Source organism: Onychostruthus taczanowskii, unplaced genomic scaffold (assembly GCF_017590055.1).
Source record: "Onychostruthus taczanowskii isolate IOZ18803 unplaced genomic scaffold, ASM1759005v1 scaffold20, whole genome shotgun sequence".
In the NCBI taxonomy this organism is placed as follows: Eukaryota; Metazoa; Chordata; class Aves; order Passeriformes; family Passeridae; genus Onychostruthus; species Onychostruthus taczanowskii.
The window spans coordinates 6,647,017-6,874,219 of NW_024499240.1; the positions used below are offsets into that span (position 1 = coordinate 6,647,017).

The 227,203-nt window shown below is 39.9% G+C and overlaps 4 protein-coding genes across 5 annotated transcripts; 2 read left to right on the forward strand and 2 right to left on the reverse strand.

Moving 5' to 3' along the window:
- The first annotated feature begins 37 nt into the window (after positions 1 to 37).
- On the forward strand, positions 38 to 50,003 carry AGPS (alkylglycerone phosphate synthase). Its single transcript, XM_041403739.1, has 20 exons — positions 38 to 274; positions 11,162 to 11,251; positions 14,911 to 15,001; positions 19,198 to 19,318; positions 19,401 to 19,475; positions 21,137 to 21,208; positions 22,756 to 22,835; positions 24,427 to 24,507; positions 25,585 to 25,710; positions 27,730 to 27,838; positions 28,176 to 28,303; positions 30,904 to 30,955; positions 32,193 to 32,269; positions 33,064 to 33,176; positions 34,710 to 34,779; positions 35,512 to 35,573; positions 37,328 to 37,417; positions 37,809 to 37,908; positions 39,585 to 39,642; positions 46,688 to 50,003. The coding sequence occupies exons 1-20, from the start codon at positions 81 to 83 to the stop codon at positions 46,807 to 46,809; spliced, it is 1,911 nt and encodes a 636-aa protein (XP_041259673.1). The 5' UTR covers positions 38 to 80; the 3' UTR covers positions 46,810 to 50,003.
- A 36,270-nt stretch (positions 50,004 to 86,273) lies between these two features.
- On the reverse strand, positions 86,274 to 88,666 carry LOC121335349 (tetratricopeptide repeat protein 30B-like). Its single transcript, XM_041403374.1, has one exon. The coding sequence runs from the start codon at positions 88,643 to 88,645 to the stop codon at positions 86,645 to 86,647; it is 2,001 nt and encodes a 666-aa protein (XP_041259308.1). The 5' UTR covers positions 88,646 to 88,666; the 3' UTR covers positions 86,274 to 86,644.
- A 6,235-nt stretch (positions 88,667 to 94,901) lies between these two features.
- Positions 94,902 to 199,994, reverse strand: PDE11A (phosphodiesterase 11A). The gene is made up of 20 exons (XM_041403476.1): positions 199,197 to 199,994; positions 187,212 to 187,370; positions 158,345 to 158,434; positions 157,275 to 157,415; positions 155,417 to 155,481; positions 151,236 to 151,368; positions 148,790 to 148,865; positions 147,321 to 147,388; positions 146,868 to 146,960; positions 144,300 to 144,350; positions 127,370 to 127,516; positions 127,159 to 127,266; positions 122,249 to 122,358; positions 119,611 to 119,701; positions 117,619 to 117,719; positions 113,834 to 113,911; positions 112,399 to 112,466; positions 109,752 to 109,822; positions 108,607 to 108,690; positions 94,902 to 95,063 (listed from the first exon to the last, which is right to left on the reverse strand). Exons 1-20 carry the CDS (start codon positions 199,992 to 199,994, stop codon positions 94,902 to 94,904), a joined length of 2,694 nt encoding a protein of 897 aa, XP_041259410.1.
- A 5,455-nt stretch (positions 199,995 to 205,449) lies between these two features.
- On the forward strand, positions 205,450 to 218,856 carry RBM45 (RNA binding motif protein 45). Of its 2 annotated transcripts, XM_041403597.1 has the most exons (10): positions 205,450 to 205,815; positions 206,992 to 207,114; positions 207,240 to 207,366; positions 209,026 to 209,136; positions 209,477 to 209,656; positions 210,532 to 210,661; positions 211,889 to 211,985; positions 212,306 to 212,472; positions 214,032 to 214,228; positions 217,920 to 218,856. In XM_041403597.1, the coding sequence occupies exons 1-9, from the start codon at positions 205,537 to 205,539 to the stop codon at positions 214,222 to 214,224; spliced, it is 1,407 nt and encodes a 468-aa protein (XP_041259531.1). In that variant the 5' UTR covers positions 205,450 to 205,536; the 3' UTR covers positions 214,225 to 214,228; positions 217,920 to 218,856. The 2 variants fall into 2 exon arrangements, with proteins under 2 accessions (XP_041259531.1, XP_041259532.1); XM_041403598.1 differs by lacking the exon at positions 217,920 to 218,856 and having other exon boundaries at positions 214,032 to 214,494.
- The last annotated feature ends 8,347 nt before the right edge of the window (positions 218,857 to 227,203 follow it).

Genomic DNA, 227,203 nt, shown 5'->3' on the forward strand with positions numbered 1-227,203 from the left:
TCCGCGCGGGGAGCGCCGGGCGGCGCCTTCCGCCCGCGCGCCCTCTCACCCGGCGGCGGTCGCGGCACAACACGGAAGCGATGGCGGCCGCGGCCGGGGAGGCAGCGGGAGGCGGCGGCGGCTCCCCGTCCTCCGCCCGGCGGCGGCTGCGCATCATCTCCGGGCACCTGCGTGGCACGCCGCGGGCCCCGGGCCGGGGAGCGCTCTCTCCGAGCCCCTGCAAGGCGCAGGGCGGCTCCGCCGGGCCGGCCTCCGGCTCCATCCCGAAGAAGCGGTGGGTGCGGGCGGGGGTCCCCGCGGGCCGCGCCGGCGGGGCCGGGCCGGGCGGTCTCCCGCAGCGCGGGGCCGTGGTGCGGGCTGGGGCCGGGCTCTGGCAGCCCTCTCCTCCCGGCCGGGCACGGGCGCGGGCCGGCGGGGCCCGGGGAGGCCCCGCGTGGGCTCTGCGGGACGAGCGGGGTCCGGCGGGGCGGGAAGGAGCGGCCGGAGGAGGGTGAGGCGGGTGCCAGTCGCGGGCGATGTAAATGGCTGAAGCCGTTCTCCGTGCGGGGACTGAAGGAAACCGAAAGAACGTGGTCTTCAGCCTCTTAGCTGTTTCTGTAGTAAGTGGGATGGTGTTAAAATGGGAAGTCGTTCGTGCTCATCTGATTCACATCTGCAGATGCGATGGAGGAGTTTTGTTCTTGTAAAATACTTCGAGGCTGCTCTAAAGAGGGATGCAGCAAGTGTGAAGAGCAAGGTCTGTGTCTGCTCTCTCGGTCCTTCCCTGTTCACAGAAACCTTCAGCTGGTGTGAATAGTGGGAGAGTGTGCTCATGCATTAGGTTCTAACCAAAGTTTCTTAGAAATGAATAATTTTAGAGCTATGAAATACTTTTTCTGGTTCTTGCTGTGTGTAGCAGTGAGGAGTCAAGTTGCATGACACCAAGGGAAGACAGTCAAATACTCTAGTTCAAAGTTATTTCACTGCCTCTTGGGTTTGTTTTTCTGCTAGATTAAAAAAAAAAAAAAAAAGCTATGATTATAATACCATTATGTGGTTCCATGTAACTTATTATTATGAGGCCCCCTTTCTGCTGGGGTGGAGTTGTATTAGTTTTGTGACTTTCTTTTACTGCTCCCCTTCCTCAGACGTGGACTTTTTATATGTATGTTGGCTTGCTATCTTATAAGAGCATTTTAAGGCTTAGGTTGTAGAAAACCTCCTGTTCTCTCTTGAGCTGTGGGCAGGAACTAGTGTGTTAGTGCATGGGGGTAGTCCAGAAGCAGACTGGGCAAGCAGTGAATAGAAGAGCTGTTCCTCATTTGAGGAAAATCCATTCAGCCCATGCTTTGCTCTCAACCTTTTCAAAAAGAGCAAGGAACAACCTGGATTCTCCTAACAGGCAATTTGTGACCTGTGGTCACAAGCTGAGCTTGCCTGCTTTGGGAGGACTGGGCTGTCATGCATATGCAGTCAGATGTGAACAGCATATTTGAAAGCATTTAGTTCTCATTGAGGGAGTTTGATGCTTGTGCTGCTCACTGGGACAAATGGGTTGTTCTGAAGTTGTTGCCTTCCATATTGAGTTTCTGTTTGGTTTGAATCCAGGAAGAAATCACTGTTTCTGGAAAAATAGCTTAGCTATTTTTCAGGGATTTATTTTAAATGGATTGCTGTATAATTTCTGCAGCCAGTTATTGCATCTGTGAAGAGCAGGAGAAACAAACTTTTGTGAAGATGCCTGTGACCTGGAAGATAGCTTCTTTCTCTGTGGAAATACAAGCTTGGAGAACTTAACATTTGTACTTCGACAAGTTAATGACATTGCTCTCCCGTATTAGGACCTGCTATGGGATCATAATGGATTTTTACTCTAGATAACTTGATCTGGACTCAGAATAAAAATTTGCTGTGGGGGTATAAGGGAAAGTTTAGCTTGTTCTGGAAATTTGCTGGAAAGCTTAGCTTGTTCTTCAGCAGAGGTATAACTTTCTTGCTGTACTCAGAGCCCAGCCTATTTGTATGTGTAGAAACAAGAAAAACCTAAAGGGAGCTTTGTCTCTGTCTTAAGTTCTGTCTGAACATGTGAGATATGGTTGAAACACACCTAAGATGCTGCATGTGAAAATTCTGAGACTACAGTATAGCTAGGATATGAGGATCATGGTTGAGCTCATGTTTGAGGGTAATACCCAGGTTTTGGAGTGATGGAGGAGAAGGTTCTGTTGCCTACACTGATTTGGAGGGGACAGCTGATGAATGTCTGAGTCTTGTTCTAGTGAATCCCAGCTAATCTGGAGCTGATTTTTATTTGTGAGGCCAAGAAGGTTGGAAAAATCTAGTAAAAATAACTGACCTAGAGACATTGCATGCCTCTTTTTGGTAATATTAGGGCAATACAAAGCTGGATGGTGTTTTCTTGTAGTTGTTGAATGCTGATTCAGCTCTATTGCCTCTTTTGAACTGTTACTTTAATTTTTCCTGGCAAAGCTGTAGCCAAAAGTACCTTAAACAAAATTTTTGTTCTTTGCACCTGTTGCATGTTTCCTGTAGCGTTTGAAATAGTAGCAAAGCTGTAGACGCTACTTTAGCAGATTCAAGTGTACTCTCCTCAGGTTGCATTTCTTCTGTAAGTAAATGGCTTTCTTTGATGAAAAAACTTTAGGTCTGTGATCACAGAATTTTTTTTCTGGCTGTTTTTCTAACAGTCAGTAGACAGTGGCCTCTGGAAACATGGCTTTCTTGTTGATAGTTCAACCACCAAGCTGTTAAAAGATCTCATCCAGACATTATTTCTCAGCAGCAAGGGGAGGATGGAGAGTACATGGTATTGGCTGAAAGTTTGTAGGTCTCATCTAATTCTTCCTGTTTCCAAATAAAAATACCTTGGAAGACTGAGCAATGTTTTTGCATATTGATGTGTTTAAGGATTGTAATACACTTTCTACTTTTTCAAGTTTTAGTTATTGAGATGGGAAAATTCCTCAAAAGACAAGTGACTGTGTATTTGTCCGAGTATCCTCTTGAGGGAAATCTTAGGCACTGTAAGAGTAGAGAGATGATATTTCTCAGTGGCATTCCTGGCTTAAATGTAATATTTTAATTGAGTGTTGCAGTGAAAGCTGGAATCATAGTTACACAATGTGTGTTGAAGCCAGAAGAGGATTATAGGCATGCTGAAAACATTGGTAAAACAATTGAGCTGGAAAATAACTCTTCCTTGAAATTAGTTTTCCAGTCCTTTTTTGTTATGCTATTGATTTTTGTTGACTGGTAAACTCACTTTGCTGGTGAGACTTGAATTAAAAACTTACTTAATCTTCAGAATAACTATGTATACATGAAGTGTTCAACTTGTACTTGTTTTGGAAGCAGCCAGGTGCTACAACTCCCTAGAACAGAGCTGTACCAGGGTAACTGCTGGGTATGCTCAAAAGTAATAGTCTCTTAGAGATGGAGTATGCACTGATGCTGATCTCATCAAAACTTGCATAGTGTAACTTACTCAAATCAAACTTTCAACGATTTGGTCTTTGTTAAAAGGGATAATTGATTAAGTTTAACCAAACGTTGACTCAGTAGCTTGTGTGGTTAACCTTTATTCTATCCTGGAGCAGCATAAAGCTGGACAGGATCTCCTGATTATCCTATCTCTGTGGAGAAGCTGCTTTCCAAGGGGATGAAGAGAGGCTTGTGAATACCTTTTAATTATTATGGGCATACGGTTACACGGGGTAAACTAAGGGATGAGTGCGTAGTGAGCTGACTGCTGTGTGTCGAGTTCACAGGCAGGTTGCTCAGGGCAGTGTGTTAATGTTGCTGTACCTTCTTCATATAGACACTTGCAATTCTTGCTGCTAATGATTATGATGATGTCATGCAGCAGCATGAATTAACTCCTAAAGAATTGGTGCTATGAGAGGCTTTGTATCTTACCCCCGATACTCAGAGGGATCTTTATTATAAAGACTTCATCCTTTAGAGAATGGTGTTTAAGTAACATGTGGTGCTGAGCTGTATCCTGGTATAGCTGATTTCTGAGTTTAAGGTGATGAAGAAGGAAAGGGCTGGTGCCACTTCCACAGCCCTAATGCATTCAGCATTAGGGCTGGTGAAGTCTTAAGAAATCAGAAGAGTAAGAACCTGTTGCATTGAGGAAGGTGTGGCAGTTCACAGGAGGTTCTTTGATTGCACCAAAGCAATTAATTGTTAGTCAAAGTTAATACTTGAGGAACAGATAAAGAAGTTTTCTCTGATGAAAGCATTAACATGAAAAAAAATGTCATAATCTGATGGTAAAAGTGACTTCATATGTTACAGGAATTCCTGTCTAACACATAGCTCCAAGTAGTTGCATGTCAGGAAGATGAAATGTAGGAAATCTGTAAGAATTTAAGTAACACAATATTTATTGTTAGATCATTTGATACCAAGTAAGCCAAACTGGATATATTAATTAACTAAATTTTATTAGAAAAAGAACCTAGATGAAAGTGTGAAGTGTTTAATATGAGAAGTTCAATATAGATTATTATATGAAAGCAAGCAGCAATTTACAGCAAAAACTGAAAGACTTTTGTAGATCAGCTGTTTGATATCTACTGAGATCTGAACTGCTATGTACAAGAAAATGAATATGTATAAAGCTGTTTATTTAAATTTGATGTGTTTATTTAAACTAAATAGAATTAGAATAATCTGATAATGCAATAGATTAAAGTAATTACTTGGACTAGAAGGTACTTTGACCTGAAGCAAAGTAAGGAGATCAGTAGTGTAGAAGACTGCTGTCAAGGCACAGTAACATTTTCCTAAAGTGTTACTGTGCCTCTTTGTAGAAAATAAATAATGTGGAGTATAAGAAATCAGTTGCAGGTTGAATGTGATGGACACGCCTAATGACTCTGTAGTGTTGTTATATCCAAACTGGGCTATTTTGTGCAACACCATTGGGGTTGGTGGTGTAGGCCAGAAAGTTTTCCTGAGCTGTGATGTATTTGCTGCAAAGCATGCCAAAAGGCTCTCTATGGGATGGGTAAAAAGGTGTCCAGGAACTGAATTTACTTGTGCAGAAAAATGGCAGACAGTTGATTCCTTCATTAAGTTATTTCTTTTAAGACGGCAAAGCAGAATTCCTGGTTTTGCAAACTTTCAGATAATACTTCTCAAATGACTGATCTCTTTGTGCTGTTTCATTTACTGCCTGGAAGTAGCCATGTTTGTGCATTTTGTAGTAGAGCAGTCTCTTCAAAGATAAAAGTGGAACTGGTGTCAGCTGAAGTAGTAGGTGGAATAGAGAGAGCTTCTAGTAAAGTATTCTTTTGCATAAGAAACATCATTTGGCCAAGTGTTCACTGAGAAGAATGATTATAATGTCTTGGCTTTGCTTGATCTTTAATTCACCCTAATTGGCTGTATTTATTATGGAAGAACACTAGAGAAACACTAATTTCCTTATTCCTTGGGGCTTTGTTTATTACGCTGTGGTGAAATGAAGAGTAATGAAATAGTCAAGACTAAGAACGTGTGTAAGGAAAGTGAGCACTTGTTTATCAGAATAGTTTAGAGAAAAGCACTTTGCTTTTGGGTACCTAAACCCTTGATGTCTTATGCCTAAAATCTGGTTGTCTGCATTTGCTGCTTACTGTAGGTTTCAACTGTAATTATGAGCACAGGTTTGTGTTGTATGAGGTATTCAGCAAACAGAATAGCAACTGAATCAGTGTATGTGCAGCCGCAGGGGGTTAGTTGGAAGTGAGGACTACAGACCCTGTAGTCCAAAATTAAGAATATTCAGCATCTCAGCACTGAGGATTACAAGAAATACTTTGACTTATATTTATAGATATATTTCATTGAATCAGTTTGAAAGGCAGCAGTAAAATACACAAACTTAGAATGTGTCCAAGGTTATAAAATAGGTGTTACTTGACTTCAGACTTGAGAACAATTATATTGGGTTTGCTGCGGGGAAGGTCTTCCAAGAGGGAAAAAGCATAAGAATGACAAACACAGCAGATACTCTCTGCCTGCAGCATGGCATTTCTCTCCAGATAAATGATGCTTTCACAAAGCAGTTCTTGAAACAATTCCTTGGGCTGCATGTTTTCTTTGTTTCAGGCACCTGATGCTGATTTACTGCTGGCTTCAGAAGCACTCTGTAGTGTTGCATGGTTGAGAAGTGTGTGTACAATCTGAAGAGAGACACTGCTCCAGGGGAGAGGGATCTTCTGGTACCACCCGTGGAAAGGGTTCTGAATTTCCAGCTGGAGGGCTGGATTGGTAACCCAAAGTCCATCTGGGGTATGCTCTGAGGAATTGTTCCTTGGGTAATGTCTTCTTGTAACACCTTACCACCATAATACTGCTTCAGTATTACTGCACCCACACACTGGGTTGTGCAAGAACTCTACAACTTGCAAGATTGTGTTACATTAGGCAAATACTGGGGCTTAAGCCCATGTAGCCCTTAAAATTGCCGCTTTAAACTGATTTCCAGGAATCTGCTGACTCTTCCATTGTGCAGCAGAAGTGCCTGTGAATATTTTATGTGTGTGGGATTTTAATGCTGTGTCCAGTGGTGATTGAATTGACAAAGTCAGTGGTTATTGTGAGAAAACTGATGAGAACATCTAGGCTTTGCTCCAACTGAGTCACGTTTCTCCAGCTGGTTTGAGCTGCACATTCATCTTGCTTCTCCAAAGAAGCCTTGGTTATCTGTGGGAGAATCTGTGCTTATCCTTCCGCTTCCTGTGGGAGAGATGAGAACTTTTTCATCCAGTCACTGTGCCAATCACTAAAACCTAAGAACTGAACAGTGCTGGCAAGTGCAGTTTGTTGAAATAGTGTAGTGCCAAGGCCTCTGCCTGCCCAGCTGAGTGACTGCATTCTTCAGGAGCACGAGTTCAGCTGGTGGACTGGGTGCCACTCTCCTGCCCCCCAGCTGTAAAAATCCTTATCCAGTGAATCAAACTAGTATTTGAGTGTTGGGCATTGTAATGAAAGTGGAACATTTAAATTCACTTAAACTAGTCACACTCTGTTAATCTATTGTCACTGCTTCCATGGTGAGTTGTTTTCTTTCAGGCAATATAATTTCGTGTATATATACAAACATACACCTTAAAAACCTTAAGCAAGGTTTGATTTGTACTACTTCGTATATTTCAGTAGTGAATTTCTATCATTGAAGTTAGAAGGCAAGAAAGTAGTGGTCCATTTCTACTATTTCTGACTAAAGCATTTCACATTTCTGTCAAAAATGAGATAGTTCATGAGCTTGATGTTTTGTTGAAGCTAATGTACTGAATAGGAGAGGTGTTGTCTTTATGTAAGACAGTTTGGGTATGATACTACAATAACATTTAGTTTAAATTGAGAATAATGACAGATTTTGGTGAGAGTCTTGGCTATATATATATATATATATATTCTTGGAAAGGAGTCTGAGAAGAAAACCAGAAGGGTGGGTAAATTATATGTTGCTATGCAGACAACCTGCATGTGTAGCATACTTATTCCAAAAACAATTCTTCCTGTCTCCAAATAGAAACCTCAGACTTGTTCAGTGTAGTTTTGAATATAAAAATTGGATGCTTAAGTTTCTGGTTCTGGTGTTTACCTGCTACAAGGTATAGTACTGCCCATTGAGTGTGGTGGTGTGAAATCCCCTGCCTTTGTGTTACAAGGTAGCCAAGATGTTTGGGTCAACTATTCTTCTACAAACATGCAAACTGTTATTTTAGATTTTAATTTTTATTAACCTTAACACCAGTTGATGGGAGCTATGTTGTCTGACAGAGTAAAGCTTTGTGTACTTAATTTTACTCAGGAATAGTTCAACCATAAAATAAACTCTTAGAAGTTAAAACTCTTAAACACTGTTCTGTATTTTATAGCCTGATCAAAGTGCCAGGTGGTTTAACACCAACCTAGGAAATTAGTCCTTTAGAATAGGCAAGCAGATGGGAATGTGGTTAGTGTAGCAGAAAAACCTCATATCTGAGTCTGTCTTTGTGTCCTTAATTAATAATACCTCCCCATGATTTTGTGGGAAGTATCTGTACTGATATCAGGACTAATGATAGTTTCAAACCTGGCCATTATCAGTTTATCTCATGTCACCAGTTTCTTTAGGGCCTGGCCTTTTGTGTCTTTCTCTGATTGTCTCCTGATTTGCAGGTAGTTTCTCTAGCCTGTTTAATGCATCATTGTTGGCATATTTATTGTCGCCCTGATTTTGTAAGACTTTGCTAAGCCTTCTGATGTCTACATTCTTTCAACAAACTTTCTCACACACAGTTCTGTAAATAACCTATGTTTTGCATTCTTTCATGGAGGTGGAGAGAATTGATAGACCCTTGGTCTGTCCAGTGGCATTGGAGAGGTGGCCCTGTCACCCTCCAATCCACTGTCACCTTTGGAAAACTATAAATGTTGGAGTCAGAAAATAAAGGTTCTTCTTTTTTGTTCCCCTCAAGAGCAGCAGTGTCTATGTCATCATTTCGTGCCTTATTACAACAATTTATTTTGGCATTGCCTTGCAACAGGACTTCCCTGTCTAAATTAGAGGGGAAGTTTGAGCCTTCCTCAGTTTTGCTTAGTAATATCAAGCCTGTTCTGACTTAACAGGATTCAACAAACTACAGAGGTTGGGTATATAGAAATACTGTATTTAGTCAGCGGAGGGAGAGGAGGACTGTACTGATTGGGATTTGAATGGAACATTTCGTTTAAAAAAAATCTCTTGAGCTGGCCAATTCTGTGTCACCTCCTTCTCAGCTGGGAGCAGCTCCACTGTGTATGACTTAGATTCTTTGTGGACCTTCATATAAATATATGCAGCATTTAAAATATACACACATGGAAATAAGGGTAAAAATGGGCAAGTCTGCATAACATGCTTTGAGAACCCTTTTTGATAATCTGTCACAACAGCACAAGGCATTCCCATCCTATGGAACATGAGTAGATCCATGTCCTTTCCTGTGTGAACCCTGCATGTGTAAAGATCAGAAGGAGCAGGCAGTGGAAGAGGCTTCTCTATTCTGAGCTCTGTTCAGTTTAATTTTGGCTGAAATTTTAGAATTGATTCTTCAGTATGGAAGAACAGTATAGACTGGCTATTTCACAAAACTGTATTGAGTAATTTCAGTACTCAGTAACTGCTAAAGTTTGCTTTAAGTGCCAGATTTGTCAAAGGCTGGTTGAAATGTCTGAATCAAACAATTGTAATGAAATACATGACCATGGCTTTTTTTCCATTTGATTAATTAAAATCTTGCATACAGGCAGTTTGAAGAAAATAGATTTTGTTTGAGCCAAGTCTATTGAATTGCACTGATAGTATGGCAGCAGCCTTTGTTAATAACACATTTATAATGAAAACCTTTGGTAATCAATCATCACATGGTTATCTTTCATGTAATGGTGGAGCTGAAAGTGATTGAGGCAGTTTTTTCTCTGAATCACAAAGTCTTTTTGAAATGGTCACTCCTGATCATCTTACTCTTAGGCAGTCACAGTGAGAGCTACATTTACTGTATATAGGGCAGGGAGGTAAATGATCTTTTGACAGAATTCTTTGAGATACATTTCATTTAACTAAAATTTGGTTTCTAGGTTAGTAATTTCATTTGTAATGTAAATAAATGACAAGCTTTTAAAGCAAAGCTTGATTATTGTGTTATTACTAGTAGTATTTCTTAAGTCTTAAATACACTTACACTGATATAGTTCTGATGACTATCATATTAAGAGATTCTCTGATACGGTTGTGCTTAAAATTTTCCAGTTTTCTGCTTGTAGTTTGTCAGTTGCTAGTTTGTTTTTTATATATTTATAGTTTTATGCTATCACATTCTGGTTGTATTTGTTAATCTTTCACTTCTTGAGGTTTTGTTCTTTATGACTTTCAGTCCAAATGTGTCTCAAACTTCCTCATCAACTGAATGTTAAGAATGCAATGGGATTGCAGTAGTGATGACAAGCAACTGAAATAATTATTCTCTGTCAGGAAAATAAATTTAAATATTAAATGTGTTTTTTATTCTGAAAATATTTAGATGTTACCTGTTTGTATGTTGATGTTTATGTGTAGAGTGAAAACCAACCATCTTTCACACCTTACCCTTCCCAACTGGAAAATATCACTGTGTCACCAATGTTCTACTCCTCTCTCTACACAGAAGAAAAACAGACAAATCCCTTCAGTCCAAACAACCCCATGTACTGCTACAGGCTGGGGGCAGAGTGGCTGGAAAGTGGCCCAGCAGAAAAGGACCTTCAGGTGCTGGTCAGCAGCCAGCTGGAGTGAGCCAGTGTGTGCCCAGGTGGCAAAGACGGCCAAAGGCATCCTGGCCTGGATCAGCACTGGTGTGGCCAGCAGAGCTAGGGCTGTGATCATCCCCCTGTTCCCAGCACTGGTGAGGTCACACCTCGAATCCTGCACCCCTCAGAACAAGAAAGACATTGAGGGGCTGGAGTGTGTCCAGAGAAGGGCACTGAGCAGGTGAAGGGTCTGGAGCACAGATCTGATAAGGAGTGGCTGAGGGAGCTGGGGGTGTTTGGCTTGGAGAGGAGGAGGCTCAGGGGTGACCTTGTCACTCTTTACAATGCCCTGTTGGGAGGCTGTAGCCAGGTGGAGTTGGCCTCTTCTCCCAGGTGACAGGAGACACAGGATGGGAGGAAATGGCCTCAAGGTGTGCCTGGAGAGGTTCAGGTTGGACATCAGGGAGAATTTCTTCACTGAAAGGGCTGTCAGACATTGAAACAGGCTGCCCAGGGAGGTGCTGGAGTCACCATCCCTGAAAGTGTTCAGGAAATGACTGGATGAGGCAGTTAGTGCTGTGGTTTAGTTGGCATGGTGGTTGGTGAAAAGTTTGACATAATGATCTTAAAGGTCTTTCCCAACCTTAATGATTCTATGATTCAATACAGTGTGCAATGACTTAAGCTGGTGGTTCTTTTTATAGAGCATCTGGTCTTTCAAGTCATGGGATGCAATCTGAAGGAGTAATGGTTTGGTTTCAGAATTTCTTTTGGCTCTAAGCTATATACTTTCGATATGTACTTGATTTCTTGAATTGCTGTCTGGTAAGACTTTTTTCCAAAACCATATAACAGAAAAGCATTTTGGATCTGCAGGATGCTAATATTGTCACTCATATTTTTTCCTTTCAAGGCAAGAACTTTTGAAGTGGAATGGATGGGGATATAATGACTCCAAATTCATCTTCAATAAGAAGGGTCAAGCAGAATTCACGGGAAAAAGGTAAGCTGAAAATTTATGTAAATGAAGTATCTTATTTAGTGGTTTATTTGAAAGGAGTTTAAAAGCTGCACAGTGCAGTTAATTCAAAGAAGGCAAAGAAGTTGCTTCATTTCATAGAATAGGTTATTCTGCATTTAACAGGTTTATGGAAGTCTATACTCAGGAGTCTGACACAGTAAAACAGACTGTGGGACTTATTGAAATGTTTATTTTAAATGCTATAAAGACAAATTAATGTGAGTCTTCTCTGTAACTTGATATAATCAGTGGGTTAATGAAATCACACTGAGAATCTGCACCATGTTCTAAAGCTTTAGATAACATGCAGCATGACAGTGCAGTTTTGAGAATCTCTTGAGCACCAGCTAGTTGCTTTATTAAATTTCTACTTTGTTTTGGGAACAAAAGTTTTTTTCTTAACCACTGTGCATGGACCTACTTCATACTCTGACCTTAAAAATAAAAACTGCTCTTTGGTTGTATGTTGTGTGGTGGCACCACTTCTGATTTATTACCCTCTAACCCTTCATGCAGCAAGCTTGTTTTTCTGAGAAATATATTTCTTGAGGAACAACATTAAAATTAAGTTTACTTGGGGATCTCTCAATTTTGTTCCAGTGGAATTTAAACCTGTTGCCATCTTTGTGGTTTGGGGTTGTTTTGCTTCCTGAGTGGAAAGTAACCTTGCAGTCTCTTCCTTGGTTTAAAAAATACACTTTCCATAAGAGTTAAAAGAATGCAGAAGAGAGATAAAATTCTGTCATTCCTAAAAATTCCTTCCTAATCTTTGAGTCTGTAAACTTGCATGAATTATTTGCATCAAAGCTGCAAAAACCTAACTGGGATCTTGAGCACTTCAGTTGTTAATTTTTTGATTTTCAGACACAAATTAAAATTCCAAACCTTGTATAAGCCAGTTCATTGTACAATATTAGGGAGATGCTGTACAGAAAATCAAAGCACACTAAACAAAAAAAAAACAAAAACCAAACTACAAAGGTCAGTACTTCTGGTTTTTTTTCAGAAAAAGGATATGTACAAATCAGTCACAGTGCTGATATGTACATATTCAAGAATGGTGGGGGTATTTCCCCATCCACACTGTCTCTGAGACATAACATTAGAAATACCTTGTTGGGCCACACCGGTGTAATTCCTATTGAATGGTTTGCCACAGTGACAAAAGGAGAGTGAAGTGAAAACAGGGGAATGAGCATCTGCACGGGTGGTGTAGATGCCTCATCCTTTCAGTACCCACTAACAGGTCTGTTGTCCATAAGTTTGTCTAATAACCTCAGTCTGCTCATGCTGCCTGCCTATGCAGCATCCAGTGGCAGCAAGTTTGAGGTTCTCGTGTAAAGTACCTGTGTTTTGCAACAAGTATCCCTTACTGTTTTGCACGACTAGATGGATGATAGTTCTTCAGCTTATCTACTGTGTTATTGATTTATAAGACTCAGTTATATCCTCTCTTGCATTTTCTCTCCATGCTTCTGGTGTCTTCAGTCTCTGCTTGTAAGGCCCTTTGGTCTGTACAGTTGTTCTCTGCACTCTCTCCAGCTCCACTAGATCTTTCTGGACACAGGGACAAAAACTGTGTGCAGCACTGAAGGTGTGGATACAGCAGTGTTCTACAGAGCAGCAGAAAGAGATGAACTCTCTTCTTTCTTCTCCCTGCCCAGATGATGCATAGCACTGTGGGCTGCTGTTGTATGTGGTCAGTGAAGATGCCATGATACTGACTACCAGTGGGATTCTGCCAAATATGCAGTAATGCTTTTCTTTCAGCTGTGGCAATTACCTTAACTTCCATGGTTTTTTGTCTGCTTAGTTTTTGGTTTTTTTAAGGTCATGAGTTCCTATCAGTGTGATAAATAAATCCTGCCCTTTGCTTCTTGACTTAAACTTAGCTTATCCTTCAGCCTGTAGAAGACCCTTTTCTTCAGTACTGTAGCAGTGTATTTTCTTAAATAACTTTTGGGATGAACACCTGTGGACATATAAAGGAGTGTGGGATTTCTTGTTCACTGTATCCCTTTTATTAATTTTCTGTTTTTACACCCTGATAAAACTCTAAGGATTAGTGAAACAGGATTCCCCTTTATGAACGTTGTGTTGACTTACCCTATAGACCACATGTCAAATGATCTCTTTTGTTATAGACTCTGCCATCTCCACAGGGGGTACATGGTACTTGCTAGTCTGAGCAACTGAAGCTGTTTTTTGCAGTGTGTCTATGGCAGGTGGTTTTTGGGGGGCTTCTTGCACCATCAGTGTGTGCATACAAAGCTTGCTTCCTGAGCAGTCATGCATTGCAGTAAACTAACTTCTATGCTGTGACTTCTGTCTGTGTTTTGACTTAAAAGTTTTGGGGTTTCTGATAACTTTAGTTGTCCTTTGAGGAAGTGATTAAGGTTACCCCTGCAATCCAGCTATAATGATAGTTTGGCAATACTAAGAAGTAGGTGTGGAGTAGAAAACAGACCAAGCTGACCTGGGTCTCTGCCTTCATTGCAAACTCTTGATGCAAATGCACTAAACTTCAATTGCTTATTGCACTTTCCTCTTCAAAGAATTCACTTAATTTTTGTATGGGTTTGATGAAACAATAACACCTGTCGTAGGAGGAATGATTGAATACTCTCTTCAATGCTGAAGAGTCTGGCTTGAGTTAAGGTTGTAGCCTTTTAGTTCTAGGATTAGAGCAGGGGGCTTGTCAATAGAAGAGCTGGGAGGGGCAGGGTAATTGAGATGAGGAAACAAAAAGAATTGATCTTTTTGTGTAACAGGTGACTCAGTTGTAGAGTTGGTTGCACCAGCTGTGAAGGACAGGGTCATAACTGGATTTACAGGGACTGAATGATCTTAGAGGGAGGACCCAGTTAGGTCTAATGCAATGATCCAGGTGAAGACTACGGTAAGGATTCTCAGCTGCTAAAAGCTCTTAATACCAAAGGAAGATCTTATTTCTTCTCTCTTCTGGGAATACTTCTGAACACATAGAGCTGAAGGTGTGTATATGTATACAATTAGTAGCAGTAGTTTCCAGCTGTTTTCAGTGTCCCCAGCCTTCTATGTTTTCACATGTCATGCACATGGTCTAAACCAGCTCCTCTGTCCCTTGTCTGTAAGTGTGCATTTGTCATGTAGCTAAACTCTTGCCAGTTTGTGCTGGAAATAATTTTACAGTGCTTGATGGATTCTGATGCATTTTGATGATGAAGGGGCAACCTCTAATACTGTTTCTGTTTTCTTGAACATGTAAGGTGTACTGAAATGGATTTGTGTGTCTCAGACTGCTGTTTCCATTGCAGTGCATCCTCTATCTGTAACCAGCATGTAAGCTCGGGTGCTGCTTTCTACACTACTGCAAGGGAGAGACCTTTCTCAAGAGTGTGGGGTGGGATAACTGAAAAGTCTAATGCCCAAAGCAAAGTGATACCATGCTGACAAATGATTTGATTCTGTGTGAAGTAAAGAACAGCTAAATACAATGAAATACACAGTTGCATGAAAAGTGAATGTGCAGAAGCCTTGCAGGCTTGTAGGTAAAGAGTTTGATTTGAAACTTCTGTTTGTGCATACATAGAATTGAAAGAAGTGTATCTGACATACATTCTTTTAATTTAAAATGACCCTATGTAATATTGACTTTTCAGGTACAGATTAGGTGGTATGGTATTACCAACTTTTAAGGAATGGATAGAAAAAACCTTTGGAGCAAGTCTGGAGCACAAAACTACCTCTAGAGTAAGTAAATAGCTGAACCAGTTCCTTTGAACATTAGTCTTGGTGATAATCAAGACCACACTTGATTAAAGATGATTCAGCTGTCACACATAATGGATTTAAATATAGTGTATTAATAGTTTTTGGAAAAAAAAATTGGTGTAGAACTACTATGTGAAACCTTATATGTCTTAGCATGACTTGTGGTTTCAGGATAATTGGTAGTACATTTATTGAAATGAAAGTTTCCAACACAGGGAGTTTTTTGTCCTGCCTGTAGCTTGCATTTCAAGACTGTAGAAAGTGTTAGCCCAGAGGAAATTATTTATACCACATTGATGTTATTCATGTAACAGAGATAGAAAATACAGGGAAGTTAAACTGTGATGTGTTTCTGGTGTATTGAAAGATGGCAAAGTTCTTATTTGACGGTAATTTTTATTTACATGTCTGGGTGTGTGACTACCAGAATACTGAAGAATGAACTGAATGTTTTCAGAAAAGTAACACATTGGGAATGTTCTAGGTTTTGGAAGTCATACATACTTTGCTTTTTAGAAAGAGTAACTTAAGTCAGAGTCAGGAGACCTGGCTCCCTAATTAGAATCCCTCTGAAGCTTCAGGTTCCTGACTAGATAGCTGCTAAAGCAGTATTGGAAGCAGGCTGTGCTTGTGCTGTGACTGTAACAACACAGCTTGGGTAATGGTTGTACCCATCTCTTGAGTGAGTTCAAGTTTGAAGCAGGTAGTCTCATAGAGCCTGAAAACTTAAATGTTTCTTCAGTCTTCTATTCATCAAGACTTTCTTTCATCTGCTGTGGTTTACAGGATCTCCACCTGCCAATATATTTGAAAAATTCATATGGATATGTTTTTGTTGACCAGGGTTGATCTTAATTGGCAGCCGCTTTAACTTGCTGTGAGCAGAGGTCTTGAGAACTGTTGTTCCCTTTTTACATGCAGAGAAAGGATAGAGCAAAGCAGAATTGAAGGACAAGTACATATTTTTTAGTAATACCCTGATTCCATAGTACATCTTATAGACCAGCTCCCCAGGATATCTGCCAGCGATGTTGAGTGCTTTTCTATTATGTTGTGGCCCTCTGGTTTTCATAGTCTTGTAATGTGAAGCAGGCTGACTACCTTGATATGGGATAGGACTCTTTGGAGTCTCCAATATATACCTGGACTTCTCATAGCTAGTATCACATACTGCTGCAGGTCCCTCATTTTCGTGGCTGTCGTAACTCCAAGGTGTATTTCAGGTTGTCATGCTATGCTGGATTTTCAACTTGTGCTATCACCTAAGCATGAAGAAGCACAGATATAGGAACAGCAGTAGGGAAGCGATCTCTTGGTTCATTTGTCTTTCTGTGCCATCTCTTCCTGCCTCTGTCATGTAAGATTGGAGGGTTCCCTGTTGCATGTGACTTTTGTGTTTTAATTAACAACAGTAAATGTATCTGCATCTGTGATCTTCAAGATCTGTTGATGTCTTTATTTTTTCAGACCAAACTTAACGTGGAGAGCAGTTTAGACCTAGTTCGCATAGGTTTCCTGACTAGCTTTTCAGGGGGCAAATTTTAAGATATTTCAGTCCTATGAAAATAAATAAGGGTATATTTTTGTTTGTCACTGTGCATAAGATTTTTATAGATAAATATTAACTTTTTAATCTTGAAGATTAAAGGTAAAATATTAAAAAACTTGGGGAAGAGTTATAAAAATCAAGATGCTTAAAACCATCTGCAGAGAATTGTTATAGCTGTTAAGGAGCTCATGCTCTCGACAACAACGATCTTCAGGCACTCAGTGTTCAACTTTATGTCAAATAATTCTGTCTGTGGAAATCCATGAAGAAACAAAATTTGAAGTCTAAAATGTAAACACAGCTAGCAAGGGTTTTTCTTGAAACAAATTATTTGAAGATCTTTATTTGGTACCTACTTGTTTCTTATGTTCCCTGTGTTGCTATCAGAGGTCTTTGGGCTAGCAAACAGCACTTTGTGAATGTGCATTAATAGCAGAATAGTAAGAGCAGCAGTTCAGGACCAGATTTACATCATGTTTACTGTCACTGGCTCCTAAAATCAAGGTGTCTCAGTAGTGGAGTGCGTCTCACCTAACAACTCTTAATTTCAGCTTCTGTGTTTGTAGATGACAAGGTTAATATATTGGAGGGAAAAGGTGTTTTTTTAGCTGTCTGACACCTTATTTCAGTAATTGCAGCATTATTCTTAAAGCAAGTCAGGCTGGCACATAAGCTCTTCCAGAAGTCAAATCACTGTTAAAACTGCATTTTCATTATGTTATATGTTCCACATGAAAATTCTAACCCAAACTTTTGGCTATCCACTTGAAGCTGTGAATGATGTCAGCTATTGTTAATGAAAATCTCATGCAGCTATTTCTTTCTGAATTATTCATGTCAGTACTCTTAATTTCTCCATAACCTTATATAGTTTTTGTAAGGTGGACATTCCATCACAATGATAGAACTTTCCTGATAAGTTTAAATCCTTCCTTCATCATATCTCACAACTTTTATACTCAACCCATTCAGAATAGATTGCTGCTGTTTTTGCCATATATTGGCAAAAAGTATCAGCTGCTCTGAAGGTTATGTAGAGCAAAGAATAGGCAAAACTCTGTTCTAGGAAAGAAAACTTTGTTGTGAGTATACTTTTTGTAGAAGGCTAACTTCAGAAGATGAAACCACAGTGATTTCCATTTTGTCTTTTTCCAAGTTTGCATATGTCAAGAAGCATAGGTAGGACTTGTCAAAGAGATGTCTTACATTTCTTTGACTAGGTGGGACATTACTGCACAATACTTTTTGAGGTAGGGTTGTAAATAAGTTCTTTCTGGCATCTTTCCTGAGAGCTTTGTAGCAGAAGGGCAAGTGCATTCTTCTCTTTGGGTTGATGTCAGTTCATTTTCCAACAAGGCTTGCATGGAAGAAGTGTGAAAGCATTCCACTCTTTTAACTAATTTTTGTTCAATCCATGACTTTTAAAAGTGTATTTAAAATAAAAGATATTGTGGTAAAAAAACTTCCAGTTCTGCTCTCAGACATGAGGGACTTTATTAACAGGAAATAAGACTCTTGACCAACATTTTCTTTTGCAGTAAGACTTGAAGTCAAGAAATTACATTTTAGTCATCAGACAAGCTTTTTATCTAATTAAAGAACTCTTTAATTAGAGGCCATTTGTAATAGAAGACACATTCCTTTAGAGAGATTACCCGTATTTGCTCCATTTTTAAGGAGGAAAAGAGGCATGGTATTTTTGGAATCTTCAAAGCACATAAGAGTCTTGCACTTCATGTCTGGAAAATATTTTTTTTAATCTGGATCTTGTAAAGAATTCTTGTTCTCTGAGTGTGTTTAAAAAGTTGACATATTAACTACTTTTAAACTATTTTTATGTGCCTATTAATTGGAAGTGGAGTTCAGAAAAGAGAGTTAAGTGGTTGGGTCTACTCTTTGAAAAGCTGTAAGAGTACTAGACAAGACATATGTTGAAGAATGGGCTGTTAGAAAATCTTAAGCAGAGGTTTTCCCTCTGGTTTCTTGATCGTGATTTAAGGTCTGTTGGTAAGTCACAATGTCCTGTGTAGCTTCTTGGAAAGTAGAACACCTTTCCCAGGTGTTCTTTAGGATTTTAGATGGGGACACCTGTATGTATGTGGCTCAAACATGGGTTTTATGGAATCTTTCTTATAGGTGAGGTCTTTCTTATATGTGTGCCAGTTATGTTCCATTAGTCATGATGTAGTTTTGCCGAGCACTGGATTCTGATTAGGCTTTAGGTCCATTTTGGATTTAACTCTAAGGACATGACAGGAGAAGGGGAAGTGTGTTAGTGAAAACAGAACCCTAAGTAGGAGAATTTGCAGCGGCTTTAGTATGTATTCTGGTACCTTGGGAAGGCTTAAAAAGAGAATTTGTTCAGTATGCATTCATAAGCTCATGTATTTCTTCATATTTATCAGGAGAAAGAAAGGTAAGAATGTGCTACTGAAATAAAGCTTCTTGTGTGCAGAGTAGAATAAGCTGGATTGGTGGTTTGAAGATGTGAAGGAGAACTGATGTCTTTCTGATCTGGAATAGATGTGTTTGGGTATCAGTCAGTGTTAGCCTGTTTTTCTTATTTGTGTTGTATAGAAATACTGTAAGGGTGAACCTATCTTTAATGTATTTTTTTGTATTGTAGGCATCCTTAAATGTTAATGATGTACCTCCATCCATTGTAAATGAAGACTTTCTTCAGGATCTTAGAGCCACTAAAATCTCATATTCCCAGGATGCAGAAGATAGGGTATTCAGAGCTCATGGTAAGAGAACTTCATTTGTATAACTTGTGCTGCTTTCGACACTTTCTTGTTTGGCCTTGGTAACTTATTGTTTGTGTTCCAGGTCACTGCCTACACGAGATATTTGTACTCAGGGAAGGAATGTTTAAGCGAATTCCTGATATAGTTGTATGGCCTGGTAAGTGTTTATTGTCTTCTTCTGCCTTCTGGGCTGGGAGGCCATTGTTTACTAAACTCTTGTGCTTTCTGGTTGGGGGAAAACTGTCTCTTGGTTCACTGACTTCACTCATCTTTACAGAAACTGAAGGAATTTTCTCATGAATGGTAGTCATGTTTGTTTAGCCTCTGGACTGCAGGTTGTGTCTGTGAAATCCTATCATTTTGTGGGAAAGTCAATTTATTATTAGATAAGCTGATAGATATATAGATATATATATTATATAGATATATAGATAGATAATAGCTGAAGTTTATGTTGACTGATGAATTCAACACTTAAGTAACCACTGTGTAATGTGAATGTGTGGTTTCAGCAAGGGTAGTTGTCAAAAATGGCAGTCTCAATTTTGGGTTCTGAAGGCATACATGATGCTAGAAGGCTAGTGATATGTTTGTATTGAAGAATTTCTGTTTTTTTATATGCTGTACTTTAGTGAAAAAAAAAAAAGAGTAACATCTGTAACTCCTGTCAGAACACTTTACAAAAGATCAGTGACTGGAAGAAAGAGCAGTGCAATCTGAGTATAGGCTAGGCCTGCTTGTTTCTGTCTAGTAAAAGGATACAAATGCTTTTTTGCTTTTTTTTCACTTGAGTCATGTGCCCTCTGGTCACTAGGAACTACTCCGTGTGCCATTCTTCAGTGTAAATAAAAAGGTCATTTGATCTAAGTAAATGTCAATTTTTGTTCAGTTGTATGATTCCAACTCTTTTGTTACCTTTTATAACTTTGATAGCTGCACTGCATTAAAGCCCAAAAATTTCTTATAAAAACTTAGTCCTACTCAGTTTTGCCTCCTTTATTTAGATGAAAAAAATCACATATGGGAAGCATGAAAAGAGGCACTATAAGATGAAATTCATTACTTGAGACCAGGTGCTTGACAGCACTGGTGACTGTGAACAGTAGTTGCCACAACTTCTATTTTGTGTAGTTCCAAAAGCTGAAACAAAATGATTGACTACCTTCATTTACAACATCTCTGTATGACAAGAGCAAAGTAGCTGAAGTTTGGAAACTATTTGTTTAGTCCTGCTCATTCTTTGCTGTTTGTACAAACTCATGTATGCAATGTATTTGATCTCTTTTTTGATCCTTTTACTTGGCTGTGCACAAGCATTTCCACCTCCTGCTTTGATTAGGTACAGAAAGCATTCTGAAAAACTAGACTTCATCAGCAACTCCTCTTCTGAAACTGAATGTCAGTCAGGAAGAAAGAAGTGTGCTGTTCATCTCTCAGAAGAGACTTATTTCTCACTTAAAGTAAATTGGACAGCCTGTTTTCAATAAAAGCTTTACATGTGATTTGTTCTCCAAGATACCTAGATGAATTGTTAACTGTTTGGTGGCCCATCTTGCCCTGAGAATTTGCAGGAGGTCTCAATCCATGAGTAGAGCAAGAGACTAAAACTGCAGTTAGTTCTTCAAATGTAGAATTTTTTGAGGTCTAAAATGTATAACTGATACTTGCGACCTCTTATTTAGTGCCTAACTTTGAAATGTCTTCCTTGCTGGTGTTGGAAAAGGGGCTGCTGCTTAATGAGACTGCAGTATTTAGTAATAAGCACAAATAACAGTACCAAGCACAAAGTCTATTTTTTAACTGTTTGTTCTTTTTTAGTTTGCCATGAAGATGTAGTTAAAATTGTGGAATTAGCCTGCAAACACAATCTCTGCATAATACCGTTTGGTGGTAAGCGAAATTATGAAGCATCGTTAACTGTTTAAGGTTATTCGTGAAAATGTCTTCTACTTCAGTTTAAATATATGTTCTTCATTACTTGTGGTCTGTTCCCACCATGTGCATAAATTAGGGGTTTTTGTTCCACTGTTGAAATTCAAAGTTTCAGAGACGCTTGTGGTCAAACGCTACTGCAAAATTATTCTAATTTCCTTGTAGATGTTGTTCAGTAGAAACTCCTGTGGCAAGGGGTTTTCAGGAAGTGTTCCAGATACAGAGTACAGCTAAAGGCCTGTACAATCTGTGTCCTCCTCAGCCTAAAGAATGCATAAAGGACTTCCAGTTTTCACTGTGGATGTCTTCTCTAAGCCTGCTGAAGTAGAGCTGTGAGCTACCTTGTTTTAACACAGAGCTTAGGAAACATGGGGTTTTGGCTTTCATGAGCACTTTCTGTGATAAGGTTTTTGTCAAGAACTCTTAATTATGTGGTATAAATCTGTGTGATTTACTTGGTACTTGCTTATGCTGTAGTACAGCCCTTGCAAAAGGGCATTAACTATTTAAGAAAATGAACATTTCACTTGAAGACGATAGCAAACTTGGTGAGCTGGTTCCTCACTAAACACTATTACCCTTGCCAGATGCGTTTGAAGGACTGCAAAACTGCTAAAAGTCACATTTTAACTGATAGTAGTAAACCAGTAGACCTGAAAGCAGCAATATTGACTATTTCTTGTTCACTGTCCAGGATACAGAAAGATCTTCAGGTTGTTTTCCAAGTTTGTTTCTAGTAAATTGCAATCAGCTTGTGAAGTTATTACAGTAGCGCTTGGTATTTAAGGGAAGTGCCACCTTTTCCATCACTGGAAACAAAAGGTGATGGACCTCACTGCTCTTGCAGAGTGTTGTATTAGCTGGCACTTTCTCTGTACTTGCCATTATCTTTTCTTCTCATAGCCTGCTGTGGATCTTGAGTATCCTAACCCCTCTTTCCCTATGGCTGTGGCAGTCTTGGGAAATAGTTTCTTGGGGGCTGTTCTGCGACATCCTCTAAAGATACATGAGAAACCATTTCTATGTCTGATGCTTGATTTTACCCTTTTTTTATACTTAAAGCCCTCAGTTTATTTTTTCTTTCAGATGAGTATTATGTTCCTGTACTAGGGAGACTTCTTATTCCAAGTTTGTAGGTTGTTCCATAGTGATAGCTAAAGAATATACAGAAACTATAGCTCTCTGTTTCTTGAATAGCTTTGTAATTTCTTACCCTTCTTTGTTTTCAAGTTCTGTGCTGGGCTTAACAGAAGCAGCTGAGATGGTCACAGAATGTCATGTTTGTTATGGAGTGCTGCTAAAGCATTGTTCAGCTCCACAGCTGCCTTGATTTTGTGAAACCTGGTCTGGAGAAGGGGGCAGCCTTAAGATACTAATCACTCAGTTAACTTCAGTGATCTTTCTTTATTCAGTTCTGTATCAGAAAGGAGGGAGAGAGGCATTCTATTGGAAGAAAAGCTACCTGAGAATTTTATGATCACAAAATATCATTCCTATATTTGCAGGAGGGACAAGTGTCTCTAGTGCCCTTGAATGTCCTGAAGAAGAAAAAAGAACAATTGTCTCCCTGGATACATCACAAATGGTATGATCTCTTAAAGTTTAATTTTTTTTCAATCATCCTACAGTTACTTGGGTCATCACTACAGAATGGCATTTCTTTCTTTTCCAGAATAAAGTAGGGATGGAAGTATTAATCAGCACTATGATATTAAACTGGTACTCGTTCAGTTTGTTTTTCTGATATTAGTCCTGTACTAATATGACATGTATGTATTCAATTAAAAAAAAAAAATCACTGTTAAGCCTTATAGCAGCTTCAAGTGATCAAACTCAGAGAAAGCTCCTCTTCTTTTATATTGGAATTTGTATTGAGGATAAATGAAAGGCTAGGAGGAAGTTGTTATTGCAAATGTCACTAGTTTTTGCACTAGACTTCAAATTACTTAAAGCAAAGATTATTAATAAGGTGACCTAATATATATAAATCAACTTGAAGGGTAAACTTCCAAGAAATAACTGGGGTTTTTGTGTAGATAGCATCTTGAGAATGTGAAGTTCATAGTTTTATGGCAGTCTAGAAATGAAGTTCTGTAAAATTTATTGCTAGTTTTCATCTTTTCATTATATAGAGCTTTGTACTTTTAAAATGATAGATTTATGGCTACTTGGTAATGAGATGCTTCAGAAAAAGCTCTGTATCTTTGATGTAAGGCTCTACTGCCTTCATCTGCTTGCTGAGCTTATTAAACTCCTTTAGCCTTGAAGGTAAGAGCTGGGGTTTGGCTCAGTTTTCTGCACTCAGTGGTTCTTTAGTTAAACAAAGTGATTTTTTCCTGCAGTGGTGGTACTTGTATGTTGAAGGAAGCTCTTCAGGTGTCTATCAGAATGAAATCCAACAAGTACACTAGTGACTCAGGACTTCATTTGAACTCCTTGATTTATAGCCCACAGCTTTGACTTCTGTCAGGTGTAGGTGTGGCAAGGAAATGTGGTTAATTCTTACTATCTTGCTTTTTTGTCAGCTAGATGTGGAAATAAGGATTGAGTCAGAAAATGAACCAGTTTTCATGTGTCTTGAATGACTGCCAGCCAGTTCTTGTAATCATTAATGAAGAGAGAAAATAAGAAAATTTAGGTGAAAGGAAGCATTGTCAAAGTTAAAACATAGGTGTCTCAGAGCAGTTAAGATGATTGCTGAAGCTTTACTATTTTAATAAACGCTTAATAGTTATCTTTATCTTATATATAGGGTCCATATTGCATAAAAACTGATTTATATAGGTATCTTAGATGAGTTAAGCAGTTTATGTTGAAACTGAAGCAGCTGAAGTAGTTCACTTTGAATAATTAGTTAGCCCGTACTTAGTGAGTGGGAGACTCCTGTAAGAGTTTTGATTTAATTCTTTCTGGCTTTTTTGCTTTTTATTCTGTAAACATCCCTGGTATAAATTGACAGTTATATGTGTTAGTCTCTTGTAATGGTGACTTTATAAATTGAAACCTATTGTGTAGCAGCTTTAGGGAGTGAAGAGCCTCAGCTTCCACTGGTGTAATAACTGGAGTGGTATCAATAGTAAATTGTATGACTAAGCATGTTGATCCTATAGCATTAGGGAAGGAAGTAAACAGAAATCTTAAACACTCATTCTTAGTTTTGATTGGCTTTTCAACAGAATCGGATTCTCTGGATAGATGAAAAAAACTTAACAGCTTGTGTAGAAGCTGGCATTGTTGGACAAGATCTGGAAAAACAGGTATTTTTGTCTGGTTAAGTTTCTAGTATTTTTAAAATATTTTTCTTAGGTTTTGTTTATATCTTGTCCAAATCATTGAATTAATTCTTAATTCTTGTGTGTTTTCATACAGCTGGTAAGAATTACATGCAATGGTTATGAACCCACCCTTCCTAATATATGACCAGTAAACATACAAAGCCACAAGTTCCTGTGGTACAGAGAAAACCATGAGCTAAATTAATCGCTGTAGACAGGATGTAGAAGTGACTTTCAGCCTTTAAGTTAGAACCACTGTGTACAACAGAACATAGTTAATGATCCATGTTACATGGTATACTTAAATACAGCTGTTGAACATGATTGTTATCAGTTGGTCAGTGCAAACTGATTATCTCAAATGCACTAATGCAGTTATCACTTAATGTGAGACTGCTTGGCCTTTAATTCTTGCTGTTTGACAGCTTTGGTGTTGTAATTCTGAGGGCATCCTGTCAACCTCAGGTGCTGTGCAGATGGCAAGGCCAAGTTAATACAGAAGAATGAGAAACAAGTGACTATTTAATGTACAGGAATGCATGATCTGCATCACAAGTAGTTGACAATGTTGCATACAGGAAGCCCAAGCAGGTGGCTGTATATTAAAACACATCTCTCCTTGAGAGAATTAAGTACAGGCAATTTGCTCAATTTTTCTGCAGACCTGCTGCATATCACATTAGGATAGAAGGAACAAGAGATTAAGTGCCTTATTTATTGGCAGCATTTGTGCAAAGTTGGCAGTTACCTAAGTTATAACTTCTTTTTGCAGATGTATGTGAATTTGCACCTTGTTTTGAACAATAGAGTTCTCAGTTTTAAAATGCTGGGGAGGAGTATTATAGGGTGATATGTAGCACAGGTGTGCACAGTAGAAGCAGAATCAATTTGCGTGTCACGTACAAATCCAAGATAAAAGTTTCATAAATGGGTGTGTGATCAGGATACTTATTTAAAAAAAAACAACCCAAACAAACCAAATAGGAATAGAATATTGAATTTAGACTGCTAAGTTAATGCAGGACCTGTAGGATGTATTTTATTTTTTCTTTTCTTTAGCTTGCTGAAAGTGGCTTCTGTACAGGCCATGAACCAGACTCCATGGAATTCAGTTCACTAGGAGGATGGGTAGCAACACGAGCATCAGGCATGAAAAAAAACATCTATGGAAACATTGAAGATCTGGTAAGCAGTTTTAATACTTATTATCATTTCAGATATTTAACTTATTATAAGAACTCTCAGTGGGAGAGTAAGTAGTGTTTCTTTGCGTAATACAGGTTTGGCATCAAATCTTGACTGACATGCTTGTTTCCTTGTTTTTGGTATTAGTACCAGTAATCCTTATCACTGACATAAAATTAATTCTCATTTCAACACTCTCTAACTAGCTTAAGGAATTGTTACTCTGTCTTGACTCTGGTGCTGTCTTCTACCATTTTGGACTCTATACTCATCCTGTGTAATCATCCTGTCAAACTTCCAGGAGTCCCACGTTCTCTCCTACCTGTTGTGTGTACCTGAAGATGTGTAGCTGAACTGTCTGACAGCAAGCAGCTCCCCACCTTCCTACATGCCCATGGCTAGCAGTATTTGTTAAATCAGTAGGCTGATCTAATTGAGCATGTGGGTGCGCAGTGGTGAGATCTAGTGCCACCACATGGTTTGTAGGAATCCAGAGGAAAGAAGCAGTGGACTGGGAATGGCAGTGTTCTACTCCTGAATTTGTTTTAGTCATTAAAATGGTTCAACTTTATATTAACTCAAATAATACTTTTAAGCATACTTTTTGATTTTAAAGTCTATGTTTTCTGTAACAACAAATACATTGAATATATTGAAGATAAATTATTGCTGCTCAGACTTCGCCTGCCTTTTTGCTTCAAACTTCCAGCTTTCTCTCATAATTTGTTTAACCCTTCCATGTGTGAATTTTTTCCTTCTTTCCTGCAGCACACTCTAGGTAATGTATCCATGTTACCTCAGGCTTTTTCATCAGCTCATAGTTTAGACATATTTGTTCTGTGCACAGGTGTGACACTTCACTGTCAGTGACTGAGGCTGGCAGGAACTACTCCGTTTTTATTTATAGACCTGGCTGAAGTAAAACTCGTAGCACTTACAAAGTGTCATCACTCCCCTGCTGCCTGAATGGTACAGTTTTGCTTGTTCTGGGAGTTGTGAGGCTGAAGGCTTCTCTATTATGGAAGCATAACTTCAGGCTAAAACAGCTTCTGAAATTTTCATTAGAAGGAAATAGGATTGAAAATTGATTCAGAGCAGTTCATGAGTTTCAAAATAGCACGGTGAGAATGTTTCAAGGAAGTGTTTGCCTTTTGAGGAACTTTATATCTTGAAACAGTGTGTTATATAAGCTGCCTAAAATCCACTTACTGCAGAATCAACGCTTCATAAATTGCATAGAGTGAAAATTACTTAACTACCTTTGCTTGAAAGTTTTAAAGCCATTAGCTGAAATTCAGTAATTTTGCTTCATTTAAAGGCATCACTAAAGCAAAGCTCAAACTCTGCCCTTCCTTGGTATAAGATATAAAATAGAGGATTGAATTGAATAGAGGATTAAAAAAACCCAAATGTGAGCTCTATTGCATGGACCTGAATGAAGCTGGAAACAATAACATTGAAAAATATTTTTTAAAAAAACAACCTTCTAGTCCTACACGTGTCAGTCTTATGGCAGCTTTTATATTGATAATCTATTTCACAAAGTATTTCACTACTTCTGTTTTTCCTCCTAATTGAAATATTTCTGTAGCAATCAATGACTGAATTATAGTAGCTTCATCAAGCAGCAGTTCTAAAGCAAAACTTAAGCAAAGCTTAAACCCTCACTTTTTCCCTCTGTAGTACAATGTATATTCTGGATTAAAATCCTGGTGTGTATAAAGTTCTATCTGTGAAGTTCTACACTGAGAAGCAAAACAGTTTTAACTGGTATTGCCTGGATGTAGCCACCAGTTTATATGATTTGTCATAGAATGGAAACTATCTGTTGTGTGGGGAAACCATGCTGTGTCAAAATAATGGTTGGTAATAGTTCTCAGGTTCTTGGGGCTGCCTACACAATGTCCAAAACCTATAAAGCCAAACTGTATCAAACTTAATGTGTTATGTGGAAAATAAATGCAATAAAAATCTGTGCTTAATGCTAATATTGATAGTCATTGCACTTTGTTTAAACAGGTGATTCATATAAAAATGGTAACTCCTAGAGGAATAGTAGAAAAAAACTGTCAAGTACCTCGCATGTCAACAGGACCTGATATCCATCACTTCATTATGGGATCTGAAGGTATAAACAGAGTAATTTCACACACTGCATCTTAATTCAGCTTGCATAATGCTTGATTATTTGAGTGTCTTTAATGCTGTGGCTTCCAGTGTGTTGATGGGTGGCATTGGACCTGTGGAGTCAGCCTACTAGTCTAGTAACAAAGAGCACGATTTAGAGAATATATTGTGAGAATTCACCATGTAAGAAATAAGGAATAAATCACCTGCTATTGCCAACTGAATTTTTGGGATTTCTGATTTATGTTAACTTACAACATTCTGGTACATGTTAAGTTGAGTAGCTTGCAAGCAGTTCATCTTGGAACATTTTGCTCAGTTTTTCTCCTCTCCTGAAGGAACCCTTGGAGTGGTTACTGAAGTTACGATAAAGATTCGCCCAGTCCCTGAATACCAGAAGTACGGCTCTGTGGTCTTCCCCAACTTTGAGCGAGGGGTGGCCTGCTTGAGGGAAGTGGCAAAGCAGGTAAAGAAAAGCTGGAGTTGACTTCACTCGAGGACTCATGGATTCTAGCAGTAGGGGTATATTGATGCTTCAGTATTTCTGGCAGTTGTTAACCAGGAATTCAAGGTCGGAATCTCATAAGCATCCATGAAATGCAGGATATGGTCCATGAGGATTTTGGCAATCACTCAGTTGAGGATTGAGTATGTTAGAAGTTTGCTTGGTATTCTGAGCCAAAACATGGACAATGCTTTTAATGGCTTGTTTCAGTGGGAGTTATTTTCATATTGCAGCCTGAAAAATTCAGCTTTGTATCTCCTTCAGCTGAGAACTTTACCCTTAGATTAATTAGGACTATGTAAAAGGGACCAGTGTTTAAAGGAATTGAGTTGCAGCATACAGGTAAAAGGCAGGTGAATTCGTGGCTTTGAAGTGGTAAAGGAGCAAAAGGAATGCAATGGAAGGTTATAGCCTGTATTTAGAAATCACTGCCTGGAGCACAGTGACATGGACAGGTATGATGGATATTTCCAAGTGGAATTGTGCTTACACCGTAGTATTTAAATAGAGAATAGTGCAGGCAGATGCCTTCAGGTAGTGAAGTACTTTGATTTCAAAGTTCTGTTGTACTTTTCCTCAAGGCTGTGCATCCAAACAAATTTTAATCTGGCTAACCTCTTTCTCCACTGACTAACTTTCCTCTGTTCTGTGCAAAACATACCAAATTATATATATGAATGGTAGAGTGTACCTTGAATTGGGGAAATAATTTCAGAAATGTTTTAATTAATGCCAAACTAAACACAGCTTTACATTTTTTCTAGTGATTGGTCTAAATTAATGGCTTAATGTTCCAAGCCAGATGTTCAAACTGGTATGTGAATGACATGTATATGCTAGTCAGCAGCACTTGCCAGTTTTTCTGTCGTGCTTCTACTGCTAGTGCTTGTCCTTCCTTTTAAAGGTACCTAAGCAGACTTTTTGGGAATGCTTAATCATATGGCTGATCAACATTTAAAACCAGTTAAGGAACTCATGTGTTTTCCCTGTCTATGGGTTTAGTTAGAGTGGAAAAAAGGAGGCACTATTTGCCACTTAATGTTGCTCCATTTCTAAGCTTCTGTTGCTGCTGCTGCTGTTTCTCTGCTTACTTGAGCCTGAACTACTTATTCTCTTCTGTTGCCCCTCACATCAGAGTAGTAATTACAATGATTGCTGTCTGAAAAGCTCTTTTATGTATCAGTCCACTTTAATGTAAGAATAATCAGCCTGTAGGTTGTGGGTGGGTTAGTCTCATTTAAAACCACTCCCACAGCCTTCTGTCTACCTGCCTGGTGAGCTCCCTTAGTTCTTCATGTTTTCTTCCTCTTGTGTGACCAGATACATATTAATGATACTGTGAGGAGTGAACATGTCAAATGAAGTGAAAGAGCAGTACTTCCATATCCATGTGATTAGATGATGACGAGCCTAAAATTCAGATTTTTGTCATATTCCTCTGGCCATACATTTCAGTATGACTGGACATGGCCATCAGTTAGTATATGATGTAGGCATATACACGACCAGAAACTTACCAAAGAAGGCAGCTGTTCTTACACTTTTTTCAGATTCCTCTACAGTGCAGAATCTAGATTAGACCCAAGTTCAGATTTTGATTGCGGTCTGACAGCAGAGCATGAGTGTACTGGGTCTAGCCAGGGTGAAGTCAACTCTTTTCATAGCAGCATGTGTGGTGTTAGCTTTTGTACTTGCAACCAAAAGAGTGTTAACACCCTAGTGTTTTAGTTATTGCTAAATAATGTGCACACAGTGTCAACGCTTTTTCTGTTTCTCCCTCTCTTCCTACCGCCAAGTGTGTTGGAGCAGATAAGAGGCTGGGAGGGTACACACTTGGGACAACTGACCCAAACTGACTAAAGGCAGATACCATATAACATCATGATCATAAATAAAATAGAGGGGGGTGTTTCATAGAGGTTGCCATTGCTTGAAAACTGGCTGTATATTGGTCAGCTGATGGTAATTGATTGCTTTTTGCATTGTGCTTTTGTGGGTTTTTTTTCACCATTTTGCTTACTGAGCTGTCTTCATCTCAACCCATGGGTTTTTCAGCTTTTGCCCTTCTAATTTTTCTTCCCTGTCCCACTGGGGAGGGGGCTCAGTGAGCAGCTGTGTAGTGCTCAGCTGCATGCCAAGATGACCTTCAACAACTAAACGTTTCAATGGATTTTTATTATGTGTGTATCTCTGATTACACAGAAACATAAACTTGATGTACTAAACAAATGTGCTATCTTTAGTGCATATGCCATTTTAGAAGAACACTCAAAGTGTGAAAATCAATGTTTTTGGACTATTACTGTGTTGGCTTGAGATTAAACTGAAAATTCTCAATGCATTATATCTAGACATACCTAGTAGGTGTTGTTATTCCAGTGAAAACAAGCTTATAGTCACCGTGTTTCAATGATGGTGATGGCCAGAGGTCTCTGGTATCAAAGTGTGCTTTCTTATAAGCTATTTTGAAATGAAAATTTGATTGTAATGAATTTTAAAACCAACTATGTACACAATTTTTTATTCTTCCTTCCTCTTACTCCCCTAACTTTGCCTCCAAGAGATGTGCTCCTGCATCAATTCGCCTTGTTGACAATGCACAGTTTCAGTTTGGTAAGTATGTAGATCATTGTGGAGCATCATGTTTCCAAGGGCTTTTTAGTAGCTTAAGTCTGTTTTGGGTAGTAATTCTTTTGCTCAAATCTAGAGGGCAGTGAACCCAGAGCTCAATCTCCAGACAGTGCCGAATGTGATTTTCGGAAACAGAAGCCTGTCTTTGAGGAAATACTGTCAGCTACTTGAGTCAGTAAAGAGCCATGCTCTGCCTATAAATGAAGTGGGTTTTCTGTTGTTTCATTTCTTGACATTTAGTCTATTGGTGAGATTGAAATTCTGGAATCACTTCCTCTATTTTGCTGTAAAGGGGTAGAGATTCTAGTTAAGTAATTTTTTAGATTGTGGTTTAATAAATTAATGTCTTTTCACGATTTCTCTGTGCTTACTGAAGTGTGCTTGTAGGTGTCCTCCTTGGGGTTTGTATCTGCAGAGAGACTCCCTCTTTGCTTAAGAGGAAAAAAGAGCAGTCAGTTGTTGAAGCTGATGTGTTATTCAGGAGGAAATGCTTTGTGAAGTATTTTAGAAGGAAGTATCATGTAAATGGTGCATAACTTTTTATGAATTGGGCTCACAGCATGTAGGCCAGATGCCAGGCTGCTAAAGTGAAGCAGTAATGAGAGTTCCGAAGTTTTTTGTGACTGAAAACAATGGAACAAACAGTAAAAGACTTTCATCTCAATTAAACCCAGTCCTGAGGCAGAAATGTTAATTTAACAGGCTCCAAGACACCATTTATATATCCTGGTAATTTTAGTTCCCCGTTTGTCATTAAGGAAGCAATAACTAGCTTTATGTAGAAAACTTCGCACAAGTTAGGGAAAAAATACTTAACTCCTAACTTTCACCATTTTTGGCTGTTTGTTTCAGTGGTTTTGGTGTAACTTTAAAAAAAAAAGTCCCTGAATTTTCTTAGTTTTGTGGTGTAAAAACTAATGAAGCGCTCTCTTAAAAATTTTCCACATGCCATAGGCTTGTGAAATCTAAACTTAGGCAGCCTTAATTAAAGTGTTAAATATTTGTGCACAGTTGTACATATGTCTTAAAAAAATTAATGAAATCTTTTCCTAAATCATGTTCGAAATGAGTAGAGAGAATTCTCTTTAATTTTGATAATCAAAATGCTCTGAGAAATTCTAGTAATTTTGACTACCAAGCTATTTTTTATTTGTCCCTTAAAGTACGAATCTTAAGAGCTGTTTGCCTTAATATGCCTTTTTCTGCTTTTTTGCCAAAGGTCATGCTCTTAAACCACAAGTTGCTTCCATTTTTACATCGTTTTTGGATGGACTGAAAAAGTTCTACATCACAAAGGTAATTTGGGGGTTTTTAATATTGGTTTGAATTTTGCATGCTATTCATAAAATTCAAGATTTTTTGGTAAACTGCTTCTAATGCAGCTGAGTTTGAGTGTAACTAATACTACAGTGCAAGAACTTGAAGTTCTAAATGTGGTTTAATTTAAATGAGATTGTGTTTGAGGAGTTATTCCAAGAGAGCTGTTGCCACTGGCCATACCTGTATAAGAGATTAATGCCTGTTACTGCAAATATGGGTATTCAAATGTAGAAAATTGTCTTCCAGGAGTGAGCGTACTTCTGGAAGACAGGGACCAATGTTGATTCTGTTGCTTTTTCTTGGACTATTGAAGTGGGAAATAACATGTGTCTTGGGATTTCTTTTGTTAAGGAATACATATTCTGGTTGAGATAGCCCAGAAGTATTTCCTTCCCTCCACATTCCTGATGGTCATAGTTTTCATCCTGCTTTTATAGCTGATAGGAGTAGTTGATTCAATATAAATGTCTCTGTTGATTAAAGCATTTAAGACCTTTTTTTTTTCTACAGCATAGGTAGACAGCTGTTGTGCCTATCCTGCCTTTTAACAGGAGGAATGAGGTGACAGATAAATAATGACCTGTCCTGTCAAGGCAAAACTTAAGTATTTTGGGAGTAAATTTTTGAAAGACTTTTATCCTAATTATTCCTCTTAATTGCAGCAATGCTTACTGACTAGGGCATATGCGATGTATTTGAAAAGTAAAAACCTGTTCCTTGTATTCTGCCACATAGACTGTGACTAATGGCAAGTTTGTCTCTCTTTGCAGTTCAAAGGATTTGATCCCAACATACTGTGTGTAGCTACCTTGCTCTTTGAGGGTGACAGAGAGAAGGTTCTTCAGCATGAGAAGCAGGTCTATGATATTGCCACCAAGTTTGGGTATGCTTTTCAAAGAACATTTTCAATGTGAAGCTGGGAATGAACTGTCCACGAAAAAATTGGACTACCATATTTTTGTAGTGGTTCCTGTATGGATATGTTCTCATTTACTAGTTTGAAGTGGCAGCAGTCAATTAGCTACTGAATGCTCCCTATGATACATATGGCTTGCACTAATTCATAGGTAACTTAACTGAAAAACTTCAGCTGTCCCTGTATTGCAGAAAAATATTTACTAAATATAGAATGAATGATATTAAAGTGGAAACCAGCCCTTTTAATTGTTTACAGGCATAGAAGAAGCTTGTTTTGCAATTCTAAATTCTGTATTTTGAATACAGAAATGGAGACAATCATAAGGGTGATATTAAGTTTTTGCAGAATTCATGTCAGTATATTAATACAAGAAACTTTAGTTGAACGAGTGCAGTGATTTTCTGTGCCACAGAGGGAGAGAAAACACTCATTGAAGTGGCAGGCTGAGTAATGATCAAGCATTTTTTTTCCTTCTGGCTTGATTAAGTGTGATTGATTAAAACAATCATTAAAACTGTGATTTGTCATGAAAGTACTGTTATTGCTAATACTAGTCTCAGCTATTCAAATATACATATAAGTGCTGGTTTATCCATTTCTAGGCTATAATTTTTGAATTCTGTGCTTTTATTGTGCTTTAATTCTGTTACTTCAATTGTGAATCCTTTTGTATTTTGGTATTTCAAGATGGTAGTGTATTGGTAAAGGGGGGAAACTTGTCTGTGTTAGAGCCATTACAAGATGGTGCTGTCTGTGCTGCTTTATTAAGGCTATTAGTGAAGTCTTCAATAGGTTAACCTGGCTTAAAATGCTAAACCATTTAATGGCTTTATAGTATAAAATAGTTCAGTTCTGTGCTTTTTCAGGTGTCTGATTTCACACCCATACCCACCTCTCTCTCAGATTTAGGGGAGCTTGTAGGAATACTGATTCCAGATGCATAGCACTCTATTGTTCTTAGAAACCAATAGATAAAAACAAGTGCTTTCATAATAACCCTTGCTAGACTAGTGAAAGCAAGGCTTCCTTTTTCTTTGGTATTATGACCTTTGTGTCCTTTTAAAATTCTTTCAGCTCTCTTATGCTTTGGGGATCTTAAGTCTTGGGGTCTCATGACTTGTGCACATAAAAGTACACAAATCCAACCTGCTTAGAAATGTAATTACCCATGTTCCTGTAAATTAATATCCATAATATATTGTGTCTGCTTGTGTTTTTCCACTCTTTTGTGGGTTTTGAAAACTGTTTTCTAAGATCACGTCAAATATTTTGTAACGTTCGTCTCCAGGTTATGGAATGAAAAGAGAAATGAATAAAGGTCTGGTCTGAAGTAACTTCTGATTTCTAGTGGAGAAACCTTACTATTAACAACTTCTTTAACACAGCTTAGGCAGCTAAACTTGGACATATATTTAATAATCAAAGTTATTTTATAAATATTTTTGTAAACTGGTAACTAATTTGGTGAAAAATTAATGAATTTCTTGTAAATTGCAGTGGCTTGGCAGCAGGAGAAGATAATGGACAGAGAGGATACATGCTGACATTTGTCATCGCTTACCTTAGGGTAGGTCAGCTTTTGTCTGTCTGCTGCAACTTCTGCTAATTAATGTAATAGAACATGGAGATGTTTCTTTGAAGATGCTTTTTCTGAAGTGTGAGTGCAGGCTGCTTTGGATGATATCTCAGAGGTTATATCAACCCAGGATCTGCTTATGACTGGTTTAAGTCAGAATTCCAACATAAAGGACTTTTAGTCTAAACTGCTGCAACTGTTCTTACGCATTTTAGTCTTACTGTTTGAGATTTTTTTATTTTTCAGAACAATATGCACATCCTGAGTGTTTGATTTGTTGGGTACAAATCACTGAATCTCCCTTTATTTCAGCAGGCTGTGTGTAAGATGAGAAGATGTTTGTCTTTTTTCTATCTAGACAGTGACTACGTTGCACAAAAATATTTTTGCTAGATGTTATACTGATGAGCACAGTGAAACTCTTGGCTTGGTACTACAGTGATAAAAATATTTGATTAGTGTAGATGTACTGACAGTCTGATAAGTTATCTCACTGTAGCCATGGCATCAAAATGTTTGTCATCTGTGTCTTTAAGAGCTTCCCTATTCCCTGTTAGTAATAAACTTACGTCACTGGGACATATGGGTGTTTTTGCTACATTAGAATTTCTGTTCTTCTCCTGCAAACTAAAAAGTTGTTCTCCTGATAACTGTGTAGCATACACTGGAATCCCAGATGCTGATGCTGAATGTTACTGATAATCTCCTTACTCTTTTTATTAGGACCTAGGCCTGGATTATTACGTAATAGGAGAATCATTTGAGACATCTGTTCCTTGGGATAGGTAAATTCTTATTGCTCTTCAGAATTTCTTAAAACTTGATTTCTTTCAAATTACTCCTAACTCATGTTTGCTCATGAGGATGCTTCTTTTAAGCCTTACATGTATTGGATGCAGCCTGACATACCTTGAGTCTTGCAGCTGTGTGTTCTTGCTGAAGTTGCTGATAAATTGCATACCAGAGTTTTGTAAATGCAGTGTATCAAGCCTTCAGTAATATTTTATCTTAAGTTACCTTAGGATTTGAAATTGCCCTGTTTAGGAGGCAGGACATTGGTGACACAATTGCACTGGGGCATGAGCAGCCACATGTGTGGGATCATCAGTGTATTTCAAAGGGATTAGTCTGTAGTGAAGATGAAAATAATCAAGTATATTTAAGTAAGTTTTTTTCTTTGTCCAGTAATGTAGGGAAATACTGAAAGGGTAACTTTTTCCCAAGATTGAGATCTTTTACCTAAGGGTATTTTATCTGTTAGCTATGGTTGAGAAACATTTGACCACAACAGAGTTTAATATACAAAATCATTTTGGTTGCTCTGGTCCATTTGGTAAGCTTGAAATCTCTTTAGTAGGATCTAAAGTGATTTGAATCAAAGCGTTACAGCATTAAATGCAAAGTCTGGTGACTTAAGCTAGGAACCCTATACCCTTGCTATTGAATTTAGTGGCAATTGTAAATTCCAGCCTGTTTGAAAATTGCAAAGAATCCTAAGAGTGTAGAAGAAATTTGAGGACAATTTTAAAGTGAAAGTGCTCTTCCTTTTACTTTAGCTTTATAGATTTCGAAGCATGCTAACTTCTTAGTCACCAATGTTTTTGCCATTCCCTCGTTTCAGAAGATATGGATTTTTACTTAAGAAAGTATTTAAAATTGTCCTCACCAAAGCAAATGCTTTGAAAACCTTTTTCTGCTTTGATTTTTGAAGATCCTGTAACTTTCCATAAACTGATTAACTTCTTGACAGGTAGCAGATACTTGAACAAAATATTTAGCTGACTTTCTTATTCACTAAATGGTTAAATTCTCCTGTGTTCTGTGAATCTTTAATGTAGCTCTAAATCTGTGTAAAACACCAAAATCTGAATTGTAACTCTGCAGACCTTTGTGGGAGAATGTGTAACTGAAGAAATGATCATTTGAAAAACAGTGATTTCTTTTGGTTGCTGTAGCACTTTGTTTGCACCTGAGTCTGTCCTAGAAGAACCAAAAAAAGAAAAGCAGAACAAGTATGGCTTCTAACAAGATCTCGTAGCTCATTGCTGTATTAGAATTACAGCGTTTCAAGTTGGAAGAGTAGTGCCCAGCTGAAGGATCTGCAGTTTTGGCCTTGCAGCAACACAAAGATATGGTGTTAGTATAGTTTGACAGACCTTTGCGTTCTCAGGATTTCTTCTGTATTTGTTAACTATTTTGCCAAAACTTTGAGGCTGTTGTGCTAAAAAAGTAAAGACATACAGAAGTAGGCACCTCCTTATTTTTTTTAACACTTTTGACATCTCTTCCTTATGAAGAAGAGTTTTTAGGTTCTCTTTTTCACAGTAAACTTGCTGTTCAGGAGAAGTGCAGAAAAAGCAGTGGAGTCTTGATGAGAACTATCCTTAGAACAAAGACTAAGCTAGTTAACAGTGATTTTAGAAGGTACTCTTACATTGTATTAGATTATGCTTTTTAAAAAGGTTGCGAAGTTCTTTTTTTAGAAGCTATATAAAATCAAATACTGAAATTTTATATATTAATGTGTTTCCTGTTACAGGGTTTTGGACCTTTGTAGAAATGTGAAGGAAAGGATAGTACGAGAATGCAAAGAAAAGGGTGTTCAGTTTGCTCCTCTTTCCACCTGTAGGTAAGCCATGCAATAATGTAAATAATTTTTGTTGAATCTTTGTTCAGTAAGAGATCTAGTGAAGATATTACAAGTACCAGTACCCTTAACCTTCCTCTTGAACCTGCAAGTGGATTACATGGAAGAGTGGGGAGTTCAAGGGATTAGTAGCACTTGCTTAGGCTTTAGATTCTTGCTTATATGGACAAGAGTCAATTGTAATGACTTCAACTTTCAAAGTCATAGCATTGAGTCACTCCTGGATTAGGAGCTAAAAAGATAAAGAAATTTAAAAAAAAAAGATGCTGTCCCTTTGAATAAGATAGGAAATAATCTTACGAATTTTATGATGTCACATACTGGTTGACTTAATATCATAAAGCTTTGTTTGTAATGCAGTTCTCTTCAACAGGGTGACGCAGACTTACGATGCAGGTGCATGCGTCTACTTCTACTTTGCCTTTAACTACAGAGGAATTAGTGATCCTATTCATGTCTATGAACAAATTGAGGTAATGTATAAAGAAACAATAGGTAAGGGGGAAAAGCTGATGACCTGTATTTTGTTCTGAGCCTGTTGACCAAGCTTACTGAATTTTGCAGGAAAGATCTCAAAAGTCTGTGTGTAAAGCTTTGATCATTATTAGCAATAATACATGTTAATAGTTCATCAAGTAGAGAAAAGGCTACCAGGTGACAGTTTTAGATATCAGTACATCAGTACTCTGACTGCAGTATAGAAGAGCTTGACCTGGAGTTTCTTGGATGGCAGAAGCTTGAAACCTTAAACCCCAAATCCATGGGAAACTAGTCTTCCTTAGTTCCCTTATTTACAAGACTACTTCTGCTTAACACTCAGTCTGTAAAATGCATGGTAAAACTGCCAAGATCATGCCTTATTAATAGTGCTGCATGTAGAGAATAAGGAATGGTACTGTCTCATGCTTTTTCTGTTAGGCTGAGATTAAGCATAGGTCTAAGTCCAGTCTGTTAGACCAGTTGTAAGTTGCTTCAGCATTGGCCAAGCATCTCTGCAGTAATTCTGCTGTAACACTTCAGCTGATGAAACACTGTACTTAGGTGAAACGAATCTCCTTGTTACCTTCAAGATTCAATTCTTAGAAGAACTATGGCCAGATTGCTTTTTGTCCTACCTTCTGGTTCCTAGCTCAAAGTTCAGCCCCAGAAAATTGCTAATAGGACTGTAGATAAATAGTATTTATGACTGGGATATCATTCTTCTCATGCTTATTCTTTAGAAATTTCTCTTGAATTTGGCAAGTGGATGCAAAGTTTTATCTACAAGTTTAGAGGCTTCCATGCTGTTGCATATAGGGCACTGAAGAATGTAACACTTGAGTATTTACTTAATAAAACTTACTTATACCTAGATATTTCTTTCATTGGAATTTGTGTGATAATCTGAATGCACATTTTCGATGGTAGTGACAAAATTTAACATAACAAAGTGAGTTTGCTGACCAAGTATATGTATTCTATGGCAGACTGAAAAAAAAAATCTCTTAACTGCACAACTACAGTTACATATGTTATTCCTAAAGTCGTACACTCTTTAGAAAAGAAAACATGTAGTGCTTGGGCTTAGAAAAGTTTTTGTTGTTTACACCTTCTAAGCTCTCTAATTACTCAGAAGTGACTGGTAAAGAAGATTCTACAACTTGAGCATTCTTAACATAAAAAACTAAATTCTGTTTTCTGCCACAAACTGCACCTGTGAAAGTGTTGTCTCATGTAAAGTACCTCCCTGCCTCAACCAGCATCTTGGAGATCTGGGTTGAACTCTGATCTGAATAAGGATCTTGACACTCTCTGACAAGCCTGTTTTCAGACTTCTTTTTTGAGACTTAATCATCTCCCAAATGAGCATCCCAGCCACTGATATTTAAGTTTTGGCAAGGGGAAAGAGATACAGAATATTCTATTCTTGAGTAATACATTTGTTACAAGAGATGCCATTTGAAATGTCATGGCTGTGATGTTTATTTAGAAGACTCTTACTTACCTTTATCTGCAGGCTTGAACTATAATATTTACCTATATAATGTACCCTAATTACTTCAGAAACTTTTCATACACCTGTGTGTATGACTGCAATAGAAAGCATTTCATGAAATCCAACAGTGTTGTACAATTGCTGTTGAATAAATACCATCTCTTTCAAATTTAGAGGGCTGCTAGAGAAGAAATACTTGCCAATGGAGGAAGTCTTTCACATCACCATGGAGGTAATGTTCTCAGTCTAATGTTAGTCTCTTTAATACTGCTTCATGAGTACATAAAATAGTTTGTAGTAGAATTCTGAAAAATACTTCGTGGCATTAACTGAAATTACTGGGGGAGGGTCAATGGGGGAAGGAGATCTCCTGGCATTTTATCTAGGAACTTCTCACTCTTTTTTCCAGTTTGATCAGTTTGTCTTAAACAACTTTTACTGATCCTTGTGTAGATATATATTCAGTTACAAAGACTTCAAATGTGATTTTCACAATTGTACGACAGTTTTGTGTCCCTTGTGGCTTTGTGAATGTTGTTTGCCCAAATTCCAGAGCACTTAGGTCAAGTGTCTGAATAAAAAAAAACAGTGACTTTGAACTGGACTATGTTGCAATCTACCATTTATTGCATAATTCATGTTATGTAAGTGTTGACTTTACTGGCCTGCTGTCTGGTAAGTTCTAGTTACCCAGTTTCCTCTCTTGGAGTTTGGGGATTACTTGTCCACAAGGTATTTTGTGCTTTAATATTAAGAACCAATGTCATGTATAGGCAATACTTTCTATACCTGAAGCTTTACATACGCTTTTCCCACATATATAGATAGTTTAATTTGATTGCATGCATCCTATACGATGTTATAACCTTGGATGTCAGGAAGACTTTTTGTGATGTCAGTGTGATTTGTGCAGCTACCTTCTTGAAAGTGATTATTTTCATATATTTGTTCTCTCTGCTCTCTTGGGGCATTGCTTGGTCACAGATACAAGAGCAAAGAAGACATGTAATGGTTTAAAACTAGAGAAAAAGTTTGTAATTCTAAAATCACTTTGTGGGGGGAAAAATCCTAAAGGGCAGAAGCTGTGCTCTAAAACATGTCAGTTACTTCCTAAACTTGTGGGAAACTTAAACTTTTAGCTAGGGCTGTTTTCAGGCATCTTGATTTGTGATGAAAACTGAAATGGACTCTGCTTTAGCAGGATCAGGATATTGAAGGATGTGTAGGTAATAACATGAGTGAAAAGGTTTCAGTAGTTTTTGGTTGATATGCTCTGATTAAATCTTTAACATGGTGGTGTAGTGGAACTGTCAAGTCTCACACACTGCATGTGGGGTTACCCCCTTGATGTACTCTCATGCTTTCCCTGCTGTTGCACTCTGTTTTACTGTGACTAGCATTTCATCCAACTCACATGCAGCTGGAGCTTGTCACACATTTGGATGTATTTGCCCTCACCATATAAAACTTTGCTTACCACATGTGTTGAACAAGGAAAAAAAAATTATATAGCATTTTCAAACTCTTGCATGCTTGAACCTTGTGACTCCACAGCTATGAAAACTGGGTTTCATGTTGTATGCATGACTGCCTCTGATACTGATATATATTTTCCACTTTGAATGGTTTTGTCTGGTGGTTCATTATGTTTAATATTCAAGATTAATTTTTTTCCAGTGCTTAGTAGATGTGGTGCTGAAAATTAGCCTAATATTGTCAGTTTTATTTACTGACCTTCAAGCCTTGTAACTCTTAGCGCTGACTGGTCTATTGTGTAGGGTAAAAGAAAATACTGGTGCAATTTCCTTTGGTGTTTGTCTTGTAATTGTGATTAATAACAGTTGTTTTCACTATCTGGAAACAGACAGGCTGATTTGTCTGCCTACAATCACACTGTGATAAATGGAGCTATTTTAACTCTGGGTTTGTGTATCAAAGAAAACAGATGTAGTCTGGGACTTGAGGCTATAGGAAATACAAAGCCTGCTTAAGTCAATGTTCATATACTCCGTGAGTGAAGAAATGGTCATATATGACAGTTTGAGTTGTGTAAATGTATAAATTGCTTTGCATCTGGGGAAGTACCAACTGCAGGTCGGTGCACAGTGAGAACTAAAATCATGGTACTTTTAACTTTATGAAGAGTGGCTTCAGAAGGACTTTACTGTGGATAAATCATCCTTCCCCCACCCCCTGTTATAGCTGTCACCCTGGCTTGACTGTGTCCTTCGCTCAGAAAGGGACATGGCACATCTTGAAGCAGAGCTTTGATCCTTCTTTCTGGGCACTGGGTATCTTTAGATTTGAGAGCAATGTAAGGTTGCTAGAGAGCCATAGATAGTGTTTAGAAACTTAGCATTTAAAAAGCAGCATTAGGAATGACAATTTCTTGTAGATACAAGTTTAAGTTCAGATAATTATTCTAATAATTTTTGGCAAGTCCTTAAAACACACATATTATGTGTCACACTTGATTTTTATTTTTTTTTTAATCAAACATGCCTTTTTTTGTATGCATGAAATAATGTGCTGAGGAGGTACCAGTAGGTATGACTGGTGTATAAATACAACTGTAACTTCTTTGGGGTACACCATCAGAGGGAGAAGGTTGGATTTGTGCCTGATCCCTTTCATGTTACCAAGCTCAGGGCCCATGTAAAACTAAGCAGTGTAAAAACTAATGATACATTGCTTCCCTTTGAGGCACTATTTTAACTACAACTGGTTGCTTAAGGAAACAATTATCAGATTGTGGGGTTGAGGAAAATAGCCCCATTTAACCACTTAACATAATAGAACTAATTTTCTTCTACTTCCTAGACAGCTGATTAGAATAAAGGTTAACCAGGTAGCCTGTGCTGCATAGGTTTAGCTATAGTATCTATGGCAGTTTATGTAGGAAAACAAAAAATAAGAAAAAAATCCCACAACACTAAAAACAAAAGCAAAACCCCTAAAACAAAACCAAGGAAAAACCAAACCTTACACCTTGTTTGCATTCAGTTACATATTTGACATTGCAATTCTTTGGCATTAAGGGGCTGTGGCTTAATCTATACACTGCAGTAATTAACTCAACTACAAAATCTGAAATGACAAAGTTCTTTTATGAGAGGGAGTTAAACACATGCTTTTGTCTTCTACACAGGGGAGAAAAAATCTTCTTCCCTTAGGTTAAGCATACTAGAGCTAGTTCTGCTCATTGGAATGAGTTGAAACTGATACATTGGTTAAAAATGGAGTAACCTCATGTGAAGTAATACAATAACACAGTTGTATTTTCCTCCCTGGTCTGTTGAAGGTCTTAATAGAATAGTCATTTTCAGTGCCTTTTCAAAGAAAAGTGAAAAAAGGAAAGGACCTCCTGATTCATCACCACTGAACTTGAAAGTATTATTTGAGCTGCTAAGATACCAAGTGAAAATATGCCAAGTGTTATGGTGGTGGTGTTAATTATGCAGTAGACTTGGTGTACACTGGTCCAATATACTCCAGTGCTGCCATGTTTTACATTAATGCACTGACCTTTCTCAGTATTGCAGAGTTCTCCCTGGAAGACTAATAGCATGTTAAGCACTCTATAAGGGCAGAGGGCTGCTTTCTGGAGGGACAGCTAGCTCCAGGAAGAGCAACAGCTGGATGAGCCTCCTTCTTAGGACCTGTCACTGCTGCTCCTTTTGCAAAGCTGTTGTTGTGCAGTAACTGCCTCTTCAAGTTGAAAGGGCTGGAGCAGAGGAAGTCCAGAGCCATGTGCAGTGCCACCAGAACCTATTTCCACTGGGACCACACAGTGCTATAAATCTGTTCTGCATGGGTGTAGAGTAATTCCTGAAATCAATCAGCTACATGTAAACTTTTCTTACGGAACTATTCATGAGTGCCCTGGTACTTCATATTCCAAAAGTGAGAATACCAATTGCTGCCTGCTGTTTGCTCATTCCATTTTTACAGCCAGACTTTTTGTAGCCATCCAGATGCATTTTCAAAGATGCACAAGTGAAAAAGGGCAGTGGGAAGATGAACTTCTCCATTCCAACCAACATGGAGCAGCATGTATCAGAGCTAGGGAAGTTACTTACCCAGTTCACATATTTCTCTTTCATATGTGGACTAGAATGATAGATAAAAATCTAAAATTAAGTTGGTGTTGGACTGTCTCTGGAGTTGCTACTGAACAAGCTCCTTGGTTTTCTGATCTGTAGTACCTTGTGAGAAGTAGGCTCCATGCCATGCTGTGGGGTTTGTGCTCAGTGTAATAGGCTGGGGTTCAGATTGGAGGTTTCTGCTTCCTAGCAGTGAATGTTTTAAGGCACTATTAGACTGCTCAGCACACCTCAGGAACTGGCCACTTGCCTCCTGTCAAACTGGAAAACTGATTCTCTGGTACCTCATCTTGGATACATAAGATCACTGAATCACAGAATGGGTAAGGTTGCAAGGGGCCACAGTGGGTCATTTCATTCCATTTCCCTGCTCAAACAGGGCCATCATAGAGCTCCACTGCACAGGGTGGCATCCAGAAGGTTCTTGAATACCTTCAGAGAGAGACTGCACACCCTCTCTGGGCAATCCCTTCCAGTGCTTGGGCACCTGCACAGTAAAGAAATTATTCCTCATGTTTAGATGGAATTTCCTGTGCCTGTTGCCTCTTGGACTTTCGCTTGGCACCAACAGGCAGAGCCTGGCTCCATCCTCTTGACGCCCTCCCTTCAGATGCAAAATTAAGTGTCTTCAGAGGAAGAAGATGCAAGAAGGAGGGGCTGTGTTTGTTTTCAGTTGGGGCACAAGGATTATGCACATGATGGTGTGTATAGCTAAGTGGACAAGTAGTAACAAGCTGTGCTAAGCTACTACAAACACATTGTTAATAATGTTATTATGTAGCATATAGGATCATATGACTTTGATCTCATTTTTTAATTGTGAAAAGTATACGGTGCTGAAAGCCTGTAAGTGGTAGATGCTTGTATCCATTCTGGTTTTGTGCACTGTCTCCTGTCAGTTCTAGATAAGTGCCATCATGTAGGGCTAAAACTGAAAAGTCTACTTTCTTTAGGCTAGAAATGGGAAGTTATTTTCTGTAATCTGTGATAAGATCAGGCCTAACTAATCTCTAGCTAAATTCTTTAGCTAGGCTTAGAGTGGAGGTAGGCAACTTTGTCACTTAGAATTATTTTTATGTTCACACTAACATCTTTAACTATTATGGCATTTTCTTCCTCTTTTTCTCTTCTCATCCTTGAAGCCATTTGGGTTGTCCTGTGGAGGAGAAGTACCAGAAAATGTATAGCACAGCACTAACCTGAAGTGAAACAATATATAAATGACCTTTCTAAGTGCTGCTCTCATTTTCACAGAGCCTTTCCTTCACTTGGTCTGTTTTCCATTTTATCTGATGGACCAGCTTAGAATTAGGAGAGATTGCTTCAAAGCTTTTTAACTCTAATGTGAAAACTTGAGTAGTTGAAAATTCCACATATGTTTTATTGACATGAACAGTAGGAGCAGGGAATCAATGTCGCTGTTACCAAGGGGTTAAAATCTTTTTGTTGAGCATGTTTGTGAAGGACTGCTGGTAACTGTAGTACAGCTTTTTTTCTTTCCAGTTCACTAATCAGATGTATGTTAGATTTATTATTGCAAAAGTATAAACCATAGAAAATTTGACAAGATAGATGTGTAAATTATCACTTTGACAGAACTAATGATGCACTCCAAGCACCTTCTGTTTTCCAGCACTTGGTGAGCGACTTCATTAAATATGCAACGACTGTTTGGTGCTGCTCAGACAGTAGTTCAGTTCCTTGTGGAATTGCATTATTACTGGAGGTGTAAAGGAGGCAGGCATGCTAGCTGTTGGGCATCCTGCTGTGATTCTAATGTGCTCCATCTTGTTGGAGCAGTTGTTTGCAGTCTTTTCAGGACAATTACATCCATAACCACAGAACACATTCACTGAAACTATATTACAGATAACGCTTGAGAATAGTAATGACTGTTCTTCAGCTATTTGTGTAAGAGCCAGTGTGAGTGACTTGAGGGGATGGTCAAGCCACATCCACAATTCAGGTATTTTGTAGTAGTGTTAAAGTTTTAACAGATAGAATTTGACGTCAGTGTGCTCAGACAGTCACATTGTAGTGACAGTATATTCACAGATGGAGATACTTTCTTGAGCTGGGGCTGCAAAATACAGCCAGGGTTTCTGCCACATGACAAATTCTTTTTGTCCTTCAGCTGAGATCTTTGATCTTGACACACATGCTGCTAACAGTAATTTTCTAGCAAACTGCAAATTTCATTCTGTCTCACATTATTTGCTTTTTCTGTTGGCATTGTGACTGGCTCGTATTCCTTAAGGTATAAACAAATACACTCTGTTCTCCAGAGGTGTCCCTGTAATTTATTATTCTGATGACAGTTTGATGGTTACCCTGAAACGGGGCACAAAAGATAGCTTGAATTTAGCTTCAGATACTCTTAAAGCTTCTGTCTCTCAAACCTTTACTATGTCTCTTCATACTGACAAATGGATTGTGTTTCAGGCTGGTAAGTTTAATGCTAAATGTGTTTAATGAAAAAAATGACCTCAGTTTTGAATGATCTGTTAATCAGAGTTGATGATTTGGTTAATTAGCATGTGAACACTTGGCCATTTAACAGGACTATTGTGAGAATTTAGTGAAATGAGTTCTCAGACGATTGTTTCAGCTTTGGTTGTATTTGGTATATGTTGTGAATAGCCATTTTTATATGTCATACAAAGCTCATGTGTAATGGCATTGAGCAATTACCAGCCAGCATAGAAGTTTTTAAATGAAATATTAAACCTTCTTCATAGAAACATTTTTTTGCTATTTAAACCAGTACTGGTTTAAGCTTGATTTCGAGTTATGTTTTCACTTTAATCAAGAAACGTGGGGTTCTCCTTTTTAGTAATCTCCTCTACAGTTTATAACTGAAAATTAGTTTGTGGCTTTTTAAAACTTAGTACTGATTCCTTGTCTTAATAGAACATGTGATTTCAGCCTAAGCTTCATCTAAATTTCATAGTTTCTAAAGAAAGTAGACAGGGTGGAACACAGTCTTCCTCTGGGAGTATGCTGAGCTTAATGAGCTTGATAGTCTGGTGGGCTCAATAAATCAAATAAAGCAAAACATTTCTCATTTTTGAATAAAAGCATTTATCACACAGTGTTTATTCATTCATGGTCACAAGATTGATTGGCTCCTAGAATCCTGCCATATATTGAAACACTTTGTTTTTGTTTTTCTAGTAGGCAAATTGCGGAAGCGCTGGATGAAGGAGAGCATCTCTGATGTTGGCTTGGGAATGCTGAGATCTGTTAAAGAATATGTGGACCCCAATAACATCTTTGGAAACAAAAATCTTTTATAAAGCCCTGCACAAATGATGTACTAAAAATTAAAAATTACTGTTGAAATTCCTCCACTTTCATTGTATTGATATCCCAGTAATCAAATATAACATAGACTAAACTTTCAAAACTAGTAACTTACAATGATTTTTGCTACTCCCTTCCCCCTTCCCCCAATAAAGTGTAAACATCACTGTTAATGTTTATGGACTTTTACTTAACAATGTTCCAACCTACTGGGCACAAAGTACTAACCAGGAAATGCAAATTTGGGTTTCCAAGTTGGGCCAGGCAGCACAGCTGACAGTATTTTCATTGCTGGATACTGCCAGATGTTTCTTACTTAAAGCATCCCCCGCAAGGAGGACAAAGACTGACAACAATGTTTTCCACAGAAGCAGCTGCACAGCCCAGCCTCTTGCTGAAGGAAAGCTGCTAAGACACAGATGAGAGAACACCAAGGAGTACCTCCCTGCTCTGCATTAAGTATGTAACAGACTTGTAACCAGCAAATACTTAGAGTATAAATATAGGCTTTCATCAAAAGAGACAGTGTAAGTCAAACTACTAAAAATTCAGTAGTCTCTCACTCTAGTACTACTGGAAAATCTTACACAATTGATCTGTTCTGAGTTGTATTTGCATTGCTGGGATAATCTTAAATTAATTGTAGGTCAGTCACTAAGTTTTGTACAATGGACATTTCTCACTGTATGTTGAAAACAGGTTTGTAACAAAATTTTGTGTTCATCTGTACTTCGGTCCTAGTGTGTATGGGTTTTGTTCCCGTTGTTTGTTTTGCACAGATGCAAAATATCTTTTTCAGTTATTCAGATGAAACTGCCCAGCACTGTCTTTTGAAACAGTCACAAGAGTTTAATAAAACACTTAAATGGACAACCTGCTGTCATCCTGGAAGTGAGATTTCCCATTTAAGTTTTGTACAGTTTCCTATGGCCTTTATGAATCATTTATTTACTTCACAAGTAGCCACAATTTTAATTGTCCATTGAACTTTATGAAAATGAAATATTTTCTTGATCAGTATCATGTGAGAGTAAGCATTTTTACATTGAAACTTGAATCGTAATCAGTAAAATAAACAAAATATTTGTCAATACTCATGATCCATTTTTAAGGTGGGTTCTTTCTTAAAGCAAATTATCCAACTTTTTGATAATTAATGTATATGCATAAGGTAGAAAAAATACAGACTATCCTTTGAGGACACTGTCTCTAGTCAACTGCTTCACAGCTCTGTAGTGTCAGTTTGGACACCTTTTGTATTGGTAGTGCCCTTAATGAGGAGAAAATTATAAATTGCATTTTGTTTTTAAACTATTTTAGAATACTCTCTAATTAGCTTTCAGTTTTGGTAATATACCAAAAAGAATATAAAATGCTTGAAAAGATCCTGCATATCAGACAACTCTGAACTTGTTTTAAGATTAATTTCAATGCTGCAATTCAAATGATGAAAAACATGGACATTCAAACCATGACAGTAAACTGCATGCTGTCAAGCTAATTAAAGAAAACTTTTTTATGATCTGCAGGTCATAAGACAGAATGTTCATGTGATATTTTAATGCAGCTGAATTTATTTTGAATGGTCTTTATTTCATAACATTTCAGTATAAAAATCTATTATTTTTTCTTGCCCCAGAGTTGGTATTTCAGCAGTAGCCAGAACAGTAGGTGTAGTCTGTTGTGGGAAACTGAGCCTTTGCACTGTGGTTAAGTGTTCCTTAAGTGCACAGAGGTGTCTCTGGGAGTGGATCTGCAGGTGGCCATGCAGGGACTGCCTCACCTCGGCTGCTCGCTGGTGACTCCGTGGCCACGGCTGGCCTCTTGCTGATGACTTGTGTTGCTCCCCAGTGGAGACTTTGCTAGGAGCTGGTAAATATGAAGGACGTTTATGTGCCTCAATGACAATTTGTGTAACTATGAAGAATTAATTTTGAAGTAAAGCATGTGAAGCTTTTTTGCAGAATGACAGCACAGAGTAGAACAATTAGTCATAGCTTAGTAATACTGATCTCTTAAGATTTTTGACTACAGTACAACACAGCTCTGCAACATCCTTCCCATTTTTTAATTTTCTGATTATGGTTTCCTCATCCTTTTTTGTATTGTAAGTACACAGGTAAAAACTCCTTACACTCTTTAACCTTTAAATAGCCACTGACTTATGAAGCGATTTGAAATGCAGTAAAGATTTTTATTGTATGTCAGTTGTCCTATGGGGAGGTGAAATAACAGGCTACAAGGGTCCCAAATCACTGTCACTGAATATCTCTGAGGAAAAAGTTAACTCCAAATGTAATGGATATTGCTGTCTTCCTAAATATTATCTACTGAACTGGTCAGAGCTTAGTTGAAACTGCAGTTGAAACATATGTATTACTGTCTTTAATTTCACATTGCTAATGAAAATAGAAAAAATGTAATGCAAGTTCAGAAGACCTAGGTAGATCATTCACCATTTAAATGAAATCTTACTGTCTCTAATACTGTAGTCTTCCACCACTCTTCCTTCTGTATGCTCTACTTTCTTTCTACAGACTTCACTTCTTGTAGCTACAGCCTGTTCAGAGATGGAGTTTGATCCATACAGATTAGAAGTGCTGGTGCATAACATAACTTTTGTATTTGCTTGAGTATTCTGGCCATACATAACTTACAAGCAGTTTTAATTAACCTTGTAATGACTTCCAATTACACAGTTTGTGCTCCCTTTGAAGGAGGAAAGGTACAGAGAGGGACTGTGGCTTGACTGTAAAATATGTTTACATTAGGGAGACCTTTATAAAAGTTTGGAGGGAAAAGAAGCAAATCTGTTAAAAGCTGATCCAGGATCTAAATCTTACAGTCAAAGAACATGTCTTGATTTGACTTACATTATAATTAAGTTAGAGATGTCATCTTTGCCTTACAGCTGTGAACAGAGGCCAGGCCAAATAGTTCTTCCGTAGCAATGTTAATTAACTGAAACCAATTTCAAAGGCAGGGATACATTAGCACTGAAATCCAGAAAACACAAATTGCTTCTCAGTCTTGGAAATGTATGTTTATCAAGGTTGTAATTTAATTTTCTGAAAATAAAGCCAAACAGTGTTCGTCATTTTAGTGTGAGATTAACTGTAAAGCTTCAGTTGTAATGTTAAGAGATTACAGAACCTTATATTATTAATAAAAAGAAAATCAGCCTAAACTAGTATGTGTTTTTTTGTGATGAAACTAAACAAATATGTTTTACTAACTTGTCATATTGCTTCATTTTAATTTGGTGATGAACTCTTCCCTAAGGAAAACTATTAGGAAAGCTTTGGCACGTGCTGGGAGAGAAGAGACTGAAATTATAAATCTATGCTAATAGGAGCTCTGCTTTTGTGTCTCATGTAAAGCAAAACAGGAAGGACAGAATTTCAGGGAAGGAAACAACACCAGGCTGTTTGGTTCAAAATTTCACCTCTTTGGTGAGGGCAGGATGGGGACCATGTTCAGCTGCTATTTGAAAGCTCTTTCAATGTAATACAGAAGCAGACCTTGTCTTATTTAGCTTCCCCATGTTTGAAAGCCCTGTTGTATTAAGCTGTTGCAATAGGTAAATCATTTCCTGCTGCTGTGCTCATCTCTCATGTAACCTCCTTGTTGCAGGTCCTGGAATCTTAAAGTTCTGTGTGCAGCAATGCATCACATGTGAGCAGAAGCAATATTTCTCAGTTACCTGCATCATTGCTATAAAGACTTAGTGCCTTTTTAACAAAAGTGGCTGAAATCACATGTTGCTTTAAAGAAATGTTGCATTGTCTTGTGTTAGCACCGAAACTCAGTCTTAACACATTGCACAAAACCTGCAAAAGTCATAGTGTGCAGGGGACAGAAGAACTAATGACATGGTTCACATGTAGAACTAGGACAATTGCTCAATATGATCCAATTGTTCAATGTGCTCATATTTTTTGTGTGTGTGTGCTTGCTCATGGGAAGGAGACTACCTCATCATCAAGCATTTTATTTGTGTTTTCCTTCTATTAACAGCATTAAACTGCAGTATTTTTACTTGGATCCAGTGAGTCTCAATCTGAAAGAGATTTTAGATGATATACTTGTCTCAGGATGACAGCCAGACCCCATCAGTGTTCTCTTTGTTTGAAATACATAAATTTTATAAAAAGTTGGATCTGAACTCACAGCTGTGTAAATACTACAGGCTCACTGTTTATGGTTTTATAGTCCCAACACTGACTTTGAATTCCACATTACCTTTAACATAAATTGATGTCTTTCCTCAGTCTCTCTATGGAGACCAGAATTGGCAACTGGCTGCTTTTTTCAGTGTCAGCTTTAAGGTTTGCTTTGCTCAAAGGGCAGAGGTGGTCAAAAATACTGTTTGAAGATGTTTGCTGTGCTGTCTCTGAAAAATACTAGTGCTGTTAGTTTGAAATTAAGGGTTCCATTTCAAAAATTTGGCTATGATATTTTAAATTGTACTGTTATTTGCACTATTTAACAATACAAATTGCAATAATATGTACCTTTACTGAAATGCTGTGAAATGTTTCATTTACAATTTTTTTTTTGTACTTTGGAAAAACAAAGTATATTTTTATGGGAAACTTTATTAATATTTCATTTTGATTCAGAATAAATCTAAGTTCCAATTAACTGTTCATAATTTCCAGTATAACATTGATGTCTGGGTAGCACTCTGCCTGTTCCCACCTTCATGGTAGCAGTAATGTAGTAGTATTGCCTCCCCCCAAAATGGGGACCACAGCAGCTTTTACAGTAATGTATTTGTTGTAGTACTGTGAAGTATCATAGCAGCCTTCAAAAGGATAAAACAGAAGAGTTGACCACAGCAGTGGATTTGTGTGTGTGCTGAAAGATGATGGACAAAATTTGATGATGTGACTCTAATCATGTAAAGTTTAACCTGATGCTTCTAAAACTTCATATCAAATTAGGAAATAAAAAATGTTTTTGTTTAAAAATTATACTTTAAAACTCTATCTTTAAATTATGAAGATTGTAAAATTATTGTCCCAGCTCTGCTGTTCAATATCATCTGGCTTGTCTGAGCGTGGCTGACTTCCCACAATGCTTCTGTACAGCAAAATATAAAATGGATGGTCTCCAGACAGGGTCATGATACAACTGCTCCCATTTCAGGCTGCTGGAAGGGCTTGGCTCTGTTCCCATGAGTGACACGGACACTGAGTGTGTGGATGTCATCCGGCACTGCCATTGCATCAGACAGTGCTGGCTCAGCAACACGATACCCAAAGTATTTTAAAGGCAAGGAATATCACTGATGCTACATACTCAAATTAAGTTGAAAGCGCTTTATGCTTTCAGTTCAGCATAAAAGGGCAATTTGATAAGTTCAGTTCTTGACTAGACTCAGTCCTGAGGCTGTGGTAGTAATGAGAATGCAGACCCAGCCGCTGACCTTCCTCCCTCACAGCCCGTGGCAGCAGCACTGTTTCCTGTCTCGCTCTGTTCCTGCCGCCGCAGAGCAGGAAATCCTGACTGCCCAGAGGCGAGGCTTAAAAACCCTTCTGAAACATGAAGTGACACACATGCTCACCTAGCAAATACATAGCAGCTGGGTAAATACATCTAGAGATGAGGCCATAAAAGCTGGTTATTAAGGAAAGTAAATCTGGCTAATGTTAGAAAGCAAGATGTGGGTGAGCTGAATGCAATACTTTGGTAAGTGGGTAAGCCGCAAGACAAATTCACCAGCTTAGTACTGTTGCTTCTAGAAGTACAGGGCAACACTGTTCTTTCAGTCAAGCTTTTTTTTTTTTTTTTTTTTTTATTTAAGATTTTCATTAAAAATGAAGATTTTGTCTTTCTCTGTTCAGGCTTGTAACTGTGTTATGCCTAAATTCTCCACTGTGCTCAGTTTTACAGGTTAGCACATTCTAGTGCAGGAAGATGAAGAATAGAAGCCAGTGGCTTCCTTGAAATTGTGCTCATTGGAGCTCAGTTTATTCATGCAGAAGTGTCTCAAAGTTAGGGATTGTGATTGGTAACCTTCTCCTAAAGAGGTGAGATACATCTAAAGCACAGCACTAAAACCACTCTGCAGAGAACAAAAAGAAGCTGTGAAAAGGGACTGGGGAGAGCACAAGGCCAAAGAGAAAAGATGTTGGAGCATGTAGGTGGAGATTTACAAGCGTGGAGTACGTCCTTGTGATTACCCAGCTTGTGGCTGAGGGTGCCAGGTTTACTGTTTCGGATGGAGGAGATGAGTGACAGCTGCCTGAGGGTCAGTGGAGAAAGGCTCTCAAGAAGGCCCTTGCTCCTGTGCAGTGCAGAGGTTTATCATCACACCCTGGAACACAGAGGCTGTCCCTCTGCAAAGCTTCAGCAAGGCAGCACAGCCCACCAGCACACTTAATAAAAAATCCTTTGTACAACGTCACCTGGCTGTTGCATGACTTACTGCTAATGAAATCATGACCTGGAAGCAAAGAGAATTGCTAATGAGGAAAACAGAGCAAGGGCAGTGCAAGCCAGTGTCTTGTGTGTATGGCTAAATTACAGTGAAATGAACATCTGGCAGCAACCGCCAGGCAGAAGGGACCTGGTTGCTATAGAGAAATGATAAATTGCAGATGGTAACAAATCTGCTGCCTTGGTTACAATTTAGTACTTTTTTAAGGCTGATGAGAGGGAATCACTATCTCTTCGTTTGTAGACCTGTGTGTGCTCGTGCACACACGAATAAAACATAATTTTATTTCCTGTTCTTTTCAGTAGTTCGTGGAAGTCTCCCATGCATGTCAGGGCACGAGTAGGTGTTTACAGCTGAGCCTTTGTGGGCTGCCTGCTCAGCCATGCTTCAGCGCTTTGGGTCCTTCCTCCTCACTTCTGCCACTGCATGATTTACATTACTAAAACCAAAATTATCCTTGTTGCTGTTGCAGAAAACATAGGCTGATTTTCCCTTCCAAAAACAAATGAAGAAAGAAGAGCAATTGGGTCACTTCAGTTTTCTTTGTTTAAAACCACATGCTGGTATGCTACAGCTGTACACCAGTCAGACCAAAGTTAAGAGCAGCTGTGAGTAGTTGGGCAGGGAACCTTGTGAATGCTGCATTAGTGACGAGTTAGCAACTGCAGGGATGCTGCAGCAATGAGCAAGACTGTCAGCAGCCAGAGCACAAGCACCCACCACTGGAGTTAAATGCAGATTCCCTGAGAGGGAGCTGGGCAGGTTTATGAACACAGGGACTAGTGTCCAGAAGCAGTTGTGTTTGCATCTCTTCCCCGCTGCGTGCAGAGAGCACGTTCCTGTTGAATCTTGGCATCTCACATCATAAGCACGATGTTGTGCCTCTGCTGTGAGTCTGAAGAACGGGATTTGCTTGTGGCTTGCACACAAACTCTTCAGAAACGGGATGTTTGTGTGTGCTGACTTCCCAGGAAGGTGGGGAGTCATGTGCTGAGACAGCAGAGGTTTGTTGATCTCTTGCCAGGCTGGGCTGAGCAGGTGTCTGACACACGGAAAATTTAGTTGCCTCACAAGGGCTGTTTTCATTTTTTGCATCTGCAAACTCCTGCCATTTTATTCCAAATACACTTCTCTTGCTCTGGCTGTGCGTACTCTAGTCCTGAGAGAGGCAGCTTTGTCCCTCACATGATTTCCAGCCCTGCCCGAGCCAATCTCACCTGCCTGGGCCAGGTGCCGCACGCACCGCTGCCCTCCTGGCAGCCACCGGGGGACAGCTCCTTCCTCCGGCGAGGGCTGGTTAGGCAGGGGAGGAGCAGGTCACAAATCGCTGCGGTTTGAAAGGCTGTTTGGCCCTTTCCCACCGATGCATCGCCATCCCTAATGACAGCAACAGGCCTCAGCTGTGTCCTGGTGCCTGGCTCGGGGCCGGTTCCTGCCCCGCTCCGGCCGTGTGAGGGGCGGCCGCGGCCCCCCTCAGAGCAGCGCTGCCGACCTCAGCGGGCAGGGCCCGGCCGGCACTCCTCGCCAGGTAAGAGCACACGCTTCGGAGGCTGCTGGTGATTGTTCTGCCTCCATGGCCGCGTATTGTCAGGAACACGTGGGCTTGGAGCCGACGGCTTAGTGCGGGTCGGGGATGCAGGTCGGTGGTGCGGCCGCTATGGCTGGCCAGGGAGCCTTGAGGATGCCCCGTGGTCCAGCAGGCTCGGAGGTGATGGCAGAGCAGCGAGGGCTCCCCTCCCTGGGCCAAGATGAAGCTGCATGAGGCAGCCCCTCGGAGAGGGCCTGCGGGGACTCCTTGTTCAGGGCTGGCAGAACGGGGAGCCCCGAACGCGGCTGTGTGCAGCCCAGTCTCCCCCAAGGTGCAGCCGTGCGTCCCTGGGCATCTCTCGGCATTTGCTTGTGTTTCAGCTGCGTTGAGGCAGCATTTGAATAACAGAGTGACCTGTGAGTCTCCAATGGCTTAAAGAGGAAATTTCACTTCCGTCCAGTTGTATCAGTTACTTCTGATATCGTTCAGCAAGTCATGTTGTGCCCTTGTTTACAAGCAGCCAGCCCATATGTATCCAGCCCGGCTTTGTTAATGTGCGCTGCTCAATGAGCTTGAGGTCAGCAACTGCTCAGCTGTGGAGCAAGGTGGGTAATTGATATTTGCCTTTGTGCTCTGAAATCACTTGGCAATTTTCAGTTAAAAGAAGGATAATTCAAATTTTGCTTGGTATGCTGAGGCTTCTGAAGGAAGGAGGCTTCTCTGGTGCTGCTGTGGGTCACTTGTGTATTATGTGCTCTGGGTCTGGCCTCTTGTCTGCCACTGCTGTTGACTTTGAAATGTGACTGTGAAATGTTAATGCACTTGTTTAAGAGTTTCAGGTGTGAAAATTGCTCCATTTCCATTTGCTACTACTTCAAAACAATACATATGAAAAAATTAAAGACAAAAACATTCCTTTATAGTGGAAGCTACAACTGAATTTTCTTTTAACCATTGTATCACAGTGACTTGAGTATAACCTGTCTGTAAAACTCCCCAGCTGCTCTAGCTCTTTTCCGGACAGAAGGCTGGCCATAGAATAAATTAAGAGTACAGAACTGAAACCAAGATGTGAAATTAAACTTTTATTAAAGTAAATCAGGTCCTGGATTTATTTTAAAGAGTGAGACCATAAAAGTGAACATATAAAAATTGCAATTTAAAATAATGTACATTCTTTTTATGTCATTTCTCTGTTTTCAATTTTATTGGTACAACGGAGTTATATTTACTGAAGTTGCATACCAGTGTTTTTCCAACTGTGATGGCGGCTTGTGAGTTTGATGACTTTCACTTCTGGGATGCCATGGCGAAAGGAGGGGAAATATAGTGGAAAAGGGAAACCACAGAGAGCTCGTTACAGCTCCTTGGTCTGGCACTGATACAATGTAGGGTAGCCCAGCAGTCTCCTTATTTTCCCCCGGGGAAGCCAAGTGGGCTGAGTGTCCCACACCTCCCGGCCTCCCCAGCCCTCAAGAGGAGGAGCTGCCTCAGCTGTGGGATCTCCCCCTCTGTCCTGCAGATCAGTGGTGGCCCGGCCCCCTCCAGGTGTTCTGCACGTGGCACAGGGGCAAGAGGAAAAAAAGGGATAACTGCATGGGCAAGGATGCTGTCTGCTGGCCCTGGGGCTGTTTAACTATTGGTTAATCAAATCTCCTTAGTTAAATAATGATAGTGTCCAGAGCACAGTTTCTCTGTACTTCAGTTGTAGCAGGAGTGATTTGGATTCTATTGGCTTGCTTTACCTGTTGACATCATCAGTGCATATTGCTTAACTTCTCTGAAGGGGAAGTCTTCCCTTTTGCTTCAGGACCTGCTGGGGTAAGGAGGGAGAACCCTCATTTCCTTTCTGGATTCTTCTGAACTTATTATCTTTGCACTGAAGAAAGTGTAATTCCTGTAAAAGAGCATTTCCCAGTGTGTTCTGTGAGGAAAGCTGGAGGACAGGGAGGAGCAGGTGTGTAAGTGGGCAGGATGCATCTCATACCCAAAAAGGATGTTGTGTTTGCCATGGATGCAAAAGGAGGAATCATCTGGGCGGAACAGAAAAATTACTTCAGAAAAAGTGCTTAGTTGTGCTTGCTTCATTTGCTTACTCTCTGTCTCCACCCCATTTATTTGTAAGACTGTGGGCTCAGTCCTGCAATTACCAAGCCCCTACAATTACCATTGGCTAGAAGTCACAGTAATTGTAATGGATCCAGCCCACACATCGCAATCAGTCCAAAAGGCTACTCTGCGTCTGTAGTGGTGCCATCCACAGGTGGCTAGCAAGGTTAGTCACCTCCTTCATAGGTACAAGAGTTGCTTTCAGGCACAAAAATAAATTTTTCATGTCTTTGCCACTGAATATTGCCCTATTTGTATAAAGACTTTGCAAGCAAAGACTGCAGGAGCGGTGCATTTTGAGGTCTCAGAGCAGATTTGCTCAATGTGGATAGAACACTGCACTCTTCTGAGTTTGCTGTGCAGGTTATTTCATTCTTTGAATGATAGGGACATTGGCTGGGTGTACAAAGGTGAGATCATGCAGATGTTTCCATGGAGGACAACATCTTCCTTTGTTATTGGTTCTTTTGACATTTAATAAATTCAAAGAAAGCAATTTATCTGTTTTGACCAGTTTATAAAGCTGGAGAGAAATAGTTTAGGTTATTTCAACTGGACAAAAGATGAGGTATATAATGAATTGTCCTGAGTAAGAAGTGTCTACTCTGGAGCATTCAGGATTCATCAGTTGGAAAACAAACCTATGTAGGCTCTTTTCTCCTTAAATCTGGGATAAACTGTACTTCGTGGTGTTAATTCACATCCAGGTAGTTTACACAGAAATATTAACTCTGTATAAGTAAATTAGAGAATTAATTACAACACAATTGATGCATTACTGAAGATAATCTGTATTAATTCTCTGTGAGGATAAAATGCTAAATTATCTATTCTGGAGCTATTGTGTCTCAAAAAATTGTAAAGTCCAGCACCAGCCTATAAAGTTCATGTTCCCCTCTGACATTTAAGAATGGGCAAAGTTCTTGTTTTGGTGACTGGATCCCATTCTTACTTGTCCCATTGCCACTGTCCTCTGGCCCTTGTGCTTTGGAATGGGACAGATAAAAAGGATTTGTGGGCTGCAGTGCTGGGGCAGAAGAAAGGGGGCTAAAGCTCTTGTGGTTTCCCTGCTGTTACCAGTGTATTGCCATCTGGAAATCACTGAGGGAGCCTGTTAATTCAATTTTATTACTGTATATTTTAAAGACTGTCAAAAAAGCTCAGGGCTTTGGCACAGGTCTTCATTTTAGTTTAGTCTAAATCAAAATAAATAATAAAATCCTCATGAAGATGTACAGGCACCATGAGATAGTTATCCAACCTGACATGATGAAAAAATAAACTAATAATGTTTTATAGGCTCATGAAAAAAATATTTACTTACCTCATATGACTATGCCAATAAAGTTTTAAACAGATTAAAAGCTAAGACAGATGCCTATGATCATACCATATGAAAAAAAAAAAAAAGAAGGAAAGGCAATTATGTCAAATTTAAGCTCACTAAATCTGATTTAAATATATTGATCTCTATGTGTGACATATACTTGATTCTCTTATAAGACCAAGAAATTTGGGTATATTTGGCAAATCCCTTGAGACAGCTGAAGAAAAATGGTACAAATGTACACTGGGTAAGATTTTGAACTGGAATTTGCGGTTTGGGAATCTAACTAAGCTTGAAATGAGGCTGTCTCGGAGAGTGCAGTTCTCCCTACTGGATTTATTTTAAAGGTGCATGTGAGACGGCAGTGGCTGCGAGGTGAGGTCTGCAGGGACACGGGGCACTCGCACGGCCAGCACGTGAGCCCAGCCGCAGGGCCCGAGTGCCGAGGTGAGCACAGCGACACCCAAGTGTTCAACTATTCCAAGTGTGTGCCCTGCAAGTAGAAATGTCTAGGAAAACTGGGGGACATCAGCAAACTCTCTGCCTGGCACAGTATTACAGAATTACAGAATCGATGAGGTTGGACAAAAACCTCTGAGATTGATTGAGTCCAACCTATGACCAAACACCACTCTGTCAGCTACACCGCACCACTGAGTGCCACATCCAGTCTTAAACACCTCCAGTGATGGTGACTCAACCACCTTCCCAGGCAGCCCATTCCACTATCTAACCACCTTTTCTGTGAAGAATTTCCTCCTAATGTCCAGCCTAAACCTCCCACAGCTAAGCCTGTGTCCTGTCGCTGTTTGCCTGGGAAAAGAGCCTGACCCCACCTGGCTACAACCTCCTCCCCGGGAGTTGTAGAGGGTGGTAAGGTCATCCCTGAGCAGCCTCTTCCAGGCTAAGGAACCCCAACTCCCTCAGCTGCTCCTCACAGGACTTGTGCTGCACATCCTTCACCAGCTTTGATGCCTTTCTTTCTCTGGACAACGTCACAAAGTCCATGCTGCCAGAAACAACCAATGGGTTGTGTATGTGTTAGGTGGGAAGTTCTTTTGGCACAGAGCTGCACTTCTGCTGTGATTTGTATCCCCTGCTAAAAAACAGACTGGTAGCTCTGAGACTAGAAAACTTTGGGATCAAAATATACCTCATGGATAGCTCCATAATGGAAACACATTTCTGAGGTGGAAAATTTTCCCCTCCTTTTTTTTCCCATTTTTTAATTCAGTCCAGCAAAGCAGCTTGTAAAACAATGTGTAAAAAATTGCCTGACATATTTCTACACATTGGAGATCTGTAGCTGGATTTTATTATTTTTTAAATCAGATTTGAAAATACCTAATCAGCCATGAGTGTGATCGAGATTAACTGCTATGCAAAATGACTGCTTTCAGAGAAGAGTGCTGACCAAAGTCAGCAAGAATAAAAGGTGTGAGCTCTGTTACATGATACATATCTATTGTGAAACACTGCTGTTTATTTTTAACCTCTTTTATTTCCTTAAAAACAAAGAAACAAATTATATACACCAGAATCACAACATACACCAACATACTTCAAACCAATGCATTGAGCAGTGTCTGGAATAAAGTATTGCTTGGTGGGCTCTGGGCCACTCCTATGGGTCTGTACAGTGGGGACTGAGGGTGGCATGTGGGCTTCTCAGTCTATCCCCTCCTTCACATGCATATATCTATTTTCTAATGCACCACCCTGGACTAATGTGGGTATTTCTGGTCCCTTTCTCAGGCATGCCCTTTCCTGCAAGTGCTACACGATTTTGTAGTTTGGCCTGTTTGCTTCCTGAGCTGCCTTTAGACAATCTCCGACTTTTTTTATCAATTGGAGCTGCAGGAAAAGCTGTCTCAAAGCTCACTGGCAGAGCAAGCAAGCCCCTTCCCTAGCACTGGAAGTCAGCACTCCCTGACTGATAAAGCTGCAGCCATCTCCTACCAGCCACGCTGGAGTAACATGCTGGATGAGCAAGTCTCTCTCCTGTCTTCTCCAGTGCTGGCCAAAAGCAGTCTGAAAATACAGTAAATCTTTATTTAACTCTATGTCAAAGATCATCTTATGATTTCAGAGAAAGTTTACTCCCTCTTAAAGCCCGGTGGTGCAGGTTTGATTGCTGAGAGGAAAGATGTTGAACAGCAACTGCATAATGGAGTATTTACTCAGAGTTGATGGACTTCTCTGATCTTAAAAAGCATTTTCTATTGCCACCATGCAGCAAAGATTAGTCCAAATATTTCAGTTTTCTGAAATGGGTTTAAGGTGCTTCATATTAAGACAAAAGTTTTAAAGACAATTAGCAAGCTGCTTTGTTTGATTTTGTTTGGTTTTTTAAATTAAAAAAAACCTTTCAAAGTCCTCTTTTTTTCCCATTACTTGCCTACTATATAGCAATCATAACGTGTCATGGGAAAAACTGAGCAACCTGACCACTCCTTATGCCAATGTACTCTAGAAAAATGCCAGCTATGGCTGGCAAGCTTCAGTCAGTTCTGTTACAGAGGCTGTTGTGATCAGGGGGAACTCTAGTCAAACAGGAAGATTCCCAGTTCATTTAACCTTTGGGCTTTCTGGAGGTGTAACAACAGTATTTATTGCTGCTTTTTGTTTTTAATGGCCTTACTAAAGGCCAGCAGCTCCTCAGATGTTTGGTGGGCCCCTAGCCCAGTTGTGAGTAATGAACTGACAGACTCTGATGTGAACTGAGCCCACACAGGGCAGTTTGCTATAAACAGAAATTCACTGGCTCCCCTTTTGACAGGTGTCTTTATCTCTCTCACAGACTTAGCCAAAGGATCTGCTCCAAAGATCTCAAACTCCAAGACATTAAAATCCAAGACATTCAAATGTTTGTCTTCATACAAACATTGCAGTTCAGGACCGTCTTTTAATCACTGGCCGAGGGAAGCATTAGAGCTGCAACCACAAGATGCAAGGCTGCCACATTGAAGGGAAGATGATGGAAAAAAACTGGGGAAAGGTTTCATTTGGAAAGAAGAACTAGCCTGTGGTGTCCCTAGTGACAGAGGATGTCACCTCTGCAGAGAAGTCCTTCAGTTTCACTATAATTGCTTCTAGGCTTGTTCTCCTGGTCTCTCCCACACTGTGGTCTCACTGCCAACAAGGCACACAGTCTCCAAGAGGAGATTTCCTGTTGTGGGATATTTCCATTTCCATACAAAAGCACAGGTCCAAGTTGTGTAGCTAAACTAATTATAAGTGGCTCTGAATCAAGGACTATCCGTGAGATTTTCCAGACTGACCACTCCAAAATTTTGGGATACTCTCCTTTCTTCATATTATATTATTATATCCCCTTTTTTGAAAAAATTGAGTTCTATTAGCTACTCTAATTTACTTTTTGGTGCTTTGCTGAGCTTAGATAGGTTTTCATGTTACTTTATAGAAAACCATAATTTTTTCTGTGGGTGCTGCATTACAATTACGTGGCATTAATGAGTCCTGGCAGAGCAATCCTGTGCCCTGGAGCACCTTAGGGTTTGCTTTGGGGCTGTGCTTCATTCTCCCTACAATACAGCTTGAATACACGCAAGGAAGTGCCTGAAATTGTGGTCTGGCTGCAGGTACTGTTTTAAAGCCTCATCCCTCTATTAATCTACATTACAGACAAAAGGCCAGATCAGTGCTATTCTCCTGAGCTTAGATTCAGTGACCCAAATATATTCCAGCTGAGAATCTGGCCTGATGTCTTATTTATAACTGAGATAAAATTTTCAGAGAGAGATAATACCTTTTATTAGATCCCCTTGATTTATTTGGGCAAGGAGTGCAGGGGAGGTGGGAAACGGAATTTTTTGGGCATGCAAGACTCTTTTCAGGGGGATATATCTTTAGTGTACTCATCTTCTGAAGATGCTACAAAAATTATTATGTGTTATTACAAAATTCACAGCAAGGAGGTTCATGAAAAAGTGTGAATAATGATGAAGTACTGAGCTTTCTCTCTCAGGTCCTGCACTCTTCCCTGCACTGAGCCCTCCCCTTTTGTCACAGCTGTCTGACCTGGGGAAAAAATGACTTGTGGTCATCTCTCCCCAGGTCTGATACTGCCCCATGCAGCTGACCCTATTTCTTCCTCGAGCTGGTGTGTTTGTTAAGGTTGGTGTGGTAACTGACTGTGCCTCCCTGGGAGTGCTGCTTCTCCCTTCCCTTGAAAGAAGGGAGCACACAAAACCATCTCGCTGGGTTTACCTACACAGGCTGGGGCCTGTGACTTCACCCTCTCCACCAGCTCCTAGGACAAGTCTTGGTTTGTTGTGCTATCACATGTCCAGCACTAACTGGATGCAGTTAGAAAATATGAATTTGGATGTAATTCTTGGAACTATTAACCCAAGACCTCTACAAAGGAGGATGAAAACAAGATAGACAAGACTGTTTGAATGAGTTGGCAGTGCCCGGCCCCACCCTGAGGTGTGGGTTCAGCAGTGGTGGCACCACAGAGAGCTTTCCCTGAGGACACAGTGAGGTGAGGGCTGCTGTCAGTTTTGTCTGGGCAGCCAGAGCTGCCAGGTCAGTGTGTGTGAACACCAGGTGTCGGTGTGTGATTTTGGCTGCCAGTACAACTGGCATGACAGAGCCCCATGAAGCAGAAATGGCAACAATGCCTTTCAGTGGCTGTGTGCACCAAATGTTCAGAGTCCCATATATAAAGCAGGAATTTCATAAACAAGGAAGGAAACCACTTCCTCAGTTTCCCTAGGAGAGGGTGAAATAATGCCTTTCTGGGAATCCTCATCAGCCACTGCCAGCAGGTGTCCCAGCTGTGCTTCTCTAGTGAAGATTTACCACTTAGTCTGTCAGCATGAACACATCCCACCTTCTTCACGTTTTCTGACACTTGGTGGGGTTTGCTGTAGAGGCCATGCCTACATTTCTTTGCTGAACTAGACGAGAATGTAATAAGTGAAATGATGGAGGGAGCTCAGACTTAAATGCAGGGGGTACAGGGTATAGCAGGAGAATAAATCTTTGTCCCCCACTTCCTGGCCAGATCCACTGTAAGCCTGACAGACTTATGATTTTATATGGAGAGCAACATATGCTACAGCTTTTATTTCTCTGACCATTAATCAAAAGGTATTTTGTATAAACAACGTAATTGCCAGCTCTGGCTAGCGTGGGTGGGCTGACAGAAAGGCTTTGCAGTTACAGATAATCCTGGCCAGACACTGGCCCTGGTAGCCAGCAGCAGCTGTGTGGAGCATACGCCAGCGTGGGTGGGTGTGCGCGGCTGCACACCGGGCTCCAGGCAGAGCTGCCTTTCCAGCTAGCCCAGAGAAACGCTGCTCAAGACTGAGAACAGTGGTGTTTCAGCAGAGACAAACCCTCTTGCATATGTCTGTGCTCTTTGTCTTCATGGACTTTAGCCTGGGTTATATCTGTTCGTTTCCCTATGATACCAAACCTGTGGTTTATGTTTTCTTAGTTGTGCCAAAGAATATCAAACTGCAGACAAGACAGCTCAGCATACATGAGCAGGCAGCTTCTTGCCCACAACCCAAAATAGCATAGGGAACTACAAAGGTTAAAAGGACTTTCCCTTGGTGCAGGGGATGGGGAATACATGAGCCAAGTGCTGGGTGTGGAGGCGAGTGTGATGTTGTGGCAGTGAAGTGCCTACTGGCAGTGAGCTGGAAGGGAAATGCTGGACTGGAAGCCTTTCCATGGATCTTCTGAAAACCAAGCCACAGGTACTTTCTACCTCATGTAAGTCTGTGAGAGAGGAAGAGCCACGTGGGGCCATGCTGCTGCAGTAATGCTTCAACACCTTTCTTTGGAGGGCAGTTGTGTTTTCAGGCTCTGCAAGGGTGCTTGCCATGAGCAGACTGTGCATGGACAGCTTCTGGGGAGTTGGCAGGAGAGGACAGCAAAGCCTCACAGCATCAGAGTTATTTATTGAAAGGAAAACATTTTATTGTCCAGTTTTATGCCACTATTTGGTGCCGTAGTAATTTATCTCAAAGGACTGTTTCCAGCCTATTGATGCCAGGTGATGTGAAGCTACAGCTAGGCCAGAACCCTGGTGCCAAGGTGGTTTTGAACAGCAGCCAGTGGGAGCAAGAAGTGCCGGGATGATAATAAAATACTGCTTCTGAAGTCACTTCCAGGAATTAACAGTCTATTTTAAATTTAAGAAATCTGATGGTTTTGTAAAGGTAATTTCTAGACTTCTGGGGTAGATTTACCAAAGAGCACATGCTCTGGTTCTCTTCTAGAAATACTCATTGATGATTTTAAAATACCAGACTTACAATAGGATTAATAACATCTGTATTACAGCAACAAAATAATGCATCTTTGTTACTGATATCTTCATCTGCTGGAAAGAATCCCATCAGCTACAGATTATCTCTTGACTCCTTAGTAACTCAAAGCTTATCAGTGGCAAACAAGGCTAATGTGAAGTGTGAAGGAATACACCATTAGGTCAGCAATCCTCCCCCTGCCTACTTCCAGCTATTATACGATGTTTGGCTGGTATGGGAGTGACAGTTCTACATTTAATTTCCCTAGGAATCATCAGAAAAACAGGAGACAAAGGGAAATTAAATCAGCCATAGAGATTGTCACAAAAAGTTAATAGTATACTGAGAGAGATTGGCACCAAGTAGCAAATTTCAGAGCCAAATCGTGCTGCCTGAAAACTCATGAAGATTCTTAAACCTGGAGATTTGATTTAGCCAGTTCTAGAAGTACTTTAAAACTTGCATAGAAGGTAGCCTTGCATTCCTCACCATCTCAACATTTAGGGCTGCTTGCTTTGTAGTGAAAGCAGATTTATATTTTGCTGGTCTTGGAGTGACTGATTTGCTGAACATCAGAAGATGGAATTTGCTATAACAAATTGTTGGATCGATGATCTAACACATGAGTGTGCTGTTACTGACAACATGTGATGATTCAAACGCAAACACATCTTGCTGTGCCATGTCTTAGGAAATAATTTCTTCCTGACACTTCTAGTGATCATCTTACACCATGAAGCATGAGATTTGATTACTGATACTTTAGCATGCATAACTACAAAGGTTGTTAGTTTCAATGGAGTGGACAGCGTGTCTCATGAGAGGTATAAACACATCGTGTGTGTTTGAAATACGATTGTAATGATTTGGCTTATTCTAATACAGAAGACTTTGCTCAATTTGATTAGCTGATGAAAACACAGCATTGCTCAACAAATCAGCAGGATTCATAGTTAACATTTTTCAAGAAGTCTTACTGTAAGGTAGGTAGTTTTCCTCTCAGTAGTATGTCTGTATTGAGTAGCAGCAATTTCTGCTGAGAATGTCAGGCTTAGGAACAGCACTGTGGAGGTGGAGGTAGCAGAAATGGCATTTTTCTACATCTTCAAGGGAGAATAGGAATGACAGAGCTCTGTGATTTGGAATGATCCATTGTTAAGTATTGAATTCTCCATCACCCCTTTGGCCCTTTCTTCCATGATGGTATTTTTGGCCAAGTAGTTTGCATATCAGAATGACTGGTCTTCCTCAATAATTTTCATGTGCTATTTATAACTTCTTCCTCAAAAGTCTGTGCCAGTTGAATTCAGTCTTCGTTGCTTAGGTGTTTCAGAAGTAGCAGCATGCTAGGATTTCACATGCTGCCTCAGGAATTGTCTAGTTTGCATTTGGGTATTGTGCAACTGCTCTGTCTCAGTTTAAACAACAGTGACCAGAGATTGACTATCGAGCAGCTTCCTTCAGCTTGCTGCATCCTGGCATCAAGTTTTAAACTGTGGTTGACTTCAGTTACCAGCTGTAAGGGCAGTCAGGCAGGCAGGAATTAAGTGATGTTGTTGACATCTCCTTAATGCAACTCTTTAATGCAAATAGGGTTGCAACAGTTGATCTTCAAGCCAGTTTTGTTATGACAGTGCCCTTTGGCAGATGTCTCCTTCTCTGAGATAAAAACCACCTGGAGGCGACTTATTCTGAGCTTGAAGGCTGCAAAGGTGTAACCTACCTCTGGTTGGTTCTTTCTATTTAATTTTGAATTTTTATATGAAATAAAAGAGCTAGAATAACTCCAGAATGGACTAGAAGTGCAAGCTAAACCTCTTTTCTGGTACTGCTCATGAAATATTTCCTAGTGCAGACTTTGTGGGATTTGCTGTTGAGCTGTACTCTCTACACAGAGTGACAGTAAAGGTGAGGACTCCTGTCACTTTTGGTCCCATACCTGGCTCTGTAGTTTGATTTCCCAGAGTGATCAATGAGGCAATTTACAGCCTGAGTGCTGGATTTACACCCTATCTGGTGTGGCCTACACATAAAGCATCCTACTGCTAAAGATAATATTCTCATTGATCTCCAACATAAAGGAAAATCCTTTAACATTTGGGTTAATTCCAAGTCCAGAGGGATTTATTTCTCTTTTGGCTCCTCTCAGACAAATGATCCAAATGGGAAAATCCTACAGACCCCTCTCCCATCTACTCTGATTTCAGCCACAACTTTAAAGCTGGCTATGGTACTTGCAATTCATGGGACCCTTTTCAAGCCCCCTCTTCTGCCTGGCATATCTTCAAAATCCTGGAGAACTTGAATAGATGAAATACTTTAAAAACAAAACAAACCCTCTGCTCGGTTTTGCTTGCTTTTATTACTGGCTCAGGTAGCAAGGCAGGAAGCTGATGGCCCACAGCTGAAGCTTCCTTTTCAGAGCTGAATGTGTGTGGGTCCAGTTGTGCTCTGCACCACCAAGATTTTTGGACCTTCAATTTCAGTGAAACTGAATAGAAATTGCAAGCTTCCTACACTTAAATATTTACGTCATTTTAAGGGATAGTTTTTTTTCTCTTTCTTCCCACCCCCTCACTTTTTAATGGCTTTCTTGTTTAGTACGTTTTGAATCCAGTCCCCACATTTCTAGATCCCAGGGGAATGTTTTACGCATGTCTGCCTACCCACACCAGCCTTTGATTTTTACAGAGACCCGTAGCAGTGCCTGCATTTACAGTATAGCAAACAGAATTAAAAACCAAATTGAATCACGCCTTGTGGTCACCTCAATCCAAATGCTGCAAGTATGAGGACCTTAAGTTATAATGCAGAAACCTTTATTTTCTTCAGATATGCAGACCAAATGTTCTGTGTCTGTTTCACCTTTTCTTCATTTCAGCTAATTTGAAATCAGAGTGACAATGGATACAGAGCATGCCTGGCTGCCTATGTCTGGCAGGATTTCAGTCATCTGTGAATTCATATTGCTTTTTCAATACTGCTGATAAGTGATTACTTTTATTTCTAGACCATCTAGGAGATACAGAAGATGCATTAAACAGTATGATGAATGCCCTGGCCAAGCTTACATCAACATAAATTTACCAATAAACTACAGTTACCAGGTCTATACAGAGAATTAGGAAAAGCAAAAATGTAAGATGTCTTGTAACCAGGTTTCTTTTCCAGACTGGGTGTTGAGATCACATTATCTAAAGTAGGTGAGGAGTGAGTGGTGTTATGATTCACTACTTACAATGCCATTCTGGAGACATTTTTAATTGATTTTTAGTGTTCAGTTGATTTTTAGTGTTCAGTGGATTGCCCATTGATGGGCCCTGTTCTCTACTCTTGAAAGGAGACTTTTGTGCTTCTGGACCACCAAAGCAATACTGGGTGGCAATTATTCTCTCCTGGATGGAAGTGCTGTTGAGAAAGTATTAATATGAATCATCTTGCCCTAGTATGAATCATCATCACTCAAACCTTTCCAGTTCACACCAGTAAATATGCTCATATTTACTATGGCAGCATGAACAACCACAGGGGAAGGACCCCAGCTTTTTGTGCCAGAGCAGTTTTATAAACCCCTGCCTCCGTGCCTGCACCCATGTGGTTTAATGCTTCAGTTTTTTAACCACTCTTTTGACCTCAGCCTTAGCCATGGGTAAGGCTGCAGCTGCAGTAGGTTTTTCAGAAATTCTCCCCAGTGCAAAGAAATTGTGTAGCAAATCTGCTGCCTCCTTATACAAAATGCTGCTTCTAATCTCTGGTAAACCAGCTGATTTGCTAAAAGAATTTCTAGTTATTTAATTTTATGTCTTTCATTATTGGTTGTTCATAATCACTCTCAGCCTTCCCAACTTTCATGCTCAAACACTTTATTTGTTACAGCTCATGTTCCCTTTCTATTGGCTTCAGTTGAGTCTTTGGGTTTTCTTTTTCTTTTTTTCTTTTTTGAAAGGCATCTGTTTGGCTTGAACAATATCTTACCATTTAACCATTTTATTACTTTCTCCCATTCTTTCCTGCCTTCTCTCCCTAAAGAACAGCTCTTTTTTTGTACTCTCCATGATCACAAACAAGTTACTTAAATAGCTTCCATGCTGAGTCTAAAGATTTTAATTTCCTTGCTTTAAGGTTTTTTAGTATCTACTGCACTTAAGCATAAAGTTTCTCTTCTGTGGCACTTGTTGATGTGACTCCTCCCTGTGATGCTGAGTTACAGCGTGACTCTGGACACAAAGGGCAGGTTGTCTCTGACCTCCTCCTGATCACCTCTTCCTCAGCTCCAGCCTGGCCCAGTGCTTGGATTAATGAATCTGATAGGAAACTTCCTGTGGCAGTGAAGGAGACAAAAAAACCCCCAAAACAAAATAAAAAATAGTTACCCTCATCCCCAGCTCCTGGTGTGAGACCCAAAGTAGTTCAGTGTTTCTTACCAGACTTCTCAGACATAGGTGGATTTGGCTTCAGGTCCTGCCTGCTCTTGGATGCTGCTACAAGATGGATGAAAAGGTGCAGATTCTCCTGATGTATTTGTACTTGGGAGCAGAACAAAACCTGATTAGCCAAAATTTTTATTCCTTTGTAAGAGCTGCACTCAGAGAACTGGAAGGAGAAGAGAACTGGAAGGTCTTGGAACAGGAAATTCTATGAGAAACCCTGAGCTGGCAGGAGCAACTTCAAATCTGTCTGCAGGGATCCTGACACTAATTACCTGCAGCCCACCCAAACCATAGTGAGCTTTTACAGGAGCACAGCAAGTCAGATGTGAGGATGGCTCTGATTAATAAAATCATAAGAGGTTGCCATAATTTTGTAGGCAAACTAATTGGGATCAGAAGATCTGGAAACAACAGAAATGTGATGTGCACGGACATGTTGTTTTTATTTTCCATTGGTGCTTTTTAATTTTTCTTACTGCTAGGCTGCAAGTGATAATGCTCTAGGGAAAAGCTAAGTGTGTATTTTAAATCTCCTTTTGCATTACTCTTACACCTCAATTTCTTTTTTTCTCTGGATTGGGATTTTACTAAAATAAACTAAAATAAACCTCTAAATCAAAAGAACTGGGCACCTGAAAATTTGCACCAGTGACTTTCTGAAATAATTTTACAGAGCTTGATATTACCAGGCAAAGATGCTTCCCAATCATTCTGTGAGTCTGTATACCCATGGACAGCTGTCTCTTCTGGCTCGTGGCTGCCATGAAGGCTGCTGGGATCAAGAGAGACATTTTCTCAGCAGGTACCTTGTGCACTGTCCCTTCTCCCTTTAGGTGCATCCCTTGGTGAGCTCAGTGCAGCAGAGGCTGTTTCCAGTCACATAACTAGCAGCATGAAGACTCAGTGGTATTTGGGACACACAGGGAAACCTCCCATACTGATCTGGAATGGGCATTTCTGTTTTGTCACCAGGCCACAAGTTAGGAATTAATGCAAGTGGTGGCAGCTGAGGAGTGGATAACTAGTGTCAGGAGAAACTATTTTGGAGGGAAAAGCTGTGGGTGGATTTTGTAGCTGTCCAAGATTGTCTCAGTCGTGAAGGTGTGTAAGAATTCAGGGATTGCCCACCTGAGTCGGTGGTGGTGGTGGTGGTGTGCTGCTGGCTTTGGCTGAGCTTCACTGGTGTCAAAGAAGTCAGCAGGGACTAGCAGAGTGAGAAAAGCCACTTTGGAGTATGTGCATGCACATGGAAGAATTTTATTTTGATCCTTTCAAGCCCTCATTTTGCACATTTCTGATGTTTAGGGAATAGTAAGAACTTATTCTTGGAGGAAAAGCATGCAAATATAACATGGCAGAAGGAGGACACTGGCTTCCTCTCCTCAGATTGCCAAGAGACCCTTGGTGGAAAAGAACAAATGTCAGTCCAGAAAATTCAGGAAATTTGTAAACTTGGGAGTGTGGTGGTAATATCTAAACAAGGATTTCAAGGTACATATTTCTCAGGTTTTAAGACAGCTCTTTTCTAGAGTTCAGGTTCTTCCTGTCAAGGACTGAATGAAGAAAACAGATGTCAGATCTTTGCAGTCCTGAATCCAAATTGTGCAGTTCCAGATTGGCTTCATTTTCCTTCTCTCTGCATTGTTACCTTGAAAGTACCTAACTCTATTTTTCAGTTCTTAATTTATTTTGTTGCCATTTTCTAGCACCAGAGCACAAAGTTTTAACCTTAATCAGATTTTTATAGTCAGGTTCCAAACCCCTCAAGTTATTTGATTGAAAGTAGTGCTAGTACTGCCTTTGACAGGATCTGTGCTAGCAGGGGCTCAGTGATGCATGATAGCACTGAGTGCTATGACTGGTGTCTCTTACTACCCAAAGGGAATCCAGAGTGTAGAACCTTAGCAAGTGACAATTTCCCCACAGATAATGGGACCTTGCTTGCTAGAAGGATCTCTTGACAATTCTTGCAAGATAAGTCACAGAAACTAAATTACAGGTTTTTGTAATGCCTGTTTATCATTGCAGCAGCGCTGGCCAGTCTGGACTAGTAATGAATTTAGATGACTCTCTAGTTTTGTTACATTCCTGTGCCTTAAGAGTTTATTTAATTGAACTGCTGTGTTTTTATTACCAAACTTTCCTGGCTTCAACATGATGTGAGGCAGTTCACGGAGTAGGGGAGCATGGAACAGCTTTAATTGTTTCGTATTCCCATCCGCTGTTCCTCCTCCTCCACCCAGTCTCTCCAGAGGTGCCTCTGGGTCGGAGTTGAATTGAAAAGTCATTTCACATAAATGCTTTAGCATGCCTTGGTCCCCCAGGTACAGTGGGCAAGGTACCAAACTTCCAGGCATTTTAAGAACATCCTGAGGATGGAGTGCCATAGCAACGGTGCTGCTGGCTGCAGTCTTGGCTTGCATGCTTTCCTTCAGCAACGCTGGAATTCCTCCTGCACTTTAAACAAGAACAGATGCTGTTCTCTAGGCTTCTTTCCATAAATATAGACAAACTGGGTCAAACTCTTTCCTCAGTTGCACTGAAGTAAATCAGAAGTAACTCCACTGACAGCCATCAACATTGCAGTGAAGTTACACAGGCAGAGCACAGAATTCAGACTACTCTGCTTGCCTTTGTATGTAAAAGCTGTCACAGCCAGCCAAGCTGAAATGCTCATTTACTGCAGCACATGGATACCATTATTGTTACTACAGACTTTGTTTGGGTGGAAGTCAGTGGTTAAACACCTGAAATCTCAGTAGACAAAAGAGAAGACTATAAAGTTTTATGACTGCAGAGTAGGAGATTGCAACATGTAAGTTCGATTAAAAAAAAAATCAGAAACTATGTTATATTACATACTTTAGAGGTTTTGTCACTGAGTTGATTAGTATGACTTAGTTATTAGCTGTTACTAGAAGCTTTCCACTGAGAAATGGAATTAGAAATACCAGTTGCTGTATTTTTATTCACAATCCTGTTGAATTAATCTCACTCTTCCAGATGCACAGAGAATGAGACCTAAGGCTGTTTTGCAGGTTTAAATATTTGCCTATTTCTTTGTGGGGGGTGCAAAATGCAATCTGTAGAGAGAAAACCATGTTCTGTAACAGCTGGGCTTCAGATGCACACACCAGAGCAGAAGGGGACAAGGGCTGTCTGACACATTTGGCATTGGGCAGCTGTAATTTTGGGGATTGAGATACTTATTTTCCTGGACCAGCACCAGTACCTTTTCTAACTCTCTTTGGCACGCCCTGACTTTATGCTCTTCCTTTGGTTTCCCTTTGCTCTGTCACCCTTACAATTCTTCTTCACTCTGCACGCCCTCTTCAAGCCCTGTGATAGCTACCCTGGGCACTAGAGAAAGGCAAGCGATTAGATAAGAAAACATTCATGTTTTCTCACATGCATAAGAATTCACAGGTAGATGCATTCCTGAAACATATTTAACATACCAAATATTTTGTTTTAACCTTGCAGCTAGATCATATACATCTTTTAAAAAGACAGGGTTTTGTCCAATCTCTGACTGGACAAATTCAGGTGTTTTCTGTGCCAGCACATACATAAGAAGATGTGGAAATGGTGGCAGAAGGTGTTGATATGAGGTTTACCTGTGGACATGGCTCTCAAATGCAATTTCTAGGTGTCTTTTAGACAGCTAAAACAGAAAGCCTCCAGCCAGACTGTGAATTCATTAGAAATACAAAATAATGTTTTCAGGCCGTTGTTTGTAGTATCTATCCAGCCCTACTCCTATACAAAGTCCTCTGCTTCTTCCTCTTCTTACAGTTTTCATGTCTTATCGTGTGTATTTTTAGCCAGTACAACCAGTGAGATCCAGCCTCTGCCTGAACTGGGCTCCATTAGGTGAGCTCACTGGGTTATGACATCTAAAGACAGGAAAAGCACAAAAAGTCATTTGAGAGGGTAAGTAAAGAATTAAGATGAGCTTTTGAAGGTGTGGCAGCCCCCAAATCAGCCCACTCCAGTGAGTGTGACTTGTACTGGTTGCAATGAACAAGCGTTGGTGTTCCTCCAGCCTCTCTTAAAGCGAGCAACTGGGATGCCACAGTGGGATCCTGCTGAGCCCTGCTTTTTCACCTGATCTTGGGAGCCCTTGATTACAGCAGAAAACATGGGTAATGTGAGCCTTCAATTGTTTTCACACTTCTGCTTGAGCATAGTATGCCCAAGGGAGATTGTGGATGTTTAGGAGTTCACTGGTAATCTTATTTTACCCACTTCTATTACTGATTGAAAAGTACAGAGTTGAGAGGATTTTTTTCTAGTCATGGTTTTGCTGGTGGAGAAATACAAAGAAAAGAAACCCCTTTTGACATGGGAAATGATGTTATATTTTCTTTAATAAAGAGTAATTTTATTGTGCACCAAGCCAATTTATAAATGTGGTCTCTGTAACTAGCACTTTTAATTACAGGGGGGAAAAATGGAATTAGTTCATTAATGCTGTGAAAAAGAACAGTGACCTACCTGCCAAATGGCAAGGTGGAAATAATTAATCTGGTCAATTAAAAAGAAACTGATAAATTAAAATGCAAAGTCTTCCATGTGGTGCATTAAATTAGAGTTGTAATTTCCAGAATGTTGTGTTTACTGCCAGACTTGATCCCTTCTTTTCTTGCTTGCCTTGATTCTGTGTTTGGCAAGTCCTGTTAGTGAGCTCTTTGGTGTTCTATGCTAAATTCCTATGCCCATGCATATTTTGCAAAAGAGAGCCTGCAAGATCAAGCTCTTTGTGAAATCCAACTGATGAAATGCACATTCCTTGTTTTTATTGTCATGTTACAAACCTCCATATTCCCTTTGCTTTACTTTGCTTGTTTTCCCACTGTTAAATGTCACTTGCCTTTCCCTGGGCTTTAAATGACCAGAGGGTTGGTTCAGGCATGGGGCTGAATCGCTGGGGTCACCTCAATCAATTTATGACCTTAAAAATCCGATCCACATGGAAACTACTGGGCTGATGGAGCTGAACCCTAAAGTATCCAGTATATTTGCTCCACAGAACTGGAAGTAGTAAAACAGTTTCTTTTCTATAAATATCAGTAACTCCTCTTGACATTTACAAGTACATAGTATTTTTTTACACACTGCATGATCTCAAAAGTGCTTAACAGATCAGTGAACTGTGTATCTGCTCAGCATTTGTAACTACAAAGCCATTATGTGCCCTGCACCATCCCTCACAAAAGCCCAGGACATTTGCATTAGCTCCTGTCCATCTCAAGGCCATAAATTGCAATAAGAAATATGGGCTACTTACTGAATGGTTGACCAGTGCTCTGATGCAGCCTACAGGAAAATATGAACGTTATTGTTTACTTTAACTAGGGCATACATCACACAGAGCCAATGACTTCTTGTTTGTTAAGATGAGAGTTGCTCTCCTCAGAAATACTTCGGGGCATGTCCCATTGCTAGAGAAAAACCACACTGAAACCCAAAAGCTACGCAGAGGATGATCTGCAAGTTTTACATCTGAAATGTTAGAACTGGCAAGCATTAAAAATACAGGGGTAGAGCCAAGTCAGATGTTTCTGTGATGTGGTAAAAATAAGCAGTGCGTGTTACAGCCTCTTCAGAAGGTGTGGGTTTGCCTTGTGAGAGAGAACACTACTAGATGGAATAAACAGCTGTGGCCAGAAATCAAATTCCTGGCAGCTCAGCAGCTCTGGTCCTCCCTTTCCAAAACTACAAATCACCAGGGGGATTTCCCTCAGCCCAGCTCCTGCCAGCAGCTCTGCAAAATCACCAGACAGCCCCCACCACATGGTTTTAACTCCTGAACACTCATATGTGTCAATTAGATTTCCTCACTAAACCCTTAAGACATCATGATTCAGAGCTGAATTACACACTCTGCACCCATTTTTCTTATCTAAAATTTCTATTCATATTGCCTGTGTCCAACTGGGAATTTCCTCCTGGAGAGAAGAGACGCAAGAAGCTCCTGTCAGTGACCAAGTACAGGATGAGGCAAGGGATAACAAATTTATTTACTGCAAATGAACACAGAAAATGTAAAATCTACTTTGAGGTAGGAAACTTAGAAAACTCTTTTAAAATCATGAGGTTTCTTAGCACCTCTGTAGGCTTCTGCTGTAATGGCCCTATAAAAACTGAGGTGGGTGTCCATTGCTGCATGATGTATGCTATCCCAGTTTCAAAATCCCAAAACTAACAAAACCTCAAAAGCAATTAAAAGGTTGCTGAGACCAGATATATATGGGAGGCTGTCCTGACATGTTGTACAAGCATTGCTAAAGTCAGGGGAAATCACAGCCACTCAGAGTGCCTGTACCTTCTCTGGACTTTGTCCTGCTGGCTTGCAAGGCTTGTTCTCCTCTCACCCCTGTGTCTTTCTACCAGCCCATGCCCAGGGAGTGTTGTGTCTCACATATAGTTCCATCTCAGATTCAGATGTCCACCAAGCTTTGTGGTGAGACCATCTTATGCTTCCTGAGCATGCAAAGAAGTGCTCTTGTGTGTCATGAGCTCAGCTTGTGTGATAGAAACCATGCTTCTCCTCATCCCTGTGCATTTTGCCTCAATGCTTTGCTGCCACAAAGTCGTGGTCATGGATTTGGTGATATTGGCTCTAGTGTTGCATATAACAGCAGAACAGGTGTGGGAATAAATAAATCCCAATTTGTATTTCATGACAACACCTGTTTTCAAACCCACAGCTGAAGGATTGAAGAAGAGAGGGTTTAAGATGGACAATAAACTGAACTATTTAAAATGTACTGGCAGCAGCCCGGTAAGCTCAGCATTCCATCTGCAAGGCCCAAAGCAGGAGGTGAGGGGCTGCTCAGGGTGCTGCTGCCTGGCCCCAGGAGCCACAGCCTGTCCAGCTCCTTGCCCTGCACAGGGTTGAGCAACCTCGCAATTGCAGCCAAGCAGCCCCAGCGCAGGTGTGTGCTTTGAGGTGCTGTCTCAGCATGCCGTGTCCTAAGGCACAGATTCCCACAGGTACTTGGGAACATCCTGCTGAAAGGCTGAAGCTCAGGTGCCTAAATCCCATGCAGATCTTGGCCTGAGGGCTCTGTGGCTTCACCCACACAGTTGCTTCACCCCTGACTTTGGGCTAGTGAGCGAAATGGCAGAGGAGGTGTGATGATCCTTAAAAGCCACTTCTGTGATCAGAACCCAGTCTTGATGCCTGCATGGTTCAGGTCCCACTTCCCTATCCCAGGGGGAGGGAGAAGAGCTGCTGCTCACTGGACTGGGGGCCATTTTCCTACTCAGGGCACCCCTGAGTGTGCCCTGCCATGGGTGATCCCTTCTGCAGGACAAAGGAGTGGAGGAAAGCACACATACACTCATGGTTTAGCTGCCACAGTGTAGCAGCTGTGTGATCCGAACGTGAGTTGGCCTTCCCTGCTTATGAAAATTTGTATTTTTCCAACAGGCTGTGCCTCTTCATGTTATCTTCCTCCTTTGCTCTTTGTGTCCTGTTGCACCCTTGCTGTACTTGTCCTCATTTCAAAACCCATACATGAACCTCTGAGCAAGCTTCCAGGCTGTGGCATGTTTTATGTGTCTTTTATTAGCTCCAAGGCTGCACTGAGATTACATGATGTCTAGATTTCCTTGCAGTCAAACTTAATATCCTGAGAAATGGGAAAATTTACTGAAATCCTGCAGCACTGGCCAGGGTGTGGGAGGGTCCACCCTGCTGTTTCCATGCCTATGTTGTTGCCATGGATGTGCAGAATTATCTGGCTTGAATTTTCTTCCTTCTTTTTTTTTTTTTTTTTTTTTTTTTTTTTTTTGTGCGGGGAGCAGAGAGGGGTGACGTGTTTTTTTGTGTGTCAGGGTGGGACAAATGCACTTTAGGTAATTTTGCCACTGACCAATTTACATTAATGCGAAGTTGTGATTGGAACTCAAAATGTGTAAATCAAAAACCTGCAGGGGAAAAAATGATGGTGAAAACATGCTTCATGAAAAAGGTATTCAGCCTTCTGAGTACTATGGGAAAACAAACAGGAATAGCTGTAAGCAATAATCGGAAGGATATGAAATGTATGCTGGTACTTAGCTAGTATAAATATTCATTGCTTCAGGGGAGCCAGGCAAGCCAGCATCAGCTGAGGATATTAGCTACATGTCATGGACTGAAATATTTCTGTGAAAAAGAAAGGGGGTGGCTGTTGGCAACTGCATTTGCAGGCAGAGCCAAAACTCAGTCCCTTGGAGGCACAGAAGTGCGCCCTGGCTCCCCTGCAGCCCTTAAAGACTTTATCCCATCGCAGTGCCCTTGCTGCTATCAGTGCTCCTGCTTGGCTGCTCCCAGTCTGGGATTAATTTCAGATGGGAAAAATGGCAGAGTGCTTCTCCCTGGGAGCTTTGCTGCATACACAGGATGCTGGGAGAGGGAAGGTGCTGGAGGGTCTGTGCCAGAAGCACTGAGCTGCTCCCAAGGGCTGCTCACCACTGGGCATTATCCAGCTGCAGGGCGGCTGACACACAGCAACAGCCTTGGAATCACCCTCCTGTGGCATTCTGCCTCTGCTCTCTAATGATGGGTGGGCTCTCGGGGAGAAAATACAGCAGCAAAGAGCCCTTGGGAGGCAAAGCTGCCAGGTTTGCTCCCCAGGTTTAATGTAAAAATCCCCCTGAATGAAATCCAGCACAAATCCTCACTAAATGGAGATATGGTTATTGTTAGTGCTATAGTAGAGCCCAGGAAGGCTCCTCTCCAGGACTGCATCAGATTGCAGGGATTCAGACATGCCAGGTGAAGAAAATGGCAGTCAGGAAAATGGGTAAATGAATCTGTCTTTGTTCAGTGTCAGGAAATTAATGCCAGCTTCTTAAAGCATGGGAAATGACATTGGCTGCCAAATACAAACTGCTCTGGATTTCATGGGAATAATTATGACAGTGAAATATTTTCTTAACTTGACCTTTGGCCACATACTAAACGGAAAGAAATAAATTTGGCACTGCAAATGCAAACTGAGCCAAATTAACTTATACCCATGGAGGATCTGGCCTTACAGACCCCGCTCCACAGGGCCAAATCCTGCTGTCACTTACGCTGGTGTAAATTTGACTCTGTTTTGCTGAACTGCATGGAATTACTGGGGCTTGCGCTAGGTGAGTGTGAGCACAATTTAGCACCCAGTGAGGACCCTGCCTCGTGGAGGTCAGTGGTGTCCCAGCGGAGCAAAGCCCCAGCTCATGCAGGAGCTCTGTAAGGCAGAAAAGTAGGGGCGAGGGGCCCCCTGCGGGCTTGACAGAAATGCAGTCTGAGGTGGGAAGTCCTTACCAGAACTGCATCCCTGTTTGCAGGCAACCTTCTGGAGATTAGTTCAGAGCCAGCAACCCCCTTCTAAGGGGTGAGCACACATTCACTAACAGCTAAAATGAAATCTCAGTTTTTGTTGCTCTGCTTTGTACTTCTGTTTCCAATGTGTTGATTACCAATCTAATCATGCTCATTTGCCTCCTGTCCCTGGAACCTTTAAGTTCAAATAAAGAAACGGTTATTGCCATTATTGCATATTTATTTGTATCAGCCCAGATTAAGACTCGATGGTTCTGGGTTCTAACAACAAACAAAACGACAATGTTAGCAAATGAGATGATGCTCTGTTTTGCATTCTCATTTTGGGCTCATTTCCACCAGTTTAATTCAAGATTTACTTTAGAAGAATAAAAAATATGATAGCACTCTATTGGTACAACAGGACAAACAACCTGGACTCAACCCAGCTTACATTTTTATCAGAAAAAGGAGAACATATCAGGCAGGAAAAATATTTTAGAAAGAGAAATATGTCACAGCCTATTTTTGGTTTACATTTTTGCAGTAATTTCATGGCAGAAATATTAAGCAAGTGCTGTCACATAAGTTGCTTTCCTCATCATCTAGAAACAAGGCTAATTACTTAAGTTAGAATGAAAGCATTGGTTGTTTAGGCTTCTTGTGTAAATATGCATCTAATTGAAAAATGGAAATCAGAGAAAATAATTCTGCAAAACACGGTACAGTCTTAAATTACAGGAGGTTAATACACATCCTCAGTGTTTTCAATTGCAAAAGATGGGAGGTTTCTATTTAATGTGTCTCCCTAGGGAGGCATTATCTGATCTCTAACATGAGAACACACCAAAGCCAAGGCAAAGGCCTCCTATTACTCTATCACAGAAAAACATGTTTCTTTGAAATTTCATCAGCTAGAAAATCAGTGAGTAGGGTTTCAGATTTCATAGAGGAATTTTACTGGGGCTTTTTTGGGCACAAATGATAAAAATGCTATAAATTCTATCTCAGACTCTGCAAGTGAAAGGTTTAAGAGATTATGTGAGTAAATCATTCATCCCTTCTGAATATCCTGCTGATAAAAGGGATCCCCTGATGTGATATATACTGTCAGGTTTGAATCTGAAGCAGAGAATTTCTTTCAAGTTTCCTTCAGGGAATCTGTACATTTTATGCTGAATATTAGGATCACCTCTCCAGGCATGGAGAGGAAGCTAGAATGAGACCCTAAAGCCATAGAGAAATTATCAGAAAGAGATAAACTGGTTTCCTTTTTTTATTAAATTCTCCTATAACCAGCTTTATAACCTAGCAAGTCACAAAAATTTCACAGTACATTACACATGCTCGCTGGCAGGCATTTCACAAGATCAGGGAGGCGTCTGTACGCGTTCTGCCCTGGATTGAGCACAAAGGCAGAGGGCAGGGCTCCCGCATCTCCCTTCCCAGAGACGCCATCCCGCTCTAACAGCTTTATATTTTGTTGACTGTTTCACTGCTACCGAGTCTTGTCACCAGCATTTCATGCCTTCAGAAACCCTGATACATTCTTGCGCAGGCTGAGAGGCAGCAAAGGAGGTGGCGCGGTTATGCCGGGTAAAGCTGCGGCTGCTCCCCATCTCTAAAGGGAGGGTGATTCTTGCCTCGCACACAGTTGCGAGCGCTCAGCAGAGGCGGATGGGGCGGTGCTGCCGCGTGTGAGCAAACGCTCCCCGCGGCGCCTCCGGCACCAGTCTGGGGCTCTGGTGAGGTCAGGTGTGCACGGGAGTGAACAAATACCTGCCCACAGGTCAGACTGCGCTACTCAGGGACAGGTTCCTCTCCACTGTGCAGTCCCTGTAAGGTGCTAGAGGGGAGCTCTGCTCCCATGCAGGTGGTGCATGCCAATGCCTGCATCCCTGGGCTGAAGGCACTGGTACCCAAAATTGCTGTCCTCCTGCTGATGCTGAGGCAGCACAAGAGCCTCTCCGCTGGGCCGTGCATGTCCTTGCTCCTCCTAAACGCGGGGAAAGGGCAGTAGGGATTTCCTGGAAAGCCGAGGGCCGGCCAACGCTGGGCCCGAGGGAGCAGGGATGTTGTCTTTCACCGCTCGTTTGGGACATTCCTTCTCTCCAGCCATGCGACGCAGGGAGCTCTACCTTGGGCTGGGAAGCGCGGGGTTCCGCTCCCCTTTGTGTCGGGAGCGGCTCTGCGCGGGCGGCACGGCCCATTCCCGTTCCCGTTCCGCCTCCCGGCTCACTCCCGTTCCCGTTGCCGGCCCGCGGGTCCCGGCCCAGCCCGGCGCAGCAGCGCCCTCTGCAGCACGGCCCGGCCCCGCCGCAAGGGTCCTTCGGGCCGCGGCTCCCGCTGAACCGGGACCCGGCTCCTGGCGCTTCCCGAGGGAAATGCTGTGTCTCCGCACCTGCGGCAGCGGCGCGGAGCTGTCTGTGTGCTGGCTGCGCCTCTGCTGCCGGGCCGGCCATCAGAGCGTGTGGCGCTGGACGCTGTGAAAACGCCATGTGCCTTGAGCTGCTCAGCAGGGGAAGAGCAAAGGATTTATGTGCGCTCTGAATGCCCGGTCCCTCAGCGCTGATGGTGCCTCGCCATCTCCTCCTGCTCCGCGTGGGAGCCGCAGTGATAAATACTATTGACAGAGCAAGAAAATCCGACACGCCGTGTCGGGCTCTCGCGTTCCTGTTTGCCGGCCGTGTGAGCGGCCGTGAATCAGCGCAGGGGCACACAAAGAGCTCTGTGAGGCACCAGAGACGTGCAGCTCAGAAAAATCCGAGCTGTGCTAATTTTAATTTGGAAAACGGCTGTTAGTAAACAGTTCAACCCAACAGTATCTGAATGTTAGCCAACTCCCTCTGCCCTCTCCCACGGGAAAGAGAGCTATAAAATAAAACCGACTCATAAAAAGCTGTTCGTCAACCTGTTCCCTGCTCGTGACACAGGCTGGAAAGGGTCCTAGGGGCAGAGTTGGGGGAAAGGAGAAGGTAAGCAAGAAAGGCTGAAATTCAGGGAAGTGGATGAGTGTGCACAGCAGAGGACAAAAAAGCCATGAGAGGCTCAGACTGTTCAGAGCCAGAGCATACGTTCACCTCGGGAAATTTAAAAGTTTGTGATGCTGAGTGATGATTCCCACGTTCCAGAGAAAATGTGGCAACTGTGTTTTCGATTTTCCTTCCCGAGCCGTTCCTGGTGGAATGGCTGTGGGCACCCGGGTATCTCCCGGGGCTGGGGCTGCTCTGCGAGGCTAATCTGGTTGGCAGTGCTCAGCCCTGTGCTCAGAGCGCGGCGGCTCCGTGCCTGCTGGTGGAGGCTGTGCCTGGCCAGGTCCAGGTGAAGGATCAGAATCCCCTGCCAACTTCTGCTTCTCGTTGAGCAACAGTGATGTTTTCTTAATGTGCAGCAGCTGCGCCACGGGAAACATGGGGTTAGCTGATTTCTAAGCAGCATTTTAAGTGGATAGGAACAAGGGGTTTTCTCATGGAATAGGACTGGGGTTGTAGCATTCTGCAGTACTTTCCAGAAGCTGCGCTTGGATGGCTTGAAATAGTACTCTGTGAAAATGGGCATTTTCTAAGGTGCCAGTTTAAGACTCATTGAAGTGAATTTGAACTTTTTAATTGGTTTTCCTGGCCTGCAGTTTGGACTATAAACGACAGTGAATTTAGGGGAAGATCTTCAGAAATAGAAATTTTCTGGACTGTTTGATTTGGATTGGCAAGGCTTGCTCTAAGGCTTTATTAGTTTAAATTCAGGCAATATCTAGGAAAATTATACTAATCAAAAGGTTCTTAGGAAAATTAGTCCAAATGTCTCAATTTCTCTACTTAATGGAAAAGCATCAGGCAAAAAAAAAAAAAGCTTTGCTGAAAATAGAGCCTGAAAAGTAGTTTTCAGTAGTTAAAGCCTCTTTTGCTTCATTTAGAAACTGTTTCTTTGTATAGAATAGGTCATTCAAATGAGGTGCAAAACTACTTCCTTCAAAAACATGAAGAAGATGCACATTGTCCTGGCCATACCCACTCCTTAAGAAGACAGCAGGTTTTAGCAGAGTCCCAAAATATAGATGTATTTAATTTACTGTAAGGTTAAAGAGAAATAAAGGAAGAGAAGCCTGAGGGAGAGGAAGGGATGGTTCTTTTAGTGCTTATCTTTCAGCCCACACAGCCACATTATCACATCAGTGTTCCGCATCTGAATTTTTCTGGGTTAGACTCTTCTGCCTTTGCTGGAAGCTAAAGCTAATATGGATTTGTGAAAGTTTTGAACTCAGGCTTCTAAAATAGGATGTTGTCAGTAAGATATTGTGGAATGGGCTGTTAAAACATCTTTTATCCTTGTATTTACTAATTTTACTTGTATTTACTAATATACTTTTATTCTTGTTGTAACTTCACCATTTTTAGAGAAATAACATTCCTTGTTTTCCTGCTAAAAAGGCTTGCTTACCCCGTAGAAGTATGCACAACTTTCCCAAGGAAGACAGTCATCATGTTCCTCCCAGCAATGTATAGGAAGACTCTGCTGTCCCACCTTTTATTTCTGTCTTACCATAAATCAGCCACCCCTTAATTACAGAAATTTTTGGATCAGCTCTGACTGTGGAGCTGATCACAAGGGTCCCTGGCATTCACTACCTGCGTTGTGCTGATGGTGTCAGCAGACATTTGATGGAGATTTGAGCACCAAGGGAATCCAAGGTGGGCCATGAAGTTACTTGTATCTCAGGCCCTCTGTGCCTCTCCTGCTTCTGCAAGTGCACATGGGCTGCTGTGAGAAAGCTGGTCTGAGACCTTTTCTTGTGTAATGTGTGCTGTGATTACTGCAAAGGTAATTGGAAAAAAAAGATGTGTCCACTGCAGTACAACAGTTTGTCACCTGCAACATGGGTGTCAAGCCCTTGCAAGTTTTGAGGACAAGAACATTTCGCAAGATGTCCTGTAAGGACAAGATGCAAAAGATTCTATTAGTGCAAATAGAATCCTGGAGACTGGCCTTGGTATGGGGGTGATGTACATAGGAAGCATCTTGTGCTGCTCACCTTTTAGACACTGATGCTGCAACAGAGGGCTTTCCCCTTGCTCCCAATAAAAACCAACCAACCAACCAAACAAACAAAAAAAAAAAAAAAAAAAAAAAACAAAACAAAAAAAACCAAAAAAAAACCAAAAAAAACCCCAACCAACAGAGGCTCTGAACAAAGAATCTGAGCTTATCTGCAGCTATTTGCCCACTGCAGGCCCTGGGAATATGGTCAGATGTTTCTGGGTAGTGGTTTTGATTTTTTTTTTTTTTGAACAAAAGGACTCTGCTGGCTTAGGGCATTAATTTAGGGGGGTTTTACTATATGTATAGGGAGCATAAACTGTTACTTGCTATTTTCTTTTCTCTCTAAATAAAAATGTATGTGCTTTCCTTTAAAAATGTATTTTGTGTGTAAGTCACATAGTGATAACATTAAATGTGGTATAAAGATGCTAATAAAAGTGGTTGTAACATTTATATATTTTTCATGACCAAAGTGCTCTGCAGTGGGAGATGCTATAAATGTGTGCTTGCCACTGGAGGAAGCAACAGTCCTATGCCGCAAAGATGTCAGCCACATGAGCACAGGCCCCAGTTCTTCTGGGCACAGAGTGTGTGGGTAGGCAGCTCTCCTGGACTAAATGAGGGCGAGGGCATCTGCCCCAGCATGTCACTGCCATGGGAAGGTTGGGTGCTATTGCTGAGGAAGAGGCCATAGTGAACAGGGTGGAAAATGCTGCTGGAATGGAGAGGAGACTCCATGCAGAAGCATCTCTTGATGCAGCAGAGGAGGAAGTGCCTGTCCCAAGCCTCCTCCTCGTGTTGTACCTCAGCTCTGCCACTTCTCCCTCTTCTTTCAGCAGCAGAGGCTCTCTACTTTGAGGTCCTTGTGTTCAGCATCACCCAACCTGCTCAGAAGCCCTGGGTTGTCTGTGAGCACAGCATACTCCCTGAGGAAAAGCACATAAAAACATCAGGAAAAGGGAACAACAGGAAAAATGCTGCTCTTGGCATGTTTGTTGTGATGTAACAGGATGAAGCAAATTCCAGGCATGCCGACTGCCCTCTAGCCGTATCTTCTAAAACAGCCACAGCTTGCAGAACTCCACAGCCTTTTTTGGGGACATGTTTCCACTGGGAGCATGGCTCATCTCCCTCCCCAGCCTGTGGCCAAGGAGCCTTGGCTGCAGGCTGCAGGCAGTGTGTGCCGGAGCCGCCTCTGCCTATTCGCAGTGCAACCGTGTGGGCACGGGAGGCAAGGGAGTGATGGAGCACTCGGGGCTGCAAATCCTGGCAGCAATGCCCTCATGAAAGCCACACTCTGGCTGTATGGAAAACCAAGTATGAGTATCTGAACTGCTCTCCATTAGAGGGCATTCAACATTTGCAGGGGCACAAATCTGCAAAGTCTTTTCTTTTTTTTAAATGTCCAGTGACTTTTACAGAAAACACACAATGAATATTAAATAAAGGGCATTGCCTATTAGTGCACTTCAGACACTGTTATGTGGTGTGACTTTTTAAAAACTTTTTTTTAAAGGTCATGCTGTTTATGCTGCATAATATATAACACAATTGCACTGTAAATTAGAGACATGCTTTACAGCCTGCTGCTGTGCTTCATGGAGGTGAACAAAATTTGAAATCACAGGTCTCCTCCCCATGGGGAAACAGTTGTGGGAAATATTTAATATCACAATAATCAGGGGCTTAATGGCCTAGTGATGAGCTATGGAGGCCTCTCTAGAACACCTTGCTGCAGTTCCTGTCTGCTCTCTAGTCTCTCTAGAACGTTTTTCCATTCTTAACACTGTTAAATTTGATTTTAATTTACTGTTATAGGACATTTAGGGTAAACTGTAGCATTACCTAACCCACAATATTTCCTTTAGTCACAAGTGATATGCTCAGCCCTGACAGGTTTCTCCCCCAGCAGACAAGAGTTGACTTTGTGTTGAAATGGTTGTAGGCCTGTGCAGTTCCTATATACATTAACTCTCTGGAAGGATTAATTATTCTATTCCTTTATAATAGCTTCAAAGCTTAAAAAATGCTGTTCTCTTTCTTTCCAGGTAAACCACAGAATAGAAACTGGATTCTGAGGAACATGCAGACTGATTCAAAAATTCCCTCAGGACAGCTCTTCAGGGAGCCAGTAACAAAGGTAAGCAAATGAGTTAAAGCCAAGGATTTTTGATCCTTATTTTAAAAACTTCAACTCACACATTGCGTCAAATACACAAAAAGGAGAGCAGCCATGGAGCAGAGAACCAGGCTGCATAAAAGCACTGGAAGGCATTTTGGTCGCACTTTGCTGTAGAACACATATGTTTGAAAAGGGATGGGAAGACTGTTGAGAAAATACACTGACTGGGGCCAGGGTGAAGGAAATGCCAAGTAAACGAATTAAGCAAATAAACAGGGTTTTGGAGAAATGTTGAGAGGTGCAGGAAGAGTGTAACACAAGGAGGAAACAGAAGCAGATTTCTTCCACCCAAGGGTATAGGTTGTAAGCCTTGCATGAAATTGAAGTTACAATGTTGTTTTTTTAAAGAATATAATTCCACGTTCACGGGCCTCTTACCAGAGACTGTTTTAAGAACAGTGTTTGGATTGGAGGAGCTGCACATGGAGGACTGAATTACTAAGCCCTTGCTACTGAACAGGTTTTCAGGGCAATACCCAGATGGTGTGGGCACCGGGACTCTGAGGGGCAGCACTGAGCAGTGTCTCTGAAGCCAGCTGTCATACCAAATTTTCTTTCAAAGCTAGATCTAAACGGAGGTATCATCCTAAGCCTCCCTGGCATTTATTCCTGGTCCCTGTATTATAGAATTTGCCAGAACACTCACACATTATTAATGAGTTAGCCAAAGGAAATGTTTGTGTTGGTAGAACTGATTTTTTAATATAAAGCCATTTGTTGTGTTTAAGTATACTATTGACGTGATCTGCAACATATTAAAAATACCTTAGAAAAAGCAGAAGAAAGAAACGTTTCACACATAGGCACAAACTGGAGAATTAAAACAACAGTTTCTTCAAATTCTATCCTAGAAGAGACAGAGACAGAAAACAAATTTTTTTTCAAATGAAAATAAACTTGATCAAATTTTCAGAAGGATAAAGTATTATCTTATGGGTGAAAACTCTATGGTATTTCTATAATGACATTCTTGGTCAACACATCTTAAGTTTTATTTAACATGACTGGTTACTGAGAATGCTCCTAGTTATCTGGTACAGCTAAATTTCAAGAAAATAGTCTATATTCTACTGAACATTGTTAAAATACAGCAAAAAATTAGATATTTTTGTGAGGGTTAGCATTACTTCACAAGCACAAGAAAAGAACAAAGTTCTCACTTCTGCTGTATGATGACAACAATTATTCAGCCCACCCAGTGATTTTATACATCAGTGCCCTCAAAAGCCTGGCTTCATAGGTGACTGTGTTTTTCCCACTGTGCATCCCACTCTCTTCCAGGGGGTGCTCAATGACAGCTGGGATGTTTCTTCCATACTGTTCACACTGCTTCAGAAACTGCAGGCACTCCTGAATCGCACTGTCACGCAGCATGATCATGTGCTTGGACATGTTCTCCAGCAAGGACAGGAAACACCGCTTAGCATAATACCACGTGTCTGTGCTCAGCTTTTTGTTATATGGCTCCAGGCTTTTAATGATCCTTGAAATACCGAAGTCGTAGTTTCCCTTCACACAGTAGAGGGTACCAATGACTAGATTGACAATGCAAAGATGGTAGGTGTTTTTATCAGGGTAATCATAAGACAGCTGCTCTTCTGCCTTCTCAATCTTCCTCATAAGTTCCTCTGCATCCTCATTCTGGCTTGTCAGGATGTAGGAAACGCAGAGGTTTGCTAACACAATGGCACTGACATCAAGAATGTTATCGTAGTGCTTTTTAACTATTGGCTCATAGAAGCTAATGGCCTCTTTATACTTGTTCTCCTGCATGAAGAGCACGTGAGCCACATTGAGCTTCCACACCTCGTGTTCCTTGCAGAACTCCACTGATTTATGGAAGATCTTTTCTACCATTGCGTAGTTCTTCATGTCCCAGTAAATTTTTGCCTGGGCCATTAAGACAGGTATATATTTATCTAGAGTCTCATCATATTCATTAATTGTCTTTTTTAGAGCTTCATCATCCCAACTTTGCCTAGCTTCCTGTACCTGTTTTGTGAGTTTTCTCAGCTGCTCAGTCATTGTCCCTGCTGAATCATCTAGCTTGTGGAAAGCCTCCTCAGGGGCAGTTTGACAAGTAATAATGGCATCCAAGAAGTTGTACAGATAAGGTGTGAGCAGTTTGTAGGTCAGATGGGCGTTCTCTGCCAGCACATCAGCTGCCAAGTCGTAGTATTGATGCTTGCAATAGAGAAGTAGCAAGTTACCAAAAGTTTCTGGTGGGCAGGGGTTCTGCAGGAGAAGAAACTGCAGTTTCCCAAACCCATCAGTAGGATCATTGTCCATGTTCATGAGTGCTTGGTTGTGCAGCGTGACCGGATCCAGCTCCGCCTCGGCCCTCGGTGGCATACCCGTGAGCGCTTCCTGCGCCGCTCGCACGTTGCGCAGCTGGTACTCAATGGCCGCCTTGAGGTTGAAGGCCTCCACCAGGGCCGTGCGGTGCAGGAGCAGCGTGTTGCCCACGCTGCGGACGTCGATGCCCTCGGTGGTCATGCCCACGTTGAGCTCTGGGTGCTGGTGGATGCCGCGCTTGATGATGTCGGATATGTACTTGAGGGCAGCGTGGTACTGCTTGGCCGCGTAGGAGCACAGTGCCATGTTGTAGGACAACTCCGGGCAATACCCCAACACTTGCATGGCGCTGGCAAACTTGCTGCTGGCCTCTTCGTGCCGGCCCTGCCGGTACAGCAGGCAGCCCAGGTTGACCTCGGCATCGGCCCGCTCCGACGGGTCCTCGGCGGCTCCGGAGCCGCCATCAGCAGCGGCGGCGAGCTCCTCCTCCACCAGGCTCTGTGCCGCCGGGAGGTCCCCCTGGGCATAGTGGACTGCGGCCTGGAGGCGCAGGGCCCGGCGGTGGAAGGCGGGGACGTCCAGCAGCGGGCTGGCGACGCGCAGGGCCTCGGCGAACAGCCCGGCCTTGTAGAGGGCCTGCGCGTGGCACAGGCGGTACGGGAGCAGCTGCGGGTGCAGCGCCACCAGCTGCTCGTAGCACTCGGCCGCCGCCGCGAACTCCTGCAGCTGGTAGTGGCAGTAGCCCAGCAGCGAGAGGCAGCCCCGGGAGCGGCAGCTCTTCTGCAGCCCGCGGTTCAGCAGCGACACCGCTTCCGCGAAGCGCCCGCTGCCGATGAGCCCGTACACCACGGCTGTATGCTGCCCCTCGGGCACCGGCGCGGCCTCCATGGCCGGCCCCAGCTCTGCCTCGGCGGCGGCGGAAGCGGCGCCATCGCTGCCATGGCAACGGCGCCGCCGGGGCGGAAGCGCTCCCGTGCGGGCGGGCGCTGCCCCGGAAGCGGCGGCGGGCGCGGTGCCGTGTGGCGGCGGTGGCGGTGCCGCCTTGCCCCGGCCTGACCGGCAGCCCTGTTGGGGGAGTTGGGGCCGGCAGCGAGCCGCGTCCTCCGCGTTTGCCCGCCGTGCTCTGCTCCCCTCCCCGCTCCCGTGTCCCGAGCGCTGACACCGCGTGTTCGGTGCCTGTTCCGAACGGGCGCAAAGAGCTGGAGCCTTTTGAAGTCGCTACCTGGGCCAGAATGTTTCCCTCATTTCGCGATCTCGTGCAGCCGGGAGGAATAAAGAGTAAAAAGCTCCTGTATTTGTAAACGCTGTATAATAGTTCCCTTAAGCAGTAAGTGGTGTAAAAGCACGCTCTAAGCTAAACACGTAGCCCAGGGCTGGAAGCATTTAACCTCTGTCTTGGGCTTTGCCCGCATGAATCATCCCCTTTACAGCCCGTTAAGATCCCAAGTTGGTGAGGCTGCTGGATGGCAGGAAGTATGTCTGTACCTTGGTACAGCTTTCCTGCAACTTTCAAAAGTAGAAAAAAATCCAGCTTTTCTTATTCAACAATGTAATTGTGCTTTGGCAGGACTCCTTTCCCCTCATGGTATTTCTACTGACCAGTGATCCTCTAGATCACAGACTCTATAATCTGTGTAATATCTATGCATGTGAATAGCTCCCTTAGGGTCACAGAATCACACAGAATCACAGAATTTCTAGGTTGGAAGGGACCTTTAAGATCATCGAGTCCAACCCGTGTTCTAACACCTCAACTAGGTCATGGCACCAAGTGCCACATCCAGTCTTTTTTTAAACACATCCAGGGATGATGACTCCACCACTTCCCTGGGCAGATGATTCCAGTATTTGACCAAATGTCACCAGACAGATCTGGTTTGTGGTCGTTCCAGACTAATGCCAAGCATATCCAGTGAAGGAGTTTGGTTTGCCCCCAGGAATGAGTGCTGCAAGGCTGAGTGTCAAAAATCATATCTGGGCTGCTCAGTCTCGCATGTTTTCTTCTATTTGTGTGCTTCAGTAATCAATAGATTCAGCTCTGGTTGATCCCAACAAGTTTCAAAGAAATGTAATAATAATAATAATAATAATAATAATAATAATAATAGAAAATCATAGTAAGCCATTAAAATTATTTATCTTTTTAAAGACCAGTAAACCCAAGTTGTTAATTTCAAAAGCATGCTTTGAAAGCTGAACCAGGATAGTTTGATAGTACTAAGCAAAACAGTAATAGTTTTAAGATGAAAAAAAAAGGAAAAGGAAAAGTATGCAGAAATCTTTTAAGTTACACATTTTGCATCTGGGATTCACTTGCCTTAGAACAGACACATGGTATTTCTGTGCATTTGTCAGCTGTCTCCCATGTATTCCCCAGAAAACTGTAGGATGTAATGGCCTACATGCTTAAAAATTCATCATTAAATACAAAGTAATCCAAGAAAGATACGGTAGCAAGCAATATACAGGATGTATTTCAATAGTGGCACATTCCAGCGACAGGAATCTCTGTGGCATCTGATACATCCCACTTCATTGCTATGTTAGAAACCATTCACATGATTTTACTCTTTGAAAACTCTTCCTTTGAAAAAGCCATTAAAAAAAACCTTTCTTGCTCTATGTTTTCTTGCCCATAACACTCTAGGCATTGAAGTGCCTGTTAGTATGTTTTATGTATCTTTGACATAAACCTGTTTTAAACTCTCACACAATGCACAAATGACTTATCAGGAACTAAAATTGTTTTGATTTTATAAAGGGAGAATAAGTATTTGGCCTGTAGACTGAAACATTCCTGTTTTTCCACTAGAATGAATTAATCTAAATACTACAAATTACATGAGGCACTGCTGGTTGCAGTTTTCAAAAATAATTTGTGAGTACTAGTATTGGCTTTGTTGGAAACTACAGGCACATTATGAGATTGCAGTGCTCTCTAAGAAGGTGCAATTAGCAAGGTCACCAGACCAGAAAAATGCAGCTGCTCTACCAAGGACACCATCTGAAGAAATACCTGAGCTAGAAAGAAACATACTTGTCTACACTGTGGTTACAAAACACAACCTTCTGACACACAACTGACCTTCTTGGCAAGACCCCTGGCCCTGTAATCATAGGGGCTGGCTGAGACAGAGCTGCGTGGGGAGTTCTGTGCCTGCCTTCTACATGAGGCATCCACTTTAAACCTCAGTGAGGTACTGCTGCCTGACCTTGTGCAGCTCTGCTTTGGAGCAGGAACAAAACCACGTCCTGACAAGCAGAGTCTGTGTCTCCATCACATTGTGAGGGTGTTCTTATTTGTCTGTAGGTTCCAGGCTGGGAGAGAAATGTCTGGTTTCACTACTCGACTTAGGGCCAAAGACACCTTTTGGACATCTTGTCCTTGGGAGGTTCTTCTGTCTCAACCACTGGGGAGCCTCTACCCCAGGTGCTCCTTGCCGTGAACAGTGTTCAGTTTTCTGGTGAGGTCACACTGTCGTGTTGCAGGGGAGCAATTTAGTCCAAGGGAGTGCACATACAAGACCTGAGCTCTTCCACCAAAGCCTGTGTGCCCCATGCCCCTCTCAGGAGCGAAGCCAAAACTGGGGCTGTACCCAGTGGGCATCCTTGTCTCCTTGCTGAGCACATGAAAGGGGCTTTGGCAGCAGGGCAGGAGACAAGCCCACTCTTGTTACTCATCACCAGCTGGTGGGGGGCAGATGCACCTGCAGTTCAGAAGCCTGCTCAAAATCAAGCAGGATTTGAATGTCTAGCTGATTCCTGATTAGCCTTTGCAATTGTAGAACATTTATGGTGGATTTTTAAAAATTATTGTTTTATTTGGGTTTCATTTTTTGTAAGGAAAGGGTGATTTTGGTAAGTAGTTTCACAGTTGGGAATCCTAAGTGAAATTACTGTTTGGCCTGAACTACCTTTGAGGATGGGGATGAAGACCTGAGCATTTTCTGTGACAAAATTAAGGCTGCTGCCTGGCTCTTGTGAGACTTCAAGACCTGTAGTTCATGGGCCTAGAAACCTAACTGAATTCAGGAAGCAGCTGGCACAAGTCAGTAGGACACCTAGGAAAAAAAGGCATTGCCACAACCAACCTGAAGCACCTCTGGGTGTCCTATGGACAACCCATGTGCCCATCAAATTTTAACACTGGAATTGTAAGTGCTAAGAGGCCTCATTCAAGGCCAAATTTCTACTTACAGCTGGGACAAAGAAATGGTGGCTTGTCTTTTGCTGATGTGCTGGGCATCTCAAGGGAAAGGCCAAGCAGCACAGTCCTGGGGACCAGTTGTGTTCTCCACATGCTGTCTTGATTTGTCCTTGCCTCTTGTGCACATGTGTTTTATGAGCATTCACAGAATTAGGCTGATTTCAATTTTTTTTTTTTTTAATCTCTTCTTGTTCAGCAGGCAGGGAAGCAAGTAAAAGACAGAGAATGAGATTAAATAACCTACACAATCATGTCTCTTGTGCTTATCTCAGAGAGTTTGGCAGCAATGACTGAAATACTGGGAAATTGTTTCCCTATCAGAAATAATGAAAAGCAGATACAATTTCTGATCATCAAGTTTATAAGCAATAGCTAAAAATTGTTTCCAACAATCTTAAAATATAACAGACTTGAAATATGTTTCTTTAATGTACTACGTGCGTCCACAAAGAATCATCTTTTTCTCGCCTTTTTTTTTTTTTTGCTGTTTCCTAAGCTAAGTCTTTAAAAAAAGAAGATAAGGTCTTTGTTTGTTTAGTTGGTTGGTTTTTTAAGATTGAGCTATATGACTTTCAGAGACTGAATGCTGTTCTGAGGTGCACTGCTGGGCCCCCCAGTTTCAGTAGGGTTGCTTCGTTTTTCCTGAGAACAATTTGATAAGATCAAGCCGTGTGCTCTCATTTTCTTCCTTGTGATGGAGGAACAGAACCATAACATTAGTCAGCAGTTTCTGAATTTTGACCCACAATGGCAAAGATACCAAAAGACAGGAGAAATAGATGGAGGCAATTACAAACAGTCACTTGATTGATGGTTGACATTGTTAGGGCTTCAGCTGTGTGTCAGGCTGCGGTGCTGCCGAGTCCCCATCCCTGCCAGTGGGTGTTGCCATGGGCAACAGTGCACTGAAGCCAATAAAAGGAGAGGAAATGAGGGGAGACTCAACCTTCGGGGAGGCCGTAGGGTATGCATTATAAATTATGTCACACTTAGCAGTATGCAATATCAAAATTCAGGAAAGCCGTGTGTACTTGCCAGCAGTACTGTCGGTTCCTAGTAGTTGTTTTCAATAAAGTACATGTTGTAGGTTTGTATGGCTTGCTGCTTACTAAACTGCTCTGGCTTTATTCAGAGAAGAAAGAAGTGGTAAAAGAACATTTCCATTTGGTGTGTGTACTCACTGCTGTGCAGTTTGCATTTCTGCTCCTTCCCTGCTTCCTTCTGCTAGAGAGTGATGTGGTTCAGTTGTGCACTAACAGATTGGCTCACAATGATACTGAATTTCCAGCTATTGTCCTACACACCATTAGAAGCACAGAGCATTTTTGTTTTGTTGTGCTTCTTTTCAAGAAGGGATCAGCAGATTTGTTGTTTCTGTTTGATGTAGTCAGCTTTTCTAAGGCTCTAACAACTCAGTTTCCTTAGAAAGGGGAAAAGCTCATTTAGCATCTGGTCAGCTGGGCCAGGTTCTGATTTCCATTAAGCTGGTGCCAGTTCAAGGTAATTCCACAGAAGTAAATGGAGTTTGGCACAGGTGTAAAACTAAGCTGAATTCAGCTTTAATTTCTGGTGCCAGACAACCCTGTATTTAGAATCCCATTTTTCATGAAGTACAAAGGCTTTTTTTCCTCCCCCTATGAATGGTCACTCATAAGCACTGCAACATGACTCCTCTTGTGTCTGGTCATGCAGCAGAGAAAGCATCCTCAAATCATAGATCACAGGTTTGCTGCATTAGTGATCTTGACACTAATGGAAGGAAACCAACTTTCAGGTTAATACTAGGGTCATCACAGAGAGACATTTGGTTTTGTGACCTATCATATTTGATTAGATTTTTAGGGACACCTTCACCATGGGTGTCAACATGTGAGCCTTGACTAGTGCTGTGCTACCTGTAGTAACAGCATTTGAAATTGTACTGAAAGAACTGTGAGAGAGTAAGGGGTAGTCCAGTGTGATGATATTCTACCTCTCCACCATTTCAAAATACTAATTTCTACTGGAAATTATACTAGAAAGGCTTATTCATCTTCTGCTTTTCAATGTAACATAAACCTGAAGCACAAAGCAACAGATTTCCTTTTCTATTTGTATTCTATTTTCAAAAAAAAAAACCCATTAATCTTTTCCTTAGGCGACACTATAATTTGAAAAAAATGAATGTGTTATAGGAGCATTTTTTAAAAGAAAAAACCCAGTCTAAAATTACCATGCAATATTTTGCCTTTATGCAAACTTCCTCTTGCTGAGAAATTTGCTGCAGTGTTAATATGAATTTCTCAGGGAAGAAGGGACAGCTTGGTGTTTTTAAAGATAATAAAGTTTGTTTTTAAATGTAGCAAAGGTAGGCAATTCTAAAGGCCCTGATCAATCACTAAGAAGCTTTGTTGTAAAAAAATACTTCTTCAGAATACAAAGCAGGCTTTTCAGAACATTCAGGCACAAAAGAGGAGGGAGAGTAAGAGAGGATCATCACAAAAGCAGGCATAATTGATTCATAACATGTACTGAAGAGATGCAAAACAACAATGTAATTACACACTATTCTGTTTTCTGCAGCTCCTTGCATATGAATTGGCCAGCTTGCATCCCAGTCCTGCTCTGTATTATTAATTTTATTAAGCTGCGAGTTCTTATATTTCAGTCTGTTGTCAGCTTTACAGATCTTTACAGCAGCAGTTGAAATGTAGTGGAGCTGAATGAACGCTTCTTCTGTTCAGTGTTCCGTGTCGCTCCAGATACCAGCGCGATCCCACTGCGGGCTTCCATTCAGTCCCACTAAGCCTTCCAGGAAAAGCAAACTGTGCTGCCACCAAGATAATATCCCATCAATTAGGCATGTCTGGGAAAGCATGTCTTAAAAAATGGTGGGTCTAAGCTTATGAAAACTTTTCAGACAGCTCTTATTGTAAAGTGACACTGATATTTGCAGGCTTAATTTATGTCTTTGAGAGATGTGGTGAAGCTAGAGGAAAAGGAGGACAAGGATGCCGCCTGAGAAGGAAGTCTTTTTTGGTGCAGCTCTTCCCATTTACCTCTGTTTACTGCCACAGAGTCCAGCATAGGCTTCAGTTTCACATTCAGCTTCACTAGACACTGGAAGAAGATTAAAAAGAGGATGAGAGAAAAAATACTGACAGTATATCCACTCCTTTTAAGGACAGCCCATGGCATAACAGGGGAAAAAAATAGTTTAATCTGCATTATGCCCGTACCCTCCTCACTCCCATCTGTAAATACCTGTGGAGGTAAATTTACTGTCCCCATTGAGTTCTCTTTATCTATCTGACTCATTTTCTATAAGTCTTTAGGCCACCAAAATGTAGAAAAAGGCACACAAAATGGCAAAGATGCCACTCAACTTCTTTAGCTTTCTTGCAATCCTTAAAGATAGTCCTTTTGAGGGATCCCCAAGTGCCTGAGGCTACCAGCTATGGCATCTATGAGCAGGAAGGCCTACTGGCTGGATGACAAGCTGGACAAAGCTGAAATAATCTCCCTAGTGCTGGATTTTTTTTTCTTATAGATGACTAAACCACAACAGTACTGTTCTTTCCCAAGCTGGCAGAAAAAACAATTAATGTGTGCTCAAATTAAAGAAATATAAATGAGTTTTCTCTGAGGTTGCACTGAAATCACCTCTTCTCCACATACCCAGTCCAAAGGTCACAGAGGCCAGTAAGAATCTTTAATCTGGTTTCATCTGGTTTTGAATACATCCCCGAATTATGGAATTCCTGCATACCTTTGCTACAGGTTTATTTTAACTTCCCCTTTAATATGACCTGTTTATGTGCCAAGACCACAAGTGCTTCACTTGGTCTTGTATCTATATTAAAGAGAGACAGAAATTAACAGCAGCACTGGATGTCAGGAAAGGGTTAACCATTTGCCTCCCAAGTGGTCATGTAATGTATCCTCTCAGGACAGAGGCATGTTCTATTGCAGCTTTTCTTTATCAAGCAGCGGCTTTTGCTGAGAGCTGGGCAGCATGCTTTCTCCTGTAGCATGGAAATTATGTATTTGTCATTGGAAAGAAAGGATTGGTGCCAGATTAAAAGCCAAAAAAGACAAAGACCGCAAAATTTGCTCTTCTAAAAATGCAAAAATTATAAGAAAATGAAAGGAAAGGGGAAGCAGGTACCTTTGCAGTTGATCAGTTTTTTCTTTAAATAGCAGGGTTAACAGCAACTGCTTTAAATGGTCCCCAGAGGCCAGACAACACTAAAGAACTGGGTTTTTTTATAGCTAGCTTGCAAGCCATGGGAGCTTGGCTTGAAGTAAGTCTTGGTAGATTTTTAATTGAGCAATTATATGATAATTAAGGGTTAATGGCCTGATTTTAAGACGTGCTGAAAACTTGCAATTTCAGTTGACTTCGGTAGGAAATATGAATGCTCAGCACTTAGGAAAAATCACATCATGAGGAAAAAGTTGGAACTTTAATAAAATCCACTTCAAAATTATTTCCTTAGAATATGGCCCAGACTGGGCAGATAATTTTGCAGTCTTGGGCCTGGGGTAAGAGGCAGGGTTCACTGCAGTCTCTGCCCCCTAGAGCATTGCTTGCTGCTGATGGTCATTCATTTTATAGAATGGATAAGGATTTTTAACCTTCCCATCACCATGCCTCACAACTCTGCATTTGTATATCTTTATTTCAGACTGTTGTGTAGTCCTTAAACCTGATTTGGCAGAGTCTAAAACAGAGGGGCAGTAATGCATTATAAACAGCTGAAAGTACCTCAAAAGCTCACTGCCATTACCACCTGCATTACCACTGCTAGCTCAGTATCTAGAGATAGCACATGTGATACTCAGCCCTTGACAGTAACGTATCGGATCCTTTCCCTGCACAGCCAGTACCTTCAAAAAGTTTTTGTGAAGTATTTTTCTAATATACACCTTCAATTTAAAAAAAATCAAATCAATAAATAATAAGAAATATATATAAGCAAACAGCCTGATGGTTAAATCACTGTTTAAAAATCAGTGTGCTTCAAACCTCTCTAAGCCCTAAGATGTTCTGCACTCTCATCCTGTCAGCCCCAGGATCTGTAAGTACAAAATGCAGTACAGGCTGTTCCTATATATATATACACACACACATATATATATATATATATGTACACACACACACACATATATACTATGTATTCTCTTTCTTTCTCTCTCCATATATAGTATATGTACTAGATACACTATATGTACACCCAGGAACCTACAGCAGCTACAGGCAGCATAGAGAAGATGGAGCTCACTGGGACTGTGGACTCTGTCTCAGGGTGGCCGTGCGGCTCTCGACTATGCCTGTGTCCTTTATGTAACCTTGCTTTTATACCAGGAGACAACCAAGACTGACCACAAGACTGTGACGTTTTCCAGCCTAGTGCCAGGGAGCAATTGCAGAGGTCTGGGCATGACCTCCTGCTGTGCCTGTCCCTCCAGGCCTTGGCATCTGCCATGGCTTATGGCAGGAGACGACTCTGTCACGTACTGTGCCAGGATGACTGTGAGTGCTCGAGGTGTTTACAGAAATTAGCTTTGCGTTGACTGCAGCAGGGACCAGGAGCCCAAGTAGGCTGGGAGTACATTTGGGAAGCACCCCCACAGTTCTGTGGTAATCACTGTTATCCTATGAGCTATAAACATATTTTAAATCTGTAAGTAAATACACATATATTTCTTTGAAATATAGATCTAAGATGACATAAGAGTCTAATAACCCAGGTGCAACACAGGCTACCAGGTAAATAACAAGAATGGTTAACTACTAACATTAACTTTGATGAAATTAATTATAAGGAGTATTTAAGAAAGAATAAACCATGTCTTTGATATTAATTTTTACCCTAGCACCAGCAATTAATTCAATGGAATACGTATAAAATATACAGTGTAATTTTAAGAAACTTTATTTTGTTACACATTAATTTAGATTAGTGATACTTGACAGTGCAGATTTTGCACTTGGTCTATAAAATGTCTTTATTCAGACATTGATTTGATGTTTGAACCACTGCTTCTGTATTTAGTATCCTTTCACTTTGGGACTTTTTCATTCTGATCTAGTCTTTTAATTAAACTGACTACTATAATTCCTATGGAAATTAGCTTTTATTTTATTTTTTCAGCTACCAAAGCATTTCAGTAGGGCTTCTCTGATACAAAGTGCACAAATTGGATTTTATTTCTTCTTGAGATGTAATTAAAAACTCATTTGATTACTATATATCTGGCCCTGTTTTAATTATTAAACTCCAGTAATCAATTTGCTTTTATGAAGCTTCTGGGAAATTATCTCAAAAGCAACACATTTCTCTGCCTTCTGGCAGGGTCTGGACCATTTACTGAATTACATTCATTGCACCTGTTCCTGATCCGGATTAAACCACCAATTTATTTCCAAAGCTCTTTAGGTTTATTTGGCTGTAGCCTTGTCAGGGTTTTCCACCTCCTGGCTGCAGTTTTTGCTTTCTATTTTACTGCATGAGAACCCCTTGATGTACTGCTCCTCCATGCTACTATTTTTGATGATGCCTCTTACAAACAGCTTTGTTCGTGATCTGTCTAATTCGGTATCTAGGTTCTTAATGCCTTGTTTATTACTTGCCTTCCTAGGAAAAGGCTTGGTCTCCACCAGCTGTCTGACATGGGATACCACCACATGAACTCAGTAGCTGCAGAAACGCCCTGTTCCTCATCCCTGCTGGGTGCTGCAGGCAGGCTGGGAGCTGACAGGCAGCCGGGCTCAGGGAGAAGGAGCCCTGCCTGGGGGAGTTCCTGTCTCCCGGGGCCTAGGACCTCCGTGCCCACTTGCAGTCCTTGCACTGCAGTGCAGCTGCCTTGCTGCACAGCACTTGGTACAGGATTGGTGACCTTTCCCATTCTAGCCCCTTTACTGTAAAAGCTCTTAGTCACAGAGTGGGAAAGTGTGGGGGAGGCACTGCCTGCTCCAGCATTAGGAAAAGCCAGAGAGGTTTGCAGGTCCCTTCTGCATCCTTGTATTACCTCAGATGTGACTAAGCTGTTTGTCAGAAAGTTACTGTATAGCCGTGTCTTTTTCTTAGCACCTTCAATTATTTAGATGTCTTTTGGGACTGTGTACTACTCTGCCCACAGCATTCTTTCCCAAAGTATAGCTCCGCTTACCTATAAACAGCTCAGCACAAGAAAATGTTAACGGCACTTCAGCACTACATTGTGTGCACCTGGGAGAGGGGAAGGGCTGCCTGAAGGAAGAGCACAAAATGGGGAAGAGCATAAGATTCTCAGAGGAAGCTATTTATGGGAGGAGGTAAGGAGGGCAGAGTGGTTTTGGTTTTTCTTTTCTTTCCTTCCTTGTGTATAGAGATGTATATTTTGGTAGATAAAGCATACAGAATGCAGAAACAGTAGCAAGAGAAACAAACCCCTTCAGGGAGAGAATAATGGGGAGTAGTGGAGACATTTGTTTGTTCCTCTGGGTACCAACTTTCTAGGTGGAAGTGGAGTGGGCGGGGGAAGACTTCATCTGCTACATCACCTTCACCTCTGGGGAGGGACATTAGTGAAACTGCCTAGATTCAGCACAGATGTGGTCAGAGGCTAAACTTATTGCTAAAGCAAATACAAAATTTTGTTGTATTTTAAGACTAGTACCAAATCTCTTTAAAGAGGAGCACAATACGTCCTAACTTACAAATACTGCATGACTTTTCTTTTTGCCCCCTCCCTGCTAGAAAGTCTCATCCAAATATTGACCAATTCTGACCTTGCTTAACTTACGAGCTTTGACAAGATTACAGCTCATGAAAGTATGGTTGCGGGGCTAATATTTGTAAAGTGAGTTTATGGAATAAGACCATATAAATTCATTTTTATGACTGAGCACATATAAAAAAGTTATAGGTCTCAGTGTTCACTCTACTTTGGAACCCAGTGGTTTCTAATGAATCACTTTTATTATGTAGGTAGTTTCTTAGTTGGAAGGGAGGACCAGTGACCGAGAAGCCATGGGGATAAATTCAGACTCAGTGTAAGCATATGAAGCATTGTTGAAGTCAAGAGAGTCATGACCAGTTACAGCAAAGCTGAATTGGACTCCTGAGTTTTGCTGAAGTGGCTTTCACATGAGAATACATAGGCCAAAGGTGAGCCATCTATCTGAAAGTCCTTGAACTTCAGATTAGTTCAGATAAAAGGGAACCTGTGCTGCAATCATCCACAGATTTTATCTTCATAATACAAATACTTTGTAGAAGTTGTTTAGAAAACCCAAAAGTATTTCTGAATATATGTCCATATACTAAAACCAAAAACACTGCCAGAATTCTACCTTCCATAGTAGAATACAGAAGATAATGTGATAAAGAGAAGATGTAGGGATTAACTTCTATGAACCCTTGACTGTGTGTGTATATGAATTAATTATTTGCCCTAATGATTCAGGACTGTATTTAATCATCATGTTCTTCAAAAAAATACAGTATTTGTGGGGGGGTTGAGTTAATGAAAAAAACATTATTGCAGTCTCCTTGTGGTTGAAGGGGACTTTGTTTATTCCTTTTAGGGCTTAATGAGGAAGGGTCCAGGTCATCACATACATAATGCATTATGGGATTACTTTTTCATTTCTGTCAGGGAATTTTTTTCCTGATGCCTAAAAATGTAATTAGAAGAAATGAATATATTACTAATTTCCCTTGTAGAAAACAGGAGTTTCTTTTAGCTTCTCTCTTAAAAATTTTAGTGGATGGAAGCCAGTTGTGACTGGAAGGTGATCTAATTTATGCACAAGTGTTCTGCTCTTCCATTGTGAATTGATGTTAAGCTTCTTTCTGGTGATGGTACACTGGCAAGAATAATACTGTACTCCTTTGGAAGTAAATTGCAGGGATGATTATCAATTAAGATTAACCATTGGTAAAATGTGCTGGGTATTTCAGGGAGAAAAGTATGTACAGAGCTTCTGGTACCAGTATGTGCTCCGACCAATATCACACACGTTATGCTGTCAAAGGAAAAGTAATTCTCAAGGAATGGGACCCACTGAAGTAGCTCTGCTGATGTATTGCTACAGTTGCAAAGGATTCATCTGTTGTTCATTACAGTTTCATGAAATCAAGGGTTTGCTCGGAAGAGTTATTATTTCATAAACAACTTCTTATTTAGCTCTGCAGTTTATGGTTTTGATTCTACGTCTGGAGCATGCCAGAGACAGAATGTTTCTAACTCCTTTCCTTTCAACATTTTAACCAAGTAGCTGATCAATGTCTTCTGCCTTGCTATTAAATGGATTTTGAAAAATTCTTCAAATCATATCAGTCTCATATGCCGATTTAATTCTTTGAATTTACCCTCAGCTGGGAATTCTGCAGGCAACTGTGATTCTGTTGTGTTAAACACTTACTTGAAGTGTTTCATCCATCATCATTTCTAGTCCTTTTCTGATGCAATGTAGTTTGTGCTTTGTCTTTCTTGAAAACTGAATGGCTGTTAAATTATCCATTCATCTTCTTTCAGATTTGCTGTACAATTTGAGTTCCCTCTATTGGCTGTCTCTTCTACCTTATTTGCCAACTTTTCAATCTACTTCCTCAGATCTTTATATACATTTCCATACATGACTGCCATGTCCTTCACAACACATTGGGCAGATCATTCTAAGTAAAACAGCAACAGAGATTATAATATTATGAATGATTCAATTTTTCTCACAGATTAGGGTGAAAGCCTTTAGTGAAGCTTAGCTTCACTAAAGTCAATGGGAAATGTTTGTTTTTCTGTCTTCTTCCAAATACCTTTGTTGTAAAAAAAGATGTCCATGATAGTCACAGACAAAAAAATCTTTGCTCTGAAACCACCAAAACTATGCTTTTCCGTATTATACTGTGAGATAGTAATGGACTTAAATAGAAATGGCAAATAAAATCATTCTTTCTTCTTTTCCTGGTTTTTCTTTCTTGTATAGCTCTACTTAACCTTTTCTATTAGTAAGAAAGTAGCAGACAAAATCTTCTTAGATTAAGGACAATAGGTAAGAACAATTATTTGGTAATGCTTGTTCCATTACCAAAAGTTTTAATATAGGGATAATATCTGAGTTTTCTGCAAGTTCCACAGAATTCATTCTAGATGTCCTCATATAGATTCATCATTAGTAGACAAGAAACAAAGCAAGGAAAGTGCTTAACTACTTAAGTTCCTACTTCAAGGCTACAGAGAGATCCTTCTACTGTGCCAAAAATCTCTTTTTTCTCTGGGCCAAATCCTTATTCCTAACATAATCCTTAGCTACAAACTTCCCCCCAGCACTGACATTTGGCCTGATTAAGTTTCCTCTAAAGCAAATTTCTTACAAACACAGCAGAATATGTTGCACCTGCTCTTCCTTGGATAATATTACCCACTGGATTTCAACAGGGAGGGAGACTAATTTGATCTGCCAACATCTGTTTGATCTGCCTCAGTCCCTGGTATCACAGACTGTATCCCAGGCTGATGTGCCTTACTAATCCTTGTCAGCCAGCTGCTCTCAGGAAGCATAAATCCTTTATCTCCCACTCTCTGTGTTGAAATCAAATGTCAGAAATAAACCCTGCCAAAAGTGTGCATCTTTATGGTGTTCTTTAGGATCTGCTGAAAGTTATCTTCCTCTTCCTTCAACATGCTACACAGGAAAAGCTGGCTTCAATGAGAATCACACAGAGTTGATCAAATAGCTTCCATTGAACAGATCTTTCCAAACAGCTTAGTCCTGTTTTTTTTAACACTTGACAACTTCTGAACATGTTTCATGGACTGTCTGTATAGGTGCATGATGAACAGCTAGTGAATTCGCTGTCCCCTGAGTAGTTGCTAACTTAAAATATAAGAGCAGTGCCCTGACTTTTGTATCAACAATCCCAGGTATCAGTGACTGGTGGAAAACCATTTCCAAAATGTTCATACAGACAAGTCTTCTTGGTTAAAAAATTTAAGAAGTTTTTTAATTGTATAGACAGAACAGAAACAACTGAAGGAAGAAGTCATTGTGTTGGCTGCATCCAGTGACTCTTGCCTGGCTAAGGACTGAGCCATGCCATACAGTCCATTCTGGACAGGCAGGGCTTCTCAGAGGTGTGATGCAAACCCTAAATTTCTTATGCAGTATTTCATCATGTAAAATTGTTATTGAGGGACAGAGGGAAAGGGATATAAGTGATAACTGAGGAAGGGCTGCATGAGGATATAGCAGTGTAAGCATGATTGTTGAAGAACACCTTTTTAATGTTCTCTGCAAAGGAGAATTAATCTTCTGTCTAATAATTTCAAGTAGAGTGTATACCTTCGGAAAAAAATCAGTGTGTGCATGTACTTCCAATTCAAGTGTCAAAGTCAACCCTTGAGCCAGAGAAGTTAAAACACAAAAGCCATGACTGTTAAGATTTCTGTGTATTTTTTCTGTGCTTTGTAGAGGCTCTACCATTTATGCCACCCTGTGCATTTAATCAAAGTTTACAAGCAGAATAGATGCTTTTGCAGCTACATTATCATAGACAACAAAGAGATTTAATTACAAGGCCAGACATTATCTTCTATAGGAAGACAGGCATATCAGAGCTCTTGGAGTTGCAGACAGTGCGATTACATTTGTTTCTGAGTCCTTCAAACAGTGTGATAAAGAAGGAATCTGTCCCTCCACATTCCATTCAAAACATTTAAAGTACTGGCTAGGCTGAATGTTTCTACTCTTCCCAGGTTCCCACTAGAATCCTGGATGGAGTAATGCAAATTCAGTTCTGTAGATTCTATTATATGCTTGAAGTTCTCAATACCCCAGAAAATCTTGAATAGCTCTAAAAATAGCACTAAAATGGAGCAGTTCAAGGGAGCACCAAGGTAGAGGTGAGCAGGGCAATCTCAGGCACGCATAAGTTGTAAAAGCCATGAGCTGCTTTATCTTCCACAAAGACATCTCCCTTAAATTTAAATAGCTGCTGTCATTGTCACTGACTACCTGACTATGTATTTATCTGCCCAGAAGCAGAGTGCATGGCCTTTGGCCCTGCTATTCACAGCGTTACTGTCTCTGCCTAACAATGCCCTGAACAGAGCTGGATTTCTGTTAGCATCTTTTGTTTGATGTGAATCACTGAAGCTTTGATGTTATTTGTGAGAAATATAATGATTTAAAAGAATAAGATCTTCACTCTCCCGCTCTGTGTGCTCCCCACAGAGAAATCTAATCTGAGTTGGGAAAAAAATCTGTGACTGATCCTGTTTTAGGAAGACACAAATGACAGAGTCCAGAAGAGAAATCTGTTAGTGTTGAAACTCTTAGCATCTCCTTACTGGAGGGTCAGAGGGGTGATTTGTCTTAATGATCAAAATTCTGTTTCCTGTTACACAAATATTTATAAATAGGTACAGAATACTTTCTCTGTGTGAACACAGCTGTCAGCAAAGCCATACTGTTTTATTTTCAGTGGGATGCTTCAAATTTTCTGCTTTACTTGTGTGTACTTCCTCTTTATAGAATATTCTAACAAAACAAGGGATTATTTTTTACTGAAGCTGGTACATATTAGTGGGTTTGAAATACTCTACAGTTTCAAAAAAGTGCATTTTTCTTTAGCAATTGTTATTCTCATAAGCTTGTTTCTCATCTCTACTGATAAATGCTTTCCTTACTATAAGTTTTGAATGAAGAGCAAATGTAATGCAGTAAAGTGTAACTAAAGCCCCTAAAATCTGAAATTCAGTGTAAATGGATTGCTGTTCTGCTACTCAAGGCAAAAGTTCCACTGTTACATAAAAATACTCTGATATGGGATCACTACAGTAACAAAAAAAGTAAGTAATAAAATTATAATATTCTAAGTGTAATAAAATGCAATGAACAAAAAATTGGGATGCTTTTATCTTCCCAGACCTTTGATCCACAGTGTGAAGGAAATGGATTTGATTACTAAGATATGAAATTGGAGGTGGCTTGATTCCTACATTGAGCAGCAGACAGGAGAGAGAGCAAAGGAACAGAGCTGTGGCTTACCTTGTGCCAGGAGCAGAGTCAGGTTTACAGAGCAAGCACAAAGGTTTTTGATTTAGATACTTGGATATAGGAAAACTGTACATAATTCCAGATATTAATTAAAAAAATAGCTATATCTACCTTCAGTCTTTACAGTAGCTCATGGTGTAGTACATGATTTTTTCTATCACTGACCTTCTTTCTTCTGGGTGGGAGGGGTAGTCAGGACTGCTAATGGAAGTTGCACAGATCTTGGTGATTTGCTAGTCACTTGTAACCCTTCTCACAAAAAGGGGCCAAACTCAAGAACAGTCCTAGCCAGGTAAGCAGAGGAATGTGATCCATGTTCCCTGATAAAGGAGACTTCACTACCCTTTACTTGGGAGAACTGCACCTCCAAGTGAGTTGTCTTGAGCTATCTTAAGGAAATGCAGAAAGCAGAGCAGATAGAGCCAAATCTCCACAAAGGAGGTTTCAGAACTGAGGAAAATGACAAGGCTAGAAAAACCACAACTAAAATATACTGCAAAGTTGATATATTGTTTTAAGTATGAACCACACCCTATAGGCACTCTGGTGTAGCCTAGTTCATTAGCTTGGGCTGCAGAGAGGATGCAGTTTGTTCCGGTACTGTGAGAGGACTGGGATGGCATCAGAGCACTCCTGAAAGTTTGGGCTGTGAAGTTCCTTCTGTATTGCATACTTCAGACGTCCTCAGCTGCCAGGAATAGCCTGCTCTTGGCAGTTACTTTGAGCAAAGACAATTTCAGGGAGCTTTGCTGATCTCACTTTAATGGGAGTTGCCAGTATTCAGTGGTTGCTGGGATCTCTGCTGCATGTGTGTGTGTGTGTGGCCCTGATTTTGTAAGACTTTGTTAAACCTTCTGATGTTTACATTCTTTCAACAAACTTTCTCACACACAGGTCTGTAAATAACCTATGTTTTGCATTCTTTCATGGAGGTGGAGAGAATTGATGGACCCTTGGTCTGTCCAGTGGCATTGGAGAGGTGGCACTGTCACCCTCCAATCCACTGTCACCTTTGGAAAACTATAAATGTTGGAGTCAGAAAATAAAGTTCTTCTTCTTCTTTTTTGTTCCCCTCGAGAGCAGCAGTGTCTGTGTCATCATTTGGTGCTTTATCACAACATGTGTGTGTGTGTGTGTGTGTGTGTGTGAAATAACACAGAGCACAGCATGAGGTCCTGCTCTAGCAACTGCATTGGTAGGGACTGGTGCATTCCCCATATCATTTTTTTTGGGGATCTGGATGCTATAGAATCCAGTGTGGATTCAGGATTTCTAATCACTGGCATGGAAAAAAATAAATAGAAAAGCCTTGATTTTGTTCTCAATGGTTTAATGTTGTCATTTTGGTCTGAAAATAAGCATCAAATGGTGGTGGGTTTTTTCAAACATGGTTTTTTTAAGTACTGTAGTAATGAGCTATAGTACCACTAATATTTTACTGATTTATCAGCTGCCACTCCATCTCTTTGTATTGCATTTGCAGTGATATAACCTGTTCCCTCCCCACATGCAGTTCCCTCAATGTATTACAATGGCAGGAATTTCAAAGAATGTAAAAATATGCCAACCCAAAATCTAGGATATGGCCAGAGTTGTAATGTTCAGCCAGCCCTAAACAGTGGATTTACAATGCCTGAATATTCTGCTGATGGGATATGTGTATTGAAGTTTGATTAAGCTGGATATGAAAATTAAAACTTGGCTCCACACTGCAGAGAGAATCTCCTGTGGTGTGATACTATGGCATGAAGTTTTCTGTTTATCCCTAAGGCTGGTGCTGCTATGACTTCCAGGTTTGATGGTGTCTCTTTTTGAAGTTGTTGAGCAGCAGGCTAATGGCTGCACAGCATGATGCAAACACAGTGGAAAGCAGGGAAATCAGATGTGAATATATTCCCCAGAGATCTCCTGCTAAGATGGAGCTAACTAACCAGAGCTTTAGTGCTCAGATGTAGTTTTTTCATGCAGAGGATGGGCTGATTATCAGCTCTTCCTGCTTTACTGTACATTTTTGGATTACAGATGCTATTAGAAATAATGAATTCTGATATAATATGCATTCTAGTGCAATATGAGTTATTTTATTGAAAAGAACATTATTTTAAAAGAGTGTCTGTCCAAGATCAGTGTCCATCATTCCTCCCCCCATATTGTCCAAAATGTTCTTGGCCTTTTAAACAATATAGGTGTATATTCTTCTTCCATGCTTGCTTTGCCTTAACTTTGAAAATGGTAGCTGTAGTTTATTTCATCAGGACAAAGACTGACCTTAGAAAGGCACAGGATCTCTTGGCAAAGCAGCAGCCTGGCTTACACGAGTGTCTGCTTTCCATGTTACAACAGGAATTGCCATTGCTGCTGGGTAGTAATTTTATTATTTCCATTGTGGCAGCATCAGATGCCACAAGGTATGGAGGGAAGAGGGCACGTTGTCCTTCTTATGGGCTTTTTGTGTCCTTATTGTATGATATTGGTTTTATATCTGGTCTGTAAAATGAAAGGAACTGCCAATCCATTTTTATTTGTGTGTAGGGAAGCTACAGTCAGGCACAAGTTGATAATTTTAATGTTAACATGGGAGCTGTTACTGCTGTGTATCATCACTGACCCATTCATTGCTTTGAGGCCTTGGGCAGTTTAGGGTACAGTGGGAACAGGGAGAACTTGTTGCAGTTCCCCAAAGATGCTGTATGAGAACATCCTCCTGTTTTCTCAGGTATCACTGGCCAGCCAGTCTTTGCTGGCATAAGGCAGTCTGCGTTGTTCCAGTCAAATCCTGAAGCTGTTTAATCTAAAAAAGGCAGAAGCATTGTTCTGATAGGAAAAAATTCATTGTGAAATGGTGGTCAAGCACAGGAACAGGCTGCCCAGGGAAGTGGTGGAATCACTGTACCTTGAAATGTTCAGAAAACCTGTGGATGTGCTGCTTAGGGACATGGTTTAGTGTGGACCTGGCAGTGCCAGATTAATGATTGGAGTCAATGACTTTAAAGGTCTTTTCCAACCTTAATGGTTCTGTGGTTACCTTTAGCCTTAATAAAGGAGTACTTGGGTGTTTACACACCATGTGCCAAGCACCCAGGCAGTCTGTGCAGAAGCACAATTAAAAGAGTAAACTCTGAGTTAAAAAACATAGGTTAAACAACAAATTGTTTTATCACAGACCCGAAAGGCTTGGCCTAGAGTGCCCTGTAGCAGTTTGGGAAGGTGCACTCTAGGCCAAGCCTGTAGGGTCAGAAGTAAGTGCAAAGGCTCAATCTTAAGTTTCCTTTTGCATCACACAGATTTGGACAAGTTTGACAGCACCTACTGAGACTGTTCCTCTAGTACTCCATACCTCACCATGATGAGAATCAGTTTGTCTCAAACATAATGTAGCAAACAATTGCCCTATCTGCTTCTGTAACTTAGAGAGGAATCTACAGACATTACAGATATTTACAGACAGATTCAGAGAATCTGAAGATTTCTTCATGGCATTCAGACTTATGGTAAAGTCAAAGTAAGACGAGAGTTCAAATAGCCTTCAAGGCTGCTTTGAAAGCAAACTCTTTTTCCCTTGAGAGACAAGAATAATCTCCTCTGGACTCTACAGGAGCAGTAAATAAAAATTACCTCATACAGTGGCATGCAGATGCTATCAATCCATTCGAGCTGCAGTCTGGGTAGTTCATGCTTCCTGTTCCGATCAAAAATGGCCTGAATTGAGAAGGAAACAAAACTGTCAGACTTTATTCACACTGGAGTATTTTACAGACACATCATCCAGCGCTTTGCAGCTATGAACACTTGTGAACACACAACCAGAACACTTTCTGAACCATAATCAATCTTTGCAGGTGTCTTCCTACTGCTTTGACTGGTGTGAAAAATAAACTGTTTGTTTTCAATTCTGTTTTGAAACTTTTAGGTTGAATGTGTTTTGTATTTATAATTCTGTAGTGTAAAATAAATGCTCCACAGTTGGAGCTGAGGTAGTAAGTAACCTCCTGTAGGAATGTAAAGCAGATAACTTTGAGTAGAATTTTCTCTTTTCTCACATAAGGTTTTGCAGCTCAGCAAAACAGTGATGGGATTTGGGCTGGCTCTCTTCCTCCCAGTTAAATTTTTTAGAATACTTTCCTTACCCTTCTCCTGTTGCCTCCAGATAATGGTTGCTCAGTATTTTGAGTTACTCAACCTGGATAAGGCTTTTTCTAATTGTTCAGTGAAAATCTTTATGAAACTTTCCTAGTTCCTGTTTGACACTTTATACCCATCTGGCTTTATTCCACTCAATTCCATTTTATCCCTTCAATCACAGTAGTATATTTACATGTATACTTATAGAAATGAATTTCAAATAACACAGATATACAGCTGCAACACAAAGTAAACCTGGCTGTTTTGATTTCCATAGGTAGCTGTGAGTTTTTAGTTCAGTTCTGTGTATTAAACCCAACACCTGCTGCTTAGAAAATTCACTGATAGAATAATCTTAGGAATAGATACAAGGAATGAGAAAAAGGGCTCAAGGACTGTGAAAGGGCAAAAGTGATTGTGTTGACTGGAGAGCTATTTTATATGGGGTTATAAATGCATATCCTTATTGGACAGAGCTTTTATTTATTCTAAGGTTTTTCTTTATGTACAAAATACAGTTAATTTTTCTGAATGAGCCCAATGATGTTTTTTTTCCTCTATTAAACTTATTCAAACTATTCAAACTATTATAATACAAACCATTATTCAAACAATTTCAGAAACGATAAAAAACTTACTGAAGGGGTGAGTTTGAGTTCAGATCTTTCTCTGTCTCCTTGTTCAAAGAACTCACTGGTTACCAGCTCAGCTGCCTAAAATAAAAATCATGATAAAAGATTAGAGTTCTTGTTACACAATTTTTAGGATAATGAGTTTTTGGTTAGACCATGACTTCAGCCTGTGCTTAACTGTAAAAAAGTGAGAAACCTCACTTACGGGACTGACATCAGGCATGTGTTCACTAGTTTTTTGGACTGAGCATACAGGGGGTATCAACAGCCATAGTCAGGCACAGGGACTTATCCCTTTTTGATAGGGAATTGTCTTGGGGAATTACATTGTACTGGCAAGGTAGCACTCAATGCAGTTATAACAACTTACTCAAAAACTGGAAGCCGATCTACTGAAGAGGCATTCACAAACTAAAGCTCCTGTCATGCCAGTGTATTGCTTTTAAGATAGGAAATTATTTTATAGTGCCAAGGCACAAGAGGGTAAACTAAGCAGAGAACCTGTACTTCATAAAATCTCAAAATTTCTTGCTTTAGCAACTGCATGGTAGATAATGTTCACAAATGCTAAGCTTGTTGCAGTTGAAATAGGGACTACCAAAATAATCTGGAAGTAGGTGATGTTATAAAGTACTCTTAAATCTTAATAAAATTCTGGATCAATATTCCAGATAAGAGGAATAATTTAACAACTTATCAGCAATTAAGGGTTTGCTAAGTGTATTGTATGAAAATAATCATGGCATAGTATCGTCAGTGTCCTTCAGTGCTATTCTGATCCTGTTCTCCTTATGTCCCTTTTTCTTCTCTTTTATCTATCTGTTTCAATCTTCTCTTCCTGATTTTTTCCAACTATTCTGATCCTGTTCTCCTTATCTCTTTTATCTATCTGTTTCAATCTTCTCTTCCTGATTTTTTCCATCTTACATGTGGCCTCTATTCCCTTTTCTCAAATATATTTGTTTTTTTTTTTCTTGTGGCACAGTTAAGGTTCAGCTATTTCCTGTTTTGATTCCCTTTTCTCAAATATATTTGGTTTTTTTCTTGTGGCACAGTTAAGGTTCAGCTATTTCCTGTTTTGCCTCTGTGGACTTACTAGCACTTCTGCTCAATCAGGTAATGTTTCAGGAAATCCCAGGTGGGATTTTTCAATATAAAGTAAACCTGTATAACTAAGCTGCAGGGGACTTTTCACCTGTAGACCTCAAGAGTGATAAGTATAAAAAACCCCAGTTTGCCAGAGACTCCAGCACTAATTCAGCAGCACAGCAGAAACTGGGAAAGCAGACCCTGCCTGACATTTGGCTGTCAATGAAAATGCAGAAGCTAACTGGGTTAAGGAGGAAAAACGAGGAGGGATTGCACACACTGCAGCAGTGGCCAGGAGGCACTGAAAAATCTTGTTACTCAATTTCCCACTGCAGGATAGAAGCAGCTTTCCTGATTTCCATGAGATGTGACTATGTTCTGCCCAAGTAGAGCAACAGCCTTAGAAGAACTGTCACAGTCTGCTGATAAAGCAAAAAGGACTCACTTGACAAAACTGAAAGCTGAGGTGAAGCCCTCCCTCCATAATTTTTTTTTTTTTTAATTCAGTTGATGAGCATGTAACTTCCATAGATCCTTTTCAGCTTCTAATACTTCCTTGTCCAAGGAGCCTGACTGCTCCTGCATCACCAGTTATTTGGCCTAGTTTTCTCTTTCCCACCCCATCTCTGTAACTATTACTTGCTGTTGCACCAAACTTCCTCCAGCTGTATACCCAAACCCAGCTGCACGGGTATGGTTTCTATTTGTTTCTTGATGCTGTCAATTCCTCCAAAACCTGATACAGTCTGTCTTCTACTGGCTTTTTCTGGGCCTCACTGAAGGACAGAGAATGACTGGCATAGATACTGGAAATATTAAGGATGTTTTCTAGGTAGACAAAGATGTCTAGAAGACAGAAAATCATGAGGCAAAGGACATGAGTTTTGGGACTGGTTGCTTTCTCATATTGTACCTGTTTGCCAGTGCTGAATCTATTTTTAATGTATATTTCTAAAGAGCCTACTCAGCGGCAAAACTCTGAATTTTTATTTGTTGGTTTCTAGATACAGGATGTTAAAGGAAGCCCTGTACTGCACTTGGAGTTTTGCAACATTATTAAGAAAATGAACACATTTCTTTTATCATATCTACTGAAGATTTTATGCTAATGAAAATTTGCAGAAAATCTGTTGGTATTTTTGATTTAGGGAAGACCCTGCCACTGCCAAGGAAAACTTTGGGATGAAACAAGTAAATGCAGCTATATATGGCTAAATGGCTTTTTTTTTTTTTTTTTCCATCCATTTTTGGATATGGATTTAAAATGTTAGTAAGAGGTGCTATATATGGCTAAATGCCTTTTTTTTTTTTTTTAATCCATCCATTTTTGGATATGGATTTAAAATGTTAGTAAGAGGAGAGGTTGTAAAGCCAGATGTACACACCAGCATGTGTACAGGGAATGATTACGCAATAAACCATTTTTTGCAGAAACCCCCTGCTATTTTTTTACAGCATTAATACTGCTGTAAATTGATTCCAGTTTTGGTCCCTTGTAAGCCAGGGCCCTGGGAATATTGTCCTGCCAGTCCCGCCTCCTCCCAGCCCTGCTATTAATCATGACTTGCCTGTCTTGAAATCTCCCACGGTTTGGTCACAGCTCCAAGGTCACAGGCTGTCATTAGCATTGATCTGAAAAACAGAAATGAACAATACAAGCTGAATCAACCTTTGTTGAATTTCTAAACAACTCTGCTCTGGATGCATAAATAAATAATACGTATATAAAATGTCAGCCCTGGCACCTTCTTTTCCTCCAGAAAAGAATGACATGTTTGAAATCTTAGCCATCAGAGTGGCTTTTACATTACAATTGTGCCTCAGAATCCTAATGTGTTGCAGGTCATAAGATGATGAATTTTGGTATTCTGCATTGCACACTAGAAAAGAAATGATATTGTAAGGGAGTAACTGCTAATTTTGCAATACTTCTAACACTACTTACATTAATACCCATAATATATTAGAAAGCATGTGCTTCACATGATATAAGTAAGGGTATTATTACATAATAACACCTGCAACTGGATTAATTTATATGCCTATTTGTAAGTGACTGCTGTAGCAAGAGAGCCTATAATCACAGGAGGCATCCCAGACACTGTTTAAGCAGTTTCTACTGCTCATCTACAATAAAAATTGAAGATTTACTGTGAGCTATATGGTTCCACTGTAGTTTAATATCTAGCTACAACCATGTTTTATATGCATTAGGAGAAGGAAACCGTTCAGCTGTAGAAAGCGTTTATGTACAGTACATGATGCAGATAAAAGTCTAAGAAAGTTTAAATGAAGAACAAGGGCACTGAAAATGAAGCATCAAATATATTGCCTGAATCTAAAATTAGGAATGGGTGAAATGGTATGGAAAATAGAAAATGGCCGATATTTTGTCAAAAGACCAAAAGATAACAGAATTTTAATGAAATTTCAGATAAAATGAGACATAACCAGGCATGCATATGCAAATACACACATTTTATTGTCTACAAAGTGTGATCTACTCAAACCACCGACAATGTCCGAGGTTTTCAATAGGATGCATGCTCAGGGCATTCCTGAGGGCTGGAAGAGTACTCTGTATATGAAAATTCCCAGGTACAGACTGGAAGAGCAGAGAAGTGCATGGCTAGTGAAAAAAGACAGATGAGAGGAAGAGGGATCAGGGAAACAAACAGGAAAGATCATTGTGTAGAGAGGCAGAATATTGATACTTTCTGGAAAAAGAGCAGAAGGGCTGAACAGCAACTGGTGAGGCTGGGAGAAAGGGAAGAAAACAGTGTGTAGGAGAAATGGAGAAGGTGAAGTTATGTTGATTAATCCCGGCTGTTTGCTAATGTTGAAAAATCATATAGTGCATTTCATATCATGGATTGTATTTTTAAAACAAGATACATTCTCCTGTTATTCTAAGCCTCCAGTCCACAATACATGAAATTCCTTTAACAAATATGGCTACACTTTGAAATAACCAGAAAGCAATAAAAAACGGTGCTTACCGAAATACTTCTCGGTGGTTTTTTATATTCCAATCATAACCACCTTTACTGACAAGCTCAAAAAACTCAGTCCTTCTCCTGCAAAAAACCAGATTGTCAGAGAAGGAAATAAGACATTTGCAAGGCAGCACTGCAGCAGAAACACGGTTCTCTGTGTGATACGGAATCACTGCACCTCATGTATTATTGTTAGGGCCGTTACACTGACAGTCCATTTAAGCGAAACATACTAATTTCCGAACACGTTCTATAAATGTCTGTTATCAATGTCAGAGTTGCCTAGTAAAAGCAATATTGGATTTATGGTCTCCACAAATAAGGAAATGAATGGCTCTGAAATGTTCAGTCTTCCACGGAAGCATGAAATGTTCACCTACAGCAGTGGACAGGTAGACAATAGAAACACCCCAGAAATACACACATGCTTCTGTTTTCTTGTCCTTGCAAAATGGTTTTTACTTTTACATCCTGAAGGGTTTTTCAGAGCTGTGCAATTCCTGTTATTTCCAGCACACAGAAAGAAACAGATGCACACAGGAGCTGCTGCTGTCTTGGGTTCGTAGTTCTTATAGACTGGAAACTAGGTCTCCCTGCTTAGTCCATGGTTTGTCTTCTCACACCTTCTTCATGTCCTCAAACAGGGACAAAATGTGAGATGCACAGAACATATTAATGCTTGATTGGTGCCTTTAAGCATCAAAATTCTGCTTCATCGTAGTCTGTAATCTTTTATGGCACTGAGCCTCCAAGCAGCTCTTACTGTTTGCAATGTGACTACAGTATATAATAGATCCTGCCCAAGATAGAAGCTGAGGTACAAAAACTTGGAGCAACTTGCCCCCAGTAACACAACATATGAGCATCAAAGCTGGAAAGCAAATAAATACCTACATTCTGAGTGACAGTGCAGTGCCCCATCTCATATGAGACTGTGCTCTTTGTCAAGAGGAAATGTATTTAGGTTCCTCAACAGGAGAGAGTTTGCAGTCTTGTATTTTCTACGTTTACTTCAACTAGACTGAGATTTTGGACAGTGATTATTGACAGTGCAGTCTCATGGCAGCCAGGACATATTTGCATACAAGGAGATGCACACTTCCAGAAACTCTGTGTTCCAGAACATTATGTGGGGCATGTTGCATTATTCTGGTCCCTGACTATCATGGTTATATATATATGACCAGTCACTCCTACTATAGGGCCTTTCTATAGTGGATTTCTTTCAGCAGCTAGAAGAGGGCTATAAATGACTGCATGATGATATCCAATCCCTTATACTTTGGGAAAAAAAATATTTCATTTTGAAGTATTGGATATTCTGAGAAATTCGTATGTTCCTGAACAAAAACCAGGCAAGAATGTTTAAAGCTGAAAGCCCAGGAATGTGACACCCCAAAAATTAAAACTATTCACATTTAAAATGTAGAGATCCATAAACAGTAACCAAAAATGTGAGTCTCAAGGCCTTATGTTAAGCTAAAAGCTTTAAGGATTTTCTTTGAAATCCATTTAAATGGATACAGAAGTAGTAGTCCGGCTCCACAGAGAAGTTTCAGTGTAGGAAGGACGGAAGTGGAGGAAAGCAGCCATGTCCAATGAAACAATTTAGCATTTCCTAATGTTTTCTTTGGTATCCAAAATGATGAGGTTTTCTATTAATAAGCAAATATAATATGGCAGAATTTCAGAAACTAACTGAGTTATAAAAATTTTCCAGGGTCTTTGAGTAACATTGACTCTGGCTGTATTTTGCCTCGAAGGGAAGTTGTTTTCTATGTATAACAAATTAATTTGTGCTACAGCCCAATGGCTCAAGACATCATTTGGATGTATTTTCATAAACTTAACTTCGGTTCCATGCTTTTACTTGTTATTTTATCTACAAGTGTCGTTATCTAGAATTATAAACTAAAATCAAATACATTTCCCATCTGATCTTTCAGTGAGAGTCATCTTTTTGTTTGCTTGTATCAAAGTAATGCCTTGAGAAGCTCATAAAATCTTGCTCTGCAACAATTTTGTTACTGTTTTAGTACCTGGAGCTTGTGATCATTAGATTCAGTCATTTTAAGAATACTGATATGAGAATTCCCCTCTCAACAAAAATGTTGAAGATGTAGCAAACTGAAAAAACAAACTAGGTACTTGCGTAGAAACACCTGTTCACATAGGGTGGGCTTTAAGAAATGTAAAGCACCAATGTTTCTAGAGAGTGATTTTCAGGCACTTCTGAAAATAAACTAGCATAGCTACCTCATTAATGAATCATAGTAACACAAGAAGAAAAAATAATTTATCTGCAGACTTTTGAGTAAAGAGGCCTCATTTGCTAAAAGTCTTCTGATTCATGCAGCACAAAAAATCAGTTATGCAAGTAAGAAAAAATAATCTTGAAATTCAGTTATGTCCATTTTGGACATTATTTCTCTGTGCTAAAACTAGAAAAAGAACTTGATCACATAGTTTTTCAGCTTAAGGCAGGCAGGGAAGAGAGCTCCGTCACATCTGGGTCTGAACAGGGTCTATCCCAAGGCACTGCCATGAGCCCCCTCTGGCTCCTCCAGGATCTCGGCCAGGGTGAGACAGCTGTGTCAGGGCAGCTGTCCTCTCAGTCCCTGTCACTCATCTCCTCCTTGAGAGCACAAAAAATTTCTGCAGCATTTATTTATGATTAGACAAGAGGACCTATGGTCCTTGTATCTCACAGAATGGAACAGCTTCAAGGTCATCAAGTCCAACTGTAAACCCAGCACCACCATAATCACCCCTAAACCATATTCCCTCTAAGCACCATATCAACGCAAGTCTTTAATATTTCTAGAGGTGGTGAATCCACCATCTCCCTGGACAACTTATTCCAATGTCTATTTTTAGTGAATTTTTTTCTCTAATATCTAAGCTAAACTTTCCCTGGTACAACTCTAATCCTTTCACTTGAGATATGGCAGAGAGACAGACAGGATAGAATGCTAGTGGACACCAAACAAAAATTCCTAAGGATAACTTATTGTCATGACTGGAAAGGCAGTGCACTGAAACTGCGCATCTCTCAGCGCTGCTGCCCCTAAGTCAGCCACAGGCTAATGCAGACGTCAGAAGTGCACTGTGATGGTTACATCATTACTCCTCTGACTATGTGCATCCTCCCACACATCCTCAGTGGGATGAGCTTGGTAATAATTAACAATATTTGAAATACAGGACCAACTTGAAATCTACTTTGAGATTTGATTTGCAAACAAGGAAAGGGAAGAAAACTGGGTGAGAGAGATCCTAGTGTACTTCTCCACAGTTAAGGTTCTTAAGACCTGTTCTCATCACATGATGTGAATTGGCATAATTTGTCTTCAAAGCAGCAAAGTGTCTGTAACTGGGTCTGTAACTAAATACGATATTTCTTAGCACAAGTGTTTAGAAATGCTGAAATGGTGGAAAAGAATTCTCAAATGTCACTGATTTTCTATGTGCCTGAAGAAATGATCATAGAAGGGACAGAAAAATTATGGAACTGAGCTGTAACTGGTTCCTGGGATTGCTTTGAAGTACAAATATAGAATTTCACTGGCTTTTGGTTGACACAGACATGTTACACATTAAAGCAAAATGTATTTGGACACTTGAGATATATCTGTTAGTCTAAAAGATACTAAGTATTAGAATAAAACTCTTCAACCATAGCTGAACACTAATTTCTCATATTATATATCCTTATTGGTATTTAATAGGTCATTAGAGTAAGTTCTCTGAATTTTCATTCATCAAATACCAGAAATGCCAATACTTACTCAAAATACAGAGTGAGGTCTGTTGCCAATATCGATTGCTTTAGAAGCTGCATAACGTCACTGTAGTCCTTAGAGGACAAGTTAGCAAAGATGTTGTGACCCTATAATGAAAGAGATAAAAGAGGTAAAGGGCTAACAATCAATAGTTTTTTTAAAAAGTTTTCTAACTTGTTAGTTTACTGTTTCCCTGTAACACAAGCCTTTTCTGATTCATGGCAAAACTATGATGAAATAATAATGCTAATACTGCTGAGATTACATTGAGGCAGAAGAGTGGATGATTGTTATCAAGCACCTGGTATGTTTTTCTAAACTCTGCTGAAATTATAGCCTGTCGAGTAAAGATTTACTCTCTGCTCTGACCCTGCACAGACTCAGTTTATGGGGAAAAACTATGGATACATCTCAGTCTTTCATCTTATTAAATGTTTTGGGGAGCTGCATATTGGAGATTTTGAGTAGTGATCCTAATAGATTTATCTGTGCTGCTGCTTGCATGCACACAAACTGCTGTTAGAGCAGTCAAGGACACTAAATCAGTTTTTCATTCAAAGCAGCCCAGTTGCTCACTCTGCCCATTACTGTCTTGTCCTACAGTGTATACAGCCATTGCCTATGTGGCCTAAAGATCCACAACTTTATATGCAATTTGAACACCCTTTGTGGGCCCGCACAACTGGCTGCTTTTTAAGGGATTGTGGATTAAGAATTTGAAAGATGCTCTATGGCCAAAATGAAAGGAAATTAATTATTTGATGTTGCTATTTGAGAGGGGGAAGGTTCTTTTGTAACTGGATCTCTGAAAACAAGAGGGACAGAGATCCTATAATTCCTCTGTGAAATTCTTGAGAAAATAAGATGAAAGAAACAAAATTAATGAAAAAATCTAAATGTAATCTTAAGGAATTACTTTGTGACAACAGTCACATATATTAGCATACATAAATGTATTACAGGTCTTTTTTCCCTAATCACCTACATAAATATTGAAGGTCTTTCTAACCAGTCTTATTTTGGTGATATTTAGTCCTGCCCACATTCAGTATGCACTGCCATCTACTGCTTAGGAAATTTAAAATGCCCTTAAAACCAAGAATTTTCCAGTAACAAGGTTACTATAATCATGATGGTATGAGGACATATATGAAATAAGGTCTGGGGAGGTGCAGTTCCGTGACAAATTTCCCTGGCAGTGTCCACAGAGGTAAAGCCATCACCCTCTTCCCATTTGTCTGTGATCATGAGACATTCCAGATCTCTTCAGAAGTTACTGCAGATCAGGCTGTGGTCTTCAATTGTGCTGCATGAACAGCAGTTTTGGTTTTATATTTACTAAATGTATTTTGTAGCAATCAATCTCTGTAAATTAAGAAAATGCATCTGTTGTTTTGAAAGGACTCTATGTCCATTCTTCCACTTCTCTCAGTTATTAAATACATGGTGTAGTATATGCTGTATAGTGATATATGCAAGATATTCTAGGCAAGAGCTCTGTCTTCACAGGTATCTGCAAAGCAATTAATATACTTTGGACAGCATGATATTAGTGATTTTAATTTTTAAAAATAGTGTATTAAATTATGAAAAAAAATCATAAAAATACTGATTACAGAAAGGCTGCTGAAGAAATTAAATTGGTGCAGTAAAGGATGGCTCTGATACTCTGAATATGACACTTGTGGGAAAAGGTAAGCACCTGTTTCAGCTACCTCTAAACCACTGAGCAGGATATATGTAAGAAGAGTGAGAAAAGCTGACAATATAATTAGGATGTATTCTTCTTGCTCCTTGCTGATTGAGACAGATATAATCTCTGGGCTCTGTGATCAGCATTTGTAGTTGTTTAATTTTGTGCTAGTTGTGACCTTTGTGGTAACCAATAAATAATTCCTCAAGGAGAGGGCATTAAAAAGGTACTGTACATGGTATTTCCTTTCTCCAGCTGAAACTGCCCAACAGCTTACAGTGAGATTAATAGTAATGCTTTTGTACCTCACTTTGGAGAATCATGACAGCATGATTGAAATGGTGGTGCTCCAAGGTAGCAGAGGTGCCGTAGAGCTGAGCTAAGGCTGATCCACTCCTGAAACAGAACATGGGAAGTCAACAAATCCTGCTCGTCTGCTTACGAAGCAGGTTTCAGAGACAATTTAGTGACAAAAGCACGTAGCCACACTCTCCACCTCCACTTCAGCAACCTCACTTAAGACAGCTGATGAGATCAAAATACTAATTCAAATCCAGATACAAGCATTTATGTTCCATTCTTTGCTAAATATTGCCAGCTGACTAAAGATTATTCTGGAATTACAAGAAATTTTGTAATGCATCTTTCCAAGTGCCTCAACAACAGCACAGACATAGAACTGCGCAGTAAAGACACAAGGTAATGTCCTTGAGCTGGGATCAGCTGTTCCCCTGCTACCTTTTATTTTTAATTCTTAATAGACATAAACAAAGGGCTTACAGTGGCCAACTACAAACCCTTAAATTAAAACCCCAAAACACAACAACAAAAAACCCAACTGCAAATACTAGAGGTAAACAAAAAACCACAAGTGAGAGCAGTGAATATAAAAGTATACCTTAGCATATCTCTAGAATGTATTTTCTCATCACATTTATTGTCTAAACCAAAATCAGATTCAAAATGAACAGAGCAGGTCAGTTTTATATGTCTAAAGGGCAAAAATATATGGAATAACATTATAAAATTGCAAATTGCTGGGAATTGCAGAGAATGGGACTGGATTGTCAGAATGGTCACTGTTCACCAGTACCAAAGTAGTTCAAGCAAAGTACTTCACTTCTGGGACCCAGCCTAGAGTGAGAAGATGGGCTTTCTTCCCAAAGAAATGAGAATAAGAGATTATGCTAGAGACAGAAAGAGTCTCCTAGGAGCATATACCATAAAACTGCACCATACTGATACTTAATTATCAGATGCAGCTATATGAGAGAAAAGAATGTCCAGGAAACATCATCCCTAGAGAATGTGATATTGACATATATAACATTTGAGACAACTGTGATATTGCCTCCATCATATACCTCGTGAGCCTTCATCATACAGAACAGTAGTATTGGACAGTGAAGATAAAATAGGAAAATGTGATGCTTAAATTTATGTCAGGTTAGAGGAATAAATCATAGTTAGCGTTATGAAAACTACAGCTTCTGTTTTCAGGGATGTTTTATACATGTGTGGTAATGTTTGTCTTTCATTAAATGTCTTCAGCAGTTTCTTTATGGAGTCATAAAATGGTAGCCTCCTCTCCGTACTCTGTTGTCAAACAACAAGTATGAGTGATAGCAGTCTAATGCTGAACCCTGTACCTTTAACTCAGCCATCCCTCTGCACAAAGGATACTCTTGTATAATGGTACAGCAGAGAAGTGGTTAATTTAATCAGAGCCTAAAATGGCCAGGATGTAAATCTTAGGTCTCGTTTTTGTAAATTGGGAACATAAACATCAATCAGCTGAGCTTCCTTCCCATTTGTCTCGTCTATTTTGATTCTCTTCAAGACTCAGCTGCAAAAAGGCATCTAGCAGTGCTTGGTAACCTTTGCACCACGAGCTCTGTCTTTTGAGCACTGCAATTGATTTTCCCTGCTGTGGTGATTGAAGATCCAGACAGTGTCATTGTTTCATTGAGATTGTATGGCAACACCAATACCTCAGGAAATGGCAGCTTAGTGAACATCAGAAACATCAGTTTGAGTGATGGTCACTGAGGCAACTTGCCCCCAGAAATGCAGTAGCCCCTGCATACACACCTTGCAGCAGAGTACTTCTGCAAAAGTAGGACAAAATAGGCTAATACAGTATCACTCTGCCTTTCAAATATCTCTGGACAACCGTTTGACCACTCCCCCATCACACTGGAGGATTAGCAGTAAGGCAGAACAGAAAAAGCTACAAATGCACACTGGGATCTGCAGGACAGGAATGCCTTGGGGCCTCATATTCTGACTGTAGAGGAACTGGGGAGTGAAGAAAACAACATGGGATTTGAAGGCATCTCTGTGTGTGGCAGCTTTATTTCACAGCTTGGCCAGGATGTTACTGGGGACATTTTCTATTGTCCCTCCTATTCTCAGGAAAGGCAGATTTTGGAATAAATTTGACCTTATCTAAGGAGTTCCCTTACCTACACAGTAAGAAGTACCACTCTTAAACCTACAAACCTACTTCTACTTCACTGGCAGGAGCCTGGTTTCTGTGAAAGCATTATTTCAGTTTCACTTATTTTCTTCGCAATAGCAGAAAAAGGTTTTGCTTAATGCCATGCACCCCAGTCAGCAAGAACAACCCAGACAGACAATTTAGGTGCTTTCTGGGTTGAAAACCAGAATCAATAACAGCTGAGCCTGAAAAGGACATCAAGTTTTGGCACCACATTTCAATATGTGGTGTCAGTTCAACAGCCAGCTACAAAGGACAAGCCAGCAATTACTTAAAGGAACAGAGAATGATAAAGATGGATAGTCCCTCACTGCACACAGGAATAAGAGTACTTGGCCTTGGCCTAGAAGGCTTGAAATTAATGCTTCATTCTTTATCCTGGTCACCTTTTGCTCTCCTGTGGAAGAAAACCAAATTAAAATAGTAAGAATTAGAAAGCTTACTTGGCTTGGAAGGCATTGTTGGTTCCCCTGTGGTCAAGGTCGTGACACAAGCATCCCACAATCAAAGCTAAAATTTCAATTTCAGTTAGAATCTCCTGAAATCCTGCGGTCTGAGAGCAGGAAAAAAAAAAAAAAAAGCAGCTGTAACTATCAGTAGCAAAAGGGATAAAGGGATAAGTAATGTTAGTCCATCCAGCAACAGTCAACTTTGTTTTGATACCATGAACGTTTCAGTAAGGAGAAGATAAATGCTTTATTGTCATATTCTATTCGCTGCTGTATGTCAGATGGTTAGCAGAATAGATAATGTCCTTGGAGTGATCTGTTATTATCTCTTTGTTGCATTTCCAGCATGCCATTTCTCTGCTAGCCAGGAGACACTAAAGGCAAAAAGAGCTGAAAACAAATACCAGTAACTGCAAAGTGAGACAGGAACTGGATTTTTTTATCAGAGAAATAAAAACCCGAAAACTAAACTGATAAAATTTTAGAATTATTATTTAGAGAAGTACTTAGAAAGATTTCTTCAATCCTGAAGTGACCATCTTAGTCAATTCCTACTGTCAGAGATAGCTGACATGTTAAGTTGGAAGACCTTTAAAAGAGCCCAGATAAAATATACTCTGTGGAACTGTTATGAACTATTAGATTCTTTTTCAATCTGGCACTTTGAAATGAAGTGGCATGATTTAAAAAGGAAGTGTCTCAAATTTCTGCTGCAGATACCCACTTGAATTTGGGAGTAGCATTTGAAAACAGACGCAATGAAATTCCCTACAACCAGCTCAGACATGATTGTGTGAATGTGGGAGTTAATCCTAGAAACATTTTTTTATCACTATGCTTCTCCTCTTGGATACTTGTCATAGCAGTCTTCCTGCCTGAATGAACTCATGGCAGAGAAAAAACATTTACTGCTATTGCTAACCTCAAGCATCCTGAACAGATCCTGTCTGGAGGAGGTGCTAGAGCCTCTGTGGGGCACCACTGGTGCTGTGCCTCTTACCCATGGCAGAAACAACCTGGTTCTTCAGAAGCAGGAGGGCATAATAGAATATAATCAGCAAAAATGACTGGCTGAGCTGGAAAATCAGAATACTTGTCTTTTCACAGTGTCAGTCTCCAGTGACACTCCTAAATGAGCCACATGATCTAGGTAGCATGAAAGGAAATTATATACAAGAAATACATTTGTATTGGAGGACCAAACCAAGGCTGAACACCAACACCATTTAAGAATTTCCAAATATCATTGATTTTCAAAGGGGGCATAATTTCACCCACTGGCAAGAAGGGAGTTTAAGTGATACAGGAGGACTTGTTGCCCTTCCGTGGTAGGAACTTACAGAAACATCAGTAAATTGCTGCAATACTCTGTGAAAGCTCTGCTATTCACCCCGAAGACCACAAATGCTACTTAGAGAAATGCACATTCAAATCTAAGTATTTTCTGTTTAGACAGTTTGAAATGTGGCTGCAGTTAGTACTTAAACAGTTCAGGGAGCCAAGTTCCCCCAGGTGCTCAGGAATGCACTGCAGTGGGAATTGAAGAAATGCAAGACTTGCTACAAAAGCTTTATAATTCCTTAAACTTCACACAGCAGAAAATATGATCAAGCATGAAGAAAAAAAAGATTAATTAATTTTGTGCAGAATCCACCAGTGTACAGAATAACTTGGATATTAGGAAAGAGGTTCACCTGATTTCTAGTGGCATTGTTTTTGTTTTAGTTTCAGTAACATGTACCCAATTAGAAAAGAATCCTCTAAAAATAGCATTTTCTCTTTTTATTTTTTTAAACATAGCTCTTGTATAACAAAAAATAATAAAGATCTATTTATAAAAAGGGATTAAAAATAGTTTGTAACTGACAACACACCATGTGTCAAGTTTCAGTCTAGAGAAAATATTCATGGCTAAGTTAAAATAACTTAAAAGGGAAGTTTTATAATATGAAATTGATGTAGTAATAAATATTCTTTAGTGTAATCCAAACTTTGATTAAATTCAAGGATTCAACCTGTATTGCAAATGCAGTGAAACCAATTAAGGAATTTATTAACAGTAGCAATATCTCAAAAATAAATGCCACATTTTATTTAATGTAAAGTCTTGTCACTGAATATATGAAAGAAATACAGCATATGTCACGTAGTAAAAAACATTTCATTTAAAACAATGCTACAGTAAGGGAATATCTTCTTTGAACATAATGCAAATAAACAGAGGATTGCATTTCCTCATTTCTGAATTTACAAGAGAAAAAAAAAAACAAACAAACATGGCAATAGACGATAGTGCAGTAAAATTTATTTTCACCAGAAAAGGAATGACCCATAACTCATGAGTGGCAGAGTCTCCAGTGAGTTATGGAGGTCATTCTTTCATGTGAGGAAATGAATTGCATTCATTATACCTTGCCCCACATCTATATGTTTTGTTATTAGCACACCAGATGGGATTTTAATTTGGTATTGCTTACTTGTTCATTTTTGCCCTTTGAAATAAGTATCAATGTGAACTGTGTTGGCAAAGGCACTGATAATGAAGCCTGGGCTTGATCCTGCACTTTACTCTCAGGTACTCCCTTAACTTGCAGGAGCAGCCTTGCTGCAGTGCTTGTCTTCAGAATTCTTGGGCATCTGAAATACAGAACTATGGCTTGCAGAACTGGGCTTGTGATTGCTCAGGAGAGAGAAAATACATACTTAGACATACAGGAACATACTTTAGATATGCAAAAGGCTGAGTTTGCCAGGAGTGAAACAATGGTTTAGTCTTTGTTGAATTTCTCTTTTTGACTTTGACAGAATTTTTTTTTGACTTGTTCAACACAGCTGAATTTTCCTTGTGCATTCAGTGGGAGTATGGTGGGGTCCTTAGAGGCTACTGCACTATAGGTTAGACATGACTATACTATGGTAAATCCCACCTGAAAATGCCCTAAAATAGAATTACTCGTTTCTATTTGTGGGGCAGTCTACATTGCTCACTGTCATGGAGAAATCAGAAATAAGGTGCAATAAATGCACAAAGCAATGCCTTCTTGAGTGGCAGAGAAGGGCTCTGATAAGCCCTTCAAGAGGTTTTGTTTAAGAATTTTCCCTCTTTTACCAAAAAAGAAGGCACACGCTAACTTGGATGGTATCCCCAAGACGGGTTTTGTCTAAGAATTTTCCCCCTTTTACCAGTGAAAAAAGAAGGCACACGCTAACTTGGATGGTATCCCCAAGACAAATGCAGTAGGAGCAAGCCTTGGATTATTACTAATGTCAAGTGTCTCTTTTGTGTCTTTTTTTGCACAAATTAATCTTCCTGTATCCTGAAGGGAGAGTAGACCAAACAGATCACACACTGAACTTATTCTGTTCCCAGCCAGAGCCAGAGCCAAGCGGGGTGGGATGTGTGGAGACACCAGTGCTGCGGCCACTCACATCCAGCTCTGCACATGGAATTGCTCATTCTGTTTATTACCAGGAGCATGGGCAAGGAAATGAACTTGGCATAAAAATGCCGGATCACATCTCACAGACAGTTGCACCCCTGTGCTGACCGCTAAAAGGATTCTGAAATTACGCCGTGAGAGCCACGGTCAGAGCATCTGTCGGCGGAGGCAGGGCAGGTGGCTGCTGGAGCCGGCGGGATGGAGGTGCCCGCTGCCACGGGCAGAGCAGCGTGCCGCAAACCTGGCCTCGGAGCTCCACCTAGGGGTGTCACCGCTGGGGCTGGGGGCTCCCCGCCCCGGCAGCCTCCGGCACAAATTACTGTAATTCACACCCAGCGGCGCTGCCCGCCTTTGCCTGTATTCATCAGAGGAAAATGCTTTTTCTTTCTCTAAAACTGGGGGGAAAAAAAGGCATGTCAAGTTTATAAAACCATAAAAACTACCAGCACCCAGGCATTACCACCGAATTTCCTTAGAGACCATCAGCAAGTGCCTGCTGAAACAATGTTCATTCTGCACAGCTGAGCAGCCGCATGCCCATTCTCTCGTTGGATGGCTTCCTTTCCTTTGTCTCGTGGTGCATGGTACAGCTTCACTATGCCTCCATCAACACTGACAGAAACACACCCACCCTGCTGGGATTGACCAAGCACTAGAATGACCTGCTAGGGGAAGTCAGAGTCTCTTTTTCCTGCCCAACATGCAAAGTTCTGGCATCCAGGACCCCTGAGTTTTTTGTTGGTACATTTACAAGAATGAACTAGCTAGATATGGGTTATTTCCCACAGTGAGGTTGCTGTGGGGTAGGGCGAGAGAGCAGTATGCTTGTTCTAGTATGTTAGCAGTGGTACTTTCAGCAGAATTTACTTGTAAATTTAAATTTACTTTAAATTTCAGTAGAATTTACTTGTATGCTGAAAGGAGCTACAGGTACTGCTGGAGATACATGCTAATAAAACCCCTAAGTGTTAACAGTGTCCAGTGGAGACTCAAGATTCACTTAGATAACTATGCTGGAAAATAATTTTCAAATCTTTTGAGGCAGTACCTTCCAAAACTATTTAGATGAAGCTGGATAAAGAGATAATAAATATCAACATAATAAATACTTTGGGATTCTAATCCTTGGTTTTGTACTTCCCAATTAGGAGTTTGAAACAAATGTCAAATCAAAGAGTTCCAAAAGAAAAACATTTCGTAAGATCAAGATCTGTAATAACAAGAGCACTCCAAGACTGCCATCTGTTTTCAGTCACTTTAATGTGCCTATGATATCACTGTCACTAAAACACTATAAGGTTTTGCCAAATATGTGCTGCCTTAAGTTGAATAAATTCTGACTGCTTTGCTATTGGAAATGAGTAGCATAATAACTAGAAAAGAAATTCAATGCTGGCAAATGTTTAGCCAGGTTAGGCGGTGTAGCAGTAGAAGCTCTTGGGGGCTGTGTAGCTGGGTACTCACAGTTAACATGGCAAACATCAGCTGGCAGACGTTGAAAGCGTGCCTCCAGTTGTGATACAGGACCATGCGATAGTTCTTCCGCACCGTCAAAAGCCACCTACACAGCGTCTGAAATTCAAAGTGCAATTTGTAGCAGGGCTACTAAATGTGTACAAATGGACAGAGCAGTGCCAAGACAAAAGCAGCAGATATGTGCAGCGCAGATGGTTACCTCGTAGTCAATTTTAAATTTCTGAACCATTCCAAGTTCCATGAACATCCGCAGGGCTGCAGTAATCATGGCATCCACATCGAGAGAGAAGTCATCAAAATGGATATCATCAATGCCAAGCTCTGACACCAGAGGGATGTTTGCTGCCTGGAAATGCCAAAGGGAAATTTCTGATTCAAAACTTCCGTCCTTTTTCCTTTTTTTCACTCTTACAAGAAACAAACCATACATCACTTCTGACCTGCCGATACATCCCCTGCTTGATTCAAATGCTGAGCAGTAAAAGTCTTCATCTGAGAAACACAAACACGTCAAGCTAACAGAGTGTGGAAACAGTGGGAAGGAGAGGAACCTGGTATGAGCAGGAAATATGTTCACCATCCCAACTGGAGCCCTGATACAGCATTTAGACTGAAAGCTGACCACTTTACAGCCACTGCAGTAACACAATATATTCCAATGCACATTACAGTGCTGTAATGCAAGAAACATCTGGATAGCCAGAAGCTGGGAGTTTTAATTGCTACCATTTAGAAATGCAAAGTAAATATACTGCTCTGCAGAATTTCTTCATCCAAATGCCTTCATAATCATAAGCATACAAGTGCCCTTTGCTTTACACTGTTCACTACTCACACACAGAACCAGAAGAAGAGGAATACAAGAAATGTCTAGAAGTACTCTCCAAAGTAAAATAATTTTCAACATGCTGATTTTATAGTAAGTCAATAAAACAACAGCAAAAGCCTTACATTTTGCACTGTCTGTATAACAGGAACTTCTGTTTGTAAGAGAGGAATGAGCTGCTCTTGCACACACAAACACAGGAATGTGTGCCGGCCTGGCTGATGTATTTAGTTGAGCACAGAGATGTGCTGTGGCTTGCTCAGTGGCAGCACCTGCGTGAGCCAGGCAGAGGTGCTGACAAACCTCCCAGGCTTCTTTCACCTTCCTTCTGCCCCTTCAGACTTGCTGGTCTTCTCTCTGGAGAGGGCAGGTGCAGGGGGTACATTTGCTGAAGGAGCAGCTGTCCCCTGTCTCCCGCAGTGAGAGGGTGATGGGTCAGGTGGAAGCTTCTCCAAGGGGCTGGATCCAGCCCACAGGCTGAGCTGGACAGTGCTGAATTAGTTAAAATCACATGGACACAGCTGCTGTGGAACATCCAGCTATACACTTGCATAAAATGCCAGTTTAGTTCAAGCAACTGTAATGTAAGTTCACCTTGACTGTTACAGGTTCTATGGTTCTACTTTATGGTTTCCTTTTTGAAAACTTGTGTTTTGAAACACTGCACTCTAACTACAAGTTACTGACATGTAAAAATCTTCTTTTGGATGAAGACAAAGTACCACCTCAATAATTACTTTATGCAATGCAGAGATCAAGTTGCTTTAGCTATACCACATAGGAGAAGATGGTGTAAACCTGTCATAAAATAATATTAACATTGTGGTTTTAACTTACTTGCAGGGTAGAAGAAAATTATTTTTGGTTCAGTACTCAGTAAAACACACCAGTACCTCAGAAGTCATGGCACAGTGCTAGGGAGTTAAACTCATACAGGAAATACAGCAAACCCATCAAGTCAAGTGTCATCCCAGGACACAGCTTAAGAACTTCTGGAGCATGCAGGCAGAGATGCAAGCTCTGTTAACTGCACACTCAGTTGTCTGCTAACATACTTACAACATACTAACATACCAGGATATGAATCAATTCAGCATCTTTTTTTGAGTAGTCACTGAAATATGTGGAATACTTCTAGATGATCCCAACAGGAGTTACACCTTAACATCCTTTAAGATCTGAAAAACTGTGTCTATAATTCCAGGATAAAGAAAAAAAATGTGGTTAGGTGGGAAGCAGGAATGCTGGCCCTGAAACTGTGCTGTCCAGACCTTCAGCAATCTTATAAAAATTGTGACTTTTTTATCATTCATTTATTCTTCGAAGACTTGGGGGATAGTGGACATGCACATTAATATTAACTCTATGAATACACTCATGGATAGAAATAAGATTCTCAATATAATCGTTTTTTGGGGAAGAAACACATTTGTACATCATACTCCTTAGTGAAAAGCTTAAATAACAAGCTGAAAGAGAAGCACTTGATTGTGAGTAGACCTTCTTGAAATGGTTTATCAAACAATCTTTACAAACCTACTGCTGCATTTTCATTAACTTTGAAGTGGGATCTAATTAACATTTTCAGAATTTTTGGTCTCTTAAAGAAAAGCAGATATTTTCCTTGCTATTTTTATGGAAACCAACACTTTTATCACCCTGTTGCAATTCAAGGTAGAACACTTGAAGCAGTTGTTCAACTAAAATTGTTTTTCCATTTGTCAAACAGTAGAGAAATAACAATATATTCCAAATCTATTACAAATTGAACAACAGGATATTAACAAAGCAAGTCAAAAACAATTTCTTCCCACGTCAGTCTGAAACTTTTAAATATTTATGAGGTTTTACATTCCTAAATTTAACAGGAGTGCCATAATCCAAAATAACTGCTGAATTAATAGCCAGGAGATAACATTTGTATAAAAGAACCATTTGCTTTACAACAGCAATAAAGGAAACAACAGAATTATGAGTGCAGAGTCTAATTTGAATAATGTTAAAAAAATGATATGTTGTGGGGCTGCAGCAGTATTCTGGCTGCACCTGGCATTGACTATCCTCAGCTTCTTAGGCTAGAAATGCAAAAGTCCAGGGTTTAGAACATTCATTAAAATTTCATATTTTAAACTTACAGAGATATAAAAAAAATTAATAATGCAGAATACTAAAACATATCCCTCCCTGAAATTTTGCAGTGCAGGAAAAATTTCAGTGGATTTCTTAAAATAAACAGCAATAACAACACTCTCAGGAAAACAGAGAGGATGAAAGTACCATGACAGCAAAAGGAAGGGGCAGGCAATTAAAATTCAAGTTACAGTGAAATTATTAAAGCACCCAGTGATTTACAATCCCTTAAAAGGCCATGGGTTTTTGAACATTTTGAAGTTTAATTTCCCCTTTCTTAAAACAATTAAGAACATTTTACTCTGGAATCTTTTTACCCTGTGAATCAAGCTCTTCATATTCTTGAGAAAAATTCACATGACTCTTCTGTGAGCTTATGGTAAGTTAAAGCCAGATGTGCCTCCTCTGGTCACATTTCCATATGTCCAGTACTAACCCAAAAATTTGCCTTGAAGGGAATCTGGAACACAAGTTTGGCTGAATACATGGAAGGCAACTGGTCTTGCCTAATAAAATACAAACTCGGCAGTTGCCAGCCTAGGAAAATATCATCAGTCGTAGGTAGCTCGAAAAAGAGGATGTCATGCCTCCAAACAAGAGCATAAGGATAAGATCTGTAGTTACTCCATAGTCAGGCATGCATGGAATAGGGTGAAATGAATACAGGAAGGAGGAAAAGCACCTTTGTACTCAGTTCCAGTTGGAGACAAGATTCACCTTTCCTCATTGCTCTTTGCTACCAGCTAAATTCTATCCCAGCCTGCTCATTACTCTTGAACAGGTGAGAGACAAGGGACTGGTTGAGCCTTAGTTTCCATCAGCTATCACAAAAGGCCATGTGTCATTAATGGCCCTCTTACTGCAAAACGTGGAACATCAAAGTGGCTTTCATCACACAGTCACAATGCTGGCCACTATAAAAGACAGCCCATGGGAACAGGAAAATAACATTTTTTGGTTCAGTATTAATAAGCCTTTGGGCTCCTGTGGATGCATAAAGCCTAAGAAGGAAAATGCTTACTAAATTATTTTGTACTAACTCATCTAATAGCATATTCTTCACAATCTTCTGTATCAATATTTGATAATGTGATAAAATCAGATGTAAAGAAACTGGCAAGTTCTTCCCAAAGCATTCTTCCTTTGTAAAATGTGCACTACCATGGTAGCAGTCCAGCAAAACACAGAAAATACTGACATCCTACCTTGCCATGTCATCTTAAAATTTCTCTACTTCAGTTTTAGTACCTGTGTGAATAAGACATCAGTGCATATTATGCAAGGAAAGTACTTTGAAACATACTATAAGTATATTAGTATGGCTTTGTTTAAGAAAAAGGTACATTCTGCCATTTGATATATTCAGCTTCCTTCCTATGTGTACCAGAACTATTCTGTAACAGCAGCTTCCACTTACTGAATGCAGTTCACTGTTTGCATAGCCTTATTTACAGTGGCATGTGGAATGATCAGCAAGGCTTCCTCATCAGAAAATACTGCCTGACTGATGGAAAGAAGTAACAAGGAACTTGATTATATTTAACACATATAAAGATTTCTCATGAAATATATATTCCAATGTAGCAAAAAAAGGGCAAAATAATGTGGTGTACATCTTAAATCCCAGGGGCATTGTTAGAGTCCAGAGTTCACACACTATTCGAATAGCAGGTCAGGATCTGACCTCATGTACACTCTGGAGTGAAACTGGAGCTCTAGACAACATGACACACACAGAGAAGAAATAAAATTGCCTTTTGAAGTATCCCTTCATCTCAAATATCTCTCAGAAGATTAGGATCTGAATAACCTTAAAGGATGATCATCAAAAGCTGAAGAGAAAGTATCAAAATGAAGAATATTTAAATGTGATGCCTTCATTATCTCTCACATAATCTTCTATGATTCCATGAAGCCATTTTGAAGACATCATTTTCTGATGGCAAAGATTTTTATTTGTGAAAGGTTCTTTTCATATATAAAGGCCTCTAAAATACTTGCTTATATTTATAGCTGCAGGCAAGCCTCTTTTAAAATGTATCTTTACAGTCAGTTATTAACAGCAGTGGACAGATTTTGTACTTCTTCACAGACATGGAAGACCAAAGCCTGTTATATTCCAGTCTGACACATTTACTCTCTCCAAGAGAGAAAGAATCAAGTGTTGCAGCTCCAGCATGTTTAATGCCCAGAGCAAACTGGCTTTTAAAGGCCTCCATCTGTTACTGGAGACTGTGGATAGCAACTCTTTGCCCTTCACAATGCTGTGTTAGAATCTCTTTTCAAACAACAGCAAGTGGCATTACAAGGGAATTTTACAATATTTACAGTAAAGGGGAGTGGGTAGGAAATGACTGATGTTTATTTTCCTCTTGATTTTGATTTAATAACATTTTAAACATGATTATCACAGGAGCATTACTCTGCCTTCAGTAGTGAAATCACTCAGAAACACAGCCTCGTTTAGTTTGGAGAGAGCTTTTGAGACCAACCAGTCCTATGCCCCTGCCCCGAGGAAACCTCATGCTGCCATACAAACACACTTTGCAGCTGTCAGCTCTACCAGACTCCTTCAATGTTCCAGTCTCTGTGAATGTCTTATATCTGAACAGTTGTTGGATGAAAGGCAGGGTGGAACAGGATTTGTGTATTTTATACCTCCTCAGATTAACAGACACAACACAGATAAACAGAGAGTTGCAGTTGTTAGATCAAAAGCCCAAACTCTGCCCCAAGTCCCACAGTAGGTGTCTGAGCCCTTTGCTGGAAAAGGTCATTCCTTGATTTAGTCAAAGTTTTACATCTGTAAACCAAGAATAATGCAGTACATGCATCCAGCTTGAAAACCTGCAGCTGAAACATGGATATGTATGTAGTGCAACTGCTCCACCTTCAAATGGCAAACTAACAGCTTAACATGTACTTTAGACATGAAATGTAGAACAAAGTTGCATTTACACTTGTTTCAAAAAGTTGTGTTTGACCATTTACCAAATGCAACTACTGCTTAGTATGATGCTGGTATTTCTTTTAATTAAAAGAGAAACTTCACAGCATTAAGAAAGCTATTTAGACTGCTTCTATCAGAACAAGAAAAGTAGACATTAAGCAATATATAACTATCAAATATAGCATTTAGGATTTTTTTTTATTATCATGCAGTGTGGACTTAGGACAAAAGTATGGTATTTACTTTCTGCTTTGGGGATCAAACTGTATGTGCCTGAGGAAAGGATTCTTCTTATAATTTTCATTTTAAAAGGGCAAGGGAAGGTATGTCATTACAATGTTAAACATGCTACTTCCAAAGCTAGCCACAGAATTATAGCTAAAAACCAGAAAGCATTTTGAATATTTCTAATCAGTCAATCAATCCTATCTGAACATACTGCTTTCTGAAAATCAAAAACAAAGAATACTTTTCAGAGATAAAAATGACATATAAAATTTTGTTACGAACTATAATAGGCGCAAAACCCGTTATTTTCTGTTACTAAAAATCAATCCTTGATGCTAGAGTTGTTTCCTAGTACACAGAAACAAAATATATGGCAGCCAATAAAAGGAACAAGAAATTTTGATTTTAAAAGAGCAGAGGCATAAAATAAAAAAAATTAATGGTCTAGGCATCTATTATTCTTAAGGCCAAAGTCCATAACCACAGCAGCCTAGGACTGGAGTTTTACAGGGCATGCACATTGGACACAATGATCTCCCAAGGCGCGCTGGGGAGTGTTCACGTCCTTTTGGCTGATGGTGATTAGGAAAGAACCAGTGTGTCACATACTGCAGGCTAGCAACTGTCGAGTTTTTATGGCCATCAGTGCAGATGAGAAGTTTGTACAAAAGGGTCTATTCAGTCTCTGTTTCAGAATTTCAAACAAACACAAGCAGCAAACCTAGGGCAACTATTTCTCTACACTACAAAAGTGTCAGGCTGCCATTTCCCACAAAGCTTCACTTGGTTTTGGTGGCAAAAAGTCAGCTTTGTTACTCCCATGAAGAGCAGAATGGGTAATGTGGACTTGCCCTCCCCCTTACGCCTGTAAATTTGGGAGGGTGAGAAAAGTGGGACACAACATAGCCTTTTCCTACCCAGAAAGTGGAGGAAAAGTTCTAGCTCCTTCCTTGAAGACTCAGAAGAGGAAAAACATGATTAAGGAGCAGGGACAGGTTTCTTCTCATGGTGGACATAACGTGAAGGCATAGGGAGGAGCTCACACATTTGGTGAAAAGACCCCAAACTGTGCCCTGCAACTCTCAGCTGGGCACACAGTGGAAGAGAGCATGTGAAAAAAGTGAAGGGGTTGCCAAGATCAGACATTGAAAAAACCCCAAAGCCAGAACCTCAGAAATCCCACCAGAGCCACAGTGTGCACTGGTATCACACTATTTTTGTGATCCTAGCACACTGCAGCAGCTCTCAGTGAACCGAAGCCAACATGCAGGGCCACCAGTCCCGTGTCACCCTGGGGCCATGGTGGTGCCAGGGGCACAATGGCACTGGATGGGATTTCCTGGGAGCCACTGACATTTTCTTTCCGAGCAGCTGTGACAAATCAGGCTGGCAGTGCAGTGACGGGTGGGGAAAGTTATGCAAATGTATGAGTGGGTTACTGCTCCACTGGGGAGAAAGTCCTATTTCAGACCTGCTGGAGTGACAGCTATAGCAGAATACTGTCAGGTGGACAATAAATAATACTGACAACACCTTCAACCTTATAACATACATTTACAGGAATTCTGCAGAGAACATTTTCGTGATTCTCCTGAAAGTATGTTCTTGTCTTTTTGTCCTTACTTTTGGTCAAGTTCTGATTGCAGATTTAAAAGAAATCCAGCCATCCTGTTCTGAACCCATAAATCACTCTCTAGGAGCACTGAGGACTGCCCAAAAGAGCTTTCTCCCCAAACCAGAGGTTCATCTCACTACAGCTTCACAAGCCAAGGCTTATCCCATGTGAGGCTTCTGCAGAGCAGGCTGAACTGAGCCCAGCTCCTCTCCCAGAGCAGAATGTACATCCTCCACTGACCCCATGCACAAAGCCCCTCAGCAGAGAAAGCATAAGCACCCTGCACTGCAGCACGGCCTCTGGTTCATACACAACTCACAGCCTCAGCACCGCAAGCTTTTTGACAAAACAAAAATGTGCAGATCCCATTCTTTCAACAAAAAAAACCAAATAATAGGCACTTAAATATTATATTTATTTAGCTCCTTATTTACTACCCACATGCTACTAACTTTATAATTTTTCTCAAAACAAAGGTTGCTTTCATATATCACTTCTTTGAGGTAAAAGGCTGCAATACTGACATAAACACTTGTTTCTTGACAGTCATATTTTGAATACCTGTATATATATTTTGCTGCTTGTATCTTTTCCTTTCCACTCCTCACTGCAACAGGTTTCCTTCAGGAAAGGTAGAGGTAGCACAAGTAGGTACTGGAATCAGCTTAACAGTAGAGTTTATGAAGGCCATACATAGAAATGGATTTTTTTTGTTATTTTTGGGGTGGGGTTTTTGTGTGCCCTGAGCTTGTTGCAGGCACAGAACACACACCGCTGTGTGGCAGCAGAGAAAGCAGGGCTAGGCGAGTTAGGCAGGCTATTGTACTCATAGGCAGATTATGATGGGGGTGTGTGTGCTATAGTCTATTTCTCATACATGTAAAGTGTTTGCAATTTAAATTTGAAAGACTAAAGCCACAGAACTACTGACACCATTTCTCTTAGAAGCTGTTATTTACTCTGCCAGGGGTTTTGCCCAGACTAAACCAATAGCAGACACCACCCGGAGAAGCCAATGAAACAGTGTAATAAATATTCTATACAAGACTGCAATTACAAATATTTTTGTACATAATATAGTTTAGATAATGTTTTGCTTGGATGACCCAGGCCCATTCATCCCAAATTGATCTAGAAAATAAGTGTGCATCCAGAGAATTCTTTTCTTTCAAATAATGCCAGAGCCTAAGTTAATACTGCATAGAAGCATGGTCACTTACATGCTCATGTGTGGGACAGCCCTTTCAGCACAGCCTCATTCTCACCAGCTGATGGAGGAATAAAAAAAAAAAATAGCAGGATATAACATGGCAGAACCTGTAAGGATATTTCTCTCCAGTCTCTCAGTGACATGTGCAAGAAAGGCACGCTGCCTTGTGCTGGGAACATATTCTACCACATGCACACACACAAACATTATGATGCTGTGAAATTGCACTGGCATTACATTTTTGCAGGATTTTACGGCTGAACAGAAATGCTGCTTGGCGACCAGCCTTAAAGTGGAGCAAGGATGGCACCCAGTGGCCAAACAGATTCATCTCAGAAAAACATCTCCCATTCTTTGGAGAATTTTACTCATAAAAAGGTTCTAGTTCTAATATCAACTCCTTGGAAATGTCAAAAGCTTTTAAAGGCCACTGCCTTCTTCCTTTGGGGAACATTTAAGTTTCTCGCTGCAAAATATTTTTAAAAAAAGCCTGTAGAAATTCATTAATAATCAACACAAACAAGCATTCATGACAAACAACTGCTTCCAGCTGGAGCACTGCATAGAGACAGAAATAAACAAAAAAAAATATTTTTTCCATTTGTAGGGTATATGCTAAGGAAAAAATAATTCCTGTTTTTAAATTCTGTAAAAGTAAGTTTTTAATTTTAAAATTAACATTGATAATATTAATTCTTTAATTTAAAAATTAATATTGATAACATAATGCCAACTAGAAAGTTTCTATCTATATAAATTTTGGTGCAAAGTACCTCTAGTTTTTAGCCAGAAAATTCCTCTGTATAGTTCTCAGGCTGCTGGGGCCACAGAAGCAATCAAGCACAGATAAATAAGAAATAATTTAAAATGTGAAGTATTTTGCCATTTTTATAGATTTCTTTGAAAATTTCTTTCTTCCATGAGATAAAATAAACACTGCAATAGTCTTTCTGGAGCAGTTGGGAATGTTGGGAATGCAGGTCTCAGAAGAGTGAGCTGTCACATACAGGGCCAGGGGATGTCTTATCAATTGTGTGGGGAATAATTTGCTCCTTGTTGGTGGCAAGAGAACCATGATAAAGTCACACTGAAGAACTCCTGAATTACTATCTTTCACTCAAGTACCTCAGATTTTTAAATTATGCTGGCCCACTTCCAGTGCATGAGTCTTTGCTAGATAAATTGTTCTTCCTGTTTGAAAATCTTTCCAAACAGAAATTCCTAAGTCTGTCACTGACTGAAGTACACTACTTTATTATTTGACAAGTGTTAATATTTTTTCCTTTTTAAATCATCCATCAGGTACCCCTGTGGATTGCATGGCAGTTTAAATGTATTCCATGCCTTCTAATTTTTGCATGGTTGCTGGCTAAATCGTGTAGCAATGCTGAATTCTGTTTATTCCTTGATGTTTTCCATCTGACAAGGGATTCTTATGGAGCATGATGACCGATCAGATTGAAGGGCAGACAACAGGTCTGTTGGGTAAAAAATCATTTCATCTTCACTTGGGAGCAATGTTTTGTTCCAACAATTGCTTTTTCTAACTTGTTTTTCTAAGCATTATCAAGACCTGGACCAATCAGGGTTTTGTGTATGGAAACAGATGCAAGAAACACAAGATTTCCCATGTGAATAACAAAAATCCAGTGTCTGAAAGCACCATAGTAGAAGCATGCTTTTTTTAGTATGGACAACTTAATAATCCTAAGTGTTTTATTACTTCTCTGCTGAAAATGTCTGTTGGTTAAGTATCACTGTATTACTGTGCATAATTACTAAGAAACTGAAAAACAGCCACTATTAAAGGCAGTAAGTCAGTAATATTTTTCAACTACTTGGAATGTTTTTATTTTAGTACTGTAAATATTAGAGTATAGCAAAAATAATTAGGGTTATCTAGATCAATTGAAATCTATTTCAGCTTTAGAGAAGAAGGCTTTTTAAACAACTAGTACAAAGACTGTTTTGATCATGCACATATTTTAATTTTCTGTTATTTTAATTGATTAAAGTTTATGACTTTTAAAGATATTTAATGAGGAGACTTAAGCTTTGGTCTAACTATGAAGTAACTGATCTTGGAAGTAGTCATTTATTATTTAATATTTCTAGTTACTGTGTGTCTTTACTCTGCAGTTAGAATATAAATGTTGATTTTTCACTTCCTTTTTAAATCATAGCCCTTAAGATCCCTTCTTTTTAACCTATAGTGTAAATATATCCAAAGATTATTCTGCATAGCATAAACATGCTGGAATAAATATATTTTGCTTTTGCATATTAAAAACATTCAACAAAAGTTCCTTATTGACTTCTGCAATGACCTTGCCCTGAAGCAATCCAGACCAGAATCTATTCCTTGCTGAAAGAAGCCTATCCCTTTTAAAAATTCATTTAATGACTTGTGCTAAACTCATAAATTAACAGAAGAAGTTGTCTGGGCAAGGATATATGATTAAATTGTGGGCTTTATCTAGCTTTCAGGCCCCAGGCTTCTTTCTTTACTTGGCCTTAACTCTCCTAAATCATATACAGTTTTCTTCAAGAGAAATATTTATTTTAAAACAGGATTTACTTATCCCCTACACTAGAAAATAAACTAGTTTTGTGCAGGCTTATAATATAAATGCAATACAGTTGCATCACACAAATTTGTTGCAGTCCTAAAGTAGAATTGTTGAAACCATTCACAGATGTTCTAATATTTCTGTGCCCTCTTTGCAAATGGGAAACCAAACCATGAAGCAGTGCCCTGCCCTGCTCAGATGATTTGGCAACACAGGACAAGGAACTTGCCCAGTTAGACTGCAAATGTTCAGAGGGAGGATCTGTCCTCACAACCACTGCAGCCTCCCTTGAACCACTCCAGAGCCAACAGGCAGGGCTGGCTGCACCCAAGAGGGCAGCTCAGTGCTTGAGCCTCACCAGGCTAAAGTACTCATTGTTTATAATTTTCAGTGTATGCAATGTGTTCGTGACTTCTTGTTTCCATGACAACACGGGCACATGTCAAAGCGTACTAAATAATGTAATACAAAGAAGACCTTGGTTTGATGAACTATGAAACTCTTAACACGGTGCTTTAGTTCCTGTCTTACGTGGGCAGTGGATATGGAAAAACAGAGAAATAAACTGTATTTTACATCTTGTGATCATGTACCTTTCTCAAAAGGGGAAAAGGGAACACAATTCAATATTAACATTTAAGCCCTGGTTACCTTCAAGTCTTTTCTTTAGTTTTTTTCCTGTTGTTGGTATTCTCAGTGAAACCTGAGCAGCTGGAATAGCACTAGGGAAAAGCTCAGTGCCAGCAAGCACCCTGCAGTGACAGCCAAAGGGAAGTGAGTGTGAGCAGCTTTGGAGGCCAATCTGGCAAATCCTGCAGTGTGTGAAGAGCTTCATGTTTCCCCACACACGAAGGGAAACACAGGGTACCAAACTGATTGACACTGCCGTGCCATAAAAAAGCAGCAATGCATAACCCCCCGTATTCTATGGCATGGTCATACATGGTCCAAAACAAAGGCCAGATTGCCTTTCTGAAGTGTAATTACTGAGGAAGACTATGAAGTAATTACTATAAAATACGAAAATTTATTTAATTACAAGCTTATAAAAGTAATTAAAATAATTCTAAATTGAAAGATGACATCACAGCAGAGAATAACATAGCCAAGGAATGCTTTCCCTATTGTTTCAAATACTGAAGATAAAACCAGTACAAAAATTTAATTTGTTCTCATTGTGCTGCCCATCGTTATATATTTAAGGGTACATAAGGCATGAATAACAAATGCTACATCATACATAACTCGCTCCAAGTATCAAATTCACATAGATCTGTCATCTTTCGTGGATTCAACTATTCACATTGTCATATACAGTAGCAGTCTTAAAAGTTTCCCTTTTTTTGGTTCAACTCTTTTCATTATTCTGTAGTTAAAGAAGTGTTTTCAAGAAAGTCATAAAAACCTCCCTATGTGAAGGTAGATCTTAAATAGCCACACCTCAGGCAACAAAACAGAGAAATGCAGAAATTGTTATTCATGCTACGTTTTGAATTGAAGATTCTGTAAAGCAGGTGATACATTATTTTCCATTGTGTATCTCTCCTGTGTGCTGTTTGACCTAAAAAAGGGAATCTCTCCCAAGGCTATAAATAATGCATCACAGTCATTAAATATTGATCTGGCTTATGCCATTGACAGCTGCGCAATTAGGCTTGCTTCTTAAAAATAGCTTCTTGTACATTTTCCATAACAGGACAGCGTTTACATATTCTCTTTGGAAACTACACTGGTGAAATTTAAAGGTGGTGTGTGTTTGTGGGGCTGCTTGTTAAGTCACAGGACTTGTTCATTACTGTCTCATAAATCAGTAACTCATGCTATAAATATCCTGCCCTGAACACAATTCTCCGTTCTTTACTCATGTATCTATATTTGTCTAACACAAAACTATATTTAGGCTTGCAGAACCTGAATTTCAGTAAGAAAAAACCTGCCACAGGTTTGCTATAGAATGCCATGGGATAGCTTCAATCTCAGATTAAACAGATCTCAAGTGCCTTGTCTATTCCAATGACACAAATGTTTATAGCACTAGCACTAGTACACAACAGAAATGACAGAATAGTCTTTTAAGTCTAAAATACAAGGGAGAAGTACATTGCCACAGTTTTTAAAATCATAGCTATTTCTCACTTCTTGAAAATAAAATTAATATTGATATGGATATGATTCAATGGTGCATTGCTTTAGCTTATCCTGCCAAAATTCAGTTTGAATTTAGCATAGTAATGTAGATGCAAGAGAGGAGAAGCACTGTGATAAACCAGGCTGAAGACTTCAGACATTCTCAGAAAAATTTGAACTCAAGGTGATGGGTTTTTTTGTTTTACTTAAAAATGCCTGTGAAAAGTAAAGTTTAGTTTTTCTTCCTATATGTGGAAGAATGGCATCAGAAATCACAGTAATGTGGTACATATCAGAAAACCTAAAAAAATATGCAGTTTGTGTGAATTTAACAGTATATTTAATTTACATTTTTTGAAGCCATCATAATCTAAACCTGAAAATTTAAAAAAAAAATTCTAAAAGTATTTAGTATTAAATTGTTTTGCATGGTCCATTTTCATGCACTCATGTTTTATTGTTCCATACTGCAAACTTCCCTCTGGATTTTTCCAGCTCCACCAGCAATAGTGTTTTGCATTTTTTCCCAGATAAACATCTGGAATAAAGTTTGATGTCTTAAGGATTTCTTATTAAGGTGGGGTTTTCTTCATTAATTCTTAGATGGGATTACAAGAAACAGAAACAAATGTTATTTATTTTACAGAAACTGGTCACAGTGATTATGCTTAATTATTAAAAAGATGGGTATATTTGTGAATTTGTGTGTTTGTGAATTCATCCACTAACAGTAAGAAATTGCTAGTGAAATTTCAAGTAAAAAAACCAACTTTAGCTACTCTTGCTGGGCTTTCTGTAATGCAATAAAATAATCCACTGGCAAAAGCCAGAGGGAAAATAAACTTTAGGAACACTTGCAATTTTTCACTTTTTATCAGAATATTCTCAAGATCCTGAGCAAATAAAAATTAATGGAAAAACATTTTATGAAAACTATAAAAAAATTACAAAGAGGGAAAGAAAATATTGTACTACAAGAGTATGTAATTATTTCCAAGATTCTGGGGTCCAGTTACAGTACGTTTGGGATAATATGCTGAGAAATTGTCAACTCCAATGTATTGTCACTCGAAAGTCATTAATTACTGCTGGGTGTTGTGTCAGTCAGGAGCCATTGGTGATCTCCTGGCATCACTCTCATTTCGATGTTTCTGTCGTGTGTGTGTCTCTGCTCTGACTGAACCAGGACATCGGGTAAATCGTAACAGACATTTGCTCTGACACCTGCCAATAAATCACCACAGACAGAGGGGACACATTTAGCCCCAAACACCCCCAGAGGGAGGGATGGTTTATTAGCCAGTCAAGTCTAGAAGATGATCCTAATATAACAAAGGGTTTTTACAGAATATAACGATATAACAAACAGGGAAAAGAGCAGTGATTTCAGGGTAGGATGCCTTGGGAGACCTCAGCAGGGAGGCCAGCTGTAAGCAGGGAGATGGGAGCAATTTCATCCCACAGATGGATGGCCCTCTCTGGGATGAGCTCTGTGTCACAGGCCCTCAAGACATGCTGGTTGTCTCTGGGCTTTTGTTCTTTTGTTTTGTTTACATTCAGTGGTGCAAAAGCATTAACAAAAACTACTTGAGAGTAATTTTGTCAGGAATTGAAAGTGAGATGACTGGATATAGACATAGAAAAGGGACAATTTTTTCTGAAAAAATTAGCCTAACTTACTTTAAGTATAGCTTGGTTATGTTCCTTATTTTCTCATCTATGTTCTTGATAAGACATGTGCCTTTTGGAATAATATCTTTTGGAATTATTAATGAATAAATGCTTTTCATCCTTTTACCTTATTATTAGCCATTAAATGGATAGTTGCATGCCTTCAAGGTAAATGGATAAGGAAAAGACATTTCTTACTTGAAGACTGGTCTATCTATTAATGAAATCACCTGGGAAAACAAGTAGAATAGCTTCTCGTCACATGAATATCTGAGTCCAAAGAGTAACACAGCAAGCTGTTATTTTAACTACAGAGCTATGAAGGAGTATTGTCTTTCAATGGCTGACAGAAATCAAGTATAGCCCTCTTGTACATACAAAGATACTGGTGGAATCCTGAGAGTCATAGAAACTGTATTACAGATGCGTATTCTAAGGTAAAGGGAAATACAAAAGCAAAACAGAAAATTGGTGGTCCTTTACCCCTTTCTTCCCTCTTTCTCAACAGTGTTCAGTTCTTTTTGCCAAACACTAAATACAACTTACTGCACACACAAAAGTACTTCCTGTAGTGTTGGATGATCTTCAAGCATGCTGATTCCAGCAATACTTCAGTAATCTCACCTTCAGCATACACAAGTGTGGGTAATCATACCAGTAACTACAGTGCAGGGAGAATATTACACCCTTACCACCAGGTACAGATACAGATACCAGGCACAGCCATCGTCTGGGCAATAATCTACAAACTCATTTACTAGCAAGAGCTGCCCTTCCTCAGCCCAGATCACTCAGCCCGATCAGCTCTATGCCAGCCATGTGCTCCCCCTTTCACCACAGGCATCCCCGTGGTGCAGAAATCAGGTTACAGCCTGACAGCCAAGTGTTAAAATAACCACCCAACAGCTATTTTTCAGCTAGACAGATGCTAGAGCTCCAGAGCAGGGAGTGCCATCAATGTGGAGTCACAGCAGTCCAGATCTTGTTCCCAGGCCTCACTACAGTCTCTGATGCACTGTGTGTCCAGGAGACCAACAGTGATACCCACCACGGGAACTTCCCATGGGAGCTTTGAGGAGCCCTCTACCAGCATTGCCTCCTCATAGCCAAGGGAAGCATCACCTGACTTCCCAAGTGCCTTCTCAAGCAGGAAAAGACAAACAGTCTATCACAAAAGCAGCACTGGAGTGTTCGCAGTGATGAAAGATCAAGGGCATTGTTCCCCCCACTTGCTAGCCCATGGCAAGGCAGGATTCAGTGAGAACATGCAATTATTGGTCCCTACCCATGCTACACTCAGAACACATCACTTTCACATTCTGCCAAGGGCGCTTACAGGAGTTAGAAGATCCCTCACCTTCCTGTGCCTCCTTCTGAGCCTATGCACAATCTGGATTGTGAATGCTCCCCTTTTTTAGTAAACACAGGACAGCTTCCACACTATAAGCACATAAAGTCTCGAGTTTTCTTTAGTTTCTCTAGTCTCCCTCTCATCTCTTATGTGGTATGACTTCCCTGTGATGGTTTCTGCTGAGGAGGCCACCAAACGCACACTGACATGCAGTTCCAGTAGCTGGTGCTGGGACAATGGGACTTTGCTGCTGTGCACTGCAGCTCTTTATCCTCTGAAAGAAACTTTCCATCTTCCCTTCTTAACAGCCTTACATGTAATATATCCATTGTAAATAATTTTTAATTAAGATTTTCTGCTTATGATGTGAAACTCCTCTCAGATAATCTAGACAAACATTAATTTACAGTTATAGTTTCAAAAATGAGTATATAAAAAACTTAAATCTTACCTTGAATTTATCAACTTCTGCCTTCGAACATGTTGCATGATAAGACAACACCTGCCCCAGAACAGAAGATAAAAACCATTTTTGTACACTTGTCAAGTAGCAATATCAGGGCTCTGTACTGCAGTCTAATCAGTTATGTTTAAAGCAGATTTTATATTAGCGTTTGTGTGATAATTCTGTTCTGATTGACAGCATGTAATAGCTAATTAGAGGTTATCAGGCATACATTTGGCAGTTATACTGCAGGGAATTTTATAGGGTATAATGAACAGTAAGTAATTTAATATTATAAAGATTCCTACATTGTTCTCCTGAAGTTCTACAATCAAAAGAGAAAGAATTTAATGTAAAAATAACAGTAGATTTATGGACTCTTAATAATGCCTTTTGCTATACTGAAAAGCTTTAATGCCTACACCAGTGGCACATCGCTGCATCCAAATATCAGCACCCCTGTGCTGTGTCTGACATTCTCTTCAATACCATTCTGCAGAGAGCAGCATCAAATAAAATGTACAAAGTACTGCACACCTGCTCTTATTACCTCCTAGTATGCATCCATTTATATGTAGTACATTCTATCCTTGTGGGTTGATACTAACTCTGAACAAGCACTGCAGAAGGTGCAAGAGCCATCCTGTATTCTGGACCCACCATGGTCTGGCTGTGTGTGGGACGAGCTGCTGGTCCATGAGGGAGCTCGCTCCCAGAGCCAGAGCACTCCCAGCAAGGACAGTCCTTCCCCACCCTGGAACACCTGACCTGCTGATGTGCTAAAGCTTTGATACAGGTTTCTCACTTGGAGATAATTTTCATCTATGAATGTCTCTGGTATTCATACAAACACCTAAACTGTCTCACAGGGCGTTGATTTGCAACACCTTGTGGCAGTAAGTCACAAGACATTTTTAATCTTATCAGTTTTAGAGATGCCACCTTTTACAGTAACAGGAAATTGGTAAGATTAGTCAAATTATATCTTCTGCTATGACAGATTACACTTAACAGCAAAATTCTCATCAAGCTTCTCCTTGATCTGTATTCATTATATCCATCTAGATTTTTACAGTCTTCCTTAGTATTTATTATTCTAATCTTTAAATAAATTTGAAAATTTTGTGTCCTTAGTATTAAAAAAAGTATTTAGCCTGGCTTTGAATCATTGCAAACTTTCCTGATAATTTATTTTTGTTTTGCTCTTCTATTTATTAGTCAGTCTATCAGAATACTGTATGAAAACCTGTATCAGTATATATGGATAAGAATCTTATTATGATATATAACAAGTTCATTTCTTTTACATCTGATATTTTCAAGTAATTTTCAAGTGCCATTCACTGCCATTATAGCTAAATACATAAATACTAATGAAGTATTCTATTAGTCAAAATCCACAGTCCTCCATCTCATACCATTCTAGTGTTCAGTACTTTTCTCCTGCATCTTACATCACTTTATGCAAATATTATCAAGAGCTGTTTCCCATTTATAGAAAGAATTACTCTTAATTGAAGATTAATGGCAATTTATCAGATCTATACTCTAGGTGTAATCTAGATGGTTATTAGTCTTTTTTTTCGATCAAATAAAGAAGCTGTATTTTAAACCAAAAATAATTAATTTTCTTTTATTTCAGTAGCAAATAAACTTCTATGTGGAGTTTCATCCCTATACATCTGTGTGTGACATCTAGCACTGCTTGCTTTTCTTGCCAGGAGGAACACTCATTCTTAGGTGTCATAATCGCACAAATACCTGGGACATATGAAGACTTATTCATGACTATGACATGTAAAGTACAAGGAATCTTGCAGGAGGCCTGAAAAGGTAAGCTTTTAACTTTTCCTTCTACATGGGTAGATATACACAAATAGTACAGAAAACCACTTATGCTTAAAATTTCTAACACCAACAGTCTTACTGACTTTGGAAAGCCTTAATAGGTCTGTGTGCAGCACAGGATGCAACACCACTATGCAGATTAATATCTCAAATCCTAAAGCAAAGAAAAAGAAAGACTCTTTATAGTATTTTAGTTGGGTTTGATTTTTCTTTTAATAGAAAGAATTTCATATCTCATTCACGCCAATGTTATTTGGTGGTTCTTATTATAATGGTGAGTACTGGAGAAATTCAAAGGAATTACATAGATAAAAGGTGCTCACAATAACTAGATTATTTTATTTTCTTATCACATGTGAAATTTAAAACAATACCAATATCTTAGTGATGTTACCCTTTCCTTAGAGCAATGTTTTAAGATTATTCAGTCTTGCATAATGCTTTTTTCGAAAGATCTGAAATTTCATTTAAACTGCTCTTAATTATTGTTTTAGTAGGAATAATGTAAATTTGTAAAGCTATCCTCAAAACTCCTGCCTTTTTTCTCACCAAGATTATTTTTAATATGATAATGTTTAAAATCTCCTGATATATAACAGACCACAGTGCTTCATTGTTGAATTTGGTTAGAGAAGTTTAAATAATCATAGTTTTTAAAAATATAGTGGGCTTCTTTACATGTGATGGTTAGGAGCAAGAAAAGGTTTCACAAAGATGTACACATACGTCAAGAGCCACAGACTGCTTTGCCCAGGATTTCTTCACTTGGTCATACATAATTGTGTTGTTGATACCCAGGCCACAAAAAATAACAAAAGCCTAAAATTTAAAAAGAGAAAAAGGAGAATCAATTATGAATCAGTTATAATACAAGCACAAAGATGAACACTGGCTTAATCATTAGAAGAAATTACATGGAAATATTAGGAATAATCATGTTTAAACGGGTTATTTTAAGAATGCAGGTGAGTCACTGGCCTCCAGATGAGAGATTAGATGCCAGAAACTTGTTTTAATTAGGATGCCACCATCTAAGTGAGGATTTCTGAGAATTAATGTCAAACCACAAATATAGACAAGATATTCTCCCCCCATCCCTGGAGTGGACTGAAGCAGATTACTGAAAAATACCAAATGCTACTGGAAAAGTATCTTAATGCTGAACTGAATGCCTCTTACTTCAAACAGTCGCTGGTCAGCATCGTCAAAGGATTTCCCATCAAGCCTGTTCAACACTTGAGCTACCCCTTTAGAAAGAGTTAATATGAGTTATATTAATTCATTAATGCACAATGCAGAATGTTTTATTCATTGGTAAAATGTAAACCACATATTTCAAACTGAAAAGCAAAATGCAAATATTTATTCTGAAAATAATTAGACACAGATGTGCAATAATTTGATTGTTTTGATACTAGTACTTTCAGCTGATATTCTTTACTCTCTAAGTATAATACTGTGTAGTATAAATAGTATAAATCTAGAAGTTATTCACAGTGTTTTTCATAAAAGGTTAAAGATCTATTTGAGAAAGATCTTGATTACTTTGCTAACAGCAATCACATAAATTGTCCTAAAAATTTGGAGTTTCCAATACAATTTACTGAATCAGTACCTTCATTCCTAAAATATTAGTTTAGCATCACCTGGGTATATAAGCCCTTTTTTACTCATGTCTGATTCATTAATTTACTGAGCCAATGAAAAAATGCATTTTCCAAACCAGTGGTGATTTCTACTACAACAAACATTTCTATTTCATTTAGCTACAATATGCCCTTGGAAAAATACTGTAAGAGTAATCCACTGTCAAGAGTTCAAATTATTTCTCATTCTTGAAGATAAGGCACAGTTCACAACAAACAACAAGACGTATTTTTGAAAGACTCAACTCCCACATCACCTTTGCTAAAGAAGCTCCAAGACCCTGCATGACACCAAGTGCCTTCAGCAATGCACTTCTGATCTCAGCTCTCCCTGGCAGCCACAATGCACAGGGATCTAACTCTTGCCCTGCCAGTATAAATTGCTATTGCTTTGACGTCAGTTCTTCTGAGAAACGTTAGCAGAGGAATCTGGCACTGTCATTTACAAGCAGTCCTTTTTGTGCCAAAAGCAGGCAATAACACAGGGCCAACTGCTGGTGTAGCCTGGCTGCAAAGAATCCTATCAAAGATCCTCTGAAACTCTGTCACATCCTGATCCAGCAACCACCACTGCAACAGGCAACTCTGACCACTGCCACAGCCCCTGCAACAAATCTTCCCTGACTGCACCCAGAATTTATCATTAGAGGGAAATGACTACTTAGCTTGACTGCACACGGTTGCCCATGTACTAAAGAAGGAGACCCAAGGAAATCACCAATGCATATAAAATAATTTCCACTAATATGGTTAGAATTACTGTTTTCATCTCATTAAAGTTCAGTACAGCATATAACTTAACAACAACACAGCTGGAAAGCTGAAAAAGTCCATACAGTATCCAAGTCAAAACATCCCTTGGATACTTAGCATGCATCCTAGGTACTGTAACTTCTTAACAATATTGAGCTGGGAAAAAGAAGAAAAAGGAACACAGAATTAAAAAGATAGAACTAAATTTACAGTAGCACAAAAATTACGCAGACATGAGGGAAGTCTTACCAATTATTTGGTGAGTGCTGTTCCATATAGGAACACACAGAACAGATCTTATGTGAAAGCCAGAAATTTGGTCAGCCTAAAACATAGAAATGAGAGCTTCCATTAGTGGTGCTGTTTTCATTTTTTTAAATCATAGTAATAGAAACATCAAGGAGTAAGTTACGTTATAAATGTCATTTCATATGAATCAGCTCTCAGAAAAAAAAATCTGCTGAAACTTCATCCACAGTAACCAAAAGTCATAAGGATTATTCTAAAAATTGCCAAAGAATATACAAACATTGGCATCTTTGCCACATTAAGCTTACACGGTTTGACTGTGATTTGGCACTAAAGACTAACTATAATTGAGGCAATGTCTAGACAAATTTTGGATTACTTTTACTGGTGGATTAGTAGAGATAACTTGCACTGAACAAGTTTGCCTTAGAAGTACCCTTCCCAATTGTCAAACTGAAATTGGACTCATCTAGGCAGCTCTAGAAGGAGGCTTACAGGAAATACACATTTTCAGAAGAAAAGTGAGAGTAAGTAGGGAATTGTGCAGAAGTGCAGGTTAGTAAGAAATGTAAGGATGTAGCCAAACCCTAGATTTGAGATAATTGGTCCTTTTGTTCCAATGACAATTTACTGCCTCATTTATTGTTTTCTAGCTAATACAGTATACAACTTCACAATTTATTTTAAATTTCACTGATTCTCTCTTTTCTACAATTAACAACCTTTATTCTTTAGTGTCACTGCTGCAAAATTTAATGAACAGAGAACAGTTTTTCAAAAGAGATCAGAGAGTGGAATGAGTCCACTCACAGAAGATCAGGAGATGTTTTCTTACTAAAACTGCCACTGCTACAGGCAATTTTAATAGAAGAAAACTAAAAGACCAGCAATAATTCATATATGGGAAGCAAGATGGGTTCACTGTGATCTCCTAGCTAGCAAAAGACATAACTCAGGTTTTAATTAGATTACTGCCTATTTATACATACTCAGAACTCATCACTGAAACCAGTGTGGAGTGCCACCTAAAATCCAGGGGAGTGGGGCAATAATTGATTCAAACTTGTCTTAAAACGAACTGCAAAATACTTTTGCATTAAATACTTGATGAATGAGTTGAAAATTAAGCATAAACATTTGCAGATGAGAAGTAGTGTTCTGAGAAAAAAAAAAAGAGATGATTATCAACAGAAGCAGAGAACAGAATTTCTGTTCATAACTACAAATGTATGTTTGATTCTATCTAAGTAATAAGGGATACTATGTTCCTCTTACTACTCTTGACTGTAGAAATAATTGAGTAGAAATCTGAATTTAAGAATTAAATTTTCATAGGAACCCATTAAAAGAAAATTATTTTTGCCCTTTGTATAATTTTCTTCATATATACTGGGTAGTGCCTCCAACTTGGAAAGACCTAACTGTGAAACAAATAAGAGATAGCTGAATTATTCAGGAGATGATATAATACAAGTACAATTGCAAACATCAAGGACTGGCATGCTTTAAGTTAGCATATCTAAACACCCCAGGCATTAATTGTACTTCTTGCAGTTCTGAACAGATTAACATCAATGCAGTTTTCTTTTCTACTTCTACAGCAAGCCCCTTTTATTTTTTCTTGTTTCGAAAAATTCTGCTGGTTTGAGAGATAATCCCTTTAATGACATGTGGAATAAAATTGGAACCAAGCAAACTCTCAACATGAACCACTTCCAAGAACACTTACTGTAGTAATATATTTTAGGAAGCTTTCTGACCAAGGCTGTGATTAATGTGCTGTCCAACTGCTGGCCAAGTCCTCCACAGTAATGCTGGATTAGAATTCAATGAAGATTTTGTCCTTCCATACACCTCTAACATTTATTTAGATTTTAAGTATACTTAAATTTTTATCTGTAGCTACACCTTTCAAATAGGAAATGAATACCTTAAGATACACAAACAATTTTTATTGGGAGTGAGTGCATCTTGAAGAAGTACCCAAAACAGTGTGTATTTGAGCAAATTAAACTGTTGGTTGGCTAAGTTTGATCACAAACAACATTTGTCTGTCTGGTTATCAGCTCTGCTCACACTCTGCACAGCTCCAGTCACCCCAACAGCTAACAGCACTGGTGCTGCTAACACTGAACATCAACAAATTTTCAGCAATAAAAATCAGTTTGCATAAATATCAAGGCAATTGGTAGGGGAATCACTGATAAATAGAAAAAGAAAAAAAAAGATTCTTGGACAAAGTAATTGATTAAAGTCATACACTAATTCAGTGATCTGTGTTTGCAGTATAAAACTGTAGAAGACCAGAAAGACAACTTACTGAAAAGAAAAATAATTCAAAATAAATATTCAATGTCTCACAGCCACTTGGATATAGAACCAAAATTTTTATATTAGTTGTGATGCTCAAAAGTAATATATAATTACATTTGTAAAAATCTCTCACCTCAGCATCAAAGCGAGGATCCTGATAGGCATCACTGATGTTCACTGGGAGACCTGTGGAAGCGACGAGTTCAGCAATGCTGTTGTTTATTAGCCAGTCAGAATAAGACGATTTTTCCATGTTGTCTTTGAAACTATCAAAATGCAGGGCAAGGGAAAAAAAGGATATAGTCCACGTTAATTGCAAGTCCAGCATGTCTTAAATGCACATTAATAGGAACAGCAGAACCATTCACAATTATTAGTTGTTACCAAAAATTAACTATAGAACAATAATTTGGTATCATTAAAATGGTACCTCAAAAATTCTCTCCTTTACATAACTCTTTCTATTGAAAACAGCATTGGTGTCTCAAGTAAATAAAATATTTGATAATTTTTAGCTATGAATCAACAGTGGATTATGTTCTAAGTTTCTGTAGATACAGGACTGCTCATGAAAAGCAACCAGTTCTAAAAAATATTTCTGGTAGAGTTATCTTAAAATATATACTTCTAAGATTTTTAAAATTAATCTAATAATTTGTGATATTTTCAATTTTTATTTTCAATCATTTTCCTGTCAAAATGACTTTTTTTAAAAATTTTGGCATCTGAAATACCATATCTGAATGGCTGAAGAAGGGATCATTAAGTAAGTCTCAAATCAATACTGCAAGTATATTACAGCAGGTGGATCCAAGTAGTCACACAAGACATGAAGGTTTCCTTTTCTCTTTACCTGGTTGAGCTTCTGCCACAATTACTGAGGGGCTAGAGAGCTATCACTAAATGAGCATGAGACACTAAAATTATGACCTCAAGTCACCACACTCCACCTCAGCTTCTCCAGAAAACTCAGTGTCTAGCAGTACTTAAAGTCCTCACCTAATCAGCAGGAAAGTTCTCTTTGTCTTGTTTCAGGCAGGTTCTTGACATTGGCAATGTCTGGCTACTCATGTGTGAATAAAAAAAAAAAAAAAAAAAAAAAAACAAAACCAAAAGCCTGTTGTCTATAATTTGAGAAGAAAACTGGTAAATTTTTAACACCTGAGAAACATTACTCAGAAAAAGTTACTAAGAAGCTATGGAGAAAACTACAATAGTTTGAGGCTTTGAAGCATTCTTCATGAATGAAAGTAGGCTGAATAGTGAAATCCTTGAAAGATTCAATCAAACTGAAAGGATTGATTTTTGTTGGCTGCATTGATTTTTGGAGAGAAAATCAATTATATCATTTATCTAAAAAACCCTTAATATTCTTAAAAGACTATAAATAAAAAAAAATAATTACAGAAATCTAAAGGAATCCACTTTCATTTGGGACAATAATTTTGAGTGACTGTAATAAATGTTATGTGTATGCTTTGACAGAGACCTTTTGAGCCAAGTAAAAAAATCACATTTATAATTTAAAATTTAATTCATAATTTAATTTATTTCAAATACTTCAGAAGTAAAAAAAAAATCTTTAAGGATAAGCATCTAATTTCAAATGCATCATTCCCAGTTCATAACTTATCTGAAAGGTGTTCTTATATAAGACACATACATCAGGACTGCATTATGGGTGTCAAGCATTTTAAGCAGCAAAGGAAACAAGATAACATTCATAAATAAGTTTTAAAAGTAAAAGAAACAAGATAATATTCATAAGTAAGTTTTAAAAGTGGGTTCTATTACATTCTCTCCATTCCTAACAAGCTCTCTACAGCCATACTCCAGAAGACAGGCACATCATCCCAGGGACAGTCAAACTGTTCAGGGATTTCAGCACTTCCTCTGTACCAGTCCAAGTGGGAAGGAGCACAGATATTTTTGCCCGCACAACTCATATTCTGGCCCAGGCAGGAGACCTGTCCACTACCACTGGTACCCAGCTTAGAGAGCTGTCATCTCAGCTATCTGCTAAAATGGAATCTCATCTGCCAAAACTGCTGCTTCTGTGCAGGAAAGGCACACTCCACAGCACATTCCATCATGCTCATCTGTATCTAGATCATACCAGAACTGAGCCCCCATGGATTCTAACATTTATGTACTATTTTTTCAAAGGGAGAGAAAATTTAGGGGACTTGGCAAACTTGTACTTCAAGAAGAAAATTGCTGGGAAAAACAAGAGCATCAGTGTGCCAGTATGGATAATAAACAAACTTGATCATGGTGTGTGATGAAAACTTGGAAACGGAACAGATAAAGGCAAGTGTGGCCTTGCAAGACATTTCTTTGCAAACAACAGCAAAGAAAATAAGTATGAGTATTTATTATGATCTTTAGGTATTTAACAGGTGACCTGCTATCATGCAGATTTATGGAGGGCAAAAGAAAAGCCAGCTTCTAAAACTGTGTGAGAAAGTACATTAGGGCATGAAATACTGTCTTAGGACACTCTTCATCAATGAGATAAAACATAATGAGAACTGTTCTCAGCCTAAAATGTCTTTGGATTTCAACTAAAATTTCAAAGAAATAATGTTTTTCTTAACTGCTGTAATGATGAAGAAACTCGTCTTGCCATTTTTTTCCCCACATGAAAAGTCTCACGAATTTACATCAGTTACAGCTGCAGAATGTAGAATGAAAAGGGCAAAACTCGCTAGAAAAATGCTCAAATGTCAAGGGCTCGCGGCATTGTTCTGTATCCTAAATAACCTTTATTTTTTCACAATAGTGCCAATAACTCAAGCTGTGCCTGTGCTAGATCCAAATGTGACATCATATCTGCCAGTGTAACCTTGGTCTTTTTAAAGCAACTTCACTCTCCCTAGAAAAAAAAATCACAGAAAAAGTGATACATCTTTATGTTAAAATGCACAGAAATATACCTTCATAAATCTCATAAAGACTAGCTACCAGTTATGTGTTTGTTCATGTCTTGGACTAAAGTTAAAATAATCTTGACTTGACTACAAGCAGAGCAGGCTACTACAAACTGCTTTATGGCAACATGCTAATATAACTATGGTAACAAGAAATGAGCCAGCTTGGTTATCTTGATACCACTCTACATTGTTTTGACTAATCTGGCTACAGATCAAGCTGGAGAAAAACAGGAATAACAACCACATTCCTTGATTCATACTCCTGTCCCAGAATAAAAGAAATGTATTTTCACCCCCTAGGAAAGACCAACTGCTACTCTTAAACTCTTTGTCAAAAGCAACTTGTGATTCCCAGATGAATCAACAGATTATTTATTCACATTTAGATCTTCCTATTTTTTATTGCTTGTTTTCCATTTGCTTCACCATTCCCATACCAGAACAAGGAAAGGAGATAATTTCTACCCATATTTCTGCGTGGCCCTGGACTCTGATGTGAGCTTGCACATCTTAGAAATTTTCTAACACTACGCATTTTTCTAATGCTGTGAAATCAATCCATGAAAAGGTTTGTCACCATGACAGCCATTTGATATGGAAAATTCTCCTTCAGAATCAGTATGAATTAATCTGCATAAAACCTGTGTGATAAACACTGAAAGATGGCAGAAATGTTCTCACAATAGCCCTGAATCCTCATCCCCTCATTTGGTACACAGGACATTTTATGTGAACTGCTACCAGGGTGTAACCTTGCAGGGATTGATATAACTTGAACAAAAATCTTTCTTTTACTACTTAAAATTGACCCTTTATAAATGTTTACAGATCCTACTAAGCAAAACATATACTTCCATTTTGACTGGGCTCCCAAACAAGATTTAGTCACAGGAACACAGTTTCCAGGAAATACATATGCTCTGCAGTTTCTAGGCTTTCCAATTTGACAACAGCAGAAGTAAAATTTTACTGGAAGCCTCCCAACACAACTGTACAGAGGAATTTTGTAAGAGATCAACAATCTAAAATAATTTTGTAATTTTTACTTCAATATTAGTCATACAGAACAACAGCTGCATGTTATCAATGAGTTCAACCATAAAAAGTCCATTTTCCCTGGTTTCTTACCCGAGACCCTGATACAACATTAGTGCACATATACACAAACATACATATACAAAAAAATATAGGCACATGTATTTATTCAAGCAAGCCTCCATTTGAAGCAAGTGGGTGTCTTGTGTGAGTAAAAAACAGAGGCTCACACTCTGCAATCAAATCTACACAGAGTTCCATAAGAAAATAAAATCTTGACCAACTAAAGCTTAAAACTATGTGAAAAATGAAGTTATCCATAACCACAGAAGACATGAGCACTAACCTGTTGTCGGTATCAGCACTGCATTTTGGAGATAACAATTCGAAAGATTTTGTGAATTTCACCACCTGTTACAAAACAAGTAACTTAGGATCACTATTAAGATGAATAAACATTGAAGAAAACAGTAATGTAAGGTTCCTCTACTTAAACTGTATTTTTATCCAATAGTCTTAGGATAAGAGTACAAATCTGTATTCTCTCAGTGGAGAATTAATGTTTAAAATACACACTGTGCATAGTTCCCTAAAAATAAATATTAAATCAAATTATATCTTTAGATTCCCTCAGAAAACTCTTTTCCACAAGCATATACACTTCCCTTTAAAGGCTTTTCGGACATGCGTTATGGACCTTTACTCCAACTTCACTTTTTTAATACAGGAAAATAAACAGAAAGACAGCTTTGCATTACTAACTGCAACCAATCACACTTGAACATATGTGTCAGGAGCACATAAGTGAAACATCTGAGGAGTGGCAAAAAGTGACACAGAACAGAGGCCTTGTTTTTTGGATGTGTTCCCATCTTCACTTTGGTTCTGGTTCATAAAAGCTTTCTGCACAATGTGCAAATTACAGTACTTTAGACATGGCTAGACACTGAGTTACTCTAAGGAGAGCTATTTTGATATATGTGTTAACCCTCCAAAACAGGAGAAAGTCAGGAAAATAACTGTTTTGCCACTTGTAAAAATTACCAAGTGGGTGGTAAGATGCTATTCTCCTACTCCAAATTAACCCAAGATTTATGACCATCTAGAAAAAGTTTAAGCTTTTTCTCCATATTTCACAATTTTGTCTAGAGGAATAAGAACTTGTGGTTTGGGAAAAGCCCCTCCAAGCTCAAGGGCAGAAATAGTACCAAGATCAGAAAAATAAACTGCCACCCACAACTTCCTAACACAATGGACATATCTGTGAAAAATAGAAATCATATTATAAACACAGTGACATTTCGTAAGAATGTACTAGGACTATTATTGCAATTATAAAATTGGGGAGGGGGGTGGCTAGGGGAATCTAGAAAGAGAAAATTAACTAGAAACATTAAAATTCTATAGTAGAGAACATAAGTGAAATAAAAACTTTGACCTTGCTTTTAGGAAAGCTGGTATAATTTAGGGCATACTCCATTGAAAGTTCTTAATTTTTATTAACTGAAATGAAATGTGAATCATATCTTTCCTCCAAGGAAAAGAATGGGGATTTTTTTTCTGCCATACAAACAAATTCATGATTCTGTCTCTGACTTGTCACAGCCCAGCAACAAATAATTAACAGCAGAATCAGTGAATACAAAAATAATAATTGGCTAGGAAAAAAATATTACAAACAATGTTTTATCCTTCAACTACTTCTCAAATCAGTAGAAAGGAGGGTAGCTTATATTGAATAGCCTGAAAACATTGGAGGAGGCTACCAATATAAAGGCAGCCACTTAATTTATTACTAACAACAATACTCATAAAAACTTCAAACATTTTTAAGAGGCTCTCATAGCCTATGAATATTAGTTACTGCAAAGTCCCAGTGAAAGCCCCTGTCAAAACTGTCAAATACTTTTGTACAGTTTACATCCATCTGTTCAACAGAGCTCTGCAATGAAATAATTATTCATGGGTCAAGTAGACAGAGTAATTGAAAAAAACCAGAAATACTTCAATAATTCTGAAAGATGGATTTCCATTTCATCTGCTCAATGTAAAAGCTTATTGCTATCACAATATAAGCCTGATGGGATAGAGACACAACAGGAGTGTTGATAAAGTTTCAGTACATACCTAACTTACATTTAGGAACAACACACTGAACAACACCTGCTGTTCTGTACTTCCATATGACATGCAGCTCTACTTACTGGTGATTCAATGTCTTCCAGAAGTAATACTGAGCACCGTTCACACTTCAGTAGAGTCTGGGCCCGATGCATGATTTTCTTGACAATTTTCTCTAAGTCAGTCTGTTCCTCAAAGAGGTCATTCACTACTTCCAGTAACGCCTGTATACAACGACAGAAAACTCTTGTATTGGTTGTAGAATTAATAAATACATGGAGCATTGCAAAGGAGGCATCACATCTGGGATCGATTTTATATGACATTTTTGTATGATCCATATAAAGAAATATGATCCATTATATGATCCATTTATATGATACAGTCAAAGAAAGTTCTTAATGACAATGGCAACAAAATTGAGATGAATTTTTAATATTTTGTGAAGGAAGAGCAGGTTCAACACTACCAGAGATGTTTCTGCTGAAGTTTTGGACCTGTGATCCAAGCTAACAAAAATATAATTCCCTGTCATTGCAAAAAGGACAATAAAAAGAAGCCAACTATTATTAAAATCTCCTCAAAATTACCATTTTGTTTCTTCAAAAAATAAAAGACCTCTCTGACAAGGGAATGATGGGGGAGCTGAGCATTATTTTCCCTTCAGAGCCTCCTGTCCCAGTGCATGCACAGCACCAGCGATCATGAGTATGTGTTCTATGGAGACATGCTGTCAAAACCCTTCACATATAGGGGTTTTTTCCCCTGCTTTAATTTTATAAAGATATATCCACATTATTTGCACATAGACTAAATATTAAAAATTCAGAATGGTAAAGGCTTGAGATTAGTAGAATTTTATGAGAGCTTGAATCTCTGCCTAAGCAACACTTTCTCCTGCACCGTCTGTGCCACAAATGCAATTGTTTCAGCACCACAAGATGTGGAACTGACATCAGGAAACCACAGCCACCACTACAAGTGTATATCCCTCCTACACTCTCTGCTTGCTGCCTCAATCAAGACAGCGATCTTTTGAAAATACAGTTTTTGAAATTAAACTGTCTGCTTAGCAAACACCTGTGCATAGCTGGAACCTGCAGGAAAAAAAGACTAAAGTTTGATGTTGGTCTGCTATACATTTTGCACTTACCCTGCTTCTGTCATATTCCTTCCTTGAAGCTGCAAATAGCTGGGCATTGGATATGGCAATCCCACAGAAGGGGAGATACATCTGCATCACCTAGTATGGAAAGAAACTTGCAGTCATTAAAAACAGCTGCAATTGTTTATAGCAATTTCTTAGTATTAAATAGATCCAAACTTAGGGGATACATCACAGGAAGGTCTCAGCTCACTCTTCAGCAGAGCACTAAACACAAAACAAAATTATCATGGGTAAGGCACAACAGATGCATGGAAAGAGATCAAATGTCTAGGAAAGAACAAATACAATTAAGCTCACAGGTCCCAAAATTCTGAGTCCTCCAAAATTTATCTGGGAATCTGTGCATCCTCAACTCTATAAAAGGTCTTCTGAAGACTATTTTAAATTACTGTAGACGTTACAGCTTCCCTAGAAAATATTCTTTATTTCTCTGGACTGCTTTTTTTGTTCTGAGTTCAAGAAGCAAGCTTGAGTCACATTCCTGTGGAATTCTACATCTGGAGTACATAGATTTTGGAGAATACCAGCACAGTGGAACACAGCACATTGATCCTACACTATTAGTTAGAAAGCTGACATATCTTCTCAAAGAACATTAAAAAAAAAAAAAAAGTTAATAGAACATGCTTGAAAAACTGGACCTTAATGTATCATCCTACTTTAAAAAAGATTGAAAACGAGGGACTGGGAACATAGTTTGAGGTGCCCAAGATGATTTTAGGTCGGCTGTGTGAAGTTAGTAAACTGGACCAGTGAAACAGTTGAATACCTGTGGGATTGGCACTTCACAAGGATGACAATGGATCAAAGTCCAAACCCAGCATTTTTAAGCCACACACTGGTAAGAAATCTGTAATATACTGTAACACTGAGTGGTTCGCAGGCTTAGGTCTGAGACTTTTAGTACATTTTACAGCTGCTGAATAGCCTTTACCTTTGCAAAGCCAGTGGGAGTTGAGGCACTCTGCTCTGTTTACAGAGTCAAAAGAATGCTGCAGCAGCTAACCTTTCTTCTCTTTGATCTGTCTGTCTATTGTAAGAAATCCTGTCTGTGACAAATTTTGGCATTAAGAGAGTGGCATTTGTCTTTGAAATTCTATTTAATTAGAAAAATACTGCTAACCCGGAGACATGGACTATTGAGACTATCTGAGGAAAAAAACCCAGAAGAACAGAAACAGCAGCAACTGCTGTTATACTTTATCTACCTTGAGCACTCCACTGGTTCCATACCTGCTTAGTCTGTGTTTGAGTAGTGATGAGCTTTTGGAAATAATCCTCAGATCCTCTGAATTTTGTACCTTTACACCTGGCACTCTGTCACAGTAACTGCAGACTTTAAGGGTGCACACCTAGACTGCTAATTTGGAAACACCCTACTTTCATCCTCTTCCCATGACAGCCACCTCCAAAGGAAAAAGACACTTCAGACTCTACCAACACTCACCTTTCTGAAGAGACAGTAATTAAAGTAGCCAGCTATCACACCAGATCCACAGGACAGAGTACACAAAATGAAAAATAAAGTACAAATGTAAAAAACTGATAAGAGGGATTAAGTTTTATAATGGTCAGAGTTTCTCTGAGAGAATTTTGCTTATTTCAGTTTAACTTTTATTTCCAAATGAAACAAAAAACCTCCATATCTATATTTTCTTGTAATAGTACTAAAAACCACAGCCAAGTAAGAGATCAGAGCAGAAAAAGTTAACTTAAGAAAAATCTGGCCTTTAGTGAAATTTTGAATACCTTAAGGAGACTGGATACATTTTACTTAATAGGTAAATAGTAGTATTTATTGTCTCCACACTGGAATCTTTATTCCCAAAATTAATATAGCCCTGTGCAATAGAAAGCACATGAGGAGCTTATGAACTGTCAGGCATCCCAAAACCAGCTAGGCAAAATTCTTTTTAGTGAGAAGAAAATAAAACCTTGCAATATTGAAAACCACTCGTCTCTGGAACCCAAACTCCAAGGCACTGGATCTATAGACACAAACTACCATCCATAAAACACTGTTTTATGAAATGTTAAGAGCCTGGAAAGCCACTGACACACATCACTCTTTTCACCACTCAAACGAATTGTATAAGGCGCATCACAATTAAGAAAGACACCAAGTTGTTTAAGAAAACCAGTAGAAGAAATAAATAAATGTCACCAATTATGAAGGAAAAAAACCAAGAAAAAAACCTGTCAGGTAGAGAAGAATCACCCTGTGATTCAATTATTCCTGTTTACCTAAAATTGACAAAACAAAAGCCTACTGTTCTTCCTCTTTTGTACTATCTGAATGGTCAAAATGACTTTTTCTTAAACCACTTTTGGCAAGTTGTAATACAGCACCAAGTACACAAAGAATGAAGATATTTCTAATGGTAGCTTAATTTTAAATAAGACTTTTTAAACCAAAATTGTTCACTGGGATAGAAAGCAGTTATTGCATTATTATTTCAGGTTACAGATTCAAATCTGCAGTATTAAGACTATTTTACAAGCACCTCTAACATGTTTATGCTATGACTGTGCACACTCCATGCAAATATGAAATAATTAAATATTCAACTCTTATCTGTCTCAGCCACAGCTGGTATTTTTATGCCAGATTCACACTTCAGAGATTTTCCCTCCAAAGGAAATGTAAAAAGTTGAAGAAATTGCACATATCACCACAAGATAGACACATCCTTTCCCCCTCTTTTTAAGTGACAGATAATTACTAATCTCCAGGTGCTCCAAGGTAAAAACTGACCCAAAGGTTGAGTATGCCACATGCTTCCATTACACCAATGCACAAAGTATTTGTGTGAAAGTCATGGAAAAACACTCAGTGTACCCTTCTGAAGTACATAAAGTAGCTTTCCTTTGTTAAACTGAAGGCTATTAAAAAAATATTTTTGAAGTATTGAAAGATAATTTTCTTCCACATCTATTTTGAATTAATTAAAGGAAAAGATTCTGCAGATTTACTAAAGTGATTTTCTAAGAAAGCAAATAGGCAGAATTAAAAAAAAAAAAATCAAAACCAGCTTTAACAGATGTGCCTCATTAAATTATTTTGTCTAATAGAAGTAGTTGCAATGATTCATCAGAGTTTTATGTGTAATATTAATAAACACATCAATAAGTATGTAATAGTACATTTTATAAAAATGGTGTTTAGGCTGAGAAACAACCTAATGAATGTGCTGAGATGTTGAAAGGACTAGTTTTTGTTGGGTTTTTTTTTCAAGACAACTATAAGGTATTCAGATACAGTAACTTCAGGTTAACAAGTTTATATTGTGAGTTAGTTGAACATTCAGGGTCCAGGTGACCTGGCCCAGTTTCTCTTAATTAACCCTCCAGTAAGTAGCAGCTTGGGTAGCAGCTACACTCATCTCACAAATTCACAGCAACATTCAAAAGCTAAAAAGCTGTACTCACAAACTGTTCAATATTTTATCAGGGCAGGAAACCTATGAAAAGAAGTACCAGTAATGGGCAATTTTAATATCTCACTTTTTTCTTATTAAAATTCTATTATTTCATTATTGTATGTTAGGAGTATTAAAATACAACTACCAAGGAAATAAACAGTATAATTACAAGAAATTTCAGTATTCAGTTACATAACTACTTACATTTTCAGCTAGGTTTTGAAGATTACATAGCTTTAGTTCAAAACTACACCAGTAAGATCAAATGTCTGCCCTGACCATAGTTACTTTTGGCTTCCCACAGGATATATTTCCATTGCTTTAGTATCTCCACACACCTCCAGACTTGTATCCCCAAAGTCAGACCTTCAAATCCACAACAATAACTGAAGCAGAAGCTTGAATTTGGAAGTATGAAGCATTTCCAGATTCTGCAGTATTAAATACTAGGAAAAGTAAGCTACAAACTGTGCTTCTTAGTGGTTACTTTTATTTTACAGCATCAGTTCAGAAACACACCAGTGCTCCCTCAGAATTTTAAAGGGCAGTCTTCCATATGTTTCCTCTTCATGATGACAGTTTTACAGGCCAAAAGTTCCACACCTGGTTACACAGTTGTCTGGACACATCAGCATCTGGACACCTACACTACAGCAGCACAATGTCTTGAGGTATGACACTCATTTTCCTTTCATCTGGCTTTTCATAGATGATAAGACACAGAATATGTAAGTTAATAAAATGCTTCTTAATGTTCCCCTGAACTGCTAAAAATCAGGGTTTCCTCTCATCATCTGGGTTTGGATTTCACAATCATTTCACACACAACACAAACCTTTCTATCATGAGAAACAGGAAGGACACCTCTGGCCAAGCTCTTTCTGACTATGCCTGTTATCATGAGATACCACTTTTCCCTCCACTGCACTGCCTGGAGGATAAGGGTCTTTATGGAATCTGCAAACTCTTTCCTTATGCATAAGAAAAACACCTACTGGTTCCAGCTGCAAAAGAAGGCTATTTTCTAGAATTGTGTGCCTCACAGCAAGTAAGTTGTGAAATTTTCTCTTACGAGAGGAAGGTATAAAAGCAACAAAGTTGCATGGGTGCAGACCTGCAATGCAGAAAGTTATTAGGTAATGGTGAAAACCAGCCAGTGCTGCAATGGCAGCACACTGCAGAGGTAAAATGTGAGCTTGCTGGCTGGAAAGCAGCCCTGACTTCAGCTTCAGCAAACGCAGTGACATTTACCCTGCCTCCCCCGCGTGCGGCTTCGCTCTCACGGAGCACACGCTGCCATAGCTATCCAATGTAGTCTAACTCACAGCTTCTGGCATACTCCAAGCACCCCTGCCTGTGGTCAGAAAAGAAAACAATTCTGATGTCTGACAGAAGAAAGAAGCTTCTCAGTAATGCTTGTGTACTCACTCTGGCACAAACTCCAGGTTGAGCTCTCAGCAAATGCCTGTCTGGTTCAGTTGTTTTCTTTAGCGGCCACAGGAGCCACCTCTCTTTACACAGCTTGCTTGGTGAGCCTGTGGGGAAAGGAGCTAGTAAAGCCTTCCTAGAAAGAGAAAAGAAGTCCTTTCAAAGGAAAAGTTTTTGCTATAGTTTTAAGTGATAAATGTTTTGTGGACATACTTGAAACCAAATCAGGGAAGCCAGCTGCCCTTTAAAACATTTCCTAATGTGTTCAAAATAGGTTCAGAGAGTGAAATATTCTGCTGAATTCTGAAAGCTATGAACCAAATCCAATTGCAGAATGGTTAAACACAAGCACTCATCCAAATTCCATTACCTCCTGTCAGCAGGGTCTAGCTAGCCACACATCTGATAAAATCTAATTGTCACCTAAGTTCACAATTCTAAGAAATATTTACCAAAATTATTTTTCCACCCCAAGCATGGAAAGAACAATTGGTTGATAGAAACACTCCATGAATTGTAGGCTCCCAAACAAGGCACATAGCTCCTGTGTGTATCACTGAACTTGCAGAGGCTCCTGGGCAAATCTTCTCCTGCCTTTTTTTTTTCTTTTTTTTTTTTTTAAGTTTGTATTTGCATGTGGTTATTAATGCAGTACCATAAAAATGCGCTAATGCTTGCAAACACACAGCAGCATCTCTGCCCTATAAAGCTCACTGTCTAACTCTGGAAGCTTTTGGAGTCTGTAAACAGCCTGAAAAGGACCACGGGAGCAATCCTTCAGCACTGCCTCTGTACTTGCCTGCCTCATAGAATTACTGGCACTCATTCAAACTAGATAACTGCGTCACCAGACAGATTACAAAACATGTCTCTGGTAGAAGCAGACTTATTACAGTTTTAAAACCTGACTTCTATGTAGGTCACTGTCCTCACAAGCCATGGCACTGCGAGACTGTTGCATGCAGGACCAAGGGGCAGGAAAGGGTGGGAGCACAGCCAAATGTGCTCAACTCTTGACTCTTCTGCAGGCCCCATCACTGCCCTCTAGTTGTTCAACACCACCTCATCTTCTCCCTTTTCTGCTGTGCACCCAAGGTCTTTAAACTGGGAAAACAAGTCAACACATGGAACTTGATTTATAATAACACACCTGTAAAACTGTTTATACAGTCAGAACATGTCTACTAATCTTATTTTTTTTCTAGCAGATATTTGAACATTTCTTGACCCAGTCACTTTACTGCTAGATATTATCCATTATTACCCTCACTACCAGGGTGTGAACCTCAAAACATATAAACAAACAATACTGAATTATAATGTCACAAAAACCAAAAACATTGGAAGCTGCTATTAAATCTATTTGCAACAATATTTGGTAATACATAAACATTTTAACATTGCATCAAATTTAGTATTCAGTATGAAGTGAAAAGAAGAATAACTGTACCGTAAGTTTCCTTACAGCACCTCATTTTAAATGATGCTGTCCCAAATGAATCTGAAATATGAAAACATTTCTGCTAAAGACTAGAAAGCCAAAAATAAATATATGTAAAATATCTGCTATTCTAGGATCCCATCATCTGATCTCCTACATGCAAAATCCAGCTATTTTCACTGAAAATGTCTCTACATTTTACACAAACCTGAATCAGTGATGCCCACTAATAAGCCCCATCACAGCAAACACATCAAACTGCCACTCAGTTATTCAACATGTAATATTAAGCCAGGATTTCCAGAAGGGAAAATGAGGACAAGAGGAGGAAAAAAGTTACACAAGGAATGACAGTAGTTCTATTAAAATCAGAAGCGTATGAACTGAAAAAGAGCAGAGGGAGCAGGTAAGGAGCATCACCATGCCAGTATAGGCACTTGTAAGGCCAATGCCTGGCATTGACACTCAGCCCCAGGGCTTCAGCAAATGCACACCAAGCTGCAAAGGAAGGAAAAGTCAGCTTACAGGGCTGCAAAGTTGCAGCAGTGTGATTAAACCAGTGAACCAACATGTTTCTGTGTCATAAACATACTGACAGCCACGGAGGCTCCTCACTGCAAGGGCTACTGAGGGCTCTCAGATCTCGATGGTGGGAGGTATGGGCTATGTCTGTGGGACCACCTGCAGATAGAAGCCATTAATCAACCCAACAGTTATAAATAATGTTTCTTTATCTACTCTAGAGTTTCCACCCATTGGACATTGGCAGGGCTTTGTAGCAGTCTTATGGAGAAATGCTAAGCAGCTTTTATTAGCTCATCTGAAATAACAGAGATAAGAAGCTTCACAAAAGGCCGTGAATCTTCAAAACCACAACTACCCACAAATTAAAGTTTCTCTCCTTCAAAGGATAACTATCAGTTATATTTGAAATATCTCAATTATATCACCACCTTAAAAAAAAAAAATCAAGCTGAGATAATCCACAGAGGGCATTTCACCTGTGTAATGCTTTCCAGAGAGACCAAGAGGGGCTGTTACTGCCTGGCTGCTCTGCTTTGCCCTGTTTGAAGAGGAGTCACTAGAGGCCAGCCCCCAGGCACAGGAGCCTGCAGCTGTTATGTAAGGCAGGCACTTCTGCAGTGCCTAAACTCACGTGTCTCAAAGCACTTTGGCAGATCATGAACAAAGTTTTACAGCAGCAGCGTCAGGTAGTAATTTTTATCTAGAGACAGCAAAACTGAGCCAAAGAAAAATTAACTGATATCTGAAGGGAGGAAAAAGGTCACAAAGAAAGATTTTGTCAAAATTTTGGAAAGACTCCTGGCTTCCACTATGCTTGAATCAGTGGAACCAGCTTTATAAATGTCACTGCATGAGATGGGAAGATCTTGGTATTGGCAAAGTGAGAGATGTGAGGACTGATACTACCAATGCTAAAAATAGGAATTGCAGATCAGAACTTTAAATTGGCAAAGGAGAATTAATAAGTATCACCTCCAAGCTATCTTTTCTACAACACAATTGCAAGCTTTGATCTTACCATTTCAAGTTGCACTCATATCTGTCATTTGGCAGACAATATATATAATTGACCATGCTAATTGAATGGCATTGAAACCAAAAGATAAATTCCATATGCATCCATACAATAAGAATATATTCTTCAAGTCACAGTTCTACTTACAACTCAGTTACCAACTCCCAATTCTTGTTTATGATGAGAAATAGATTTTTCCACTTACTTCCTCCTGCAGACCATAAGTGTTAAGAGTACACAAACTGAAAACTACTTCTACTAATTCTTGACTTATCCATAACTGAATGAAGATGCCTTCTTTCACTTTTGTATTAATTAAAATCTTCTCTTTAGGGCCCCAGTGCAGATACAGGACCAGAATCACAAACTGGCTAAGACTGGATGGGGCCTTTGGAGGCCACCTGGTCCAACACTCTGTACTCAAGCAGGACTGCCTAAAGCTTTTTGCTTAGGACTTTGTCTCGACAGCTTTTCAGTATCTCCAAGGGTGATGATTTCACAACCTCTTTGAGCAACTTTTCTCTCTCCCTCACAGTAAAAAAGTGTATCCTGACTTTCAGAGTTTTCCTTGTTTAAGTGTGTGCTCATTGCCTCTTGTCCTGTCACTTGGCACCACTGAGAAGAGCCTGGCTATGCATCTTTTTGCTAAACAGTCCCAGTTCCTAAGCATTTCCTCATAGGGGAGACACTTCAGTTCCTTAATCCTCTTTCTGTACCTTTATTGGACTCTATCCAGTACACTTGTGGACACACTGGTACTGAGAAGCCCACAACGGGACATGTTGTGTAAAGTCATGAGGGAAATTTAATCCTGCTATTGTATGAATGCTGTGTGCAGTTTAAGAAAGAAAAAAATTTAGCTAATTTATATATAATAGCCTGCACTGAGATCCCAATGATATTAATAAGTTCTTATTCAGGTTCTTCTCTTACATACTTCAAGATGTGTTTTGTGATTTTTGAAGAAGAAATTACTTGCACAGTAGCCTTTTTTCACACTGGGTTTTATTTAAGAGCAAATGTTTCTGGCAGAACTTACTGTAGCAGCCGGATCCTTTGCCATGCTGAGCTCCTCTTTCAGCAAGGTGGCCATTTTTGCCTGACTGAAGTAGCCAATGTCAGCAAAACCCTTCCAACTGAAGCTCCAACTGGAACACAAAAGCCTGAATCTAGCACATTAACCAACCAGGTTACACTGTGCCTGGCATGAGTAAGTTTATGTCACCCAGCTTCTCACTGTTTGCATCAGTTCCAGGGGGATGGAAATGGTTGGTTCTGTTCCACTAGAAAAAAAATGTGAAGCAATTTTTCTTAAGTGAGATGCATAATTTGGTGACAGCTTAAAAGAAAGCCAGGGACTCAAGATGCCAACTGTATTCCCTTACATTACTGCTTGTCAAACAAAGAGCCTCTAGTGTTTCTTAGGCAACAAAAATTTTAGCCTCAAACAGAAAAAATCTTCAGCTGAGTGGAAATATCCCACAAAGGACAACAAATACCATAAGTGACCCATCCTTTCATCACATAATTTTGTATCTCTCTTCCAACAAAGATGCATCTGTACCTTCACCCTTTCTTCTATAATACACAGAAGCACCACAACACAACATAATCACATCATATTTTTTTACATACATCCTTACATAATTTTATTGAGTTTCTCCTCACCATTGGAAAATTTGCCAGTGGTCTTCTCCATTTGCCTATTTTGAATTTATGTATATTTAGTGACTAATACTGTACTGAATGTCATGGCACTTCATGCTGGTGGCACCTGTCTACTCCTCATATATTTCTACAGAGAGTTGCTCTTACTCTTTTTTCCACTTTTTAAGATGAAAAATAATGGTAAGGAATGTTGTGTATTTTCAATGTATCATTTTTACTCATAAAATTTTTCTTAGGAATGCAATGTTTCTGCAAAAGCACAGAATCTTACTCTAGCAGAATTGATTATACAACTGGACACACTTGACACATGTTGTTATTTGAATCTGATTATACAAATTAGGCAATCTGAATTGGTATCTATTATAGCATTTCCAGACCTGATTAAAAGCACTTCTAACATATATTGTAATCTGTACCCATTACATTGTGGTAATGTTTCACATGAGGAAGTAGAGGAATAAACCCTACAAACCTTTGCCTTTAACAAAACAGCTAAAACCCTCATATTGAGTTCATATCTGAAGAAGAAAAAAAAGCACTGTATAGTAATAATATCTTTAGAACAGTTACTATGTAAAGTGATAGAGAATTTGCTGGAAGGAAACTTATCTATTCTTAGTGGTTTGAGGTTAGCAACTACTGAATTGGTGACAAATGAAAAGTAACCTGATTCCAAGACAACAGAATAACTTCTAAAACCCCAAGAAGGAAGAAAAAGGCTAACTTTTATTTGTTTCAAATGAACTGAGATTTTGAAAGACCATCACAAAGTACAGAAAAATTACTGAACTGCTTTCTTAATAAAACTACTTAGAGAAAAGTATTGAGCAATTACATATTACCGCTCCTTCATGATGAGCACAGTTTCAGGAAACAACAGCAGAAAAGTAGCTGAGCCAAATAGTGCTCTGATCTACATCACTGTGAGCCTGCAGTTATAGCTCTGACATCATAATTTGGATTTACATGGCTTTACAGAATTTTGTTGTCTTTAAAATAGGGAAAGATGGTTTATGCCTCAGGCCATTTTTAATCAATTCTGGCTGTACCAATTTCACAGAAGGCAGGCTGATGTTAATTTTTTTTACCCTTTCTTGGCAGATGTCAGTCAGAAGAAGCTGAGCATAAATATTAACAGAATTTCTGTGGAACCAGGTAATTTTTAATACAGCCGTAATAGCTTGACATTCCCTGCTTTTTGGATAATGCTATTCTATGTCTACCAGGATGTCCAAATATTACTTTTTTTTTTTTTTTTTTTAGTTCATACACAAGAACGTGCCAATAGATAAAGGAAAAGAGATTTTAATCTCTGCACAGAACTTTGAATCCTAAATGTAATCTCAGTGACAGTAAGCATTTTGGTAAGACCAAACTTCAAATTTAGAGAAAGTGATCCAGACTTGTGCTACAATTTTCTCTCTTTACTTCACTGCAAAAATAGGAAAAAATAAGACATATGGCAAAAAAGATTGTCCAACAAATAGTAAAATGTGCAATTTATGAAGACAAACAATGACTCAAGCTGCAGTATTGAAAACATACCAGTTCTAGGATGCAAATGTGCTTTCATATGAAAAAGGATTCACTTATTTCTATCTTTTAATTTTATTTATAAAGATAACTTGAAGCCTGTTTGAAAATTCAGTTGTTTTGCTGAGAATCCTCACCTGGCATCAGCACTCAAGATATCCCCTTTCAGCTTAAGTGAAGCTTTGAAAGGATAAAATTTCCCAGAATAGTTAAAACTAAATGTTCTTGAACTAAAAGCTCCTTTTTTCTTTTCTTTGAATTCTCTCCAAAACCAGCACCTTATCCTAAGTGCTATTTTGGTACTTGTTGATTTCTTCATTACACCCTCCATTAACTCTCTGGCCAAGGAGGTCAATATCATTAACTGTTTCCAGTTTCAACTCACAAAATTTTAAAAAGAAAATGAAATAATAATTTGGATATTTCCTTAACCCCTTAGAACTTACAAATATGTGTTCTAAAACAATGATTTACATAAAGCAGCTTTGGCACACATTTGTGTAGTTAATTGAAATTGTGATCATTAACTCAGACAGTAAATTACTGACTTACAAAACTGCCTTTTGAGCATGACTGATCAACAAGGTACTGGAAGAAGCACTGGATTCCATATTACTGCACCTTTGAGTTTTAAATCTGGGTGGGCTTCAGCATCCTGACTTGAAAAATTTATTTTCTGTGCTGCAGACTTCAAGGGGCTGATGAAAGTGTGTGGGCTGGTTTGGATGTGAGCCATGCTTTTTCCACACATCATTGTGTCTCCTGCACTAATGACTCACACCTGCACATGCTGCTATCTGATTTCTAGACAAAGCTATTTATAAACTGGAACAGCACTGCTGAATTCTGGTGGTGTAACTATAGCAGTCATTATTTACCTAAAGCGCCTGTCTGTGGTGCACAATTTGGGGACACTGAGTTCACTGGCCTTTGAGGAGCCCTGAAAACTGAATGCAGCTTTTCCCTGATAAAACCCACATTGCAATTTTATCTTGCAGACTTCTATGGATTTGATGTGGTAACATATTACTTTTCACATGGCTGCAAGATAAACACAGGATTCCAGAGTCTCACACACACACAGAAAAAACCCATCCTATTTTCTCTCACAGCAGCTGCTGGAATTATTTCCTATAGTGTTTTTTTTATACTTGGAGACTTGCAAAAAAAAAAAAAAAAAAAAAAGAAGTAATTTAATTCAAGCAAAAATATGGTTGCCCCTAGCTTATGAACAGTCTTGCCTACAGTGTCTCAAACAATGGTCCAGAAAAGTGTTTAAATTTTCACATTACAGTCTCTGCCTTCAGAAACTCTTTCCCAGTGCTAAGGCTTTTTCTAGCTATGATTGTGGAAGCACCAGCATTTGGTACCAATTACATACCTCTTTCTCCTTCACCTGCAAGTGGCCATGAACTGTTTTTCCTACAGCTTCACACGAGGCCATTTGTCTTCCTTTCTTTCTTTGGGGCAACTTGGTATAGAGCACAGAAGAGGAACAGTTCAGAAAACTGCCTAAATGACCTCTGAGTGGGAAGAGCATTATGAAACATACCACGGGTTACATCCTCAGAGAGTAAAACAGTCATCTGCTGCAGTGTAAATTTTCAAAGCTATTAATCTCACGCCTAGTAAGCACACAGCCTCCTGCCCCTTAATTCTGAAAATCACAGAATGTTTTGAATCTTGGATTGAAGGGATTGTGTACCTAAACAGAGCTCTGTTAAAATGGAAAAAAAAAAAAAACCAACAAAAAATCAGACAACAGAGTCTTTATACAGAAAATCAGGTATATCAACAAGCCTCTTCCTGTTACAGACATGCATTTTGCTTTCAGCCACACAACGTTCTTCCACACATATACTTATGTACACATCTCACTGTGCCTCAGAAGAAAAAACGTTGGGTATCGATATTAATATGGCTGTTGAACAGCACACTGGAGAGCAGTGGATTTCAGGTAGCTGAGTTGTGTACAGAAATCAATATGCTGCTGTCTTCCTTGGTGAAAATTTACTGATGTTAAGGGTTTGTTTCTACCTATATCATTAGCAGTTCAATAAGGGCCAAATCATTTTAAACCTTTACAGATCACTCAGGAAAGTAAGGCTTTGCTTCCAGTTAAGTAGTATCATAGTTAATTAGCCTTTAAGTAGTATCAGAGGTAATTTAGCTTGATTCTGTAGTACCAGAGGTCAAAATACATCACAAACTGAGTAAGGATATCTTGTCTTTAAGGTGCAGAAATAGTAGGAAAACTATTTCCATTCATATAGAATGGAAGAGCATCTATGCTCCCCTCATAGATATTTTAATAAATAGTGCAAGAATAGAACAGTGTTCTTTGATTTGATTAGGGTTTGAGTAGGTTTCCTCTTTTTTTGTATCCATAACTTTGGACTGCACAAGCTGACATTAATCAAGCAATGAATACTCACCAAGGCAAGGCAGTCTGATCAGGGAAGTGCCCTGGGTCACACACCCCTGCTTCTTAAAGCTGAGTAGAAGTACAACAAAAAAATTCAAATTCAGTTCACTGCACATTTGTCCATGTTTGCCCTCCTTCTGCTTTTATTTCTTTACCATGAGTTTAAATATTTTCCCAATGCCCCATTTTTCTTACCTGCTTAAGAAATGATTATTCTTAGTTTAGAGTATCTTTTGATATGCATTCAGTCTTGTTCAGTTCTTACGCCCACTCATTTTTCCATCTTTTCTATCTTCTTTTTTAGTTTATTCTCCCCTCAAAATTATTATTTTCAACTTCATCTTGGCTTATGAAGCAATTAATTTATCTAATATTTATCAAAATAAAAAATGTCTTTAATTCATTAGGTACTATTTTTTAATAGTAAGAAATTCACTACTTCCATAAGGAAAGTATTTTCTTTATTTGTGGAACTAGAACAGCCCAGGAAAGAATTGGTTGAATTCTGGAGGCCTGCCTGTCAATTGTCCTGAAATACTATACAGTCTTGTAAATGGGATTTGTTCTTGCTACTTTTTCATGATTAATTTTTTACCAGTACCTGTGTCATAGGGAATTTTATGGTGTTTTTAGGAACTGAACTCAAAGCATAAATTGATTTCACTGAGAAAGACCAATAGATGGTGCAGTACTATCAAATGCAAAGAATCAAAGAAGTCTATATCCTTAGACAAATTGCCTAAGGAATTTTATAAATAAAAAGCTTGATGCAAAGACTTTATCGATTCTGAAAACAAATAATTTTTAATTTGTAATTTGAAATCTGATTTCATATAGTGGGAAAAAAAAAATAAAACAAACCAAGAACAAAACCAACCTAACAAAAAAACCCCAATCCTCCCCCCACCAAACCACTGAGAAAAAAAACCCCAAAAAACCACTACACACACTTTTTCAGTCTCCTGTTTCACACAGCTGCTGGTCTAACAACTAGCCTTTTCTGGCATTGGCTCCTTCCTGCTTACTGCTGCTCCTTCCTTCCCCATCTATCCACTTTTACCCCTGTGCAGATTCATGGAAAGCAAAAAACCGAATCCATATTGATAGGAGAAAGGAGGCTGCAGAGCACAGGAATCTTTCTGATTTTATCTGCTTTCATGCATGTGGCTGGCAGACAATGTCTTCACCACCAACAGTGTCACACGATCTCACTGGTGGCTGAGCAGTGCCACTTGTGCAGAGCAGCGCACAGGGCCCCACAAGCACTACAGGGCATATTCCTGCTGGCCTGCAGCAGGAACTGCAAACAAGTGCAGCCTAAAAGCCTGGAGTGCCTTTATATCCTCTCCCCAGACTGACCTGGCAGGTCACAATCCCTCACTGCGCTGAGGGACTCTCCTTAAACACATGGGTAGCTTCACTTCTCTCCAAATACTCAGCTCTCTGCTCAACAATTACACTGAGTTCTTCATGTCCGTTAACCAAATTCAACAAATCACTTTTCCAATAACAATTCACAGTTATGCTGCCTTCAATGTCACCATCTCACTCAGAATATAACCAGCATACAATTTTTTTCTCTCTTTTAAATGGAAGAGAAGATTAGGCCCAGTAGCCAGGACACACAGAACAAAACAGTCAGTTGTGGTTTCTTTCTCAGCTCTGCCAGCGACTCGGGGAGTTACTGCAAGCCATTGCTTCTGAAGGCAAAAGTCAAGTCATGAAAGGCTACCACCAAAACTTCTGCAATTTGTAGAAATTGCATGGGGAAACTTCAACTACATGAGTTGAGATTGGACTTGTTTCATTGAGGAGATATTTCTGATCATGAGACAATTAAACAGGTACGGATTTAATATAAATATTTTGGTAGAAGTACTGAATTTTACTCACTGATTTAGGCCCATTTAGCACAATTGTGACTGCAAGTTGGTGTCATTAAAAGGAGAACTAGACTAAAGAAATAGATATTGCTTTGAAGCAATGTTATTTTATATAATGAGTGTATTAAGTGTATTCTCATCAGGGTGAACCAAAAAGAAAATAATCAGGAACATATTTTTTGCTCTAAGTGTTAATCCTCTGAGTTAGCCTTCAGACAAAAACTTCTCTTACTCAAGGCTCTGCTACTTCTCCTTTGTATATACCCACAAATCTCTTATTTCTGCTTATACAGGCACATACCACTTAAGTTTCTCTGTTTTCTGCTGTGACAAGTGCACATCAGGTAGGGGACATCTGCTGGCTTGAGCCTTAGATTCCCTGAAGGAGCCTAATGGCTTCACATGGCTATCAACACATGAAGAGCCCAGATTAAAGCTACTGACTTTAAGCTTTAGCCCAATGCTTGAAATGATAACATTCACATTATTAATGCACTTTCTATTCCATTGAGCAATGTGAAATGAATGTGTCCAGTTCTGGGCACCTCAGTCCAAGACAGGCATGGAAATCTTGGAGCAGCTCTAGTGGAGGGGCTCAGCGATTAGGAGACTGCAGCACCTCTCTTACAAGTACAGTCTGAGGGAGCTGGGTGGTGCCAGCAACAGGACAAAATGCAGTGGGCAGACAACTGATTCACAGGAAATTCCATGTGATTATGAGGAAGAATTTCTTTACTGTGTAGCCTTTTGAACATGCAGAAGTTGTTATAAAACCAAAAGATTCTTTGCCACTACCAAACATTTGTTCAGTGTTTGAATGAGAAGTGACACGAGTTCTATCAAATAGCAAATCCATAGAGACTCTTACCTCTGTCACAAATACTTCCATCTGCACAAGGCGTAAGGAGAAAGAAGGATGTTAGCAAAAGCATCCTTCAGGGTAAAAGGGAATATGCTGAAGGAAGACAACACTGCTTGTGGCAAAAATGGTGATGCAGCTGTTGAAGCAGGAGAAGAAAAACAAGAGAGGTGTAGAACGAGCCATAAACTAGCAAGCAGAATGACAAAGTTTGGAAGATGCAATTAAAATAAAAAAAAAAAACAACCAACTTTTTAAAGCCATATAAACAGTGGTTGGGTTTTTCATAGTCCCAAGATGTGTATATCCCAGCTCACAGCCAAGTGTCAAGAATTCCTTTCCAGAACTTTAATGTGCAATAGCTTGTCAAAGAAAATATTTTCAAGAACAGTTTGAGAAAAAAAAAAAATTGAATAGACTAAAAATAGGAAAAATTCAAAGGAGTTTCTTCTTGAGAAAAAAAAATCACCTTAAACATCTAAAATGTGATAAAGGTATAAGCCACTGAAAAAATATTCTGTCGGAAAATTTTCAACCACTTTCAGCATGTAATAAAAGAAAATGTTCAATTTTTAATCATTGATGACACTGCTGAACTGAAGCACCAATACATGCAGAGATGCTGGGTAACTTTATGGACTAATGGGGAGACAGCTATTGAGTGCAGGCCTTTTCTTGGATCAGGTGGCCATAAGACTATTTTTGAGTGATGACTCCTGAAGCACACATAAAGTCTCTTCATCTTGCCAGCCTCAGAGGAACACTGAAAAGTGGGAGGCAAATAAGGTCTGAGGCTACACAGCAAAGCCAGGACAAAGAAATGGCAAACATCGTTTGTTCAGTATTTAAGGCAGGCATGAGAAGTCTCTCCTAGGCAGGTGTTAGAATCAGAAGTACAAGTTGGTGAAGTTAGGTTCAGTGGGATTTGGAGGTAATACAAAGGCCTGAGAAGCCGAGGCGCCGGCTGCCGCCGTGGTGCCTGGTCTCCACTTGGTGGCGCTGCGCACGGGCGGCGTGGCTCGCGTGGGGCCAGCGCCGAGCGCGCCGGCCGGAGGGCGAGGAGCCGGGGTGGTGCCAGAGCTGAGACCCGAGAGCTGAGACCCGGCAGCCTGCCCAGCGCCGAGCGCGCCGGCCGAAGGGCGAGGAGCCGGGGTGGTGCCAGAGCTGAGAGCCGGCAGCCTGCCCAGCGCCGAGCGCGCCGGCCGAAGGGCGAGGAGCCGGGATGGTGCCAGAGCTGAGACCCGGCAGCCTGCCCAGCCTGGAGGGGGGCTGCGCTCAGGCCGAGTGAACGTCTGGCCCAACGCGCAGAGGCACCAGAAGGATGGCTAACTTGATTGAGGCTTAATTAACACTTACAAAACATGCTGCCGTTCTAAAAGTGTACAAAAAACAGCAGAAACGTGAAGCTATAGGAGAGTCACGCCTTATCTTTGGGAGCCGCTGCTCTACTATGCGTGCCCACTTAAGTTTGTAGCATTATCAGCACGGAAGAAGAATGCAAGCCACTAGAGGGAGTGGGACCCTCTTCTGGTAGCACACGAGTGCGAGCCTCAAGCACAGGAGCGCAGGATGCCTTCCATCTCTTGTCGCTGTGTCCTCAACCTGGGTCTGCCACGGCTTTTCACTCCCCAGACCTGTCCTTTCCTGCCTCCACTTCCTCTCTCCCTGTTGCAAAAAGCTGTCTTAAAGCGGTAACAGTTTCTGTATCCCTGCTTGTGCTTCTAAATGCTGTTTGACAGTCATCCCATTCCTGTTTATCTATTTTTTTTTCTGTGACAAATTAAAGTGATAAGGTATCAGCATACAGCTCTGGTTACTGCAAAAGTACAATCACAAGACCACAGATTTGAGTATTAGTTCAGTAATCCCACCGCCATACTAACAGGAGAATTATAACCATGCCATTAGGCATGGCAGCGGATACTCGCAGCAGCTGCTGCAGAGACCTCTGTCTTCCAAGAAAAGGAGAATCAACTCACAAAATTAAAATACTGAGAGAAAAGGAAATGCAAAATAATTCCATTAAAGCAAAAAACCTAACAGTTCTGCTGTTGTAACTCTGCCATTGTAAAAGATACATCCAGATACACAATGTTCCGGTTATTGTTCCTGATATTCACTTTCATGATTCACAGTTATATTCAACTGTTCACAATTATATTTATATAAAGTCTCCCTGTAACTTCCCGTCAGAAGTACAGCAACTATGCCAAAAAAGCAGGTTCTGTTTAAAAATATTCATGAGATACTGTTTTAACAGTTAGATGCTTCCTGCTCCAATATCGCATTCTACTACAAGCAACTAACATTTAATCTTTTTATATAAGCAAAAATAGATCTTAGTATTTGACTTGACATATCTATTCTAATAAAATCCACAAAACTGACAGCAGATGCAAAACAGAAGGCCATGCATATTATAATACAATTAAATTAGAATCAATTCTGATTATTCATCTCTAGTTCAGTTTTCATTAAAAGAAAGTCTAAGTACCTGATGAAACAATAATAGAAGTATTTTGTTTTAATATTCAGGACATACCACTGAAGTATGACATCAGTGAGGAACATGATCATGGAGTACTTACTCAGTCGAACTATTTTCATATTCCTTTTATTGAATCCTCCTTATATGCAGAGGCTTATCAAATAAGTTTCTCACCATTCCTACTCTGAGAATGGAATTTAATTTTTAAATTATAATTTTAAATTTTAAAGAATGTTAAAAGCTGTAATAGGTTGAGGGGGAAAAAAACCCCAACCAACCAACAACCCCCACCTCTTTATTCTTCCAAAAGTAAGCATTAATGCAACAAATTCAAACTGATAGATGAACACATAAAATGCTCAAGGCTTTTATGGTGGTTTTTCATATCCCACTGGAATTGCCTCTGTTTCCTATGTGTGGTGATCTCCCAAAATCCTATTCAGAAACATAAAATACTTCCCATTTCTATTTGAACTGCTTGGTCTGGCAGCAACTACTGAGTTCATCACCCAGTGGTCAGATGTTAATGAAATCACACAAAACTAGAAGTAATTTCTCCACTTATAGGGCAAACTACAGTCTCTATAAAAACATGTATGTTTTTCCAAAATGTGCGTTAAATGCAGTTGCTCTGATTTGTTAGTGAGAAGCTTCTCCTCAGTCTGCTGGTTTAATACTTCTGCAGGCAGACTTCAGCTTTTGTAAATCATCCACATCTTCACTGCTCTAATTTTACCAACTTCTTGAAGTTCAGAATTATTTGATGTTTAAGAGACTAGAGATCAGAGTTTACCCTTGAAGCAGCTGTATTATTGAGGTGACATTTCAGCTCCTGTGCATGTCCAGTAGGGTAGCATCAAACTTTGCCACCACTGAAAATCAAAATTTCTGGACATTCAGGATTAAAAGCTCATGACTTTACAATTTGAGTTGAAGAAGCCCTGAAACCCTAGGCTAGAGCAGATGAGCAACCTTGGTGATTCAAGCACAGAAGCAAGTATAAAGGCTCCCACTAGATATATTTTCTACTTGAGGTGACAGAAAAAGAAAATTCAGATTGTGTTTATGGTAACATGTCTTGGCAAGCTTCCTCCTTTCAAAGCCTCCTCTCCTCAGCAGGGAGTAGTACCATATTCACAGCTGTTCTGCTCAGTGGGGCAAGTCTGCAGGGCTGCTCCAGCTCAGACCACAACATGTGGCCCTGCTGTCCTATAGGATCTCCCACTGACACTCACCACATGGCAGCTAGGACATGCTCAGCTCTTGGATGTCCACAAGCCCATTGCTGCTTGGCACTAAAACCCTGCCACAACACTGGAGAGCTATTATCAATGAATTTGCTTTGTAACCATGACACCAGCTTTGCAAATGCTAGTCTGTTTTTATACAGCAAAAGCTTTTTCTTACAAAAAACCCCCAAAACCCAACACAAACCTCACCCCAAAAAAAAACCAGAAAAGAACAAGGTTTGTTTTTACCCATTCTGCCACATGGACAGCAAGTTGCCAGCAAATTAATACTAAGGTTAAATATATGTCAAGTTTAGTCCAAAGACTTTAGTTTTAATAGCTGTCAGTACAAATATTGTTTTCTATTCTATTGTTTTTTCTTGTTTCACTAATAATGTATGTGGATAATTATTCTAAGTAATAAGGTTTCCCAGAGACCAAATTAACAATTAAGGGTCCTACTCAGAGCTTTCACAAAGTACTGTTAAATGAAGCATTCCTCCTGGTGCCCTGCCTCTCTCACCATGCTGTTCACAGGAAACATTTTTCTAAATACAGTTCAATAAACCTGTTAAGGGTTACCTGAAGTGCACTGCATAATTTACTGCCTGAAATTTCTGACCACCATTCACTATTATGAACAATGTGGCTCAATTCTCTTACAGCTACAACATTTCAAGTACAAAATACATCATAAAATTGTTTTAACCCTAGTTTAGCTCTTGTCAGCTATGCAAAAGATGCAAAATTATTATCATTAAAGGTTAAATTACTTCAGCTTTCATAATTTCAGTGAGCTCCAGTGTAGAATATGTAATCTGGCTGCCCAGTAACTCTTAATCTTGTTGACTAATTTTACTGGTAACCCATGTTTTTCATGCTTTGTTGTACGCTGGAGTTTCTTGAATTAAAAATACAGCATCCTCAGTGATTCAGGGAGCTATGGAATCTTTCATATGAACAGACACAGTTTTTGCTAAAACTAACAATCAGCAAAATTAACTAGCTAGTTAAGGGACAAACATTTTTTTTTTTCATGGTAATGCAGTGACAGCAAGATGATAACAGAAGCAATGAAGACATGCCCAGGCTTTCAAAAACAGTTCTGGGCATAAGTAAAAGTAGTTTTAAAATGCTAAGAAAAGTGCAGTTGTTGTTTTATCAGGCTCAAGTGTACAAAACATTGGTTCAAATGTCTTCTACTTTTCCAGACATGAAAAGTACCAATGGCCAGAGCAGTGAAGAGGCATTGACCAGGGGTTTTGGGGAGCAGGCGCCCCTCCTGCCAAAACAAACAGATGACTACAGAAAAAATTGCTGCACCAGGTGGGAACTGGTGAAGATTTTTGAGGCAAAACAACTGGGATGAAAATGAATAGGGAATGACTTTTCACTCTGTTCACTAAAAGCAAAACAAGAAGGAATAACATTAACTTACTTAAAGTCACATGGCAGTTCTTCATACAGTGTGCAGGATATTGTGAAATTTAAAACTTTTCTTGCTTCAAGAAATGCCAGAATAAATTCCTAAGCAGAAAATCCCTGGGGTGGTATTAAATACACAGATACCATGTCTGGTCCTGAGCTGCAAATAACAGTACACTGTTGGGCTATATGAGAGAAATACCATCCTGTGCTTGCCTCATTCCAGGCATTTGCTTTTAGCTGCTGACAGAGAAAGGTCCCATGAAAGATGAGGACAAGAGTTTTATTCATTTGTGTCCACAGATTTAAACAGCTATTTCCCAGATACAGGGGAGACACATTTCTGCATCTTCCTAACAGGCATTACAGCTATATTGCTGCTTACATATTCCAGCTGCTGGGATGCAGACAGGAAATCCTCAGGTGGACAGTTGCAAAGTTTGCATGGATAAGGGCTGAATTTCTTCTTATGTACAGTCAGGAGTTTGCCAGTTAAAGAGCAGCTACACTTCTGCAAAACCAATCAAAGACAGCAGGGTGGCACAATTTTCATGGGAGTGAGAAACACCATAGGTAAAGCTGGGACAGAGATATGAAATACTATATGCAAAGCCAGAGCTATTAAACAAACTGCTGAAACAGATTTGTTAAAATTGTTTTGGTGGTTTTTTAACCACATCTGTTCCAATAAGGGATGCTACATGCAAAGAAATCAGTCAACAAGGCTTCAAAAGCTCAGACTGAGTCAAAAAGAAGAGGAAAATTATTTCCTTACTATAAAGTAAGAATACTTAAAATCGAAAATCTGATAGCACATATGGAACCACGTAATGCCATTTTTAGAATTATGTTTCAGAAGAGAGATCACTGTAAAGTGATTCGCTCAAGGGATACTGTGAATCAGTGCTAGAACAACTATACTGTTTTAATTACAGTTGCTTATTAAACATGTATTAACTTGCTGAAGGTCAGAGGTTGACTTAAATTTTAGCAAAATTATTTGCTAAGAGGTTTTCAATATCTCATCATGTAACCTATAGCTACAGATAGGCTCTGCATCACTATTCCAGGGGGAAATACTTTTGATGGCAGGAACTGCTGTATGAACATTTCATTCTGCTTCAGGAAAGATAGGAAATTCACAGGAGATGCAAAATGCTATTTTCTAAAAGTATATCAAGCCTTGAAGTTATTATGAAGAACAACTAGGGAGAACTGGATAGACTGACAGAAGTTCAGAAAACACTTCACTAGGGACCAAATCCTCCCCTCCAGCCCACAGGGCACATCTCCAGTAACTGTCAGAAATAAAGGTTTCACCAGCTGTTGACCACAAAGGTTTCCTCTTACATGCTTCTGTAACAGGGCCCCAGTGCAGATTTCACTTCAAGCAAACAAGATTTTTCTAATAAGTCATCTGATCAAAATAATTTACTTGGTTTAAGGGAGTTTTGCCAAGAAAAGAAAGACAGCTGAAAGTAAAAACTGTATTCCTTAGGTAATGGAAAAACAGGGTTTTCTCCTAAAAAAAACAAAAAACAAAAAACCAAAACAAAACAAAAAAAAAACCAAACAAAAAAAAAAAAAAACCAAAAAAAAAAAAGAGCAAGAAAGCTAAAACCAGAAACTCACTAAAAAAAAAAACAAAACAAAACCTTAAAACAAACCATGAAACAAATAACAAAAACTAGCTTTTCTAATCAATTCCTTATGTAGACAGTACCTAGGTGTTACACTGTAACACAAGTACACATCATGGCTTTCAAGACCCACAGGCTTTCTTTCTGATGACAGATGTATCAAACAAAATTCTGATCCTCCTGAGCCTTTGTATTATTGTTGTCTTGGTATTCCAAGCTTTGAAGTGAAAAATCTATTAATCAAAAAATGTAGTATTAACATCCCCTTTCTAGTTACTAAGGTGTCTGGGCGTTACCACCAGAACTGCAGAATTCTTAGCTTTTAGGCTTCCTGTTGAAAAATTTATTCACTTCTGATTGAATAACATAGTATGACTGCACAAAGGCTTCCATGATCATGGCATCTGGTTGCATTACCAGGCTTCCTGAGAAGTTGTTCTTGTGTTTGACCAGTAGAGATCTGGGCTCCCTTCTCCTGCTGCAATGCCTTGTGAATGCTAACAAGAGGAGAAAACACAACACAAGCTCCAGGGCTATTCCTGTGCTTCAGAATCTGCAGGAACACGCAGCATTTCTGTTAGTAAGATTTAGTCTGAAGGTACTACTGAATGCTTCATAATTCATGTCTCTGAATATATAAGTTATCCTCATCAGTGCTCTGGATTTCTTTCTAAGAAGGATATAATTAGTAAAAGTAATTTTTGATGATGTGACTGAAAAAAGCATGAAGGAAAGCAGCATAGTCGATTGTGAACCTGTCTCAGTGGAAGCAATAGGAGCCAAAACTGCTCCTTAACTAATCTCTTTTCAGCGATCTGACATGGATGAATTTAAGCTTAATAAATAGACTTGGGGGTCTGCATTAATTAAATGTTCATATGTTACAAAGGAACAGAAGTTTGATTTTAAAAAGCCCATTGAGTCAGCAGAGATTCTAGTCTAGTTTAGTGATCTCTGACTCAAATACTACAAATATTAGCCAAATGACAGTCAAGGTTTACAGATAAGAGCTCTTATTTATTCAAGTCTCTCCACATTAATTAAGAAGATACAAGCACAGGCAATACGGGAAGAACCAACAGGTTCAGATTCCTGCTGGCAATTGCAGGAAGAATCCAGATGTCTTGTATAATAGGGAGAGTAAGGAAGGTAAGAACAAAACTCCAGTCGCCACAAAAAACCCCATGACAATTTATCTTGAGCTGTTCCATACAGGAAACCCTTCCCGGCACCAAATCTGACCTTTTTTTTGTTTTATGATAACATCTAGAGGCATCAAGCAAGTATCAAGAACTTAATGTAATATGTACCATAAACACACAGCAACAAAGCATCCCACGAGGAAAATACACATTTATATTTGAAAAAATATATGGTTCACTGAAATATCCCTGCAACACATCTTAGGCAGATTTCCATACCTCAGAGATAGATGCCTAATTCAAATATTAACCACCAGTCTCAAAACAGAGGTACTGATATAGGGAGGTTTTAAGTTTTGAGTACATTTCGAGTCCTGTAATTAAAAAGAAATCTAGACTTTCAGCTTAACTTGAAAGCATGACTAAATGTATACAAGACTGAAAGAAGTCTGTGCAAATGTCTGTCATGGCAGTCATTCTGTGCTGTTGGTTGCAAACCAACGGTGTTAAACTGCCTTGATAAAGCAAATATCCTAGTGGCAAATTGCCTTAAGCTCCCTCAGCAAGACAGTTCAGTTACTGTGATTTATTTTAATTTAGATTTGTGTAGCATGTACTTTTCGAGAAGTGTGCCTAATAGACCATTAGCGTTTTCCCAGATAGCTGTGGTGCTTCAGCACCTTCATCCTTCAAATGTCTTCGTTATTTTCAGTCTTCTTTCTGCAAATTTGTCTCTTGCACTGGGAGATACGTGACATATGGGCCACATGATACCTTTGAGGATCAAGCCATTTTTAAATAATAGCTTTTGGAGTGTCAATGCCAAGCAAGAGAACTAAGGCAGGTATTAGCAGGAGGTTGTCACATACTGCCATATATGGAACACACACAAAAAAATTTCTTTATCAAATTTGTTTCTAATTTGTTCCTTTGTAGTGGATCCATCAGTTATTTTCAGGTGGGTTTTTTTTGTAAATTCCACACATTCACAGAGCTGGAGTTATCATTTTCATAGCAGCCAGAGATGCTTGCCTGTTCTGGATCACTTCCTTTCCTAGTAGTTTTATTTACAGTTGATTACTTCCCTAAGATGAAGGAATGGTCCTTACTGACTTTAAAATTGCTATTTGCCAGCATGACTCTAAGCTCATAATGCAAAAACTCACAGAAAATGAATTAGCAGGTATAGCAAAATCCCTGGAAATCATTCATCACTATGGTAGACCTGATGTAGGATATATTCAAGCTTTAATGAATATGGACCAAAAAGAGCACAATAAATTGGAAAATTCAGAATCACAAGGCTGCTATTAGGAATGTGAGAAATAAGATGTTGGAGCATGAGAACACTTATCTTCAAGCCCCCACAAACCAAATACACATCAGATAAATCCTGTACTTTATAGACATATATACTTAATAAAACCACCTACAGAGCGCAGACAACAAATCCGGTTTTTACTTCCCCCTCCCAGGTCTCACTGCATTCAAACCACTGGTTTTTAGCAAAGCCAGCTGGGTTTAACTTGAGCTGGCAGCCCTGGGTACTGTCCCTGCAGTCAATTCTCTTCTCTCAGACGAGGAGGACGTCAGAGGCAGAGAGAACCAGAATGCCAATTTAAGTGACCACGGAGCTGCTGTTGCTGTTTGTTAAGCCTCTCTGATGGAGGACTGGATTTGTTTTGGCACTGAATTTCAGAATACTCTAAAGGGCAGAAATAATCGAAACCACACACTGTCAAAGTCTTGTTAGGCTTTTCTCAGCAGTCCTGGAACATGTATGACTCACCAGCAAACAGCACATACCCTTAAGTGAATCTTCAGCCCAGCACAGGGAATGCATGTTGGGTGCATAGTTCTTTCCAAGGGTTCGGGGCTTTTATCTCTCTGCTCTTTGTCTGTTGAACAGGTCTCTTCATTTGCAAAATACATGTAAAAGTGCTATTTTTCCCAAAAGTTACCAATTACACAACATGATATAATAGTGATGACTATTATGGGTAATAAGGTATTCTAATATTATTTGTATCAAACTGAAAATCTCCAAAATAGTCTGTTCAACTGAGCCACTAACGTCGAGGTGACAAAATACATTGTGACACTGAGCGTCTTTCTCTCATGCCTGTGGCTGTCATCTAATTCTGCACTTAAACAATTAATTGGGTAAAACATCCCTAACACTAAAAGGAGAAAAAGAAATTTCGCAGTGGGAAACAATATTAAATGTGGAAAATTCACTTCTATTTGTTCTAGTGCTGTGCTTTTAACACTGTGGTCAGACATGTAAAAGAAAACCCTGAGAATTTGCCACAAAAACCAAAACCATAAGAACTTTGCAACACTCCATTTTAGATACTGCAAAATATAAACTTGGTTACAGCTTGAGAACATTAAAAACTCCTCAAACCTTAAATATTTTATTTGCTATTAAATTCCTGAAAACAACTAAGAATACATAAAAATGAGGCTACCATCTACTTAATTCTAATTGAAAACATAAGTCTTTGTTTCCTATTGACTCGAGACAGCAGTGCTGCCAAGAGACATTTCATTAGACAATATAGTCTTGTCATTTTATAAAAAAACTCCAACAGATTATTTTAATTGCTTCACACAATACTAAGAGAGGAATGACACTCGCAAACAAAAGCCAGACTCAAACGATACTCACATTTCTCTGAGAGGTTTTCGGGGGTAGGAAAAAGACTGCTAATTTACATTTTCATTTTCTAACCATTCTGAAGCTGCTGATTGTCAGAAACTGTAACATCAACATAAAGCTGCATATAGGTCTTTTGCCAGCTACTCATCAGGCTTTTCTGCACAAGCCACCTCAATACACAGGCTGCCAAAGTTTTCTTTTCTTATTCTGAAGAGAGGCTTCTCAGTTTTCACCTGCCTTTTTTCCTCACAAATATCTATGCTGATATTATGGTTAAAAATACCTGTTTGCTAATCCTGCAAGACAGTTCTCTTGAAAGTATGTGTTCTCTTGCTACCCAGAGGTATATCATGCTTTCTAGGTTACCAACTGAGTGAAAAAAACTTAAAAGCATGGGTTTTGAAATAACAACGCATGGCCTGCCAGGCCTCATTAAATCCAAGATCTATTACAGGGCAAAATGATTGTTATGTTCTCATTTACTTTTCCATAAAATCTACATGTCAGAACCCATTCAATATATTCTTGAAGAGTTCTAACATACAGGCTTATAACTATAACAATGATCTAAATTACTAAGAACAAAATAAAGACGACAAAGTATGGGCAATTTGCTGATTTTTAGATAATATTTGGTAGTCACTGTATGGAAGCAAATGCCTCAGCATCAAATACTTACACATTAGAACATTTATGTAATACACAATTCAAATATACACAGTTGTTTTGCTAGTTGAATGTATGATAATCAAATGTAGGACCCATGTTAAATCTGTATTTGAAACAAAATTCCCTTTACAAGGACAGTACTAATAAAAAGAAGTGCTGAAAACCCATATACAGGGAAAGTTTAATTTGCATTTAGTTACCTATTGAGGCACACATTGCTAATAAATCAATATTCAACATCCAGGATTCTCAAGAATCAAAAGTAACTCAGAAGCAACCTATGGTTACACAACTTTAGACAGCTTATAAAGAAGGAATTTAAGAAGTGCTGGATAACTTCAGATAAAGTACCATCTGAAAATTGAGAGTTATATTTAAAGTTAGTTAATTCAATCTAAATGACTATGCTAAATCAGTTACACAAACACCTTGCAGAAATAAAAAACAAAAGTTAATTATTTTTATTTTTAAAAAAAGCATGTACAACATTAACTGCATTTAAATCAATATAAAGAGCTTTTTGGAGGAAAAGTCTGCCTCTAACTACACTTACACAAAAACGAGATTCAACACTATTTCAATACACAGAAGAGTAGTTCCCTGTTAGGTGCTTAAAGGAGATTCCATTTCTCTCTCCTGGGCTGACAGAGTTGCAGTTCTGTTCCTCTCCAGTTTGCTGCTCTCTACCATTCTCTTCCCCAGTCACACGTTGGCCTCCTGCCCATTTTCCCTCCATGGTCAGCTGAATACAGTTTCCTTCAACAGCATTTCCTATTTCCCCCTGTCTTTAATTCAGGTTCCTTCTTTGCAGATACTTCTACTTTTCTCCTTTTGAGCTCACTTTGCTCTCCAAATTCCACCTGAGATACACATACCTGGCATTCCTTCCCATCCTCTTCATCCTTAAGTATTTGCAACTCTCAAATATTTGAGAATAACAGATTTGTATATGCATAATTTCCTCCAAAATAAAATTTCTTTTGTATATGCTACAGGCATTTATCCCATGGAAAGTATTAAGAGAAGATCTTGATTTTTATTGTCAGCAAGCTTAGGAATGTGCTAATTTCTTCCCAAACTAATTCTTACAGGTGAAGTTTTCAAAAATAAAGAAGTCTTCCTACTAAGGCCTACTACATAAAAAAGGTCTGCATAAGATTAACAGAGGAACTCAGACATTTACACGACAGATTTTCTATTTTCTTTTTTTCTTTCTTATTGCTATTACATTTTCTATTGAAAACAACAAAAATGTACACTTTGTTGTGCACTTCTAGAAAAACATCATAAAAACAAATGATGTGCTATTTCCTAATTTAGATTAAGTCTCTTTAGACAAGTCTACTGAATTAGAGAAAAAATTTAGAAAGCATGCAAAAGTAAAGGTAACCTTACCTTTTCATCATCATCAGAAAAAGGGGCACCTCCTGGAGTCTTATTTATTGCTTGGGCAACACCAATAATCTCTCCATCACTGTTTCTTATGGGCATGCACAAGAGTGACTTTGTCTTGTATCCAGTCAGTTTGTCAATCTCATCATTAAAGCGTCGATCCTTCAAAAGGAAATTAGGAAACATTAACATATATTTCATATATCTAAGCTTTCTTCAGACAGCAAAGTACTTTTCTCAATGTCTGATATGGTATTTTTCAGTAGCATTAGGCTGTTGCTTCTCTGTTATCAGGCCATTCTTTATTAGTTTTTTCCTTACTTTTCTCAGAGGATCAGTACAAGTTTACCATTACATAATCACATTCACTGAAGTCCCACATTTCTACCTCAATTAGAAGAGTGTCAGCAGAGACTGATATCTGCCATTAGTAACATTACCTTATATACACACTTCTGGCAGGCCCTGCTGCCATTTCACACCCATATTCTGTAGATGCTCACAATGTCTCTCTCAAGTAAATGGAAACTCTTTTTGGCCCATTTTTCTCTATTCAAGTATGACTGGTTATGTGGACTGGATCCAGTACAAACACACACTCAAAGAAATACAGTCAAAACCTCAGCTCTTTCTGCAAAACTAAGTACAGGAATGTCCCTGTTCAAAAAAGGCACTGTGCAGCAATCCATGCTCTGGAACAGTAAAGCCCAAATTGAAGATCATAAAGTAACTCAAAGGAGGATGAAAACCTAAGAGGTAGTGCTGACATCACTTTTGTTCATCTTGGTGGAGCATAGTCTTCAACAGCTCTTCTATCAGCCAGGGAGGAAATTACTGCTCTTCACTGGCAGCAGCTCTGTTCCTCTGTTCACCTTTCCTAAGGGTAAAGTTAGCATTGTGCTGCAGGCAATAGTTAAAGCCAGCTCAAACTCTCCTAACATAAAGGAATTAAACTGTTGTACAAAATTAGGCACAACTTTTTGTTTTCAAAAGTGTAATCAATATTGGCTGTGAAATAATGCCCATATTTGTCTCAAGTCATGAAAACAATCCACATCGTCCTTAATTTGATTGTGATGAGCAATGCAATCATTTTTTACTGATACTAAAAACTGACAATTTCTTTTTCTTGACAATTTTTTATCTATTTTCCTGTTGTAAATTCCAGATGCTATAGAAATAGTCTCTTCTCTTTGCTTTGAGACATGATTTAGAAATTCTCTATTTTTACCCAGCTTAGCATATACATTTGGCTACTTTATTACTTATTGCACATTTTCCAACATCTCAACCAGAAGGAATTAATACCAAATGTACCCAACAACTTCTTTGGGAGAGCCAGAACTCCCATGATGGATGTTTTTTAATAACAGCATCAAGGATGCAGATCTGCCTGATCTTGTGATCTTTCCAAATGCTTCTAAACACTTTTATATCAACTTCAGTAGAAGCTGAACTGTTCTGCATCACAGAGAATCCTGCCTAGAAAGATACAGTTCTTCTACAACAGAAGAAAGGAAAATGCAATGCAATTATCACACAGTGGGCTTCACTAATGAATAAATTAAATTTTTCTTCCAGTACTTCCTGATAATGTCTGAACTACTCTTTGGAATTAGCTGCTGTTGCTGAAATATTGGTAAGATATTTTGTGCTACTGAAGAGACAGTCCCTGCTCTACTAATTTTGTACCAAGCAAAGCAGAGTACATGGGGAAAACACTGAAACAACAGTGTGCCTTGAGTAGCAATACTGTTGTTGATTGACACCTAGAGGGCCTTACAAAAAAATCAAACCCTCAAGGGGCAGTTGAACTGAAAAAACCACAACAGCTGTTGGTCACACCAAAAGTGAGTTGAGATTTTCTCATCTGAAAACACTCCATTCATGTGTTATATGTGGTCACTGCCTTTCCAACAGGCCTCTCTCTGTGTCTCTCCCCCTGGAACCCTACACTAGGAGGAAGCAGGATATCAGATTATATCCTCTGATGCTAGAGAACTGGATGACCTTTTTCAGAAGGGTATTATGTCTTAAAACCAAAACTAAAGGTACAGTAGTCTAAGAAAGGGAATGTGTTTAATTGGAAAAATGAGGCATTATGGACAAAAAACTCAATAACTTGGTAAAAGCTGAGAACCATGAAGATGTGAACCTACCCCTACTCTTTTGTGGAAAAGTATGCCAGAATTTCATGTGGGTGACATTTGAATAAGTGATGAGGAGAGATATATAAGTGAAGAAAATAAAATGCTGTTCCTGGCAACATGGATATTGTTGGACCATGCAATATGCACAGAACACAGTGACTGGATGACCTGCATTATGTTCCAAACCTTTTATTCCCACACTCTTCTTTCATATTGTCATATTAGGACACACGTGGCAGGATCTAAAAGAGTGGTTTTACTGAGTTTAACAGTACCAATAAAAACTTTAATGCCCAGGTGTGAACTGTGATGGCCAAGAACGGAAAATATTTATAACCCTCCCTCTCCCCACAGGGTAGTAACCTTGAGCAAGGAGGCCTGTTTAGCAGCTGACAAGAAAGCTGGTAAATCAGAGAGAAGCTCTGTCAGATGATATCTCAAAATGTTTGCAAACTGTATTATCCCACATGTTGGAACAGCCTGCAACACAACAGGGTCTTCATTTGCAGCAGGGCCCTGGGTAGTAAGGAGTCTCAGTGTTTATGACAGCAATGCAGCACTAGCTTTTCAGTTTTTTACCATTAAAATATATATTCAAAAATCAGGGGCAGACTAAATAAAAGCTTTTGAGAGGGAGACTTCACCATAATTGTAATTGTACTTACAGTATTTTCATGCAAGAACACTCATTAATTGAAGTCTTCCACTGACTGTTTAAAGAAATACTAAATACTGCTTTGGTTCTACATAATGAGTTTTCTACACAGAGATATTAAAAATGTGAAGGCTGAGGCATTTTTAACTGGAATTTCACATCTGCCATCAATGAAAAGTTACTCTGTAAGACAAACCCTATCCTAGCCTTAAAGATATTTATTGACTGTAAATGTTGCCCTGTGAAAGATGAATGAAGTAAAGACATAGAAGAGAGCAAGTTTGATCCATCAATCTAAGTGCTGGTAATCCAGTTCCCTGCTCAGGAACAATGTAGTCCCAGGTTTTTGGATATATTTGAAGCTTGCCAGTGAATGAGAACAGATAAATATCTTCATGGGTTTATTCTGTAGAAGAGCAGATTAAGGTACAGAAAGATTTTTTTTTCCATTAGTGTTCTAGAATGATACATTATCAGAATCTCAACTTTCAGCTAAAGTTTTGGCTTCTGAGCAGTTTCACCAACTGCCTTTTGGTTGTTGATTTTCAGTTAAAGTTGGTAGTTCATACACTGTTAACAAACACAGAAGTTTCACTGTGTTTTTCTGGAGTTTTCAACATCGGATAACTCTTTGAACTTGAAAACATGTATTTTTATAACTTTATTAAAACTAGTAAATTTTACGTGAGCATTATCACCATGATTTTGAACAAAAGAAAGATGTATAACCCTAACCCAAGTTAGCTAAGAATCGAATATTATAATGGAGGATAAAACCTGCTTGATAATATTTCCAGGAATTAAGTCTTCATGACAAAGCCACTTCCTCTTTCTTCAGTATCTAAGGAAAAGTGTTTAATCTAGTGAAATGCACCAAATGCCTCAGCCAAAGCTGACAGCTAAAAGAGAAAGATATTTTTGATTTTATTATTTGAAAACTTTATTATTTGAAATCTTCTGATGACAGAGAAGAGAATACTACAAAAAATATTCTATTAACAGGCCTGGCCTATTACATTTTACCATTTACAGCACCATTTTTTTGTTGTTGCTTTGTTGTTTTTTTTTTTTTTTTAATAAAGGGCTCAATTTGAAATCTTCTGATGACAGAGAAGAGAATACTACAAAAAATATTCTATTAACAGGTCTGGCCTATTATATTTTACCATTTACAGCACCATTTTTTGTTGTTGCTTTGTTTTTTTTTAATAAAGAGCTCAATTAAAAAAAAAAAAAAAAAAAAAAAAAAAAACAAAATTTCAGGATTATATGGTATTTAAGTTCCTGATTAAGTTGCTAAGTTGCACCAAAAATAACTAATACAAGTATTATGACAGCATTGTTAATACCTGAGTGTTACTGAAGTACCCAACTGCATGGGATAGACAAGTTTGAGTGAATTTATAGAAAGGCATCCTCCAAGATCCTTTACAAAAATAAAGAAATTGAAATTGGAAGATCTCATAACTTGATTCACTTTCCTAATCACACTTCCTGTAATTATAATACATAAGCTTTTATAGAAAGAAAAAAAAGAGCAAGAAAGCTAAAAGAGCAATCTAAAAGACAGCAAGTTCTCTAGATTCAAAGCATAACATTAAAAATGCTAAATACAAATTAAAAAAAATTAGGCCATGCAGTCTGTTCTAGATGCACTTTTCTAAAAATCACATATGGTGCAAATTACATTGTGCATAAACAGGAAACAAAACCCAAGCAATAAACCACTACAGGAGATAAGGGGAAACCTTGTAGACAAGAAACTCACACACAAAACACAACTAATAAAGCAATCTCTGACAAGACTTCCATGTAAGGACTGTTGCAGCTATTGCTGTCATCTCCCCCAAAATCCCTAAATCCCCAGAGACAAAGGCAGCAGGAGAACAAACTTGTACCAGGCAACAGCATTGCAAACCTAATTCTCCCAAGTAAATAAGCACAGTCCAGTTATATTGTGACTATTTATACAGTGACAGCAATAATTCTTATAGGAAAAAAATTACTACAACAGATAGGACACATGAAACAGCTCAGCCAGCTCTTATTTCTTGACTCCTTAAACAATTTTTATAAAAGGAGACAGCATTGATCTCAAAAAAATTTAAGTTCCAGATTTAAAACTAAGACCATTTATAGTCAGAATTTATACAGTAGCTTACTTTGTAAAAATGGAAAAGGTGTTGATTTGCAACAATGCAATACTAAAATTTTTTTGTGTTTCCCCCCCTCCCATATGTCAGGACTTTGGGGCTTTGTTTAGTTTGATTGGTGGGAGTGTCTCATACAACTTATGAGCTCTCTTTCTGAGCACTGTTTCAGTTATTAGTTTGACAATGGACATTAGTAACAATACACATTTGTCTAATTATGACTTGCACAAAAGTCATGTGAAAAAATCATATAATAGTCTTAAACAGGAAGAAAAGACTTTATAAGCACGAGCAAGTCTGCAAACACGAGTGCCTAGCTAATAAGCATAATTACAGCTCATGCTTCATAGTCTGAACTGATCAGCAGTAGGGGTCAGAAAATATTCCTCTGTAGGACATTAGCCAGATCCATCACATAAGGATTTTGTTTTCTTCCTTCAAAACAAACTCCAGACACATCACCAATAGCACGACAGTGAGTCAAATTGTGGCCTTATGTACAGCAGATTCTGTGCATTTCTGGTCTGATTGTATCACTATTAAATAAATTGTTTACAAAGAAAAGTATTTTTCCTCTAATTTTCAATATTTAGAGATGACATCTGTGGTGGTTCTGTCTCCCCTCCTTTACCAGCCCTGACTGATGCCCCACTGGGCACCAGCTATAACCACGCCCATGTTCCCATCTTGTTCCAACATTTCTTTGGGACAGGGCTTAGTGCTGATCTCCTAAATATTAATGATTCTTTATACAAGACATATACACACACGTGGCTTTAGAAAGCTAATACTCCTCTGAGCAAGGAAACCAACAAGACTCCTGGGTGTTTCAAGAGAAAACTGTGTATAGGTTTAAACCTAGCACCTGCTGGAGATTACTCAGGAGGGCAACACAGTTTCAAGTGTTACAGCAGCAGTCTTATTATGACAAAGCAGCACTCATTTTGAGATGCACACTCTAGAGACATGAAGCTCAGACTGCACAAAGTTGCTGTTGTCTGTAAGCACATAACTCCTGAGCCATCACTTTCATTTATTTTTCATAGTTTTCCAATAGGGTTATTTTAGAAAAGTAAAACAAATTAACTTGCATAACGATGCATGTATACTTCTTAAATTTGTTATTATATAGAAAAGCTATGCAACAGCATACAACTGTAAATAACCAAAATGAAATATCCATTTGTTTTGAAAAATTGAAAGCCAATCAAGCAGAATAAACCAAAATCATTTACCACACAAAACTACAGCTTTACTCAGTCTCGTGCTTTTAACCGGACCTCAACTAAAATCGGAAGGGTCAATCCCTGCAGGTTTTTCTCCTTGTCACTGACCTGCTTTCATCAAATATATCTACTACTTTCTCATGAGGAACTATAGGCCACAGAATGTCACCAGTTTCACATCTGTTCTACAAAGACATTTTAGAATGTCTGAGGTAAAAAAAATCGGAGAACATCTGCACTCTTCAGACAGATGGATTGGCTGAGCAATAAACCAGTTAATGTCTATCAGCTTACCAAAAGGAAAACAACCCCAGCTCTCCAAAAAGTTTTTCCTGCCAAAGCTCTGCAGGGCCAGCAGCCCAGGGACCTGCTGCAGGAGGGAGAGCTGAGGACTAGTGCAAGGACTTGTGACAAAGAAGCCCCACCTGGGCACCCTGACTGCAGCCACTGCTGGCCCACCTACTGTTCATCCCAAATATCTCAGCATCAGATCCACGGTGAGCACACCTGGGGCAGCAAGAAGCAGGTGAGGATCCGCAGAGTAATGACAGCAACCCTGGGGGCCAGGCCACTGCCTGCCTGCTGGGGGAGGCAGCTTCACCTGCTCACAAGTTGGAGGGAAGGTGTGACTCCTCACCATGCCTGAAGGCTGCCACCAGCAGTGTACACTGCACAGTCCTGTCTGTCCTGGGGATCCACAGCAGCAGCACGGGGACATGAAACAACTGAGCCTTCGCTTTGGATGAGTGTCCCTCTACGTGACCCTGGTGTCAGCCAGGAGCTCCTGCCCCTGGTGGGATCTACAGAGAGTTGTGGTGGACCTGGGAAGGTCTTAGGATGTTGAACGCATCAGTCAGAAACTGCTCCTGGAGAAGACTTATGGAGTGAGGGAGGTGACAGGAGGTGAAAAGACATCCTCAGCTACTGCCCTGAGGGCTCTCTGCCCTTCCTTCCCAGGACCTGCCTCCTGTAGAAAGATGTGGCCTCTCCCAGGCCAGCACCACTGTGACATGAAGGATGAAAGGCATGTTCACAGCCAGTGGGCTGCAGACACAGGGATAATTTCAACACCTCTTCACCAATTCACAGACTTGTACTTAGAATTTCAAGTTTTCCTAAATTTTGCATGACGGGCTGGAGTGTCCTTTTATGCAAAGCATCTTCGTTTTTACTGTTGCAGTTATTTCCTGCATTCCCCATGGTACCTCCTAGTCATATTTAATGTACAGCAAAGAAAACCTGTTTTATATGTTTTTTCTACATTAGATGGAAATTTTAAAAACCACTGTGTATTCTGCTTGCCAGGTCTTATGATCTTTGCTCTCTTAAGAGCAACCTCTCTCCTCGTTAAGAGTCAACACTAAATTCGTTGAGCTGTTGGTGCCACTGTCCAATGCTGCTGAGCAGAACGAAGTGCTTCCCACTTGCAGAGCTGAACCTCCCAGGCCCCAGGGTTTTAGTGCTTTAACTGCTCTTTGAAACTGAGAGAGATCTGCTGTTAATGTTACTGACGACAGCTACCCTGTGTAAGGCAAAGTGCCTCATGCCTCTTCTTGACCTTCTGCACCCAGAGGCAGCCCCTCACGGGCCCTCCCAGGCTCAAAGGTTTGCATCTCTGAACAGCATCTCTGTCATGCTGTCCTGGCACAGCAGGAGACACTGAATGCTCAGGAACGCTTGAAAAAGACCACGCCTGCACCCAGGTATTGAAGGATGTTTGAAACCTGCAGTGAAGGGTTGTGTGTGCATTAACTGTGCTACACTTGGCCTAAGCGTGAAAGAGGTAACAGGAAAGTCCCATACAAAGAGAACTTGATTTGTGTTTTACTTCCTTGATTTCAGTTGCAGTAATGTGGTTATATTTTCTTTTTGAGGACTTGAGCTATATTGAAAAATAATTGGTCATATTTTACAGCACTTTCTCTAACTTACAAAACTCATGTCTTAGCGTGACTCCTTTTAATATTTCTCCTCTATGCTACATGCTTTATTAAAACATCCATCTGGTAAGCCATTTTTGTCTTCTGTCTTTTAAAGCTACTTTTAAAATTATGAAGTTAACATAAGATGTGCAGAAACTTTATTCTGCTGACACTGGAAAATGGCAGAACACATATTTCACCACTTTCTGATATATGCTTACTATTCTAGAGGGTAATATTTTTTCCACTAGTTAGAAGGATTTGGGATGCTATTAAATTGTTTCCTAATTTTTCACAGCTAATGGTATAACAATAACCAAACATTACTTGTAATTTAAAATGTTTATTATTTAGATACTGCTCTAAGAGATGGAACAAAATTTTAATTATCAGTAATTTCAGCTAAACACCATGGATGTCCTGTGAGAAGAATGGATGACATGAAAAAATCCACAGCTTCAAACTGGAAAAAACATTACATTTGGAAACAGCTTCTAAGAACTACAGGTAATGGTCTCTGTCTGTGTACTTAAAATGAGCTTAATATGATGATGGAAACTACATCTATTCTCTGTCAAAAGGAGCCTCAATGGAGATTTAGGCCCCAAATTTCCTTGCCAGTAAGATCTGACTCTTCTTCCAACATGTGTGCTCAAGATATAGTTCATTATTCCCATATGAAAAAGGAGTCAGAAATACTTCCCCAAATTTACATATGGGAGCGTCCAAGGCCTTATTTTAGAACTTAAAGTGACTGAAAGTTTGATTTACAATTCAACTGGATTAATTTCAGGAGAAACAGTTTTAGACTGGCTTCAAAATGAAAATGAAAGAAAGTATCTAATTGCTTTCCTTTTCTCATATTCTCTGTACTGCTAACACTTGCATATCAGATCATGCATGTTGCAGCTAAAATTATAAATAAATGAAATTATATAAAATTATAAACAAATGAAATTGTGCAACTTTTGAATCAGTTATGTGACATTAATCTAAACCTTTCCATAAATTATTTGTTGAATTTTCTATTGCTGTGAGGCTCCAAAAGTTTATTCAGTCAAAGCTGAACTTCATAAATTAAACTACTGTGAGATCTCATATGGTCATTGTCTAGTGTCAAAAGAAGTGATTATTATACAGTCCTCAATATGTGATATTAATTCCAAACCTTGTATCTATGTACATTTATTGAATTAAGAAAGATTGTTCACATGAGCAGATTTTGAAAGTCCCACTCAACAACAGTAACAATGACCTGGATTGTGGAAAAGCCCCATCTAATAAATTTTTTTTGGTATTTTTTCTTTTTAGAAGAATAAATGTGTCATTGAAATAGTATGCTGTCTCTGATAATAACACAACCAGTCATTTACAAATACTTCCTGAAACAATCAGTCTGAGGGGCACAGGGGACTGCCTGCATGGAACACATTGCAAGACATGACAGCATTAAATTGTAATGCTGATTGCACTGAAGTACCATTAATGTCAGTCACAGCTGACAGTACAAGCAGGCAACCCAATTTGTACTCAGTGGTAGAATTCCAAATAGTATTTGATCAGGCTCTGAGGAAATAGAGATGGTTGAATAATAATAAATTTCCCAGTCCAGTAAACTAACTAATTGATGATATGGAAGTACGTTTACCTATTTTAAATAAGTTTGTTAATTTAAAAAAACAAGCAAAAGAAGTTTAACTTAATCTAGAAGTTCCTCTGACCTTGTGTAAGGCTTTTTGTTGCCAAACAGTTAGCATCAGTGTAGAAACCCTCTTCAATGGACAAAAAAATGGCGCTCTTCTGTCACCCCTTTTCTTGTGGTCCACCTGACAGAGTTTCCTGGTAGTGCTGTTTTATTATGTGACAGTTGATTAAACACTTTCATCATCAGTGGCAAAAAATAATGCTATCATATTTATTAATTTTTAAAGTGCTCCATTGTGAGCACTACAATGATCTGAAATGGAGCAGCTGTCACCTCTTCACGCACAGGTACCTGGGCTTCTGTAGAGCTCTCTCTACCATTCAGTTAGAAATGTCTCCTTGTGATGATGCACAATGGGTGTATATCCTTGCCAAGCAGGAGAAGATAAACTGTACTAACTCTCAAACATAACTGAAAGCAGGGCCCTGTTTCATTATCCAGCAAAACTTTCATTACAGTTGGAAGGTCTTAAGCTTCATTTGCACTAAAGTAAATCAAAATAGCTCCACTGAAAATAGGGAAGATGCATTTGATGTAATTACAGGATGGGCTTGGACTAGAACTTGCCCATCTACTGCAACTAATGTACTTAGGGCTTAAAGATACAACGAACTGTACTATTTATAATATTTAAATTGATTTTGAATAAGAGCCAGACAAAAGTATAACATAAATAGCCCTGGGATTGGCAACTGGATGGATTGCTTTTCACTTTTCTCTGTGGATGAAACAGAAAATAAACTGTTCAAAGAAGATGGACTTTTTCACAGGGAAGTGAACACAAAGTGAACAAACACTGAAGAAAAAATTTAAAAATAAAACAATATACGTCCCTAGGACTAGAAAACAATGCCCTTTCAGTGGCATTCTCACCTCCAAAAAAAGGGTGTCTGGAGCTATCCAGAGTTTAGAAGGACGGATCAAGTTCCTTCCTAGCCAAACTCAGATATTTTTTGTCTGTTTAGCAAGTCGAGAACATACTGCTTCACCTACAACAGCAGATATTCTGGGAATTGCACAGTTCTACAAGTGAAAGTAACAAAATCAGATTGCAAGAAAAAGTGTATCATGCAGAAAAGGGAAAAAAATAAAGGAAGAAAACCAGTTGAACTTTTTTCAAAGGTGATGCAATAGTCATTTTAGTCTGAGTATTTTTACCATTCCCTTTGAAATCTGTGGGTTGGGAACCTCTGTCAGTCTGGATCTGTGAGGTGTCTAGTATTTTTCAAATACTGTTTGACAAATAAATAAATATTCAGCCCCAAATACATATACCCTGGATCTTCTTCTGTATTTAAAAACCAAAAATAACCAAATCTTATTTTTCAAGTTTCTTCCTTGTAGTCTGCTGCAAAGCATCATCAGTTTTTTAATGTTTATTGTTTTTTGTTATTATTGTAGATTAAAATATGACACTGGACAATGTTTACTACTAGAATTCTTCAATTCATCTCCCACCTTTCTCAAGCTTACCAAGATCCTAACTGAGAAAACGTGTCACTTTGTGGTTCTTGATTTCCTCAAGAACCTTTAATTGCTGATAGTGTCTTAAACAAACAAACACTAGAAAAGAAACAGAACCCCTGAAAGAGAGGTAAATTTCAAGCCAGGAAACTGAAGGCTCTGCTCCACATCGACACATTCGGGCAAAAGCTCCTCTGTCCCTGCTGAAGCCAGGGGTCAATGTCTGCCTTGAAGCCAGAAGTACATTTTCACAATTCACACTGAAGCCTCTGAAGAAGTAAAAGGTGGGGAAAGTCTTTGCTGGAGAATAACAGGACACTGGCTATATCACTGCTAGGAGTGCGTTTGAAAACACGTACCATGTGGGCTGAGTGGGCATATGCAAAGGTGAAAATATACGCTCTTTCAAAAGCAATGAGATTTTTTCAGCAGCAGAGAGCCAGGGAACATTGAGATAGAAAATCAAGATCACGAGCATATTTTTTAAACTTTTCTTCAGCCGGTTCCAAAACATGCTTTAGAAACACATGAAGCGCCTATAGCTCCTGCGAAACCCAGACCGCTGCTGTGCCATTGTAGGGCCCTTTAGCCCCCCGGCCACCCAGGCGGGGCTTCCCCTCCCGCCTTCCCCGGCGTCCCCCCGGCACTCGCCCCGCGCCCCCCGCGCCATTCCCGGCCGGGCCGCCCATCGGGGGAGCCTGCCCGACTCCTACCTGGTAGGCGTCGGGAATGTTGACCGTCTCTCCGTGCTCCGCCACGTAGCCGATGATGCCCTTGCCCCAGGGCACCTGCACCTCGTTGCTGTCCTCGGTGGAGCCGCAGGGCAGCAGCGGCGTGCCGGCGTGCACGTCGAAGAACTTGGACACCAGGGTCTTCTTGCCGGCGGAGGTCCCCTCCACGAGGAAGAGGGATCCCCGGTCCGCGTCCACCATGAGGCAGACGAAGATGAGGATCTTATAACTGAGGCTGGTGAGGTCCAGGTCATTGGAGATGTCCTTGACCAGTTCCAGGAAGAACTGGCGCTCGTTGTGCTCCTTGAGGTAGCGCTTGTAGTCCAGGGCGGTGGGGGGGTACTGGGGCAGGCTGACGCGGGACTCCAGCAGGGCGCTGAGGATGTGGGCGGTGGTGGGGGGCAAGGAGCTGGCCTTCCGCAGCAGCGCCCGCCGCCGCACGCTGCTCAGCGGCTCCTGCGCCCGGGCGTGCACATGCTCGTCGTAGGTGAGGTTGACGTGGATAGCTTTGGAGCGGGCGAAGCTCTTCCGCAGCTCCTTCTGGGACGCTCGGCGCTGCAGCCCCCCGGGGCCGGGGCCGCCGGGGCCGCCCGCGCTCCCCCAGCTGCCGCCGGGGCCGTCGCTGCTCCGCCGCTCCTCCGACGGGCCGCCGGCGGGGGCGGCAGGCGCTTTAGGGAGCGAGTTCTTCCTCTGCAGCCACTTCTCCACCAGCTCCGGGTGCCTCTCTAGGAAACTTTCCACCGCCGCCACGTCGAGGCCGGCATCGCCGGCGGCTGCCATGGTGCCGGCGGCGGGGGCGGCTCAGGCCGCGGGAGCTCCCGCGCTGGCCATGCCCCGCCGCCGCCACGTGCTGCTGCTGCCGCCCCGACGGCGCCCCGGGGCACGGGGGATGCCGGCAGCCCCGCGAGGGGCCGCTTCTGCCCCTTGCCCGGGCTCCTCCTCAGCGGCGCGCCTTCTTCTCGCCTTCTGCTTTCCCCCGCGACCTCCTTTCCCTGCCCACCACTCTTTATTATTAGTAGCAGTAGTATTGGTATTTTTCTAGATATTTTTTGTGCTTCCCTGTTTTCAGCCTTTCGCCAGCTCTGACCTCGGTTCCCGGTTCTGGGCCGCTCCCCTGCTGAGTCGGGCAGGCGGTGCCGCCGCGCCTCTGGAGATGCTCCGGGAGCGCTCGGGCAAACCCCTTCTGCCAAGTGCTGTCAGTGCTGGCGGCGGCTCCTGCGTAAGCCAGCCGGCAGACCACTGAGAAGGAGGGAGGGGAGGACGCGTGAGCCGAGCGGGGGGGCAGGCGGGGAGGAGGGAGGGCTGGCGGGAGCGCTGGCAAACCCCGCTGCGGGTGGGGGGGCACTGCCGCCCGCCTGGCAGCAGCCGCCTCGGCAGGGCGGGCGGGGCGCGCAGCGTCCCCCGGCGGGAGGACCCCCGGCAGTGGGGAGCTGTGCTAGGGAGTTTCATTCAACAACATCGGGGGGAAAGGGAGGGGCCTTTTGTCTGTGATGCTCGTTCCGGGAGGGGACGAACTCCGCCGCTGCTCCCGCCCGCGGTCCGCGGGAGAGGCAGCGGGAGGTAATGGGAGCGCTCCCGTTAAAGAGCTCTCATTTATACCATTGTCTGAGCTGCTTCAGTACTTCAGGTGACAAGCAGAAAAACGGAGCCCTTCCAAGAATCCTGAGTGAATTCTGTTTCTTGAATCACTGAGTTGATTTGCGGATAGCCTCACCCGTGCGGAGCCCCGACTCTGCCCGGCGGGCACGGCTCCCGCGGGCTGTGAGGGGCACAGCGGGCTCTGCCCGCCCGGAGCCGCCCAGGGCTGTCTGCCGCAAGCCGCTGTTCCCCGGCGCGCCCAGGCGCTCCTGGGTGACCGCTCGGGCATCACCGGCTGCCAGACGGAAACCGACCGTATCCACCGCCGGCAGACGGGCAAGGGTTATTTTTATGCGCACGTGGAGCACTTTTCATTGCTAAATCAATGCCTACGCATAAGCGATTGAAAAAAACAAGTCATGGATCTTTACACGTGAAAATGTTTTTCGTGCGCTCACCAAAGACTGAATGAAGGCGGCTTCAGAAATTCATGAATGGGAGTTCGGGTGGCTGGGAAAACACACGGGCAAATCTTCAACCAAACGAGATTCCGACCTGCCGGGGACCCTGTCCCTGCAGCTGCCCCTTACGGCGCGGGGTGCGGGCAGTGCTTGCAAGGAGAGGGAGCACTTTTGGGACACGTGTCGATAGCGCAGGCTGGTGCGTGGGTGTCGGGGGGGAGGAAGGGCTACGTGTGTGTCCCGGAGGACGGCCGCGTCTCCCGCGGCAGTAGGGGTGGCCCTCAGGGGCTCCGTGTAGATGCTTCGGCTTGAGCAGCTCGGAGGCAGCTTACGAAGCCACAAACAAAGGATTTCGGCTCCCAGTCTCGGTGCCCGCGCCCTCGCAGGCTGAGCAGCCGTTCTCTCGCCGCCGCGGGTCCCGGGCCGCTGTGGCGACAGGGCGCCGTGCTTGCCCCCCGCTCTGGGCGGGGTTTCACAGGTCTCGGACTCTCCCCGCCGCGCAGGGATGCTGCCGCAGGAGGACGGGCTCTCTCCATTGAGCAGCCCCGCCGCCGCCGGCACACACCGGCAATAGGGCAGCGGGGGCGGCGCGCAGGCGCGCGGGCAGCCGGGGCGGGGGGCGCAGCCCGGCAGCGGCCCCGGAGCTCGGGGGGCGGAGGAGGGAGCGGGGGGCCAGCCCGGCCCTGGGCGGTGCGCGGCGGAGGGGAAAGACCGCTCCCGGCCGCCGCACCGTGCCCCGCCCGACTTGCGGAGAGCGCCCGGCTGCAGAACCCGCGGCGAGTGGGCTGCGGGGCGGGGGGGCAGAAAGCGGGGAGGTCGGAGGACACGCTCTAGGGATTTGTCCCCGAGCCGCTCGCGCCTCTGAAGAAGCCGAGCTCTTTCCATGCAGGTAGCTTGGGTAGGACGAGGCAGCGTATGTGGGCGAGGGCAAGGCTCTGTGAGCGTTTCCGAGCGCGCTGCCGGAGCTGTGACGCACGGGGGTTTCACGGGCGGGCGCAGCGCTCGGGCTGAGCCGCCGCTCTCACAGCGCCGGGGGCGGCCGCGCTGGCCGGAGGCCGCGCTCCCGGAGCCCCCGAGCCCCCCGGGGCTGCCCCCAGCCTCGGATGCAATGTTAGCGCTGGCACAAACGCTCCACTTGCACAAAGAAATCGCGTGAGCGGCTGGAGGCCAGCCCGACGCGTACCCCCAGCGCTCAAGAGAGGACCTTGAGTGCGAAATAACTGTATGCAAATAATTTTTACCATCTTAACGTGGTAAGGTTTGGTTTGAGCACGCACACCAGTGTTTACTACAAAATGGCTACTATGTAGCAGTTCTGTATGTAAACACTCAAGGCAACTTAGTGTTTCTGTAAGCCTAGGTATAAACTAGGTCCTTCAAAGTCTTGCAGCATCTTTAGTTTCTTTTGCTGGGATTCTACGCATAGGATTTGACTGTATCAGAAATCTGCATATTGACAATCTCTCAAATAGCAGTCAAGACTGAAGAAAGTAAAACTGTAGTTGTCTCCATTCCATGGAATACATAGTGAAAATTTTTCTGTAACAGTTTAATTGTAAAGAACTGTGGAACCTGAAATCCATATAGAGATGAAATGTGACAAAGATGATCACACAGGTTTGACGGTTCTGTAACTTGCACAGGCTTTGGACATGATGTAAAAACCTGGATAAAACCTTCAGAAACCTGGTCTGGTGTACACTGATGGATGTTAAGAGAAAGCTGGGGTCTGTTCTGTCTGCAGGGTGAGTTAAAGAAGCACAGTGTACTCTGAGCTGCAGCCTTGTGTTGGCTTGAGGTAGATTAACTTCAGCCTTTTGTGGGAGGGCAAAAATAGGAAAATATATTTTGTCGATGCCATGGGCCTGTGCCACTATTATAATTTTATAGGTATGCTGCAGTGAGGTACAAGCATCTTACATCTCATGCATCTGCGGTATGATGCACTTTTTTGTCAGCAGGGATGCACAATGCCAACTCAGACAGCAGCGCAGGCTTTAGCCAGTTCCACCTATTTTCCTTGGGCACAACGTGCAGAAATGCCCTAAGATGCCCTAAAAGAATCACAAGGAGAAATGTCGATGAATTTCTCAGGTGCAGTGTGTTTCTCTGTGGAAAGCAGTGGAATAGCACTCCTCAAAATGCAATTGGGAAAACCACTTGAGAAAATTTTGTCATTTGGGGAGGTGCTTTATTACGCTAAACAGTCTGAAAGGGGGAAGAGTCCAGTAGAATCCAGGAGGATGGGAGCATAAATGATGTACAATATAAAATGCACAAGGTATACTTTGTCTTTGTGTCACTTTAATAAGTAAAATGTAAATCCTCTTTGCATCATGGAAACTTGCAGTTCTTTGTATCATTTCATAGACAACTACCTACTGCTTCTAAACTATGTGAATATCTCTGCAATTCCAATATCCAGAATATCCAAATTGAATTTCATACAGTTTTTGTTTTTTTTTTAAATTAGCATGAGATTGACATTGAATTCCACAAGGCTGTGTTCCATTGAAGGGCATTAGGAAAAAGGTTGTCAATAGCCAGTTCCTGGAATTTCTTGACAGAAGTTGAAAAACCATTATTGTTTCCTTCCAAACCTGCTAAAACCTGTATTTTTCAACAGAAGACTGCGCATGTACTGAAGAGTGCTGCAGTACCTGTAATGACATGTTCACATTTCTCTTCTGTCCTCCAGAGCGGACTTTTCCCATTGTCTAAAGTGAATTTAGATATCAGTTTGTTTGCTTTCTTTTCAAAACTTGTACTAACATCTGTATAATTTGTTCACTACAATTTTACTGGGAAAAAATAATTACAATATGCAGATGATGTATTGAAGGAAATTCCAGTATAAAGTGAATGTCACAAAACGTTTTCTAGAAGTCATAGGGAGGAAAAAAAGCCACACAATTCTAAAGCACTTTAGTAACCAGAAAAAAACCCCTAACCACAGGACTGTGTATATAATTGCTTGATTCAATTAATATAATTTATATTCAAGTAACATTAAAAAAAAATAAAACCCACACAGAATGGGGTTTTTGTTAATATGTTTCACTGCTTTTCAAGACTTTCTCTGTGAAAAGCATAAGAAAAAACAAGTCATAGTGTAGTAGTAGGGGACGGTATTTAGTCAGACAAAACAACTGCAGCACACCACGATGCCAGTAGGGGGTATTGACCAGCAAACAAAATCTAAAAGCTCTCCAGAATCAGAAATTAAAATCTGCCCATTGGCACTACAATGTTCTGGGAAAGCTATAAACCTTCTGACCTGGTGTACTGAGTATTGGAAATTGTGCAAGTACCTTAATACAGGGAATGAGGATTTTTGTTTCTGTGGAACTGTAGTTCAAATTCATCTGTAGTACAGCAAAGTCGACAGTTGTGATAGTAAATCCTTGTAAGGCTATCATACCTCTATAAAGAAAAAGCTTTTTATATTTATGTATGTCCCCTCTAACACTTCACCTTACTTATGTCACCTCTTAGTTTTGCCTTTGCTTTTGTTTGGATCTGAGTAAGAAAGTCCCGCAGCTTGTCCTGTTGTACGGCCAAATTAACTCCAAAGATTTGGTCTTGTGCCTTCTATCTTTTCCACAACAGTGCGGCACTGATAATATTCCTGAATAGAAAACATGTTAATTTCTCAACACAGCCCGTTTAGATCTACGGGAAAAGTACCAAATGTTATCACGTCCTTCTACTTGACAACTGCGTCTGCTTTTGTGAGAGGGGGGATTTCTGCATATTTCATTTGCTTGTGAAAAATAGCAGACGGAAAGCGCGCCGCCCGCCCTCCGTCCTCGCAGAGACCGCGGAGCCGCGCGGTGCGGTGCGCGCGGTGCGGTGCGCGCGGTGCGGTGCGCGCGGTGCGGAGCGGTGCGCGCGGTGCGGTGCGTGCGGTGCGGGGCGCGCCGTGCAGGGCGGTGCGGTGCGCGCGGTGCGGTGCGTGCGGGGCGGTGCGGTGGGCGCGGTGCGGTGCGCGCGGTGCGGTGTGTGCGGTGCGGTGCGCGCGGTGTGGAGCGGTGTGCGCGGGGCGGAGCGGCGGAAGTGGTGCGGTGCGGCGGAAGCGGTGCGGTGCGTGCAGGGCGGTGCGGTGTGCGCGGTGCGCGGTGCGGTGCGTGCAGGGCGGTGCGGTGGGCGCGGTGCGGTGCGCGGCGGAAGTGGTGCGGCGGAAGCGGCGGAAGGGGCGGGCGCGCTGAATCCGCGGCGGAAAAGGCGCTGCTGCACTTCCCTTCTGTACTCAGGAGAAGGCTGCGGTGCTCGGCGGCCCCGCCATGGAGGAGAGCAGCGGCATCCGCCTGTCGGCCGAGTGCCTGGACGAGCCGCCCAACAGCCGCGTCTTCGTGGTGCTGGGCAAGGACACCGGCGAGGCGCTGATCCGGGAGCGCTTCTCGCCCTTCGGGGACATCCAGAACATCTGGCTCCTGCGGGACAGGCGCACCAACGAGTCCCGCGGCATCGCCTTCATCAAGTTCGCCCGCAGCTCGCAGGCCTGCCGGGCCATGGAGGAGATGCACGGCCGCAGCCTGCTCCCCGACAGCAAGCCCATCAAGGTGCGGCCGGGGGCGGGCCGGGGCTCGCGGGCCGGGCCGGGCCGAGCGGGGCTGCGGGAGCCCGGGGAGCGGGCGCCTNNCGCCTCGCCGGCCGTGCCTGGCCGCGCTGCCGGGGCGGGCCCGGCCCCTCGCGGGCACCGCCACCCGCGGCTCTCGTGAGGCCCGGCCGCTGCCGGGATCCCACGGGCGGCCTGCCTGGAGCAGGCCTGCGGGAAATGCACCCGGAAATGAGGGGATGTTTGTGACTAAGATTCTTTCGTATATTTTAAGTGTTGTAAGCAAAATAGTTGCGAATAAATAGAGCTGGTTTTGCCGGTATGTTTTATACTGGTTTTATAATTTGTGAACGCTTTTCAAAACTTTTTTTTTTAAATCTATGGAACTGTTCTTAGCTTTCAGCTTCCTGATTTGCTTTCCTATTCACCAAGTATTAAGAAAGTATGAATGAGTTTGTATTGAGTCAGTAAAATCTTTTCTGAAGAGCTTGCCATCAGAAGCCAAAAGATCTGAGTTGTATTCCTCACACCCTTGCATGGCTATTGGAAAAATAAATTAAGAGCTCTGTGAAATCAGTTGCTACTTTTGCATAGCAGGCTTGCTTTGAACCAATGTGCTTTTGTTTGTGATTTACTTGGGCTTTTTTTCTTGGTTGTTTTCCAATGTGCGCTTCTGAGATGAAATTTATTTCAATAACTAAAAAAGATTTTAAGAGTAACAGATATGAGAAGCCGTGATCCTTCATAGAGCAGTAGACCTGTAAACTTTGGCCCAGCTGAGCAGTGAACTGCAGTGGCCCAGTTTTATTAAGTTGCTAGGCTTTATTGTTTCCTTGCTTGCTTATTTGTTTCTACTACTGCCGTACTAGGCCTGTTGCAATAATACATTCTTCGCTACCTGACATGTCACCGGTGATGTTGACAGTGCTGCTGAATCAGCAGTGGTATTTCTCACCACTCCTCATTATCCCCAGTAAGGAATTTCTCTGGCCCCTGTCCTGTTTGGGATTTATTGTATTTGTAGGTCTGTTATGATGAGTGGTCACAGGTGTTCTTTTCTCTCCATGCTAAGGCAGCTTATGTGAACTATAAATACAATGTTAAACTATTTCACTTGCTTGTTGATATGTGTCTTAGACGCTTTTGCCGGTAATTGCTAACTATGTGATTATTTCATTAGGTATTTATTGCACAGTCAAGAGCTTCTGGAAGCCACCGAGACCTTGAAGATGAGGAGCTTACACGAATCTTTGTTATGATACCAAAAACCTACACGGAGGAGGATCTGCGGGAGAAGTTTAAGGTTCTGATTTGCTGTTTGTTGTTATTTTAAGATGCCTTTTTCTAAATTTATTAGAAGGGCATAACACATGGAACGTCTCATGGTTTTCAAATATTGGAAATTAATATGTTTTTTCATTCTTCTAGATGTATGGAGACATTGAATATTGCAGCATTATTAAAAACAAGACTACTGGAGAAAGTAAAGGTTTGGGCTATGTCAGGTACCTGAAACCATCACAAGCTGCCCTAGCAATTGAAGAGTGTGATCGAAGTAAGGATCCAAGTGAATTCTTTAAGGGTTTTTTTCCAATAAATGGGTATCATCATAACATACCTTTATTTTTTAGTTTTGTTTGCAGCTAAATTATTCATGATGCAGAAACATGTTAAGACAAAGTTTTCTTGAAAATATAAATAGCATTGTTAACATTCATTGAGAACAATCACCTGATTGTTTTTTCAGGACCAAACTGCAAGTAGGATCAGTGAGAAGAGTTTGGAAATGGACACGGAGTTTTCTTTTGTGCATTATTATTGGTCTGTAGTGTAGGCTTCGTACACAGGAAAATATTTTAACTCATTCTTGCAAATAGGCAGTTTTAATCAAATGTATTTGATATAAAATTAATTATTATATAAAATATATTGCATGATACATAGGGACTCTGTTGTGATCACATTTATTTAAGAACAAATTAATGCTAACTGAAACTGGGGGAAGAGTGCTTGTTTTTGTTTAGTGTCGTGATTTATCTGTTACAGAGTGAAAGACTTTGTATGCTTTATTTATTACCAGCCACTGGTGGTAATAAATAAAGCCACTGGTGAGGCACTGGAACAGGTTGTCCACAGAAGTTGTGGATATCCCATCCCTGGAAGTGTTCCAGGCCAGTTGGATAGGGCTCTGAGCAGCCTGGTGTAGTGGAAGCTGTCCCTGCCCAAGGCAGGGGGTTGGAACTCGGTGATCTGAAAGTTTCCTTCCAACCCAAACTATTCTGTGATTCTATAAGTTGTTACTTATGCTTCAGTACAAAAGTTAATGAATTTGAGTGAGGCTGGTGGAAGGATGTCAGGGGCTGGAAGCACAAGAGTTTGGAGGAGAGACAGAGGGAATTGGGTTTGCTCATCCAGGAAAAGAAAGCTGGTAGGCTTCTGGGAAACCTACCTCCTGTTCAATGTTGCTTAATCACAAATATGAAACAACTTGAGGTTTCATATATGAAACAACTGAGGTTCCAACCACCTCAGTAATGTGTGTGGTGGTTCTGCATTGTATCTATTTTAAGTGGTTCTACAAAAATTATATTTGTGCTTAGGAATATGAACCTGAGATTACTTAGCAGTCAAATTGTATTTCCTTTTTGCTGTGAGGTTAAAATGAAATTAGTTGGATAGCTTGACTGTAATACCTATTTCTTTCATAAAAGCAGAACCTAGATGAGTGTAAAACATCCATAAACTACTGTTTTAGCACAGAAGTTCAGGTGATGGTTTCTGGAGCATCTCAGAATCCTGCTAAGTATCACAGAATGGTTGAAGTTGGAAGGGACCTCTGGAGGTGGTCTTGCTCAAGCAGGGTCACCTGGGTACTGGTGGTCCAGGACCATGTCCAGGTGACTTTTGAATATCCCCATGCATGGAGACTCCATTGCCTTTCTGGGCAACCTGTGCCAGTGCTCACTCACTCTCGTGGCAATTAGCTTCTGTCATGCTTGACTTCTGAGTAGGAGTAATTCCATTTGAAAGCTGTTAACTTTCACAAAATTATTTGGGCAGACTTCAAGAGCTATAATTTAGTTATTCTCTAAAGCTAGCACTTAGTGAGTTTTCTGAATAATATGTTTCTAAATGTGGAGCTTGAAGAATGTGGGCCTGATCAGATAACTGAGATGTGCTGAGGTGTTGCTATCTGTGTGGTTGTTTCTTTCAGGCTACAGGGCCATTTTGGCTGAACCTAAAAATAAGTCTTCTGAGTCTTTTGAACACGATTATTACAGTAATGCCATGAGACCAGAACTAAGAGGAAATACGCTTCCATTTTGTAAGTCACAGCTTTTTACACTAAAACTTGTTTGTAGTCTGCAGTATGGTTACTAAGTAATAATGTGGTTTGGAGGGAGGGAAGCTGATGGAGGCTTAGGTCAACGCTTAAATAGTGGATTGGATATTGAGGTTAGAAACTGGCCAGGCATTTAATCTCTCTACTTTTGTGGCTTGCTTTGCTCTGGTTGCCCAATTATTTTGTGACCTGCAGTGGTGAAATCAACATGTGACCTTTAGCATATAATTGACTTGGATTACTTTTAAAAGTTGAATGTAACATATGCATGAAATGAAGGCATGCAAATATGATGACTCAAATTATTTTGTTGATTCCCAAGGTATGCAGCCAGAATTTTGTAGCTTTGAAAAAGCTGAGACCCGAATTCAAGAGCCAGTCTCCAAGCGCCTGTCGGTGGTGTCTCGGCTCCCCTTTATTCAAGAGCAACTCTTCGCCCTTTTCGATTTAGTTCCAGGTCTGGAATATTGTGATGTTCAGAGAGACCCTCATACCAATAGTGGTAAGTAAAAGTAGAAAAGTTTTTGTTGTTTTTCTCTGAAGGGAATCCTGTGTAATTGTACTTAATTCATTTGCACTGCAAAATACAGTACGCTTGCTGGAAACAATCAGTGGTTGCTGCTGTCACTGCATACACCCCAAAATTCAGTGTTGTTTGAACTCCTGTTTACACAGAGCGTATACCTTCACTTTCAGATAATAAAAACTCAAGAAGGATGGAATCAAAGTCATGATAAGTGGGTTTTAGTCAAATTAATAGTTTGAGGCAAAATAAATGAAGAAGTTTCAGAAATTATTAGACATTAAAGTAAAATGTTCTCTAAACAGATCTTTGGAATTTTTCATTCTGAAATATGTGCGTGTGTAGAAGTTGATATGGGTAAATGGGGATTAAATAATGCCAAAATGGGTCATGTTTTCTACTGAAGGAGTGTTTGGTTTCAGTCTTGTTTTACTGCTGCTGAGACAAATATGAAGTGGTCTCTTCTCCAGGAAACTTAAAATGTGAATGATTCAGAAAGTTACATTTTAACTTTACAGTTCTTGAAATTCACTGTTGATGGGATAATTTTATTCAAAAGTGCAATTATGTATCCTTTTGTTACTATTTCTGGAGTAGTGAGGAAGATGTGTTTTCACTTGTGTGGTTTTACTGTCAGCTTTTCAAGCTAGCATAAGTACAGCTCACTTGTCACTAGTAAATTTCACTGAAGCTTCCTTCTCAAATAAAAGTGATGAGGTAATAATGATGTGTGCTAAAAAGAATTTTGTGTCATCCATGACTGATGTGCAGTTTAAATATATTGCTTGTGTGAGTGCAGTCTGTTCTGAGGAGTTACCTGTTTCCTGCTGACGCTGTGTGCACGGTGCTTGCAGGGTACGCTGTGATTCAGTACAGCACTGCTGCCTCAGCTATATACGCCAAGTACAAGCTCCATGGGTTTGAGTATCCTCCTGGAAATCGACTAACTGTCATTTTCCTAGAAGATGGGAATGACAGCTCAGAGTAAGTACAACTTACAAAGTTGGAAGTTACATTCTAGAGAGAAAAATATAAAATAAATACGTTTTTAACGTAAGATGTAACATCAGTATCACTGTGAGCTTGTGCCGTACTTGCCAATAGTATTTTCTGAAACTGTTTGGTTTGGGACTTTCTTCTTGAATGGTTCAGAATAAGCCTTTTGAAACTTAGTCTTGGTAGGTTAAGAAAATGCTAAAATACACATTCTTAAGATACTACCTAAAAATCTAGGATTTGGCAAGAATCTGTCAAGACATCTGTAACATGTAACAAGGCTGGAATGTATTTTTTATGAGTTTTATGAATTAGAACTAGATTTATGTACTTCATCTCTTGGCTGTGTTTGCAGTAGTACAAGTAGTAGTTTTGTGAAGCACGTATGTAGAGTAAAACTTTGGGTGCTAAGGATCTGATATTGGCACGCTGTGGGGAATTCTCAGGTGTTTGCCCATATCTGACTTCTTCCTGTGTTTTAAATGCGCAGTACAAGGTGGAGCAGCTTAAGTACTCTCCTGCAGTGAGTGTTTTGCCTTAGTTTCATCCTAAAGGAATCCAGTTCATGTCAAACCTGTTCTGGGAGATGAAGACAGTAAGGAGGGGCAGTGGAGAGATTCACTTCAGAAGTGTGTGGCTGATCTGAACTAAAGCCAATGTTCATTGCAACCTTCATTCTTCAATAATTGCTATGTGGTCTTGCAACACAGGCTGTGTATCTATGCACAAAGAGCAATTGCTTTTTCTTATGCTGCAACAGAATAAAGAAAAATCACTGGAAATGAGAGCTGGAAGTAAACGTTCTATGGTAATATTTTGATCTCTGAACTGAATCTCTGTGTTCTTTACGAAAACAGGTGGAAATTTTTTTGTCTGTTTTGCTTTTTAGGCATGCCTCACAAAATGTAGTGGGCTCTTGTAGAGATGATTTCATCTTTTTTTTTCCCCCTAGAGTGTTAAAAACCCCAAAGAGTAGTTTTGTGTATCTCTAAGTGGTAATGAATGAATGTTTTCAGTGAGTTGCAGCTAGCATGCAGGCTTTCAGATCTCTGTAGGCTGTCATGAAAGCCCGTCTTGGTTTTCGTTATCTACACAACATTACAGATTTCTAGAGATACTCTGATGTGTATTAAAACTTACTTTTTCTTGCTAAATTCAAGATTGCTGTAACTTAGCTCTTTCTTTAAAGTAGTTTGTTGTCACTTCTGCTTGCAGCCTTATCAGGAAAATGGCAACGCAGCTGGTGACAGCGCAGGTGTCGTCGGCGTTGCGCGGTAGCAGCGCCATGGTTCAGCAGTACAGGACGCCTCCTGTAAGTTCCGATCATGGACGGCGTTGGTATTCTGCTGAATTGTTGTAAGAAACCTCACACATGCCAATAAAGAGCACTGCTCACTTGCTTCTGCAAACTGTTCTATGTGCTGCATCTTTATTCCCTGAAAACGTGGCTGACCTTGCTTGAATTTGTTGTCCAATTTAATGAAATACTAAAGTAAATAAAGTAATGAAGATTAGAACTCACAGAGCCTATTTATGTCCTGTAATGGAACAAAAATGGTAAGAAAGGTAAAATTATTTCCCTGCCCCCCACCACCAGTTAACTTATACTTGCATTTTTTTCCCTTGTTTCAGCAAGCATTTGGAGGAGCTTCTGCCCCACAGTTGCTGCAGCCCCAAACAGATGCCATACTTCCACCACCCAAAAAAAAAGTTCCACCTGACACTTCTGTGAAGGAAAGGCTTTTCATACTTTTCCATCCCCATCCTTTACCTGTAAATGTACTGGAGGATGTGTTCTGGTAAGACTCTGTTTACAAATAAGTGTTCCCTAACAAAAAGGGAACAAACTATGAAATATAGAAAGTAAATATTGAAAATAAACAAGAGGGCCTGAAAGCTCTTTCCAGAAAAGGCAGTGCACAGTGACTATGAAGTCATAAGTGAACAGTAGGTAAGAGTTGCCTTTTGAAAAAAGTGGGTAATGGGGTTCATGTTGAACCATATCTGCAGTATCATCAGTATAGCAGCTTTATTACTTAATTTGAAGTAAATTGTCCAGTCTTCTAATGTAGATTTTATAACAAAAAAAAGTAGTACTTCCAGTTACTATTTCCTAATTTCTTTTACATTTTCTTTTACTTATTTTTGTAAGGCATTTAACTATTTTGATAAATTTCCACAGTAACCTAGGGGGAGCAAGTGTAGGGTGTTGTTTTTTTCCTGATACACTATAATGGTTTGCATCTTACTGACACTATTTCAACTGTTCTTTGTATCTCCCTATGTGGAGCAAATACTTGACATAATTTTTGCCATCTTTTAAAAAATCTGTAATTAGTAGTTCTTCAGTACTTTATATTATTAATTTGTACTATACTCTTGAAAAAAGAGACATTTTCCTTTCTAATAGCTTTAATTTGCAATAAATCTTTGGAAAGCCAAAATATTTTAAAAGCATCAGGAGAGGAAAACATTTTGTGTGGAAGTCAAAATTATACCTGTATGATATAGTGGATTTTGTTAATCGGATACTGGAGGAGGAAAAGGTTATGGACCTGAGTCTTGACACTTCAGTAAGAAGCAAGCAGACTATTTTTAAAAAATATTTCAGGATCTGTCTTAAGAATCTCCTGAGTACTCTATTTTTCCCTAAAAAAATAGAAAAAAAATACTGTACTTTTTCCTGAAGCTGCAGTGCTTGCTTTCTGAGTCATTTCAGTGAGACCTTTTCCAAGATAAATCACAACTGAGCAAGTTCATTTAAGAGAGATGCAGATTTAGCTTCTAAATTATCTGCTGGCTTGGATGTGTGTGAAGAATCTCCTGTGTACTCTATTTTTTCCTAAAAAAATAGAGAAAAAGAATACTGTACTTTTCCCTGAAGCTGCAGTGCTTGCTTTCATTTCAGTGAGACCTTTTCCAAGATAAATCAAAATTGGGCAAGTTCATTTAAGTGAGATGCAGATTTAGCTTCTAAATTATCTGCTGGCTTGGATGTGTGTGTCTTACTTTTGGTTGGTTTGGGGTTTTTTCTTGTTTTGTTTTTTGCAGGGTGTTTTGAGTGCCTTTTGGTGTTTGGGGACCTGTAGTGTTGATCAGCTTTACATATTCTTGTAAATTAGAGAGAGATCACTGATATTTCAGGTTCTGTTGTAATATTTCATAGAAAACATCTGTGAACTTTCAGTGTTCATTTACTTCTACATACACCTAATTCAAGGGAAGGGAATATGCAAATTGGGAGCATAGATATGAAATTAATGGTTTTGCAGTTAACAAATCATACGTGCTTTAGACTGGAAATTTTTTTGCAGGAAAATCTGTAAATTACCTTTTCTTTTTTTTTCCCCCGCCCCAGTCGTTTTGGACAGTTGATAAGCGTTTATCTTGTGGCTGGAAAAAATGTGGGCTATGCAAAATTTGCAGACAGAGCAAGTGCCAGCGAGGCCATAACTGCATTGCATGGCAAGATTGTGAATGGTGTGAGGCTGAAAGTGAGGTTGGCAGACTCGCCCTCGGAGGAGCCCAACAAGCGCCAGAGAACTTACTGAGCAGGTGAGTACCCCCAGCCAGCCTGAGCTCTTGCTTACCCTGCAGTCAGCCTCCTGAAATAGTGACAGGCAAAGATTTGAAGTTAGACAATACAAACATAGAATGATAAACTCTAAATCTATTCTTAACTAGCAAACTGAAATAGAATTTTTGATATATCTGTGTGTGTATACACATACATACATGCATATATATGGGTGCGTGTGTGCTTATATATATATATATATGCACGTGCACTTTATTTTATAAAAATCAATTTTTATAGTCCTGGGGGTGTGTGTGCTTATATATATATATATGCACGTGCACTTTATTTTATAAAAATCAATTTTTATAGTCCTTGAAAAAAAAATTGAACCAGTTGATAAAAATCAATCTGGATGTTGATAGAAATATTACTTTTGTACTTGGGAGAATCAGTTGGCATTGAAAACACTATGCAAAAAATAAACAATGAAACAGATGTAAGCTTGTGTGTGTCTTTTTTTCGTTAGTATCATATGCCCTCAGTGGCATTGGTTAAAGATGAAAAGTTGAGCCCTTGAAGGGCAGAGGAGTGACAGGGTAAATAAAAAAAGGATGGGGGAGCAGGTAAGATTGTCAGGTGGAACCAAAGGTTTGGGATATTTGGGTCATCTGTGTTCTCAGAAATCAGGTGTAGCTGAAATATGTGATGTGAGAAAATGAAGCAGAGCCTGTGGTGAAGGAATTGAGATAGGTGTTTGAGGTAATTAGTTTGAGAACTTTATTATTTTATGCTTATGGCCTGTGAAAGCTGGCTAAACTCCTAGAGATGTTTTATATCTTAATGCCTTCAGGGATCAAAATTCAATTGTTCTTTTAAACATTGCTTTGCTTCAAATTATATGACTTTCATCATATTTTTGAATTATTTTTATTTTTTTTCAGCATTAGGACTATTGCCATAGGAGAATATAGTTGGGGGAGAAAAGCCTAAGCCCTTTTTCCTACAAAATAACTCTCAAATATTACAATAGCTTCCAGATATTTCCAGTACTATACTATCTTCCCAGGGAATATGAAGTTTTGATTTAACTAATTCAGAAAATAGCACTACTGTCTTTGCATCAGTATTTTGCCTTTAAGCTTCACTCTTTGTACCTTTCTTTGTATAGATGTTTCTTGTGACCCCAGAGTTGCAAAGACCAAAAAAAGCTTTTGCCCAAAGTGTTCTTTTTCTCCTTTTCTTCTAAACCTCCATGTTGCTCTTTTGATAAGCAGCAGAGACTAAACGTGACCTTAGTTTTTATACACAACTTTTGTTTGAATAAGTTGGATTTCTGGGCATTCTTTTTCTGCATGGAATTATAGCTAAAACTAAATTGAAACTTTTTTTAATCATCAGCTCTGGTGAATGCAATTTTAAGTAACTTGTGCCCATGCTCTTATCTTTGTACAACATTTTGTTTGTTTTTAATGTGACTTGCTTTCAGCAATAAAAGTCCAGCCTCTCTGTCCCTACAGGAATAACTATGATGTGATGGGTAATATAATACCAGGTCTGCCTTGTGTACTTTTTACTGGAAAAGTGTAAATACAACATGTATCCAAAATTAGAAAAATTATTTATCCCCATTTTTTCGTACACCAGGTTCTTGATTCCAAGTTTCCTAGCAGGTTGTCTTGGCATCTCTCTCTTTTCAGGATAGACAGACAGAATCACTTGTTCATTTGTCCTTTAGCTGGTTTCTCAAATTCAGATGAAGTGGTACCTAAAAGGAAAGATTGCCTTTCAAAAGGGCTTGCCCATATAAGTGATTTTCCCCTGGAAAACAGACTTTTTTTTTGTGCTGGACTGACTGACAAGCTTTGCAGTAATTTGGAGGCTTATATTTTGCTTTTCGTTAAAGTGTTAAATTGTGCTTGTGAAAACTGGTGCAATTCTCCCTACCTCTGAAATAGCTGTGGTTTTTTTAAGATGTGAGAATACTAACTTTTTTCATTTTGAATTTTAGCTGTAGGAAATAACCTCCCTAGCTAAAACTTCTGTGAGTTTTCACTTAAGGATATCATTGCCTCTTAAAAAAATCCTTTCTAAAGTCCTGTTGTACTGCTTGCCTTCTGTCTCTAACAAAGTGACTGGATTTCTAAAATAGTCTTTTCTATACAAGGTTTTCTGATGAAAATTCATTATAAGATCTGTGAATTCTAGAATCTTTATGAAAATAAATGTCATTCAATGTCATAATTAAGTAACATATTTATTTTTTTAGCACATTTGAAGTTTTGCCCCAACACTTTCTTATGCTAACAGCCTTTCTAAAATACAATTTGCAAAATTGTTTCTTAAAAAAGTATGCTACTCATAATGCTTTTGCAATGCAAACTTCTGACTATAAGAGCTTTCTGTTACCTTGCAACAAACTTTGTTTATCAGGGAAATTTGGATACACATCTATTAATATTCTGAATTAGTTCACTAATGAATTTTACAGGCTCTGGTTCTCCTACAAGTCAATGAAAATTAATTTGTTTATGTGAATAGTTAAAAGTAGCAGAGAAAAGATGGAAATACAGACCAGGGGGGTTCTCTTCACCACTTTAAGTTCTATTGTAAGTTTCTTAGGGTGTGAAGTTATCCCCTTTTATGCTAAGCAAGTATTTATGGCTGAAATAATCACTTCAAACTTACCTTGCTTTAAATCAGTGTAGGCTTGAGAAGGCAACTACAGTGTCTACTTCTAGGCAGTTGCTGACTTAAAAATCTTGCTGTTGACCAGGCTGTGCTCTTAGCTCAGGGCTTTGTGTTGCTTGGAATATTTTGTGAAAAGCTCACTGCAGTGTCTGATGTCAGTTACACACACTGTGTCATTCAAAAATAGAAGAGGAAGGGAAGAATTTGCTATCTGTCAGAAGAATGTATTGTGGCATTCCAATTAATCTCTTCATTGCTACCTAGTAGTTCTATTTAAACACCACCCCCACCCTTGGAAACCCCCAAACTACTAAGCAAGAGACCCACAAGCAAACAAAACAAAAAGCCCAAGTCCACCCAAAATGTCTGTCATAAAGCTTTCAAATAGTCCTTGAAAGCAGAGTTTCTAACCCGCTTTGTGTTAGAAATGCCAGACACAGCTATGTGGAGCTAACTTCTGTGGCTTTTGATACTCATTGCTGATTGACTTAGAGCAAATGGATTCATTGCATTTTTCTCCTACTGAAAAAACTTGGGTCTTTTTAATAATTACTTAGTTACTGACTAAGTTGCAAAAAAAATTTGTTCTCTCATAAAATACTTGGTTATTTTTGTCTTTGGTTATTCATGTCCAGAAGAAGTGCTGCATCACTGATTTAATTTGCATTAATTTTTTGACTTAAACCTTTATTGAAATTTTGATGTTAATATGTATATATTTTAATGATTTACTGCTCTACAAAAATGTTTTTAAAAGGTAATTGTATCATAGTTGTGATATACATTGAAAAAAATAGTTGTATTTTGTATCAACAGTATATTGCAGAAAAAATACTGGCTTTTACACACAGCTCAGAGAAAGAGGTGCTTCTTTAAAAGTTAGAGAGGCATGCTTAAAACTTTAGTATTATTCTTCTAAAGATATTGAATACTTTATTTATATGCCGTTGTAATGATTATATTTTATAATATGTACTTTGAAATAAAAATAGGTATGTTGCTTTTGATACTATTTTTGTGCTTGTGTTTTTTCTACAGAAACTAAGTAATGACATGACCCTCAGCTAGCTGACTGACTGACTGAAAACGTGACTAGACATGGTTCCTGTGGACAGTGACAGCTTTTTTCAGTGACAACTTTTTTTTTTTTTTTTGTTAATTGTTACTTAGTTGATCTCTCTATGATCCTTTCTCTTTCTGAATATGCAGACATGCAGTTTTGAAAATTATGTAGGCATTAAAAACTGTAAACTGGTGGTTGTTCTTGTAATAGTATATAACCTTGTATTACAGAAATAGCTCTTGTTTTTACCTGAATCCTTCTTATAAGATGGAAATTACAATGATGGAGGAAATAAAGGAGCCAGCATTTTCTGACTTGAGTGGTTAATTAATAATGATTAAGATTCTGTTAAAATATAAGACATCTCTCATGATCCAAATTGCATTGAAAAGTGAAGTACAGCAGTTAATTCAAAGAAAATGAAGTAACTTTAACAATGCCAGCAGACATGACAGTATTAATCTAGATTTAAGAATTTCTGTAATCAAGAAAATAATTCAAAGTACATTCTTAAATATTTTGTTGCTTTGGGCCACAATTATTAGTTCTGCTGTTTAGTGAAAGGAACATTAGACTCTGTCAGACTACCAAAACTTATATTTATGCTTTCTTATCCTGAGGTCTTTTGGCTATAAACTGCAGGGAAACTATAAAGTCTAGGGCTGTGGGTTTATTTTTGTTAGTTTTGAGGGATTGGGGTGTTTTGTTTGTTGTTTTTTTTTTCCCCCAGAAGCTTTCAATGCATATGTTCAAGTAAGAGTTGGACAAGTCAAGTTTTCAGCAGGATGAAGATGATTTCAGCACTGATGGAGAATAAATGTGCACAGATAATTTTCAAATGCCATTACTTTTCTGTGTATTCCTGTATACTACTTGTTGAATTGGAAATATTCTGGTTATTAAAATATGATATAGAGATAAAATCGAGGAATTCTAATTGTATGCACTCTAGGGAAGCATGCCCTTGGCTGCTTCAAGCTTCCCAGCATCTCCCATATGATCCCTTCATCCATTGGTTCGGAAGTTTAAATGCAAAGTAATGAACCATGTATTTAAAAAGAACCAATTTTTTTCTTTATTTAAATGAATATTAGACTTCAGATGTTCAAATGGGAGCAAGCTGCAGAGTAAAAGTTGCCTGAGGAAGTTGCCTTTTCCTTCCCTCCATTCCAGTACTTGTTAAAAAGCAGTTCTCAATGACTCACCAGCAGCTCTTTTCCCCAAGTGCAGTTGTTTCATTCAGCACAAAGAACAGAATTGAATAAGGGCTGTATGGGTTAACCAGGCTGTAAAATTCGTGCTTAATTTGGTATAGCTGTTAGAAATCAGTGAAAAGAGATTTATGGTTGAGCCTGGAGAATTGGATCCTGTCTCTGACTCCAGCCCAAAGTTTGGTTCTAAGGAGGGTTGCCATTTCTCTTGTGTTTCCCTGAAAAAGTTCCAGTTTGGATTTTCTGTTTATTTGGTTGGTTTTGTTTTGTTTTCCAATCCTTCATGGTAAATTTCTAGTAGCATTTGGGAATTTTCTGTATTTGCATGGGGAAAATAATTTTGACCAGGTTGCCATAAATCCCAAACTCCAGAACTGTTGGGCAGCACCTTTGCACTCTTAACTGTACAGTCAACATGTGCAGTGAGTCCAGTATTTTCAGAAAGCATCAGTCCTGTTCTGTGGACAGCACACTCTCACAGAGGGTCTGACACATGCTGCAGAACCTGGATGCCGTGGTGGGTCCGCACAGTACCGGGTGAAATGCTGAGAATCCCTGGATAGGCAGCTGAAAAAAACCCAACTTCCCATTTGTGTGGTAGAATTGGCCTCTTGATGAGTCTCCTGTGCCAAGATCCCCAGCTTAGTGGGGTGGCTGCCTGTGTCTTTAGGGGGCATAAACGTCCCTAGGAGGGTAAACACTCAAAAACTGAGTAACTGGTGGTGGTGTTTGGCCATCCAAGATGGCAAGGAAGAATCGTGTTGGGATGGTCCTAACGGTTGCTTGAGGGAGCATTCAACACACAGAGAGGGTTGGAAGATACCCTTTACAGCTTGAAGTGATGCTACAAATTAGAACAGTGCCATTTTCTAGTCATTCTCAGTCTTGTTTTTATCACTACATGTCTCTGGGAACAGTGGGCTATGGCACTCCCTGGGCATGGAAGATCAGTGCTCTGAATGCAGTCTTGCTTTGGCCTGTGGAGCTCCCTTGCCAGCTTGTTCAGTCAGGTCTGCAACAGAAGAGAATTGGTCTGGAGCTCAAAAAAACCTTTTCCCCACTTCTGTTTCTAAGGGTTCAAGACACTGTTTGTAGAGTTTGGTTTTCAGGTGTCTCCCTTTTAGTCACTGCTGAGTCCGGCTATCAAGTGACTCGCATGGAGTAATTTTTAGTATTTGGGTAAAGGTTTTTAGAATGTACTTAGAATAAATCATTATTGCTCTCAGAGTTCAGTGTATTTCCTGAAAACATTCATGTTCTGTTTTTGGCTAAGTAACAGTTTGTGTAAGTACACTTTTGATTGGATATGATATCATCACTCCCTGTTTCTTTGTTACATACCACTGCTGCTAAGTGACAGGCTGCTTTTCTAGGTTCTTGCACTGGTGAGTAAAAACTCAGTCTGTTGTGAGAATGAGCTTTAGGTTCCTGTGCTGGAAAAAACAGTGTCATTCAAAATTCTCTTTGGTGCTGGTGAGGGAATTGACCAAAACTGTCTGAGGTTTCTGGTGTGTTATTTTGCAGTATCAGTGCTTTAATGTTGACAAGTAGAAGTTAGCATGCTTACCTATAAGTGACTTAGACTTCAGCTGTATTCATCAGCCACAGTTCCTGGTAATGTTGAACAAGGCTTTAGTATCTTTGAAAATGAGATAATAGAGATTTCACAAATCACACTAAATTATGTCCAGTAGAAACATTATGTCCATTTTATGATTATAAAAAATTAAGAAATAAATATTGATATAAGACTTTGATTTAATCTACTTTAACAGTATACATTTGTTTGCTCCCATGCCTGGATTCTTTTATTAGGAATTTTTCCTGAAATTCTGCAGACCTTGGGAAGGTGGAGCTTCATCCAACACAAAGTGTAGGATATCCAAATCCAGTGTTAACATGCAACATCTAATACACAATATCTGCAGGACTTTATTAAGACTGAAGAGTTAACTGCTGATCAGACCTTACTCTATATTTAGAGAAAGTGTTTACAAATCCTGAGCTTGGGAGTACATAAGTTTCACTGGGAATTCTTCCAGCTCTTCTGGCCAAGTTCTGTCTTTGGAAAGTGCTAGTGAGTAAATTTTTCAGATGCCATTTTAAAAGATACAGGGCAGTGTTAACAGAGCAGAGTATGTGGGCATCAGAACCATTGAAAATGCAAATATATGCTGGAAATATTTTCTAAACTTGAAATTATAAGCAAGCAGCTTCACAAATAAAATTGCAAGATGGCTGAAAGTTATTTTAAGTATTGGAATGCTGATTATGCTCATGCTGGGCACACTAAATCCCCTTTCTTATGTGTCTGTTATAGCTAAGGATAGCAGGGGTGAAGTTATGTTTAATCAGCAAAACAAAATCAAAGGCAATGACATGTGAATACATGCAGTGCGTGTTTTGACCCACTAATATTTTTTAAATTTGAATGAAGTCCACAAAATTCACTTCTGTTCTGAATTCTGCTGGGGGACATTAAAATTTGCTGCCTTTCTTCTGTGTGGTAACATACCAACTAAGCTACTTGAAATTATGGCCAGAATTTTAGACATGGGTTATCCACAAACAGCTATCACTAAGTTTTACCCTGTGCCTATTTAAAGGCCAAGAACACAAAAATGGCCTCGATGCCCATATATAACAGCATTCTTGGAATTTTATCCTGGAGACCCTCTGAAACTCTTTGAAGCTGGGTAATCTCTGTTGTTTCGGAAAAATAAATTTTTTAGGTAGTTCTCAGGGAGTGCAGAGGAAACTGTACCACTGTGACCCTTTTAAAGCTATTCTAGTGGAGTTACTAAGAAAAAGTCCTTTAAATACTGAAGCTTGAAAGGGCTGAGTCTAGAATAAAAAGTAGAGGGCTGGTAATAGCCAGCAGGGTTATAAGGATTGTAGTTACACTTCCAACCAGAGATTTTTTTCTCTGTTGTTTAAAATGTATAGCTCAAAGTGTTTAAACTGCTTTGGTTTTGCACTTTGTGCAGTAAAGAAACCATGCATTGTGCTGAAAATGAGGCCATGGGACTACTACCCACTGCTAAAATCAAGCATGAAACAAACTTTGTGTTATTTTGGAGTGGATATAGTTAACTATGCTATCAACCATACAGAGTTTTTTTAATAGGAGATCGAACCACTCCAGCTGATTTATCATGTTTGTCTTCGGAGATTCTTGGAGTTCTGAAAAACTGCATTTCAGGTTTGTTTTTCTCATTTCTTTCATTTAATAGGGATATTCTAAATACAGCTCTTGTAAATTGTGATTATCTATCTAAGATGTTTATTTGTAACTTCAGTTTTAAATCATCTCTGGGTGTTTCTACTTCCCTCCCTTTCATTTGTAGGGATGCTGCTTTTCTCTGGTTTCTCACACCTGTGCACACACAACGGTGCACAAAGAAAAGAATAAACCATTACAGGACTGTGTAAAGGTCCATTTAATCTGATGTCCTGCTCTCTACAGTTCTCAGAAACTGATGTCAGGCAAAACAGGGCAGACAGAGTGTCCTTTCTTGGGCAACTCTAACAGGCAGTGGGCAGGCACGTTTTCAGCAGGAGCTGCAGAGGAAATTGTTGTGCCTGCAGCTGTCTGTCATTCATTTGTACAACCCCAGCTTAAAAACCTCTGTCTATTCAGCTTCATGGTGTAGTATGGAAGCAAGCCCTCTGACTTAATAACACTGTATGAAAAAGTTTTTCCCAGTTGTTGTTTTAAACCCTCTGCCTGATCATTTACTGAGTCTTCCCAAAGTCTTGTGTGATAAAAACTAGCACATTATTGCTTCCTGTCAGCCTCCTATGTATCATTGGGGGTTTTATAGACCAAAAGACAATCCTTTCTCAGTCTGCTCTTCATCTAGAATTGTCTCCTCACACAGCTGCACTCCCATGCCTCTGCATATATTTTTTCAGTTGCATACATGCATTTTCTGGTTTCACATTATCATATAAAGGAACTGGAACTGTACACAGCACTCAAGTGCAAAGACACTTATGCAGGGTTGTAATGAGTTTTCCTACTTTGTTTTCTGTTGCTTTTGAAGCAATTTCTAACAGTGTTTGCCTTTTGGACTACTGCTGAGTAGCAAAGCAATGTTTGCAGAAAACGACTCACAATGACTCCACGTAATAAAGGCTAATTTATAGCCCATTATTATATAAGTTCAGTTAGGGTTATTTTCATTACTGCTTACATTAGCTCCTAGTTATTGACAGACTTTCAGCCACCTTCTCAAGGTCCTGTTGCTCACTTGTCAGATCTTTCTACAGCTGCTCAGAGTCAGTTTTCATTTTGCCTACCTTGAGTAATTTTGCATCATCAGGGAACTGTTTTCACACAAGTAATTTTAGGCTATTTAGGTGCAACAGTACTCATCTAGAAGTATTCTAACCAATTCAGCCCTAAAGAGGACTCAAAGAGGAAAGTAAATAATGTTGTGTTGGGTGGTCAGTATCTGTCAAAAAAGGGCATGTGTTGATCTGCTTTCTGGATCCTGATGGCAGCTGTGCTTTCTGATTCCTGGACATGGCTCTTTACTCCTGTGGCACTCCCCTAATCCAAAGCACATCCAGTTTCCATCAGCTGGTGCCTGCCTTTTTTCACAGCTTCTGCCTGCTATGAGCCTGCCTCCCTCTGCCTAATTTGTTTAGGCACTCCTAAATGCTCTTTGGTGTTCTACTTCATCCTTTTCCTTCAAAGCACTTCAGCTCACTTGTTATTACTACTGTATTCTTACAGATTTTCATAATTCAATGAAATTGCAAAAATGCAAGGTGTAACTTACAAAAATCTTTATTAAAAACATGTCTCTTACCTATGCCTTGCCTAAGGATACTGTTTTGCCAAACACACACACCCCTAACAATAAATAACAGCACTGAAACAACAATATTGATTATTACAGGAGAAAATAAAAATATTTTCTTAAAGTTCTGTAAGTAAATATTTTCAATGTCTATAGATCTGCTTATCCTCAGCATAGGGCTGGTAAGCAAACATTTCATTTTATATTTCGTAAACTTCCCTGCTGCCTGATGTAAAGAATGGGAATGATTACAGTTATCTAAGAATCAGTTCTATTAAGAACTATAAGTTCTATGTAAGTTCTATCAGTTAAGACCTTAGAAGATGAAGGTATCTGTGGCATAGCACTTTGTCATCCAGGATCTATGTAATGTAACTGTGTTATTTTAAAACAATATTTAAGCTGCCCTTCTACATGTTTGTTTATCTTTGGTGTAAGTATAGGTAAATTAGTGAAAAAAACCTGAACCCCTCTGTAGAACAGGCACTTAAGAATTTGGTATCAATATCATTAGAGAATATTAAATTGTTCAGAAACAAGTGAGCTAATTAACAATAGAGTTTTCTGGAATTTCTTTCAGGTCACAGAGTTTGAGTGACCTCTTCTCTGAAATGGTGTTTTTGAATGAACCTTAAGACACCTCTATCTCCCTACCCTGTTATTTATTTCTTTTAGAAGAAAAATAAGAGACTATATTCCTGGTGTTATTGTTTATAAGAGACACAAAAATCATTATTGTGTTAAACACTGTTACAGTCATCAAAGGACTTTGCCTGCTGTGGCAAAGTCTCTAAAGAAGCTGCAGGAAGCCACCCTGCCTGAACCTGGGAAACTGAACAATGAGCTAAGATACCCGATGGGAACTTGCACTAAGACAAAGGTGGTACTATTGTCCAATTATCTCAGGCCTAAGGAGAAGTAAATGAGGCTGGGGAAGAACAGTGTATCCACAAGGAAAGCCAGCTCAGCAGCTGTGCTGGAACACCAGCTCTGGCTGAGTCTGGCAGGGGGAGCCGTAGCCACAGACTCCCTTGCTGAGGTGAGGTTTGCACTCTTCCCCCCGTGGCCAGGGTGGATGGGGAGAGGTTTTGGGGATTGCTGGTGAAGCCTCTGCTCCACATGAGTCAGAGGGAATGAACACCCACCCTTGGAGGCTGCAAGCTGAGTTTTGAGCTGGGATAAGAAGCAGACCCTCCAGAGAAGGGATGGTGTTTTTATCATGCCAGTGGTCGTCCAGCATGCAACTGGCCCAGTTGTGACATTCCCACCGCCCCTCCTTGGGGCAGGTCACATCCACAAGGGACATCAACATTCACATACATGCATCCCTTGTGATGGGGCATAACTGGCTTGACTTTGCTGATGTCAGAGGCACTGTCATGTGTAAGCCATTAAAGACCCCCAAAGCACCCCCAGACTCATTTCTGAGGCCTTCCACCAAGGGACTGCACAGCATCCACAACGTTGCAACAGATCTGATGTAGCACAGGACAGTGTAAAACATCCCTTCCCATGGAGGGAAGGTGCTTGGGCGTTCCCATGGACACCTGAAGGTATTAACCCATTGAACTCTACATGTCATGGCACCCCCCCAATGGAGAAGACCAGAAGAGGAGTAACAGGATGCCCTCTGGAGTCTAGATCCACGGGTGATGATATCTTTCTGTCATTCTCTTCCCTCCCAATGCCTCCTGCTTCCTTTTTCCTATTTTTCTCTCTCCTCCCCATTTACTGGTAAATAATATCCAATGTACAATTGACACTGGCACATTGCCTCGTTTGCACCTTAACTGGGGGAGAGGCGTCGCACTCTAATAATCCAGTCTTAAATGTGTTCTCTAACGTATGTGGCTTCATACTTAATCTTTCTGTGGATTTTACATGAAATCTTACTCTGACACCCACCGAAGTCCCGCTTAATGTTTTTCCTGCTCCAGCTCTTGGAAACTGAACACCAAAAAGAAAAAAAATAAAGTGTTACTTAATGGATTTCCTAGCTTTATTCAATCACATTGAAAATGAGACTTGCAGGTTTAGCTGAAAGAATAAAGCTTTTTTCCCAAGAGGTTTATCTGAGAACTTACACAAAAAAACTATGTCAAGAGATCCTTCTATGGAGGCCTCTGCTTTAATAGGAAAATGACTATGGCTTTTGTATGCCAGGGTGCCCTTTGTTGCACAATGATACTGCCAAATCTGCCACTGTTAGTTTGAGAAATAGGAAAAACATAAATCAGCATCACACAGCCTGTCTTTGCCTAATGAGTAGTGTAGGTTCAATAATTTTTTATAGAATTCTGTAAGTCTAAGTTTTTTTTCTGTGGTATTTGCCCTTTCCCCCCATTCTCTTATTGAAATTTGCTGGTGGTGGCATCTAATTCTCCAGGGATTTCAATTGATTTTCTTGGATGACAACATCTATTTCCAATCTTGTTACCGTGAACCAGAGAGCAGGGCTGAGGTGGGGGATGTACATAGTCTGAGTACAGCTTGCTAAGAGAGACCTCAGAGCCATCTCTGGAGGGCAGGAGGTGCACCAGCCCTGGGGACAGGGCGTGACCAGGCCCAGGCAGGACCAGGGTGCCAGAGGCATGTCACAAACCAGACAGATGGGCCTACAACCTGCCTGCTCCACAGCAGGGTGACTTGCTCCACTCCATGGGTTGTTACACAAGGCAGTCCAGCTTCCCCTTTCCAAAGGTGTGTTTAAGCTATCAAGGATGTTGAAAAAACTGTGATGGAGAATGTACAGGGAAAAAAATGCAACTCCCCATCCCCAAAAAATCAACCTACCAAAACACAACAACCTAATACAAATTAAATCAGAGGAGTAATTTCTACGGCAGCTTTCTGGCGCATGTAATGTGGTTTTTTACAACCTCCCATTATCAGATGACAAAGATTGATGAACGCAGTGACCACTGCGGGAGGGTGACGGTGCAAGGCTGGGTGTCGCGCTTGTGTCACCAAGCCTGGGTGGGGAAAGGCGCTTAGGCTGCTGCTGCCAGCCCTGTGCCTCGGCGGCACCCCTTTGTCTGACACCGTCCTCCCGCCCCTGGCACGGAGGTCCCTCTGCTCTGGCACAGCACGTGCTTTCCCGTGTCATTCCAGACCTGATGTCATGACCGAAGCCCATTACGCGGTCCCCGCCGCTGCCCGGTTTCTCGGGGCTTTGCTCGGCGCACCGGGGCCGGCTGCGGGAGGGACGGCGAGGTGCCGAGCCGAGCCGTGCCGAGCCCC

Coding starts and splice junctions, on each gene's coding strand:
- AGPS (XM_041403739.1), top strand. CDS start 81: ATGGCGGCCGCGGCCGGGGAGGCAGCGGGAGGCGGCGGCGGCTCCCCG. Junction 15,002..19,197: donor AGCACAAAACTACCTCTAGA/GTAAGTAAATAG, acceptor TTTGTATTGTAG/GCATCCTTAAATGTTAATGA. Junction 37,909..39,584: donor ATGTCTATGAACAAATTGAG/GTAATGTATAAA, acceptor TTTCAAATTTAG/AGGGCTGCTAGAGAAGAAAT.
- RBM45 (XM_041403597.1), top strand. CDS start 205,537: ATGGAGGAGAGCAGCGGCATCCGCCTGTCGGCCGAGTGCCTGGACGAG. Junction 209,657..210,531: donor AGACCCTCATACCAATAGTG/GTAAGTAAAAGT, acceptor CGGTGCTTGCAG/GGTACGCTGTGATTCAGTAC. Junction 212,473..214,031: donor GTACTGGAGGATGTGTTCTG/GTAAGACTCTGT, acceptor CCCCCGCCCCAG/TCGTTTTGGACAGTTGATAA.
- PDE11A (XM_041403476.1), bottom strand. CDS start 199,994: ATGGCAGCCGCCGGCGATGCCGGCCTCGACGTGGCGGCGGTGGAAAGT. Junction 151,369..155,416: donor AGTGCTGATACCGACAACAG/GTTAGTGCTCAT, acceptor GCATTTTGATAG/TTTCAAAGACAACATGGAAA. Junction 127,517..144,299: donor CAGAAGTTGATAAATTCAAG/GTAAGATTTAAG, acceptor TGGCATTTCCAG/GCAGCAAACATCCCTCTGGT.
- LOC121335349 (XM_041403374.1), bottom strand. CDS start 88,645: ATGGAGGCCGCGCCGGTGCCCGAGGGGCAGCATACAGCCGTGGTGTAC.